This window comes from Aulonocara stuartgranti (genome assembly GCF_965226115.1).
Source record: "Aulonocara stuartgranti genome assembly, chromosome: 3".
NCBI lineage: Eukaryota > Metazoa > Chordata > Actinopteri > Cichliformes > Cichlidae > Aulonocara > Aulonocara stuartgranti.
The window spans coordinates 61742274-61972724 of NC_138941.1; the positions used below are offsets into that span (position 1 = coordinate 61742274).

General features: G+C 42.1%; 9 protein-coding genes, 3 long non-coding RNA genes and 1 pseudogene across 23 annotated transcripts; 11 read left to right on the forward strand and 2 right to left on the reverse strand.

Moving 5' to 3' along the window:
* Positions 1–16147: 16147 nt before the first annotated feature.
* LOC309693798 (tripartite motif-containing protein 16-like) lies at positions 16148–18753 on the forward strand (annotated as a pseudogene). Its single transcript has one exon. The product of its transcript is annotated as a tripartite motif-containing protein 16-like (transcript).
* A 2063-nt stretch (positions 18754–20816) lies between these two features.
* LOC309695881 (butyrophilin-like protein 2) lies at positions 20817–27701 on the forward strand. Its single transcript, XM_082516856.1, has 3 exons — positions 20817–22141; positions 25175–25516; positions 25755–27701. Exons 1-3 carry the CDS (start codon positions 22081–22083, stop codon positions 25874–25876), a joined length of 525 nt encoding a protein of 174 aa, XP_082372982.1. The 5' UTR covers positions 20817–22080; the 3' UTR covers positions 25877–27701.
* Positions 27702–29952: 2251 nt separating this feature from the next.
* Positions 29953–34611, reverse strand: LOC309695865 (uncharacterized protein). The gene is made up of 5 exons (XM_082516833.1): positions 33889–34611; positions 31717–31887; positions 31521–31625; positions 30740–30835; positions 29953–30212 (listed from the first exon to the last, which is right to left on the reverse strand). The coding sequence occupies exons 1-5, from the start codon at positions 33998–34000 to the stop codon at positions 30169–30171; spliced, it is 528 nt and encodes a 175-aa protein (XP_082372959.1). The 5' UTR covers positions 34001–34611; the 3' UTR covers positions 29953–30168.
* Positions 34612–42116: 7505 nt separating this feature from the next.
* On the forward strand, positions 42117–45645 carry LOC309694236 (nuclear factor 7, brain-like). Of its 2 annotated transcripts, XM_082514121.1 has the most exons (3): positions 42117–42491; positions 42593–43434; positions 43588–45645. In XM_082514121.1, the coding sequence occupies exons 2-3, from the start codon at positions 42610–42612 to the stop codon at positions 43780–43782; spliced, it is 1020 nt and encodes a 339-aa protein (XP_082370247.1). In that variant the 5' UTR covers positions 42117–42491; positions 42593–42609; the 3' UTR covers positions 43783–45645. The 2 variants fall into 2 exon arrangements, with proteins under 2 accessions (XP_082370247.1, XP_082370246.1); XM_082514120.1 differs by having other exon boundaries at positions 42593–45645.
* A 1460-nt stretch (positions 45646–47105) lies between these two features.
* Positions 47106–144081, reverse strand: LOC309694679 (Fc receptor-like protein 1). Of its 4 annotated transcripts, none has more exons than XM_082514891.1 (7): positions 143844–144081; positions 143240–143275; positions 140177–140241; positions 48969–49214; positions 48735–48887; positions 47895–47993; positions 47106–47273 (listed from the first exon to the last, which is right to left on the reverse strand). In XM_082514891.1, exons 1-7 carry the CDS (start codon positions 143921–143923, stop codon positions 47179–47181), a joined length of 774 nt encoding a protein of 257 aa, XP_082371017.1. In that variant the 5' UTR covers positions 143924–144081; the 3' UTR covers positions 47106–47178. The 4 variants fall into 4 exon arrangements, with proteins under 4 accessions (XP_082371017.1, XP_082371014.1, XP_082371015.1 ...); XM_082514888.1 differs by having other exon boundaries at positions 140177–140440; positions 143844–143878; XM_082514889.1 differs by lacking the exons at positions 140177–140241; positions 143240–143275; positions 143844–144081 and adding exons at positions 49294–49554; positions 50625–50660; positions 52276–52525.
* On the forward strand, positions 53918–57855 carry LOC309695081 (Fc receptor-like protein 5). Of its 2 annotated transcripts, none has more exons than XM_082515507.1 (5): positions 53918–54032; positions 55618–55890; positions 55970–56215; positions 56302–56541; positions 56659–57855. In XM_082515507.1, exons 1-4 carry the CDS (start codon positions 53981–53983, stop codon positions 56517–56519), a joined length of 789 nt encoding a protein of 262 aa, XP_082371633.1. In that variant the 5' UTR covers positions 53918–53980; the 3' UTR covers positions 56520–56541; positions 56659–57855. The 2 variants fall into 2 exon arrangements, with proteins under 2 accessions (XP_082371633.1, XP_082371634.1); XM_082515508.1 differs by having other exon boundaries at positions 56497–56541.
* LOC309696795 lies at positions 65528–66052 on the forward strand. The gene is made up of 3 exons (XR_014273655.1): positions 65528–65552; positions 65632–65877; positions 65964–66052. It is a non-coding gene; the product is annotated as an uncharacterized lncRNA (long non-coding RNA).
* Positions 67763–73954, forward strand: LOC309695252 (uncharacterized protein). Of its 5 annotated transcripts, none has more exons than XM_082515794.1 (5): positions 67763–68216; positions 68919–69409; positions 70823–70890; positions 71869–72214; positions 72393–73954. In XM_082515794.1, the coding sequence occupies exons 2-5, from the start codon at positions 69358–69360 to the stop codon at positions 72605–72607; spliced, it is 681 nt and encodes a 226-aa protein (XP_082371920.1). In that variant the 5' UTR covers positions 67763–68216; positions 68919–69357; the 3' UTR covers positions 72608–73954. The 5 variants fall into 5 exon arrangements, 4 of the variants coding, with proteins under 4 accessions (XP_082371920.1, XP_082371921.1, XP_082371922.1 ...); XM_082515795.1 differs by having other exon boundaries at positions 67764–68216; positions 71872–72214; XM_082515796.1 differs by lacking the exon at positions 68919–69409 and having other exon boundaries at positions 67764–68216.
* On the forward strand, positions 76114–80398 carry LOC309695396 (sodium channel regulatory subunit beta-3-like). Its single transcript, XM_082516014.1, has 3 exons — positions 76114–76218; positions 78365–78718; positions 78991–80398. Exons 1-3 carry the CDS (start codon positions 76173–76175, stop codon positions 79218–79220), a joined length of 630 nt encoding a protein of 209 aa, XP_082372140.1. The 5' UTR covers positions 76114–76172; the 3' UTR covers positions 79221–80398.
* On the forward strand, positions 91811–98892 carry LOC309698664 (uncharacterized protein; the record flags this gene model as incomplete). Its single annotated transcript, XM_082521256.1, has 6 exons — positions 91811–92072; positions 92122–92224; positions 92387–92624; positions 93913–94001; positions 96918–97087; positions 97730–98892. The coding sequence occupies 6 exons, from the start codon at positions 91811–91813 to the stop codon at positions 97939–97941; spliced, it is 1074 nt and encodes a 357-aa protein (XP_082377382.1). The 3' UTR covers positions 97942–98892.
* LOC309694501 (uncharacterized protein) lies at positions 103254–115664 on the forward strand. Its single transcript, XM_082514641.1, has 4 exons — positions 103254–103344; positions 104307–104660; positions 112015–112368; positions 112790–115664. Exons 1-4 carry the CDS (start codon positions 103293–103295, stop codon positions 113005–113007), a joined length of 978 nt encoding a protein of 325 aa, XP_082370767.1. The 5' UTR covers positions 103254–103292; the 3' UTR covers positions 113008–115664.
* Positions 144082–156874: 12793 nt separating the features above from the next.
* Positions 156875–157426, forward strand: LOC309703339. Of its 2 annotated transcripts, XR_014275861.1 has the most exons (3): positions 156875–156981; positions 157059–157208; positions 157290–157426. It is a non-coding gene; the product is annotated as an uncharacterized lncRNA (long non-coding RNA). The 2 variants fall into 2 exon arrangements; XR_014275860.1 differs by having other exon boundaries at positions 157059–157426.
* A 4211-nt stretch (positions 157427–161637) lies between these two features.
* On the forward strand, positions 161638–162300 carry LOC309703882. The gene is made up of 3 exons (XR_014276066.1): positions 161638–161896; positions 161974–162123; positions 162205–162300. It is a non-coding gene; the product is annotated as an uncharacterized lncRNA (long non-coding RNA).
* The last annotated feature ends 68151 nt before the right edge of the window (positions 162301–230451 follow it).

The following is a 230451-nucleotide window of genomic DNA, read 5'->3' on the forward strand; positions in this document are numbered from 1 at the left end:
TAAGGGGTGTCCAACTCCAGTTCTCGAGAGCTACTGTCCTGCAGCTTTTAGATGCATCTCTACTCCAACACAGCTGAATCAAATGGTTGGATTACCTCTTCAGCAGGCTATCAAGTTTGGCAATGGCCTGATAACAAGCCATTCATTTGATTCAGCTGTGTTGGAACAAAACCCCCCTTAAAGAACTACCGGACCAAACCGGTTTCATTAAAGGTAGGCACTCATCAACAAATACACACAGAATACTTAATTTTATAGACTATTCATGTAGTAAAAACACTGAAACCACGATATTGTCTCTAGATGCAGAAAAATACATTTATTTATATTTGCAACTTTACACAATTTTGGTTTTGGAGACTCTTTCATAAACTGGTTGAAAATATTACATAATTGCCCAACAGCCTGTGACAGCACAAATGCCCAAACATCCCCCAGCTTCTGTCTCCCCTTCACTGTTTGCAAATTTTATTTAAACACAAACAGCAGCAATCAGACAGGCTACAGTAATTAAGTGCAAAAAATGCACAAATGTAAAACATAAGATCAGTCTTTATGCGGATGTGTTACTTTTTCTCCAACACTCACAAACCACTCTCTGAGGTAATTACATTAATAAACTTATTCTCAAGTGTTTCATATTATTTGATAAACAGTTCTTCCTATTAATTGCTCCTTCAAAAATTCTTCTACCCCGCTGCAATTTGGAAATATTAAATATTTAGGTATTAATGTTATTAATGAAACCACATCCCACTTAATAAAGAAAGTAGAAGATGATCTGTCTAGGTGGAAATCTCTACCCATATCACTCATGGGAAGGGTTGTGTCAGTAAAAACTATGGTCTTGCCAAGACTCAATTATTTATTCTTAGTTATTCTGAATAAACAATCAGTAGACACGTTTAGATCTGTTCCGACGACCATTTATAAATTCCTTTAGAAAGATACACCAACGTGTATCAGTCTAAAAATGCTTTAAAGGACCAAGAACAAAGGAGGACTAGATCTGCCTAACTTTCAACACTACCTCCTAGCCAACAGGCTACAATCATTTTAGCATAGTTTAAAAATACCATCTAAGATGAGCCCTGGCTAGATGTAGAACAAGCACTTTGCAACAATATAGATTGCAGACCTACCATTTATCAGGTCAAACATTAAATGACATGAATGCTTTAAAAGTATCAACATCGGCTCCTCTCTGACAGCATGATGGGAGTTTCTAAAAATGACCTAGTTTTCATGAATCCCATGCAAATGTACACCCATCTGAACAATAGTGATGGGATTTTCGGCTCTTTTTAGAGAACCGGCTCTTTCGGCTCGGCTCACTAAAAAGAGCTGGCTCTTTCGGTTCCAAGCCGGCTCTTCAGGTTGATTTGTTGCTTTAATTAATTTATTATTAACAACAATATAAAATTATGCACAAAAAGAATTACTAATGTAAAAAAAATGTGGTTTTATTTATATATGTTTATATATAAATATATACAGTGGCACCTAGAGACAAAGCACCTACAAACTCCAAAGCCACATTTCTAGCGTTAACTGAACTTCCAAAACAGAGCTACCTAGATCACTTAAATGACACAAAGCATATGTGTATTGTTTATGTATTTATACACAAGCAATCATATATATATTCAAATAATATAAAAAAAAAAAAGTTCATTTACCTGTTACTACCACACACCAAATCTGGTCGTTGGTACTTCCTGGCTTGTGTAGCCACTAGGTAACAAAAGCTCAACACTGCACCCAGCATCCTGGAGAACTTCTGTTGTGTTTTGCACGTGTTTTGGAGTTTTTACGTGCTTTGGAGTTTTTACGTGCCGTGTCTCTAGGGGCCACCGTAAATATACTTTTATTTATTCACTCCACATAAAATGTAATAAATAAATCATATAATACAAAAACCAACTATTTACATTTTAACTTTTAACTATTTAAATTTTCAGCTTTTTCCTTTTAAACAAAGTTAAAGTGAAACAACACAAAACACTGCAAACCACAACACAATTACATATAAATTAAAATATGAAAACAAATTATTCTCTGTCATATAGGCCTGCATGAACAAACTTTCTGAATCCTTTATCATCCGCAAATGAAATTAGTTGTGGATGATTACTATACCTTTCTAATGTGACGTTGTTGTCCCTGGTAGTGATGGGATTTCCGGCTCTTTTTAGAGAACCGGCTCTTTCGGCTCCGAACCGGCTCTTCAGGTTGTTTTGTTGCTTTAATTAATTTATTATTAACAATAATATAAAGTTATGCACAAAAGGAATTACTAATGTAAAAAAAAAAAAAAGTGGTTTTATTTATTTATATATGTTTATATATAAATATATGTGGTGGCCCCTAGAGACAAACACGTACAAACTCCAAAGCACATTTCTAGCATGAACTGAACTTCCAAAACAGAGCTACCTAGATCACTGAAATTACACAATTGAAAGCATATGTGTATTGTTTGTGTATTTATACACAAGCACTAATATATATTCAAATAATATATCCTCCTGACTACCAGCAATGCAAATTTGTCCTCTGTAGTGCACCTTTCTAAACCTGAATATCTCCCATGCACTGCATACTACAGAATTGCCTCCTTTTGGTATCTACAGAGGACATTTAGGGCTTTCCAATGATACCAAATGTGAAGGGGTGGAGCTTTGGGAACTTTAGTTTTTTCATTAAGGAACATGGCGGCCATCGCTGCAAGCACATTTTATGGGAAGAAGAAAAGTAAGTGCATAAAACTTCTTATTGAGCAATTTTTAGCTATAAATGTTGTTAGCATATTTTAAATAAGTCTCTTAATAACACATTAAAACATAGTATGCTTAATTCTAACTTAATTTTAGTATAGTATTGAAGTGTTTAAAAAATGTCCTCCATAGTGGACATTTGTAGTCATTTCCTCCATTTTGTTCTGTTTTTTTAAATGACCAGAAAAGGAGTCATTTTTAGTAGCAGAAAGAAATTTATTGCAGTTTGATGAGGGAAACCCAGATCTTGAGTTGTCTGATGAAGAAGATCATAGGGAATAAGCCCTTGAAGAAGAAAGAAGTAGGAGCATCAGGGATGGTACTCAGACCTGAACTTGCTGTCATTAAGTGGTTGGACAGTTGTCATGGCATCCTCTGCCTATGGCAATCAACCTCAGGACAGACGCACAAGATGGTCTAAGAAAAACAAAAGGTTTGTCCATGTAGCAAGTCCACTGGCAATTGCTGAGTACACTACCAATATAGGTGACGTGGACCTTGTTGCCGAATGTTGAGTTTCCACAGGATGGTCCCTCACACTCAGAAATTGACAGTATGTGCAGTTTTCTACTTTTTGATCTGGCAATCACCAACTCGTGGCTTCAGTATAGCAGTGACTTGCAGTTTTGGGGGAAGAAACCACTACAGTTCCTTGAGTTCAAACTTCTCCTTGGTGAAGAGTTGAAGAAAATGTTTGCCATCAAAGTTCATTTTTACACGTTTGGCCTTCCAATGTCCTCTGCAGTGGACATGTGATATCTAAAAAATTTGAACTTTTTTTTCCAAAAAAATTATTTCAGTCTTCTAATTACCTTACAAACATTGGGGGATTTAAATTTTTTTTTGATTGGACAACATTTTTTTTCCTGGTAGTCAGGAGGATATAAAAAAATGTTCATTTACCTGTTACTACCACACACCAAATCCGGTCGTTGGTACTTCCTGGCTTGTGTAGCCACTAGGTAAGAAAAGCTCAACACTGCCCCTAGCATCCTGGAGCACTTCTGTTGTGTTTTGCACGTGTTTTGGAGTTTTTACGTGCTTCAGAGTTTGTACGTGTTTTGGAGTTTTTACGTGTTCTGCAAACCACAACAATTAAATATAAATTAAAATATGAAAACAAAAAGAACATGCATATTCTCTGTCATATGGGCCTGCATGAATAAACTTTCTGAATCCTTTATCACCTGCAACCGAAAATAGTTGTGGATGATTACTATACCTTTCTAATGTGACGTTGTTGTCCCTGGCTCTCTTTCTCCCTCTGGCTCTGTGCTACTGAGTGTAACTACCGCCCCTCCCCCCTCTGCCCAGCATAAAGCACAAGGCTCAGGTGCGAAGTGAAGCAGAAAAAAAAGTGAGTGAGTGAGTGAGTGAGTGAGTGAGTGAGTGAGTGAGTGAGTGAGTGAGAGAGAGAGAGAGAGAGAGAGAGAGAAAAAAACAAAACCCACGTGACGGCTCGCGATAAGGAGCCGGCTCGCGTCGTTCACGTCAAAGAGCCGGCTCTAAGAGCCATTTCGTTCGCGAACGACCCATCACTACCTCCTGCTCTGTTCCTGTGCTACTGAGTGTAACTACCGCCCCTCCCCCTCTTCCCAGCGCAAAGCACAAGGCTTGCATGCGGAGTGAAGCGGAAATAAAAGTGTGTGAGAGAGGGTGAGAGAAAGAAAAAACAAACAAACACGCGTCTCGCGTCGTTCACTTCAAAGAGTCGGCTCTAAGAGCCGTTTCGTTCGCGACCGACACATCACTACTGAACAACCATGACTTTTAGTACAGATTAATAATATGACAAACTTCCCAAATTGGAGTTTTAAAGAAATTGAATGCTTGGAACATGTATTCAAAGGAACAGACTTTATTCCATTTGACACAGTTAAGTTAGAATAAATTTTTAGAATATCAAAAAATTAAACCAATATCAAAAAGACATTTGGCCTACTCAAGTCAAATTACAAACACCACCAAGTATGCATACATGCCAGCCAGCCCTCCCGATTAAATTTTATTTATATAGCGCCAAATCACAAGAGTCACCTCAAGGCACTTTATATTGTAAGGTAGACCCTACAAGCAAGCACTTCAGGGACAGTAGAACGGAAAAACTCACTTTCAACAGGAAGAAACGTTCAGCAGAAATAGGCTCAGGGACGTGCTGCCATGTGGCATGACCAGTTGGGGTGAGAGGAGGAAGAGAGGACAATATACTTGCTCGGGATGAGAGCTAGAGATTAGTAAAAAGCCTACACCTACTGCAGCATAACTATTGGAGGATTCAGGGTCACCTGGTCCAGCTCTAAATATATGCTTTACCAAAAAGGAAAGTTTTAAGCCTAATATTAAAAGTAGAGATAGTGTCTGTCTCCTGAATCCAAACTGGAAGCTGGTTCCACAGAAGAGGGGTCTGAAAACTGAAGGCTCTCCCTCCCATTCTACTTTTAAATACTCTAGGAACAACAAGTAGGCCTGCAGAGCGAGAGCGAAGTGCTCTAATAGGGTGATATGGTACTACAAGGTCATTAAGATAAGCGAGAAAACCATTAGAAAACCCCTAATAGGAAGTACGTTGGCAACAGTGGGAAAGAAGTAATGTCCAACAGAACTGGTTAGGGCGGGGCAGCCATTTGCTGTGACAGGTTGGGGGTTAGAGGAGGGAGAAAGGTAAAAAGACATGTTTTGGAAGAGAGCCAGAGATGAATCATGACTCACAATTAAATGCAGAGTGGTGCATAAACGCCTGGTGACATTGTCACTCCCACCACATGGACTGTGTGACTGTTAGTGATCTTATCTCAGTGATCTGAAAAATCAAGCTATGGTGGTCTATATCAGAGATTGACAGCCTAAACAATTCACCTGTCTTCCTCCTCAACATGTGATGGGGGCTTTTTTGTGAAGAAAAAAGACAAAGCATTAAGACCCTTTATTGATTTTTAAGGTCAGAACCAAGTAACAGCTAAAAATAAGTATTCTCTGCCTTTGTGTAGGTCCTCAGTTTCAAAAGCAGGACCCAAAAACATGAATTCCTATGTCGCATACAGTGGATTTATTTTAAAGTAAAAGAATGAAAAAATGCTGAAAATAATCTTCCATGTGTGGAGGTAAACACAGACATGTTTTATTGCATGTTTTATTCGTGTACTTAGTCCTCGGTTCTGTGGTGTTACTTTCCCGGTGTCTGTAATAATTATTTCCACAACAACAGGCTGCCCTTAGTACAGACGATCAGTAAACAAAGAAACTTGCAAAACACTAGCTGGGAGCTGACTGAGTTTCTCACCACTATTCGATTGAAGCTCAGCTACTCTGTTAAGTAGCTCTCCTGATGAGGCTGATCAGCAACAGGTGAGTATGATTATTCCTCAGGTGTGACTGGCTCCACTGCCAGATGTGGTGTGGTGTTTCAGGAAAAACTGGACACTGCCGCACACACACACACACACACACACACACACACACAGCATACTGGACTGGGAAGGCTTGAAAAACATTATGAATCCTCATGTTTTGACATGAGTTAAATCAGGCAGTCACCAGATTATTTATTGCCATAATTTTAGATCCCATAAAGCAAGGAGCAAATCTTTTGGACTTGGTGCATGATGGAGCATTGGCCATTGACAACCATACTTTCTGATCTGAAACATAGGGAGGTGAGCCGATCTTGTAACGGTCAGCCAGCCATTTATTTTGCTCTCTAGTCCTGAGGAGAGCAGCTCGGGTCAGTTTCCACAGATGCCACAGCTCAATTGCTTTGAACTTTTATTTTCCCTAAGTTGGACCTTTAGAAAAACAAATCATATTGTTGATGTGTTCCTGTGTGAAAGGCCACGCTTAACAATCCTCTGGGACATTTAGCACTTTGTTGTTTTTGTGATTGTAGTGAGCTGAGATGAATTCATACTCAAATATCTGAGGACATTAAAGCAGCTGTCAGTGTATCAGCCTGCTCATCTGCACTGTAACATCTATCAACATCAGCGTGGTGGAAATACTGTAAAGATTTTTGAAGTTTGGAAGATGCAGCAACACACGCCTTTTTGTTTCATTTACAAATAACAGAAGCTCTTGATCTAGTGTGCATTTGTAGTGAAAGCAGATGGATTACATATACATGAATGCTTTGCAGATAGAGTGCAGGACTTACACTGAATCACAAAGGATGAAAGGAAAACCATCTGCAGACAGTGCTCTCACTCTGATTGGCTGCTGTAGAAGAGAACAATTGTACTTTGATCCTTAAATCTCTCTGCTCTGTGTCATTTCCTCTTTCAGACAAGAAAGTCATCAGCTAAGTCTGGAGAAAATGTAACTGCCATGTCAAGCTCCAAGAAACAACATCATCGGTGTAGAGTGGAGCAGACCTGATCTAATTCAAACATATGCTCTTTTGTACCAGGATTGGCACTTTGATCAAGCCAACCAGCATCCATCATTTAAGAACCCCCAAAGTTACATCAGAGTGACGTTTTTTTATATGGCATTCTTTTGGATGTCCACTTTTGGTCCGTTGAAAGGGTTGTTTTGTAACCCACAGGTTACGTTTGTTTTTCAACATCTACTGAACATCTAGTGTTGTTGTCAATACGACCTCTGTGTACGGGTTGTGGTTGTTGTGGATGTCATTCAATGTCAAACTTTGTCTCGTTAAGCTTATTAGCCAGTTCTCTGAATGAGAAGATTTTTTGCAACGAGAGGATGAAGGAGTGTCGGTGCTTCTGGAGCTAAATGATGTGCTGGTTTTGCTGGTGGAGGCGCGGTCTTTTCATGTGTGTTATGAATAAATCTTCTTTTTTTCGGTACAGGTACTAGTTTTATTTTGTTGTATTTATCTGTGACACCTTAACAGCCGGTCCGTGAAAATATTGTCGGGCATAAACCGGTCCGTGGCGCAAAAAAGGTTGGGGACCGCTGGCTTAGAGCACCAGATGGAAAGCGGCTTAAAAACGGGCTACTCTGAAGCTGAGATCGTGGAGGCTGTCATACGTGCCATCAGTCCTGGGTTAAAACGCTATTTGGAAGGGAAAAAGATCTCACATTGACCAGACTGAGACAAGTTCTAAAAACCCATTATGCAAAAACGGATGCAACAGTACTGTATCAGCAGTTAACCAAAGTTACACAGGGGGCAAATGAAACACCACTTGAGTTCCTGATTAGAGTGCTGGATTTGCGTCAAAAAATTATTTTTGCATCTGAGCGTGCCCATTCCAGCCTAAAGTACAAGAAATAACATGTTCAAAGTCAATGTTTTCAGTCCATTAGAACGGGTCTTCTAAATGACAATGTCAGAGCAGAAATGAGAGTATATCTACAGGATGAAAACTGTAGCGATAATAATAATGGATTGGATTTATATAGCGCTTTTCGAGGCACCCAAAGCGCTTTGCAATGCCACTATTCATTCACACACTGGTGGAGGCAAGCTACGGTTGTAGCCACAGCTGCCCTGGGGCAGACTGACAGAAGCGAGGCTGCCATATCGCACCATTGGCTCCTCTGGCCAACACCAGTAGGCGGTAGGGTAAAGTGTCTTGCCCAAGGACACAACGACCAGGACAGAGAGCCCGGGATCGACCTTCCGGTTACAGATGCGCTTCCCAACCCCCTGAGCCACGGTCGCCCAAATAAACTCAACCCAAATAAAGATAAACTCTTATTAATGAAAATGCAAACAGCCCAGTACAATAGTGATGGGATTTCCGGCTCTTTTTAGAGATCCGGCTCTTTCGGCTCGGCTCACTAAAAAGAGCCGGCTCTTTCGGCTCCGAACCGGCTCTTCGGGTTGTTTTGTTGCTTTAATTAATTTATTATTAACAATAATATAAAATTATGCACAAAAGGAATTACTAACGTAAAAAAAAGTGGTTTTATTTATATATGTTTATATATAAATATATGCGGTGGCCCCTAGAGACAAAACACGTACAAACTCCAAAACACATTTGTAGCATGAACTGAACTTCCAAAGTACTAGATCACTTAAATTACACAATTAAAAGCATGTGTGTATTGTTTGTGTATACACAGGCACTCATATAATATTCAAATAATTTTAAAAAAAAGTTAATTTACCTGTTACTACCACACACCAAATCCTGTCGTTGGTACTTGCTGGCTTGTGTAGCCACAAGATAACAAAAGCTCAACACTGCGCCCAGCATCCTGGAGCACTTCTGTTGTCTTTTGTATGTGTTCTGAGTTTTTATGTGCTTCTGAGTTTTTACGTGCTTCTGAGTTTTTACGTGCTTCTGAGTTTGTACGTGTTTTTGAGTTTGTACAGTTGTGGTCAAAAGTTTACATACACTTGTAAAGAATATAATATAATGGCTCTACCGAGTGTCCCGTTATTTCTAAAACTCTAATTTTTCTCTGATAGAGTGATTGGAACAGATACTTCTTTGTCACAAAAAACATTCATGAAGTTTGGTTCTTTTATGACTTTATTATGGGTTAACAGAAAAAAGTGATCACATCTGCTGGGTCAAAAATATACATACAGCAGTGCTAATATTTGGTTACATGTCCCTTAGCCATTTTCACTTCAATTAGGCGCTTTTGGTAGCCATCCACAAGCTTCTGGTTGAATCTTTGACCACTCCTCTTGACAGAATTAGTGCAGTTCAGTTAAATTTGATGGCTTTCTGACATGGACTTGTTTCTTCAGCATTGTCCACATGTTTTCAATGGGGTTTAAGTCAGGACTTTGGGAAGGCCATTCTAAAACCCTTATTCTAGCCTGACTTAGCCATTCCTTTACCACTTTTGATGTGTGTTTGGGATCATTGTCCTGTTGGAACACCCAACTGTGCCCAAGACCCAACCTTCGTGCTGATGATTTTAGGTTATGTTGAAGAATGTGAAGGTAATCCTCCTTCTTCATTGTCCCATTTACTCTCTGTAAAGCACCAGTTCCATTGGCAGCAAAACAGCCCCACAGCATAATACTCCCACCACCATGCTTGACTGTAGGCATGGTGTTCTTGGGGTTAAAGGCCTCACCTTTTCTCCTCCAAACATATCGCTGGGCATTGTGGCCAAAAAGCTCGATTTTTGTTTCGTCTGACCACAGAACTTTCCTCCAGAAGGTCTTATCTTTGTCCATGTGATCAGCAGCAAACTTCAGTCGAACCTTAAGGTGCCGCTTTTGGAACTAGGGCTTCCTTCTTGCACGGCAGCCTCTCAGTCCATGGAGATGCAAAACACGTATGACTGTGGACAATAACACCTGTGTTCCAGCAGCTTCTAATTCTTGGCAGATCTGCTTTTTGGTGATTCTTGGTTGACTCTTCACCCTCCTGACCAATTTTCTCTCAGCAGCAGGTGATAAGCTTGCGTTTTCTTCCTGATCTTGGCAGTGACGAAACAGTGCCATGCACTTTATACTTACAAACAATTGTTTGCACTGTTGCTCTTGGGACATGCAGCTGCTTTGAAATGGCCCCAAGTGACTTTCCTGACTTGTTCAAGTTAATAATTCGCTTTTTCAGATCCATGCTAAGCTCCTTTGACTTTCCCATTGTAGCGTTTGTGGGCGTTTGTATCCAATGAGCCCTATTTAACTGGCCTAAGAGAAGTCAGCAGCTGTAGTCACTCATAATCACTCACAAGAAGTTAAGAGGCCATGCTATGAAGCTCAGTTCACTGACAACTTTGTAAGTCACCAAAATTGCTAATTCATGTTGCTGTATGTATATTTTTGACCCAGCAAATGTGATCACTTTTTTCTGTTAACCCATAATAAAGTCATTAAAGAACCAAACTTCATGAATGTTTTTTGTGACAAAGAAGTATCTGTTCCAATCACTCTATCAGAGAAAAATCAGAGTTTTAGAAATAACGGGACACTCGGTAGAGCCATTATATTATATTCTTTACAAGTGTATGTAAACTTTTGACCACAACTGTACATGCTTCAGAGTTCGTACGTGATTTGAAGTTTGTATGTGCTTTGTCTCTAGGAGCCACCGTAAATATACTTTTATTTATTCACTCCACATAAAATGTAATAAATAAATCATATAATACAAAAATCAACTATTCACATTTCAACATTTAACTATTTAAATTTTCAGCTTTTTCCTTTTACAAATTTAAAGTGAAAACAACACAAAACACTGCAAACCACAACACAATTAAATATAAATTATAATATGAAAACAAAAAGAAGATGCATATTCTCTGTCATATGGACCTGCATGAATAAACTTTCTGAATCCTTTATCATCTGCAACCGAAAATAGTTGTGGATGATTACTATACCTTTCTAATGTGACGTTGTTGTCCCTGGCTCTCTTTCTCTCTCTCTCTCCCTCTGGCTCTGTTCCTGTGCTACTGAGTGTAACTACCGCCCCTCCCCCCTCTGCCCAGCGTAAAGTACAAGGCTCACGTGCAGAGTGAAGCGGGGAAAAAAAGGGCGAGAGAGAGAGAGGGTGAGAGAAAGGAAAAAAAAACCCACGTGACGGCTCGCGATAAGGGGTCGGCTCGCGTCGTTCACATCAAAGAGTCGGCTCTAAGAGCCATTTCGTTCGCGAACGACCCATCACTAGTGTGGAGTTACTTAGCCTAGCATGACATAAATAAGCAGTTCCAGGCTGATATGGACTTTGGAATGTTAAACTCTCCTGGTTTTGGTCTGTATTGATTGACTTACAGTTTGATCCTCACACTGTAATATAGTTGTCATTTCAACGGTGTCTTTGTTCTTATAAAAAAAAGGGTTGGTTTAAAAAAATTGGCTAGATGTCTGTTGGGTCAAGGCCTTTGTTTTAGTTACTATGCTAAAGTAAATGTCAGGGATTTTAAATGATTACTTTTAGTATCCTTAGCTTGAGAAAGAATTTTTACTACTATTCAGCATTTAGAGTAGATATATTCATAGCTATTGTACATTTTACACAGTTTGTATGTCAGTGCAAAGTGTATTTCACCTCTTTGTTAAGGTTAGCAATAAATCTGACCTGGTTACAATGTTTTTACTCCTTTTTTTTATATAAACCTGTATTAATAAAGCTAATAATACAACCACGTGTCTAGCATTTAAGGTGGAGGTTAAGAGAGTCTTCACAATATCTGTTAGCAGAAATAATTTATTTGATCTCACAGTCACAACTGATATTCTTATTTGGAAAAACAAAGGGTATTTTTTGGCGAAGAGAGAGAGCCCACCATGGTTTAGTCATGATGTCTTTATATACTGGGACTGCCTTCTCAGGTGTGCTGCATCTATAATTGGGTCAGCTCCACCTACCTACAAGAAACAGGTAACAGAAAAAACAAAACAAGGCCAGCCCACTGGCTGTCACACTTGGACTAGAACAGCACCTACACCAATGTGGCTTGCGTCCACATACAGCTTGAAGGGCTGATCCAGACGAGGTGCTAAGAGCACGGGTTCAGAGCACAGTAAAACTTTTACATCCCGAAAAGCTTGCTGGCATGCTGCAGACCAAATAAATTTTACTTTGGTCTTCAACAAATCAGTCAGAGGAGCAACCACTGTTGAGAAGTTTTGACAAAAACAGCGATAATAACCGACCAGACCAAAAAATCTCATGAGTTCTTTTTTGGTTACTGGAACAGGGAACTCTTTGATAGCCAACACCTTTGCATCAACCGGCCTCACATAACCTTGGCCCACAACCTTACAAAGATAGGTCACAGTTGCTTTTGCAAATTCACATTTTGCCAGGATGATAGTCAGATTTCCCCAAACTAGTCGTTCAAACAGAGTGCGAATACGATCCAGATGATCCTCCCAGGTGCTACTATATACCACCACGTCATCTAGGTAAACAGCACAGCCTTTCAGCCAATTAACAACCATATTCATGAGTCGCTGAAATGTAGCTGGAGCATTGCATAAACCAAAACCCATGACTGTATATGAATAAAGACCAGATGGCGTGATGAAAGCATATTTCCTGATCTCTGGGAGTCAGTGGCACCTGCCAATATCCCTTCAACAGGTCAAACTTGCTCACATATTCTGCTGCACCAACTCTGTCAATACAGTCGTCAATATGAGGCAAAGGATAAGAATCGGGTTTGGTCACTGCATTTACTTTACGAAAGTCTGTGCAACAACGTGGTGATTTATCAGCTTTTTCAACCAACAAACATGGGGAAGCCCAGCTTGATGACGACGGCACTGCAATGTTGTTTTCCAACATGTACTGAACTTCCTGCTCATTTATTTTCCTCAGAGACTCTGTAGAACCTCTGCCGGATTGGTTTGGCATCACCCACATCAATATCGTGCTCTATCAAAGTTGTTTTAGAAGGTGTGTCTCTAAACAAAGTTGGATACTTTTTAATTAATGCAGATAGTTCTGCACGTTTGTCAGCAGGGAAATGGCCCAACAGCACATCCAAGTTCTGAAGAGTTTTTGAATTCTTCAGACGACCAAACAATAAAGGATCATCAGGTGCTGCCACATCCTCCCCCCCACAAGCAGTCAACGTCAACCTAAAAGTACAAGAAAAAATTTTACTATGAAAATACCAGGAAAATGCTACAACATCCTTGTCTCTGTAGGGGAACAAAAACTATGCTTAAAGTGAACATATGCATTTTCTTAAAACCATTGAATAGAATTTAATAGAATAGAAAGTGGTCAGAGTTCCTGTAACTAGCTGCCTCTCGTGGTGCCATCTTGAACAATTGAGTTGCTGAAAACATTGGCCCATTTTTGTCATGCATTTAAGGAGATAATATCAAACAGCTTTTTATAAATTGTAGCACTGGAATCAACATGTGAAAAAAGTAGAGCTATTTAGTCCAAATTTTTGGTGGTGCAAACACTGTGGTGTCTGCTTTGACCATACAGTATGAGCAGACCAAGATCAAGTGCATAGATTAAAAGGTGGTATAAACTGTCATTTTTGTGATAACTACTTAAATTACAGAATTTTGATTTTTCACATTTTTAATTGACAAGAGTGATACAAACATGAGGCAGGTAATACATCACATCCGGTTTACCAGATGGACAACCTAACTGGGGGAATCAGGTTCGTGTTCCACTTCCTTTTGCATTCATCCAGATCCCTCTGAAGCACAGCCATGAAAATGAAGCGCAGCAAGCACGTGTGTTCATGACTACCATTAAAGAGGTGCATTTCCCTAATGTCACTCAAAAGGTCCATCCAGAACTGGGTTATAAAAGAGATATAAAAACATAGTGTCAGTTCACAAAGCACCAGGCTTCAAAGCCTTACTATTTCTTACGTTTATGAAATTGTTTCTTGAGTTGATGTAAAGTGCGTGCATTTTGGATACTTTAGTTAGGTTATATTTTCTTATACCACAAATGACCATCTAACATGCACTTTCTCCAAGTGTTTCTTTTTTCCATGAGATTTCTATTCATCTTACTTTCTTTATTGACTATTTCAGTTTATATTTTCTATCTAATGCTTCTATGTAACATAATGGCTACACATTGAAGCTATAAAGGAAAGGCGGTGTGATACACAGCAAGGCTTCTGAATCACTGATTATATATTACAGCCACACTTTTATCTGGTTAATATAGTGGTTCCTGGCAACAATTTAAAACCTACTGCTGTTTTCTGAAGTACGAACACCAGCTTTCATTTCTTTGGTTTGTTGTTGAAGATCCATACGTATGACTGGCAGCTCCTGCAAAAAAATCCTGATGAGATGATCGTAAGGCACAATGCATTGCTGCCATCGTCCCATTTTCAGTGCTGTAGTCTGTGCGAAGTCACACTGGTATGACTCCAAACTCTGAAGCACACTGAACGTAGTGTTGAGTGACTTCTGGGTTGCTGTTAGTTGCTTTGCAAACCACCACAATACCTTCCGTGAATAGCTATCAATACAACCACTGATAGCCAAACCATATGGCTTTAATTTGTCATATGTCCAGGTGAATCGTAAACTCTTCATACAAACTTTTTCCTTGAGCGTTTTGGACTCCAGATGGGTCGAGCTCTGCCATCATTACCATGACATCATGCCTTTTCACAGAAAGATGGTGTTTCTGACGCAGTGTCTGCCATACTAAACGGTATCCATAATGTTGACCAGGTCCCTTCAGCTCTTCTAATATTGCACCGAGGTGAGTAATGTTTTTTTTTCGGGACAGTGATAAACTTTTTAATCTACATTTCAGTGTGGTCAGACTGATCTTCTGTTTATGTTTTGAGGCCAAAATGTCCAAAGTTTCATTATAGGAGTAACCGTCTCTGAAATATTTCTGAATGAGGTCTTCGATGGAAATGTTTTCTTGAATTGGTCCTGATAAACAAAAAAGAAATAAGATGGGAAATGGTAAACTAGATCTTCAGACAAGAAATGTACAGTTTTAAATAACAATGGCATTTTAAAGCCAATGTATTGTCTCATTATTAAACTAAATTAATATGCTGCTTCTTTGGGCCTCAGTAAATTCAAGACAATTAAGGTATACAACTATAACTCTAACCTAGACGACTAGGAATCTTCACAGATATATACCTTACTGGTTTAAATGATTGCAAAATAACGCCTATGCAATTTATATAACATAAAAAATAATATAGTAAATAAGGATTGCTTTCAACTGTAAATAAACTGTAAACATCCAAATGGCAGCTTTGAAAACTGGTTGAGACAACCTTTTTTTTAATGTCTTATTTGTGAAATACTTACTGTTCTCGACAAACACCAAAAACTCAATATCTTTGCCACATGAACGTGAAAATGTTTTCTCTGAAACAAAAAGCATTTTTCTTTTACAATGGAGTATTAAAATGGCAAAGGGCAGCCCTAAGCTAAGGTGTATATACACAGACGCATTTCCAACACCTGTACTAAACAGCTACGTTGCTAGCGTTAAACTGAATTTCCACAACAGAGCTACCTAGATCACTTAAATTACACAATTGAAAGCATGAAAGCATATGTGTATTGTTTGTGTATAAATACACAAACAATACACATATGTTCAAATAATTTAAAAAAAAGTTCAGTCCCCGAGAGCTACTGTCCTGCAGCTTTTAGACTCAGCCCTACTCCAACACAGCTGAATCAAATGGTTGAATTACCTCGTCAGCAGGCTATCAAGTGTGGCAATTTCCTGCTTACAAGCCATTCATTTGATTCAGGTGTGTCGAAACAAGGATGCGACTATTCATGTAGTAAAAGCGTTGAAACCACAATATTGTCTCTAGATGCAGAAAAAGGTATTTTATAGAGTTTTTATTTTTATTTGCAACTTTACACAAATTTGGTTTGGAAACTTGGTTGAACATATTATATAATTGCCCAACAGCCTGTGTAAGAACAAATGACCAAACATCACCCAGCTTCTGTCTCTTCTGTCACATTACAAACACCACCAAATATGCATACATGCCAACCCTCCCGATTTTTCCGGGAGAGTCCCAAATTTCAGTGCCCCTCCCGAAAATCTCCTGGAGCCACCATTCTCCCGAATTTCTCTAGATTTTCCAGCATAAAAATAGACGATGTCCTCTGCAACTCTGCACAAAGCTTCCTGTTCTGCACAGTTTCAGACTTGCTAAGCAATCTAATGACCTATGACACAGTTTATAACTAAAAGGTGGCATCTAATATACTGGCCTGTTATTAAATGCATAAAACAAAATACACAGCAAATAAGCACTAGAAAATATATTTTCCTAATAGGCAGTAAAGGGGACAAAGTGTTCGTCACATCAGATGGAAAAAGATGAAAAAATAATTATTTTTATGTAAAGAACATGGTTATTTCTTGTACAGCAGCTATTATAAATGCAAAACAAGATTGGGATCTACTGAAGGATCCAGTGACTACAGCCTGTGGACACAGCTACTGCATGAACTGTATTAAAAGTTTCTGGGATGAAGAGGACAGGAAGGGAATCCACAGCTGCCCTCAGTGCAGGACGACTTTCAAACCGAGGCCTGTCCTGGAGAAAAACGTCATGTTTGCAACTTTAGTGGAGCAGCTGAAGCATACTGGACTCCAAGCTGCTGCAGGTGAGCAATGCTATGCTGGACCTGAAGATGTGGCCTGTGATGTCTGCACTGGGAGGAAGCTGAAAGCCATCAAGTCCTGTCTGGTGTGTCTGATCTCCTACTGTGAGAAACATATTCTGCTTCAGTTTGAGTCTCCTGCCTTTAAAAAACACAAGCTGGTGGCCCCCTCCAAGAAGCTCCAGGAGAACATCTGCTCTTGTGATGATGAGGTGATGAAGATTTTCTGTCGTACTGATCAGCAGAGTATCTGTTATCTCTGCACAATGGATGCACATAAAGGCCATGAAACAGTCCCAGCTGCAGCAGAAAGGACTGAGAAGCAGAAGGAGCTCGAGGTGAGACGACTAAACATCCAGCAGAGAATCCAGGAGCGAGAGAAAGATGTGAAGCTGCTTCAACAGGAGGTGGAGGCCATCATTGGCTCTGCTGATAAAGCAGTGGAGGACAGTGAGAAGATGTTCACTGAGCTGATCCGTCTCATCCAGAAAAGAAGCTCTGATGTGAAGCAGCAGGTCAGATCCCAGCAGGAAACTGAAGTGAGACGAGTCAAAGAGCTTCAGGAGAAGCTGGAGCAGGAGATTGCTGAGCTGAAGAGGACAGACGGCGAGCTGGAGCAGCTCTCACACACAGAGGATCACAACCAGTTTCTACACAACTACCCCTCACTGTCAGCACTCAGTGAGTCTACACACTCATCCAGCATCAATATTCGTCCTCTGAGGTACTTTGAGGATGTGACAGCAGCTGTGTCAGAGACCAGAGATAAACTACAGGACACTCTGAGAGAGGAATGGACGAACATCTCACTGACAGTCACTGAAGTGGATGTTTTACTGTCACCACCAGAGCCAAAGACCAGAGCTGGATTCTTAAAATATTCACATGAAATCACACTGGATCCAAACACAGCAAGCACACATCTGTTATTATCTGACGGGAACAGAAAAGTAACATTAATGAAACAACAACAGTCTTATTCTGATCATCCAGACAGATTCACTTCATGCCATCAGATCCTGAGTACAGAGAGCCTGACTGGACGTTGTTACTGGGAGGTGGAGTGGAGAGGGGAAATGGTTTTTATAGCAGTCACATACAAGAATATCAGCAGAGCAGGGGGCCTCAATAAATGTGGTTTTGGATGGAATGAGAAATCTTGGGTATTAAATTGTTACAAAAACATTTTTCAATTTTGGCACAACGATGTCCAAACTCTCCTCTCAGGTCCTCAGAGTAGGAGTGTACCTGGATCACAGAGCAGGTATTCTGTCTTTCTACAGCGTCTCTGAAACCATGACTCTCCTGCACAGAGTCCAGACCACATTCACTCAGCCGCTCCATGCTGGACTTTATCTTTCTGAAGTTGGAGACAGTGCAGAGTTGATTAAAGTCAAATAGACAGAGAAGATATGTTCATGTTGATCCCTGATCACTATATTTGTGTAGTTTCTAAATGAGGCTTTACATTTTAGAAGCTGAGAAGTTCAGTGGCCCATTGATTCAAATTGTACTTACATTTATATACCTTACATCATTATAAATCTTAATTTGTTCTTATGGCTGATAATGTGAGTTAAATTATACTACTCTTCATATTCAGCATGTTTGAAATCTTTAATCAATCTGGTTAGTGGTTTTATTCTGTAGTTGCTGTAGTGGGTTGTCAAATGCAACAATATATTGAAGCTGCATCAGTTGATTCATCAGTTAGTCAATGATTAGAGAATTGATTGTTTTATCATTATTTTAGTAACATTTAAAGCTGGTTCCAGTTTCTGAAATGTGAAGATTGTTGATTTTATATGTAAAGAATTTTTCTTTTTTCATTGAACCTTTTTAAGGGTTTTCTCATAGTAGTTTTGGGGAGTTTTTAATTAGATTTACAGCTTCAGAATAACTTTGTGATGTCAGATTAGAAAGTTTGCGTCCAACTGCAGGGTTGGATTTTTTTTATATGATAGTTGAATTTGTTGTATTGGAATTGAGTAACATTTTTACTGATGGATGATTCGTTGTAAAACGTTGATCTACCAACAGTTTATTTCTTTATTATGATTAAATGTAAAACAAATATATTTTCCACTTTTGTTTGACAGAGGCAGGAATGTCTCTGTCTTGCATGTAACTTTGTCCAGTAAATTGTTGAAACTGTCAAAAAAAAACAAACCTTGTTTGTGTTTTGTGATAATAAAGCACAACCCAGTGTTCCCAGGTAATGTAGAGAGGTCTGTGTTCACAATGCTCATGCGTGGAAATGTATCAATAGTGTGTTTTGGGAACTGATAACAAGCGAAGACAGCCAGGAAATGTGTGTCCTTGAGAATTGTTCTTTTAAAAATGCTGATTAATTCTGTCGTGTTCATGTTGATTATTAGTAGGAGTCTGTGGTGGACTGTGGTTTGTGGCTCGGCTGCATGAGGAGGGGGGGAGCAGTGGGTTCAGGGTGTGGTGTCAGGGGAGGCTGGTTGTCACAGCCAGCAAGCATCATCTAATCATACCTTCACTATTTCAGTAGCTGCTGGGGCCAGAGGAGGAGAGAAGTGAGCTGAGGGTGAAGAAACTGCACATGCAGTGTGAAAATACAACTGTGGCTGTGCCAGCAGAGCGCTGGGCAAAATATAAAGAAAGACGATTGTCAGCATCCCACACCTGAGTCGTGCCAGGTCATTTACACAGTCCAAGAGATCTTTGGGTGTTTTGATGCCTGGACCTGGGTGTATAGAGTACATAGGGGGAGCGTGAGTGCCTGTACTGCATCCATTGTGTCTCAGGTAACCCAGGTGTGAGAGCGTATTTCCCCCTGCAATACTCCCTGCCAGTGATTGGTGCCCCTATCTGCCGGTGCGGCTCCCCCAGCTGCCCTGATAGCCGCTGGGGGAGGAATATCCTCCGCCTATGAGTGCTTTGGCACGGGCGACGTGCCCACGACACCACCGCTGCTTGTTGAGAAGAGCTATTTCACGTCAAAAAGCCGTCATAAATAAGTCTCCAATAACACCAGAAAAAGTCGCTAGATTTGTCTGTAGTTGGTTTTTAGAAAAAAAAGTCACTAAGGGGGCCTGAACACTCGCTAAATATAGCGACAAATCCGCTAAGTTGGCAACACTGCAGTGTCCTGCTATCGGCCAAGGTTACCCACCAGACTGAGACAATTCATCTCATCTCTGAGCAGCTGGATCATGTAGTGGAAAAACTACACACTTTTGGAGTGTGAATTGCAAGTACAATTCCCCCCTGGTGTGCAGTAAGTGTCCTGGCACTAAAACATCTACCAGAATCAGCATGTTAGAGATACTGTGAGGATTTCTGTAGTTTGGAAGCTGCAGTAACACATGCCTTTTTGGTTCATTTACAAATGACAGAAGCTGTTGACCCAGGGTGCTTTTTAGTGAAAGCAGTGGATTAAACATATACATGAATGCTTTGCAGACAGAGTGCAGGACTGACACTGAATCACAAAGAATGAAAGAAAAAAAACTTTAAGCCAATGATCTCTCTCATATTCTCACTCTGATTGGCTGCTGTAGAAAGAAGTGTTCAACCTCTGTTATGTGTAGAGTGGAGCAGACCTGATATAAATCAAACATATGTCCTTTTGTACCAGGATGGGCACTTTGATCCAGCCAGCCAGCATTCATCATTCAAGAACCGGGTGGATCTGCAGGACAGGCAGATGAAGGATGGAGACGTGTCTTTGATTCTGAAGGATGTGACAACTAATGACACTGGAACATATGAGTGTCGTGTCAGAGGAGTAAACAAGTCAAAGAACAGAGCTCATCTAAGTGGTAACTCCATCAGCATCATCTACCTGAGTGTTGATCCTCCAGGTGAGTGAGTAGAGTTGTGTGTGTGTGTGATCAGAGGTGAAGCTGCTTCCTGGTTGTTGATGTTTGTTTCTAAAGATGTTGTTCAGTTAAACAGATTGAGCCTTGGTACTCAATCGATTTTAAAGCTGTTGCTCTGACGATACTCTGAATATCTATCTGTACTGAGATCTGTGGCTGTACCTGAGTTTGACCTTTGACACCAAAGATGTCAAAGAGGAAGAAACGTTCTTTTAATCTTGTTATTAGAGTTTCCAGCATTTGTAACTTTTATTCAGCTCTCCTTTAATGTTTGTTAAACCAGCAGAGACTGAAACTAACTACAGCTCAAGCCCAGACATGACTGTGCCTGTAGGCACCAGTGAAATGTGCACTTTTATTTCTAATGAAGTCATATCACTTTAATTTCCCTGCAGGCATTTGGATCAGTTAGTCTCCCTTCTTTTTATGTACAGTAGGCCATGTAAACCCTGTTCATTTTGCTAGGTAACCAGTTAACCTGATATGGGCAAATAATCCCCTAAACCATCTCAGCATGGGTTATATTGTGAAGATCTACTCAAAGAATCAGACGTGCTGATGATGTTTTGTCTCCAGATTATTAAACTGTCACTGTTTAGGATTTGAGAAAGCACAAAAAAATGATTTTGAATGTTTTCTTTTTTTAAATCACATTTTGGGGGCAAAACTGTACATGATAGAATATTTTATTAGTACTTTCTGGACATCACTGAATGGGCTTAGGTTAGTTATGTTTTGGAAAGCAGCTGAATTGTTATTTCTCAATGCAGGGTAGTGTAATAAAACCTAACATATGCTCATTGATGTTCCTGCCATGGTCCTGGGTCATTGTGACCCAACAGTTTAAGTGTCCTGCGTTTTCTGTCATATTTTGCATTATGTTGAGGTTTCCTAGGATATTCTGTTCAGTATTGTTTATTAGATTTCTCCTCTGTGTCTCTCTCTGTGCGACTGTGTACATGGTGATGTGAGTGGTGATTGTGCTTTGCTCCTCTTTCAATCGTGTTCTCGCTCTCTCTCTCTCTCTCTCTCTCTCTCTGCTGTCTCTGTGTACTGTCTGTGTTATGTTTAAGATCCGTGTCTTGGTGTCAGCATTTTCAGTTTCGTGTCCCCACTCTGTCATGTGTAATTGTCCTCAGCTGTGTTCCCCGTGTGCTTCCACTTCCCTCGTTACTTTCTGTGTATTTATGATATATGTAAAACAGGAGCAGAACTGGGTCCTCGGTCAAGCCCACATTCCTAGTTACTGCTGTTATTTCACTGTTATTTAACTTTCATGCTCGGACATGCATCTCTCCTGCCTTCCCACTAACTGATTTTCCACTGCACACACACCCTCAACCTCAAATCAAACAAAGACTGTTAAAAGCAGTTACCTGATATCTACAGTTTCAGATTTTGTTCCTGAAAACATCAGCATCCTTGGATTTTTAACAGCTGGAGTTTGAACTGGATAAAGGAGAAAATGACTGCAGCGAGTGAGTCGCTCTGCTGTACTCTGCTGCTTTTTGTCTGTGTGTTTGCAGGTAAGTACAAAATAACAGCAGTTCACTTATAACTACTAAAAAAACTACCACTAATAACTATTGATTGACTGATTGATTGTGTTTAAGTAGGAAGTAAGAGGCTTGGTGGAAATGGAGTAGACTATATTTTAAAACAAGTAACAGATTCTGTGAACCTGATGTTTACTGAGCATTGAGTGAACATATGGTTACATTGTAACCTTTGTTCTCTGAGTGAGAGACTCTATTTCCATGCTGTTACATTCTATATGTACGGGGTATGACCTTGGTCGTGGCATGTGGATATTTCTTTAAGACACTCTTACACTCCACAGCTTACGTATAAAAAACAGCTGTGCAAACACTGGTGATAGTTTAATCAGGATGCATCTCCAAGCAGCCTGAAGAGAGAGTCTCTCACTCAGAGAGCCAAGGTTACAATGTAACTGTACGTTCTCTATCATATCGAGACTCTCTCTCCACTCCGTCACATATTCTTTATGTACAGGGTAACTATGTAAGACAGACACCCTGCGAGGAGACAGTGCACCCGAATCACAGAGTGAAAGTACCAATGAACTATTTACAAATATACATATATACACGCCACCCCGGTCAGGGCTTTGCCAGACACAAAGGCTGAGCCGGGGGGCGGAGGCATCAGTCTGCCAGACGCAAGACTAGCCTGAGCAAGTCCCGTAGGATGCAAGGACTGTAATTGAGTGACCACTTCAGGTCAGCCCGCCACTGCTGCGGAGTGGATGGCCAAGTAAGGAATGCGGGATGGCCGAGGTAGAGACGCAGCCCCAGTTCTGTCCCCAGAGTCAATCAGCCGACTCATGACATCCGAAGACTGGGGATGGTGGCTTAGTCCACTAAGAGTGAAGGATCCAAGCGGGGCTGTGATCCAAAGGTCCATCAGCAGGGCGTAGCAGCCACTTTGTGCCGTCTACAGACAGGGGAGCAGCAAGAGTGAACTCGAACGAGACACTCGTGGACAGTCAGGAAGTTTCAGCTCACTGAGTGGGCCCCCGCTGGCCGTGTAAACCAGCGACACACGGGCAATACACCAGACAGGGAGCCAGCACCTCAGGCTGGAGAACTCACCTGCCTGCTGATGTACCAGACACAGCGAGGTCTGACTGGCACGTAAACGGGCAAACCGCAAGCAATACTCCAGGGGAACACAGCCTGCAGCAGCAGCGCAGCCGCTGAAGTAGAGGGCCGAGCTAGGGATGTGAACCCAAGGTCCGTCCGCAGCACCCAGCAGCTGCTCCATGCTGTTTGCAGCAGCAGGAGTAAACCGAATAAGACACTGGTGCAGCCAGGAAGCTCAGCTCACTGAGGGGGTCAGCAAACCAGCGACCCACTGGCAATACACTGGAGAAGGAGCTAGCGCTGCAGGCTGGAGAACTCACGCTTGCCGGCTGATGTATCAGACTGCTTTGACACCCGACACCCTCCCCAGGAGGGAGCACGTTAGAGGCAAATCACCAAGGGCTTCTGCAGTCCGTGCTGGCAAGATAAGCAATTCATGCAGGATTCATGGGTTTCTCAGGATTCAAGGGCCACATGCTAACCCAGAAACAATTACTATCAGGTAAGCTGGCACGAGCCAACAGCTAAATCTCCCCTTCACTGTTTATTCCCACAGTGTGTTTGGTATAGCTTCTCTGCTTTCATGTATTTGCTTATCAGCTTTAATGTTGTGTAGCACTTGAACATTAAGCAATGTAGCCCTGGAACCACTAGCCTCTGGGTCTGTCTGACAATATGTCAGACAGTAGTGATGGGATTTCCGGCTCTTTTTAGAGAATTGACTCTTTTGGCTTGGCTCACTAAAAAGAGCCGGCTCTTTCGGCTCCCAACCAGCTCTTCAGGTTGTCTTGTTGCTAATTAACTTATTATTAACAACAATATAAAATTATGCACAAAAGGAATTACTAATGTAAAAGAAAAAAAACTTGTGGTTTTATTTATGTATTTATATATAAAAATATATACGGTGGCCCCTTGAGACAAAGTATGTACAAATTCCAAATTCTGGTGGACTAAACATATACATGTCAACTGTGAAGATCTCCAAGTTCCTGGGTACCACCATCTCCCAGGACCTGAAGTGGGAGACCAACATCAACTCCATCCTCAAAAAGACCCAGCAGAGGATGTACTTCCTGAGACAACTGGGGAAGTACAGTCTTCCACAGGAGCTGCTGATCCAGTTCTACACTGCGGTCATTGAGTCTGTCCTGTGCTCCTCCATCACAGTCTGGTATGGAGCAGCCACTAAACAGGACAGGAGCAGACTGCAGCGGACTGTACGGGCAGCAGAAAGGATCATGGGCGCCCCCCTGCCCTCCATCCAGGACCTGTACCTCTCAAGAACCAGGAAACGGGCAGGGAAAATCATCGCAGACCCCTCACACCCTCTGACACAGACTTTTTGACCTGCTGCCCTCTGGCAGACGGTACAGAAGCCTGCAGACCAGGACCACCCGACACAGGAACAGTTTCTTTCCGCTCGCCATCTCCCTCCTAAACAGTTGACCTGTAACACTGCTCCCACTGCCAGACTGCAGCTGCACCTTATGTACATTCTGTAGTATTCATTCCACCTCATTCATGTATTTTATGTTTATAAGTTTAGATTGGTTATTTATAGCTGGTTTACACAGCTTTGTGTATGCATGTGTAATGTATATATAGACGTGTGTGTGTGTGTGTGTGTGTGTGTGTGTGTGTGTGTGTGTGTGTGTGTGTGTGTGTGTGTGTGTGTGTGTGTGTGTGTGTGTGTGTGTTTGTTTTACATTGCTGTGCTTGAGAGCCTCTACCAGAACCAAATTCCTTGTATGTGTCTGCACATATACTTGGCCAATAAACACAATTCTGATTCTGATGAATGCTTTACAGACAAAGTGCAGGACTGAAACTGAATCAGAAAGAAAGAAAGAAAAAAAAACTGTAGGCCAATTATCTCTTTCTGATCTTACTCTGATTGGCTGCCTTAGAAGAGAAAATTTCAGTCTCTCTGCTCTGTGTTGTTTCCTCTTTCAGATGATAAAATCATCACAGCTGAGTCTGGACAGAACGTCATTCTGCCATGTCGAGCTTTAAACACCATCATAGTTGTAGAGTGGAGCAGACCTGATCTAAATGAAGAATATGTCCTTTTGCACCGGGATGGGCACTTTGATCCAGCCAGCCAGCATCCATCATTCAAGAACCGGGTGGATCTGCAGGACAGACAGATGAAGGATGGAGACGTGTCTCTGATTCTGAAAGATGTGACGACTAATGACACTGGAACATATGAGTGTCGCATCAGGGAGTCAAAGAACAGAGGTATTCTTGAAGGTGGCCCCAGCAACACCATCTACCTGAGTGTTGATCCTCCAGGTGAGTGAGTAGAGTTGAGTGTGTGTGTGATCAGAGGTGAAGCTGCTTCCTGGTTGTTGATGTTTGTTTCTAAAGATGTTGTTGATGAGACTTTGTAGAAAGCAGCTGGTCTGAGTGATGTGATCAGAGTGCAGTAGATAATGTCTGACAGCAGTTTGAAGAGGAAATGGATTCTGTTCTGTTCTTCACTCATCACCTACCTGACAGCTGACACCTCACACCTGTTTCTCACCTGCAGGTCAGCCAGGAGGAGACACAGAGGATGAGTCTGTTGGATTGATAGTCGGACTGTCATTTATAGGTGTGCTTCTTGCTGCTGCTGTTGTTGGTTTTTTGATCTACAGAAAACAACAGAAGTAGCCTCCACTGGAAGAGCATCCTGATTAAACTGAGCTTTTCTAGCTGATCTCTGTGTCTCCTGCTGATGTCACAACTTCTCAGTTTTATATAATCGGAAGGGTCAGCGTGGGAGATAAATGCTCCATTTGGACTCATAGTCGCTCATTCAATTTCTGCTGTGCTTCTTGTTGGTGGGTTTTGACCTACAGAAAACATGAAGACAAGTAGCATTTTATTTTTATTGCGTACTAAAAACAACAGTTAAATATATCGAATAATGCTGTGAGAAGCCTTGGATTTTTTTCTTCGTAGTTCATCTGACATTAGTTTTGTTTTGAAGGCCTGGGCTTGGTTTCATCCTGATAAAAAAGTTCTCCTTATTCTTTTTTTTTGTTTGTTTGTTTGTTTTGTTTTTTCCCCCTTCCATTAATCATGTAATCAAGCTCACTTCTCTCTTGGTTGTACAAAAAAGAAACTGGATAAGACCACTCTGAACTAAGAACAGACTTTAAAGCATGTCATATCATAAGGCCCACAGGCCTGAATCACCCGAGTAATGACTCCAATCCGGCCATCCTGAACGTCTTTGACAAATGTGAATGACAGGACAGATTTTTAGACTTACCTGTTTTTGGTTTTTTTTAAATAAGATTTACAGTTTCTGTGTTGATAAAAAGCTTCTGCATTGCCATTCATACTACACCAAAGAGAAGTCCCTGTTTTTCCCACCAACCCAAGTGGATCAGATGAGTGAAACTCCACTTTTTGTTAGCGTAAATAAGTTTCACTATACATTTAATCCCTGATAGATCTTAAAATAAAAAAGAGGTTTCCAACACAAATCTGTAAAAAAACAACTCCCAAAAGTTGATTCTGTTCATCTGGACATAGTGTTTTCAGTAGACTTCTTCAGTCTGACTGCAGATTTCCCCAGTCTTATAAACAGTACATTTGCACAATGACTGAAACCAGCCCACTGATCCTTCAGTGGAAGGTCAGTTCCTTCATCATAATTATGCAAATTCTAATGACCATTGATCAATAACCAATTCAATTCTATTTTATTTATATAGCGCCAAATCGCCAAAAAAAGCCGACTGTTGACCAAAGCCCACTGATCAATAACCATGAGTACCATTCACAGACAGTTGGGGAATGGCTGCAATCACAGCATTGTAAGATGGTGACAGATGAAGCCTTAGTCCCCCTCCTTGATTCAGAGATGGTCTTTCCCTTTTCACGTAAATGGCCTCCTTGACTCCGCGCTCAAACCAGTCACTCACTACCTGTCCAGGATGTGTACATAATCATCCTTGAAAGAGTGGTTGTTGATCAATGATCACGAGAATTTGCCTAATTATGATGAAGAAACTGACCTCCCAGCCCATTGTTCCTTCAGTGGGCTGGTTTCAGTCATTATGCAAATGTACTGTTTATAAGATTTGGGGAAACCTGCAGTCAGCTGAGACTGAAGAAGTCACTTGGATGAGTGATGAAACGCTTTTCGCACAAAACGCTACGTCCAGATGAACAGAATCAACTTTTGGGGATTTACTTGCCAGGATGATTGAGCATGTATCAAGAAATAAAAGGATAACATTTTTTTTTTTTTTTTTGTTTGATGCAGATGATTTACTATAGCCTTTAACAAATAAGGGTTAAAGGGTAAACTGAAGTGTGAAGTCTGCTTAGCTTTAATTCACCATTCGGATAAGGAACTGTGATTAAAAACACCCACAGAAAGCTCTTATTACTGCATAAAGAGTGACACTATAAAACTGGAGGATTGTTAAAGTTGGTGTGTGTCCAGTTGACAGTAAAAACAAAGGTTCACAAAAGAGATATAGTATATGAACTATAGTATATGAAAGAGATATAGTAAATATGAACTCATATTAGTTGACATATGCCTAAATATAATGTAATGTGTACTTTTGTTGAAAAATTAAATTAAATTATTATTTTTCATGTTGCATTAATGTTTGTGTCATTTTATTTAGGGAATCACAATCTGTATGTTACTAATAAGCTAGTTAGCCTTGGGGTCTATTGGTATTGGCTCCATCCTCCACTAGGGGGCATCTTCATGCTCTCTCCTCATTCCATTAAACTCCTGCAAGAGAGAAGAAACTGAAAATCACTCTGGTGTCCCCCCTTTTTCTTTTTTCAGGTAATGGTGGTAATAAGTTCACGGACATTTGTGATGAGTCTGCTTCTGGGTCCTGTATATGTGAGAACTTTGGTTCATGACAACTACTTCTGTTATTTCACCTTCATGCTCAGACATGTGTCTCTCCCTCCTCTCAGTTTCCCACTATCTGGTCTCATTGCACTGCACACACTCTCAACCTCAAATCAAAGGAAGACTGTTAAATAAATAAAGTAAATAATCCTGTGAGACGTCGTCTTTTTTTGCTGAATCTTTATCAGACATTGATTCTGTTTTGAAGCTCCAGGCCTGGCTTTATTCTGATAAAAATAGATAATCTTATTTATTTTTTTGTTTTGATTTTTTCTTCCATTAATCATGTATTGTAGCTTCTGTCGTGGTTGTTCAAAAAAAGGTACTGCATAGGATCACAGCTTTGAAAAAATATAAATTATTAGAGGATCCAATGGAAACAGTTTGATGTGTGATTGTAATCCAACTTGTTATCACCCTGCATGGGGGGACATTTGACACTCAGGACTCGACATGATTTTAAACACTGTCTACTAACATTTGCAGGTCTTTGTCCCGTCTTCCTCCCCTCAACCACATCCAGCTGCAGCAGATGGCCGCCCCTCCCTGAGCCTGGTTCTCTACCATAGACAGACAAACAAGCTTTTGCACTAACATTCACAGCTGTGTGCCAATTATATTCACCGATTAAACTAATCCCACGAACTGCACGTCTCTGGAAAGTGGCAGGTTGTCATTTATCACCAGTTGATGGCAGGAAGTTTCAACTGTTATCATTAACTGAATTTTTTTTAACAAAAGTGCATGAAGGATGAGAGACAACATGGGATTGTTCAGACATTGTTCAGCTCTCACCCCAAATGCCTCCCTGTGTCATGATCCTGGGTCTTTTGACCCAGCGTTTTAAGTTTGAGTTTATTTTGTTCATTAGGTTATCTAAGTTCATTTGTTATTAGATTCCCCTTGTGTATCCAACCCCGTTAAGTCTCCCTTGTCCTTCATGTGCTTCGTGTCTGTGTTTCTTATGTTGTCATGTTTGCGTTTCATTATGTTTCCCATTTTATTTTGAAAGAGGTCCTGTGTCCCTGCATTTTGTTTTACTCTTCCCCTGTGGCGTTGTTATGTTCCTGTTGTGTCTACTGTGCCTTTCTGTTCCATGTTTCAGGTCCCTATGTTCGGTCTCCCCAGTCTGTTAAGTTTACATGTCTTGAGTTCCGTCAGTGTGTTTCCTGTTTTACTTTCACAGTCTGTCCTATGTTAATGTTTCTAGTTTTGCTTCCCTTGTCTCGTCCTGCTTAATTACTCTCAGCTGTGCTCTCCTCCTGTGGCTCATTCCCTCTCATTATCCCTCACTGTATTTAAGCCCCATGTTTCTTTTTGTCAGTGTTGCGTCCTCCCTCATAGCTGTGGGATTTTTCCCTGTGCTTTAGTTTTCGCCACGCCATGCCAGCAATAAAGCTGTGTGTTTTGAGTTTAGTTTTTGTCTCTGTGAGTTTCCGTCTGGGTCCTACTCTTGCCTGCACACAGCCGTATTGTGACACCCTGGAATATATGAAATTTCAAATGTATACTAATGGAAGTTGGCTTATGTGTAATTTTGCTTCTCAGCTTTTATAGTATTTATAGTATTTTATATATTGCATTGTTTTAATGTGAAAGTTGCCCCTAACCTCCTCCCACATACCCTACCCCCCTAACCCTCTATACATTTCTGAAGTTTCAACACTGGTTGATGTCCCTACTGTGTATAGTCTGCAGCTGCAGATACTATTTGTTTTTGTTCTTCATCTGTTCCAAAGGCAGATGCATGTTGATTAGCCACAGCAACTCACATTTTCCATCAGACATCTTCATGAAAAAACCGCAAAAGGAAGAAGTGAAAGCAAAGTTTGCTGAGACAAAGCTGACTGAAAGCTCAAGATTATAAAGTTTTATTTGATTTTTTTTTACTACCTTTTACAAAATGTATTGTCGTGAAAAATTTGTCTTGTATTATGAGTGTTATGAACCGGCTTATGAAGGTAAGTGAATTAAAAACGAACACACACAGAAAATTAAGAAGAAAATGCTCTCTGGTTTGATTGGCAGAGCCGGCGAAGACCACATGGACCCCAGTGGTTGGACTGCTGGATTACTTCACTGTGGAGTAGATGACATTTGGCTCTGGCTGAAACTCTGAACACAAACAAAAAACAGAAAGAGGTCAACAACTGGAGAAAAATAACCAACTCTGCAGAAAAGCACTCTTAAAATTATAGTTATGTCCAGTTATTTTACCAAAACATAACAAAAATTTTAATTGTCATCATAACGAAAAGTTACCAGACCAACCAGAGTTCAAATAATATAGTGGTCCTCTTTATGTGGCCAGGTTTGCATTAAACCAGCACTTTAAATTCTAAACTCGGTGCACCCTGAACAGTTTCAAAGTCATACAAGTGAAACTCAGTGCTTCCTTTTTCCAGATGCATGTATGTATGTATGGGTTTAACTGTTTAATTAAGTTTCTTTACTGACAGAAAGTTGAGTTTCACTGCTCCACGATAATCACATGACTATTTTTGGCCCACAATGTAAAATGAGTTTGATACCAGTGACCGGCAGAGAACGGCTGCTCTGACCTCCACCCTGTGTCTGACCCTAGCTGACCACTGCACACAACAGGAGCCACAGACAGAGGAGACAAAGCGGAGTGACCATACCTCTCTTTGACCTGTTTCCTGTGTCTTTTATGATGATTTCCGCATAACTGACATCTTCTGTTCTCACCGTTGAATGACCTGCAGCTGAATCAGTCTCTGCACAATAAAAAAAACACAAAAGGACATCAGTGCAGTGATAGCAGCGCCGCTGGTATAAAAACTGCAGGAAACATTAAGAAGACAACGGTCAGATCATTCATACTCTGTTTTAGTGTGTTGGTAGAAAAAAGGACACTGAATTAAACAAAAAACATGCAAACACAGGGATTCCTTTGAATCAGGGAATGGCTATATGAGCTGGTCAGGATGTTACACGAAGTACAAAATGAAACCTACAAATAAAATACGTGGTGAACAAAAGGCTGATTAAAGCATGGGCAGATCCGTGGAGGAGGAACTTAAAGGGTATAAAGTGATAGATCCAAGTTTGATTAATGTGATTATTATTCACATGAAAGAAAAAACACTGTTGAATGAAACGGTGATTGTTTGTTCCATTGTGAACAGGACAGGATGAAAAACATGTCACTGTTTCAAAGCTGCTGTTTGTGGGAAAAGTTGGGAAATAAAAGGAAATGATGATGAAGATGATGCAGTTTGACCTTCGAACTCTGCTCAGCACCATTTGTTGAGTTTTTAACAAAACAGGGATGTAACCAATGCAGGATTGGAAATATTTAAGGAAGTGGATTCTGTAAAGTGTTGTTTGATGAAACGTTTTTAACAGGTTGGTTAAAACTGAAGAAGTCCACAAAGACACCATTGGTGCATGAAAAAGTACCTGTGCTCCATCTGATTGGCTGCTCTTGACAGTCTGACCTTATGATGTCACAGTAGTAGGTTATCTGATGTCGAGTATCTTTCTTACAAGCTGAAATGCAGCAAACTGTAAACAATAATAACGGACATTAAAAAACAAACTTTTAAACATTTCTTAAATGTTTTTGAAATTTGAAATGAATTATTCTGTTTCTCACCTGGTTTATCATAAACATACTTTCTCACCAGCAGAACCATTAAGAACAGCATAAGCGCAAGGCAGACTGACCCAGCGGACAACAACACGCACATCAGAAGATAAAAAGAGGTGGATGCGGCTGTGGGCGGAGGCGTCGCAGTTGGTGTCTTTGTCACAGTCTCATTCAAACCTGCAGAAACACAGACAGGTGAGTGTGTCACCTGTGACAGTGATCCAGCTGGATGGAGACTCTCCATGACCGCTGATGTCACACTTGTAGAGGCCTTCATCAGACCTGGAAACATGCTGGATGGTCATGTGACCTGTAGGCTGCTTCCTGATGAGGGAGCCATCTTTATAGAAAGCAGCTGGGAGGTTGGAGGGAGTGGTCTTTGTTTTACAGAGCAGAGTGACGTCATCTCCCTCCATCACAGGGAGGACAGGACTCTGCAGGATCACTGATCCACCTCGACAGAAGTAAAGCTTGGGAGGGTTTCACCATTCTGTGAAAGACTGTGGGGGCAGATGCGGATTGGAATCTTTGTTTGACAATGTTGCTTAGATGTTATCATCTCTGACTTTCAAGTCATGGTCACCTGTTGCTGGAAAATGTGCACCTGGCTTAAAGAGGAACTGTGTAATTTTTTAAAATCCCTCACAGTCTTGGGATTAGTTTTAACCATTTTTTTAAAGGTGTTACAGCTGTTCACACCCCTGTCAGCCTCTCTTTAGCTTCCTGTCACAGCATGATGGTTTCAATGCCTCACTTTGTACCTATGACACATCTCTTTACAAAAATACAACTTCCATCATATCTTAGTGGAAATCAGTGATTTTCCTTTAAATTATGAGTCCTTCTTTACAGAGCTTTGCAATTTTACATGCAAGGTTGGGTAGGGAAGTGCAACATTTGGACCCGATTACACGATTGTTTGTGTATCCCTTCTTGGTGAAAGCAATGCCCTTTGTTACAACCATCCCTGTTCTCCACTAATAGGATTTTTTTAGAATTTACATCATCTCAATAAAAACATTGAGAACTTGTTGAGACATTTCTGCATAGAAGAGTCAAGACTGAAAACTAAGATTGGATGCTGTTGGGGTTGAGGCTTTCAGTCAGCACTGCATCGTGGGAAACATGGCACAGCCTCGGCTACTCAAAGCCATCAGCAGTGAGTGCAGCTCATCGCTGCAGCCATCTGAAATTTAGACACCAGCTGCTGCATCATGGTAATCTGGCTTAGCGGAAATAGTAGAAATTCAATTCCTTGGTAGAATTACAGCATCTGGCTAAATTGCTCATTTGTGTCGACCCATCCAACCACGAAGTTACATCCTGCGACACCTCACACCTGTTTCCTCCTCGTGCTTATTGGAAAGTGCAACAGAACTTTATTATAACGAAAATGTGGAGGACAAGTCGCTGTTACCGAAGCTATGGCTTTAAGAAGCTACAAAAAAATCTAATATTATTTACAACCTCCATGCTGCGGTCCACATGTCAGTGTAGTGAAATCATTCAGCCCATTAAATCCCTGATCCTGTGCTGCAAAGTATGTTCAGCAAACCCAGGATGTCTTTGTGTTCCACTGGTTATAGGCTTTTACTCACTGCATTTTTTCTGCCCTTTATTTTCAAGCAGGATTTATTCTGGGGGCTGTTTTCAGTATTTTAAACATTTTCTGATCAGAATGCTTTATTGATCTGGGAAAATTATTTGGTTACAGTGCTCCAGTACAAACAGGAGCCATGGTAACCGAATCTGCTCTGAAACAAGTTATGTTTGAGGTGAGAGATCAACAAGACCTTCCCTCACAGAAAAAAGGGTTTTCAAAGAGAGCATTAGCAAGAGATACAGACCCACAGGAACAACGTTATTCCTGCATATTTGATCTTTTGGCTGAATTTTCGGCTTCATCTTAAACCTTGATCATTGTGTGAAAACACAAGAAAAAAATAAGAATTCTTGCACAAACATGTGCAGAACTCTCTGATTTTTTTTCTGATTCTGACTGAAATCAAGCACAGATTGCCTTCAGATTATTGAAATACAATGAAAAGCAGCTCCTAGCTTCCTAGTGTCTCAACTTTTCTCTCCTGAGAATAAGTGCTGATTCTCCTTATAAATGGTCCGACTGATAAGGAGCATCAGTGAAACAAAGCAAACAGCATGAACGCACACGGAGCTCACCTTGCAAAGAAGAGGCCATGGAGCCGATGAGGAAGCAGGAGAAGATCCACATTTCTGCAAGAGACACTGCTGAGGCTGCGATCTGTCTCTGCATGATGGAGGATGAGCTCATGGTCTGCTTTCACAAACTCCCAGGACTCACATTTGATGTCAGTTAGAGGAAGTGGTTGTGTGCAAGGAGCCAACACCTCTTTCATTCAGTAGACTCACACACAGACCTAAGATCAGCTGTTTTCTACCCCGAGTGAACAATCAGGAGCTTTTATCTTGGTTCCTTCAGCACCTTCAGTGACTCTGCAGTGCTCTGTCTGCTCCTTTACAGGATACACTACTCCTTACACCTCTTACACCCCAACTCTTTGGGGTGGCTGTAACTCAGGGCGGGTCACCTACTCACTGGAAGGTTGGTGGTTTGATTCTAGTCTGCATGCAAATATCATTAGGTAAGATATTAACCCCATGTTGCCCTCCGATTCATCCATCAGAGCGTGAATGTTAGATAGAAGCACTAAAGACCTTAAATAAAGTGCTTGTGTGATTGGGTGAATGCACGAGTTGTATAAAGTGCTCTGAGTGCTCAGTGAGAGTAGAAAAGTGCTATATAAGAACCAGCCCATTTACACCTTTACGTTTCCTGTACCGGCACTTACAGACTTATTTTAATGACGCTGACATGTTTAATATCGCATTACATTCAAAGACTAACATCACTTCTGGTCAGCATGCGACCTGAGTAGTCACAGGAACTAACTGCTATGGTGAATTTAACTCTGCTTTGACCAGTTTCCCCCCTCCAATTGCCACCTTTAAGTCGCTTACACTCACAAACACTCTTCTAGTGTTTTGAACACTTTTTGACACTTTCCAATGGCTTCTAAGAGTGCAAAAGCAAACAAAAAGGAGGATGCTAGCTTAACAGTTGAGGCTATCACCACGCTGCTCCAGCAGCACCAAGATGAGTTAACATCTGAATTTAAACCCTCATTTAACGCCCTCGAATCAAAACTGGACCAACTGCAACAAGCCCTATAGGAACAGGCCGAGAGAGTTTTGTCCTTGGAGCTTGTAACTGAAGACCTGAGCCAACGAGTCACTGAAAGCATGTGTGCCACTCTTCGCGAAGATAACAGCCAGCTAAAGAACAAAGTCACCATCCTGGAGAGCCGTAGTAGGCGTCAGAACATCCGCGTCCTCCCTGAAGACACTGGAAGTGGGCGCACCACTCACTTTTCTAACATTCTCTCTGAGTTATTTGGCAAGAAATTGCCTAGAAATACTTAAATCTCCACCGGAGCTCGATAAAGCATACCGCTACTTCAGGGTGCAGGGAACTAACCCTCTCATCCACTGGAAAGAACCCCAACGTACATGCAGCAAGCCAAGGGGGATGTTAATGCACCTCTGTAAGCCATTTTCTGCTAGTGCAAGAACACAGTACAGATATGTAAAGAGTTTTGATTGTGAAAGGCATGGACGAGAAGAACCCCTTTTGTCAGAAGCGTAGGTTTTCTCTGCAGGTCGGAGGGTAAAAAACTCACCTGGTTCTTCACTGAAGGCAGGTAGGCGGGCAGTAAGACCGGGGGGAGTGAGGGAGGACAGAGGTTCATTCAGGAAACAAAACTGGATTATAGATGGAAGGTAGTTGGTGTCTTGAACCCCCGCCTCTGTTCAAAGATGGTCGCTCACAGTGGACATAGAGGGCTTCTTTGACTCGTCTTTCAAACCATCTGTCTTCTCTGTCCAAGATATGTACATTGGCTTCCTCGAAAAACGCATGGCACAACATAGAAGAGCCACCTCCACAGGGCAAGACTCAGCTGTCCATCTGCATCTAAAGGACAAAGGTCACTCTTTCGAGGACTGAAGTTTCTCAGATGACAGGTGAAACGTCTTCAAGCAACTTAAAGAAGTCCAGATGCTTTTCTTTCCAAGCTCCTTAGACTGAGAGGATTTACGGTTTGTCACTTCTTGTTTCTAAGCAACAGAGAGCCTGTTCACTTCCTGTCAATCCCAGCGCACTGAAACTGGTGCTTCTTTCTTGAAGCTCAGTATTTGACACAGAGTTCAAGTTCACTGCTGCAATTATGATTAATATTATAATAACTTTAATGTTGGCCACATTATCTTTACATTACCAAAGTGAAATGACTTTAGCCTCATGAACAACATAAGCTAATTGTTATTTACTAGCTAAGTTTGAAATGACTGTTAAGTAGTGATGTGACGTTCTGTATCGAGGCTTCGAAGCTTGTGTCGAGTAATGGAGGGGGCGTTTCCGCGATGCGCGTATCGAGGCTTGCTTCATTTATGGGAGGAGCTGAAAATGATGACGTCCGAAGCCTCGGTGCCCGGCTGTACCACGTGACTGGTTCATCAGAATCAGAATCAGAATCAGAAAGGGTTTTATTGCCAAATGTTGAGCAGGTTTACAACATTAGGAAATTGCTGCGGTGCTTCAGTGCAAACATACTGTTATAAATACTGTCATAAATTACGCTTAAATAGACATGAAAATAAAAATGAGAATAAGAATTAAAAGTGCTAAGTAGATAGATAGATAGATATATACATGATATATACATGAGTGCAGGTGGTGATCAGTGCCAAACATGGAATGATGCAGTGAACACAGCGTAGGGTCATGTGTTAGTGGTGGGAACAGTCATACGGTTATTGTTCATGTGTCCGACAGCAGAGGGGAAGAAACTGTTGTTATGGCGAGAGGTTCTGGTGCGAATGGACCGGAGCCTCCTGCCTGAGGGGAGCAGGTCAAACAGACTGTGTCCAGGGTGAGAAGGGTCAGCTGAGATCCGAGCTGCACGCCCCAGTGTCCTGGAGGTGTACAGGTCCTGCAGAGATGGGAGTCTGCAGCCAATCACCTTCTCAGCAGAGCGCACAACACGCTGCAGTCTCTGTTTGTCCCTGATAGTGGCTCCAGCGTACCACACGGTGATGGAGGAGGTGAGGATGGACTCGATGATTGCGGTGTAGAATTGCATCATCGTCCGTGTTGGCAGGTTGAATTTCTTCAGCTGCCTCAGGAAGTACATCCTCTGCTGGGCTTTCTTGATGACGGAGGTGATGGTGGGCTCCCACTTCAGGTCCTGGGTGATGGTGGTACCCAGGAAGCGGAATGAGTCCACAGAGGTGATGGGGGTGTCAGTCAGGATGATGGGGGGGAGTGGAGCTGTGTGCTTCCTGAAGTCCACAATAATCTCCACTGTCTTCTGGGCATTCAGCACCAGGTTGTTGTGGCTGCACCAGGACACCAGATGTTCAACCCCCCTCCTGTAGGCAGACTCATCCCCGTCCGGGATGAGTCCAATAACGGTGGTGTCATCTGCAAACTTGATTAGCTTGACAGACTGGTGGGTGGAGGTGCAGCAGTTAGTATACAGGGAGAAGAGCAGGGGAGAAAGAACACAGCCCTGAGGGGTCATGAAGTGGTTCGAACTTTGCCGCGAGCTATGACAGCGATATAAACCCCTCAGACTTCATTCAAAATGTTGTTGTTTGATGGAGAGTTGCGGTTAGTGAGAGTTTGGAGACAGTTTGGAGGTTTATGAGAGTGAGGAGAGAAAGTCAGGAGAGAATGGAGCCAGCTAAGAAGAGGAGGATGTCCTCCCCTGTGTGAGAACATTTTGATCTTATTCCTCCCAACAAGGTATGTAAATTTCTACAGAAGATGTATTTTCATAATACTGATGGTGCAATACAATTTATGTTAAGCGGCTTTACTTTTGTACAAGGTGAAGTGTTTGCTATGTGCCAGGGAGCTGGGATATAACAACAACACCTCATCCATGCTTAGGCACTACAGAGCTTTGCATGAGAATAAGGGGAACACCAATTGTGGAGCAAGACCAGGTGAGCCATCAAATGTCCTGATAATATAGCATGCTGTAATGTTACTAAATGATATAACAATATTATACAATGCAATAAGTGACGTGTGTGATATTTATATTTGTGCTTTGTCTTTATTGTCTTTCCTCAGGAGAACAATCTCAAATAGATGAAGACATGGTTAGCATGGTGATTGAGGACTCCCAGCCATTTAGCATTGTGGAGGACAAAGGATTCAAAAGATTTGTTAAATCATTAAATCCTAGCTATGTTCTCCCCACTAAAAAGGTCATAAAAGCAGTGAAAATTTAGTTTTTACAGAATAAAATGTGAACAGGCAGGACTGAGGCTCAAAGCCTCAGTGTGTAGCTGTCCATACCTCAACGTTACAAAAGCACAACCACTGTCCACACCCCAACCACACCTCACCTCACAGTAAATGATCATTTCCATTTTAAGCATTTCCAAATGATCATTTTCCATACTGCCACTATAAATATACACAGTATACTGCATCACTACAATATACATGTTTTACACACTCCTTTTGTTGTTGACATTTACAGGCTGTGTGCAAAAGACCACACTCTTCAAATTCATGCCAACATATATTTTTACGTCCAGTAGGTGTCCTGCTAGAGCAAATGAAGCTTCAAGAAGCTTTGCGCTGGGGTGAACCAATTGGATGAAAAGCTTCAGTGCTTCATGAAGCTTCATCTGCCCATCACTACTGTTAAGTACAGAAATGAAGCCCAACAATCATGTTTTTACAGTCCCGTGGTCTCAGCCTCAGATACTTATCAAATCAAACAAAGCTCATATAAAAACAAAAAGATGAACAAAATCATATTTCTCTTTTTTTTTTTTTCCTTTTTTTTTGTCCCGTTTGGATCTTTAGCCATCAGAATTGTTGTCTTAAGGCCAAGAAAGATGACAAGCGGATTTATTTCACCAAGTGGATCATCGTGGCCTTGCCATATTGGTCCATTTGATTGACCTTTATTATAATTATGAATTTATTTTATTTTCAGTTGTTACAAACGGGACAGACATGACTGGGGGATAGGACAGGGAGAAAGAATGAAAGAAAGAGAGGGAGAGAAAGAAAACCAAAGGGGAGAAGAGACGGTGAGAAGGGGGGGAAGAAAGAAAAAAACAAACAAAACACCTGGGTCACCTGTATGGAGAAAAAAAACAGAAGAGAAAGCAAACAACAAAGAGCAACATAATAAAAAAAACCCGGCACCAACACAATAAACTAGCTAGCAGTAGATATCAGTAGATACTAAATACTAAACGATATTGTGCAGCACGCAAGATAGACAGCGCACAATGTGCTTTGAGGCAGCAGCCAAGAAAGCTGTAGTCCGCATCTGTGAATACCCGTGTGTGCACCTGTGTGCATACCTGTGTGGATCAGCATGCTTGTATTCCAAAGGTTTCTCCATGTAACGATCTGCTAGGGAGTGTGGGGGGGCCACAGCCCTGTCCACCAGGGTATGAAGCAGGTATGGAGGAGATCAAGACTCCAGACATCCAGAGGCCCCCAGAACACAAGAGACCAAGGAAGACCAACAGAGGGGCAGCTGCGCCACTGTCCCAGAAAGAGCTGAGGAGAGTCCCAGATGAGGGCTCACTCAGCAGCCGCGGAGCAGAAGCCAGGGGGAGTTGCAGTGACGCGCCCGTGAGCTCCGCCGGCAGCCGGCCGTGCCTGAGTGACCGAGCCCCAGGCCGAGAGGCCGGGGGCACCCCACCTCCGAAGTGGCCCGAGCGAGCCCCAGGCTCGAGGCCCCGATAAGCGACTGCCAAGGAGTGAGCCGGTGTGTACCCGGACGCCCACCCCCAGACACAAAGAACCACCAATGCACCGACACCTGAGGGAGTCCGCCACTGGCAGGGGAAGTGGTGGTGGGTGGAGATAGGCCTCCAAACCTTGGAGGGCCTGAGATGTCCCCAGAGAGGTGGCGTCTGATACCCAACCTGACATATAGACATAGACATACAGGCACACACAGACACAAACATCCATTCCCACCCTCATGCTCTCATATGCACTTACTCCACACTTAACCAACGTGGAGACAGACATAAAGAGACGCTGTATACACGATCACACTCCCCAAGCGTACTCTACCAACCGGGTCTAGGTACCCTTGCCCCTGGAGGGGGGAACTGCACCCAGACCCAGGTGGTGTTACCCTTTTCCCTGTGGTGGGGGGAGGCAGACCGCCCCGACTCCGCAGCAGCAGGGAGGCCCCACACTCCAGACCACAGTCGGACGGCCAACTCCTCCTAGCCCCCCCGCTCCAGCAGGCCGCAGAGAACGGGGGTGAGAGAAGACTCCAAACCTCCCTCCACCCGCTCATTGTAGTGTTGATGCATGTGTGTTCTAAGGTGCATTTAAAACCCAGGAGGGCATGGAGCTACCTGCCAGAGAGCAGCAGGTAAGCGCATAGTCCCTCCTGCTAGCCCTCATTGTCTACGTGTATCATATTTCTCCATCATTTCTGTCAAACAATGCTGTGTGAAACGTTTCTAGTGGTAGACCGAGAAGGCTGCGACCTCCAAGGATGCAGACCGTGAATTTGGACACCCCTCATGTCTTGAAGTTCTCCAGAGGCCTGGTAATGAACTAATCATTTCATTCAGGTGTGTTTACCTAAAACCTGCAGGACACCGGCCATTGAGGCCTGGAGTTGCTCAACCCTGCAGTAACTGCTGGTTGTTCAGTGAGAGGAGCCAGAAACACAATTTTATGATCCATTTCACTTTTATAGCTCTGCAACAAAGTGAATCCACCTTAACACCACCTGTGTTTGTGTAACTGTGTTACACTCCCACTGCTGGAAACCTGACAAATAACAAAATCCAAAACAAAAGCTGACAAACAGGGGTCCGTTCTTCGTACCTCGCTAAGTAAGTTAGCTGGATTAGATTGTTGACGATTTCGCGTGATCTTGGATCGTTCGGTTCTCCGAAGCTCATCCGGGACTTGCTGTCATAGCAACAGATCCGTAAGCGTAAACCTGCTCGGGAGCAGGTTTACTTTATGTAAACAGGATTAGATCGCGGCCACTCAGGTATGTCCGCTTCATGTATACGAAAGCAACAACAATATTTTACCACTGTTTTTCCATAAATAAATATTATCAAAGATAATGCAGCACTTGATCCTTTTATTGATGTCACACAGATACATACAGGTCATTTCCTAAAAAAAGGGAAATGTACTATTAACATTCTATTACATGTATGTGATTATTACAGATGTTATCCATATTTCAGAGTAGTAATTGTAAATTACGTCGTGTAATCAAGATGAGAGACCACGGCTATAAAAGCCAAGGTGGATTTGGGAAGTCTGTCGCAGCCATGTCCTGTCCGTATACGCGAGCCACCCATTGCAGAAGGTGCAAGATTGATAAGGAGAGTCCTCAGAATTCAGCGTATATTGCGGGACAGACAGGATCCTTTAGCTCAGCGCGACAGTGTGCTCATTGAGAGATATCGATTTTCCCGTGAGGGTATTATTTACTTAACCAACTTGTTGACGAGGGGGTGCAGGACCACCACCTGTCTTTTTTTGCTCTGCCCTTTTCTTGGTTGCTGTTATAAACAAACAAACAGATTATTTCAGGGTCTCTTTCCAAGAGACTAAAAGCAATATAAGTGATAAATATTACCATTCTGTAGAATATTCTTATATTTCACTTTTACTTGTTCCCATGTTCTAGTGGGTCCTGTTGTGGCTCTAATGTGAAAGGGGCTATAATGTAATATAATATAATATAATATAACATAATATAATATAATATAATGTAATATAATAAATTTACCCTACAGCCTACTGGTGTTGGCCAGAGGGGCCGATGGCGCAATATGGCAGCCTGGCTTCTGTCAGTCTGCCCCAGGGCAGCTGTGGCTACAACCGTAGCTGCCTCCACCAGTGTGTGAATGTGAGAGTGACTGAATAGTGGCATTGTAAAGCGCTTTGGGTGCCTTGAACAGCGCTATACAAATCCAATCCATTATTGTTATTATTATTAAATTACTTACGAGTTTAATTTGTCAGCAACTTTCTGCCAGCCCTCTCTCCTTGCTTTTGCAGCCTTTGCAGTGTTCCCTTGCGTTTTAATTAAACTCTGAAACTCCTGAAATCCCTCACTCAAGAGTTCTTGCTCTGCTGCCGAAAAATACTGAGCGCGCTCCTTCGACATTTTCGCCGACCAATCAAAGGGTTGCCGATCAATGTTTCTACTATCGATGCGTAGCCCCTGTTAAGCCACTCAGTGATCTCACATTACTTCATCCAGCTATACTAATCGTCAACAAGAGATGTGTTCGGAGAACCGGAATAGCGAGCTCAAAGTTGGCGTGATGATTTGATCTTGGATGTAGTAAGCGAGGTACAAAGAACGGACCCCAGGTGAAAGACTGAGTCACACTACATGTTGTGAGATGTTTCACAGCTGCTGGCAGGTAAACGATTAAACCCTGGAATGAATCACACCCTTGTTTATGGGGGAAGCAACAGCCTCCATAAAAGGAAATGAATGAAGCTCCGCCCTTCACCTCACTCACCTGAGACAAATCAGGAAACAGGGTGATCTTCTTCCTCAGTAAAGAGAGACACACAGACGATCAGACTGAGTTCAGACCAAACTAGCAGCTTCCTCCGAGTGAGTCCAGTTACAGGAGAGACAAGTGGAGAACTCCAACACTGCTGCTTCAAGCTGCTGACACTCCACACACTGAATGTGAGTTTGAGCAAAAACACAACTCAAAGGAAGTTTCAGTGAAGGTAGTAGAGGAGGGAGGAGAGCCAGGACTGACTGTACTTCCTGTCTGCTGTTTTCAGATTCACTCACAGACTCAATGGCTTCCATATTAGAGGAGGATCTCTGCTGTCCGGTCTGTCTGGAGGTCTTCAGAGATCCTGTTCTTCTGTCATGTCGCCACAACTTCTGTAAAGAATGTCTGAAGCGATGGTGGGGAGAGAGAACAATACACGACTGTCCACTTTGTAAGAGAAGATCTTCAGAGGATAATCCACCTTTAAACAGATTTTTAAGGACCGTTTGTCAATTTTTCTTACGGAACAAGTATCAGGAAAAGGTAAAGGTTTGTAAAGAAGTTCAAATGAAGTTTGCTCAAACAGCAGAACACATTGAGGTCCAGGCCCGACACACAGAGAGGCAGATTAAGGAGCAGTTTAAGAAGCTTCACCAGTTTCTAGCAGAGGAAGAGGAGGCCAGGCTGGCTGCACTGAAAGAAGAAGAGGAGCAGAAGAGTGAAATGATGAAGGAGAAGATGGAGGCTTTGAGCAGAGAGATAGCAGCTCTTTTAGACATAGTCAGAGGCACAGAGGAGGAGCTGAGAGCTGCAGAGGAAAGAGTCCAGCGCTGCCCCCTGCTGGATGATCCAAAGCTGCCCTCAGGAGCTCTGATAGACCAGGCTAAACACCTGGGCAACCTGACCGTCAACATCTGGAACAACATGAAGGACATGGTCTCGTACACTCCTCTCATTCTGGACCCAAACTCTGCTCATCCAGACCTCATCCTGCCTGAAGATCTGACCAGCGTAAGACGAGGAAAAGAGAGGCAGCAGCTTCCTGATATTCCAGAGAGGTTTGATTGTTCCTGCTCTGTCCTGGGCTCTGAGGGCTTTAACTCAGGAAATCACAGCTGGGATGTTGAGGTTAGAGACAGTACATGGTGGGACCTGGGTGTGTTATCAGAGTCTGTACAGAGGAAGAGAGACACAGAGTCTGGATTATGGAGAATACGGTTCTTTTTAGGTAAATATTCAACACACTCACCATCAGCTCAATCCACTCCTCTCTCATTCCAGAAGAAGCTCCAGAGGATCAGAGTGAATCTGGACTGGAACAGAGGAAAGCTGTCGTTCTCCGATCCTGATACTAACACACACATACACACCTTCACACACACTTTTACTCACAGGATGTTTCCATATTTTGAAACTTGGAATAATCTAAATGTGCTGCCATTGAAGGTGTCAGTGTCACTGGAGCAGATGAGCTGAGGATGATTATATTTCTTTCTGTCTGTCTGTCCGTCCGTCCGTCCTGTCTGGCCAACAAAAATGTGCCTAACATTTACTTTCCCAAGTGCACCTTTTGCTATATACTGGTCCACTTGATTGTCATAGTTTATTTGATCTGTATTAGTTATTTTTATTCTAAATTATTGTAATCAGACTGGACTGGACTCGGGAACTGGAAAGAAAAACGATAAGAAAAGTTAGTAAGAAAGTTAAGAGAAGGAGAGGGAAAGAAAAATGGGAGAAAGGGGATAGAGAGAAAGGATGGTGAAAATCTGCTTCACCACCTGCTCAAGGAAAGAAAAACAAAAAAAACAAGCAAAAAGAAAACAATGCTGTAGCGAAATTACAGCAACATCCAACATATGCGTAGGTAACAGTAAATAATAAATGCTGAATCTTATTAAGCTGTACACAAGATAAATAATGTATGATATGTTTAGAGGCAGCAGCCACCCAAGATCGTGTGTCTGTGAGTACCCGTGTGTGCTCGAGCTGAAAGCAGCAGATGTCAGCATGGCCCCTCCCAGGAGGGCTCAATGTCTACATCTTTGTAGGGACTAACGCGTTATTAAGTAACGCGTTACTTTAACTATGTTATTATTGTGGTAATGAGCACGGTAACTAGTTATTATGCCAAAATCGGGAACTGTTACTGGGATTTAGATAGGGTCGTCATTCATTACTTCATGTGTTTATTATTACTAATAAAACAGTGATACCAAATGCAGGTACAAACATTGCATACATGTATAGAGGCACAGTCTGCATCTACGTAAGACGCTGCTTTTCCCCTCCGAGTGCAGCTATATAGTCTGAATGTTCTAGTACTGAAATGCTGATTAATACTCTTCCTTTAACTCCATAATTTTCTTTTTTTCTTTGATAAGGAGGTAACCTCATTAACCTCATTAACCTCTACTCTTTGGATAATGACGTAATACCTTTTGCATGAAGATGGGGAGCTTTGTTATCTCTCCGTAGCCTTCTGTCTGTTCTCATTCAATGATTCAGTTGTGCCAGCAGTACTTATTGAACTATATCTGCCTTTTTGTGTTTGTTTGTTTACATACTTGGACTACATTGAAACACTCCAACAATTACATTTGGACTTGGTGGCTGATACACAGTTTCAAAACTTAACAGTTAGATTAGGGGTTTCTGTCATGTTGGCCAGGAGGGCAAATTTCAAAGCATGTGGGGTCCCTTCCTTGATGCATTTCAAAATCTGTGAGAATTTTCCAGCAAACTCTCTTATGTCAGGTGTGGAAATACAGTGTACAGGTCTAGGGCAGTGACCTGGGTGGGAATGAACAGGTTTATTTGGCAGGGATTATGTTCCATCCATTCGCTTCCGCTTCTCCTTTTCAGGGTCGCGGGGGGCGCTGGAGCCTATCCCAGCTGTCATAGGGCGAAAGGCGGGGTACACCCTGGACAGGTCGCCAGTCTGTCGCAGGGCCAACACACAGGGACAGACAACCATTCACACTCACATTCATTCACACATTCACACCTAGTGACAATTTGGCTTAATCAGTTAACCTATCGGCACAGTGGTTAGCAGTGTTGCCGCACAGCAAGAAGGTCCTGAGTTCAATTCCACCATCAGGCCGGGGTCTTTCTGTGTGGAGTTTGCATGTTCTCCCCGTGTTTGCGTGGGTTCTCTCCGGGTACTCCGGCTTCCTCCCACCGTCCAAAGACATGCAGGGATTATGTTACTTTGGGAAATATCATACATATGTTTTTATTTCTCCTTTTTTCTTCTTCTCTGTATTTCCGTTTTTTCATTTTCTTTTCCCCCCCTTTTATTTCACAGCCTAAATGAATGAGCTACTTAACCCGAATGTACAGATCATCTGTAATCCTTTTCTTTTTTCTGTTTATATGTATAAAAGGAAAAACTCTTAATAAAAAGACATTGTTAAAAAAAAAAAAAAAAGACTAACATCGGTAGTGATCAATTTGCTTCATATATATTTATTTTCATATGCTGGTTAAGATTCACTTTTATGTTATTTAATGAATGTTTATGAAGAAACACTGAGTGGCTCTGTTCATAAATACCTGATGTTAACGTGTGTGAAGTGTTTTTACATATATTTTCATGTCTGCGTTGACTGGATAAAAATGCAGTGGCTTCAACAGACCTGCAAACACTGGCTGAGTAAGAAAAATATGAATCCCACACTAAGGTCAAAGGTCAGAGTGGAAACCACCATATGTTGTTGAACAAACTGAAGCCGTGCTGCCGCCTGCTGGTTGCATTTATACAACACTTTGATCCAAAGTGAACAGTTTCCCTCTGATTCACACTCACAGCAGTGACTGTGAGCGAGTCACGCTTTGGAGACAAGAAACTTTGTAGTTGTTTTGCTTCACACTCATTAAAAAGTAAATTAAACATCTGAGTGATTTCTGAAGTTGACAACAGTAAAAAAAAGTGTTAATTATTTGTAGCCAATTTTAATATGGATCATTAATATATTAATTGCTAACAACTAATGTCCTGATGTCATGATGATTTACAATAATTTAGATGTTTTTTTTAAATTAATGTCCAAGTGTCTTCATTTGGCATAAAGTTGCAGCTGTGTTGTAATACACCAGGTTTACCAATAGATGTCAGCAGAATTAGAGTTGATGAGATCCAGACCTCCAGTCTGAGTCACTTGTTCAGGGGTTTGATATTTGTCAGAGACCGAAACACCTCAGCTCTCTGTTTTCATGTCAGACTGCAGAGTGAACCACTGTAAACGTCTCCCTGGAGGACGAACATTTAAAACACAGCAAATATGATTTCCTACTGTCAGCCACAGCTGTAATCTGCTCTGTGCTGGTCTGAATATTTAGATTAAGACAATTATTATTTTGTCAAAATCGCACTTCAATTTGCAAAGATGAAAAAGGAAAAAAATCATCATATATTCCCTTTTTTTTGTTAAAAGTTACACACAAATTGAAATATGAAATAGTCGATGCATCATTTCCTCTATGTTGGTTTCAGGGTTAAGCAGACGCAGACACACAAACGCTGAACTGAAACTTTCTGGTGTTAGATTTACAGCCACTCACTGATGTGTGCGCTGATTATAATCCACAGTTGTGGTTTTGTTTATCTTTAATCTTTGCTACAATCACTCAAGATAATTATCAGCCGACCACAACAAAACAAGAGCAGCTCAGATTCATCACATCAGATGACCTGATGAAACCCAGAGAAGCACACAAGAAAATCAACAAGTGAGAAGAAGACTTTATTGATCCTGCAGAGAAACCAGATCTCTGCTGCAGGAACAACTGCACAATCAAAGAAACACAAACTACAATTAAAATATATAAATTAGAGTGAAGCTACAGCTAAGGGTAACTCGAGGTGTATCAAATGCACTCCGGTCTGATGGCCTGGTCATCAGTGGTTGGACGGGTGAGCTTCTTCACTGAAGAGTAGATGACCTCTGGCTTTGATGGCGTCTCTGATCACAAAGACACACAATTCAAACAACATGAAACACAGTTGTAGAAAAATGAATTCAACCTTTGCAACACAAATCTGTATTGATTAAGGGCAGAAGAGCTCCCGATACTCCCACATGACAATCTAAGGTGCAGATTAAGGAATTATAGTGACCTCTGACCTCTGTGGCCTCACATGAATAAATGCTGGTTTCCTTGTTTCACTTCATCACGTTTACCTCCACACATAACTAAGAAACTTTTTTTTTTAAAGATTCAGAATACCTTCAACCATTATTATAGCATTAGCATTATTATCTTCTTTTTAAAGATGTTGTTATGTTTCCTTGATAGTTCTGGTATTTTAAAATATGTAGACATTCCCTATGATTAATGTTTTATATGTAGAATACTGCAGATGAAATGGGCATCTGTGCAGCACCTATGCTGGCATAATGCATTAGTTTGCTTAACTTATCCAAAAATCTCACACTGAGCACCAAACATTTAGGATCTGTTTTTACTGTGTTACTAACCTGACCCTCAGGACAGATGTGCACAATGACCACATCTGATTTGTGCAAGATTTATTCAAACTAGCATTGCTCCTCACAGAGATATAAAAATATAAACAATACTACCTCTGGCCTCTCTCGCTGTCTGCTGAGGCTCTTGTGCTATTTTGATTTCGCTGTACGTGGTGTCATCTGTGATGGCATCTTCTCCAGCTTCTTGATCAGCTGAACCAAAATAAAGTAAAACACGATTTAAAAACACTCAGAGTGGGCCTTTCTTTATAAATGTAATTAAAAGATTGAAATGATGATATTAGCACTTTATAATAGAGCCTTCAATTTAGATGCACCCTAATCTACCATGTAGCACAGGTGTTTTCTACATTTAGGGTTTAGTTTTCAGTAAACATATTTAACTGGTTGAAACAATCAATAATCCTAAAGTAAGAAGGGGAGGTTAGGAGAGTCTATGAAAACAGCCTGAACTGCAAATGACAACAAAGTGAAAATGGACATTAGGATAAGCTGTAATATAATAAGTTGTAATAATGTAACATTCAGAGCAAGTATTTGTACCTAACCATACCTCGAGGTCACAGAGTAATATTTCATGATGATAAAAGTAACACTTCATAACACAACCACTGATTTATTTTGTAAGTTGCTAACAGTGACCATGTGTTTCTTCTAAATGAGGGATATGTTGTTAAAAAGGCATTTACTATAATTCACACCTACATATGAAACCTGATGAGGAAGCAGTGAATGTTTTCAGGTAGTGAAAATAACACTTTAGATTCCAAACATTATAAATTTTGGGAATTCACACCATAGAGTTTGAGCTGTAATGTGACGACATGTACTTACAATGTAGACACAACATATATCTATAGGAAATTGTTTAAATGTACAAACCATTTAGCAAAATTAAGCCACACATACAAAATCCAGACATTTGAGTCTCACCTTCAAGTTTTCTGCAGACACATTCCCTCATCACTAGAACCAGTAACAACAGCAGAACCAAAACACAGACTGATCCAAAGGGCAACACAGCAAGTAGAGGAGGTAACGCAGGTGGAGGGGTGGATGCAGGTGGAGCTGCAGTGATGGGTTTTTCTAAATGAACCGAAGAAAAAGTTATTTTCATGCACTGAATGTTTGAATACTGAATACACAAACACAGTCTAAGTGTGTCACCTGTGACAGTGATCCAGCTGGATGGAGACTCTCCATGACCGCTGATGTCACACTTGTAGAGGCCTTCATCAGACCTGGAAACATGCTGGATGGTCATGTGACCTGTAGTCTCATTCCCAATGAAGACACCATCTTTATAGAAAGCAGCTGTGATGTTGGAGGGAGTGGTCTTTGTTTCACAGAGCAGAGTGACGTCATCTCCCTCCATCACAGGGAGGACAGGACTCTGCAGGATCACTGATCCACCTCAACACAGAGACAAACTACAGCATTTCATCCATTTACACACAGCTTCATCAACACTAACTCCACACACTCAGCTTACCAGTGACTGTCAGCTTAACCATGTTACTGATGGGACCCTCTCTGGACTCACACCAGTAAACTCCACTGTCCAATGGGTCGATGTAGCTGATGTTACATGAAGAACCAGCTACTTCTCCCCACTCCTCACACTCAGTTCTGGTGTCTCTGCTTGTGTTTCTCCTCAGAGTCCATCCAGCAGAGCTGTCGTCCTCCTCACAGCTCAGAGACACAAAGTCTCTTTCGAAAAACTGAGAGCTGCTGGGACTCACAGTCAGACGAGCTGTGAGGGAAACATCATAAGAAGACATCCAAACATTGGGCACAGTGCTAGTTCAGGCAGATCAATTGGTCATCTCAGCTGATCTCAGTTAAAGCACACATAAAGTGAAATTGTTACCCTTCTATGAAGGGTTGACAAATGTTTTAAAAGACACATTATTTACAGGCTGCTCTACCCTAAATACTGTTGCTTTTTTTCTGCAAGCAGCTTTTTCAGCCACCTCAACCTCAGCAGAGGAGGTCCTACAACTGCTTTTTCTTGTTTCAGAATGACAGGGCTTAGTTACAGGAAACAAAAAAAATAAAACAGAAACAGAACAATAAATGAAACAAAACACAGGGAGACTAAACAACAATACAGAGACACAGAATTATAAAACAAAACTAAACAAAATGACAAGGGACAACTACAAAAAGCAATCCTCCTCATGAGACTCACATTACAACCATGTGACCTATGTGTCATGCAATTATATTTGTGGTCTCTTTATTTCTTGTAAAAGTGGAAATGGCAATTAATTTTGCACAGCTTACAATTCATGGTGTGTGATCCTGGGCTTTGGTGCATATAGTGCATGTATGAAACAAGAAGCCATCTGTCTTCTCACTGGTTGCTCCTCACAAACACAAGGCTGGACCAGAAGCTTTTTAGTGCAGTCTGAAGCCTGAGATGTTGGCTCACAGGAATTACTTATACGTATCTCGTTATTAGAAACTTTAGCCATGTTGACTGTTTAGTATGAACAGGCAGCGGGGAAAGTTAAATAGGTCACCTGTAGTAAGCATGTAAATGTACCAATGAACAGATGTGCACTGATGGCAAGACACAGAACTGAAGTAAAGTTGAGTAAAATAAAAAATTGCAATAAAAATAATACTTATTTTTATAAATGATTGTTTTTAACAGCTTAAAGTCTCAGGTGGTCGTATAGAGTGCAACGGGCAGAGTAACTGCAGCAAATACTGCAAACAGAGAGCAAACAGACCACTGACGGCTGGAGCCACACTGAAAAAAATGTTACAGAGAAAAGTGCTGTGTGGTTTATTAATGCGTTTGAAAAATGTACCAACCTTGGGAGGGTCTGCAGCCCAGCAGTGAAGTCAGCACTGAGGAGAAATGACACACAGGTTGGTGTTAAATTCAAAAAGGAAACGAGTGTAATGCCATTAACTGCTTTGTTCTTTTTTTGTTTGTTTTATGTTTTGGGTTTTTTTTGTTTTGTTTTGTTTTGTTTTGTTTTGTTTTTCTTTGTTTTACAAACTTACAAAAAGCAGTTTTTAATTGATGATTTCATTTATTAAGGAAAACATAGTCCAATCCTAGTTGGTTCTGTGAGAAAAAGTAATTGGAAAGCTGGGTTCAGTTTGACCAGCCACACCCAGGACAGGTTACTGTCAGACATGTTTGCTAAAGCATATAGTTAGGACTGGATCAGGTGACCCTGAATCCTCCCTTAGTTATGCTGCAAGGTGTAGGCTGCTGGAGGATTCCCATGATGCATTGGGTTTTTTACTTTTCAGTATCTCTGCATTGAATCATATCTGTTATTAACCTCTGTCTCTCTTCCACAGCATGTCTTTATCCTGTTTTCCTTCTCTCACCCCAACTGGTCGCTGTTTTTTAATAAATGCTGGCTCGCACATATGGTAAATGGCCTTTATTTATATAGCACTTTTCTAGTCTCTAAGGACCCCAAAGCGCTTTACATATCCAGTCATCCACCCATTCACACACACATTCACACACTGGTGATGGCAGCTACATTGTAGCCACAGCCACCCTGGGGAGCACTGACAGAGGCGAGGCTGCCGGACACTGGCGCCACCGGGCCCTCTGACCACCACCAGTAGGCAACGGGTGAAGTGTCACAACGACACAACGACGCAGACTGTCCGAGCTGGGGCTCGAACCGGCAACCTTCCGATTACAAGGCAAACTCCCAACTCTTGAGCCACAATCGCCATATCAGCTGTGTGCGGATGTGTCACACCAATCAATCAGGCCCATCTAAAGTTTGCCAGTAAACGTGTGAATGATTGAGAGAAGATTCCTGAGCATCCTGTGGTCAGATGAAAGTAAAGTCATGCTGTTTGCTATCAGCTGTTTGAAGAAGAGAAATGCCCTAACGATTCTTTGAGGCTCTTTTTCTGCAGAACGACTTCTTTCCACTGAGGAGCCAATGAATCGAGCCACTGAAGGTCCTTCCATCAGCCAGAAAAATGAAGATGGGTTATGGCTGCATGACAATGACTAAGAACATACTGCAAAGGCAACAAAGGAGCCGCTAAAGCAGAAGCATATTAAGGTCATAGAGCAGTTTCAAGACCTCGGTCCTGAAGAAAATCTGTGGAGGGAGCTTAAGAAGAAGCAACTGAAGCAAACCTTCGTACAAACCCATTGACCACCAATGAGAAACGTTTCACCCTATGGTTGATATTCTCTCTCTCCGCGTTCACTTTATATTTCTCAAATTTTGCGAGCTGAGTGTACAGTCTTGCAATTTTTATAATCTGTCTCCAGCAAATATTTCCTTACATTATAACAAAAATAAGAAAAATCTAAAACTTGTATTTAAAAACGGCTATTTTTCAGCATCAAACAGGCTTTCACTCATTTGTCTGATCATTCAATCTGCCCACATAACACTTGTTCCTGTGACCTTTCGTGTTTCCATTAATGCTCCCGTTTCTATTATTTCATATTTGGAAAAGCTGTACTTACAGAGCGACAGCAGGAGCGATGTTCTCGGCATTGTTTCACATCTTTATTTGCGCATTTCTTTCAGTTACACACACCCCAAAAACAGTGTCCTACTTCTGTGTAAGTGTCTGTGGTTTTCTGTCAGCTGTAAAGGAAAAAGGAAAAACATCTGACGTGGCTCCGTTTCTCAGCACAGAGACCACCCGAACGCGTGACGAACTGAGAGTGAAACCAAACTACAAACTGCTTTGGTCTGGTCTGGTTTTGAATGAAACTCTGCCCTCATAAAGAACTCTTACTCTACTCTTACTTACATGTTAACTTTACTTTCAGAGCATCTTTCAACAGCTGAAAACAAATATGAATACAACACTGAATAAAATAATCGTGTGACATAATCACACTCTGTCAGCACTTCCTGTGCATTTCCTCTGAAGCTTTGAGTCTCTGCTGGTAAGCCAGACGTTAGGAGCCGTTCACACCACAGACTGCGGCATGTGTGCTGTATGAATGTGTTAAACTGCCAGCCCGGGCCTCTCAAGTACATTTTTTCCTCCATCTGCGCATCTTCTCTTCAGAAATCTGTAAAACATCTCAAGTTGAGAACCTGTAAGTCTGTTGCTTGCTTCAGATCAGTCTTAGAGGATTTAGATACCAGCTGGAAACAAAACTGGAGATGGATTATAAATCTAAGATGAAGTTAAAGTATATGTGCAAAGTGAGAATCAATGTGACATTGCCAAGTCAGAAAGTATGTGCGCCTTCTTGTCAGCTCAAACAAAAAGTCTCGTCAGTGGCTTGACGTCATATAAAGATCATGACACACCGACTGCGAATCAAACCAAGATGCAGAGCTGAATGTGAGACCTTCTCAAAGCAGAATGTAAAATCACGCGTGAAGTACAAAAAGTCTGACAACATGAAGGTGTTTTGTCTCAGCACACTGCACATCCTCTCATGACCACTAGTGTGTGACTTTACACACCTACATATTTTATTATTCATGCCCCACTAATACTGGGCTGGCCCCAGTTCAACAGGGTACTGTAAACATTCCTCTGAGATTTTGGTCCATATTGACATGATGACATCACACATTTGCTGCAGATTTATTGGCTGCACATCCCCTGTGTTCCAACACATCCCAATTAGATTAAAATCGGAGGTGATTTGAATACACTGAACTCATTGACATGTTCTTAGCTTTGACAGCTTTGATGTTCTGAGGTGCTGGAAGCAGCCATCACTATGGTGGTCTGATGGACAGGGTCAGCAGTGAAACATTTGCAGTGTTTGTTGTTGTTTTTTTAAGTAAAATCATTCACGATTTTCATTCAAGTTGTAGTGAAATGAATAAAAATCAGCATGTTGAGGATCATCTAGCATGTGTGTAATATTTTGGCATGCTGTGGTGTTCCTGCTGCCTTCTGCATGCTGATTGTGAGGCTGCAGTTAACTGTAGTTGTGTTTGTGAGTTGACACGTCGACTTTAATCTCTCAGATTTCCACATGTCAAACGTGCACATAGACTAGGAGGAACTTTACATCTTAGACACTTTACATCTTTAAAGTGCTCTCAGAAATTTCTCTTCCTCTTGCTCTGCAGAACTGAAAATCTTTGTTTGAAATACAAAAGTCATTCTCTCAGTTCCTAACTGTTAAGTCTAACTTTATTGTCCTTCATGTCACGGTGGACCACAGCCGATCATCTTTGCTCCTGTCCTTCATGGATTCTCTGATATTCATCCTGATTTTGACTCTGATTTCTGGGTATTCAGGTGAGTGAAGCGGTTAGCCTTTTCATGCATAGCGGTCACTACAGTGGGCAGCTATTCAAAGGCTGTTTTCTTGTATTCGTGTCAGTGTTGATAGTATACTTGCACATAAACCACTGCAGTGGACACTGATGTGTTTTTCCATACACATCAGTTGTGCACCTTTTTTATGCCTAAAGATGAATAAAAATACTTATGAAAAACATCCTGATTGAGGTTGTCATAATTCATGCATGCCAGGATTAAAGACAAAAGTCAATATGTGGGCAGTCTTTTAATGCTCTGTTTGTCTGAGTAAAGGGTGAATGTTTACTATAGCAGGTATCTGTTACTGTTAAAGTAACTGTAATAGCAGTGCTTTCAAGAAAGACGGCCTTAGGATGTTAAAGATGTGTTGTTGGTGGCATAAATTACAGAATACTCAGACCTTTATTAGCCTGTTTGGCTTTTTCTGCTGATTTATTGATTTAGATGAACTAAAGGGCCAGATGAATTGCTGAGGTCCTGTATCAGGTCTTTTCTGCATCTTTTCTTTACTGCTCACATTTACTAACTATATGATATTCAGACACTGTTCATCTCCTGCAAACAGTTTTTTTAGGCTGCTTCTTTTTTTGTCCTCCGTTGGTCCAGTTTCGCTCTGCGTCATTGCAAAATCCTATTTTATGTCTATGAAACTGTTACATTTGGAATTTTTAGTAGAATAAAATATTGTCTAAGAATATAAATATAATATTAATTCATCCCTTCAGTCAGGTGGCTCGTTATGCTTGAATGATTCATAGATCAGTGTTAAGTGGTTAAAACAAAAAAGAAAAGAAAAAGAAAAAGAGCATCTGACTGAAAATGGTCAGGTAAAAGGACTGGACTGAAAATAAATGGAAAATCAGCAGGTGTCCAAAGAAACACTTTGAAAGCCATTTTTCAGAAGACCACTTTAACAAATTCTAAGAAAGTAAATTGGAAGTAAAATATAAAGAAATGAGGGATGACTCAAGAGTTTTGCATAGTATCCATCTTTTATATACAGTTGGTAGATGTAGGCAGGAGTGGGCTCAGACCAGCCAAATGGTGGCTTGTTTCCATTCATCCGGTGGAAAAAAAATAACAGAGGAAACATGAAACACTGACTGACTGATTGGATCAGCGGATTGCAGCACGCCTCCAGAGTTTCTCAGTGCCCACCTTCAGAAATGCAAACAGAGAGGGGAGGAAACAGAACTGTGTATGTGTGTGGACAAACACACGTTCTGACGTGTAGATGAGTCATTATGTTGCTTGTGTTGTTTTTGTTCTTTGCCATAAAGAGTTCATTTCTTTCTAGGTTTTCTTTACCTCTTACCTCTGTAGCTAACACCTTTACCGTCAGATATATCATTACTAATTGAATGTTGTGTTAAATCTCTGCTGGGAGAGAAGTTGTTGCTGAGTGTGGATTAAAGTTTACATTAAATGTGCTTAGTGATTATTTTCAGTTTGTTTTACTGCAGGTTAAGATTTTTTGAGCAGATGTTCATTCCTACAATGCGTGCTCTTCTACAGCCTGTTGAAACGACTTCTGCCCACATGTTCTGTGGTTTCATTTCAGCTGCCACAGCTCGTCTGACTGTGAGTCCCAGCAGCTCTCAGGTGTTTAAAGATGATTTTGTGTCTCTGAGCTGTGAGGAGGACGACAGCTCTGCTGGATGGACTCTGAGGAGGAACACAAGCAGAGAAACAAGGAGTCAGTGTGGAGATGAGTTTGGAAGATTAGATGGTTCTTCCTGCGTCATCAGCCACATCGTTCTACTGGACAGTGGAGTTTACTGGTGTGAGTCCAGAGAGGGTGCCATCAGTAACATGGTTAACCTGACAGTCGCTGGTGAGCTGAGTGTGTGGAGTTAGTGTTGATGAAGCTGTGTGTAAATGGATGAAATGCTGTAGTTTGTCTCTGTGCTCAGATAAATCAGTGATCCTGCAGAGTCCTGTCCTCCCTGTGATGGAGGGAGATGACGTCACTCTGCTCTGTAAAACAAAGACCACTCCCTCCAACCTCCCAGCTGCTTTCTATAAAGATGGCTCCCTCATCAGGAAGCAGCCTACAGGTCACATGACCATCCAGCATGTTTCCAGGTCTGATGAAGGCCTCTACAAGTGTGACATCAGCGGTCATGGAGAGTCTCCATCCAGCTGGATCACTGTCACAGGTGACACACTCACCTGTCTGTGTTTCTGCAGCTTTCAACATTCACAATGTGACGACAACTTAATGACTGTGTTTGCTTTGTTTTAGACAAACACACCACCACACCTCCCCCTACATCCACACCTCCCCCTACATCCACACCTCCCCCTACATCCACACCTCCCCCTACATCCACACCTCCCCCTACATACACACTTCCACCTACATCTGGACTTTCACTTACATCGTCCTCTGCATCATTCGTCCCTGGTCTTCTTCCTGTCTTGCTGACTGTTGCATCAGCCTGTGCTGCGATGCTGAGATGACACGATTACAGGAAACTCAAAGGTGAGATTCAGACTTCCGGATTTTACGTCGTTTTAAACTTTATATTTACCACAGTTCAAAATTTTCTTCAATATTTAATTTCTTAAATAATTTTTAAAAAATTGTGGTTTGTTTCAGATAAACAAGAAGGAGCTGGATGAGACAACATCACCAGTGTCATCATGCATTTTCACCGTCTATGAGGACATTTTTATCAATGACATTATTATTACTGTTTCTCTCGATTGCAGAGACTCGTTTCTTAAAATGATGTCTCCTAAAACTTTCTACACAAATTCACAACTACACAGCCACTTCCAACAAAACCTCCATTTACCAGGTTAAAAGCAAACTTTGCCTAAATATATCACATAAAGCCCTCAAAACACACTGGAGTTCCCCACCCCTGCTCTTTGACTGTTTTCTGCAGGGGTGGGGAACTCCAGGGCTCGAGGACCAGTGTCCTGCACGTTTTAGATGTGTTCTTGATCCAACACAGTCTTTAAGTTCTCCACAGGCCTAGTAATGAACTAATCCTTTGAATCAGGTGTGTTAACCCAGGGTGAGATCTAAAACCTGCAAGACATCAGCCCTCGACTCCTGGAGTTCGACGCCTGTGCTTTTCTGTGTGCAAAACCAACACCATGGGGATCCCCCACCCTCAGCTCTCAGGTTTATTCCAGTGTTTCATTTTTTCCAGGGCAAATCTGTTTCACCAAGATCAAAGTTAATCTCCATAAACTGAAAATTCAGATGAATTAAATCTCACATAAACATATTTTAATCCATCCATCCATTTTCTTCCACTCATCCTTGTCAGGATTGTAAGGATGGCTGCAGCCTATCCCAGCCACCAGGGTGGGAGGCGGGGTACACCCTTGCCAGTCTGTCACAGTGCCAACACAGAGACAGACAACTATTTACACCTATGGGTAATTTAGATTCACCAGTTGACCTAACTCCACTAACTGCATGTCTTTAGACCAGGGGAGGGAGCCAGAGTGCCCAGAGAGAACCCACACAGACACATGCAAACTCCACACAGAGAGGCCGTGGCATGATGGTGAAGTTAAATGCACGACCTTCCTTCTGTGAGGCAACAGTGCTAACCACCACATATTTAACCTGCGAGGAAAGTGAGAGCATTTTCACATCACAGCAGAAACATCTGGACCTGCATCCTGATGCTGTTCGTGGATATCCTGAAGACCGATAACGAGGCTCCTCCAGAAAAGTTCAAATAATTTGCTTCAATATCGAGTCATCTGTATATTAAACACCAGCTGTTTGTGTCACATGTTTGGAAGTATACTGGAATAAAAAAGAACATTTAAACATTTGATAAGTGTGTTTTTGTTCAATAAGCAGTGACAGCTGTGTATACTGCACCCTTGCTGTATGATGTATGTGAGAGACACCTGCTCCTCAGACTTGTGTCTGATTAATCAGTATCATTATTTTCAATAATAATATGTTAATAGTGATTACTGAGAAAATTTTGGACAGCACACACAGCTGTTTGAACTCTAATATAGTGAAGGTAGCATGGTCACTCATGTTGGGTAAACATTTATTTATTTCACAATTTCAAATCATGTCTCGGTGTCATTGTGTTGGTTTTAAGTGTGATTTTGTTGCTTGCAGATGTCTTATAGGAAGAGGGTTTAACTTCCATAACAACTGCTCCCAGTGATCTAATCCAGTGTTCACACAGGTGAAGAAGTGCTTCCTCTCGCTTTGTAAAATCTCTCTTTAAGTAACAGGAGTCACTCCCTCCCTTCATTAAGGAGACAGCTGAGTGAAAACTTGTTTCACTTGCTTTAAGACAGACTGCAGCCACTTCTGTCTGCCGCTGTCATTCATCGATTCCCTCACATGCATTTTGGCTCTGATTTCTGGCTCTGCAGGTGATTGAAGCAGTGAATCCATGCATCTGTGTTTATCCATTTTTTCCCATGACCTAGGATGCAAGGGCAGCATCCTAAGCAGAGAAGCCCAGACCTCCCTCTGCCCGGCCACCTCCTTCAGCTTGTCCGGGGGAACAAGAGATATAATCTCCCCAACGTGTCCTGGGTCTGTCCAGGGACCTCCTCCCAGCACGTTTAATATATTATATTATATATCAGAGATCAAGCGTGTTTCAGACTACAAGCCCTGTAAGAAGTAGGTTTTTAACTGCGTTCAGGTTCAGTTCCAGGCAGGAAATGTTTGAGGATATTCAAGTTGAAGTGTTTTACTCCACCTCCAAAGTTTCTCACTGGACGTTCATATTAAACATTTTCAGTGTTTCAGATGCTGAGGTTAGTGTATATATGAGTAATCCCCGTGAAACTAACCCTGCGAACACTCAGTGGGCTCTCCTCTTTCATCTGAATGATGTCAGGAAATTCATCTCAGGTCTGCTGTCTCTGCACTTCTTCCCCTTTTATGCGTTTTAACCTAAATTGTTCTGTATAATGTATTCACACGCAGAGACTAGCATTACTGCAGTCTTGACTGTTTAAGATTCATGCTGAACTTGATGTATGCACTCACAAATATCCCCTCTCTGCCCCCTGCTGGTAACATCTCCAACCTTTTACTGCAATTGATCATATTGACTATAGCAGCATTTTTTATACTTATATTTGTAATATTTTGACACCAACAGCAGCTGACCAGCTTTTTTGTGCAAATGTTTATTGTTACACTGACTGCTCTTCAACACCTCGTAATAATCATCTATACTAATCGTTGTTTTACATCTGCCTACATGTTCTAATGTTTGATTTCAGCCCTTACAGCTCGTCTGAATGTCAACTGAATGTCAGCTCTCGGGTTGACAGTCAATGAATATATATATTCATCTGTATTCGAAACAAGAGCCATTTGTACAGGTTTTGGAAAACTATTTAAAAAACATTTGATATGTGTGTTTTTGTTCAGTGAAAGAGTTGTCTAAACATTTAAAAGTGATCTACTGAAAAGACCTGACTCTGACTAATCTGTTGTCTTTATTTCTGTATGTTGGTGTGTTGGTGTTTACTATGGAGTGAAATTAGTCTCCATTTTGCACATTTGAACATCTTACTTTATGTTTAAGGATCATATGATACACATTTCTAACGTTTTTGAGACTAATGTTTGAGGATATCCAAGGTTAAGTGGTTTACTCTCCAGTATATTTGTGGTTCTCTGTGTGTTTGTGCCTCGATTCACCAGCTGTGCCAGTGGTGATCCATAAACACTGCATTAGGGTAAAAAAGAGGAGGTGGTGGTGGCACAAACTGCAGGTTAGTCAGACCCCGGGGTGTCTCTTTGTTCTTTATTTTCTCCTCTTTCTTCGGTTTTTCTTTTTCTTTTAACAGTTAAGTTTAGAAAATAAGTTTTTGCTATTTTTTCTTTTAAATGCTTCCCAGCAGTGAATCTGCTCAGTGATACAACACAGTTTGGGACAGAGCCATCTCACGGGTGTTATAACCTACAGGGCAGGGCTTAGATAACAAAGCGCACCGTGTGCATGAATGAGCACCAATAGCTGCTTTGAAAAAATGCAACCCTTTGAGATCTACTAGTCTGTAGCAGCGACTGCTGTTTGCTCTGCTGTCTGCTGGGGGGGGGGGGGGGGGAAGTATCAGAGCCAGAGAAGCCAGCTGGATCAGCAAAGGGATCAAAAGGTTCAAAGCGACATTGGTCACAATTTAGAGGCGTTTGACTCATTGAGGGTCAGAGGTCACTAAACTGAAGTGGACAACCGATCCCACCCGCTCCACTCCACACTGCGGAGGCAGCAGAGCTTCTTCTCCCTCAGACTGATTTAACCTCGCTACCATAAAGAACACCTCAGGAAATCATTCCTACCATTCTCTATGAAGCTGCATAACAACTCTTCATTCTGTGACAAGTGACACCTGCCAGCCATAATGTCCCAATCTCATCTGTGTTTTACTATTATATCAAACTATTTACCTTAAATATTGTATTACATTATTGTATCCTTTCAGCTGTTTTTCTTAGATTTAATGTATACATGTTATTCTAATTTTACACAATGTTAAAGTTGCTTTTACTTAATGTTTTATTATATCCCTGCATAGTAAAGTATAAGACCCTCAGCAGGCACCTGTGGCACCTACCTAGCTATTGATCTATCTTGACAGCTCACAGATAAAAAGTTATTTCAGACGCTGATGCTCAGGCCACTCAAAGGTGAACTGTTTCTTAGACAATGTTTTTAGTTTATGCTCAGCCAATTGAGAAATCCCTCCATTTCCAGTCAGACGTCAGGCTTGTCTGACTGGATAAACAGCTCAAAGCCCGTCTCCCATTTCTCACTGTGAGAGATGTAAACACACGGAGGAGGAAACAGACGGCTGCGTGGACATCTTCAGCTCATAGCAAAACAAACAAAATGCACACACAGTAAAAAAACACTCACACTGACGTACAGATGAGACCATATGTTGCTGATGTTTTTGGTCTCTTCCATGAACTACATTTTTTGTAGGTCTGGTTTAGCTTTTCCATTAAAAGTCTTATTGTGTTGAATTTATATTACTGGTGTGTACTTTTATGGTACAACGGCAACAGAAAAAAGCAAATATGCTTTTTAAATGAGCACTTTGAGCGCCAAACTTTCTAAAATAGAAGCAAATGAGTTCATCAAGCAGAAGTACAACGATGTGCAGCAGTTGAAGTAAAGAAATGTGAGTTTCTGTGGGTGAAGGAGGAAAACAGTGCCAAATCACAACAACAATCGCCTCAAGGTGCTTTATATTGTAAGGTAGACCCTGCAATAATACAATAACCCAACAATCATATGATCCCCTCTGAGAAAGCACTTTGGTGAAAGTGAGAAGGAAAAACTCCCTTTTAACAGGAAGAAACCTCCGGTAGAACCAGGCTCAGGGAGGGGCGGGGCCATCTGCTGCGACGGTGCAGAGAGGTCTATTAACACATAGTGAGTGAGAAAGGTGACTGGAAAGGAAAAACACAATGCATCATGGGAAATTCCCTGGCAACCTACATCTATTGCAGCATAACTAAGGGAGGATTCAGGGTCACCTGGTCCAGCCCTAACTATATGCTTTAGCAAAAAGGAAAGTTTTAAGCCTAATCTTAAAAGTAGAGATAGTGTCTGTCTCCTGAATCCAAACTGGAAGCTGGTTCCACAGAAGAGGGGCCTGAAAACTGAAGGCTCTGCCTCCCAGCAGGTAAGCCTGCAGTTTGGGATGGAGTGACATGGTAGTATGAGGTGATTAAGATTTTTGATGTTAGATATTTTAGAGATTAATTTTACAGTATTCGCTCAAATGGAATAAAGCAGTCCTACATATTTGTTTTAATATGTGCTTTGACTCTACAAGCACAGTGTAAATATCAGTACAACAGCCTTGATTATATGGACACATGGCTCGTTTGAATGAAATAAACTTTACTGATATACAGAGCTTGTTCTCATTTTTTTTTCTATTCTTTTTTTTTAAAATATCATATTTCTGATGTTTTATATCTGTTCTCAGTGTTTACAATATAATACAATATAAGTCCTAATGATTTTGTAGTATTATCAGATGTTTGTGCTATGCTACTATATTATATCTCATGTTCCTTATATCTTATTTCACATTCCTTACATTTTATATGACACATTTCAAATGTCTTATGTCAATAAAAGATAAGGGAACTGTTGGAACATCGAGCAGCTTTATTTTGACATCCTGTGATATTCCTGCTTTATGCTCTGTGTCGTGCTGTGGCGGTGCATGTGTGCTCTGTTTTGAGGCCAGAGATGTTAATCTAGTTAAATAATCACACTGGTCACAAGGATCTTTACATTTATTTACTTTTGAATAAGCGTGTGATCCCTTTGTCTGCTTCTGGTCTCGATTCTGAGAACCACAAACCCTTCCTTTAAATGACGCTGCCTCCTTGTATAAACACTTGTCAGTGTCGAATGTAAAGCTGGTTTCCTTCTGCAGTCACTCTGCACTCGTCATTCATGGATTCTTTCAGATTCCTCCTGATTTTGATTCTGATTTGTGGTGAGTAAAGCACTAAAAAGACAAAAGTTTATAAGGAAGTGATGGAAGTTTTTTTTTAAATATGTAATATAATTGGTTTGTGGCACATATCAGAGATCCTGCATGTTTTTGTTTCTGTAATTCCTATGATTGGTTAGTTTTTAGCTGCATGTATTATTGTAGGGTCTACCTTACAATATAAAGCACCTTGAGGCGACTCAAGGAGTTAATTAAGCGACTTAATTCAGGAGATGATGGTGATCTCTGTGAAGTCCGTGGCCTGACTGATGGTGTTGAGGATACAGAGATAATGGTCTATCATAAAGGAAGTTAATTAATGGATTGGTGTAGGTGACCTAAATAAGTTTCAGTGTTTGACTTTTATCTCTCACAGGTTAGTAAAGGATGGTGCTAACAGTGTAAAGACGAGTTGGGAGAGACAGACCCGTCTCGCTGATGTTTGTCTGGGAACAGACAACAAATCCATGTGCATACATGAGCCTCACCAGCTGCTTCCACAAACACGAAATGAGGATGAGAACAGGTTGTTCACAAGCTTAGTCTAAACCTATGAGCTCTCGACAGCAGCGGGCTTTTTGTTGTTGTTGTTCATTCAGTGGAAAAAATATAGCACAGAAACCATTAGCTATGTTTCTGATGTGTAACAACAACAAACTCTCTCCCTGCCCACCGTGTTAGCCCCGCCCCACCACGGGTGAAAACACTCACAGCATGCGGTCAATTTCTTCCACTATGAGCTTAGAGCAAGACAAATAAAACATACACGCACACGGTTGTGTTGCATACAACCTGCTACTACATGTAGAGGAGTCCATATGTTTCCATTCGTATTGATAGATCAGTACATCTGCATTTTACTTTTATTTTCTTTATTTTGCATCTTTTCTAACTGGTCGCACTGAAAAATATAAGGTTGAGGTGTTTTGTGCATATGCAGAGGAGGGATAATGGATATACAGGACAAAGAATCATAAATATGGAGCTGCCAGGCAGGAGGAAAAGAGGAAGACCACAGAAAAGACTGATGGGTGGAGGGAAGGAGGACAAGCAGAGGGTTTCAGAGGGAGGATGTTAGGGATAGCTGTATAGACAAGTACAGGGTACAGAGAGCAGCAGTTGTTTTTTTTAGTGCTGTGCTTTTACCACACTGACAGCAGTACAACAAATTACAACAAATCTATTTCTAAGATTTGTAATTGTAGTCCTGTGGTTTGATACAGACTCATGTTGGTGTATGAACTGAGATAAATCATCTTTTGTATTAATATGGCGCCAAATCACAACAGCAGTTGCCTCAAGAGGCTTCGTGTTGTAGGATACAGACCGTACAGTGTTAGAAAAAAAACACCCAACAGTCAGACGATCCCCTCTGAACAAGCACTTGGCGATAGTGGGAAGGAAAAACTCCCTTTTAACAGGAAAAAGCTTCAGACTGGGTGGAGCAGCCATCTGCTGCCACAGGTTAGGGGTGAAGGAATGGAAATAAATGGACAGAGGTGTATAAACAGATAGTGATTACACATCACATGGGTTACAGATTCAGATTTAGATTTGAATATTTTCGTCATGAATCCTCTTCAAACCATCATGTGAGAAACTTGCATGTTAGTCTGCTCTTTTATTCTCCGGGGCTTCATCTCACCTAAGTTGCACAAGTATCTCACTTATGTGAGAAGACTGATTAAAAAAAAAGGCCAGATGGTTTTTGGTATCAAAATGATTTTTTTTTGTTTTTCACTTTAGCCCTCACAGCTCGTCTGACTGTGAGTCCCAGCAGCCTCCAGCTGTTTGAAGGAGACTTTCTGTCTCTGAGCTGCGTGGAGGACGACAGCTCTGCTGGATGGACTCTGAGGAGAAACACTAGTAAAAAGCGAATGACTCCGTGTGGAGATGGGTGGGGGCAAGCAACTGCTTCTGCCTGCAAGATCACCTATATCTTAACACAGGACAGTGGAGATTACTGGTGCGAGTTCAGAGAGGGAGAAACCAGCAGCACCCTCACCCTGAGAGTCACTGGTAAGTTGAGTGTGTGGAGTTAAGCTTCTTTTATGGTCAAGCATGTTCACTGTCTGTTCCAATTCAGGGATGGCCTGTCTCCCTGCAATGAGCTCTGTTGCCAGATGGAGGCAGTATACCAAAGTATAGTCTGTGGGCCAGTCTTGCTTGTAGTAGTGATGGTCTGTCAGCCACCCACGGGGAAGATCGACGTTCAAACACAGAAAGAGCTGAAGTGAAAAAAGGGTTAAAATAATGAAAAGTGTTGACTGTGTTTTTCATACTATTTTTTTTTTCACTTTTTCCCCATCCTCCTGTTCTGATTCGATCCTCGCTCTATTTCGGCCCACATTCAACTGCTCACATAATCTGCTTCCAGTGATTTCCAGTCAGGATCTTGGAGTACTGCACTGGAACACACCTGGGATAGGAAAAAACCCAACCACGATTGTGCATGTGTGGGACCGTAAAACCAACATTACTGTTCATGAAGCTATGTGTAAATGGATGAAATGTAGTTCTTTGCCTGAAGGGAGGAAGCATGTAATTGATTCTGTTTGATTGTCTGATTGGATGCCTTTTTCAAATGGTAGATAAAAATGGTAGATACCAATAACAGCTCGAGCTGATTTAATTTTGGGGAAATCAGGTCAAGGTCACTCCACATGGGGAAATCATCAAAAAATGCATATTACCCACAACTGTTTATGGATCTTCTTCAAACTTGTGAACAACATACTAGGCTTTACTTAGCCTGACTAAGCACTTGAACTTGACCCTTCATTTCTAAGACCCAGGGTCAAAGCTGACCTTCACAAAAAGATAAATAACCCACATAGAGTAATATATCATGTGAAAGGGCACAAGAGCATTTTTTAACCTCTTTTTCAATTGAGAACTCAACTTTTTAGAGCTTATAGAAACCAAACGCTTCAGACAATTCTGTTCCAATCATATATATATATATATATATATATATATATATATAAAACATGGTTAACCTGACAGTCACTGGTAAGCTGAGTGTGTGGAGTTAGTGTTGATGAAGCTGTGTGTAAATGGATGAAATGCTGTAGTTTGTCTCTGTGCTCAGATAAATCAGTGATCCTGCAGAGTCCTGTCCTCCCTGTGATGGAGGGAGATGACGTCACTCTGCTCTGTAAAACAAAGACCACTCCCTCCAACCTCCCAGCTGCTTTCTATAAAGATGGCGTCTTCATCGGGAAAGAGCCTACAGGTCACATGACCATCCAGCATGTTTCCAGGTCTGATGAAGGCCTCTACAAGTGTGACATCAGCGGTCATGGAGAGTCTCCATCCAGCTGGATCACTGTCACAGGTGACGCACTCACCTGTCTGTGTTTCTGCAGCTTTCAACATTCACAATGTGACGACAACTTAATGACTGTGTTTGCTTTGTTTTAGAGAAACACACCACCAAACCTTCTGGAGCCTCTATACTTCTCACCGTGTTGTTGACTGTTGCATCAGTCTGTGTTGTGGTTTTATCATTGCTTGTATGGAACCAGCTTACCAGAAGAAGCTGGAGAAGATGACATCACCAGTTTCCTCATGTATGACTTCAGTAAATGAGGACATTTTTGAAAAACACAATATAGTTTTTAAATGTTGACACTATAACTGCATATTTAAACAGTAAAAATATGGAGACTTTTACAAAAGGACAAAAAGGAGACGGAGAAAAGTGCAAACATGACACTGAGGACAACAAGCTCATCTTCTTTGTGATTTAGTGTTTGTTTTGTCATTTACGGGTTGAAATGTGATAAGAGAAGAGCATCAGCTTATTGTTTGCTGGATTTTAAAGTTTCTATCTTTATGTCTGTACGCACAGCTGCATGTTTGTTTTTTTTTCTTAACCACATTTAGAGTGTGTAATGTTTTCAAGTTGCTAAGGCTCAACCTCCTCTGTGTTTTTGCTCAGATACAACAGATATTTTCAGTATTCATTTCTTTAGTTGAACAGCACCACTTCCCTTCAGTTATCCAGTTTTTTGTACTGTTTAAAAATTGTTGTTAACTTTTTCATCTCTTCATCAGTGGTAAGTTCCTCTTTCTTCACAGATACTGGTGTGAGTGCACAAAGCTCCTGCAGTGCAGAAGCCCCGCCTACCTGCTTTTTAACTCTTTCAGCCAATCAGAAGAAAGTTATGCTGAAGAGGGAGGAGTTAAACAGCTCATTTCAGATAGATTCTATCTGATAAGGGATACACCAAGGGGCTTCTCATTTTGAACTGCATGCAAAGCTACTCTGGTATAAGTAGCTCTGGCACAATATGAGTACTCGGGTGAAATGACCAAAACATTTCCACTTTAAAAGAAGCGCAAATGTTAGTGTAGCAAAGCACAACCACTCACATACTTGTCAGATGACCTTTCTGTTGATTTACTCTCATGTCCCTGTGTGTGTCCACAGAAACGTATGTTACAGTGTTCATCACTGTTTGTTGAGATTAAGATTGTGTAGCTATTTTGCAGGCTGGAGCAGATAGTGTATTTTTCCATGCTAACACAGTTTATGGCTGTTTTTAATTCAGTTTGCCCTTTGACATTTACACTGTTCAGTTTATGGTGTACAGTACAAAGCTGCACTACTTCCTTCAGATAAACTGTAAAATTAAAAAAAACCTGTTTCATTTTTTTATTGATGTGCTGATACTAGTGTTTTATTAATAATAAATAATACTAACTGTGAGTGGAAAGCACGTGTCGGTGTCAGTACGCCACTGACTGAACACTTGAGTTTTTGTTTTTTGTTTTTTTAACTAGTAGAGTGCACCCTGCCATAGTTTCCTTTTTTAATTTAAGGAATTACATTCTGAAAATAGTAATAAATAATGAGACACTGGAAAAAAAAGCTAAAACATGAATCCTTTACCCAACTTAAACAATTTGATTAATACATTTGCTTTTTATGATGAGTCACATTTTCTATCTATTTTTTATTTCCAATTTTTTATGATGGTTTTCTTTTTTATATCTACATCTGGAAATATTTTAGTTTTGTATAATTTTTCACTCCTTCAACTCCAGTCGGCCTAAATTCTTCTTGTTGGTGGGCTGGTTCTGCTCCCCAGGCCTCGTGTTTGACACCACTGCTTTAAACTGTAACTGCAGATCTTGTTTGAGCTTCATGATTGACTCCACGTCACTTTCTTAGCCACACATTTCTTGGAAGACATGTTCATTTTCTTAGCTTAGAGCCAATCAAGTGTGGGCCACTGATGGAAGGTCACAGTCAGAGATCTACTTCAAGCTGAGCATGAATCCTTTAGATTCGACTAAACAGCTTCTATGATGGTTTTAATGTGACTTATGATAGATTGGTTTTGTTGTTGAGCAGCTCTGAATCCAGACGTTTAGCTCATTGACTTGAGCCCCTTTGTTATTAGCACGTGTTTATAACCCCACCCTCAGTCTGTTCTCCTTCCTCAAAAGACAAGCAGCCACTGAACACAAACGCACCTGTTTTCACGCTCAGAAACTTTTAGCTGTATTGAAAAACTTCTCTTTAAACTCCTCGGCAGGGTTTAAACTGGGATATTCTGTTTTGGGGAAATCTCACCATCCTATGGATATTTCTCAAACTCGGAACATTGAAGCGGAAATGGCTGCTCGGACATCTGAGCGTCTCTGCTGGACTCACTGTGTCTGCAGGTGAGCGTTAACTAACATAAGCGATTTCTTCATATTTATTAGATTTCCAAACTTGCTCATAAGTAAACCATGTGAGACCTGCCTGCAGATAAACAGTTAAGGAAACCACAACTCCGGAGCGGGTTAAATATATATTTTCTTTTTTGTTTGCTGACTCCAAAAACAGAAACGTTCAGTCAGAGACGATGTGAGGAAATTAAAAAACTTCCTGCTTCTCGCTGTGCGCGCTCAGATCAAAACAGGCCGTTTTGTTTTTGTCTTGTGCGCGTAACCGACCGCTTGAGCGTTTCCCACTTCACTCAGAGAAAGGATCAGAAAACAGCTGACAGAGAGCTACAAAGTAAAGCCTTTAAATATACGAGGAAACATGACGCATTAGTGGTGCAAATGAGATGCGAAAGCATTGCTGGGCATTAACGAGAAGCTTTTGTGCGCGCACACTTTGAGCGAGAAACGTAAGACACGGTTCAGCAGCATTATAAACCGCGTTCTTACGGCACAGAATCTACAAACAGCCTAAAACACACTGAGAAGGGAAACTGAAGATTACAGCTGATTTTAACCTGGAAGTCAGAAGAGTTACTATGGTTACCCACTGAAGACTGAATTTGTCCATCTCGCTGTTTGCGACATCTGCTGCTGTCAGAACATTTAAAACACAAAATCTGAGGATTTCTTGTTTCTGTTGTTGTCGCTCCACAGGACACAGCATGTATCCGGGCCTGAAGCGAACACATTCATCCATCGAAGCTCAACATACAACTCTAATTTCAAACTTGTATTTAAACAGATCAGACTGAAATATGACGGGCGCAGTCACATTGAGCTGCTGAGGTTAATACAATTAGGTTTTTCCCAGTGATTTTTTTCAGTAGCTTGTGTTTTCTCCCCCCCCCCCCCCCTTTTTTTTTTTTTTACAGGGGAAATGCGCTTTACTAAGCGCTAGATCAGCCGCTTCGTTGCAAGCTAATCGGTATCGTTTCCGTGAAGCAGCCTCGTAAATAGAGGTGTGACAGCTGTGTCGTTTTGAATAACTTCTTTGAAACCCTGTGACTTCTTCGCTTTCATTTGCTTTAGTCTTCCTCCTGTTCTGCTCAGTGTGCAGCTGCTCCGCCGTGACCGTCCACCTATCAGACTTTAGATGACTTCTTTAATAATCTTCCTGTATTTATCCCTAATTGTTTCATCTATAGGTGAGTGAAATGGTAAATGGCCTGCATTTGTATAGCGCTTTACTCAGTCCCTAAGGACCCCAAAGCGCTTTACACTACATTCAGTCATTCACCCATTCACACACAGGCAATGGAGTGAAACTGAGCATGTTTATATTTTAATTCGTGTCAAACTTCAAAGCTAAACTAAAAAGAGTAGCCTAACTAAATTATTTTTTTTCCGTGTAGAGAAAAAAATTAACTTGAATTGTTCAAAACATGACTAAATGTATTTTCCCTGTCACTTTTCATAGATCTTGATTAAGGCAATGAGTTCAGTTCACTCAAGTCTTTAACAATGAAACTCAAAAAATAATTTCTAAAAAAATAAAATAAAAAAAAGAATAAAAAAAATTATTCTTCGAATAACAATCATGGAAAGAATTTCCACGTATTTTAAATTGCTTTATTTATTTTTTTTAGCATTATGCAATTCTGTTATTCCAATTTGATGAAATGTGGAAATCCTTTCCATGATTATTTTAAGTTCATTTTTTAGAGTTTTCATCAAAGTCTAGCGTCTGGTTAACATACATTTTTAATGGGTTTATTACAACTTCCACTTCATCCATCCTGGGATAGTGTTTACTCAGATGTTCAGATATTTAAGATGTTGAAAGCAGTTTTACGAGTCCATGCCCCCCTCAAAATACGGCCCTGGTAAAAATGCGTTAGCAAGCTATAACAGCCCATTTGTCTTTATCCATTTTCACACTGATGCTTAGGCAAGATGTGTTGTTATCAAGTCTGACACTTCTGACACTTGTTAAGTGATAATTTTTACCATGCACGACGCTGTGACAGAGTTCAGTAGCAGCCCGTCAGTCATTGAAATCAACACCAAGAAGGCAGGCTTATTGTTGCTTCTAGAACCCCCCGAGATGTCAAAGGGGATTGTATCAAATATGAGAAGTTTGCTCTTTAAAGTGTGTTTAACATGGTAAACTGTGTATTTCAACCATAACTGTGATAAGATGGGGAGTTTTTTAGAGGTTCTGAGGAAATCTCATCTGTCCCATGACTCTAATAGCCATTATTATTGGGGGATTTTACTATGCAACGATGAGTTGATGTGAGAGTGATTCATGATAACGCGTGGGATTTTCACAGTTGTGGTGATCTAAATCATTAAAAATTTTACTCTAATATGAGAAAACATGTTTTTCCTAAACTATCATTTTAACATTATTAGTTGTGTTCATGTTTAAAATGTGATCCCTGTGTCTAAACGTGTTAAAAGACTACCTGGAAATGAAAAATATCTCACAGAAGAAGCATTTCCTCAAAAGTTTAAACTGTTAATGCTGCTCTCAGTTCAGCTCAGGATGTCGCTGAATGTGTGTGAAATGAAAATCATTAACATCAGTCTGACATCAGTCACTATCTTTTGTGCAGGAGGTAGTTTAAAGCAAAGAGGGACCACCGACTGGACATCAAACACATCATCACAGATGTGTGCTCAGGTGAAAACCATCTGACAGCCTTACAAGGCATTTGTGATCACATGCTTGGTATCAGAGGACAAAATAATATCAAAGAGGAGTGTTTTATTGATGATAATGTTTCATTATCTGGGCTAATATCGTTCACGAGTGCTTTAAATCCAATTGGAAAAAACTGGTGAAGGACTTTTACAGACTCACACTGAGCTGGAACCTGTGGTCAGAGGAGTTATCTTATTGTGAACACGATATCTCCTGAACAACTTCAAATAATAGGATCATGTTTAACACAGATGTTCAAATGGACTCCTTGATCACAGACAAAAGCTGAGGTGAAGCCTTGCGGGCAGGTACAACCACCTCTGTTAGGTCCACGTTAATCAAGTGTTTTCCTCATTTCTAGCCTCGGCACCATCCATATGGAGTTAGAATAGAATAGAATAGAATAGAATTCAACTTTATTGTCATTGCACATGCACAGGTACAGGGCAACGAAATGCAGTTATTAGAAAAGGGGAAATTAGGTACGAAGACCCAAACAGTTTAAAGTCTGTAGACTGCTTATTTTGCCGTTCTAAGATAATAGTTAATATGAACATTCTCTTTTGAAGCTGTAAGTGAACATTAGAGGCACTGCATTTTGTACTGCTTCTGGATTGACTTGTTTTTACAGCCACAGAGGTTGAAAATGTACTTTTAGTTTACGCAAATGCTAAATGTAAATTAATAAATACAATAAATAAATAAATAAAACACAATGATCATGTTCAAGATATCTCGGTGTACTTTTAGACATTTAAAAAGAAAAACCTGCCTGCACTGGATGAAAAAAAAGAAGGTTTCCATGACATTTTCACACTTGTGATGTGTGGAACCACAAACACCCTTTTTTCCTCTGACATCATTTCAGGCTTTTTTTGGATCAACTGTGGTGTGTTCAGTTTTAAATATCCTGTTCTAACAGTGGGAAAAAAAGATTGATTCTTTTCTTTTCTGCAGCAGGATGTGCAGGCGAAGCTTGAAGAGGACGTCACTCTTCAGTGTCAGATTTCCACAGATGAAAGAATCTCGGTGTTGAAGTGGAGCAGAGCTGACCTGAACACAGACGGCTACGTCTACTTCTACAGGAACAAACGATTCTATGAAAACTACCAACATCCATCTTTTCATGGCCGAGTGAAGCTGAAGCACCCGGAGATGAAGGATGGAGACGTTTCTGTGATCCTGAAGAACGTCACGTTTAATGACACTGGGATGTATGAGTGTCATGTAGCTGTGAGGAACCCTGTGAGCAGTAAAAGAGTTCACACTGAGATCAGTCACTTCATCAACCTCACAGTCACAGGTGAGTTTGTCTACACGCCCTGAAAACTGCATCGCGCCCCAGTTTTTTGGGCCAGTTATAATTTTGTGCAGTTTTGACATAGTGGGTGGATGACCATGTGATGGGTGAAGTCATAGCATGCTGCTAACTCTGTGGATGATCAACAGCAAAACTCTGACAGCTGATGTTTTCTCTGCAGGTGAAACGGATAAAACCTTGTTGGAACAGCAGCTGAAGAAAAAAGGAGCTACAGACATGTATGATGGAAAAGCAGAAACTCTGAGTATTCAGATTGTTGTTGTTGTTATTGTTCTCATCACTGCTGTCATTGGGTTTATGGTATTTCTGAGATTTAAAAGAAGTAAGGAGCAGTTTCCAGCCAAGCCTAGTGATAAGAGGGAGGAAATGGCCTGAAATGTTACTTTCTTTACGATGCAATAAAGAGCACCTCAAGATGATTTCATGTTATTTCTGAATGTATATCAAGTATTTACATGCTGTGTATGATCCTATTGGATTATCTCAAAGTTCCCACCTGAACCCCCTTGAGAATCTTTTAGATGTGCTGACAGCTGTAAGTCAAGATAAATGTTGTCCTTGCATATGCAAAGTGAAGCAACGAACTGTTAACAGCAGCTAACAGCTTGGTTGTTAAGGAGATAAACATGGTCCCTACAAGAATTGGCACCCTGATGTAGTGCATTCTGGGTAGCATTCAGAGGGTCATATGGATAAGTTGGGATAAGTTGCTGCTCAAAACAAAGGTCTTGTATTAATACCAGAATCAACTGTTAAATATAGAAACAGCACTGGTGTTCACATTCAGTTCCCTTTTATTTATATAGTCACATTTCACAGTAGGTTTGACTTCGAGGTGCTTTATGCTGTCAGGTTAATACCCTACAATAGCAAAAAGCTCCAACAATCAAGCTGTGAACAAGCACTTGGGTAGACAGGGTAGACACTTTATATTCAACCATCAAACAAAAGAAGCTTCAGTGACACTGAAATTACACGTAACTTAAACTTAAACTCTGCTGATAATAACTTCTGTTCAGTGGTAAATGGACTGAACAGAAAATGGGGAGCTTTAAAATCATACTGTGATTATTTTCAGAGTTCCAGAGAGTTTCAGAGCTCAGAGTACACATGACACTTGGTGCCTTTTAATTCGCCTTATCTCTGACGCATTTTTTAGCCCTCATAACTTGATTAGTAAAATACATATGAAAACATGAAATTTTCAGGGCTTTAAAACACAATTAAGCTTTGTCTCATTCAATCTAAATGTCAGAATCTGAAGGCAGTGAAGTGTTTAATAAAGACATCACAGATGTTATCCTCCACATCTTCTCAGCTCTTGATATTTCTCCAGTTCTCGTGTTCCTTGTTCCTGATGTTGCCGTCACTCAGTATAGTCACATCTGTTCCTCTGCTTGTTCACCACTGCTAGATCTGGTTAGTTAGCCATAACCAGTTTTTTCTCGTCTGTATCTGAGCTTAGCTCCAATATGAGCTAAGCTCTGAGTGCCCTCTTGTGGCACATTTATTAATTGTTTAGAATATATTTATTGCATTCATGTTCAGCTAAATTGCAGTGATGTAACTACTTAATAGCACAGTAGTGTGGGTGTTTGAAGCCTGTGAAATTCCTTATTTTTGTAATTTCCTTTTGGCTCCTGTTTGCAGAAACCACACAATACTCAACCCTCATGTACCACTACACTGAATATAAAATAAACTGCATCTGTTGGAACTCTACATCTGGATGTCAACCTCTCCTTCTGATCCAGGATAACCACAGTAGCACAATCCAGCATTAAAAAGATTTTACACCATCCTCCACAGCAGTACTTTTTATTAATAATCAAAGTCCTCCTGATTGTGACTGGAAAGCATTTATTCCCGAACCTCTAAACTGTTAGTGTCAGTGCTCTGGTCTCTAAAGGTTTAGATTAAGATGTTGTTCATATGTCCAGAGTGTAATGGACCACAAATGTTGCTCTATATAGTCTAAGAATAAAAATATGGGACTGTTAAGAAGTTTCAGGTGACCACTGAAATAATAGCTGATAATCAAGAAAATGCTGAAACAACAAACCTTAAAAGAATCCCTGTAGAAAAAAAAAACTACCCTTTTCTTAGTTTTTCAGGAAGAAAATAAGAAGCCTGATTTTGCTAAATTGAGAGAATTTTTAACAATATGCCTGCGTTGCAATTTACAACAACCTTCCCATGTAGAATTTCTATGAGTAAACAGGAGTATTTTACATATGTAGAAATGAAAGATAACAATAATTCATTTTCTCTTCCTCACTTCAAGTGGACTGAAATGGATCATTTGGTGGGCTGGCTCTGGTCCATGAGCCTCATGTTTGATACCGCTGGTGTAAACACCTTTTACAGATGTTTGAGTTTCAGGGCAAAACTTTTGTTGTCAGAAAAATGTACTTTCTTAGCTTAGAGCCAGTTAAATGTGAGACAGTGTATCAGTGAGAAGCACAGGAGGATAAGAGATGACACATCTCACATCAAAGTCACAGTCAGAGAAGATCCACTTAAATCTGAGCGTGAATCCTGTTTATTCTATTAATCAGCTTCTATAATGGTTTTAATGTGACTGATGACTGATTAGTGATCGATTTTGTTGTTGATCAGGTCTGAATCCAGTGGCTTGCCGCTTTGTTATTACGCACATGTTTATGACCCCGCCCTCAGTTTGTTCTTCTTCCTTTAAAAGACACTTGAGGGCGCACTTGAAAACAAACGCACCTGTTTTCAGGCTCGGAAACTTTCAGCTTTATTGAAAAACTGGGATCTCCTATTCTCGTGAAATCTCACCATCCTTTGGATATTTAGCAAACTTTGAAAAGTAGGATCTTCCGAACAATAAGACGGAAATGGCTGCTCGGACATCTGAGGTTCCCAGCTGCACTCACCCTCTTTGTCTGCAGGTGAGTTTGTACTAACACTAAGAGTTTGGATCATATTTATTAGATTTGTTAACTTGCGCGTAAGTGAACCATGAGACTTGCCAGCTCTCACTGCAGTTAAACAGTTAAGGATCATTTCCGCTCAGACTCTGGAGTAACTCTGGAGCGGGTTAAATACATATTTTCTTTTGTGTTTGCTGGCTCCAAAAACCAAAAAATTCAGTCAGAGACGGTGTGAGGAGGTTAAAAACCTTCTGTGCAGACTTTGTGCTTCTCACTGCGCGCGCTCAGATCAAAACAGGCCGTTTTGTTTTGTCTTGTGCGCGTAACCGACCGTTTGAGCGTCTCCCACTTCACTTCATAGAGTAAAGCTACAAGGATAAATGCTGCGTTAGTGGTGCAAATGAGACTTAACATAATATTTGTCTTCTATTATTTACACAATTTCTCATTTTTTTTCCAAACTGCAGTCCGTTTTATTTGAACAATAATATAAAATTTGACGGATTAAACTGATCAAGCAGAAGAAAAGTTACTGCAGCCACAGTCCCTGTGCTGCACTCTGCATTCGTCTGCAAACATCATAAAAGTCACTACTACAACTTTCATTACTTTATTCTTATTGTACTAAATGTTTCTCATATTGTGACTTGTGCTGCCATCTGCTGGTTAAAATAAGCATAAACTGTAACACTTCTCAGAAGTGCTCGGATTTCTTGTAAATGGTCATCTTGTTGCTAATGCTCAGTGCGCCCCCAGGGTGGCTACAATGTAGCTTTCCATCACCAGTGTGTGAATGGGTGGACTAGAAAAGCGCTATACAAATAAATACAGGCCTTTTTTTCTTTTTTTTTACCATTGAGTGTGTGTCTGTGTAATATTTTGCCATCATGTGTTGATATAATCCAATAAAGAATGAGTTATCTATATTCATCTATGCTCTCTCCCTCCCCCTCTTACAAAGTGAAAGTGAAACCAACTCTGTTTTCAGTGCAGGTCAGGCTGCGGACTCTTCACTTCCCAGCCTCCAGTCACAGCAGTCACAGATGGAGTCCCTCATAGTCTTCCTGTTCGTGATTTCTTGCTCTGTAGGTGAGTGAAAGAGAGTTTTTTTTAAAAAAAATATTTTTTTAGGTAAGTATAAATATGTGTAATGTGTTTAAATGTTGATTCCCATGTTGTGTTTGCAGGTTGAGCTCCTGTGTCTCTTTGTAGTCATTTTTTTCAGCATTTTTACAGCAGCATGTTTAATGATGTAACAGCTGATGTCAGATCCAGGGGTGGGGTGGAGGGATTTTAAAGTCCCAGAGTTCACCTGAATCTGGCTGCTGTAAGCTGCTTGTGTTTTGAGTCAGCAGCCACTTTGTGGTTTGTGTGTTCTTTGAATTGCTGCACGATGAGAACAGCAGCAGTCACTCTGGGTCTGAAATGGACACCATGAGATGTTACTTACACGAGATGTTGGACAACCTTTCCCTTTTAAAGTGTGTTTAACGGTGTAACTTTGCATTTTTATCTTAACTATCTTCATCCCACTACAACTGAGTTCTAACAGTGAAAAAACAAAAAGGGAAATGCGAAGTGAAAGCAAAACATCAATCCAAGACTTTCTCTTTTGGTTGGGAGTCTTTCAGTTCTCCTTTCACTTCTGCTTTGGGTTTTAAGGAAATCCTTTATGTCACATAGCTCCAATGTGAGACGTCCCAGCATTAAAATATGACAAGGACAGCTCTGGACTTTGCTTATGTGATGAGTGGCGCTGAGTGTTTTGTGCTAACATATAAGATTTTCAAATTTATTGTAAAGAAGCTCATTCCAAATATGCCTCTAATAATTCCACAACATAAAAATATTATATTAACTTGTGACTTTATTTATTGTGTATTTGAGTCTCTTTTTTTTCTTTTTTGTAAATTCATGAAACTCAGAGCTCCCATGCAGGGAGGTGGAGGGAGTCTGAAGTGATGTAAAGCTTGGATTAGCTGTCAAACACCTGGGGATCAGACAGATGTTTGGCTAAAGATCATCTTTATTGAACTTGAACACAAAAGCTTCATTTATATGAAAGTTTACAATGTTGACACACTTGGTTCAGCTCAGGTTATCACTGACTGAGTGATATATTTAAACTTATTTAAACTTGAACTCATTTACTTAAATAAGTTTATTAATTAAGTGTTAAGTGTAAATTAAGTGCAGTACACTCAAAAAGAAAGAGAAAAACTGCTTTTATTTGACTTTAACTACTTTAATTTCATATATGTAAAACATAAAACAATATAACACACATATATATATATATATATATATATATATATATATAATTTATTATTTTTTTCATGTAATTTTGTTACATAGGTTCAATGTTCGATTTAATGGAATTTAGTCAAATGAAATGAATTTGATTAGCACACGTTCAGTTTACACCAAGCACTCATAAATCCCACTGTCATTAAATGTGACACTGGCCACATTCTTAATGAGCAATTATTCGAATAAATAAAAAAAGTATTTTACATGTTTCAGTTGCATTTTAATTAAAATCATTGCTTAATGTTTAATAAGGGTGTATAATATTTATTTTTAGTGTGATAGACAATAAAATTGCACAATAATCAGGTACCTTTGAAATAAATAGACAACAAAATACAAAGTAAAGTAGCCAAAAGTTACACTCAAAGTTACTTTCTTTCTTACCTGTAAAATCCTAACTTGTTAGTCTGTTATTTTAGTGCCCTGCAGGGTACATAATAATAACATAATTCAGCTAAAATACTCTGAAATTAAATTTAAATTAACGGAATTACACCTTGAGACTGGTTTTTACAGAGTCAAGTAAACATAGTTGGAGTTTATTTGATGCCAAAGAAACTGCAACTAACTGAGGGAAGCCTAGCAGACAGCCAGCAGCTACAGCCCTGTGTTAGGGATCGTATTATCGTAATCAAGTATGTCTCAGATTGTAAGCCTCTGCCCACACAAAGCTGTTACAGAATGGGAAATTAGTACAGAGACCAAAACTGGTTTTTGTGGGCCATAAACATTTTAACACGGTGCTCTGTGAGGACCATGTTCTGTGAGGACTGACGAGCAAAGAGCCTCAAACTGCTGTTTGAGGCTCTTTGTGTTGTCTTGATTTTTCAGCCACAAATTCTTATCAAGTGCTGTTAACAGTTAAAAATGTTTTAAAAATTTAAAAAGGAGTTACATTTTAAAAAGATTATTTTCTTTCCTTCAGCTCTGCAGCAGGATGTGCAGGCGAAGTTTGGAGAGGACGTCACTCTCCAGTGTCAGATTACTACAGATGAAAGAATCTCAGTGGTAAAGTGGAGCAGAGCTGACCTGAACACAGACGGCTACGTCTACTTCTACAGGAACAAACGCTTCTATGAAAACTACCAACATCCATCTTTTCATGGCCGAGTGAAGCTGAGGCACCCGGAGATGAAGGATGGAGACGTTTCTGTGATCCTGAAGAACGTCACGTTTAATGACACTGGGATGTATGAGTGTCACATAGCTGTGAGGAACCCTGTGAGAAGTAAAAGAGCTCACACTGAGATCAGTCTCTTCATTGACCTCACAGTCACAGGTGAGTTTTTAGAGCTCACGCTCAGCTCCCACATCATAAAAACCTCAAAACATAAAAGCGTGAAATTACAAACTAAAAATCTAATGATTGATTATTTGTTACTTGGCAAATAGACAAACAAAAGCCAGCGAGCTAAAACTCATCAACAGTTTCTTCTTCTCTCTTCTTTTAGTGTTAAGTCTGAAGGGTAGAGTCATTAGCATGCTACTAACACAGATGCTAAACATTAAACCACTCTTGAAATTCTCTGACAGCTGATGTTCTCTCTGCAGGTGAAACAGATGAAAAGTTGTTGCAGCAGCAACTCGTGGAAAGTGAAGCTGGAAACATGCAGGATGTGGGAGATGTAGTAACTCCGACTGTTAAAATGGTTGTTTGTTTTGTTGTGGTTGCTTTTATTGTTGTTGGTTTTCTGACATTATTCATATTTAAAAGAAATAAGAAGCAGCTTCCAGTCCAGAGTAATACAGAGGAAGTCGATTTAACATGTCCAGAAATATAATTTTATAAAAAGAAAATTTACAGATTTCATCGATAGCAGCTTTGCCAGGAGGCTAAGCAACATGGACTTCTAGTTTAAAAGTGAAAAATAGGAAATAACAAACTGTTCTGTGGTTATCAAAAACATAACAGCTCTGCAAACTCTTCACATAAACAGCAAATTCAGCCTGGAGCTTCTCATTGTGGTGTAGCATTTCTAACCACTGCACCACTGTCACAGCCTGACACATGGGAATAATTACTAAACATGGAGCTCACACTAGAACAGAAACAAATTGCATGCGGACAACAAGAAAGGTCTTGTATGAAAAAATATACTTCTGTAATAGTAGTCTTTTTTTTACATGGAGTGGAAGCAGACTAGTATTACTTACTTGTGTAGTGTTTTCTGTCTCTGTGGTGGTGGACACCAGAACAGAAAGCAGTCATCAAGTTGAAAAAGGATTACCGTCAAGCTTGGTTGGCTTGTCGAGTTTGTTGAGATCATGGAACAAAACTTTTGGTCGACCTCAAAGTGATTCTGGAAAATGTTACTCAGGAAGGGGAAGCAGTTTCCTGCCTCTGCTGTCATGCTGTATAAGATGAAGATGCAGTGCTGCTGATCCTAACTGAGGGTTTTGTCGGCATGTGGATGGAATACTTTGAGGATCTTCTCAATCTTACTGACACGCCTTCTGTGAAGGAAGCGGGGTGCAGCGATGAGGGGGATAACTTACTTAACTTAGCCCATGACTTGGGGTGAGGTTGACGAGGCAGACTGGGATCAGAATTGGGATTCACAAGTTCTGGAAATGAACAGAAAATAGACATAATAAAATAAAAAGAAAATTCTGAAAAAAAGAATTGTTACAACAAACAAGTTACAATAACTTGTTTGTTATTTGTGTACTGTCATCAGTCTGTGTTTGATGTTGATCCAGGATAATGTGAACCAACAATCCTTGTATCCTCACGCAAGTTTGCACAAAGTCGTATGGTGCTGTTTAACAACAAATGTGTTGTTAAACAAGTGGTCACCTGCTGCTTTTAACTCTTTTGATCTTTTTTTTTGTAAACGCTGTATACTGGTTTGTTCTGGTTTCTTTCGGTCTGTTGTGTAGTACTGTTCACCTGCACATCTGCCCAAATTACCAGTATGGGGTTCAGAAATGTCTTGGCCATCAAATTATTAATTAATAATTATTTTTTTAATAAAAAAGAATAAAAACTGAAAAAGGAAACACAGAATGTGTCACAACTTTCTTTCAGATGCAAATTTAGCTCACTCAAGCTTTTAATTAACTGTTTAAATTCAATCAAGTAAAAAAAAACTTCACACATTCACTGAAATAGAACATATGACATGATGTACAAACAGGGTGTGTGATTTTTGCAGACCTGCTAACTGTCAGGGAGATTTGATGCTGTGAAGAGAAACGGATATATGTTGGGTGAACACCACAATAACAAAAGGTCTGTGGATGAAGGTGACCAAATCCCATCTGATCCTCATTTGTGCTGCAGGAGTCACAACACTTTGATTCAAAGCAGGTCACACAAGAACCTCAAACTATAGAGAAATGCCCTAAACTCAACAACCTCCAAAACTCAATCGAAAGAAGTTTCTGTTTCTGTAACATTTAACAGAAATAAATCCTCTTATGAAACGGTGTAAGTGCTGAAATTCTTAGAAACTGTCCTGAAATATTACCTGACAAAGCACAACTCAGACTGAGGAGACGTACAACATCATGGAGTGGAGCACTGACTGCACGGAGCAACAGACTGGCTACAGGACAAGAAGAGACGATCACAAAGCACTAAAAGCTAACACAGGAGCCTGATTACCACCGCAGGGGTGAAAACAATATAGTGGAGAGCTGCTCCTCATCCAGCCTTCAAATACTGCAGCTAAAGACGGAGCACACCTGGAACTCAGAACAGCCACGACTCTTCTGTCATATGAAAGAACTCATTGAAAACCACAATGATCTCTGAGCCCTGTGTTAAAGTAAATCAGAATCTATTTCTGTAATATAATCAGATTTTAACTCCCATGAATGCAACTGAATTTGTAAAACAGAAAAAAAATATTACGTACAGCTTACAAAGGGCAGTTTGTTACACCAGGTATTAAAAAAAGAACATTTTACTTCTGAGAAAATGTTAACAGATCATTTTATTTTATTTATTTATAACTGCATTGATTCTGAAATAGGAACTGTTTGCAGTATAGAGTGACACTTTGAATAATCATGTTTGGTTTGAATGATCATGTCCTGCAATGAATGGGGAAGTTTGTATGACTCATTATTGTTTATATTAATGTGACACTTTTATGCTTCTGCGGTTAATAAAGGGGAGTTGTGAGCTGTAACAGATGTAATGTTCTCTCTCTTCTTCTTTCATAATACGTTTGGGTGTAGGTGCTGCATTGTCTCCAAACTGTTGTCACAGATGAATCGTCTCAAAGTCCTCCTGATTTCATTTCTAATTCCTGCATCTACAGATGAGTGAAACTTTTTTAAATAAATGTATTTAGCATAATTCAGAAGAATCTTGTAAACTTGTTGATTTTTGTGTTTTGTTTTGTTTTTTGTTTACACAGGTCAAATAGTCCAAAATATGATTTCCTGTGTCTTTTCTACATTTTTATAGATCTTGGATAGAGATCAGACGAAAATAAGCAGTACAGATCAGTGAGGTGGAAAACACCTACACACACATAACTGTCTGCAGTTCTTTGCAATATTGTGTTGCTGCAGTGAAACGAACAAAAAAATCTGTCATATCTATATATAGCTCATCAGTCCATTTTTGCACCAGCCGTTGTGTAGTCAGGAGAAGCAGGCATGATTTTCCATAGCTATCAAAACTGAGTTGTTTTGGAAAAATCAAGGTTAAAGTTAAAATGCAAAGTTTACAATGTTAAGCACACTTTAAAGGGCAAACTTCTCCCCATCTGTTAGAAAAATCCAGAAAAACTTTAGAGTAACACAAGTAATATCAAAAACAGAAGTGAAAACAAAATTGGCCTTTTTTTTGCCACTTTATAGGAAATTCCCTGACGCAAGTACAGATATAAAAAAAAAGAATAAAGGTCATCTCTATGAAGGTTCGACCTGTATATGCGGCTCCCAGCGCTGCTCAAAATATAATTGACTCATGGAGTCAGTTATAATTATTACTAATTTTATGACATGTGATGTTGCATACTGCTAACTCAGCTTAAATAACTTCTGTGGACAGCCATCCCCCAAACTTAAAGAAAAAGACCATTTTTGTTTGGTTTATTATTTCTTTGTAATGATGCCTCTTGGAAAAAAAAATCTTATACTGTTGGAAAGTCTGTTAAATTCCCTTAGCAGCAGAGTTGAGTATTTCGGTCGAGCCCATGAAAAATTTACTAAACCTTGTCTGTCAAACAGTTTGTTTTGCTCTTATTTGGTGTCATTTATTTGGAAATAATCAACCAAAACCAAACACAAATTTCCTTCTGTGCTAACTTTATGTGATGTGAATATTACTAGGGTGACCTACTGTTTCACCACAGCTGGGAGGACACACACCATGCTGTGTCTAATATAAATCTTATTTTGATCTTATCTGCACTCCTGTCAGTTTTATTTGACCAGAGCAGGTTGAAATATGGCAGCTTACACTCGTGAAACAGAAGCAAGAAGAAACGTGCAAAAGTTCAGCTGCTGAAGTGAATAAATGTCAGTTATTCTGAGATAAAATCTTGTTTTTTTTTCTTACTATTTATCAACTTCTTTTGACTGCGACTATGTTGTATTTTTGTTGCATTATGTTGCAAGTGGAAAACTGGTTGTGATGATGCTCTTGCTTGTGGTGTTTGAGAACTGCTAACATCCTGGCATAACCACATCTTCCCTTTTTGAAACAGCTTTCAGCTGCCTTTACTGCTTCACTCTCTCCATCCACTTGTCACAGATGGCTTCTTTAATAATCCTCCTATCTTTGTCTCCAATTGTTCCATCTACAGGTGAGTGAAAACATGTTTTTATTTTCAGTAACATTATTTAAAGTAAAGAGTCATTCATTAAACTCAAGTGTTTAATGTTGAAACTGCAGATGCTGTTGACCATAGCTGGACTGGCCATCGGGCATACCAGGCATTTGTAGCCACAGCCACCCTGGGGCGCCTCTGTCAGTGCGCCCCAGGGTGGCTGTGGCTACAATGTAGCTGCCATCACCAGTGTGGGAATGTGTGTGTGACTGGGTGGATGACTGGTTGTGTAAAGCGCTTTGGGGTCCTTAGGGACTAGTAAAAGCGCTATACAAATACAGGCCATTTACCATTTTTCGTTTTTATGGGTCGATGGGTTTTTTTTTTTTTCGGTTTTTTTCCGTAACGGTATAAACACTGAAAGGTGGTGGATTGGCCAGATGCTGGGAGATGTGTAAAAATAACTCAATTGTTTGGTGGTGGCTATTGCGGAGCTTTCACAGATTGAGTAACATTAGCAAGTGGTGGAGGCCAGCAGGTGCAGCACGCTGGCAGGTGGATGGCGGAAAGGTGAGGCGGGAGGAGGAGAGACCCGAGGCGGCCGCCGGTGTCGGTCCGAGTGTCAGGTGAACTGAACTTCAGGTGAGAAGTTATGACCTGCAGTCTGGCTGGGCAGTAGTGGTTTTTGATACGGGCGACACGCTGTTGCCCGGGGCGGCATCACGGACATCGGCAAAAAAACAAAAAAAACAAAAAAAAATAAAACAAAAAGTACAAAAAAAAAATGCTCGTACTCATGCTGCCCCGATGTCACGCCAGCGCATATTGGGAATGGCATAGGCACCGATCGGTTTTCTATCGCCCATTTGCTGGGAGTAAGGGCGCCCTCTGTTTGCGAGGTGCGCCTGCTGCTTGCGGCACAGGGAGGAGAGGGCGGGGCGGCGGGGATTCTCTGGCTGGCTGGAGCGGCATCTAATAACCAACTTGCAAAATAAAACAAAATAAAAACAAAACAAAACAACAAAAACGTAAACATCAGACATTATAATACAGACTTATAATTTGCATCGATGTTTTTTTCGAAATTCTATACGCGAAAAGTGAGCGCGAGAGCCCTCGGTGCGCCTGCTCGCTGCTGAAGTCAAAGTAAACTTTATTGTCATCTCAGCTACATACAGTCCAGTATATAGAGACACGAGACAACGTGGCTCCAGTTACAGCAGTGCAAGTAAACAAACAATAAATATAAGAAGAGTAAGAAAATAAATATACACTTTAGGACTCGGGGTAAAGGGATCAATAATAATTTAAAATTTATAATTTACAGTTTGATGATTTAAATCGATGTTGCAAATCCAAGCGATGTTGCAAATCCAAGCAATGTTGCAAATCCAAGCCCGTTATGTATTTATGACGGGAATCCTGGGTTGTGTGAAATCTCAGAAATGCACCCTAGACAAAGTGAATCTGTGAACTAAGGTGTAGGTCTGTTAGGTTATGCTGTGGCGATCCTCGGGTTGAGGGATGGGTGTTCATACTGGAGTGCAAAATTAAAACCAATGGAAGATGGACAAGAAAAGTTGAAAGCCATCAGGTCCTCAGTTTAGAAAAAAGAGAAAAGAAGAGGAGGAGAAACGAGCAAGAGATGCAGGTAAGCAGATGTGTGATTGGATAATGGCAGGTCATCCTGAAACAACCAGAATCAGAATACTTTATTAATCCCTAAGGAAATTATGTGGGTTACAGTTGCTCCAAGAAGAAATGGTAAAAATAGCAACAGTAACAGACTAAACTCCAAACAATACAATATGTTACAGATTTTAATATTAATTAGTTATTATCAATTGTTGATTTGTCCTGTTCTCATATGACGAATTATTATGGCTGTTTGGTAGCAGTTTGCATACAACTCTCTCTTCTTATGTGTGTGTGTGTGTGTGTGTGTGTGTGTGTGTGTGCGTTTCTCTGGCAAAATTCAGTATGGATTGGGGGGCAGAGGGAGTGTTCGCCCAGGGCGCCAAACAGGCTAGTATCTGCAGACAAACCGCAAACCGCCACTGTATATGGTTCAGATATAAACCAAGTTTAGGTGGAGTTTATTTTCGTTATGCTGACTTTTTTACAGTCAGTTACAATAACTTGTACTGCGTACTAGCTAGCATGATGGAGTTTATATACAGCTAGGCGGGTGCTATGATGTTAATGATGTTGAAATTTATTTTATTCATAAGGTTAATTAGTTTCCAACCGTCCCGTAAAAAAACGGAATCGTCTCGTATTCAGAGAAAATATTCGTATTGAGCTGAAAAGGAACACGATTTGTCCCGGACTTCAGCTAGAATGGAAAAAGACACAAAGCTGGATTTATTCTGTGTCTTTATGCTGCAGCTGTTTCTTCTTCTCTCATTCTCTCTCCCCTGTTGTTATTTCAATCATGAAACTGATCATTGATCAGCTGATCAGCTTTTCTCTCTTGTTTGTTTATCGCCCACTTTGCGCCAGAAAGAGGAAACCAGCGGTTAAACAACAGCAGCACGTTTAAGCTTGATCAGCTGTTGTTAGAATTTATTTAATATTAATTTCTAGTATCAGCTGATGTTTGCTGGAGCCACAGCTGTAAAGCTGCTGGTCATGATGTCGGTTTGGATATGTGGTGAGAGGGAAACATGAAGATGAAACCAGGAGATGTCCTTACTGAACCATCAGAGCTGAACAGGTGATGGAGAAACAGGTTTACCTTTTAGGTGACATGAATGAGTTGAAGGGAAGTTATGAACTGTTTCTGAGAGACAAATAACACCAGGATCCTTTTCTAAGCAGCTGACAGCTGGTAACTGTGCAGGGGCAGATCTAGCAAAGTGTTGCCAGGGGGCCAGGTAGGGCATTAACAGGGAGAGGTGGGCACAAAGAAATACTTTCTTATTCTCATTTAAAATGTCTCGCTTTTAACAAATAATTATCTGAATCTTACAACAAACTTTTTCATCTGATGTAAAATGTATAGAAATCCATCATTGTACATAGTAATTTTTTTTAGGGTCCCAACATAATTTCTTCAGAAGTAGCTAAGTACTGTATATGATGCCAGTATTTTCCCACATTTTCTAGATACTTTACTAGTACTTTGTGTAAAATGCCATCAAAAAGTCAGTTAAGTTTTCTTCTTTCTCACCTGTCTTTCTGTCTCCTTTCACTTTTTAAAGGTTGCCATGTTAGAAAAAATATTTTTCCCTACCATGCTGTTTATTGATGTTGTAAATGAATATTTTATGAAAATATATCTACGTCTGTCATTTATTATTTTTTAATATTCAGTAATGATCATGTCTCACCTCTAGTCTTCTCTGTCTTAATTTCAGGTTTCCACCATATGTTGTATAGACAGTTCAGGAAGTTAACTCGACCAAGCAGTCTTTGGGTTTCTGTACTGTTTAGAATACCAGAATAGGGAGGATGGTGTAGTTTATTAGATTGATACATACACTCAACAAAAATATAAACGCAACACCTTTGTTACTGCTCCCATTCCCCATGGGATGGACGTAGAGACCTAAAATTCATTCCAGATACACAATATAACCATCCCTCCCAAACAGTGGTCACAAATCAGTCCAAATGTGTGGTAGTGGGCACATCTGCTATATTGAGATAATCCATCCCACCTCACAGGTGTGCCACATCAGGATGCTGATCTGACATCATGAGTAGTGCACAGGTGTACCTCAGACTGCCCACAACAAAAGGCCACCCTGGAATGTGCAGTTTTGTCTCACAGCAAAATGCCACAGATGCCACAAGCAATGAGGGAGCGTGCAATTGGCATGCTGACAGCAGGAATGTCAACCAGATCTGTCGCCCGTGCATTGAATGTTCATTTCTCAACCATAAGCCGTCTCCACAGGCGTTTCAGAGAATATGGCAGCACATCCAACCGGCCTCACAACCGCAGACCTCGTGTAACCACACCAGCCCAGGACCTCCACATCCAGCAAGTTCACCTCCAAGATCGTCTGAGACCAGCCACCCAGACAGCTGCTGGAACAATTGGTTTGCACAACCAAACAATTTCTGCACAAACTGTCAGAAACCGTCTCAGGGACGCTCAACTGCATGCCCGTCGTCCTCATCGGGGTCTTGACCTGACTCCAGCTCGTCGCCGTAACAGACTTGTGTGGGCAAATGCTCACATTTGATGGCGTCTGGCACGTTGGAGAGGTGTGCGCTTCACGGATGAATCATGGTTCACATTGTTCAGGGCAGATGGCAGCTGAGAATGTCCCAGTTCTTGCATGGCCAGCATACTCACCGGACATGTCACCCATTGAGCATGTTCGGGATGTGCTTGACCGGCGTTTACGACAGCGTGTACCAGTTCCCACGAATATCCAACAACCTCGCACAGCCATTGAAGTGGAGTGGACCAACATTCCACAGGCCACAATTGACAATCTGATAGACTCCATGCGACGATGTGTTGCACTGCATGAGGCAAATGGTGGTCACACCAGATACTGACCGGTTCTGGGTCCCCAGACCCCCAATAGCGCAAAAAACTGCACATTCTAGGGTGGCCTTTTGTTGTGGGCAGTCTGTGGTACACCTGTGCACTACTCATGATGTCAGATCAGCATCCTGATGTGGCACACCTGTGAGGTGGGATGGATTATCTCAATATAGCAGATGTGCCCACTACCACACATTTGGAGTGATTTGTGACCACTGTTTGGGAGGAATGGTTATATTGTGTATCTGGAATGAATTTTAGGTCTCTACGTCCATCCCATGGGGAATGGGAGCAGTAACAAAGGTGTTGCGTTTATATTTTTGTTGAGTGTATATACCAACAAGACAGTGTACATCACTGTGACAACAGTGTTTGCTTTCATTCAAAGGCTTTATAGTTTTTCCTATAATACCCACTGGGCCAGTCTCTAGTCAAAATGCCTGGGCCGATTTTTTGTCCCAGTCCAGCCCTGCTGTTGACAGTGGTGGGGTGATATTTGATCAGAAATTAAAAAGCAGTGCAAATAATTTGTGTGGAAACCTATGATTTTCAGGCTTATGTTCAGCTCTCATACAGACTGATCACTGAAAAGTGTCTGCATAACAGGTTAAGGAGTCCTAAGTGAAATGGTGATCACATTTAAGCAAAAAGTAAAGATGCTGAAATGAAGCTACTCATTATGAAGACTATAGTGTCACCTGAATAAATACTGTAAGCTGCTGATATTTTAATCTTCATTGATGTGTTCCTTGAATTGCTGAATGTTGAGAATAAACATTTAAAGACTGAAACATGTGCAAACTTCACAGAGATCCTATCAAAGTCAATCTTTCTAACTGTGGCTTGTATTAGTCAGCAGCCCTGGCACATTACTGCACTTTGAAGTTGAAACAAGAAGCTGCAGACTTCAGCCTTGTAGGGAATTCTGATGTAGATGATCAGGTTCATTCACACGGGTATAAATTTGATGCTCTGAATCCTTTCTATTCCTTTTATTTGGTTAATGGTACTTTTCACTCTGAAACTGTGATGCTTATTTGCTTAATGAAAAACTGAATCAGAACAGAATGAGCATCATCCGACATGCAGTGAAAGTAAAAGTGAGGAGATCTAGTTTAAATGTTGTTTGCACTACAGAATGTTTCAAGATGATGTGAAGGATAAAAATAGTGTAGTAAGAGTCAGATATATACACCCTGTTTACAACAGCCAAAACAGAAAAACAGCTTAGCTCAATACATTATATCACTGAATAGCTCAAATAAAGTAAACAGTTCAGTAAATATGGTACAGCAGCATGTTAGTCCTGTTTCTTTTCAATCAAATGGTCTAATGGTCAGTTTGTAGAACATCAGTGTACCAGATGCTTTGTTTTCTCTGGTTTAGTTCAGCAGAGCTCAGGTCTCTCTGTAGCACCTCACTGTGATTGGCTGCTGTGCTGAATGTTTCCTTTAATGTCTCTGTACTGTGTTGTTTCCTCTTTTAGACCAGACAAGCATCACAGCTGAGTCTGGGCAGAACATCTCACTGACATGTCGAGCTCCAAATAATAATAAGCAGATCTTGGCTGTTCAGTGGAGCAGAGCTGACCTGAAGCAAGAATATGTGCTTTTGTACAGAGATGAGGTTTTTGTTCCAGACAACCAGCATCCAGCTTTTAAGAACCGGGTGGATCTGCAGGACAGAGAGATGAAGGATGGAGACGTGTCTTTGATTCTGAAGAATGTGACGATTAATGACACTGGAACATACGAGTGTCGCGTCTTCAGGAGAGGAACAAACCACAGGATTAGTACCATCAGTCTGAGTGTTGTTCCTCCAGGTGAGTCATTAAAGGGTAGGTTTTTTTGGTCAAAGGCTTTGATATCTATTAAGTTGTTTTAATAGTGCATTTTCTTTTACTTTATAATACACAGTAATACTATAAGTCATCACCTGACTGACAGCTGATGTCTCACATCTGTCCAATCTGTATGTCCACCACACACAGCAGATGGAGAGGAGACGGGTGGAGTCAGCAGAGGACACTTTGGACTGGTGGCTGCTCTGTCTGCTTCTGTTGTGACCATCGCTGTCATAGCTGTGATCTCGAAGAAACAAAAGATGAAGAATACTCCCACTTCCTCCCCATCTTGATGAACTAGCTTACATAGATCTGGTCTGAAACAGAAAACAGGGAACTTTTCTGTGAGAGCAGAAGAACAACCGGAGTCTGACATTAAAGTGATGAAGACCCGCAGAGGGCAGACATGTCTTCTTCAGCTCTTCCTCAGCAGAAGAAAGATTTTTTTATATTCCAGAGAAAATGTTCACACTGCAGCAAAACAATACTGACACATCTTTTCTACTAGGGAGTCAGTGTTCATCTTAGATTTAGAACAAACTGTGGCTCCATAAGAAGAAACACACATTAGATTTGTGATAGCTGTGATGTTTCTGTGAAAACCATTAAGGTTATCTACACATCATGAAAGGCTGCACACGAATGAGGAGGAGAAACAGTGTGTATGTTTAAGTCTCAGTTCAAAAATGTTCATTTCAAGAGTCTTGTTTATTCGCCCCGACAACTTTTGTCTCACAATGTGCAACTTTTAAGGGACCCTTTATAAAACCACATTACAAAGTTAATGTGTTTGTGAGATGAAGTTGTTGAGCTTGCATACCTCCAGCTCCTCCTAACTCTCCTGCAGTAATTACATCCAGCTGTATTGAGAATAACTAAAAGGACTAATTTACTCTATAACTCTGGATCGTTTTGCCACCTCTGTCTTGTATTGGCAATCTTGAATACCAATTTATGGTCTACAGAGACCTCTTGTGGACTTTAAGGATTAAGGGTTAACCCTAATCCTTGCTTGTGAGTGTTTACTACCCCAGCAGAACTTGACGTCATTGTTATTTATTATAGATTGATTATAGAGTTGTCTGCTTCTGTCCCACACACACACACACACACACACACACACACACACACACACACACACACACACACACACACACACACACACACACTATATTTGATTAGGACTGGCAGCAATTTCATGTACATGACGTTCATGTTCAGTGTGTCTATGGAGCTTTATTAGAGACAGTTTCTGACAGAAGACTCAGGCCAGGCTGGTATATACCAGATGTATATTTCACATTGAGGGCTAATATTTGTATAAACTTTTGCTTACTATGTCTCTATCCCATCTGCACAGCGGTGGAACTTAAACTTGTCCTAGTAGACTTCAAGAATAATGACATGAAGCTGTAAATGAACAAATTAACTTCACATTACCAGTAGTGTTTGTTTGACTACCTGTTGTACACCTGTGTGAATACTTTTGTGTGTGAGTGCACTTGTGTTCATAAAGCTTAATTTAAAGTAAAAAAAGTTTAAAAAATGCTACCAGAGTCAGTGATAATACAATTTAATTTCAGTGGCAGTTCTCACAAACTAAAGGAAAGCCAAGGCTTTAATGTTTTTACCACATTATAAAAGTGTGATTATGAAAGTTTTATGCTGACTCGAAAACTGCCAGAACTGACAAACAAACAAAATCTTTACACAGTGACTGAGGCCTCTGTGTCATGGTCCCTGTGCCTCCCCGGCCAGCCCAGTGTGGCCACAAGTGTTTGTTGTTTTTCTCTCGCTCTCTCTCTCCTACCTGTCTGCCTGGGCGGAGCTCTGATTGGGCTCCTGCCCTTGGCCCACGCACCTGCAGCTGATCTCGAGCGAATTGCAGTTCTCTGGCTCTTCTTAAGGCTGGGGCTCTGAGCTATTCGTCGCTGGAATATTGAGTAACTCTCGTTAGTATTGCCTGGCTTCTTTGCGATTCTACTGTTCCCGTGTTTGCCTTCGACTTACCCTCGTCTGTGTAAACAGGTTTACCTGGATCAGCCCTTTTGTGACCCCTGGACCCCGTGAGTAGGAGAGTGAGCTGCTTGTGTGGAGACTGTTTGGACGACGAGCAGAGCGAGTGCGAAGAAGTGTGTCTCCCCAGCCTATTGATCCCCGGGACCCTGGTGTCCCCCCCCCCCCCCTTCACGTGTATATAGCGCACCAGTGTGATTAATAAAGTGTCGTTGAACTGTACTACCTCAGTCTGCGCCTGAGTCCGTTCCACTCCCGTGACAGAATATTCCAGCCACCATGGACTCAGCAGATTCAGCTTCCTCCCCGTCTCCCTCCGCCCCGGTCACACTGGAAGCCTCACCGGTTCTAGTCCCAGAGCGCATCAACCAAGAGTTGGAGGCCGCCCTCCGCTGTGTCGCCTCTCATAACCAGGCCATCTGGAGCGAACACCTGCCATGGATAGAGTATGCTCACAACAGTCACACATCCTCTGCTACCGGCGTGTCACCCTTCGAGGCGTCTCTGGGATACCAACCACCTCTGTTTCCCATGGTTGAAGGTGAGCATACTGTTCTGTCTGTCCAACATCACCTCCGCAGGTGTCGCAGGGCCTGGCACACTCGGGCGGCTTTACTCCGGACGAAGGAACGGAATAAGGCACTCGCGGATCGCCACCGGACGGCCGCCCCTGAGTATGTGGTGGGGCAGAAGGTATGGCTCTCCACTCAATTCGTGCCCTTACGTGCGGAATCTAAGAAACTCACCCCCAACTTCATCGGCCCGTTTGAAATCGGTGCTGTGATCAACCCTGCATCCGTCCGCTTGGCACTGCCACGCAATATGCGTATTCATGATGTATTCCATGTCTCTCAGGTCAAACCAGTGGTCTCCAGCCCGTTGTGCCCTCCTTCCAGGCCCCTGCCGCCCCCCCGGCTCGTGGGTGGCCAGCTGGTTTACGCAGTCTCGCGCATCTTGGACTCCTGACGCCGGGGTCGGGGATTTCAGTACCTGGTTGACTGGGAGGGCTACGGGCTACAGGAACATTCCTGGGTGCCCCGGTCGGCTATCGTGGGTAGGGGTCTGCTCCGGGACTTCCACCGCCTGCACCCAGGTAGGCCTGGTGGGTCGCCGGGAGGCTCCCGTTGGGGGGGGGTACTGTCATGGTCCCTGTGCCTCCCCGGCCAGCCCAGTGTGGCCACAAGTGTTTGTTGTTTTTCTCTCGCTCTCTCTCTCCTACCTGTCTGCCTGGGCGGAGCTCTGATTGGGCTCCTGCCCTTGGCCCACGCACCTGCAGCTGATCTCGAGCGAATTGCAGTTCTCTGGCTCTTCTTAAGGCTGGGGCTCTGAGCTATTTGTCGCTGGAATATTGAGTAACTCTCGTTAGTATTGCCTGGCTTCTTTGCTATCCACTCCCGTGACACTCTGACTGTATGAAGGTCATTTGGAGACATTTCACTTTTTTTTTTAACTGCAAAGTAAACTCTCTTTGATTTGGATTTAATATATGATCATGTTTGAATATTTATGAGTGTTTAACTAAACCCTACCCTTGTGTACATAACACTCATTTAACTTTACTTATTATTTTCTATGCTTAGAGTTAGGTTTATTCTTATATTATAATAATCTTTTTTTAGTTGTTTATTTAGTCGTGTGAAGGGATCTCACATTGCTCAGCATAACCATTTGTGTTTTGCAGTGTATACGACAATACATATCATGAATCTTGAATATTTGTGTCTTCTATGATGATCTGTTGTCACTCAAGCTGCTCTTCTGCCACCTGGAGGCTTGAAAGTGTTAAAGCATCGATCTGCAGCTCAGTGAATGTGACATCTGAATAACCAGCACAGCCAAAGAATCCCGAACAAACTGAAGTGTTTGCTGACGGGTCACACTTCACTTCCCCTTAAAGTGAGAGACCAGATTCAGCTGTTGCAGTTTGAGCATCACGTTCACACAAAACATAAAGTTAAAGCTGTCGTGTTGATATTTAAAGTACTTTGATTCGTTTGGATAACAAGAGACCATTTAGAGCAGCTAAGAAGGAAAAAAGTCCACAACATGAGACTGATGACTAACTTAAAATAATTTTTCTTTTTAACTCTCTTTATTAGAGAGGAGCTGGAAGCAGCTATTAGCTATATGCTCTTTTGTCTAAAAGTAGCACTTCTGGCTTTTGCTACTAATTAAAAGCATTTCTGCAAACAGTTGCATTGTATTGCTTACTGAGGCTTTTATTGTGGGGCATTTACAGGAACTTTCTGTAGTAAAAAGAATTACCTTCATGTGATCAACCTGCACCATTGCGTTCGGCTCCGTGTGTGCATGTGGCTCTCTTTCTGTTTCGCTTCTGTGTATAAAAGGTTTCTGTTCCCTGTCAACATCTTTCGGTGTAGGTGAAGCGTCTGCAGTATCTCACAGCTGTGGTCACAGATGGATTCTCTCAATTTCCTCCTGATTTCATCCCTCGTTTCTGCATCTACATGTGAGTGAAACTGAAGTTGTTTGTATTTTTATTCCTACAGAACTAAGAAGAAACCTATCAGTAATAAGTGTTGAGTAATGGTTAATAAGTATCATTCAGAGTGATCTGTTTAACATGTGAAATGTTCATTTTTGAGTATTATTTGGAGGTTGTGGTCAATATGACTTCCTCTTTTCCTGAATCACTTTTTATTGACCTTGAATGAAGAGTCTCGAGTTAATACACTGCAGTTTTTGATAGTGAGATAGTGGATGGCGTAGACTCTACTCATTGCGGGATGGGGATCTCCTTTGCAGGAGGTGTTTCCAGGATTTTGCGAGATTTTTGATCAGAGAAAAATCACCAGTATGGTTAACTGGTGTGAAAACCTTTGTATTATGGCTGAATGTGAGCCTAAAAATCAAGACTGTTTACAGAAAAATGTCTGCACAGGGCTTTACGGTGTTTTGAAAGCTGTTGAAAAAAACGTTTTAGACTTACGTAAGTAAAAAGTACCAGAGTTTTATGACACCCTCTGGGTACACGCCTAGTTAAACCACGATGTAAACATCCTGAGTCTGTGGCTCTTGTACAGTGTTTTCGCTTTGATGCTGACTTTATGAAATTGCAGGATGCTGACAACAAAGACAAAAGACTGCAAACTTCAAAACAGAAAATCAGTGAGGGATAAACACCTACATACTCGTAATCTCCTGTTAAAATACAAAACTGCATAAATAACCTCAAGTAAGGTCAAAGTCATGAAAACACAATACATTTGAAATCTAAACTAAGGCAGAAAAAATTACTTTTACTCTGCCTCTGAGTTTTAATGGCCCATCAAGATTTCTATTGGCTTGTGAAAAAAATCTTTTTTTGATATTTTTAAATGTTACCACTGTTTAATTAACATGATTTTTAAAATATTATTTCACTTAAAATCTGTAAAATTTTATGAAAGCTTTAAAATTAATCTGGTGTAGTGGAAGCATCACTTTCACACAAACTGATGCTTAGTCCGACATGCATATTTCAAAGCATCACTCAAATACCCAAATACAGGGGCGTCTAACTCCAGGCCTCCAGGGCCGGTGTCCTGTAGGTTTTAGATGTGTCCTTGATCCAACACAGCTTATATAAATGGCTAAATTACCTCCTCAACATGTCTTAAAGTTCTCCAGAGGCCTGGTAATGACGTAATTATTTGATTAAGGTGTGCTGACCCAGGGAGAGATCTAAAACCTGCAGGACACCGGCCCTCGAGGCCCAGAGTTCCCAACCTCTGCTCTAATAGAACTACACAAAGTAAAAAAAACAAAAAAACCAATCATATTAATTTTTAAACTTGTTGCATTTTTTGTCTTTTTTTTTTTTGACAAATTAATGAAACTCAAACCTGACGTGCAGCAAAGTGGAGACACCAAATCTGAACAAAACAGAAGAAAATATTTTCGATTTTTCTTTAAGATAATTTAAGTGCTGTGGTTTAAAGAAACTATCAACCTAAACTATTTATCTTCTGTCCCCTGTAGTAGGCATAAGAATCTGTCTCATCTTATTGAATTGACCACAACTAAGAGCCAGTAAATTCGGATTCTAGTTTATCTGAATCATGCTGTGAACACATGATCTGAACTTCTAGTTTTTTCTCTAAAACCTGGTTTATGTAAACAGAGGGCCACCTGTTTGGTGGTTTGGGGCAATGTTGTCCTTTTTCTAATACTAAAAAACAATTTCAACCCAGTTTCACTTGGTATTAATGGTTCTTCCCTTCAGAGAGGAGAACCACGCTCTGGTTTGTGCCCCCCCTTTTTTTTTCTGTTTGCTATAACCTGAGGACCACCTGTTTTTTGCAGTTTGCACAGTGTTTCTTTTTCACTCAGCATGTGTTTATACACCTCTCTGCATTTAATCCTGAGTTACTATTCATCTCACAGTCTGTTCAATAGCATGTCTTTTATCCTGTCTCCCTGCGCTCACCCTCAAGCGGAATGTTTCCTCCTGTTAAAAGAGAGTTTTTCCTTCCCACTGTCACAAAGTGCTTGCTCATAGGGGTCGTCTGATTATTGGGGTTCATGTTGAATATTGTTGGATCCGTATTGGATGTGCTGATATGCTAACATCCAAATAAATCACTCAAAAAACCTGGAACAAAAACTGATTTGATGGTCTCCTCTGCACAGCAGCAATAATATTAATTGTGAGATAATTAAATTAAAAATGCACCAACAGGACAAAGAAGGTCCACAGGTCTAATTCACGCATCTCCAGTTAGCTGAGGTTAAGTCAGCAGTTAGAAGCTGCACACAGCCATCTTATAACACCTGTTAATTAACCATGTTCCTAATTTTATTTCTTTTTCTTTTAAATTCACCCCCCTGTAAACTGTTACGAAGCTGGAAATATGAATTTAAATTATCTTTGAACTGAAGTAACAGTGTAAAGAACAGAAGGACAGCGATGTGAGAGACGATTATGTCAGGTCATTGCTGAGAAAGCTCCTGAGTCTTGCAGTTTACTTAAATTTTCACTTAGTCTAATGGAAACTTTTATTTTTCCCAGAACTGCAGGCGTTTTACAAGAATTAACTTCGCTTACTTGCCTAAAAACGTTTCCATCATGAGGCGCTCACACCAGAGATGTGTCAAACATTAAAAGTGTCAAAGGTTATGTTTAACAGCAGCTTCATGAATTAAAAAAAATCACAGGTTTGAAATTAAACTCATGATTACTGATTATTTTGTTGTCTTCAGCTCTGCAGCAGGATATTGAGGCAAAGCTTGGAGCTGACGTCACTCTTCAGTGTCAGATTTCCACAGATGAAAGAATCTCAGTGCTGAAGTGGAGCAGAGCTGACCTGAACACAGACGGCTACGTCTACTTCTACAGGAACAAACGCTCCTATGAAAACTACCAACATCCATCTTTTCATGGCAGAGTGAAGCTGAGGGACCCGGAGATGAAGGATGGAGACGTTTCTCTGATCCTGAACAACATCGCGTTTAATGACACTGGGATGTATGAGTGTCACGTAGCTGTGAGGAACCCTGTGAGAAGTAAAAGAGTTCACACTGAGATCAGTCACTTCATCAACCTCACAGTCACAGGTGAGTTTGTGGAGCTCACGCTCAGCTCCCACATCATTTACAAACCTGAAAACTGAAAATAAAATCAGTTGGCTCCCAGCACCTACAGGAACTGCGCAGTCTCACAGCTTTATGAGACGGTTACACTTCTCTGCACTTGCAACTTGATAAATAAATGAAGAGTACCTCCCATGGTCTCCTCTGCTCACTCCTTCCAGTGTGAATGTGAAGGGCAGTAGCATTGCATGCTGCTAGCACAGATGCTAGACATGCTTTTTTTCTGATGAGGAGCTAAAGCTGCTGTAGGGCTGGCTCTTTACTGTCATTGCACAGTCATAGTTTGTACAATAGTATACTGAAATCGGTGCTACAGAAAGACAAGCAAAACATACTAAACAAATGTCACACATACAGCATAGAAATACACAAAAATGCACGTGTATGTGCAGTTAATTGAATTACGATGTGTTCAGAGATTAAATGTACAATATGTGCAGAAGGTAAGAAAACATATGCACAAACATTACATGAGGTATCAGCACTGATTATGGCTGCAGAGTCTGTGACAACAAACAACCGGTGTCCTGGATTTGTACACCTGTAGGTTTGCTGCTGCTTTGGTGTCTGACAGATTTTCCGCTGACAGCTGATGTTTTTCTGCAGGTGAAACTCATGGAAACATGAAACTGGTGAAAACAGGAGATGGAAACATAGAGGAGGTGGTAGAAGTGGAGACTAGGACAGATCAGATGGTTGTTCCTGCTGTCTCTGCTGCTGCGACTGTCATTGTTATTACAGCTGGATTTGTGGCAATGTGGAGATTTAAAAGAAAGAAACAGCAGCACATGGAGGCAGATAACCAGCAGCTGGTCTGAAACGTCCAGGAGTTTCTGGTACAGTAAGCTAATTGTGCGTGAGAGCAATCCACAGAGAGGGAGGACAGGTGGGACCAGTTCTGTGGGCGATGTGCTTCTGAGAAGGAGCAGCGTCTGTGTTTGTAGTTCCCGCCTGACCTCTTCAGAATCAGCTGATTTTTTTTTTTTTTTTTTTTTTGCACCATAACTTTAGTATATTTAGAAAAAACACACAGACTTTCTTTGTAGTATTAATTCACCCGGTTTCTCCAGCATTTTTCCCCTGAAGTGCAGAAGATATCCACATGAAATCTTCAGGGCAGACAAACAAATTTAAAACTGCAACCAAATCAGTTTTATACCCACTCAAAGTGACAAACTCAAACTCTAACAATAACATCTCTTTTGTTTTTGTTTGTTTAGCGTAATTGTTTCCCATAGTTTCACAGTTGTTTCCCAGCATAACCTGTGAGCATCTGAGTTTTATTTTCTGTATTTTCATAGTAACAGTTGGGACTTTTTTTTTCTTTTTGTTTGTTTCTTTATGTTTCTGCTGTTATTTTACTGTTTTTGTTTCATGACCACTTCAAGGCACTGAGTTCCTTTTAAGTTTTTTATTGCATAATTTTGGGGGTTTTCTGGTTGCTTTTACTCAGACTTCATGTTCTCAGTTTGAAAGCTTCTCTGTTTTGAGTTTTTCGTACTTTTGAAATCTGTTTGAGAGGTTGCTGTTTGCATTTGCATCATGGTGTTTTCCCCCAACATTTTGTTCAGTGTGTTTTAGTTTCATTATGTCTTTTGTTATTTCCACTTTCCTTTCATCATTCTCTCACCGCATCTGTTTGCCTGTGTGTTTACCTTTGCCCACAGACTCTTGGTGTTCTGGGAAATTTCCAACAATGTGAATTACTTTCTCCCTGAAAGATGATTGATTACATTTCAGTTTGTATCTTAATAAAATTTAAGAAAGTTGTTGTTTGTTTTACAGAAAAACTGTTAAATCTGTTAAAAAATGCAGAAAAAAAGAATTCTTGTACTTTCTCAGCAGGTTACAGTCACTACAGTCTGCACCTGTTTGTTTTGTAGTGTGATTATTACAGGAAACTTCACAGACAGTTTCTCTCTCCATCACATCAACAATGGAGATTTCCTCTTTCAACCAGCCATCTATTAGAAACTCCCAGGTGCTCATGAGCAGAGCAATCTGAGACACTGTAAGATCTGTTATTTTTCAGTGGCAGGAAAACATAATCACATGAATAATAATCAACTGAATTGTCTCTAAAACATAAATCAAATGCACTCAGAGTATATTCAGAGATACTTTCAGATATTTTTAAACTCCTTGCCCACTTCCACGGTCATCATCTTAGTCCTTAGAAATATTCTGTTTCTACTACTGTGACATGTGTGCTCTTTAATGCCCTCAAACAATAAAACAGGTTTCATTATTTTTGTTTTCATTACTTTTTAAACCCATGCAGGATGATCACTGTGTGGCTGAGGATGGTGCAGAGATGTAAAGTAAAAAGGCTTCATCTTTCCTGTGATGTACATCGTCTTCTAGAGCGTCACATTAAACAATGATGTTAGAGTCGGAAATCCCTGCAAGTCAAAACTTCAGGCTGCTCTAAACACTCAGTTTCAAACTTTTACAGACATGTCCTCAGTGTGAGGCAGAGGAGGATGAGAGATCAAAGAGAAATACTGAAATATGAAATCATCAAATAGAGATGGGCAGGTAGATATAAAGTAAAGCGTGTTAAACAGCTTCTATCAGCCCTGAAGCACGCGCTTTTTGTTTTTGTCTTCAGCCTCGTCGCATTTACGCTTGTGTTTATGACCCTGCCCTCATTATATTATTATTATTTATTTTCTCCTTCTCCTGACACAATCGGATCGAGCTGCTGAAAACAAACGCGACTGTTACCCACTCGGACATCTCAGCTTTATTTCCAAGCTGAATTTTAACCCCATCATAGTTTAAACTGGGATAATTAGCAAAATTTGAAGAGTCGGATCAGCAGAAGAATTTGACAATGTGGCTGCTGGTACATCTGGTCATCTCTGCAGGTGAGTGTTAACCTGTTTTGACTCCAGCAGTGTCACACAAGAGCTTTCTTCATATTTATCATGTAAACATGCCTTTAAACAGATCACGTGATCTGCCAGCTGTCACTGCAGATAAGCAGTAACTGACATGGAGGGTGGAGAAACAGCAGAGCGGTTTGTTTTCTTTTTAGTTTGCTGGCTTCATAGAACCTGAAAGTTCCGTCAGATTCACTGATAGGAGGTTAAAAACTTCCTGTGCAGACTTTCTGCGTCTGTCTGTGCGCACTCACTCATTTTCTTTTCCTTTCTTTCGTTTCTAGAGAGTATTTTAAATTCAGGGAATTTAAAATAGAAAGTAGCTCGTCCACAGAAGGACTGGTAGCTCCCCTTACGATAAGGGTTCAGATCGTGCAAACAGGTGTGAATGTGAATGTGTGTGTTTAGTTAGTTTGTTTGTTTGCTTGTTTTAATCAATTTTAAATCATGCTTTTTATTTGTTTTTGTTTCTAATGTCTCTGTAAAGCACTTTGAATCACCTTGTTGTTGAATTGTGCTTTACAAATAAATTTGCCTTGCCTTGCCTTCTTTCTGTGCACAACCTACTGTTGAGACGTCAGAGATCAGCTGAATAAGCATATGACACACGAATATGAAACAGTGCTCAAAGACAAGTATCTCTGACAGTGGATATACAGATGTGTTATACATAAGAGACAAATATTGTTCGTTTAATATGTTGGCATCATTACATTTGGCTCAATGCTTAGATACATGTGTAAAAAGAAAATGTACGAGCTGTGAAGACCATTTCTGATAGAATGAAGAGTAGACTGATATATTGAATATTCCTTTATTGGGTGAGAAAATCAGACCATGTCATAACTGCTTTAAGTCACACAGAATAGATATCAGAGCCTTAAACAGGCTGACTTCTGCTAAATGGATCAAACTGGGCAGAAAGTCTACAAACACATAACATCCGTATAAAATATGATGTAACACTATAGATCAACTTACCTCAGAATATATAAAGCATATAAACAATTACAGCAATAAGATGCAACAAACACAGCAGTACTACTAATCCAAAATACTGAAAGCTTCATAGAACTGAAACAAACATTTATTTTTAGCTCCATCCTGCTGCTGATACATACTTTAGGTTTCTGAATATTACACTTGTTGCTGCCTTTCATAGTGTGTAACTTGACGGCCCTGAGTACTTTCTCCCACACTGAAAACACTGGGAGGATAAAATTATTTGAACATTACCAAATAAGACTGATTCAGGACAGACAGTTATTTTAAACTTTTCTAGCAGTCCTTCACAAACAGGGAACAGTCTGTCTATTCTCTCCATCTGTCAGCTGCTGCTGGCTCTTCCTCCTCCTCTTCCTCACACACTGCTGAGTTTGTCCTGGTGGATCATCAGGGGTGCAAAGCCTCACAGATGATGTGCAGCAGTGGGTCCCTCAGTCTGTCCTCACTCTGGACACTTGCAGTTGTCACACATGGAAATCAAATGTGTGATAAGCTGCAGGATTCAAACACAAGTGTAACTTATAAATAATTCAGTTCAATTCAATTCAATTTTATTTATATAGCGCCAAATCACAACAAAAGTCGCCTCAAGGCGCTTCATACAATACATGTTCATACTTTTATTACACAATCAGAGAGTAAGAAACAAACAAACCCAAACAGATGCCTGTAGGAAAAAAGTGGGCTTTGGGGTAGGGAAACAGCCTTCAAAGACGTCTAAGACAGTGCTGAAGCTACGCAAGGACCCATGACACTCAGACAAATGCAACATGGGTGCAGTTCCCCCCTCCAGGGGCGGGGGTACCTAGACCCGGTATGTAGAGTACGCTTGGGGAGTGTGATTGCGTATACAGCGTCTCTTTATATTTGTCTCCACGTCGGTTGAGTGTGAAGTGCACATGAGAGCATGAGGGTGGGAATGGATGTTTGTGTTTGTGTGTGCCTGTATGTTTGTGTCTATATGTCAGGTTGGGTATCAGACGCCACCTCTCTGGGGACATCTCGGGCCTTCCAAGGTTTGGAGGCCTATCTCCACCCACCACCACTTCCCCTGCCGGTGGCGGACTCCCTCAGGTGTCAGTGCATTGGTGGTTCTTTGTATCTGGGGGTGGGCGTCCGGGTACACACCGGCTCACTCCTTGGCGGCCTCTTATTGGGGCTCGCTCGGGCCATTTCGGAGGTGGGGTGCCCCCGGCCTCTCACCCTGGGGCTCGGTCACTCAGGCACAGCTGGCTGCCGGCGGAGCCCACGGGCGCGTCACTGCAACTCCCCCTGGCTTCTGCTCCGCGGCTGCTGAATGAGCCCTCATCTGGGACTCTCCTTAGCTCTAACTGGGACAGTGGCGCAGCTGCCCCTCTGTGGGTCTTCCTTGGTCTCTTGTGTTCTGGGGGCCTCTGGATGTCTGGAGTTTTGATCTCCTCCATACCCGCTTGATTCCATAAAGGACAGGGCTGTGGCTCCCCACACTCCCTAACAGATCATTACATGGAGAAACCTTTGGAATGCAAGCATGCTGATCCACACAGGTGTACACATGGGTATTCACAGACGCGGACTAAAGCTTTCTTGGCTGCTGCCTCAAAGCACACTGTGCGCTGTCTATCTTGCGTGCTGAACAATATCATCTATTATTTAGTAACTATTGATATTTATGACTAGGTAGTTTATTGTGATGGTGCTTTTTTTTCCTATTATTATGTTGCTCTTTGTTGTTTGCTGTCTCCTCTGTTTGTTTGTTTGTTTTTTCTCCATACAGGTGACCCAGGAGTTTGTATTTTTTGTTGTTTGTTTTTTTCTCTCTCTTCCCCCCCTTCTCACCGTCTCTTCTCCCCTTTGGTTTTCTTTCTTTCTCTCCCCCTCTTTCTTTCATTCTTTCCCCCTGTCCTATTAAAAAAAAAAAAAAAAAAAAAGATGACAAAGGATGAACTGAAGCTCCGCCATCACGTGATGTCACATGCTGCTGTTTCTGATGTCACTTATAAAAAAAAATAAAATAAATAAAATAAAATAAAAGACAAATGCAACATATTGAAAATTGTGTAAATATATTTGCTCGGGTGAAAATCCCCCAGTGATAGTGTTCTAAGGTTAAAATGATTGGTTATAAATATTCTAAAATGTTAAATGAACATTTCTAATTGGTGTTGTGGCAGCTGCAGTTTCAGCGATAAGATTAGGATCAGTCCCCCGCTATATAAAAGGCTTGGTGTTGATGTAGGCTTTCCTCTCTGTCTCACTATCAGGCTGCTGCTACTCCCCTCTCCACCCTCCGCTTACAGATGGCTGCTGTAAGATTGCTCCTGTTTTTGCCTCTAGCATCTGTTTCTGCAGGTTAGTGAAACACACTTACATTTTTAAAATTTCTTCTCAAACCAAAAACTCATGAGTAAAGTGAACAATGTTTATGCTAGCTGAGCTCCATTTAATTCACATGGGAAGTTAATTAGTGCCCAGTTAATGGTTTTGTTTGTAAAGGTTTAAGTGTTGGCCGGATGATGTTTTCCTCCAACAGACAGTAAAAAATTTTATCGTTTCTAGTAATGTTCATTGCTTATGTCCACATGAACTGACTGATTAAATAAGCATGTTAATCTGTAGCATCACTGCAATCCCTGAGTTTATAAACAAAAAATACAAACTAGGATTCACACGTCTTTTTCTCTTAATTGGTTCAAATATTCATTTGTCACACTTGGTTCATACTTTATTAGCTGTCCCTTTCACTTTCTCTTCCTGTTTGCATACATGTTATCTTACAGATGCAGACTCTCTCTTCACTCCCCTACACTCTTAAACGAGTGTAATTTATTTACCAACAACAAACAAAAAATCAAGCTGACTGATGACAAATTTACTATATTTTTATAGTTAATTTATAGTTAATTTATTTTTATATTTTTATAGTTTTATTTAACTATATTAGACTTTAAATTATTATGTAATTTAAAATGACATAATAATTATGTCATTAAATTATTATATACTGGAAGCCTGATATGGTGACTCTGGTTATAATAATCATTGATTCATCAAAGTGTTTGTGTATATCTTTTAAATTAACTTGAAGAAGCAGTTTTCAGGCCCATACGTTGCGGGTTTGAAGGAGTTAATGCATCTCAAGATAAAATTTTTACATTTCTATAACACTTCTTTTGACTGCTCCCTTTGGGCATCAGCACAGCAGATGCAAATGTCAAATGTGCAGTTTTAACATCAGTTCCATGCATTAAAATTATAAAATTAATAATAAACATAGATGCATTAATATAAAAACTGATGATTTTTGTCTTCAGCGCTACAGATGGGTTTGCAAGTGAAGCTTGGGGATGATGTCACTCTCCAGTGTCAAATTATCACAGATGAAAGAATCTCAGTGTTGAAGTGGAGCAGAGCTGACCTGAACACAGACGGCTACGTCTACTTCTACAGGAACAACCGCTACTATGAAAACTACCAACATCCATCTTTTCATGGCCGAGTGAAGCTGAGGGACCCAGAGATGAAGGATGGAGACGTTTCTGTGATCCTGAAGAACATCACATTTAATGACACTGGGATGTATGAGTGTCACATAGCAGTGAGGAACCCTGTGAGAAATAAAAGAGTTCACACTGAGATCAGTCACTTCATCAACCTCACAGTCACAGGTGAGTTTGTCACCCACAAAAAAACAACATTGTCTCATTTATAATTCAGTTAAAATGTTCTCCACTTATCACGTTAAAATATACATAATGAATAAGTTTAAATTATTGACAGTCCCTCTGCTCACTTCTAGTTTGAGTATGAAGGGTGAAGTCGTAGCATGCTGCTAACACAGAGGCTAACAGAGCATCTGTGGACCGTCAGCAGTTTCCTCGCCTTCTTTGAACTTTCGCGGTTTCTGTTCTCGCACACCCTCTGCATAAATAATTTGATTGGGTGACTGTGTTTTCGGCCAGATTAAAATATATGGGAATAAGAACTGTATGTATGAGAAAAGGTCTGCAGAGTGATCGGTAATAGATTTGGCTGCAGATCCAGTCCGTGGTTTGCATATTGGTGATGTGGCATTAGATTTAAAAACAAAAAATGCTAAGTGGATAAACATGAATTCAAACCTCCACACAGGTTTATGTTAAAGGTAAAAACAGATTTGTTTGAAGGTTGATGTGGGATAAAAGGAGCTGTATCAGCTCTGCAAGCAGAAAACTGAACAGAACCTTAGTCTTGTTTGACATTCTTAGTCTCCAGAACATCTTAGTGTAGATGTTTATGTTATTTCTTATTTGTATTAATTTCAGAACCACATCCTTACTTGCCAGCGAGAGTGTGTGTTCAATGAGGGCTCGTGGTAAATAAAGTTCTTCCACTCTGACATCATTCCCGTCTGTGACGTTATTACCAGGGAACAGTACAGAATCACATTTCAGAGAAAGTGGTCCAGGGCGTCCGCTATAACTGCAGAGTTTTCATTTCAGTGGCAGATCTCACACATGCTGCTCACGGCTGTAAAACTGAAAATGAGGTTTAGTGATCAGAAAACTAAAAAGAAACTGTGATGATGAAAGTTTCACGCTGACTTGAGAACTGACACGACTGACAAACACTCAAGAATATCGTTACACAACACGGTGACAGATCTCTCTGACTTTATGAAGATCATTTGGAGACATTTCACTTTTGTGTTGAAACCACAAAATAAATTCTTTGATTTGGATTTAGTGTTTCACTTTAAAATTCCACTTTACTGAAATTTCATGAACGACACAATCCACTCTGTGTCAGCTGCTTTATGTTCACACTGAGGTGACCTGTAATGACTCATATTCTGCATGATTGAACTTCCTCCTGCACTCTTTGTGTTTCCCTGGAGTAACAGATTAAGAACGAATCGGCTTTTTTTCCTTCCTCAGTAAAAAAAAAAAAGACTTCTAGATGGTGTGTGACAGATTTTATGATGATGATGTTTGAATATTTGTGTCTTCTATGATGATCCTGGTTGTCGCTCAAGTTGCTCTTCTGCCACCTGGAGGCTTGAAAGTGTTAAAGCATCAATCTGCAGCTCAGTGAAAGTGACATCAGAATAACCAGCACAGCCAAAGAATCCCGAACAAACTGAAGTGTTTGCAGTACAGCTGCAGTGCTGACGGGCAGTAGTGGTTTTTGATATGGGCGACATGGGCGGTCGCCCAGGGCGGCATCGTGGTTGCTTGCTGCTGAAGTCAATTTAAACTTTGTCATCTCCACTACGTACAGTCCATAAGACGACGAGATGACGAGGCTTACAGTTTGATGATTTAAAGTCTCACACACAACCTGTCGAAAGGGGAGGGGGGCCGGCTGCTTCCAAATAGAGCACATTTCATTCATAATGTTGTAAATACAAGCCCATTATGTATTCATGATTTGAATCCTGGGTTGTGTGAAATCCCAGAAATAAACGCTAGACAAAGTGTCACGGCTGCCGAGGCGAGCCGTGTGGAGTTAGAAGAAGGACCCAAGATGCAGGCAGTGGATGAGATGCTGGTGAGTTTATTTACACAGTGGTGAGAAGGCAAAACAGGCAAGAGGGAAGACAAAACTAAAGACCTGAACTGGGAAAGCTAAATGACAAACCTGAGATGAAACAAAAAAGGGAAGAGAGGCAGCGAGACGAGCAGGACACCGAGGAACACAGACTGACCCGGAGTAACACAGACGAACCGGCAACAGGCAGGAGAACACACAGGGCTTAAATACACACACCAGTAATCAGGGGATGAGAGACAGGAGGGCAACACAGCTGGGAGGAATCTGGGCTGACGGGACAGGGGAAACGTAAACTGATCACACTCACATACGACACGGACCTTCACAATAAAACAGGAAACTCAGATACATGGAACCAGACAAGACATTGAACTAAACAGACAGATTCAGACGCAGACTCAGAGGCAGATCGAAAATAACACAGAACTTAAACAATCATCATCTAAAAAATGATAACAAACTAAAAGCGCTGGGTCACCGACCCAGGACCATGACACAAAGTGAATCTGTGAACTAAGGTGTAGGTCTATTAGGTTATGATCCTCGGGTTGTGAGGTGGGTGTTCATACTGGAGGGCAAAATTAAAACCAGTGGAAGACGGACAAGAAAAGTTCAAAGCCATCAGGAGCTCAGTTTAGAAAAAAGAAAAAAGAAGAGGAAGAGAAACGAGCAAAAGATACAGGTAAGCAGATGTGTCACTGGATAATGGCAGGTCATCCTGAAACAATCAGAATCATAATCAGAATACTTTATTAATCCCTAAGGAAATAATGTGGGTTACAGTTGCTCCAAGAAGAAATGGTAAAAATAGTAACAGTAACAGACTAAACTCCAAACAATACATTATGTTACAGATTTTACACATTTAAGAAATAGCACTAATATGTAGAGATCACTCAATTATATATATCAAGGATTAACAGAGGTGATTATAAATAACTATCAAGAAAATTGTCAAGAATATTCCAGAGTAGAAAAGAGCGCGTGTAAAAAGGGTGTAACTATTGCAGTGTTTACAGTGTGTTAGATGGAGGAGTTGTACTGGGAGATGGCCACAGGCAGGAATGATTTCCTGTGTCGTTCAGTGGTGCTTTTTGGTAATTTCACCCTCTCACTGAACGAGCTCCTGTGACTGACCAGCATATCATGGAGTGGGTGGAAGGTGTTATCCAACATTATCTTTATCTTGGACAACATCTGCCTCTCAGGCACCACCCTAACAGAGTCCAGCTCCATCCCCACAACATTACTGACCTTGTGGATCAGGTTATTTAGTCTGTTTGCATCTGTCAGTGCCAGAGGGAGAGTTCGCCCAGGGCACCAAACAGGCTAGGACCGCCACTTCTGATGGGTCACATTTCACTTCCCCTCAAAGTGAGAAATCAGATTCAAGCACTGGTGTAGTTTGAGTACTTTCACACAAAAAGCTAAAGCTGTTGTGTTGATATTTAAAGTGCTTTAATTATTTTTGGATAACAAGAGAACAGCTCTGAAGGAAAAAAGCACATAAACAGAGACTGACGGCTAACTTCATATAATTTGGTTTTATTTTTGACCAGCTGAAAGTAGCTACAAGCTAAATCCTCTTTTGTCTAAACACATCACTTCCTGCATCTGTTACAAATTAAAAGCCTTTGTACGAACACTTCGATTGGATGTCTTACATAGGGTTTTATTGTGAAGCACTTACAGGAACTTGCAGTAGGAGCATGAGATGAAATAGAAATGCCATGCAGTGTATATAAAGGTTAAAAATTACAGAGATTCACGTAAAGATGATCGTGAATCCTTTTGATTCTATTAAAAAGCTTCTGTGGTGGTTTTAATATGACTGATTATTGATTAATGATCAGGTTTGTTGTTGATCAGCTGTCAGACGCGAAGCCTGCCAGATGTTTATTTGAGTAACGTGACCTTCTTCGTTATTACGCACGTGTTTCTGATCCCACCCACAGACTGTTTTTGTTCGTCCTCATGACACAAACAGTCGCCAGAGCGCGAGGCTGAGAACAAACCCACCTGTCATGACACTCGGGAGTTTTATTTTCAAATCGAACTTCGACATCGTCCGGATTAGAATTAGGATAAAGGGATAAGGGATGTTCTGTTCCCAGGAAATCTCACCAGCCTTGGATATTTAGCGAGCTTGAAGAGTCGGGTCAGCAGAACAATGAGGCGGAAATATCTGTGCTGGGCTCACCGTGACTGCAGGTGAGCGTTAACTCGTTTAGACTCCATCAGTGTCATACAGGAGCTTTCTTCATATTTATGAACGCGACTGTAAGTGGACCTCGTGGCCTCACTGCACAAAAACAGTTACTGACACGAAGTGGTTGAATGTGTTTTTTTCTTTCTTTTTTTTGTTTGTTGGCTGTTTGTCTGTGTCTGTTTGTGCACGCTCACATAAAAAGTGGGTGTTTTGCTTTCCTCTTCCTCCGCCCGTAACACACTATTTGGGCGCCGCCTGAATCAGAGTGAGGACAGCTTACATATAAATCAGACATGAGACCAGCAGCAGCTATGAACACTCAGTGCGCCAATTATTTCAGATGTGAATAAATTAGAGCTGGAACTTTAATTTGGATCTGCTGCTCCGTGCGTTCAGGTCTGACGCTGATCAAGAATGAAAGAAACCTGGACTGGATCCCTTTAGTCTCTGTCTCTTACTGATTGAAAGTTATCGGTGATAAAGATCCTCTACATGTAACTGAATACTTCCCTGAGCTGCATTCTAGCAGCTGCAGTTCCAGACTTGAAGGCATCAGGACCAAACATGGGTGCCAAAACGAATTAATAATTAATGAGAACATCAATGGACATTTAATTATTTATATATTTGTTTCATTAAATCATAATCAACTAAAGCAGATTTATTTCACCTGAAAATGATTTTTTTTTCTGTTCTGATGGGGGACGGGAGAAGAATTCAGTTGAGCTTCCTGTTAATCCACTGGTGAACTGTCACATTTATAAGTCTAAAAAGGAAATCGGAAATCAAAGTTTTTGGGGGTTTTCTATTGATTTGTTGACTTTTTTCTGTCTGAAATGTCATACATTCTTCATTGCATTTTTAAAGTGCGGATTATATATGGTTCTACTTTCCGGTGTGACTGTAATTTTAAATAGTTTAAATAGTTTCGTTTTTAAAGTGGCCCACCCTCCCTATAAAGGCTGGTAGGTCTGCAATGTGAGCTGCTTCTTTCTGTTTAGGTCAGGGCTGCTATAATCTTCTCTCCTCTGGCTTGTCACAGATGGCTTCTGTCAGATTTCTCCTGTTTTTGTCACTAATTTCTGTGTCTGCAGGTGAGTCAAACAGTTTTTTCCTTGCTTATTCTTTCTGTAACTAAAGGCAGTTTTATAAATGAGCGAGTTCTGTTCGTGTTCCATTTAATTTACGTAAAAAGGTTATTGGCACCCAGTCTAAAGGTGATAAATTCACTCTCGCTTAACAGGTGAAATCTCACTACTAGGTTGTGACCCCTTTGTGACAACGGGATGGTCAAAAGACTTTTTTTTTTTTTTTTTTTAATCCGGCTAATCACGCATTAGTCGGAAAACGGGATTTGCGAGAATGAGCGCGTCTTCGGGAAACTAATGAGTCATGGAATGAGTCATGGAATGAGGTTCGGCTGATTGCAAATGACAAAGGAATTAAACTTTCTCTTTTCGTAATTGGTTAAAATAAATAAATAAATCATTGATATAAAATGGGTTATAGATCACATGCATTACTTTTAACTGGAAACTTTAAATGTAATTATTTTCTTCATTGAGCTGTGAGGAAAAAATAATAGTAATTCTTGAAGACTTTTAGAAAGGATAAAGGGACTGAGAATCAACTATGACAGCATCAGAATTCACAAGTGCACTTTTGGGTAAATATATAATAATTAGCAAACATCCACACAGCTGTAGTTGGCATGACTGGTTATCATGTGTCAGGCTTGCTTCTTATTATAGAAAGAAACTTTGGGGTTTCAATAGATGCATGTTTTTACTGTGTGTTTTGACGTTTTCTTAATATTTAATTAATTCAAGTGTGTAAAGCTGTAATAAAAAAACTAAATCACGCTTTTGTTCTGTATCCTTCCTCCACTGTCTACCTTGTTGATGGTTGTCCCTGTTACGTTGCTCGCTCAGAGATAACAGTATACATGTTTGGATGGAGAGAAACAGTTGGATTACTGCAAAAAGAATAATCATACTTTAACTATAGTTTACATTTTCTAAAAAGTGTAAGTAAATCAAATCCAACTAAAAGCAATACTTTGAAAAGTTTACATTCCTTGAGAACACCACAGCATTGGGAAACTCAATATTACAAGTGATGTTGAAAACAAGGAGAGGACAATTCTTGGAAATCAAAGGGAGTTTGGTCTTAGCCTCCACTTGGGTTTTGCTATGATGACAGAGGACAAACGGAGAAAAAAAGAGGAAATGCAGACACACCTGTGTAGGTTTGGTCACATAGATGGATCAGAAGACCACGTTTGGTTTTTATTACCCAGTTACCAAGTTTTGTCAATCAATTACATTTTCAGTTAAAGTTTGCCAAATGTTGCCATTTGAAACAAGTGTTTAAAAGTAATATATATTCTAAAACTGTCATATTATATATGCTTGTTGTTGTCTCTAATACAATATAATAAAACTAAAGCCCCATTTGGGCCTACCACCTCTGCTCTGCTTTACTAGCTGAAAAGCAACCAAATATAGAGGGTAAGAGTGGACAGAATCGCAAAGATGGATTTCAAATATGCTCTCTGAATCTATATTGATATAGTGCATCTCAAACGACTGTGCTACTATATCTATAAAGCTGGTTGCTGATTTTCAGGGTCTGTGTAAAGTCTTGACTGTAAAACATTTCAAAGTGATGTGGTCGTGTAATCGCATTACACTATTCAATAATCAAATAAGTTGCTGAACGAAATTCAGTAACTACATAAAAGTTAAGGACATTTTGAGCATTCTATCTTTATCTAATCTTTCAGTACATAGCATGGTCTAGATTTAAATTCTCTTCATTCCCATTCTCTTGTTCTTCTTTTTTTTAAACATAAAGTGAACTTTTTAAATCATGCACAGAGAACCTGATATGGTTACAGCGCTGAATACAGGGAGGAGATGTTTTCACTTTATTGATCCCCATGGGGAAATTACTTGTTTTTCTCTGCATTTGACCCATTCACTCAGTGAAGCAGTGGGCAGCCCACTAAGCAGGTGCCCGGGGAGCAGTGTGTAGGGACGGTACCTTGCTCAGGGGTACCTCAGGGTAGCCGTTAAGTGGATTCGAACCGCCGACCTTCCGATCATGGGGCGACCACTTTACCTACTGAGCTATCCCTGCCCCATATTGGTGAAATTTTCCTTCAAACTTTGTTTGGTCAACTGTGGTTTGTTTAAAAATATTAAATGTCCTGTTTTAATGTCAGTTTCATGCATTAAAAATGTCTTTGCAATAAGAAAATTGATCGTTCTTTTCTTCAGCTCTACAGCAGAATATGCAGGCGACGCTCGGAGCAGACGTCACTCTCCAGTGTCAGATTACTACAGATGAAAGAATCTCGGTGCTGAAGTGGAGCAGACCTGACCTGAACACAGACGGCTACGTCTACTTCTACAGGAACAAACGCTCCTATGAAAATTACCAACATCCATCTTTTCATGGCCGAGTGAAGCTGAGGGACCCAGAGATGAAGGATGGAGACGTTTCTGTGATTCTGAAGAACGTCACATTTAATGACACTGGGATGTATGAGTGTCATGTAGCTGTGAGGAACCCTGTGAGCAGTAAAAGAGCTCACACTGAGATCAGTCACTTCATTGAGCTCACAGTCACAGGTGAGTTTGTCATGCCAACAGCAAATGGAGTGCGTCCATAATGTCGTAGTTAGCATGTTCACTTAGCAAGTTCAAGCCCAGGTGACACAAAACCTTTGGGCTTTAGTCAGCAAAAACATATGTGTGTTTAGTGTCACATGTCAGATAAAACATGCTGAGCTGCTCACTCTGTTGCGAGTAGCTTTAATACAGAAAATGACATGCACTGAGCTAGCAGTTCTTACTACTGTATATCAAGGGTAAAGTCGTAGCATGCTGCTAACATAGATGCTTTCGGTCAACAGCCAAACACATTTTATGTAACTTGACATCTCCTTAACTGCAGCTGACTGAAGCTGTTCTCCTGCTAGCTTTACCTGCTGAACACGTTAAAGCTCACATCTGAGGGTTTCTTCTCTGACAGCTAATCTTTGCTCTGCAGGTGAAGTGCATGAAAACATGTTGGAGAAGCACATCATGGAAGGAGAAGATGCTGATGGAAACACTGAGGTTGAACAGGTTGAAGCACAGACTATCCTGATTGTTGCTGCTGTTGCTGCTGTCATTGCTGTTGCTGCAGCTGTTGGTTTGTTAGTGTTGCTTCTTAAGAGAAATAAGAAGCAGCATCACATCCTACTGAGGAAGAATCAGTCCTGCTGATTACAAATAACCGCCATAAGGATTTAAATATATTTAATTTAAAGTGAAAATGATAAGATCACAAACTGTTTGTTTATTAGATGATAATTTGTAACCATTAAAACGATTAAATACTGTCCTCACATATCTATCATAAAAATGCCCTCATAACTACATTTATAATTATTAATACTAGTTAAATATATACACCTAGAGAACAAATCTTGCTTATTGAAGCTAATCTGTGCATTCAAAGCAGTGGTAGGAAACTTTGCGTGCACACCTTTGCATGTATGGAATGACACATGGATATTTGTGCTTGCAGGTGCACTGCAAACATTTTATCTACTGCATATACATGGACACATTAGAATTACTAACATAACTGAAATGTATGTGTTTAGACTTTGAACCATCTGGAGTACCAAGAAAATCCATGCAAAAAGGCCACAGGCAAGATTTAAACCAGGAATATTCTTATTGTGAGGCTAATCACACCAAACTATAATAATAAAAGTTATAATAACAACTGGAATAACAACAAAAAAAATCCCAATGGCACGTTGTGAAGGAAGGAGGGTGTGGGCAACCAAAATGAATGCTCTGCCCATGAAAGTATGGAGGTTGAGGAGGGAGAGAGACCGACCATGGCAATCGAGACTGTGTGTGTGGGTGCAGCAGGTTAGACTGGTACTGTGGGACCAGGCCATTGAGGGATTTGTAAGTGGGGGAAGAAAAACTTGTAGTGTGTAACTTTAGTGGATGCCGATGGAAATGTGAGGGTGGGGGGTGATGTGTTGTTAAGACTGTTGTAAAATGTCAGAAAAGGTCAAATTTGACCCAAACTGAAAGTAAAGGGTTGAGGAAAGATTAAACGCTGACACTTCAGTAACTACATTTATCAAGTACACCACACTGAAGGACATCTCTGCTGTCCATTAATGTCAAATCCAGTAAAGTTTTAGACATTGCGGGTGATAATTTTGAAACTACCTCACTTCCTCTGTCACATGATGTCAGACATTTTATCTTCGCACTCTTTTATTTGAGCAGTGTTACATTTTGAGAAAACAAAAAAACAAAGGAGAAAGACTGAAAAGATGTTTGCTGATGCTTTAGCAACATTTACCTCAAGACTGTAGGAAAAAAAATGAAAGTCTACTGAGGTCAGTAAAGGTTCTACACCTCTGCAAAGGTGGTGGTATGGTGAATACATCAGTCAGTTACTGAGGCCTCCATATCCTCAACTCAGCTACAAATAGCCATTTTTTTACTAATACCTACTTCGACTCTGCTCTGCTTGGTTTTGGTCATTTGCTTTTATAATCGAGTGCCACCTGACATGCATGCAGGCATGAAAGTGATGCAGCCAAACATAAGGATGTCAAGGTGATATACTGATTGTTCTGTGGCTGTCCTTTCCCTCATTGCTGGCTTTTAACAGTGGCTAGTCAGCAACACTGACTAGCCATCAATAATGTCACATTTTTGGATCGCCACACTTAGTTCACTCATAAAGTACCAGGTACTACAAGATAATGGAAAACCCTAAAAACTGAGTCAAGCTGAGCCAACCTGACCTGAGTAGGTACTAATAGAAAAGGGCTAAAAGTGTTGAGTGGAGGGAGGGAGGGGAACAAAAAACTGGAAACTGCTCAGTGAATTAACATCCATTCAGTTTACTTTTTTTTACTTACTAATCAAAAGCAGAAGTAATATAGTCTTTTTTAGCTTGGGTGTGAAGGTTTCTCTCCACTTCAACCAAGTGCTGCTCGAAGGGGCTGATCTGATCTTTGGAGCCCTTAGTTTAGTGTTTTTATTATTAGGTGTTGTGAGCTGAGACTAAACAGATCTTACTGACCTGAATTACTTCATCAATACTTTACATTCATGTGTATGTGTTTGCATTTTGCTGAACGTTTGATAAATTTTTACCTCTCACGCTTATTTATACCACACAGTCTGATCTGCACACATAGAATATCAATGCATATGTAAAGAAGACAATGACTTTAAAATATTTGGTGTTTTTTTTAACTGTGATTTTTACATATTTGAATAAAATACAGTTTTACACCGTTTTTTTTAGGAGAGGCTTGACAGGCTTATTATTAATTTATTATCAAAATGATAATAATAATAATAAATAATAATGAATTATTATTTTTAATAATAATAATGGCATAGTGGTGGTGGTGTTATTGATATTATCATTATTATTAGATTAATTAAATGTATTCCTTTTGATTTTTGCTCTCCATTTGTGGATATTTAATTAAAATGAGCTCGACATCCCTCCTTGATACACACTTCACATACTCAGAACAAAAATCCTTAAGAAGAAACTGAAACTATGATTATTCAGATCATTTTGATTATAGGGATGTTGAGTTTCTGATAACTCCTTGTTTTTGTGTTGTATGTCATCAGTGTGTTTATTTCAAGTTTGATTGTTCAGTTTGCCGTGAACCATTATTATGCAAATTATCATGAGTACAATGTACAATGTTTCTCTACACTGCAAAATCAAGTGTTACTTAGCATTACTAAACTGTGAAGTTTTTGTCCTCTGGTCAACTGCTGCTTTGAAAAGCATGTATACTGAGCACCAGATGGTTTTATTTTCTGCTATTATCTGCACACCGCATAATAAATAAATCATTAAATTGTGTAAAGGAGTGCCGTTTGTGGAATTCAAATATTTGAAATAAGAATATTTATTATACTGCAGAGACAATACTGACACACGTTTGCTGAGTGTCCAACCAAATGTTAACAATAAGTGAGGGAAAATTGTTCCTCCATTCAACGAGTAAAGGTGGATATTAGGGAGGGAGGCTTTTTTTTTCTACCTCGGCTTTTAGATTTTCAGATTTGTTTTGTTTTTGTACAAAAATAAGCAACTTAAATAAAATATGTTTACAAGAATAACATATTTTAAAGAGGTGGAAAAGGTTGTGTTCATGTTAAAAAAGAACAGCACTTCGTTTTAAACTAACATCACTGTTTTAGTGAACCATACAGTCCAGATGGGTTTTAGGTAGTTTACCCATTTATTTATGTAATACCCTAAAATTTGTACAGCACCCATTCTCATTTATCTGTACCTACGGGCAGCAGGTGGTTCAAACCCAGTCTCTTTCTTTGAAGAGCTTTTTGTGAAATTATTAACCCCCCCACCTCCACCCCCCGCAAAATATTATGAAATTACAACATCATTTAATATAACTAAAGCTTCAAACAGGTTAAAAATAAGGTGGTAATGAACTTTCTGTTAAAGCAGGTTCACTGCTTTAGGCTCTGTGTGCACATAAAGAGATATTCTGCAAGCGATGATCAAATGGTGATTAAAAAACAAAAAATATAACGGTAAAAATTAATCAAGTTAACCTGAGTACACTCTCAGTGCTCCGTTTATTTCTAAGGTGACAGCTGCAAATTGAAACTCTGAATATTTAAACAGGATCAATTTAAATATTAAAGCTTACAACGGAGAGCTGTATTGGTAATCTGGCATAATGGACATCTTCCCGGTGGGACGACCTATTTTTGGGCCGATGGGTCAATTGAAGGGCCGCTGCAAATCGCCTGTAAAGCAGCCCATTTGTTCATTTTCAATACTGACATTGTATTGTAGTGAAATCTCTGAACGCAGCACCCTCCCCTACAGAGTTTAATGTAGAAGAAATAGTGAAACTATGGATGTGACAAGCTGATACACACACAAAAAAAAATAAATGCAGCAAAATGTGTCAAATTAATGACATGATAATTTGCTGTTGCTGCAGCTCCACCACCGTCAAGTAACCAGCAACACCCAATAACCACCTGTTAGCACCAGCTGTGGAGAAACACAGAAGAGAAGACACAAAGGAAGGTGAAAGTAACATGGTAAGAAAATAATGGTGAGACATAATTAGGAAGGGAGAGATTCAAGAATTCAAGTAAAATAACTGGCTACTTTGATCATCAGCCACCACTAATATCTAAAGTTTACCATATAATCAATTAAAATTGTCACATGCTGCCATGCAGTGCTGCTAAGATGTCCTAACCTAACTACAACTGTACCAACCTAATTAAAACCCATTATATATCTATCTAGCTGTATATATATATATATATATATATATATATATATATATATATATAATGTAGCAATAATCAAATGAGATGTAAACGTTTATAGGGTGTCTGTATCACTGTATCAGTAAAGGCCCCTATAGGTACCCCCCTCTGACGGAAGTGATCCCCCTCCCCCCTTTGTTTCCTTTCTTTAAATGTCAGGCACTAAAAGCCAGTGAGGTGTTGCATGCATGCATGGGTGGTCTTTGAAGCTTACACCCACACACTAAACAAATGCGAGCCCTCTTTACTCATTTCTACTTAGACCACTGTCAGTTCGAAGGCATGAGATGACAGCACCTTTGTGATCCTATCAAAACAAAAGTGAAGGCAACAAACGCAAAGACTAATAGAAATAAATATTGTTTGAAAAAACACTTCTTATATCAAACAGTGTAACTGATGAATCGACTGTTGTTGTTTGTTTTCTTAAATTCGGTATATCAATGGTCAGTATATTTAATGGAGGCATGGAAAAAAATGTACCTTCATATACAGAGATTTAAAATATATGTCTGAAATATTCAGCTTTTTAATTCTCCTTATTTTTGTTCCCCAGGTAGCTTCAGAAGTATAGAAATATTAACACATTTTCACTCTACAAACAAGGGAGCATGTTAAAGGCCCACATCACCCTGTGGGACAGGCAGTTGCACAAAGCTAATTCTTTCATAGGGATGGAAATTTGTCCCATTCACTTGGACACCAGGATCATTTTCTACTTGGGATTCCTTCTGTGTCAAAATAATGCTCTAATAGACTCAGAGTTTAACACTCTTAAATTCAGAAAGCTGTAAACTGGAACAAGATGATTGGTATGTTAAAACATCTTAAACAAGTGGTCAGGTAAGATTATCTCTTAGGAATAATTTTACATAAAGTTCACAAACAACTTGCATGATGTAAAAAATCACACGGTCTTCGTGGCTTTTTCTAGAAAGGGCATAGTCACTTTCCAAGATGCAATGGTCTCTCCTGTCACTTGGAGGAGTTTGACAGATGGCAGTCAAACTTGATTACCAGCTGAAATTCCTTGTGGGGATCACAATGTTATCCTTGAACCCAAACATGGCCAGTCACTGACAGAATAGTTAGGTGGAGCTGACTATCCCATAAAAAAAGCAGACAGAGGCTTCTCATGAGAGAAAGAGGGAAAGGTATGCAGAACTGTCAGCCACATGTACACAGGCAGGCTGGAGAGCTCACATCGGCCCAGTGGAAGTCAGGTGCTGATATTTCAGTTAAAAAACATTTGGTGTTGCAGGTAACGTCTTGTAACGCCGTTATTCCCATCGCTGGTATAGGGAGACATTTCTACTGCTGCTCCACCACACGAAGATGTTCTGGGATTAACAGAGTGAGTCATCAGGGAAGGATGTGTCCCAGCCCAACGACACTGTTAGAGGTGAGAATTGGGAGAAATGCCCAGGAGTTAACATTTGTTCTGCTGGTTTTCCTTCAATTTGTTTCATCTGAAATAATTATGTTTATCTAAAAGTCAATGCTAAGACATTTTAGCTTTTAGTGCTGTAAAGATGTAAATTTTCATCAGGTCATTCGAAAACTAAAATTGTCAAGGTTTCACATTGTGAAACTAAGAAGATGGACCACACTGCCATGTGAATCAGAGAGATTTATTTCATTGTGTAAAGGTAATTTGGTGACACCACAGAATAAATGGTTTTTATCTTTTTTATATGTATTCTTTATTGACTCGCAGTTTGCACTGAAACTTTGTGAATCAGGTTTTTGTTTGTTTTTTTACTTTGTTCTGGCAAATGCTTAATAGTAAAGGGGAAGCTTGTAAGAGGAGGAGTACAGAGAGGAATGTGTTGGGAGACTGGCGTACAGTTTACGCTGTCAAGGTAGGCGGGTTGCCTGCTTATCTGTTTAACAGTGATGAAAATGAAATTAAATAAATCTCTTAGTGTGTTAATACAGGAAGCTGCGGACCTGGACCAACTGCCCCCACAAGCACAGCGGCCGAAGCAAAATTATAGGTAATGGGAACCACACCCAGCACGAATCAGCAGCTGTGAAAAAGACAGCAGCGAGGAGAGAATTAGAGGAGAAATTAAGAGAAGTTTTAACACATAAAATTGGGGCCAACGGACTTGTGGAGGTTGGGAAGGAGTCCGGAGCATCACAACAAAAAGGTGAAACAAAAACACACACAAGCAGAGAAATCTGAGAGAAAGGCTCCTTTTAAGGTAACGCCTAGTTTGAGAAAAGATAAAATTAACCTGCTTTTATACAAATGCACATACACGCAATGAAGAAACAGCTTACACTCATGAACACGTGAAGATTTTCCAGCAAGGTTAAAGAAAAATTAACATACTTAAATGATGAAGTCTATATATTACTGACAAATAAACCCTCTGGGTTGCAGGACAACAATTTAACTAAAAAAAAAAAAAAGGAACACTGGTCTAACCAACCAGGCAAGACGCAACAAATTTAGTGGTTAAAAGATTCAAATTGTGACATGTTTTCTGTTGATTGATTAATAAAAGTGATTACTGAATGAAAGAAAGTTCCTTTTTTGGGCTTTTAAACATGATCTTAAGAATTTTAACATGTACCTGTGTTGTCCTGTCAACTTGGTGGGTTAGGAGTTGATTATATCGGGAGACAAAAAACAAAAAAAGGGGGAGAGAAGGCTGACACAGGGCCTGGCCCCGTTGTCTCCCCTCTGAATAACACAGCCAACACAACATCATTTTCCTGTTCGTTTGTTTTTGTTTTTCGTTTGTTTTTGTTTTGTTTTTGTTTTTTCTATACATATTTAATTACAGGCTGCTTTGCCGGCCCTGAAAGCCGAGGCTGACTGGACTCCTGCTCTCCCCCATACGTGACACTGACCAAATGCTGCAACAGCTGGACCCACAACAACGACCTGAGAATGTCAACAGACCTGCAGGAATGTGATCTCATGCAGCCGAGACGGAGAGCACTAAACCTAAGGCCCATTTCACTACACGGGGGAAAATTCCCAGACTGCGTCAGCTGACAGAGCTGTGACGAGACGCCCGCCAAGCCCGAATGAAAAGTAAGGCCGAGCGAAAGAATGCTGACCTTGATAACTTTGCATTCACACTGTGCAGGACAGTGATGGACCAACACGGATGATCGGGTGGCGAAAAAGGGCGTGACCGAGACAAGAGGAGTAACTGAGGACAGAAGGCACCTCAGAATGGACAAAAACACAGAAGAAGATGCAGGTTTCACCTGCGGTGAGCATCGACACTGGAGAAAGGACTGCCCCAATTGGGGTCAGAACCAGGACGGACTGAATTTTGAGCAGCAGCAGCAGCAGCAATGGTCGCAAACAAACTGAAAAGGAGGGGGGCAGGACCCCAGGGCATGCTTCAGGCCGTGGTTTACCCAGAACACCAGAACAGGAAAGTGATGAACACACACACACACACACACACACACACACACACACACACACACACACACACACACACACGTCTCCAAACACACAGATTCAGAATGAAGTGAAATACACACATGAACACGTGCACTCGTTGAGTGAGTGAGAAATGACACACACACACACACACACACACACACACACACACACACACACACACGGGAATGCTGATTCACTGAGAAGTGATGCACACCATTTTGAAAAGGTGGGCAAAACAATTGGCAAGGCCACACCCCCACACGTGTGATATAATTTTAAAGGTACTGTTGCCCTCTCTAAGAAACATCAGGACTTAGAGGAGTGGCAAGTAGAGTATGTGAGCTACAAGCAAAAACTAAAATGTGTACTACAGTGTGCAAAAATGAAATACTGGGTCATCAGGGGGACATGAGGGACATTTATAAAACTAAAAGTCCCACTAACCTTAAAGTGCACTTGAAAAGCTCACACAAGAAGGTTAACCTAGCTTACCTAGAAGACCTCATCAGGGGGAGCACACTCCCCCTCCTTGAAGAGCTCACCCACTCAACCCGCATCCCCAGAAAACAGCTAACCCCAGATAAGGCAGCGTGATGTATCCCGAGACAACAGGACTGGGACATCTAAATAAAGGTGTGAAACAATCGCCTTCAAAAGGTTATCAATTCACTTGAACCAAAATTAGGACCACACGGTGCGGCAAGAGTTAGTCTCAACACCCAAGGATAACCAGAAGAGCATGACTGATATGATGGAACTGGGATTTTGTTACACTTAATTTTTGCAAAACACAAATAAAACTAAATTGAAACTAAGGATTTTCAGAAAATAAAAACTAAACTAAACTAGCAAACAATTGGTAAAAACTGATTAAAACTGATGAAAATTGCAAAACTATTACAACCCTGGTCCAGACTAAGATGGTGTTGGACATCTTCAGGGCAGAAAAGGGTTGGTGTGACCAAGGTGTGGTTTGGCTTGTTGTATGTACATTTCAAAATGTTACAGCTCTGGATGGACCAGTTACCAGGGCATGGAAGGATGACAGACTTTATTACATGAGGAGAAGGGACATTTTCGGGATCGAAGATCCTCAGGGATGACAAGGCTGGAGCAACGGTACTCGAGAGAAGAATTTCTGATACTTTCTGAGATATGATGTCACCAACCTTCTCTTTTAATTGTCTAGCTCCAATGAATTGACACATGGGAGTGTGTCAAAAAGGGGGAGTTGAGTTTGAACATCAAACAATGGTGATATGAAAATTTCTATGAGTTTATTTTTGTGTTTAATAAATTAGCTATGGTAAAACTTAAGCTTATAATGTGTTAGACTTAGAAAGGGTTCACTAATTTTTTATTTCTTTTACACACACATAGATTATGATTAGAATAAGTCCTGAACATAATATTTTAAACCAAATTTGAATCATTAGAAGAACAATGGATAACAATATTAGATTATCAAGGCTAGGGAGAGAGGTGTTTTGGTTTTCTGTCTCTTGCAGAGAAAGGAACAGACACCAGACGGGGACCCGGAGATGTGAGGACCCTTCACAGCAGGGACAGATGTAGGGACTGCCGAGACAGCAACTGGGGTCAAGTGTCATGACGTTTGGGCTCCTGGAGAAGATGGATCCCACAAACACAGCAATAACCATGAAGGGGTTGGCGAAAACCAGGAACACCAGACCAACGAGGTTCAAGAGGCTCTTGGCAAAAAGGGGGACACGCCGGTGACCCCAAAATACACAGATCTTTGTTTGAAATCGGGGCAGAATAATCCCCAGAACTGTGCAATGACTAAAGGGTGGTCTAACCCCGGAGGTCGAAGAAAGAAGCTGAGAATCACCCAACTGGAAGACACTGGTAGCTGCAGCAATAAAAATAAAGGTTAAAAGCTCCTTAGACAGAGGTTCTAGTCTAAGTACATTTGAAAGGTATAAGGGGGCATTAAAATGGGAGTGGAAAACTGGAGCACCAAAATAAAGCTGTGGGAGAATTGGGGAGTGATGGGAGAGTCATCTGTAACTGCTGTTATGGTTGTAAATCTAACTTTGCTTGCATCTGAACTGCGTGAACACAGAGGTCATCCCACATATGGTCCACCCGTTAAAGGGTCCCCCTTTAACGGGTGGACCATATGTGGGATGACCTCTGTCCCAGAGGGCCTCAGGATCAAGAAAACTTGGACCTTGCGACCCTGGAGTGCATGTTGTAAGTGATCTCTTTCAGAGATCAAAAGGGGGAATTATTAGATTATTCTGTTATTATATGTTACCTTATATATGTAATCAAAGTAGTTGAATTAGAATACTGCTGTAGATCACATTATACCCTTTAATATAGAGTGTGTGAGCTGTATGTAGTGTAGTTCTCATTATACTTTTGAGTTAACAGAACATATTCACATATTAGTTCATTAGATAAATGTGCATCACTCTGTATCCTTGATCTGCTGGGAATGTGTTACACTGTTTTCTTGACATGCTTAATTGTTGAATCATGAAGAGAAGGTTGTAAGCAGGAGACTCTGTGTCTAAGACAGGGGAGATAGATAGACCACATTCCACACCCCCACCTTACAGAAAGCAGAGAAACAACTGCCGAGGTCATAACTTAGGCGCTGTAACAGAGAAAAAATGTGATGTTTTGGCTTTTACGACTAGCTGGGGGCCACTAGAGACTATAAAAAGCTGAGCAACCCGTCACCATTTTGAGACATGTGCCTGACCCTCTGGTAGCATCTCTCCCGTCCGGACGTTGTAATGCTCTGACTGTTGAATTGTATGGAAATAAATGATTGTTGATTGAGCATTTATACACCGAGTATTGTCCTTCCTTCAGCCCAAAGATTCAAAGAATTGGGAGATTTCAACAATATATATATATATATATATATATATATATATATATATAATGTAGCAATAATCAAATGAGATGTAAACGTTTATAGGGTGTCTGTATCACTGTATCAGTAAAGGCCCCTATAGGTACCCCCCTCTGACGGAAGTGATCCCCCTCCCCCCTTTGTTTCCTTTCTTTAAATGTCAGGCACTAAAAGCCAGTGAGGTGTTGCATGCATGCATGGGTGGTCTTTGAAGCTTACACCCACACACTAAACAAATGCGAGCCCTCTTTACTCATTTCTACTTAGACCACTGTCAGTTCGAAGGCACGAGATGACAGCACCTTTGTGATCCTATCAAAACAAAAGTGAAGGCAACAAACGCAAAGACTAATAGAAATAAATATTGTTTGAAAAAACACTTCTTATATCAAACAGTGTAACTGATGAATCGACTGTTGTTGTTTGTTTTCTTAAATTCGGTATATCAATGGTCAGTATATTTAATGGAGGCATGGAAAAAAATGTACCTTCATATACAGAGATTTAAAATATATGTCTGAAATATTCAGCTTTTTAATTCTCCTTATTTTTGTTCCCCAGGTAGCTTCAGAAGTATAGAAATATTAACACATTTTCACTCTACAAACAAGGGAGCATGTTAAAGGCCCACATCACCCTGTGGGACAGGCAGTTGCACAAAGCTAATTCTTTCATAGGGATGGAAATTTGTCCCATTCACTTGGACACCAGGATCATTTTCTACTTGGGATTCCTTCTGTGTCAAAATAATGCTCTAATAGACTCAGAGTTTAACACTCTTAAATTCAGAAAGCTGTAAACTGGAACAAGATGATTGGTATGTTAAAACATCTTAAACAAGTGGTCAGGTAAGATGATCTCTTAGGAATAATTTTACATAAAGTTCACAAACAACTTGCATGATGTAAAAAATCACACGGTCTTCGTGGCTTTTTCTAGAAAGGGCATAGTCACTTTCCAAGATGCAATGGTCTCTCCTGTCACTTGGAGGAGTTTGACAGATGGCAGTCAAACTTGATTACCAGCTGAAATTCCTTGTGGGGATCACAATGTTATCCTTGAACCCAAACATGGCCAGTCACTGACAGAATAGTTAGGTGGAGCTGACTATCCCATAAAAAAAGCAGACAGAGGCTTCTCATGAGAGAAAGAGGGAAAGGTATGCAGAACTGTCAGCCACATGTACACAGGCAGGCTGGAGAGCTCACATCGGCCCAGTGGAAGTCAGGTGCTGATATTTCAGTTAAAAAACATTTGGTGTTGCAGGTAACGTCTTGTAACGCCGTTATTCCCATCGCTGGTATAGGGAGACATTTCTACTGCTGCTCCACCACACGAAGATGTTCTGGGATTAACAGAGTGAGTCATCAGGGAAGGATGTGTCCCAGCCCAACGACACTGTTAGAGGTGAGAATTGGGAGAAATGCCCAGGAGTTAACATTTGTTCTGCTGGTTTTCCTTCAATTTGTTTCATCTGAAATAATTATGTTTATCTAAAAGTCAATGCTAAGACATTTTAGCTTTTAGTGCTGTAAAGATGTAAATTTTCATCAGGTCATTCGAAAACTAAAATTGTCAAGGTTTCACATTGTGAAACTAAGAAGATGGACCACACTGCCATGTGAATCAGAGAGATTTATTTCATTGTGTAAAGGTAATTTGGTGACACCACAGAATAAATGGTTTTTATCTTTTTTATATGTATTCTTTATTGACTCGCAGTTTGCACTGAAACTTTGTGAATCAGGTTTTTGTTTGTTTTTTTACTTTGTTCTGGCAAATGCTTAATAGTAAAGGGGAAGCTTGTAAGAAACTGTGTAAAAGGCATGCTATAGCTAACTTTCCCTTTCTTTTGCCTTTCAGAATAATACTCATTTCCTTTAAACCACTCCCTTCCTCTCAACATAAAAGGTTTCAGTTGACTGAAAAATAAAACTTTTTGTTTAGTCTGCAGGCACTTCAGTGTAATCTGTTGTCACACATGGCTTTTCTCAGGGTCCTCCTGGGTTTCTTCCTAATTGCTGAATCAACAGGTGAGTGAAACAAAATTTGTTAGTATTTTTATTCTTTAAAACTAAAGGCTGACCAGAAAAAAACTTTTATTTATATGAATGAGAGGGCGACTGGTGTAACAGGGAAGCTGCATGAAACAGAGGTAAAAAGTACCCAAAAGTTTAAAGACTGGAACAAAGTAATGGACGGTGAAAAAGAGCAATGAAGAAGAGAGTGCAGGCAGGATTTCAGGGGTGACTTGTGAAAGAACGGTAGCAGCAGGAGTGAGATGATAGTTCTACAAGATGGTTGTGAGACCTGCTTTGATGAACGGCTTAGAGCTGGTTCCACGAAAAGGCAGGAGGCTGAACTGAAGATGCTAAGGTTTGATTTGGAGTGAACAGGATTGACATAATTAGAATGACTATATCAGAGGTTTGGAGACAAAGTCAGAGAGACAAGTTTGAAATGCAATGGCATAGTCCTCTTAGGAGTTGAGATGATAGACACCCCAACCCCACTGTGCAATGCCCCCAAACTGCAAAAAAACAACAACAAACAAACAAAAAAAAAAACACAGGAGCGATAATTAGCATGTTAAATGTTAAGCTTTCTGAACTTCATTCATGCGATTTCATGAACTGGAGACAAATGTGAGATTTGATCATTTCAGTTATCACTTACATTGTATAAACAGCAGCTACACGTATTAAAGTAACAGTAGAGCGAGATAAACTTCATACTTACCGATTGTTCTCTTTCCTTCAGCTCTGCAGCAGGATGTGCAGGTGAAGTTTGGAGCAGACGTCACTCTTCAGTGTCAGATTTCCACAGATGAAATAATCTCAGTGCTGAAGTGGAGCAGACCTGACCTGAACACAGACGGCTACGTCTACTTCTACAGGAACAAACGATTCTATGAAAACTACCAACATCCATCTTTTCATGGCCGAGTGAAGCTGAGGGACCCGGAGATGAAGGATGGAGACGTTTCTGTGATCCTGAAGAACGTCACGTTTAATGACACTGGGATGTATGAGTGTCACATAGCTGTGAGGAACCCTGTGAGAAATAAAAAAGCTCACACTGAGATCAGTCACTTCATTGAGCTCACAGTCACAGGTGAGTCTCTTCCCCAGCCTGGAAATTGCAGCACTTGCTCACTTTAAGAAGAATTTTCTGTACTTGTGTGATATAGTAAATGACCAACCAATATGTGTGTAGGTAAAATAACTCACCCACTGTCCCCTCTGCTCACTTCTACTCCGATGGCGAGTGTGAAGGGTAAAGTCATAGCAATCTTCTTCTTTCAGCTGCTCCCTTTTGGGCTTGATACAGAATCTCACTCTGATCATCTTTAGCATCCTCTTCTGTCACACCAACCCTCTATATGTCCTGCTTCACTACATCCATGAATATTCTCTGGACATATTCTCTCACACATGGATACTAAATGTACTTTGGTGGACATTGGTCATTAAAGCTATATTTTAGCTGTATATATTTGAAAGGTTTTTGCTGTTTTCGTAGCTGTAAAATATAATTTGCTCCAGATGAGTAACTGAAGCTGTTGTCAGTAGTTTCACCTGCAGAACACACACTCTTGTTGGTTTCTTATTTTGGTGTCTCAGCATTTCTGCTCTAACAATTAATGTTTAACAGCATAACAGCATGTTTGAGCAGCCCATCACAGAAGGAGAACATGGAGGTGGAAACATGCATTTCGTTCAAGAGAAAGAAACTTCAACTGTCCTGATGGTTGTTCCTGCTGCTGTTGTTGCTGCTGTCCTTGTTGTTACTATAGGTGGTTCTGTGCTACTGCGGACATTTAAAAGAAAGAAGCAGCAGACTACTGAGGCAACCACAGCTGATTTGAAATGTCCTGCTGCTAAAATTTAGAACTGAAACCGGTTTCATGGAGTGGATAGCCTGTCAGCACATCATAAACTGCCAACTGTCTCCACCTTCAGGTTTCTGGGCTCCCACATCTCTGCCTATCTCACTTGGACCCACAACACCAATACCCTGCTAAAGAAGGCCCGGCAGCGGCTACACTTTCTGCTTGTCCTCAGGAAGAACAATCTGGACAGAAGCTGCTGCTGGCCCGTTCCCGCCCCTGAGTAGAGAGCATGCTCTCCTACCACCTGAGTGTTTGGTACACAGGAGCCACAACTGAGAACAGGAAGGCTGGCCAGAGGGTAATTAATATTGCCCAGAAACTCATTGGCTGCCCTCTGCCACCCCTGGGGGCCATCATCAGCTCCTCCTATATCAGGAAAACCAGGGACATCACAGGTGACCCCTTGTGCGCTCTGGTTGGTGCCACAGGTCAATGACGTTCAACACCTCCAGACTCACTAACAGCTTCTCCCCTAGGCTGTGAGTAAACACGCTGTACATGTACAGTAACAATAATGGTCAATTCTATTCTATTCTCCATTCTTATAGCATTATTCATGATTCTCTTGCTCTTGACGGAGGTGGTCACACTTTTCTCCTTCTCCCTCTCCCTTATCTTTCCTGCTTGGCTTCTCGTGTCTTTTGTATTGTCTCGCTTATTCTCTAATCCTCAAAGAGTTTCTCAGTTTTGTTCTCTAAAACCTAAATAATTATGGCTTTGATCAACTGGTCCAGTAATGGAATTGACACCTTCCTGGGCTTGGGAGAGCCTGATTGTCCTGAGGAGACGTTTGCTGCCGCATACTCGATGGTCGGTTGCGTCGTGTGTCTGGCGACACTCTCGATGGAGGACATTGAACGACATCTACCAATTCGGAACCACGATCTGACTGATTGGAGCTGGCTCAGACCTGGCTTATCGAAGTACAAGAAACGGCTACAGCTGTTCAAAATCCAACAAGGCTGGCCGACATTATAGATGATGGGCAGGGCTGTGAGTACTCAGACTGTGTTTTGAATGCAATATGGATAAGATCTTGGAGAAGAACAACGGGAATTGAGAGACCTGGTGACCAGTGATGGACATTAGACCAGCTGTAAAAATTGGATGAGGTTGTTCGCACTAAACCCAAACATTCACCATCTTCACTCGTGCGGCTATCCCACTGGCGCCAGCTGAAGGCCTGTCAAGGTCAAAGCTGACTGGAACAACAAAATTCTCCATGATAACAGGATTGTTGTCAGAACTCTTTGTACCTCCTTCTGTGTTGATCGAAGATTGTTGACTTTTGCTTAACCGGGTGAAGGGACACTGTTTCTCAGTTGAACACGAACACACATACACATGTACACTGACACAGACCTACACTCACCCCCCTCCAAACACCTTCGAAGCTTATGTCTTCTATGTTGTGAGATGTGCTGATTCATGTGCTGAGGTGTTTTTTTCTGTTCTCAAACTGATCTCCCTGTTGGAGCTCAGTCTGGGGGGAATTATTTTTTCCTCCTCATCTTTCCTCATGTTGTGCAATATTCATTGTTATACCTCTCTGACCTGTCTTCCCCATGTGATGTTTGTGTAATGTATGTATGGTTGGAACGGTAAGATGGCACAGCTGGCAGCCTTAACCCAATTTCCCTCTGGATGAATAGTATTATCAATCAATCAATTCAATTCAATTACCTCTTTTGAAAAAAGCAGGAAAGGAGCTCAGGCAAAGCTCATTGAAAAGATGCTAAAGACATCTTTGAACATACGTCTAAGGAACGCCAACCATTTCTTCATGGGTTGCTAGGTGACAGTGACAACGCCTCAGTTAACTGCTATCCTGAGAATCGCAGCCACTTTGAGGTGGCAGTTCTAACCACTGTAACATCAGCACACTCTGACATTTCCACCCACCTCAACTGAGGAGTGTGGCTGTAGCTCAGGCGGTAGAGCAGGTCATCTACTGATCAGAAGGTTGGTCTAGTCTGCATGCCATCCTTGGGCATGATACTAACACCAAATTGCTCTCCGATGCATCCATCGGAGTATGAATGTGTGTAAATGTTAGTTAGAAAGCACTTAGAAACATGTGCTTGTGCGAATGGGTGTGAATGGGTGAATACACAAGTTGTATAAAGCGATTTGAAGCGCTCAGAAGAGTGGAAAAGCGCTGTATAAGAACCAGTCCATTTACCATTTACCAAAGGAAAGGCACCCAGCATAAAATCTTTGTCAAATCTTTGTTTTCTTTTAACACATCTTTTTCTATTCGTACCTAAAGCTTCTATTGTTTTATTTGTCTTTATTTATTATTTTTCAATAAATTTAACTAAAAAATTGAACTCATTATATATCAGTACTGTCTTTCTTCTACTGAGTGAGCTCACTGAAACTTTAGGATGGCTGAATCTTTTCAAGCATCAAACAAAATCTGATCAGGAAACTTGTCTTGAAAACTATTGTTGGCATTGTGTCACTTTTTTGTGTGTTGTTTTCTTTTTTTAATTTGTTGTTTTTAATCCTGTGATTAACCGTGTGAGTGAAACAGTTTGTTTACGTAATCTGAGAAAATAAAGAGGAAACCACTTTTGCAAAAGAGTATACATTTTGAAATCCTTCAAAAACATGTCAAAATATCAGCTGAGAACGACACCTCAGGTCTTACAGCAACAGGAAATTGATTTATGTCATCATGTCTGAAAAAAAATTCCCACCTGACCCTTCAGAAAAGGCTGATGTTTTACTCAGTAACAAGGCAATAAATTTCCAGAACATCTCATATGCAGTTTGTTTTCCTAGTAATACCATGTACATATACAATTTTACATATGCCCCCGCGACCCGGCCCCGGACAAAGCGGATGAGGATGGATGGATGGATGGATGGATATACAATTTTCAGGGTAGAAATTCTCATTTAAGCTCTGTTCAAAGCTGCGACCAGATCAGCTTCTCCCTCCAAGTTTTGTTAAGCGCTGTTTCTATAATGAGTTTTGAGCAACAATATCATGGGATATACCAGTGGGATGGTCCCTGGATTTCTTGAAAGCATCTGACTTTAGGTTTCTGTCAAAGCTTTTTCTTTTCTTTTCTTTTCTTTATGATAATAATTATAATATAATTATAATAATAATGGGGAGAGTTGTGTTTTGAGGATTGTATGTTTTTTTGGGTCTTTGTTTTGGTTATCCATTATCCATCTATCGACCTTCTTCTGCTTATCCAGGGCCGGTCAGGGGGGCTGCAACCTAAGCCGAAAAGCCCAGACCTCCCACTCCCCGCCCACCTCCTCCAGCGTGTCCGGGGGGACACCAAGTCGTTCCCAGGCCAGCCGAGAGATATAATCTCCCAGAACACCGCGCCCAGGAGGCATCCAGATCCCCAAACCACCTCAACTGGCTCCTTTCGATGTGGCGGAGCAGCAACTCTACTTCTACACCCTCCCGGATGCCTGAGCTGCTCACCCTATCTCTAAGGGTGAGGCCTCATTCTTTTGGTCACCACAGCTCATAACCATAAGTGAGGGTAGGGACATAGAGTGACTGTAAATCGAGAGCTTTGCTTTTACACTCAGCTCTCTCTTCACCATGACAGACCAGTACAGTGTCCACCTCACTGTAATCACAGCAACAATCCATCTATCGACCTCCTGCTCCCGTCACTTGCGATCAAGACCCTGGATACTTAAACTCCTCCACTTGGGGCAGGAAGTGGAGGAGTATCCTCTTTCATTTATTGGGCATTTTCTAGTCGGTTTCATTCTGACTGTATGGTCTCACTTCAGTCTTTAAGGTTCCTTTGCCTTCAGTTTTTTCAGTTGGCTCTTTGATTTATCTTGAGTTACGAAAGCGAAAGCGCATCAAATCTGATTTTTTTGACCCTATGCACCCATATCCGATTATGCTATGACAGTGTGAACGGCACAAATCCGATATTTTCAAATCCGATCTGGGTCACTTTCGTATGTGGTACTGAATCCGACACATATCCGATGTTTCAGAAAGCGACTGCTGTTTGAACGGTCATGTCGCATTAAATACGACTTTTACGTTACTGACACAAGACAGACACCAATTATCAGCGCCGGAGAAGACATCGTGAACGCTTCCTGGCCATCCAGTGAAACTGTTGGGAAGACAACGTGAACATTTTATTTGTACTGTATAATCTGCAGATTCTGACAGAAATCTGCAGCTATCCTTTGAAGCACCGCTCCGCTATAAAAAAGCAATAAGGATCATTATTAGGTTATCTACATTACTATGTAAATAACAAAATAACTTAAAGCAAAAATTGGGAAACGTAAAGTCCGAAGTCTTTATATCAGTCAAACTATATTGTTTGCTCCTGGTTTAAACAGAGCGCGTTGTGTGTGACGTCTTCTTTTGCGCATGCGGGCCGCTTTGAGCGTTCACACTAGAGTGCGTTTGCTGTCGCATTTTAGTTGTAGTGTGAACGAGCAGACAAAAAAAATCGGATTTGATCAAAAAATCGGAATTGAGCATCAAGACCTGCAGTGTGAATGTAGCCTTAGACTTAGATCCTCCCGTGCCAATCGGCGTATCGGGCGACATGCATTGGGCGATTTATGTTGATGGATGCTCCATCATCCAGGTAAGAAAATCGCATAAAATGGATTCTCTTTATCTGGATGTAGCAGGCAGGGCTATTTGGTTTCATTCATTGTGTTGTGCTTCATGAATCACCCAGAGTTCCCCTGTATCCTGTTCACCGTGCTTCCTGCCTTTGTGTTTAGCAAATTATTTAACTTTCAGTTTTACTTTGTCACTTTGTTTTATTTTTTTGTCCTTGTCTATGATTGTTTAGTCTTTAGTCTCAGTCTGCCTCAGTGTCTGCCTCCCATGCCAGTCCTGTTATATTCTCCTTGTTTCCTTACACTTTCACATGAAAGGGGTGGTGTTGGCAGCATTAGACTAATGGGACTAAGGGGCTTTTAACAGACGATGAATCATTTTCCACAAATCTCTATGAGTGCTGCCATAAAGAACCAAAAATAAATAAATAAAAATGCTACAGTTTTTCAAAAAGACAACTTATTAATGGTGAAGAGAATCAATACTGGTTTGTTAAAAAAAAGAAGAAAAGTCATGGTGCTCCTGCATCGGCTATTTCATTTTAATTTTCTTCAGTTTTATTTTTATAACAGCAAAGTCTAGCTCTTGCTGCTTCCTGTGCTTCAGCTCGATGTACCTGGGGTGAGACTTTTTTTTTTTTTAACAATTATTGAATTATTACTGCTGAAATTTGCACATTTGTATGCTTTGGCTCTGTGATCTTAACTTCTGTTCTTCTTTCTGCTGAAAACCTGTATCCTTTGAGTGATTTACCTTTAGAGAGAATTTGTGGATCTAAATTGGACCAGTTGTGTGTGTGTGTGTGTGTGTGCGTTTCCCCTTTTTTGTGCACGTAGTGTGGCAGCTGCACCCTTGGACAAAAATGGATTTATCCCAATGACAAAACTCCTAAATAGTTAGATAATGTGTGCGCTGCAGCGAGGAGTGTTCAGACCTCAAAATTGGAGATTCCTCCGATGTAAGGGCCCGCATCTTTCCTCATGATTAATAGAGGGGCAGCAACCACCTCTCAACTCCTGCCGTTCAAGAGAATAACTAAAATATCATTGACTTTTACCTTTCGACCTCTCAAAGTACTTTAAATAGCCGTATGACAGCTTTGACCATCATATGTTTTTGTGAAGAGTACCCAGCCTTCTTAGAGTCCCTGGGGGGGGGGGGGGGGGGGGGGTGCTGGAGACTCTGTTGTCCTGCTGGGAGACCTGGAGGGGCGTGATTGGGAGGAACGGCCTCCCTGATCTGAACCCGAGCGGTGCTTTGTTATTGGACTTCTGTGCTAATCACAGTTTGTCCATAACGAACACCCTGTTCGAACATAAGAGTGTCCATAAGTGCACGTGGCACCAGGACGCTCTAGGCCGTAGGTCGATGATCGATTTTGTAATCGTATCACCAGACCTGTGACCATATGTTCTGGACACTCGGGTAAAGAGAGAGGCTGAGCTGTCAACTGATCACCACCTGGTGGTGAGTTGGATCAGGTGGCGGGGGAGGACACTGGACAGACCTGGTACACCTAAACGCGTAGTGAGGGTGTGCTGGGAACGTCTAGCAGAGGCCCCAGTCCGTGAGATCTTCAACGCACACCTCCGGCAGAGCTTCAACAGCATTCCGAGGGAGACTGGGGACATTGAGTCCGAATGGACCATGTTCAGCGTCTCCATTGCCGAAGCTGCTGCATTGAGCTGCGGCCGCAGGGTGGTTGGTGCCTGCCGTGGTGGTAATCCCCGAACCAAATGGTGGACACCAGAGGTGAAGGGAGCCACCAGGCTGAAGAAGGAGTCCTATCTGGCTTGGTTAGCCTGTGGGACTCCGGAGGCAGCTGACAGGTATCGACAGGCCAAGCGGAACGCGGCTCGGGCAGTGGCTGAAGCAAAAACTCGGGTGTGGGAGGAGTTCGGAGAGGCCATGGAAAAAGACTTTCGGACTGCCTCGAAGAGATTCTGGCAAACCGTCAGGCGTCTCAGGAGGGGAAAGCGGTGCTCTACCTGCACTGTGTATAGTGCTGGCGGAGCGCTGTTGACGTCGACTGAGAAAATTGTCAGGCGGTGGAAGGAATACTTCGAGGACCTCCTTAATCCCACTGACACGTCTTCCGAGGAGGAAGCAGAGTCTGGGGATGAGGGGAATGACCAGCCAATTTCCGGGGGCGAGGTCACTGAGGCAGTTAAACAACTCCTTGGTGGCAGAGCCCCTGGTGTTGACGAGGTCCGCCCCGAGTTCCTGAAGGCTCTGGACGTTGTAGGGCTGTCCTGGTTGACACGCCTTTGCAATGTTGCGTGGTGATCAGGGGCAGTACCTGTGGACTGGCAGACCGGGGTGGTGGTCCCCATCTTTAAGAAGGGGGACCGGAGGGTGTGTTCCAACTACAGGGGGATCACACTCCTCAGCCTCCCTGGGAAAGTCTATGCCAGGGTGCTGGAAAGGAGAGTTCGTCTGCTAGTCGAACCTCGGATACAGGAGGAACAATGCGGTTTTCGTCCTGGTCGCGGAACACTGGACCAGCTCTTTATCCTCTCCAGGATACTTGAGGGTGCATGGGAGTTTGCCCAACCAGTCTACATGTGTTTTGTGGACTTGGAGAAGGCATTCGACCGTGTCTCTCGGGGTGTCCTGTGGGAGGTGCTGCGGGAGTATGGGGTGTCTGGCCCATTGATACGGGCCATTCGATCCCTATACAACCGTTGCAGGAGCTTGGTTCGCATTGCCGGCAATAAGTCGGACTCGTTCCCGGTGGGTGATGGGCTCCGCCAGGGCTGCCCTTTGTCTCCGGTTCTGTTCATAATTTTTATGGACAGGATTTCTAGGCGCAGCCAAGTGGCGGAGGGCTTTCGCTTTGGTGGCCTCAGAATCTCATCTCTGATTTTTGCGGATGATGTGGTTCTGTTGGCTTCATCAGGTGAGGGCCTCAAGCTCGCACTGGAACGGTTCGCAGCCGAGTGTGAAGCAGCGGGAATGAGGATCAGCACCTCCAAATCTGAGGCCATGGTTCTCAGCCGGAAAAGGGTGGAGTGCCCTCTCCGGGTCGGGGATGAGTTCCTGCCCCAAGTGGAGGAGTTCAAGTATCTCGGGGTCTTGTTCGCGAGTGATGGGAGAAGGGAGCCGGAGATTGACAGACGGATTGGGGCGGCAGCTGCTGTAATGCGGACGCTGCACCGGTCCGTCGTGGTGAAGAGGGAGCTGAGTGTAAAAGCAAAGCTCTCAATTTACCGGTCGATCTACGTCCCTACCCTCACCTATGGCCACGAGCTGTGGGTAGTGACCGAAAGAACGAGATCGCGGATACAAGCGGCGGAAATGAGCTTCCTCCGAAGGGTGGCTGGCCTCTCCCTTAGAGATAGGGTGAGAAGTTCGGCCATCCGGGAGGGGCTCAGAGTAGAGCCGCTACTGCTCCACATGGAAAGGAGTCAGCTGAGGTGGTTCGGGCATCTGACAAGGATGCCCCCTGGGCGCCTCCTGGGTGAGGTGTTCCAGGCATGTCCCACCGGGAGGAGGCCCCGGGGAAGACCCAGGACACGCTGGAGAGATTATATCTCTCGGCTGGCCTGGGAACGCCTTGGTATTCCCCCGGATAAGCTGGAGGAGGTGGCTGGGGAGAGGGAGGTCTGGGCCTCTTTGCTTAGGCTGCTGCCCCCGCGACCCGGCCTCGGATAAGCGGTTGAAGATGGATGGATGGATGGATGGATGGATGTTTTTGTGAAATTCTGAACCAATAACTGGATATGCCCGCCTTGTTCAGGAGAGACTCGGAGGCAGACCGTCTCTAAGTTTCACAATCTATTTACACACAGACACCAGGTGCAGATATATGCAAGTGAGGGGGTACGGGAAGAGGGTCTCCGGGGAACACAGGCACGGGAAGGGGACACACGGGGATATGTACACAATCCTTCGCTGATGCTCAAGTTAGCTCGGACTCCGGCTTTAGCTCACCAAACAGCGGTCCTCAGGCTGACGAGAAGTCTGGCACAGGGAGGAAGAATAGGTAAGTTGCGGCACGAAAGAAATACGTGGAAAAGCTCAGACTTGCAATGACACTGACGAGTGTTACACAATAATCCAGCGAAGAAGCATTCTCGGCAGCTGCCTTGAGAAGTGAGCGTGGTGATGAGACGATTGCTTGCAGGTGTCTGAGCCAGGGGCTGAAGTCGTCATGACTACGCCCTGGTAGAGCGCAGTGCGCAGGAGGAGAGAGAGAGACGCAACACAACAGAAACACTTGTAGCCATACAGAGTCAGCCGAGAAGGCACAGGGTCATGACACGCCTACTTGAAATGGAGTCTTTTGCCAGCAGTTCCGTACTTAATCAGGATTCTTTGCTTTTCCAGCAGGCTGTTCTGGTTACTCTGAGTTCACACTTGCTTATCTGCAGATTGATTGTTAAACTGAATCTATTCAATTCCATTTTGTGGAAGCAGAGCAGCTTTAGTAACAACTCAAATCACCACAGAAGATACAAGAAGGCATTAAGTTTGTCTCCGAAACACTTGCTAAAAGTCTTATTTTTTTTAATTCATATGGGAAATAAGTGTTTTTATTTGTTAGTGTAGAGAAACAAATTATGTGGGAATTGTGAAAACTCCGTCATTGCAAGTCACCTATGACTGAAACCGAAAAAAACTGACATAAACCTTTAAAACTTTAATTTCAAAAACAACAAATTAAATCCAATTTTGGTCCCAAATGTCCAAAATCCAAATTGTTTTTTTTTTTTGTGGTTAAAAACAAAATTGGAAATATCTCTAATTATCTTTACATAATCAGGGAATTCTGTCCCTCTATGATGCAGTATAGATATAATCTGGAATGATATTCAGTTTTTCTCACTGAGTGTCCTGAGTCAGTGTGAAACTGAAGTAACTGATTGCTACTTCAGTTTCACACTGACTAATACTCAGTTTAAGGACGTCACGGTCCTGGGTCTGTGACTCACTGTGTGTAATTCTGGTTTAAGTTATTTTCTTTGACATGTTTTTTTTTTTCATGGGTTTGATTCCCTGTATTGTTTTCTGCTTGTGTTATATTCATAGTTCATAGTCTTTAGTTTTGTCACTGTCTTCCTTGTGTTCCACATTTAGTTACTATTGTCTCTATGATTCATGTTCTCTCTGTTAGTCATGTCTCCTGTTTTATTTTATAGTCCCTTGCCTAGTGTTCAGTTTATTTAGTTTTGCTTCCTCCCTGTCTCATTGTGTCTGATTAGTTCCAGTTTCCCTCCTGTTTCCCCTCATTATCCTTTGTGCATTTAACTTTGTCTTTCTTTGCATGTCTGTATAGCTCCCCCTCTGTTTCCCATGTTCTCTTTCACCAAAAATCACAATAATTTTTATCCATGCGCAAATACTACTACTACTACTACTACTGTGACTACTAGTAATAGTCACAGTGAGTGGGCAATTCAGGGTTCAGTATCTTGAACAGAACTCAAGAAACTGGTACATTTCATGTACCAACCAACCAGGCCAACTTAGATCTTCAAAATTAGTTAATGTTAATTTTCAAAGTGTTATTAGTCTTCATAGCTGTCACGTTAGCAGACTGTTTACCTGTAGCCTTTATTCAAAATGGTATCTTGAGCCAAAAATTATTTTATCAGACCTGAAAAAAAACCCCACACAACTCAGACATGAGGATTGATGTATATGTGAATATACATTATTAACCTTTCTGTCTTAATTGTAAAATCATTCTTATTTGTGTAGCAGATTTAAATCTACAGAATCTGTCCCAAATGCTTTAAAATCAGGTAGATTTACACCACATTTACAAAAGACATGAAGAGTAACCTGTATTTTTGTACTAATTTAAATAAGAGTTTTTTTTTTATCCCATAGTTGTGAAATACAGGCTTAACAGTGAAACAGTTGGTGATACACTTCATACCTGATTGCATAAAACATTGCTCTCTCCTACATAAGCTCCATTATAAGTTAAAAGAATCGGTATTAGTACTTGTTAAATGCAGTACTGGCCTGTGTAGTGATCGTGTGTGTCATACACACACACACGACTAATCATCCTCTTTGAGACTGATTGATTTATTGATTGACTTATGTTATTATTGTGCAATAGCATGTCAAAATGCTCCTAACTGCTGATATTTGTCCACCTAACCTGCTTACATCTCCTAGTTATGTGAAAAAATAATTTCTACATTTTAAACAGCTCAAATTGCATAACAAGGCAGTGACATCATTTCAGAGAAACTGAGCCTTTGGTCACGTGATATTCTAAAAACAGACACAGGCTTTTTTTGGACATGCAACTTTACCGGACCTTTACAGGACACAGGCTTCAGTGTCAGACGTAACATCACTAGTCCTGTATTTACTTCTTATTGGATCAGCACCAGTCACATGTCACTGCACTTTGGGGCCCTAAAGGTAGGAGGGGCCTATTGAAAATGTCTGATCAAAGTAGCTCCCCCTCTACCTTACACTATCTGCTGATATTCACAGTATTACGGTAAACACCATTACAAGAGAGCCACTATATGTTTAAGCCATGATTTTATTTTGTGAACCAAACTGGACAAATTTCCTGAAACACTTTGCTGGAAAAGAGAAATGCTTATACTTCTATGAGTCACTAGAGGGAACCAAAGGACAACCAAAAACAGCTTCTTCAAAACACACAACAGTCTCAATCTATTGTAATCTAGAGTTTTAGCTTATTACCTGCAGCTGTCTGCTGTGTTTTTTTTAAAGAAAACAGAAATATACAAACAGTATTTATAAAATATGTACATATTTATCTAGTCTATGAACATGTTAATTTCCCCAACCATGATGTGGTTAGCACACAACCCTGACTAGCCGGTACACACAGAAACAAATTAATAGTAAGTTTGTGAGTAAATTTCATTGATAACACATTTAAAACCAAAGTGCTTTTATAATTCTGTCTAGAAAATATAAAAAAGAGAATATACATATTCAGTCTATATATGAAATAACCCAAGAGCACCCAATCCTTCAATCACAGTTCCAGAAATTAGAGGTCTAAAAACACAGAGACAGAAAAGGTTCATCTTCAGCTGAGTCTGAAATTGTTATCTGAGGTCGGTTGGGAGGTGATTGAAGAGACTGTGCAACAATAGCAACAACACCCACTTTTGAAATGAGCTTAAACTGCAGGATGATCACAAGTGATTAAGAAGGCCTTAATGATCTGGAGGGAAAATACAGACACACTATTTCTACCACATAAGCAGGTTTGACACCATTTAGGCTTTAAACACAAACAGCGTCTTAATACTGAATTCTATCATTCACAGGGAACTAATGCAAGCCTGCTGACAGAGTGCTAAGAGTGTGTTAATGGGTCATATAGTACTTTGTGACTTTCATGCTTCTGCTGTGTTAATCAGAGATGAGCAGACCAGTGAGAATAAATAAATCTACAGTCAAACTTTTGTGAACCTGCTCTGGAAGTATTTCAACAAAAGCAACATAGAGTAAAAAATGAGCCATGACACTGCCTCTGTCTTTGTGACATCATCAATCTCCTGGTCCAGTCCCTGTTAAGCCTGTGTAGGCGGGATCATCACTGTCACAGGAGGCATTTCATGGAGTCCAGCAAGGTCAGAAAGGAAAGTTTGATTTATTCTATTTAAAGAATTAAACAATTAACAGCTGCCAATTATTAGGTTATTAGGTCATTGATTATTGATTATTGGCTCTGGATAAATATAAAGACACCATAAGGAGAGTGGAGATAAAGTATGGACAGAACACCACTAGGTAGTGGAGCAGGGTCAGCGTGAGCTGTGAGTGTGTTGAGGCAGAGGGCGGAGCTCCAGATGTGGGCTGGACTGAAACTGTGCTCAAGGAAGAGATGGGTGGTTTTAAGGCAGGAAGTGGAGCTTTGATTGGAGGTCTACCTATAGAGAGAATCCCATCTGTTCAGGTGAATCCATAAATAAAATAAAAGGTGAAATCAGAGTGAAGCTCCTCACCTGTGACAGTGATCCAGCTGGATGGAGACTCTCCATGACCGCTGATGTCACACTTGTAGAGGCCTTCATCAGACCTGGAAACATGCTGGATAGTCATGTGACCTGTAGGCTCTTTCCCTATGAAGACACCATCTTTGAAGAAAGCAGCTGGGAGGTTGGAGGGAGTGGTCTTTGTTTTACAGAGCAGAGTGACATCATCTCCCTCCATCACAGGGAGGACAGGACTCTGCAGGATCACTGATCTACCTCAACACAGAGACAAACTACAGCATTTCATCCATTTACACACAGCTTCATCAACACTAACTCCACACACTCAGCTTACCAGTGACTGTCAGGTTAACCATGTTACTGATGGGACCCTCTCTGGACTCACACCAGTAAACTCCACTGTCCAGTGGAAAGACATAACTGATGTTACAGGAGGAATGAGCTGATATTCCCCACCGAACTCCACACTGAGTCCTCTGTTGTTTTCTTGTGTTTCTTGTCAGATTCCATCTCGTAGAGCTGTCGTCCTCCTCACAGCTCAGAGATACAAAGTCACCTTCGAAGAACTGAGATCGGTTGGGGCTCACAGTCAGACGAGCTGTGAGGGAGAGGAGAATACATCCTCCATATTTCTTAACAATTGTAAACCTTTTAAAACCACTAACCACTGTGATTGATTGGCTGCTTCTCTGTATGACAGCTTGTGACCCCTAGCAGTTTGTGGGTAGTACAGTTCCTAAATTGTCAATTATTGACTTGGGTTGACATTTCATTTATGGTTTTCCAGATTGGTTTGCTGCTTTTTGGAACATCTGACATTCCCACTCATTTGATTTAATGGGAGAGCATTGGAGCTCCGTCTCCACTGGCTGGCTTAACTTAATTAAGTTTTATTTATATATTTTCAAAACACAACAGCGGTTGCCTCAATGCACTCAGGTGCCTGCTGCACAATTTCTGACTTTCCAGCTCAATCTCTCTGTCTATCAAATCAATATATAATGATCAGTCCATTTCTCCTTCTTTACTTTCTAGCTGCTGGAAGGAGATGCAGAAAAGTATGCAAACTTCAGCCAAGAGAGTGAGACAATCGCATTAACACCTTCAGATTATTATATTATATTATCTTATCTTATCTTATATTATTAAACTGTTATAAAACTGGCCCTTTTAACATGGGAGTCTATCGCGATTGCCTCACTTTTGGAGCCAACCTCAAAAGGCCACTTCTGCCCTTGGCTGCATTAGTTATATTAATCTGATAGATTAGTTTGCCCATGTAAAAAGGCATTTTTCACACACACACAAAAAAAGTTAATCATGGAGTTCCACATGGTTCTATACTGAGAACATCACTTTTCACTTTCTTGATGCTCCTAACAGGTACTATTATTAGAAAATAATGACTAAATTTCAAATTATACGCCAATGGTACATGTTGTCACGTTACTGTGTTATATGCTACCATGGATTGTATCATACTGTATGTATTGTGTATGATACATACACAATACATACAGTATGATACATACAGTAACTATGTATATTTTTAAAATGTACTAAAATTAACTTAACAGTTAACATAAACTGGAGAACTTACATACTTTGTGATGATGCACAGAAAAATACTCAAAACAGACAATCTGAAGAGTATTTTTACAGATGACCAACATTTCCTGATTAACAAACTAGTTTGGATAGTTGTGCTTGTCAAGCACATGCTGCTTTCACTGTGACAAAACAACAATCAAGATGCCAGGTCAGATCAGAATGAAAATTCTCAAAACCATTAGTGCAACCTCTACAACATTTAGTCATTTGTACACATCATAGTAGCAATTTCTCCTTCCTCTGAACAAATTGCAAATGCTCTTGAACATGTATCAGTTGCTTTCATACAGTTATCTGCTGTCGACAACATTATCATTTGCTTATGTCATGTCAGTCAAAATAAACTGTACTTTTGGATGCTGAATAGTCGTTCCCAATAAAATAATAATAATAATAATAATAATAATAATAATAGTCTTCATTTCATTGCTTGAATCATTACATGCAAAATTGGTGAATTCGTTTTCAAATGCTGTCCAGCATTATTATTTTTTCCTGGAAATGTCCCCTAAATTGAACATTTTCTCTCAGGTGAACTTAAGCTTTCACTGACAAGGAGGTGTGTGAAGTAATAGTTGTAACCAATGACAAGCCACTTGTTCACAGTCACTCATGGATCGATCCCAAGAACCCTCAATTGGCAAGCATATATGAACCGAGCAGGACATAGTGTGTACCATGTCTACAATTCTGTGACACAGAAATGGAAGGTCAGCATCGTGGAAGAGGGGTGAGGATGCGGGGGGAACAAAACAGGGGAAGAGGGAGAAGACGCCAAAAACATAGGCAGATCCCTAATGAAATTAGGGCAAACTTGTTGACCATGTTGTCAATCACTGTCTCACAATGGACGAGGCTGGTCGGGGGATCCAACCAAATGTTGGAAGAACACTGTGAATTTAATCAGTCAAAAGTTTGTAGGGAGAACAGGTATGTATAGTATTGGACAGTAATTCAACATCTCATAATATCTCGTGTTTAGTGTACATTACTGTAATTTTACTGTACACGGATATACAAAAAGTGCATAGTGCTGTCTTGAGCACTTTCAGGTAGTGTCACCAAGTTCTGACCTTTTTTGGAAAACACTGAGAGAATACTGTACACTGTCATAATGGAAACATGACAAAGCCATTTGACTATCTTGTTCATCAAGATGGTGTCAAGACTTCTCATTTTGATGACACTGGCAGTTTCATTGACATGAATACTTGCTTTTGAGGAATGGATTATCGATTTTGAGCAAGTGACCTGCTTTTGCAGGTTATCCACTAGGATTTGCAGTTTGCACCAAATGTTTTGAGAAAGGCACTGCTGTGCAAATGTTAATAGTGATGTGAGAAAAGCACCAAAGTGACTGAGAAAAACTGTAATATCCAAATCTGGGTGCATCAAAACAAACACAGTGCTTCCAAGAATATCATCTTTATTTGTTTTGTTTTGTTTTGTTTTGTGCAAAAAAGGCTCTGGATGTTAAGCAGTTAAAGTTGTAGTGTCTCAGTATGAAATGAAAGTGGGACAGGATGTGATGTCTCTGAGTTTCACCACAACATGCACAACAGTAACGTGTAACTACTTCTCTTTTCTGGATCCCATTACTTTGAAAAATTAAAAATGTGACAAAGATCCAAAAAATAATGCATTTTCATATGGAGATAACTGCAGGCAAGATAAAATCTGATCTATCCCACCAATGAAAAGCCTCTATGCGCTATCCTAAAGCACTTTACAGACTTTTCTTTTATTAGAGCTGCTGAGTTTCCAACTTTGACAGAAGTTTACTGACCTTGGTTTGTTGTGCAGATCAGTAATAAGGTCACACCTAAAGAGAAATGATACTCAGGTTAGTTTCAGGTTTTATACTCACAAAGGCATGCACAAAGCATAAAAAGCATTTTTAAAGTCACTAAACTCCACTTTTAAAGCTTTTAACTCCACAGTATCGCAGATCAAATGCAGTGGAGAGTTTGGAAACACTGTAGTTTAAAAGCAATCTAAGCTGACAGAAGTGTTTTAATAACATCCTTTTTAAAAATGTCAATTTAAAAAAATTAATTTTACATTAAAAACACAAAATGAAGCTAAAATGTTGTTTAGAGTTTGTGGGGACCTTCATAATATTTAACATTTTAAGCCCCAAGCCTAACTGATCTCCTGCCTTTTGCCCCCGTATCAGGGGACGTTGGGGCTTAAGAGGTTAAGACTGTTGTTTCTTAAATTCTCTTTTTTTAATCTATTTAGACTTTGTTAAAGAATATCATGGGAGCTGAAAAATGCTATAGGAGTACCAGAACAACTTAAATGAAATTAAATGTTATTGGAATCAAACTCAACAGAACTGCAGTGCAGATGTCAGCTAGTGTAGTAATAATTCATTATGTTGTACTTACAGAGCAGCCACAGCAGTGTTATTTCTTCCATTCTTTCTCTTAATGGTGTTATTGACATTTTGATCATAGTTAAACATCATAGTCACATCTCTTTGGACACTCCTCCTTCCTGATTCTGTGAGACACTGTGGTTTGGCTTTGCCCCCCTTTAGCTTTATGAGAAATGTTCCTTTTTATAAGTCTATAAAGTGAGGAAATGAGAAATGCTTCGTTGTTTTACGAACCAGAAAGACCCAAACTACTCTTGTCATGATAGTCTTTGTTTTAATATCTATCCTAAAATTTAAACTGCTTGTTTCTTTCCACTGTTTGTGACGTCAGTTCAGCTAAGAGGAAATGAGATTGAGGTGTTTTTTTAACCTGAAGCAGAGAGCCTCTCTCTGCTTTAACCACTAAAATGTGGTGAAAAAAAAGGGTACAGCTTGTCTGGTTCAAACTGGTTTCAACCTTTTTGCTCAGCTGACCCACATTAAACATCCTTTTTCCGTCTATTGTCACAAACCAGGCCGCATGGTATCATTCAAAAAGCTATTTATTTTAAATGAAGAAATAAAACAGAAGCCTTACACAAACCATGGATTTTGTGGTCAGTACAAACAGTGGTGTCGATAAGTTCATCGGTGGAATAATGGCATACACAACATTGTTTAGTGCTAACCCAAACGAAACAGAACGAAAAACCACAGGGTATCTCAGAGGAGAGCAACACACAGTGACTGGAGTCCCTTTTCATTCCCAATGCATAACATACCAATGATTTGTCACATGGCGTTGGTATGTAAAGTTTTGGGATTAGAACATGTTAGTGACTGAGCTCAGATGGCCTTTATAGAGCACTGGCACGCTAGGCCCAGTTCTTGCCATTGTCATTAATTGGAAATGAACTACTCTACTCCTCTAATGCCTGCAAACGAGGCACAAAACAGAAAAACAAACAGGCCGACAGAAGGGCAACATGGAGTGGGTTGTCACACTATCCAAAGTTCTTGGGCAGTGGCGGTTATCCCAGCCTACTTCAGGGTATTACACAATAAAGCCTGAAATAGCACTGACCAGAGCTAACACAGCTTAGAATCACCATTTAACTTAACTTGCATATTGTCAGCCTGCTGGGGGAAGCTGAAGTACCTGCCATAAATCCATGCAGAAATAGGTTGAACATGTTAGGTGGCAGTGTAAGCCACCGATTAAGCATATCACATAGAAGTAAAAATGATTTAAGATAAAGGTGCTCATCCTCCTGCTCATCTGGGGGAACATCAGCGATTTCCCAGGCCATCCAAGACACATAATCTCTTAGGCGTGTCCTGAGTCCACCTCAGTGTCTCCTTACTCTATGACAGGCTCAGAACACCTTGCTCAGGAGATATCCCAATCAGATGCCCAAACCATTTTATCAAAGATCAAAGACATTCTTCTATTTCAGTTCCCCTCCCCATCCTGTTGAATGGTGTGGGAGGCAATTAGCTGTAGTTTTAACTCCAGACGTTGCAAGTAAGATTCTGTGTGTCCTTATTTGGTGAGGATGTTTTACTTCCTTCCCTTTATGTCCTCACCTGTGTTTGTATATGGTCAACTGTTAAGGGAAGGTAAGCACTGTACAGGGTGAGGGGAGATGACCCTTTGTCAGCATGAAGTTGTGTGTGTGTATGCACTCACGTGCAGACATGCGCACACACACACACACACACACACACACACACACACACACACACACACACACACACACACACAGTGTTTTAACCTTTTGTGACCTTTTGTGGGTGTTACAATGGGTGGTGCTTGTATTCACCAAATAAAATGCTGCAAGTGTTTGTTTGAAGTTGGCTAGGAGATAGGTGAGGAGCGTTCAGCTCCAAGAGCCTTTGTCCGACCAGCCTTCCCTTGCTAGCAAGTAAAAAACCATTTTCGCCGTTGTCTTGCTTCCTTCGTGAGTGATGAGTTTCTGAACTAGTGGGCCTGCTGAATTTTTGCTATATGATATTATTTTTGCTCTTAAAGTGTGCATTTCATCCAATACCATGTGGCAGTTACTCACCACCAAAAAACAAAGAAACAACTGGGGTGTTACTGTCATTTGGTGTTTGCTCTCTGCGGTAGAGTATCATTTACTATTTCTGTTCCAATACACAATGGTGTTTTTGTGTAACTGAACAGCTTATAGATAACTTCTTATTTCATACTGTAATCTTCATATGCTTCATGCAAAGATCTCTATGTATATACTCTCTAACTTATAGTCACAGTATTCACTCACTGTGTCTTTAGGGATTTGCTAGCACATAGCCAACTCGCTAGCAGCATTGCCTCCTATCCCTCCCACACTATCCTGCTCATTGTGTTTAACTGCTCCTCATCCTCCTTCAGCAGTAATGGCACTTTTACTAAATGTAGGTAATGACACCTGGTTAGATCATTGGAAGGTCACTAAAATCAATATTGAATCGGTGTGTAACTTTGTCAAAACAATGTTGGACTGAAATCAAGGGTTGTTCTTATGGTTCTCATTTCTTCAATCAGTGATAAATAGTAAGATGTTCTAACTTTACGTGGGACTTTCTTATAAAGCAGCAAACTATTTCTCCAGGCTAAATGATGTTCTTCTAAATTTGTTATTAATCTCTGGCTCTCTTCCCCAGCATATCTTTTATCCTATCTTGATTCTCTCACCCCAACCGGTTGCTGCAGATGGCCACCCTGACAAAGGGGGCACAAAGACCTTTACGTGACTGTGGACTCAAGTGCAGAACCAGATATGGAGATGACTGAGTTAATTTCATACAAGGTTTATTTGTAAACATAAACAAAGGATTAAACACAACATTCGTCGTGTGGTGACCTAAAGTGGCAAACTGTGAACAGAGGAGACAGTAGTTAGTGGGGATACAAAAGTTATCCACACTGTAAAAAAAAAAAAAAAAAAATGTAATATAAAAGTATTTTACTCTGTATTTTACAGTTTGTACTGTTCTTCTAGAATATCATTAAATTTACATAAATAGACTGTGATTTTACATTTCAAATGTAAATTAACGTAAAATCACTGTAAATGTAATAAAAGATAATTTTCTTGTTTTTTTTAAATGTATCTGTCTGTACATATGCATATTTAGATTGTTAAAATACATTCACAAATGTATTGTTACAGGTACCGGGTGGCAGCACCTGTAGACAGCTATATATGTGTCCTGTAAACAGGAAAGAAATGATCAGACAGGGAGATGTGGCTTGCCGTTTCCTGAATACTCTGCCATTATTTATTCAAATTCACAATTATGCACTCCTTTCATTACTTTTACAGTATTACAACTGTGTATTTACTTATTCTTAACATAGCTCACACACACATTCTCCATAACACATTCCAATGTTATAAACATGACCAATTTTCTTGTAAGACTTGGTTCAAAATGAATTCCAACAAGACAAATCTATAAATCTCAAATAGCTTGAAAGAATGGTATAATCAGCACCATCTTGACATGTGCACTGAATTCACGGAAACACTTTATGGCAGAAACAAGATACTAAAACAATACAGAATAACGGTGGAGCCGATCACTAATATCACAGAGCATAGGAGGTGTGCGACCCAAACTAACATGCTAACCTTAGCATGCTGCTAAAGCCGTAAACAAATACTTACAAAAGTGTAATTTACTGTACTACACAATGTTGTACGCTTTCACTTTCCAACCGTAATGGTTAGTCTATGCTATATAATGGATGTGATTGCTATTATATTCTATTTCGGGCACGATACGAACCTGTAAACAGGAAAGAAATGATCAGACAGGGAGACGTGGCTTGCCGTTTCCTGAATACTCCGCCATTATGAGAAAACAGCGTGGAGCATGCACTTCAGGCTGCTAACAACAGGCCAAACCATGGTCTCACACTGCCACCTACTGGTACAAAAATGGAGCGTCCGCTACAAATATCCCAGGGTAGTTACCAAGTTCCCTGTTAAAATTACTGTAGTTATTTAGGGCATTCCCAAATGGAAATATCACTTACATTGAAAGTGAAATTACTTAAATTAATTCACATAAATGTGATCACACATTAGTGGGTATCACACACTCCCTGACAAAAATAAAATGGCTCCCAACATTCACAAAATCATGACATTTTTAACTTTTGATTCTCAAATTCTTATTAACTCTTATCAGTCCAGGAACTAGTTATGAAACAAACAGTGGGGGTGGTGTGTATGCAGATGGGGTCAGTGATGCGTGATACTGGTATGGTGAGTATGGTATTGGGGTGCAGTACATTGGTGACTGTGACATACACACAGGCGGCACAATTGCCAATGGTGGGTATGGAAATACAGTGTATGATGGTATGGTTGTGGCAGGTAACTGTGGTGCTGTGCATTCCCCAACTAGATTAACTGCCGCATGTGACTGCACTGAGGGTTTACCCAGTGATTCATAAGTCAGAAACTGTCGTGGCTTCCTGTGACGGGTAGATCTTCTAATGTCCGTACAAGTATGTCCCGGTGGTTGAACCTGTACGTTAGACTGCGAATGAGTTTCACACTCCTCACCAGACCCTCTGGGTTCAGATAGGTTGTCACTACCCACTTGCATTTCTTCCATCTCCTCTCTCAGAGAACATGGCAGGTGTGAGCATTCTCTCCCAGTTTCCTCTTCGAATTGTTCAATGCTGACGGATGGTGAATGCTCAGGCATAGTCAGTATGTCTTCCATCGTCTGCACAGGTGAATGTCCATTTGTTGTGTTTGTCGTCACTCTAATAGGTTCTTTGGTCTGGTATGACTGAGATGCAGGGTGTTGCTCATGGTCCAGGTTCCTTCTCACAGTCCTTTCAACAGGTGCTCTTAGCCAGTACCCCGAGCAATCACTCTCAGAACTGCTGTCAGAGTTGTCCCACATATCTGTTTGTCTTTGTGCATCTGTAGATCTTTCCATCCTTCGTCTGTTGCATGTTGTCTTTCCAATCGCAGGCTTTGCCAGGGGGGGAGTGACTTGAACAGGTAAGTCATTTACAAGTAACAGCAGATTGCGATGCAATGTTCGGGTTCTTTTTGGGTCTCCAGCTTCAGGATGGACTACGTAAACTGGGCTATCTGCTAGCTGCTCTTTTACTATATAAATAGTCCTCTCCCAATATGATCTCAACTTGCCAGGTCCTCCCCGCTCACTGAGGTGTCTGACCAGAACTCTGTCTCCTGGCTGAAGCATGACACCTTTTGCCTTTTTATCATATGTTATTTTGCCTCTTGCACTAGACTTCTTGCTATTTTCACTAGCAATCCGATAAGCTTCCGACATTCGTTCGGCCCATTTCTTGGCATATCCTGTAGGTGAGTATGTTTCATTCTCCCCCTTCAATCCAAACAGCAGATCAACTGGTAGATGCGGGTGTCGTCCATAGAGGAGATAGAATGGTGAGTAGCCGGTGGACTCATGTCGAGTACAGTTGTACGCATGTACAAGATGTGGGAGGTGGTCTTTCCACTGTACTTTTTCCTTTTCGGTTAATGTTCTCAACATCTGGAGCATTGTCCTGTTGAGACGTTCTGAAGGGTTACTTTGAGGATGGTAAGGTGATGTTCTAGAATGTCCGACACCAGATAATTTCTGTAGTGTTCTGAACAGTTCATTCTCAAATTCACGACACTGGTCGTGATGTAGTTTGGATGGGTATCCAAATCTGGGTATGAAATCGTGGAAAATCCGTTTAGCAGCTGTTTTCCCACTCTTGTTCCTTGTGGGGTATGCTTGAGCAAATCTAGTGAAATGGTCAATTACCACAAGAATATACTCATACCCTCCACGGCTGGCTTCCAAATGCAAAAAGTCAATACACACCAGTTCTAAAGGGTAGTCCGATTTTATACTACCCATGGGAGCCCTGACGTGTGTTACTGGTTTCTTGGACATGATACAGGGACACTTCTGGGTCACATAGGCTTCAATGTCCTTAGCCATAAAGGGCCAATAGAATCTGTCCCTTGCGAGATGTAGCACTCGGTCTGTCCCAACATGACCCATCGTGTCATGTAAATGTCTTAATGCTAACGTCCTGTACTTGGCAGGAAGCACCAATTGTCTTCTGTCACTGGTACATCTATACAAGAGGTCATTTTCAAGATGTAACTTACCCCACTCGTGGAGGAGTTTATGGGCAGTTCCTCTTACCATCTTGCGTATTTCATCTGTCAGTTTTGCTCCATCTAGTTTCAGCTTGAGGATTTGGCCAATGGCTGGATCCTCTCTTTGAGCTTTAACCAGATCATCATGGCTGATGCTCAGCGAGTTGATATGAGGCTGCTGATGGGGGTCCAGAGAAGAGATATTGAGCATGGCTACCCAAGCAACGTCTTTCTGTCTGGCCACCTGGCTTCCATCCCAGACTGCCTGCACTGCCTCATCTGGAAATCCCTCTGTACAAGCAGTTTCATATTTCTCTATATCCAAGGGGAGACGAGAAAGAGTGTCTGCGTCTACATTTGACTTTCCTGGCCTGTATCTGATGTCGAACCGGAAGTCTGAGAGCTCTCCAACCCACCTATGTCCCACTGCGTTTAACTTTGCGGTACTCATTACATAGGTTAGGGGGTTGTTATCTGTATAAACTGTGAAGTGTGGGGCATAGTACAGGTAGTCACGGAATTTTTCACATACAGCCCATTTCAACGCAAGGAACTCTAATTTTCCACTATGCAGGTGGTAGTTGCGTTCTGCTTGTGTCAGAGTCCTAGATCCATAGCCAATTACTCTCAATTTCCCATGTTGACGCTGATACAGGACAGCTCCTAAGCCCTGGTCAGATGCATCTGTATGCAATGTGAAAGGCAGGCTAAAATCGGGATATGTCAGAACAGGGGGGTTGGTGAGGAGGGTTACCAACTGTTCTAACGCTCTCTGGTGTTTCAGAGTCCACTCAACGTGCTCTCGAGAGGACAGCTGTGAGTGTTTGCTGTTTCTCACAGATTTTGGACACTGAGTTTTGCCTGGCTTGGTCTGAAGGAGTTCATAGATTGGTTTAGCTATCCGGGAAAAATCCTAGATATACGAGCGGTAGTAGCTTAGAAAGCCTGCCAGCTTCCTCACATCACCGACTGTTTGAGGTGTCTTAGATGTCAGGGTTTTGACAGCCTCCAGGTCTGCCGGGTCTATTTTGACTCCTTCAGCGGACACAAGCCGACCCACATATCTGACTTCTTGTTTGAAGAGGGCACATTTCTCCGGCCTCAATTTTACTCCATGTTCTTGGAGTGCCTGGAGAACCTTGCGGAGGGTCTCAACATGGTCGTCAAATGTTTTTGCATAGCAAAGTACATCGTCGAGGTATGGGATGCAACATTCATCTCTAAGAGAGCCAAGCATCTCTTCCATGCTCCGCTGAAAAGCAGCTGGGGCATTTGTGAGAACAAATGGGATGCGAACCCATTCATAAAGACCCCATGGTGTTATGAAGGCAGTGAGGTGGCGAGAGCCCTCAGCTACAAAACCCTGGTGGTAAGCTTTTCCTTGGTCTAAGATGCTAAACCTAGAGTACCCACCCAGAGTATCAATCAGATCCTGTATCCTGGGCAGTGGGTGTCGATCGGGAACAGTCTTTTTGTTCAGAAGGCGATAGTCTATGCATAAGCGTAAACTGCCATCTTTCTTTCTGACACAGACAACTGGGGCGGCGTACAGGGACTGAGACTTTACTATCCAGCCTATTACCAAAAGTTCTTGTATGTACTCTTTAACCTCTTTAAAAAGTGGCTTAGGGATGGATGAGTAGGTTTTCTGAACAGGGATATCATCTTTCAAGTTGATTGCCATTTGCAAACTGGGTATGCATCCTATATCACTACTGTCACGAGCAAAAGCCCCAGCTTCCTCGCAAAGCATTTTGTTAACTTTTGCCTGTTGTTCCTCATTAAGATGGCTGATGTCGACAGGAGGCTGCCATAGATAAAAGTTAGTACAGTTGTGGTCAAAAGTTTACATACACTTGTAAAGAATATAATATAATGGCTCTACCGAGTGTCCCGTTATTTCTAAAACTCTAATTTTTCTCTGATAGAGTGATTGGAACAGATACTTCTTTGTCACAAAAAACATTCATGAAGTTTGGTTCTTTTATGACTTTATTATGGGTTAACAGAAAAAAGTGATCACATCTGCTGGGTCAAAAATATACATACAGCAGTGCTAATATTTGGTTACATGTCCCTTAGCCATTTTCACTTCAATTAGGCGCTTTTGGTAGCCATCCACAAGCTTCTGGTTGAATCTTTGACCACTCCTCTTGACAGAATTAGTGCAGTTCAGTTAAATTTGATGGCTTTCTGACATGGACTTGTTTCTTCAGCATTGTCCACATGTTTTCAATGGGGTTTAAGTCAGGACTTTGGGAAGGCCATTCTAAAACCCTTATTCTAGCCTGACTTAGCCATTCCTTTACCACTTTTGATGTGTGTTTGGGATCATTGTCCTGTTGGAACACCCAACTGTGCCCAAGACCCAACCTTCGTGCTGATGATTTTAGGTTATGTTGAAGAATGTGAAGGTAATCCTCCTTCTTCATTGTCCCATTTACTCTCTGTAAAGCACCAGTTCCATTGGCAGCAAAACAGCCCCACAGCATAATACTCCCACCACCATGCTTGACTGTAGGCATGGTGTTCTTGGGGTTAAAGGCCTCACCTTTTCTCCTCCAAACATATCGCTGGGCATTGTGGCCAAAAAGCTCGATTTTTGTTTCGTCTGACCACAGAACTTTCCTCCAGAAGGTCTTATCTTTGTCCATGTGATCAGCAGCAAACTTCAGTCGAACCTTAAGGTGCCGCTTTTGGAACTAGGGCTTCCTTCTTGCACGGCAGCCTCTCAGTCCATGGAGATGCAAAACACGTATGACTGTGGACAATAACACCTGTGTTCCAGCAGCTTCTAATTCTTGGCAGATCTGCTTTTTGGTGATTCTTGGTTGACTCTTCACCCTCCTGACCAATTTTCTCTCAGCAGCAGGTGATAAGCTTGCGTTTTCTTCCTGATCTTGGCAGTGACGAAACAGTGCCATGCACTTTATACTTACAAACAATTGTTTGCACTGTTGCTCTTGGGACATGCAGCTGCTTTGAAATGGCCCCAAGTGACTTTCCTGACTTGTTCAAGTTAATAATTCGCTTTTTCAGATCCATGCTAAGCTCCTTTGACTTTCCCATTGTAGCGTTTGTGGGCGTTTGTATCCAATGAGCCCTATTTAACTGGCCTAAGAGAAGTCAGCAGCTGTAGTCACTCATAATCACTCACAAGAAGTTAAGAGGCCATGCTATGAAGCTCAGTTCACTGACAACTTTGTAAGTCACCAAAATTGCTAATTCATGTTGCTGTATGTATATTTTTGACCCAGCAAATGTGATCACTTTTTTCTGTTAACCCATAATAAAGTCATTAAAGAACCAAACTTCATGAATGTTTTTTGTGACAAAGAAGTATCTGTTCCAATCACTCTATCAGAGAAAAATCAGAGTTTTAGAAATAACGGGACACTCGGTAGAGCCATTATATTATATTCTTTACAAGTGTATGTAAACTTTTGACCACAACTGTATGAGTAGATGTAGAGGTGGCATTATTGGCTGTCACTGTGGGCTTAGATTCTCCTAGTGAGTCCATTGTAATCACCTTCTCAACAGAATGAATACTGCCAAGGGCTGTTTTCCTTGGTAGTGTGATGTTATGTTTTGTGTTGTTGCCCACAGGTACCTCTACAAAGGGCCTCTTGGTGCTTTGCACTTCAAGCAGTCCTTCACAGACATCTAGCTCAGCAAGCTGTGTGTTGTTATCATCAGGCTCAAAGAGGAAAACAGATTCGGACAGGTTCATGGCAGGTGAGACTGGACACTTAACCCAAATCACCTGACCCGCTGGAATGAGGGTGTCATACCTGCCAGTCCGCAGACGTCCACATTGTGCAGGGGCTTCATCAGCCTTGATGAGGTTTACCAGGAGCTCTGCCTTTTCTGTTGGTATTGACATGGCATTGCAAAGCAGGGTGACGAGAGTTGGCATGAACCGTCCTGGTTGTTCCTGCACAAGTTCCTCCATCACATTGAAACCCAGCAGCGGTCTCTCCAAAACAAAACTGCTTACAAGAAAAGGCACAGTTATTGACAAATTAGGGTCTTCATTCCCTCTCAAATTAACTGTGATTGGCACCCAGCCATCAAATGGGAGAGTGTCACCATTCACAGCACGGACTTTTAACTCTTCTTCATTATCAATGACTTCATCAAGTGACCTTACAGGTGTATCTGGTAGATACTTATTTTTCCACTCTCTGTCAATCATGCTCACTTGAGCTCCTGTGTCCAACAAAGCACTAACTGCTAAACCATTTAGATGGCACTGGGTGAGAGCTTTTTTTCCAATTAGTTTGGCTAATTTTTCACTTTTACTGTTGGGTGAACTGCCAAGAAGTATAGCAGATTTATTTTCTTGGTTATTCTGTCTCTGGGTTGGCACTACATTATGTTTGGTGTCAGCGTCACACTTTGCCAAACTTACAGCAACAGTCTCACTAGTACTACATAGGTCAGATTGGGACGGAGCGTGGGACACGGTCACTGTTTGTCCCGTGACAGGGACCGGCTCCCGTTTCCCTGACGTATAGTTTTCTTCATGCAGCCAACTGCGCGGTGGCCTTCCTCACCACAGTGAAAACAGTGGGGACAGTTGGGGCGGTCTTGTTCTATGCACTTTTCACAGCCATACTTTCTTTCTCTGTGGTGATCGGTTTTGATTTTCTTGTACTGGATGCTCTGTTCAGCTGTTATTTGTAGTGACTGTGTCATTTGTTCAACAATGACACACTGCAAGTTTTTCCACTTTCTCTGACAGCTGCTGGATCATATCCACCTTAGGTCTTTTTCCTGCATTTTCCTCTTTCAATACAGGACACTGCATACCGTTAATCTCAACTTGTGTGCTGTGCACATTGGTGTTTCTCTGACGGGTGACTGATCCTAGACGACGCTGTCTTTCACTTTCATCACTCATTACTTTCTTCATTTGCTTAAGGATAGCCTCATCTGTGACATTGGCATCTGCAAGGAGTGGCTTTAACTCTCTATGAATGTCAGCTCCCCCGCTGACCCCAGTAGGCACCCCCATACTCCGCGACCCGCCAGGGAAAGGGGGGCCCAGGCCCCTCCAGACCGGGGCCCAGTGCCGGCCCCACAGAGCCCGGAACAGTCCACCCAACCCCACCACAGAGAAAACTGCACCCACCCCACCATCCACTCATCTTCCAGACTACATGAGACAATAGACGCCCAGGCTGAGATCTTCCTCCACCTCTCCTGTATCTCCCCCTCCTGCAGAGAGGAAAGCTCCTGCAAGATGTGACAATCTCCCCACCAGTTGAAGAGCCCCCCAGGTGGCTCGAAGCACCGGCGGCACCCTGCACCAGGGCTGGGCCCCCATGCACCCACCCGCCCACAACCCCGGCAACATACCAACCAGGACCCAAGCCCTCGAGGCCCGGCCAGGGCCCCAGCCCAGAGACGGAGCGCCCCCAGAACCTCACGCCCATCCTGGACCCACCCAGGGGCAGCCAGGCTACCATGTCAGTAACCCACGTCCGTCAGCACAGACCCTCCCCTAGCCCCGCTGCACGCAGCCACGAGGAAACCGTCACCTGAGAGCCAACAGAGCCCCCATTTGGACATGACCGCTAAAAACTCACTTCCTTCTAGCTGTCCTTCCTCTTACCTGCTCACCTGTGACTTCTGTAAACAGGCTGTGTCCACTTTGATGTCTCTTCCGCCTATCCCTGACCACACCTCAATCTTAGCGCAAATACACACTTAAAAACTGTCTAAAACTCAACTCAACTTCTGATTATTATCCACTAAGGCTTCAGTGTTATGTCATCTAATATTAATCTTATTTTAAATCAGTGAGTGATTTATGATATTGTTCTGTTAATTATTTTTCTGTCTTAAATGCTTCTTGGGGACACATGGCATGTAAATGAATGAATGAATAAAAAGAATTCAATCTTTAACTTTATTTTTTTCCAATGTTTTTTTTGGTTTGTACCCTTCATCACAGTTAGTTGTCAACTCTGACCAAATTTTTTAGAGGCACACAATCACAAATTTAGCCTATTATCTTCATGTACACTCATCTTCTCTTTTATCTTTAAAAGCAAACACTAGACTTTAGAAAATAAAAATAAAATCCACTAAAACCATCATTTGACCTTACAAATCATAAAAATAGTTTCAGTTTCAGTTTGATTAGATTTATCAACCAAACATGGGTGATACGATCTGCCCTCAAACTGTGTGCGATTGTAAAGAAATATCTTTTTTTCTGAACTTTTGAATCCAGTATATACACAAAGAAAGAATACTCAAGAAAACTTGAACTAAAAGTGACACTAAACTGCAATAAAAACAAAATAATTTTTACAGTATGGCCAGGATGGAGCTGTGATCATTTTGGGGTGGCATACATGTCTCACAAACAATGCATTGCTATTTAAGCAGCTTAAACCACACACCTGTACAATATTTGAATGAAAGTAGTGTAGCAAAGAAGCACTATACAAATGTAGCAGTGTTAATAGACAGTAGTTGTGCCGATAGTGTTAGGGCAGCTGTCCCTTTAAGAGTTCTGATACCTGGTGACATCACAGGAAGCAGGAAGTAGTAAGGTTTAGTGAAGTTTGCACATGGCCAAGGAGACTGCCATGAATCCACGTGCATCTGCCCTCAATCCTTCGTCTTTTGGAGCATCGTCTGTATGTATATTGTTTATTTGATACTTATCTGTAGTTCTGTGGTTGTATTTTGTGACATGAGGGAAGTTTAATGTGTAACTTTGATACGTTGTTGAAGCCACATGTTTAGAGCACGGCTAATGCTTATTCTTGCAGCTAAAGTGCTACGCTACGTATATTTAGATTATTGTAGACTTGTAGGTACAGTGTATACGTGTCATGGTCCGCGGCCCGGCGTCTGAGGTGCTGATGGGATGCCCACTTCCGTGGGCGTGGCCGCTGACTCCACACCTGCATCCCATCCCAGGCGATCACCAGGTGGACCATTTAATCCTGCCCAGCCTGCTGCTCCACGCCAGTCCGTAATCGTCCTTCAGCGGTAACGCACACCTACGGGAAAGTCCTTAGGCAATCCTATCCGTGTGAACTAGTACTAACTCTGCCTTGTATACCCAGATCACTGCTCGGCGTGTTTTGAGTCACCAGCCTGTCCACCTGCCTGTCCAGAATTTGGATCACGATCAACCCCAGCCGCCTCGCCCTTTCTGGAGCTTCTCCCCACGGACCCTCACCCCTCCCTCCGGTTCCCTTGGCCCCGCTATCATCGTAAGACGCGTACACTACCTCCCCTCGTATGCTGCCGGTTTACCCGCACCCCAATAATCCTTTTTTCTTTTTCTGTTTCAGCCTCCCACGGTCCCGCTCTCGGCGTTTCCTGCGCGATTCTTCTCCCGGTCCCTCGGTTTCTCTGGTTCCGTGCGTTTTCTCCCTTCTACTCTCCCGGGACACTCTCAGTTATAATAAAGTTTATTTTTTCTCTCGTACCGCTGTGTGTGTGTTCTGCTCCTGGGTCCAGCTTGTGTGTTGAACTTCGGTTCTTGACAGTACGGACTGGCCAGTATGGACCCAGCAGATCCACTCCGTTCCGCCATTAATAAGCAGGGCGCTATTCTCGGTCGCCACGACCAGCAGCTTCAATCGCTCCAGGACCTGCTACCAAGAGCTCAGTGACACTCGGGAACAGCTGCGAACCAAGCCGCCCGATCCCGTGCCCCACGGCGTTTCGCCTCCGCCTTTGGAGCCCTTCCACGGGGAGTTAGACCTGTGTGGGGGGTTCCTTTTTCAATGCTCCCTGTTCTTCAGCCGCACGCCACACGCCTTCCCCACGGATGCAGCTAAAATCTCCTATTTTGTAGGTTTATTACGGGGACGTGCTTTAACGTGGGCTGAGGCCTATTTAACATCTCACTCCATTCGTGATTGCGATTACGATGATTTCCTGGAGGAGTTCCGGGCTACGTTCTCCCCTCCGGTCTCGGAAGATGACGCCACACAGAAGTTGCTGGGGCTCCGTCAGGGGCGGCGCAGTATCGCGGAGTACCTAGTCGAGTTTCGTACCAGAGCGGTCGCCGTAGGTTGGCCCGATTCAGCTCTCCGTGGGGTTTTTTTACGGTCACTAACCGACCAGATGAAGGACCAACTAGCTTTTCACGAAGAGACTAAATCCTTCGAAGAATTGGCTTCCCTCGCCCGTAGGATTGATAGACGCCTGCGGGAGAGGGATGCCGAGCGGCGGCTTAAACCTATGGGCTCCGTATTGCGCCCCGGGATCAGTGTTTCTCCGCCCACGCCCACGGCTGCGTGTGCGCGCTCTCCGTCGCCTCCCCCGCCCGAACCCATGCAGATCGGACGCTCTCGGCTTTCTCCGGAGGAGAGGGAACGCCGATTTCGGGCTGGAGAATGCCTGTACTGTGGGAGGCCCGGTCACCGCATCGCTGTCTGCCCGGTCCGCCCAAACGACCCGGCCCACCGGTAAGTCCGGGGATACGGGTGGGCAGCACGTTAAGCACTACTAGACCCCGATTATTACTGTCCGTTACCCTCGTAACTAATAACCAGACCTTTACATGCTCCGCGCTGGTAGACTCCGGGGCGGAACAGAATCTTATGGATGAGAGACTGGCTAAGAAATTAGCTGTGTCCCTCACGCCACTCGAGCCGCCCATCCCTGCGTCCACGTTGAATAATCAAGTGTTTGCTTATATCACCCACCAAACTGCACCTGTACAGTTAGTCACATCAGGGAATCACCAGGAGCAGCTTTCCTTTTTCACTTTTCCCGCTCCTGACACCCCGCTTATCTTAGGTTACCCCTGGCTACAGAAACATAACCCTCGCATCGATTGGGCCGGAAAGAGGATCGCGAGCTGGAGTGTGTTCTGTCTGGCGAACTGTTTGGGGTCGGCCGTTCCCTCCGCCTCAACGAAACGAAATTCAACCCCGCCACCCGCACCGGACCTCTCTTCCGTGCCCCCCGAATATCACGATCTTCGGCAGGTGTTCAGTAAGGACGAGGCGCTCTCACTACCTCCTCACCGTCCTTATGACTGTGCCATTGATTTACTCCCGGGAGCTTCGCTGCCCTCTAGCAGACTGTATAACCTGTCTCGCCCCGAAAGAGAAACCATGGAGAATTACATCCAAGAGTCGCTAGCGGCAGGACGAATCAGGCCGTCGTCCTCCCCTGTCGCTGCGGGTTTTTTCTTTGTGGGAAAGAAGGACGGGACGCTTCGCCCCTGCATCGATTACCGGGGTCTTAACGACATCACCATCAAGAATAAATATCCCCTCCCACTAATTAATTCTATTTTTGACTCACTCCAGGAAGCCACAGTCTTCACCAAGCTGGATCTGCGGAACGCCTATCACCTGGTTCGAATACGTGAGGGTGATGAGTGGAAGACCGCCTTCAACAGCCCACTGGGGCATTTCGAATATCTGGTGATGCTGTTTGGACTAACCAACGCCCCGGCGGTTTTTCAAGCTCTAGTCAACGACGTGTTACGGGACTTCCTAAATGTGTTTGTTTTCGTATACCTAGATGACATTCTGATCTTTTCCAAAACACCCGAAGAACATCACATCCATGTGAGAAGCGTACTACAACGGCTGCTCGAAAACAGGTTGTACGTCAAGGCGGAAAAATGTGAGTTCCACGTTTCATCCATCTCCTTCTTGGGCTACATTCTAGCAGGTGGGCAGGTGAAGACCGACCCGGTGAAAGTCAAGGCAGTGTTGGAATGGCCGGTTCCGGAGTCACGGAAGAAGCTTCAGAGCTTCCTGGGGTTTGCGAACTTTTACCGCCGCTTCATCCGGAACTACAGCCAGGTGGCAGCGCCGCTCACCCAGCTCACCTCACCCAAAGTGCCCTTCACCTGGTCCCCTGAAGCCCACGCAGCCTTCGCTAAGTTAAAACGGTTATTCACTTCCACACCCATCCTAACCCACCCAGACGCTGCTAAGCAGTTTGTTGTAGAAGTTGACGCGTCTGATGCGGGAGTGGGAGCGGTTCTCTCCCAGCGGTCTGGGCCTCTGAATAAGCTCCGGCCATGCGCCTTCTTCTCACGCCGACTCACCCCCGCAGAGAAGAATTATGACATCGGCGACAGGGAACTGCTAGCCGTTAAACTCGCTTTAGAGGAATGGCGCCACTGGCTGGAGGGGGCCGCTCAGCCCTTCCTCATCTGGACAGACCATAAGAACCTCCTGTACCTGAGAACCGCCAAGAGGTTGAATCCACGCCAAGCTCGCTGGTCCCTATTCTTCGCCCGCTTCAACTTCACGCTCTCCTATCGTCCAGGATCGCGGAACACCAAGCCCGATGCGCTCTCCCGTCAGTACTCCTCCGACAGCGAAGCGACTCCCCCCGCCACCATCCTACCCGCCACCTGCGTGGTGGGCGCCCTCACCTGGGAAATAGAGGAGACCATTCGCCGAGCTCTCCCGGGAGACCCCGATCCAGGGACCGGACCACCCGGACGGCGCTTCGTTCCTGCTGCCGCCCGTGGAGCTGTCATCCACTGGATCCACACAGCACGATTCACGTGCCACCCAGGCGTGAACAGAACGACGCACCTCCTCAAGAAACATTTTTGGTGGAAAACGCTAATAAGGGACGTGAGGGACTATGTGTCTGCCTGTGCCGTCTGCGCCCGTAATAAGTCATCCACCCAGCGCCCCGCAGGCCAGCTCCACCCGCTCACTACACCCCACCGGCCCTGGTCTCACATCTCCCTCGACTTTGTTACCGGTCTCCCTGCCTCGTCTGGAAAGCGTGTCATTCTCACCGTTGTAGATCGGTTTTCCAAGGCCGCTCACTTCATCCCGCTAGCCAAGCTGCCCTCAGCAGCTGAGACTGCCCAGTCGTTGGTTGCTAATGTGTTCAGGCTCCACGGAATCCCCTTGGAAATTGTCTCCGATCGAGGTCCCCAGTTCACCTCACAGGTGTGGAAGACCTTCTGTTCCGCTCTCGGCGCCAAGGTTAACCTAAGCTCCGGCTTCCACCCGCAATCCAATGGACAGACTGAACGTCTCAATCAAGAACTGGAGACTATGCTACGGTGCGTGGCCAGTCAAAACCCCTCCTCTTGGGTTACCTACCTGCCCTGGGTGGAGTACGCCCACAACACTCTAACCTCGTCCTCCACCGGTCTATCACCTTTCGAGGCGTCTCTCGGATATCAGCCTCCGCTCTTCCCTGAAGAGGACTTGACTCTCTCCGTCCCGTCGGCTCCACACCACCTTCGGCGCTGCCAACGTGTATGGCGCAGCGTTCGCAGCGCCCTCCTGCGTGCGAAGGAACGACATGCGCACTACGCCGATCGTCGCCGCACCCCAGCCCCTGACTACCAGCCGGGACAGAAGGTTTGTTTGGCTGCTGGGAACATCCCACTCCGGGGCACGTCCCGCAAACTGGCTCCCCGTTTCATCGGGCCATACGAGGTGGGCCGAGTCATCAACCCGGTGGCGGTCAGGCTTCGGCTTCCAGCCTCCCGGCGTGTGCACCCCACGTTCCATGTGTCTCAGCTTAAACCAGTCCGCCTCAGCCCCCTGTGCCCTCCTTCCGCGCCCCCTCCTCCCGCCCGGCTCGTCGGCGGCCATCCGGCCTATGCGGTCCGGCGTATCCGGCTGGCAGTATCTCGTGGATTGGGAGGGGTACGGCCCCGAGGACCGCCTCTGGGTCCCGCGCTCCTTCGTTCTGGACCCTCGCCTCATCTCTGCTTTCCATGCTTCTCTCCGCAGGCGGGGTCCCGGCCTGTCGCCTGGGGGCGACTCTTGAGGGGGGGGTACTGTCATGGTCCGCGGCCCGGCGTCTGAGGTGCTGATGGGATGCCCACTCCCGTGGGCGTGGCCGCTGACTCCACACCTGCATCCCATCCCAGGCGATCACCAGGTGGACCATTTAATCCTGCCCAGCCTGCTGCTCCACGCCAGTCCGTAATCGTCCTTCAGCGGTAACGCACACCTACGGGAAAGTCCTTAGGCAATCCTATCCGTGTGAACTAGTACTAACTCTGCCTTGTATACCCAGATCACTGCTCGGCGTGTTTTGAGTCACCAGCCTGTCCACCTGCCTGTCCAGAATTTGGATCACGATCAACCCCAGCCGCCTCGCCCTTTCTGGAGCTTCTCCCCACGGACCCTCACCCCTCCCTCCGGTTCCCTTGGCCCCGCTATCATCGTAAGACGCGTACATTACCTCCCCTCGTATGCTGCCGGTTTACCCGCACCCCAATAATCCTTTTTTCTTTTTCTGTTTCAGCCTCCCACGGTCCCGCTCTCGGCGTTTCCTGCGCGATTCTTCTCCCGGTCCCTCGGTTTCTCTGGTTCCGTGCGTTTTTTCCCTTCTACTCTCCCGGGACACTCTCAGTTATAATAAAGTTTATTTTTTCTCTCGTACCGCTGTGTGTGTGTTCTGCTCCTGGGTCCAGCTTGTGTGTTGAACTTCGGTTCTTGACAATATGTAAGATTTAAAGAATATACTGTAATTGTAATTGTGTTATGTTTGTTTCAGTTTCACCCTTTCTACATCATTAAACCTGTGGACAAAGAGTAATGGTCTTCAGAGTCTTGATGGAAGAAAAGTGTTGAACCTTGCTGCCGGTTCCTCTTCTGTGCAGTGTGAAGAGGGAAAGACAGTACAGTGAAAAGACGTTGAGTTACAGACAAGGTAACACAGTGCATGTGACAACAGCTACTGCTACCACGCTACATAGCCTCTACTTGCCTACACTATGGATTCAAAGCCATCGTCAGTGAAGACACGGTCTTATGCTTCTATGTCAACCACACGTTCTCATGGATCGGCTACCAGCACTGCAGCTGCAAGAGCTAGGGCTAATGCTGAAGCAGCAAAGGCACGTTTAGCGTTTGCAGAGCAAGAAATGAAGTTAAAAATGGAAAAGGCTCGTCTGGAAGCTTCTATAGAAATGCTGACCACAGAAAAGGAAACTGCTGCAGCTGTAGCAAAGGCAGAAGCTTTAGAAGCAGCGGTTGGCGTTAGTGAAGGAAAACACAGTTTTAAACTTCCTCTCATTGCAACATCAGTCGACTCTGTTGAGCGTACAAAAGAGTATGTGGAGAAACAAGCCGAAGTATCAAGAGACATCACAGGAGGATTTACCCTTGCAGGATGAGACACAGCAGTCGCTTCCTGAGGAACCTTTGCATAATACGGTGTGCATGCCCCGTCTCAATTCGCTTAGTGATGGTCCCCCCAACGCTGCTATTACTGTCTTTGATACTCCACTGCCTCCTCCACGTAAACAAAATAGCCTTAATCCCTTTGTCACATCAGATGTGAATCGCAACTCAGCTCAACAGACAGAGCACCACTACTACGGAGTACTCAAAGAAAATGATTATGAAGATTTTCTAAGGCCTTCATGCAGTGTAACTGCACATCAGCCACCCTGGAAGACCAACAGCGCCATGGAAGCTCTTCCCCATCACCCATCTCAGCGGCCTAGTTACTCCACTGATCCACATGTGACAGACTTTGTCAGATTTCTAGCACGACGTGAGCTCGTTACAAGTGGTCTACTACAATTTAACGATAGACCTGAGAACTACAGGGCCTGGCGACGTTCATTCCAGAATGCGGTGAGAGACTTGAATCTAACAAGTGATGAAGAAATGGATCTTCTTGTCAAATGGCTGGGAAGTGAATCAGCTGAGCATGCAAAGCGTATTAGGTCCATCCACATAAATCAACCAGCTAAAGGGCTGAGCATGATCTGGAACCGACTAGATGCTTCTTACGGTTCATCTGAAGCTATTGAGAAAGCTTTGTTCCAAAAACTGGATAGTTTCCCCAAAATTGGCAATAAAGACTACTCCAAGCTCCGGGACCTCAGTGATTTACTGATGGAACTAGATGCCGCCAAGGCCGAGGGAGATCTGCCTGGTCTTTTGTATCTTGATACCCCCAGAGGTGTAAATGCAATAGCCCAAAAATTACCATATGGTATACAAGAAAAATGGCTTTCTCATGGATCCAGTTACAAACAATCACATTGTGTAACATTCCCCCCATTCTCAGTGTTCGTTTCTTTCATCTACCAGCAAGCACAGATGAGGAATGATCCAAGTTTCAACTTTGTTTCTCAAACCGAGATGGTTAAAATGGAAAAACCTCCTTGGAAAAACAGTAGACAAAGGGAGATTTCAGTCAACAAAACAGAAGTGTCACCTGCTGCTCGCTCAGACAACAGAAACAAAAAGAACGTGGAGGATCCAGATAGGAGATGTCCTATACATAAGAAACCTCACACATTACAAAAGTGTCGTGCCTTTCGAGAGAAACACTTCGAAGAAAGAATGAACTTTCTCAGGGAGAATGGCATCTGTTTTAAGTGTTGCAACTCCTCAACGCACACCGCGAGGGAATGCCAAAGTATCATTAAGTGCACTGAATGCAACAGTGATAGACACTCATCTGCTCTACATCCAGGTCAGGCACCGTGGATAAAGAACATAAGCATGCCTTTGGAGCATGGCGGGGAGCCAGAACCCACACAAACTTCAGAAGTTACTGCTCAGTGTACCGAGATCTGTGGAGAGGACCGCACTGTTAAGAACTGCTCCAAGATCTGCCTGGCCAGAGTCTATCCTAAAGGAGAACGTGAAAAGGCCATAAAGGCCTATGTTATTATAGATGAGCAGAGTAATAGATCTTTGGCTCACTCAGATTTCTTTGAGAAGTTTGACTTGCAATGCCCTACTGCATCTTACACACTGAAGACATGCTCTGGTGTGACTGAGAACATGGGGAGGATAGCTTCACAAATACATCAATGGCCCCCCTGATGCCCCCTATGCTCAGAAACTTGAGTTGGGATGGGTGATTGTGGGCAATGTCTGTTTGGGACGTGTTCACAAGCCACGCAGTGTGAACACGTACTTCACCAATGCTCTTGAACAGTCTCGTCCTACTATTTTTGAACCATGTCCGAGTGTTCTCCAGGTTAAAGAGAGATACGGTCCCGAACATTCAAAGTGTGCCTATGATGTAGAAGATGGTGGGCTAGGCTGCACAGTGTTCCAGCTTACCCGAGAGGATAATAAACCAGCACCATCGTTTGAAGATCTTGCCTTCATGGCAATAATGAAACGAGAGCTCAAGAAGGATGCCAGTAACAGCTGGGTAGCTCCTTTGCCATTTAGGCAGCCAAGACGACACCTCCCTGATAACAGACAGCAAGCTCTTAACCGCTTCAGCTCCCTCAAACGCAACTTAGCAAGGAAACCTGAGATGTCCCAACATTTCTTCTCATTCATGGGGAAAATATTCGAAAATGGTCATGCTGAAGTTGCTCCTCCTCTCACTCCAAACCAGGAGCGATGGTATTTACCCATTTTTGGAGTGTACCACCCAAAGAAGCCTGGCAACATCCGTGTTGTTTTTGACTCAAGTGCACAGCATGAGGGAGTGTCTCTGAATGATGTTCTCTTGAAAGGACCTGACCTCAACAACCTACTTCTGGGAGTTCTGATGAGGTTTCGCAAGGATGCCATTGCAGTAACTGCAGACATCAAGCAGATGTTTCATTCCTTTCTTGTGAGAGAAGAAGATCGTAACTTCCTACGGTTCTTCTGGTTCAGAGACAACAGTCCTACACAGGATGTCATTGAGTACCGCATGACCGTACATGTGTTCGGTAATAGTCCTAGTCCAGCGATTGCCATTTACTGCCTCAGGCAGTCCACGATGGATGGAGGACCACATCATGACCCCGAGGTGAAGCAGTTTGTTTGCCATGACTTTTATGTCGATGATGCACTTAAATCTTTTTCAAGTGTAAAAAGTGCTGTCTGTCTGTTGAAGAAAACTCAGGATGTTCTGGCAAACTCCAACCTGAGGCTCCACAAAATCGCCTCTAACAGCAAAGAGGTCATGGAGGCTTTCCCACCTGAAGATCGCGCAAATGACTTGAAGGATTTGGATCTGAGCTCAGATATTCTACCTGTACAGCGCAGCTTGGGACTAAATTGGAACTTGGAGTCCGACATGTTTGTTTTTAAAGTCAACAAAGAAGAGAAGCCTTTCACACGCCGAGGCATCCTATCAGTGGTAAATAGCGTGTATGACCCCTTGGGATTTGTGGCTCCCGTGACCATTCAAGGGAAGCACATTCTAAGAGAGCTCACACAACAAAGATGTGACTGGGATTCTCAGCTCCCTGAAGGGATGCAGGAACAATGGAAGTCTTGGCGGGATTCACTGAAAGACCTAAGTGGCGTGATGATCCCAAGACCCTATACCAAAGCCTTTCTTTCAACAACAAAGACGAGAGAACTGTTTGTCTTTTCTGATGCGTCAACAATGGCTATTGCAGCAGTTGCCTATCTCAGGGTGGTGGACGAAGCAGGGAATACTCATACTGGCTTTGTTATGGGTAAGGCGAAGCTGGCACCCAGACCTGAACACACAATCCCCAGACTTGAGCTTTGTGCAGCTGTACTGGCCGTGGAGTTAGCAGATTTCATATCATCAGAGCTTGACATGCGCATCGATGCTATCACCTTCTACACTGATAGCAAAGTAGTGCTCGGATACATAAATAACGAGACAAGACGCTTTTATGTGTACGTCAGCAATCGTATTGTCCGCATCAGGTCCTCTCATCCTAAGCAGTGGAAGTACGTGTCTACAGGGGAAAATCCAGCAGACTGTGTGACAAGGTCTGTACCGGCTGCCTTTCTCTCAGATACCTCTTGGCTCACTGGACCTCCTTTTCTGACTGAGCCTATGCAAGATTCTCTAGAACCAGAATCCTTTGAGCTTGTGGATGCAAACATGGACGCTGAGATCCGCCCACAAATCTCTACTTTGCAAACACAGGCTTCTCGCACACTACTTGGGTCCCACCGTTTCTCCAAATTTTCCTCCTGGCAAGCTTTGAAACGTGCCATTGCTAATCTCCTTCACATTGTGAACAGCTTTCACACACGTAAGGTCAAAGGGACCATGCAATGCAAGGGGAGGCATTTCTGTCAGAAAGCAGGTACACCTGATCAACTCAGTTTATCAGAGCACGTCATTATTCAAACTGTGCAGGAAGAGGCATATGCTGAAGGGTTGGCCTGTCTCAAAAAGAATAAGGTGATCCCTCAAGGGAGTCCTCTTAGGACCCTGGATCCCTTCATTGACGCACACAACGTCCTCAGAGTTGGTGGTCGGATAGGACATGGAGAGGTTCCTCATGAAGAAAAGAACCCTAAGATCATTCCTTGTAAGTACCATATTGCAACATTGCTGGTCAGACATTTCCATGAACAAACCCTGCACCAGGGACGCCACTTCACAGAGGGTGCCATCCGTGCAGCAGGCTACTGGATAATAGGTATGAAGCGACTGGTGAGCACTGTCATCCACCATTGTGTCACATGTCGAAAGCTCCGCGGCCTCCCTGAACAACAAAAGATGGCTGACCTGCCATCAGATCGCCTCTCTATGGAACCTCCATTTACCTACGTTGGACTGGACGTGTTTGGCCCATGGAGTGTTGTTGCACGGCGTACAAGAGGTGGTCTCGCCCATAGTAAGAGATGGGCAGTTATATTCACTTGCATGGCCGTTAGAGCAGTCCACATAGAGGTCATAGAATCTCTGGACACCTCATGCTTCATCAATGCCCTCAGGAGGTTTCTAGCTATTCGAGGTCCTGTGAAACAAATACGTTCGGACAGAGGCACAAACTTCGTGGGTGCGTCAACTGAACTAAAGATTCCATCCAATATTGATTCCACGTCTGTTGAGAAGTACCTAGCTGGAAAAGGTTGTGCATGGGTCTTTAATCCTCCACATGCGTCTCACATGGGTGGCGCATGGGAGAGGATGATAGGAATAGCCAAAAGAATCCTCGATTCAATGTTCCTGCATCTTGAGACATCAAACTTGACGCATGAGGTCCTTACTACGCTGATGGCAGAAGTGGTGGCAATTATCAATGCCAGGCCTCTCATACCAGTATCTACTGATCCAAGTGACCCAGTTCTACTAACCCCAGCCACTCTCTTAACTCAGAAGATGGGCACTCCATCAGCTCCACCTGAAGACTCCAATGTCAAAGATATGTGTAAACAACAATGGCGTCAGGTGCAGCATCTGGCCCAGACTTTCTGGAGCAAATGGAGACGACAGTATCTTTCTTCACTGCAGCCAAGAAGAAAGTGGCAGGACAGTCAACCCAATCTGGAGCCTGGGAGCATTGTACTTCTCAGAGATCAGCAGCTCAAGAGAAATGAATGGCCTCTTGGAGTAATCACCCAAGTCTTCCCTAGCCAGGACAATAAGGTCCGCACAGCGGAGGTGAAGGTATCCAGGCAAGATGGGACAAAAGTATTTTTGAGACCTGTGTCGGAGCTTATTCTTCTGTTACATCCAGACAAAGAGTGAACTGTTACTCTATATCTATATACATATATAACCATGTATAACCGTTCTGTATTGTGTGTTAGTTGCCCGCCTGGCATTCTAACATGCCAGGCGGGGAGTGTGCCGATAGTGTTAGGGCAGCTGTCCCTTTAAGAGTTCTGATACCTGGTGACATCACAGGAAGCAGGAAGTAGTAAGGTTTAGTGAAGTTTGCACATGGCCAAGGAGACTGCCATGAATCCACGTGCATCTGCCCTCAATCCTTCGTCTTTTGGAGCATCGTCTGTATGTATATTGTTTATTTGATACTTATCTGTAGTTCTGTGGTTGTATTTTGTGACATGAGGGAAGTTTAATGTGTAACTTTGATACGTTGTTGAAGCCACATGTTTAGAGCACGGCTAATGCTTATTCTTGCAGCTAAAGTGCTACGCTACGTTGATTTAGATTATTGTAGACTTGTAGGTACAGTGTATATGTAAGATTTAAAGAATATACTGTAATTGTAATTGTGTTATGTTTGTTTCAGTTTCACACTTTCTACATCATTAAACCTGTGGACAAAGAGTAATGGTCTTCAGAGTCTTGATGGAAGAAAAGTGTTGAACCTTGCTGCCGGTTCCTCTTCTGTGCAGTGTGAAGAGGGAAAGACAGTACAGTAGTACTTTGTATTACTACTGTGCCGAGAAGAGATCTTCTTCAGTTTAGTTTCAGTAAGTTTATTACTCGAGTGAAAGTGAAAAAGAACAGGCTCTGTAATGTACTCAAAGTAAGAAAGTAAAAAGTGCTCCTTGAAGGAAGATTCTACTAACCATATTGTACAAAGGTAACTAAACCTGTGCAATATTAATATAATAATATAATAATGTTACTACTTAAGAATACAAATATTGTTACAATTTAAACAATAATTTAAATAAATGGGGCTAGTTTGTAGCAGACATGCAGTAAACAAAAATAATTTACTGTTGCCTACATGGCAGAGGGTGACTTCACCTGCACACCTAAACAGTAAAATTACAACAGTCAAGGTTAAAATTGGGATTCAGCAGATGGGGGACCCCTAAAAAAGGGGGGAAAAAAATCACAACTCATAATAATTTCTAATATGAGCTTCAGTAGTTGGTCTTTTTTGTTTCTTTGTTTTTTGATTTGTTTTTTTAATGTACATGATGTGATCACAAGACCTGTGGCTCTTTGTGAATTTACACCATTAAATTCAACAAGATGTCAGCAGATGTTTCACAGCCATCCTGGCGGATTTCCATCCTCTACACTGACACTACACTGTTTATACTTTCTCTGTACTAGACATTTGGTTTGGTATGAAGTTGGAGTTCAAGACAAAAGCCTCACTCAGTTTTGTTGCATAAAAAGTCCAGATTATGTTATTGTGACTTCATTACCCAGCAGCCCTTGCTCAGTCATGGGATTGCATCCTAACAGACTGTCCGACTCCAAAGCAGAGCACTGTTGTGAACTAAGTGAATCTCTATTTTGACACTTTAGTTAAATACAAATTAGAAATTTTCACTAAAATTGGCTCATTATTTGAGCTTATTTATCTTTTAGGGGGTTTGTTTGTTTCCTTAAATATCGAATGTGTTTTTGAACATTATATTGTGTGGCTGTGTGAAGCCATGTTTCTGCTGCGCAGAATTAATTAGATGTGTAGTAGTGATTGCTGACCTGCCTGAGCACGAATGATTTCAGTCCTTGTGTTCGATCACGATCTTGTGCTGCTTATGAGAATTGTTGAGAATTTATATTCTGCCCCCATAAAGCACAAATAAGATAATGTAATTCCTTGAAGTTGTAACATTTTTAACTAGTGCTGTCAGCGTTAACACAGCGTTAACGCTAATGCTGACAGCAGTATTTAACTAGTAAAGAGTTTCCTTTTTTGGTTAAAGAAAAAAAAATGCGTGTTGCATTTTTAATTAATTTTATTAGGACACGTTAGCATTGTGAGATGTGAGGAAACACTGAGAGGAGGAAAAAAACTGCTCATCTTGTAAAGATGTCTATAATTTAGCATTTTCATTGTGATAGTTATAAAGCTTGTGTATGAGTTCAATAACAAAGATCTGTCATCACTCATCTATCTGTTTGTTTGGGTTGCTTTTCCATTTTCTACATCACTACCATGTGGTAGCCGTCAGTGTCACTACTGTCATCATTACTCTAGTGCAATCATCTTCTTGCCTGCTTTCTTTGGAACAATCAGCCTCCACTTTTTTGTAGTTTACATTTCTGCTCTCCATCATTCTCACTTTCAGACTCTCATTTGTGCAACCCACCTCCTCCTCACCTCCACCTTACTGACATCTCAGTCAGAGCTCCACCCAAGCCTCAGTCTTCATTTTCACTACCATAGACTCCACGGGCTCCTGACCTAAATCCTATCACTGCTGGGATCCCTTTCTGTATCTCATTGGAATCTAATCTCCAAATACATTAGTTTCGCTATCTCAATAAATAAACACTAAGTAATGTTTAATTCTTCCAAGTTCTTAAGTTCTCTCATTATTAAACCAGTTGTCTTGATTACAGATGTTATTCTTCTTTGATGGAGGAACAACATTATTTTTACAGGATTTGCAGCATCCATTTAAATGTGTAAGAGTAGCAGTAAAATATAAACAAGACTCAAATTTAAATGAATGGTAAATTCTGGTGTCATTGTACATTGTTTTCAATTATCACTAAATCTCAGGTTTAGAGTCAGACAGTGTGTTATTACATCTTTCAATACTTTGTAGCTTTAACACTTTTCTACAAATGATCTCTACCAACCATATCCACCAGTAAAGAACATTTTCTTTAAGTGGTTCTTAAATGAAATAGTTTTATATTGTACATGTTGTCTTTCATGCACATGGCACAGTATTCAAGTTTAAAAAAGGTCTTCATGTGGTCCTGATAACAGTCTCCCTTTAAAATCTTTTATTTTGAAGCTCATTATTCACACATGAGTGAGACACTGAGACAGCAAACAAAGAATGTCTTCTTTATAGACATTTATCTTTTAATATTAGAAGGCTATTCAATATTATATATACACATAATACTTATGATCAATCTGAAATACTACTCTCATTAGATGCAGAGAAGGCCTTTGACAGGGTTGAGTGGGATTTCCTCTTCTCGACCCTGTCAAAGTATGGCATAGGGCCTACTTATATCTCCTTTGTTAAGCTGCTTTACACAAAACCTCAGGCCTCGGTTAACACAAATAATATAACTTCTAGTCCTTTCCTCCTCCACCGCTCTACAAGACAAGGGTGCCCTTTGTCCCCATTGCTATTTGCACTTGTCATAGAACCTCTCACCATTCAATTACGCTCTACAAAAGATTACAAAGGAATAAGGAGATTTAGTGTAGAACATAAGGAGTCTCTCTATGCAGATGATTTCTTGCTATATATCAATGACCCTACTAAATCATTGCCAAAAATTATGACAGTTCTAACTGAATTTGGGAAAATTTCTGGATACAAAATTAACTTAACAAAAAGCATATTGTTTCCGATTAGATCTTTAGAAAAATTAGATAGCGCTACATTGATCTCATTTCCTTTTACAATCTCAAATACCTTCAAATATCTTGGAATAACTGTAACCCATGAATTCTCTGGCCTTTTCAAACATAATTTTATTAATTTATACCATCAAACTGAACAGAACTTGGGAAGACTGTCTAAACTGCCCATCTCGCTTGCTGGCCGAATAAATATCATTAGGATGAGCACTTTACCCAAATTTTTATTTTTGTTTCAATGTATCCCAATATTGATCACAAAAACTTTTTTTTAAGAAAATAGACCAGTTAATTTCTCAGTTTATCTGGAACAAGAAGACACCCAGAATAAAAAAGATATTTCTCCAAAGATCCAAGATTACAGGAGGAATGGGGTTGCCTTGTTTTCAGTTTTATTATTGGGCCTGTAATATACGTTGTATGTCATTCTGGGGCGGGGAACATAGACCTGATTGGGAACGGATAGAAAGTATGACTTTTTTCTCTAATACTCTTAAATCTTTGGTTCATTAAAACTCAAATCTGGGTAAGCATAAATGTAAAAATCTGGTAGTGTCTGACTCACTAAAAATTTGGTCTCAAATTAGAAAGCATTTTCATTTACACCATTAATTCATAATCAAGCATACACATTGCTCTTGTCACGGAGGAGCAGGGAGGACTCGGCGCAGACTGAAGTCTCAGAAAAACAGGTTTATTTACACACTCCAGGTGCACTATATACAGGTGAGGGAGAAGGGGGCCAGGGTTCCCAGGGGTGCAGAGCGGGGTCGGGAAAAGCGTCCAGAGTCTCCAAACCAAAACACGAGAAATCTGCATACAGAGAACAAGGGTTAGCACGGAACTTTTACGGACAGAGCTCAAAACTGGCTGAGGCTAAAGTAGCACTGATGAGCATTATTCAATAGTCCAGCGGCGAGGTGCTCTCAGTCACTGCCTTAAGTAGCGGGAGCAAACAGGGTGAGGAGCCACAGGTGATTGCCTACAGGTGGTGGAGGCCGGGAGCTCACAATGAGCTCCGCCCAGGCAGCGAGCAGAGAGAGAGGAGAGAGAGAAAAGACAAAACATAACATGTAGCCACACAGGGCCAGCCGAGCAGGCACGGGGACCGTGACAGTACCCCCCCCTCAACGGGAGCCTCCCGGAGACCCACCAGGCTTACCCGGATACCGACGATGGAAGTCCCGGATCAACTCCTTGGCCAGGACAGCCGACCGGGGCACCCAGGACCGTTCCTCCGGCCCGTAGCCCTCCCAATCCATCAGGTACTGGAAACCCCGTCCCCGGCGCCGAGAGTCCATAATACGAGTGATGGCGTACACCTCCTGACCATCCACAAGCTGGGCGGGCGGAGGGGCCCTAAGAGGGGGGCACAGCGGGCTGGAGAGCACGGGCTTGACCTGAGAGACGTGGAAGACGTTGTGTATGCGCATATTGCGCGGCAGCTTCAGGCGAACAGACACCGGGTTGACAACAGAGTCAATTTCAAAAGGCCCAAGGAAGGTGGGCGCCAGTTTCTTAGACTCAGCGCGAATAGGCACAAAGCGAGTGGACAGCCATACCTTCTGACCCGCGGCATATGCAGGGGCAGGGGTTCGACGGCGATCAGCGAGGGCCTTGTTTCGCTCCTTAGTTCGGAGCAGGGCCGCTCTGGTAGTACGCCAGGCCCGACGGCACCTTCGGAGGTGGTGTTGCAGAGAGGGGACCGCATGCTCGTCTTCAAGAGCAGGAAACAGCGGCGGTTGGTACCCCAGAGAAGCCTCGAACGGCGACATTCCCGTGGCGGACGACGTGAGGCTGTTATGAGCGTACTCAATCCACGGTAACTGGTCGCTCCAGGTGCCTTGGTTGTGGGAGACAACACAGCGAAGGGCAGCTTCCAGCTCCTGGTTGGCACGCTCCGTCTGTCCGTTGGTCTGAGGGTGAAAACCAGATGAAAGACTAACCTTTGCGCCCAGGGTCGTGCAGAACTCTTTCCAAACCCGCGAGGTGAACTGAGGGCCTCTGTCGGACACGATGTCGTCAGGGATGCCGTGCAGCCTAAACACGTGCCGTGAGCAGTTGAGCAGTCTCCAGTGCGGTCGGGAGCTTTATGAGGGCAACAAAATGTGCAGCCTTAGAAAAACGGTCCACAATGGTTAGTATTACTGTGTTACCTGAAGAGGACGGCAGCCCCGTGACGAAGTCCAGGGCGATGTGGGACCAGGGCCGGCCAGGAGTGGGGAGAGGCTGGAGCAACCCGGACGGCGGTTGGTTGGGACGCTTGTTTTGAGCGCACGTGGGACAGGCGGTCACATAGTCTCTAGTGTCTTTTATCAGGGAGGGCCACCAGAAGTAACGTTGCAAGAAGGAGATCGTGCGATGAAGTCCAGGGTGGCAGGAAAAGCGGGCGGTGTGACCCCACTGGAGAACACGTGACCTGACGGACGTGGGAACATAAAGCCGCCCTGGTGGGCCCGTCCCTGGGTCGGGTTCGGTGACTTGCGCCTCGAGGATTTGGGATTCAATCGCCCAAGTGACTGCTCCGAACACGCAGGAGGAGGGGAGGATGGGCTCAGGGTCAGGGTCTTTCTCCGTAACGGTGAACAGCCGGGAAAGGGCGTCAGGTTTTACGTTTCGTGACCCGGGCCTGTAGGTGAGAGAAAAGTCAAACCGTGAGAAAAACAGAGCCCACCTGGCCTGCCGGGAGTTGAGACGCTTCGCTGACCGGATGTACTCCAGGTTTTTGTGGTCTGTCCATACAATAAAGGGATGCTCAGCGCCCTCTAGCCAGTGCCTCCATTCCTCTAGTGAGAGTTTCACAGCCAGCAGCTCTCGGTCCCCGATGTCGTAATTCCGCTCCGCTGGTGTGAGGCGGCGAGAGAAGAAGGCACACGGGTGGAGTTTACCTTTAAAGCGCTGAGACAGGACTGCCCCAACCCCCGTCTCCGACGCATCCACCTCCACCACGAACTGTTGGTTGAGGTCAGGCTGTTGAAGGATAGGAGCGGTGGCAAACCTTTCCTTTAGGCAGGCGAACGCCTCCTGGGCTGGCGGGTCCCACTGAAACGACACCTTCGGGGAAGTAAGTCTTGTGAGAGGCAATGTGATCTTACTATAATCTTTAATGAAGCGCCTGTAGAAATTGGCAAAGCCCAAAAAACGCTGGAGCTGCAGGCGATTTGGGGGCTTGGGCCAGTCTAGGACTGTTTGGACCTTCAGATTACCTTGAGCGATGATGTACCCCAAGAACGCCACTGAGTCTACGTGGAAGTCACATTTCTCCGCCTTCACAAAGAGTCTGTTCTCCAACAGGTGCTGGAGAATCTGTCTCACATGGACTTCGTGCTCCTTCACAGTCTTTGAAAAAACAAGAATGTCATCAAGGTAGACAAAAGCACAGCGGTTAATAAAATCCCTGAGGACATCATTGACTAGCGCTTGGAAAACAGCAGGGGCGTTCGTCAGACCGAAGGGCATTACCAAATACTCAAAATGACCAAAATGTGTATTGAATGCCGTCTTCCACTCGTCTCCCTTTCGAATCCTCACTAGGTGGTAAGCGTTTCTCAGATCGAGTTTGGTGAACACTGTAGCCCCTTGAAGTAGTTCAAAGGCAGAGGAGAGAAGGGGCAGCGGGTATTTCTCCATTGTCTCTCTCTCAGGTTGGGTGAGACTATACAAGCGGCCAGAGGGAAGCGGCGCCCCCGGGAGGAGGTCAATGGCACAGTCGTAGGGCCTGTGGGTGGGGAGCATTTTTGCTTTGTCCTTGCTGAATACTGCTGCCAGGTCGTGATAGACAAAGGGAACAGCGGACAAATCGCACTCCTCTGTGGGCTCAACTGTGGTTAGCCGAGTGACCGGGGGGGTGGCAGTTTTAAGACAGTTCATGTGGCGTTCCACACTCCACCCCGTAACACGCTCTTTCTTCCAGTCTATCTGGGGGTTATGTTGCACCAACCAGGGGTAACCTAACACAAGTGGTGCAAACGGTGTCTTGAACACGAAGAAGCTAATCCTTTCAGTATGGTTACCGGAGAGTGTGAGAGACAAGGGTTCAGTAATATGAGTGATGTCTGGCAAACGTTGGCCTGATAAGGCAGACACACGGAGCGGATTAGGCAAAGCTGTGGTAGCAACGTTCAGCTTTGTGGCTAGTGAGATATCAATGAAGCTCTGCTCAGCACCAGAGTCTATTAATGCAGAAAGAGGGTGAATCGCTGTCTGTATCATGAGCTTTGCGGGCAATGTTAAACGTGGATGGGAGTGTTTACCAGACAGGTCGCCCACCAGTACCCTCTCCATTACTGGTGGGCGCGCTCTTTTGCCAGAGCCGGGCAGGTGGAGATAAAGTGACCCTTACGGCCGCAATACAGGCACTCACCAGCGGAGAACCGACGCTGACGTTCCGCGGGTGAAAGGCGGGAGCGTCCTATCTGCATCGGCTGCTCTCCTTCCTCGCCCCCGCTGTACTCACGGGCTCCTCGTGACTCGGGGGATGGGTCTCTTGTTGCCCGCGGCTCCCGCGGTGCGTGCCTCCGCACGCTCCGGCGCGCACGCAGCCGATCATCCACCTGAATACACAGCGACATAACAGCCTCCAGAGATTGAGGGAGTTCACGCATCATTAATTCGTCCTTTAGGTCGTCATTGATGTTGTTTAGTAACGTGGTCCTTAATGCCTCCTGCCCCCACTTTGTTTGCGCTGCCAGGGTCCAAAAATCAACAGAATAATCAGCCATGCTGCGCTTACCTTGTTTAAGGTTGAGTAAGCGGTGACCGGCGGCTTCTGTGCTGGAGCCCTTATCAAACACAGCCTTAAACTTGGAAAGGAAGTCAGCATACGTAATTACAGGGTTTGCTTGAAGTTGAGCCTGCGCCCAGGTCAAAGCACGGTCACGTAACAGCTGAACGAAATAGGCGATCTTGACCTCATCGCTAGAAAAGACATGTGGCAATTGGCGAAAATGCATAGCGCACTGCATCAAAAACCCCGCGCACTTCCCCAGCTCCCCCGTGAATGCCTCAGGTGTGGGCAACAGCTTATCCAAAGACACAGAGGAGAGAGGTGGTGCAGCAGCGCTTGCAGCAAAGCCTGATGTTACCTGAGGAGATGAGGCAGAGGCTGGGCGCTCCGGGGGGCTCGCCTCGGGGGGGCTCGCCTCTAGTGGTGTTCGTTGGGCGACGGCCAGAGCCAAGGCGGCCACCTCTCCACTGAGCCGGACTAACATCTGCTCATGCCGGTGTAGTAGCTCCTCCAAGGTGATCGGGGCCGGGGCCGAGGAAGCAGAGTCCGCCGAGTCCATGGTTGGCTGGACTATTCTGTCACGGAGGAGCAGGGAGGACTCGGCGCAGACTGAAGTCTCAGAAAAACAGGTTTATTTACACACTCCAGGTGCACTATATACAGGTGAGGGAGAAGGGGGCCAGGGTTCCCAGGGGTGCAGAGCGGGGTCGGGAAAAGCGTCCAGAGTCTCCAAACCAAAACACGAGAAATCTGCATACAGAGAACAAGGGTTAGCACGGAACTTTTACGGACAGAGCTCAAAACTGGCTGAGGCTAAAGTAGCACTGACGAGCGTTATTCAATAGTCCAGCGGCGAGGTGCTCTCAGTCACTGCCTTAAGTAGCGGGAGCAAACAGGGTGAGGAGCCACAGGTGATTGCCTACAGGTGGTGGAGGCCGGGAGCTCACAATGAGCTCCGCCCAGGCAGCGAGCAGAGAGAGAGGAGAGAGAGAAAAGACAAAACATAACATGTAGCCACACAGGGCCAGCCGAGCAGGCACGGGGACCGTGACAGCTCTCAGGATCAACATTCCAGCTATGGACTTCCAAAGGGATACACACAATCAAGGATCTGTATATTGATAATCTTTTTCCTTCGTTTCAACAACTTCAGCAAAAATTTTCCATAGAAAACTGAAATTTTTTCAAGTATTTATAAATACGTCATTTTATTAAAGAAACGTTTCCATCCTTTCCCAATGAACCACAAAAGCTAGTTTCAGATGATCTGTTCCTAATGAACCCGCTAAAGAAAGGAGCTATTTCTAGGATCTACAACCAACTTTTGCAAATAGACAATACAACTACAGTATATAGTATATACATTGGGTGAATGTGCAGTAGTAGCAGCAAGCAGGTGAATTCTGTACATTAATATGAATAGACATCTGACTATTTTACAGGATAGACAATATAAACATATTTAAAATCAAAGGAATTTGAAATGTACATTGTTCCTTGGTTTAGTGTCTGGAAGAGAGTCCTGTCTCAGTCAATTATAGATGATGTGAGAGGGCGGGTGTGTGTGTTTAGGGCACGGATGGCTTGGGGGTAGAAGCTCCTCTTGAGTCTCTCTGTCCTTGCCCGGAAGATGCGGAACCTTCTACCAGATTGCAGAAGTTGGAACAGTTTGTTGCCAGGATGGGACGAGTCCTTCAGTATCTGCGCTGCTCTAGTCCGGCATCTCCTGGTGTAGGTGTCCTGAAGCGGGGGGAGAGCAATCCTGCAGCAGCGTTCTGCTGTACGGATCACTCTCTGGAGAGCTTTTTGGTCCTTCACACAGCTGCGACATCTCCAACCTATTTAGAACTCGACCTCCCTGAATGTAAGGGTCAACATCAGACTACTGAACTTTATCGTCTTCCCTACTGCACTTTATGCTAGTGAAACCTGACGCTCAACAAGTGCAATTATTCAACACCTGAACGTGCTTCAACAACGTGGCTTGCGGCGAATCCTGAGAATTTCCTACCGGGACCGAATAACAAATGAGGAGGTCCTACGAAGAGCAGGCACCCGCCCATTAGCCGATGTTGTTGCAGAAAGGCGCTTTCGCTTTGCCGGACATATTGTACGCCTACCCCCTCATCGCCCAGCTAAGATTGCCATGACATGGCGTCCACGCACTGGCAAGCGAAAGCAAGGCCGACCAAAGACCACATGGCGTCGAACATTTATGGACGATCTGAGAACTGTCGACATTGCCTGGGACGAAGCTGAAGCAGTCGCTGCTGACCGACATCGATGGAGATCACTAGCTGCCCGTTGCGCCGCTCGGCGTAGGAGGAACTAAGTACTAAGTACTAAGTACACAGCTGTTCCCAAACCACGATGTCATGTTCTGTGTGAGGATGCTCTCCACAGCGCCTGTATAGAAAATCCTGAGGATCTTTGGAGAGACCCTGAACTTCCTCAGTTGTCGTAGGTGATACAGGCGCTGCCTAGCCTTTTTGGTCTGGACCTGAATGTGGGCAGCCCATGTCAGGTCTGAGGAGATGTGAACACCAAGATACTTGAAGGACTGCACCCTCTCCACTGGAGCTCCATTGATGATAATGGGCAAGATGGCGCCGGTGTGCATGGCTGACCGTCTGCGACCTCAACTGCGCTTCGGCGTAGTACTCTTTGTTATTTTATCCTTGGTTTTATGTTCTATAGGCGATTGTACGCTAATAACTTATGATAGAGACACGCTCCTGAATCTTCGGTTCTCCTGTCCTCAACGTCTGGACAGTTATGGGGCTATGGGTGGTGCCACTCCTCTGCCGCCCGTCTCCTCCACCAGAACGACCTACTTACCTTTTCCCTTTCTGCGTAGGAAACGCTTCAGGAAACGGGGTAGAAGGAGTGGTGCCCGCGTTCGCGTCAAGGCTTATATTAGAGCCATGGCTATGGATTACCCTTCTGCAAGTCGTGAGCTGTCACGATTTATCTTCTACTCCAGGAGCTGCTTTGCGGCTAAATTGTTAAGTCATCGCTGGATATGCCCTGTTGGCCCTCATACCTATCCTACCTGCCCAGTGGCCTATCACTCTGCTCGGTCTTGGATTACACCGCCTGGCCGCGGTGTTCAACACAGCAATCTAAACACCCTGCGACGGGCTACCGCTAATGACCTAGCTCCTCGGACTCGGATGGCTTTATTTAATGTTAGGTCTCTTTCAAATAAGGCCTTTCTCTTAAATGACTTTTTCCTTACCACGGGACTGGATGTTCTATTTCTGACGGAGACATGGACTTCTCCGGGTGAGTTTATCCCCTTTTCTGAGCTTCTCCCTCCTGACTGTGCCTTCTTTAGCTCACCAAGGCTCACTGGTAGAGGTGGTGGCCTAGCCTCGGTTTTTAAAAACAAACATGAAGCACGGCTGCTACCCTCCCCAACCTATTCTAGCTTTGAAGCCCAGTTATTGGAATTGACTGCCCCTCGGACTACTCTGTGTGTTGTGGTTTATCGTCCGCCTAAATACCACAAGATGTTTATTTCTGAATTTGCTGACTTCTTGGGATCCATTCTTTTTAAATATGGTTCTGTTATTATTTCTGGTGATTTTAACATTCATGTCTGTTGTATGGATGACAAATTGGCCAACGATTTTCTAGCACTAACTGCTTCTTTTAATCTTACCCAATGGGTGAATGAGCCTACCCATGTTAAGGGCCACACCCTTGATTTGGTTTTTTCATACGATGTGGATATATGTATTAAGGAAATTAGAAACACTGGACTTTCCGACCATTCTCCGGTTATTTTCGATCTTGACCTTGGCAACACCGGATCACGCTTTGAGGCTCCTCTTTGTCCTACGCGTACTGTGAATGCCGATACTCTGTTGAAATTTTCTAATTCTTTTGTGAACTTTTCATTTACTACGTCAGACTGTCTTACCCCACATACGCTTGAGAATTTCGCCAATACTCTATTAACTACATGTTCCTCTATCCTTGACATTGTAGCACCGATCAGAATGAAACGCCCCAGAACCTACTCACAATGTTGGTTAAATGATTCTGTTCGTGCCTTACGACGTATGTGTCGACGGGATGAGAGGAGGTGGAGGAAGGATAATCTCCAGTCATCATATGACACTTTATGCGTTAGCCGCTCGAAGTTTCAATCAGCTGCCAGAATGGCTAAAGCTGCTTTCCTATCTAAAATTATCACCACAAATGGAAACAACCCTCGAATTTTATTCAAAATTTTCAACTCTGTGGTAAACCCCTGCCCCTTTATGCCTCTGCCATGCTCCCCGGGCCTTTGTGAAAAATTTTCAAGTTATTTTTTGGATAAAGTCGCATCTCTTAAATCTACCCTCCCTTTGGTGACCGACCGTATGCCCACCCCCAATTGTTCCACTACTTTTTGTCAATTTGAACCCGTTTCTCTCTCTACTCTGAAGCATCTAATTGAGAAACTCAATAATACTAATCTTGTACATGATGTTCTTCCATCCCGTATAGTCAAGGATTGTTTTAGTACAATTGGACCTTGTCTTTTGTCCATATTGAACTCCTCCTTGCTGTCCGGCTATGTACCATCAGCTCTTAAACATGCCATAATCCAACCTGTTCTAAAAAAAAGTAATCTTGATCAAAATGATTATGCCAATTATAGGCCGATTTCCAAACTTCCCTTTGTGGCTAAAATTCTTGAGAAGGTAGTTCTGCTTCAACTTCAGACCTACCTGGATGAGAATAACATTAATGATAAATATCAATCGGCCTTTAAACAACACCATAGCACTGAATCAGCACTGCTTCGAGTTTTTAACGACCTTTTACTAATGGCTGACAATGGACGCCCCTCTGTCCTAGTGCTATTGGATCTTTCATCGGCATTTGATATGGTTGACCATAACATACTATTGGCGAGACTAGAGCACACTGTAGGCATCAAGGGCACCGCCTTGGATTGGTTTAAATCTTACCTCTCCGATCGGCTCTCTTCGGTTCACTTGGCTACCTCCTCCTCCTCCGCTGTACCTGTTTGCTGTGGTGTTCCCCAGGGATCTGTGCTAGGCCCTACCCTGTTCTCACTGTATATGCTTCCTTTAAGTGTCATTTTGGAGAAATACCACATTGCCTTTCACTATTATGCTGATGACATCCAGATCTATTTTGAGCTGAATGATGATCTAGCTATGTCCGTGAGTAACTTTCGAGAGTGCATGTGCGAGGTCAAGCAATGGCTTCTGGCAAATTTTCTTATCCTTAACGATAAGAAAACTGAAATTATGATCTTTGGCAGTGACGCTCTTCGTGCCAAACTTCATGATGCTTTTGGTTTTCTCACCAGTTCTTTCCCTGACACTGTTAGGAATCTGGGTGTGCTACTTGACAGCTCATTTAAACTTGACAAACAAGTATCTGCTGTCGTTAGATCTAGTTTCTACCAACTTCGCCTTATTTCCAGGGCCAAACATTACATCCCGCACAATGACTTGGAAAAGCTTATCCATGCCTTTGTTACGTCACGACTAGATTACTGTAATTCACTTTATTATGGTCTCCACTCTACCCTTTTACATAGATTACAGACAGTCCAGAATGCCGCTGCACGCATTCTAACTAAAACTAGGAAGTTTGCTCACATCACTCCCGTCCTTGCTGATCTGCACTGGTTGCCTGTGAAATTTCGTATTCAATTTAAAATTCTGTTGTTTACTTTTAAAATTACTAATAACACAGGGCCAAGTTATCTTAAGGAACTCTTAAATTCATATCTTCCTACGAGGGCCTTAAGATCCTCCTCACAGTCATTGTTGGTTCAGCCCAGATCTCGCTTGAAGTCTAGAGGTGATCGAGCGTTCGCTCTAGCTGCACCTGAGCTGTGGAACAGTCTCCCGATTGGCATCCGGGCGTCTGATTCTATTCAATCTTTTAAATCACGGCTTAAAACATATCTGTTTGAACTTGCTTTTCCTACCAGTTAATTTCTCGCCTTGCTTCTAGTGTGTTGTTCTAATGTTCTAATGTGTCTGGTTGTTTTGCGCTGTCCTGTGCTGTCAATGTTTTCCATCACTGTGTTTGATGGTTCAGCTTTACAGCTTTACTCTGCTATAGCTCTGTGCTATAGTTTATTCTTATTAGTGGTTTTTACCTGTGAACATAATCTCACACTTATATGACTCTGACGTTATAGTCTTAATTATTTTATTATTTTATTGTTGCGTTGCCTATGTCCTCTATCACTGTGTATGATGGTACAGTTCTCTTTGCTACAGCTGTGTGCTATTGACTGTTCCTATTAGTGGTTTTTACCTGTGAACATAATCCCACACCTATATGATTCTGATGTTTTAGTGTAAATCATTTTATTGTTTTATTGTTTCATGTAAAGCACTTTGGCATGCCCCGGGCTTTTAATGTGCTCTATAAATAAAGATTGTTGTTGTTGTTGTTGTATTCTCTGTGCTGACCCCTTCTGAAGTCCACCACCATCAAGTATCTCGGTGTAATAAGAGAATATAACATTCACACCAGTACAGTAGCTGAGTGATACATGTTTATGTATTACAAACTTTTAAAAAAATCACTACATAATCTGTAACAATTCAAATAGATTATTATTTTTTTTTATAAAATCGAATAAACTATTTTATAAACAACAGATAATGATTTAAACTGACAATTATTTTTAAAATTAGGCAAATTGTTGGTATGGTGAGCAGGAACATCGGAGATCAGATAATTATGCAAAACAATGCAAAGTTTCATTTTGTATTGTATCCTGTGTCTCTCCTCTGTCAGTCTGAATGCTGAACTTACTGATAATAACCTGGAACAGCAGCAGGACTCACAGCTCAGTTATAAACCCGCTGAACACAAATCATTGGATTATTTGGAAGAGGTCGCCCTCTACGATTTCTGTAGAACACAAAACCAGCAACAAAAACAACAAGAAGCATGGCAGAAACTGACAGACCAACTGTAAGTCCACTGTTCTGACCTCCGTCATTCTTCTCATCCTCCTTCCCTCCACTTTGTCTTCCTGGTTGATCTGCAGGTGAGAAACAGGTGTGAGGTGTCAGCTGTCAGGTAGGTGATGAGTGAAGAACAGAACAGAATCCATTTCCTCTTCAAACTGCTGTCAGACATTATCTACTGCACTCTGATCACATCACTCAGACCAGCTGCTTTCTACAAAGTCTCATCAACAACATCTTTACAAACAAACATCAACAACCAGGAAGCAGCTTCACCTCTGACCACACACACACTCAACTCTACTCACTCACTCACCTGGTTCTTCTACCTTCAGGCTGGTTCTGTTCAAAAGGTGAACTGCCTCTTTGCTGTATGCTGCATAACATTCATATGTTCCAGAATCGTTCATGGTGACAGAATCACCGAGAGGTTTCCATTTGTCATCCATTTTGAATCCTTCAGCTTCTGTTATTATGGCATTACTCAAAGCACAGTGAAGAAAAACTGTCAGGTAGAAAATAAATTGATAGATTTATAGTAGTATATTAATATTATCTATATTGTATCAAAATAAAACAATAAGTATTAAGCTGTGAACGCTGGTTAGAATGTACTTTTTTTAAGGCAGCAGCATCTCCATCTGTGATAATACAAACTTAAATATGTCAGCAAAGAAAGGTAAGGCTGCTGATGCTTGAATTTGTGACTTGTAAATATAAGTAATTTTATCTACATACACTTCACTTTGGTATATAAACTATTGTGGATAAATGCATTTTAGTTTTATTTTATTATTGTTCTTATTAATAATAAACGGAGCTTTGTCTCCCTCTATCCACATGCTGTAACTGCCCGCTGACATCTTACGGGAAATAAAATAGAGGTGTACATAATCCACATGATGAAGTCGCAAAAGCGACTTTCCTATAAACCGCTCTGGGATGGAACAGAGGCCTTCTGATCTTATATTGACCATGTCTCATATTTCAATAGCGAAAAAGTTGTTTCGCTGTAAATGTCTTCATAATGTCGTCACTCAGCTCTAAAAAACAATCTACTGTTAAATCCAGAAGTTTTTTTAAAAGTTCACTTTAATTTTACTCAACAGCTCCCCCATTTCATGAAGTGAAAATGAAACTTAACGTAAACGATGTCCCTTTCTCAAGTCTGCGCTAGTACAGACTCGTGTACAGTAGTTACATAGAGCCCACATCTATCCCTCTCCCTTTTCCTGTGACCTTTTACTACCCATCAGACTGGTTAAGCGCTGGTTACCTTTACAGACATGTCCCAGCAGATAGACGATAAATACTTCCGTCATGACAGTCCATGGTCCCCAAGCTATTACAGTCGGAAGCGGGGCAAAAGGGGGCAATGCCCCCTTAAACAAATGTCCTGCCCCCTTAAATCAAGCTTTTAGAAGTTGAGAAAGAAAATAATAGATTATCCACAAACTGAATATGGACGAGATTTACTGCAGTGGCTGAAAGATCTGCTAGAAAATAGTGATGGGTCGGTCGCAAACGAAATGGCTCTTAGAGCCGGGTCTTTCCCGCCTCACTCCACATGCGAGCCTTGTGCTTTGCGCTGGGCATAGGGGGGAGGGGCGGTAGTTACACTCAGTAGCACAGAGAGAGAAAGAGAGCCAGGGACAACAACGTCACATTAGAAAGGTATAGTAATCATCCACAACTATTTTCAGTTGCGGATGATAAAGGATTCAGAAAGTTTATTCATGCAGGCCCATATGACAGGGAATATGCGTGTTGGTTTTTTTTTTTCATATTATAATTTATATTTAATTGTGTTGTGGTTTGCAGTGTTTTGTGTTGTTTCACTTTAAATTTGTTTAAAAGAAAAAAGCTGAAAATGTAAATAGTTAAAAGTTGAAATGTGAATAGTTGATTTTTGTATTATATGATTTATTTATTACATTTTATGCGGAGTGAATAAATAAAAGTATATTTACGGTGGCCCCTAGAGACCAGGCACGTAAAAACTCCAAAACACAACAGAAGTTCTCCAGGATGGGCGCAGTGTTGAGCTTTTGTTACCTAGTGGCTACACAAGCCAGCAAGTACCAACGACCTGATTGGGTGTGTGGCAGTAACAGGTAAATGAACTTTTTTTTTTTTAATTATTTGAATATATATGATTGCTTGTGTATAAATACACAAACCATACACATATGCTTTCAATTGTGTAATTTAAGTGATCCAGGTAGCTCTGTTTTGGAAGTTCAGTTCATGCTAGAAATGTGTTTTGGAGTTTGTACGTGTTTTGTCTCTAGGGGCCACTGTATATATTTATATATAAACATATATAAATAAAACCACTTTTTTTTACGTTAATAATTCATTTTGTGCATAATTTTACATTATTGTTAATAATAAATTAATTAAAGCAACAAAACAACCTGAGGAGCCAGTTGGGAGCCGAACCAGGCTTTTTAGTGAGCCGAACCGAAAGAGCCAGATCTCTAAAAAGAGCCGGAAATCCCATCACTACTGGAAAAGGCACAAAGGAGATGATACGTTTCACATGTTCGCTCTTTCCCCCGTGCTCTGTTTGTGCGCAGGCTCACACAGCACTCACCCTCCCCGCAGCTAAGTATCCAATCACTGTTAGTATGCAAATGACCCGGTGTCAGGTTTCTCAGCAGGCAGGCTTATTTTATTATTATTTTATTTTGAATAATTATTGGAGAATTAGACCATTCAATTAAGATCAATTTTATGTTGTTGGTTGTAAAGATCTGGATGAATATGTTATTTTACTCTTTATTTTATTTTATTTTAATACTAAATTTTCATTTTTTTTTCAAGAATTGCCTTTTTTATAATAATTTGGCTACCCTTTTTAGTTTTGTTAATGTTGGCAATAGTGAGAAGGACTATTGTTGGGCTTAAATATATTTGATATAACGCGATAGACACAATCACACGCCCTGGTCGCGTGCACATTTGGACCTCGACATGCGTCCAACGTGAACGGGTCACGCTTCAAAATATGCAATTTTCTCACGCATGAAGCGGAAATGTGGGAGGAAGTAGTGCAGGGGCGATCCTACGATTAGAGCTTTGGGGGTGCTGAGCACCCAGAGAGCTGCCCAGCCCGGCAAGATAAACTTTACACGTCACGATGAGACTTCTCCCCTCTTTTTCTGTCAGTCCCTGCATCCTTAAATGTCTCCAGTTGTCCCGAGTTCTCAATAACTGTCTCCTTGGTGCATTTAAACCCCTGTTCCTCCCTGTCCTCATCGTCTGTTGTCTTCATCTCCGTTATGAGTCATCATAATTTTACCATCTCTGTGCAAGTCTGCAAATTTCTTTATTAAATCATAAGATTCTTAAATTCATCCAGTCTCAAAACATGACATCATTGTTTTGTAGATTTTAACACAATTTAATCCCCACATTTGTGAAAGAAAAACAAAACACTTTTTTGAAAAGTCTGTAACAAAACCATCAAATCTGATAAAGGTTATTTAAATGTTGCAAAAGAAGAATGGATTGGAATTTAAAAAATTCATATCCTAACCTTAATAACTGCGGGAGAATAATGAATGATGCTCACAGTGAGTAAAAGTAAAAGTAAACTGAGTGCATTTTTTGGACGGAGATTCACTTTTAATGTGTATGTATAATATAATACAGATACATAAAAAACACTCCCAAAATAGAATAAATTATTACAAAATATTAATAAAAAAAAACTATAAAAATGGAGGCAATGTATGAAAAAATCTTTACTGCAGATACTAATTTTGTGTTGTAAGATTTATGAGTTTTATGCTTTCATAGTGGTACTTAGGAGAGCTTGACATTTTCTCAGGTGGTACACACTGTAAAAAGTTTGAGAAACACTGATAAGTGTATGTGTGCTTTTGGAAAACATTTAAAGCTGCTGTACAGAATCTTTGAAACAAGCTTAAAACATTTTTAGAATATAAACAGAGCTTCTGCTTCTCTTTACAGCTCCTCACTCCACCAGGGCTCTTTGGCACTATACGTACTGCGGCAGTCATACAGACAACTGGTCGGTCCAAATGTTGGCCTACCTGTTACTGGCTGAGGTTTTAGTAGAGTTGAACCACATAAAAGTATGTCATTAATTTTAATCTCCCCAATCAATTACAATGTTATGTTGGAATGTTGTTAAAGAGGGTCAAAATGTTTCAACCCAGTTTGTTTTGCAGATTCTGTATAGCAGCTTTAATATAGGGAGGACACAACTTCCAGATTGTGTGAGTAAAATCAGGTTTTTCCTCTTTGTCAGTTTAACAGTTTCTGTTTTGCCTGTCACTGTTCCCTGTCTGTTTTCTTACCTGGTTCTTCTTGGTTCGTACTTTCTCCTTACGTTCCCCTCTTTCCTCGCTCCCTCTTTGGACTGACAATCATACACAAATAGATTGTATTCAATTCGATGAAAAATTACATTAATATGAAAAAAATACTGTAATGACCCGGCTGGGGTTGTTAGCCAGGTGCATTCTGGGTACTGTGTTGTCTGTGTTTTCTATCGTTCTGCTAGTTCCTATGTGTTTGATTCGCATGTTGTGTTAGTGTTATGTTAATGTAAGCCACAGTGAAGTTGACGTGTGTTCTGTGGAGTGGGTTCAATTGGCGTGGTTGGCTGACACCGCGACTCTATGTGGTGGGAGTGTGATAGGGGTTCGGTGTCAGCAGCTTTACGTTGTTGTAGAAAAAGATGGTAAATAAACGCCTGGTGTGAACCACTACTGCCTCCTGCTGGATTATTTGGGGATTACCAGTCCGCTGCTGAGACGCTCGGGGTCGTGCGGTGTATGAGGCACGAGCGCTCTTCATTCATTGCGAAGTTTAGCGATAGCTGCAAGCGCCCCGCTAGCCGTTTAGCTAGTGAGCAGTTTAGCCAGTTCAGCTCCCCAAACCCACGGTCGTTACAATACTATTAAGATCACTAATGAAAAAGTCCTCTCTCAGTGTACTTTCAACCGAAAGGCAAATAACAATAAAACATATAAATATTGAAACACTGATCCAACATTATTCTTGTTTGACGCATCATTTGATTTTACACTTTTACCTGAATGTGGCTCCTTTTTTTGAAAAAACTTCCTTATATCCATTATGAACCTGGCTGTCTCTCTGTACACACAAACACACACACAAAACAGGAGTTATAAGGTTAATGGGCATTCAGTCAGCATTCAGTTAGCTAGTTAGTATCCATTTCTAACAGGACAGTGGTAACAACAGCAGGCTACGGACAATTTTAAGTTTTAGATTTTAAATAGGCTGTATGCATTTCAATGGGAGCAACAGGACAATGAAATGTTGCTGATTTTACTACAGAACAGGACGGATTGTAAGGTAGCAAAACAAGTTTTCAACACTGCAGGTTACCTGGTGTAATGTTTTTCAGCTAAAAAGAAACATGTTAAATGCAGCTAATATGTCCTGTTTTAAGCCAGGCACTCACACCTCCGCTCAGCTGTGTCTCAGCCACCATTGCTCTGGCAGCAATGGCGCTAGAGCCAGATTATGGGAGAGGCGAACTGGAACAAACCATTTTGGGAGGGGGGGGGGGGGGGGGGGGTATCTATACTTTTATTGGTAAAATGTTACGTCTCAACCAAGTACTGTATGCTTAGCAGCAAATATTGTCCAAAAAAAAGTCAAAAAAGTAAGAAATGCTGAAGCACCCCCAAAAATGGGCTAAAATCAGCCCTGAAGTAGTTCCAGTGTTTTGAAGACAGTCTCCCTTCTCTATTTACTGTGGAGGGCAGAGCAGTGGCTTAAAGGACGTCCTCGCCGTACCTGGGTCCATCAGGTCCTCCAGAAGCTTGAGCAGTTTTGTGAGTTTCACCACTTGCTCCAGGAGCTGCGCCTGGGTGATGGCCACTTTCAGCGGTATCACCGTCTTTCCCTCTCCCTGTTTGAGGAGCTGCTGTCCCGCGTTGGTCCAAGCATCGTCCACCTAGACACCAACTACAGGCTGTTTCAAGGCCTGGGTCGTGTAGCAGCCAACAACTCCTCCAGAGAGTCTGCCCTGTTGAGGGAGAAGTTCATGGCCCACTTCTCAGCGGAGGGAGCAGTGTCTTGGCAGCCAATAGAATAACCCATTTGAAGTCCCAGTGACTTCCCCACAACGGCTCTGAGCCACCCACAAACCTCTAAAGAGTGTTATAGGGCTTTGGAGCGTGATGTCACGGGGGTGGGCGTGGAAAGGATTTTGGCCCGATCCGCCATTTTGGGGGTCTAGCGCAAGTGAAGAGGGAGCAAAGGCACACACAACAGCCATGGTTCGTTCTTGCTGTGTGGTCGGCTGCAATGTTTGATCGCACGACCGGCAAGAGAATAAGCTTGAAAAGGGTTTATCTTTTAATTCTTTCCCAACCCGGAAGCAACATGAGGCAGCTCGTGTATTGATGTTACCAAACGAAGGCGTCTAGCCTGGATAGCAGCTGTGAGACGAGCTGACATGCAGTTCTCTTCCATCTCCAAATATCTGTTGGTGCTCCAGACATTTTCATTCCGGTAAGTTCTAAATATGTTCATATCACTCTTTATAGCCTATTAGTTTTATTTTCTATGCGCTCTGAGCTCATAGCAAATTAGAACAAACATCCTACTGAGTGATTTTGCCGAACTACCTTCTATTTATAGAGTTGCTAATTATTTGGCATTATTGCAGCAAACAAGCCTATGAAATGGATGAAACACATCGTGACTGAGTTCCAGCGCTACACAAGGGACCTGCTTCAAACATACCAGCATGCCAATCAGATTACTTCTGCCATGTGAGGGTGAAGAGGTGACCCTCCTGGACAAGATGGTGAAGGTTTGCTGCGTTTTGGTTAACAGTGTGATAATAAAACCAGGGAAGAATGAAACCTGCTCCTGTTAAATATTCTTAAGTCTTGTGCTGTTAAAATTGCTGTATTTTTTCAAAAGATACAGTAAATAAAGTAACGTTAGTAGTGGGTGATATCATGTAAACACTGTCATGATTTTGTGTAAACATTTTGTCATTTGTAAACTATAAATGACATTGATTCTACATTGTAACAGATGTGATGTTCTATAAGGTGGTTTTAATAAAAAAAAAAAAGAGGCAAAAATTAGTTTGTTTCTTTATTCAACTTTTGAACAGTGGGACTCAGTCAGTACATATTCAGTAAATGCAAATTATTTACACGGCAGTGCACTACAGGCATAAATATAGACCCCTAGATAAAACATTATGGGTCATTCCCACAACCCACAGCTTTACTGTGTTCCAGCAAAGTATCCAATAGCAGTGACAACTCCTCCAAAGTAGCAGGTGGGATTTTTCTGTTTTGAGGACGGCTCCTTTTCCCTGTCACTACAGATGGTCTGTTTATGTTTTGATTGAGAGCCTTTTTTTGGGCAGCTGAAGAGGAGAAGTCTATCTTATGGCCAACCTCTGGCTGTATCTTGGTCATATTCAGTGTTGGGAAGGTTACTTTTAAAATGTATTCCATTACAGAATACAGAATACATGCCCCAAAATGTATTCTGTAACCTATTCCGTTACGTTACTCAATGACAGTAACGTATTCTGAATACTTTGGATTACTTAATATATTGTGGCGAGTTCAGACAAGGAGGAGACGGAGGTATCGTTTGGTCTTGCTTCCCGTGAGCTAGCCAGGGAGCACAGCCGTTTATTACATTTGCAGAAGAACACACTGCCACTAGCTAACTGCTCAGCGCGGCAACCACAACACACATAGGGCGCCCTCTGACCCCGGAAGGACACACTGTCGCAGCGAGAGGGCGTCACCCGTCACCATGGCAACATACACAAAACATAACTGTACAAGCAGAACCCCGAACAGCCCTGACCCGCTACAATATTATCATGCTTTTTACAACAACGTGAATGTACTATTGCTGTGTGATTTATTACTATTACTGAAGGTCCGCGACTCCGAACTGTAGTAAAGGGACCTCTGACTAATGCTGGGCTCACACTGTACGATTTTTGGCCCATTTTGAGCCGATTTTTGAGTCGTGCGATCGTTTTGGCGATCGGCCCGATTTTGGCCTTCATCGTGCGTCGTGCATCGTGTAGTATACGTGGGGTAACGAGAAGCGATTGACACCTCACGACCAGCTCCCGATCATCAATCGCTTGGTCGTGAGGGTGTCACCGCAGTTTGCCACACTGCGCACGCGCAAACACAAATGTCAGCGAAAAAGACGGCGTAGCACGGCAGTGCAGCGTGTGATCTGGACACAAGCGATGGAGGCACAACCTGTAGAACCATCCGAGCCCTTTCGATGTGGCCTCACAAAATTATCACGACCACAACAACCGTGAAAATAGTTGGATCGACACTGCTGCTCAATTACAGTTGCCTGACCAATGTTTTTCATTAGCAATTTAGCAAAGTTGATGGTGGTGGTGTGTCTGTGTGAGTGAAAGAGGGAGAGGGAGAGCGAGCGACAGAATTTCTGTTATAACCTTCATTTTTATGGACGCACAGTGTGAGCACTCAGGTCGCATCAGAGCATCGGGCCGTATAGTGTGAGACCCTGCATCGTGACCTATGAACTTCTAACCCCTGCGAGTCAATCGTACAGTTTGAGCAGGAGCTGAATCGCGCGACTGAAAAAATCGCACAGTGTAAGCCCAGCATAATACGGCGGGGTCCCTGTCGGCTGGTAGCCGAAAAATAGCTCTACTTTGTTGTGTGGGTCAACTTTTCTTGCGACAGACAGAGAGAGGCTTTGAAAGACTGCTCCAACGGAACTTATTGTTTTCGGAGGAAAACACGAACAGTCGAGTCTTAATAGCTTACTTACAACTGGGCTCGTCAGGCACTCTTCTTGGCTGCAGTGGTTATTATTATATTTACATGCTTCCAGCTCCCGTTTTTGCTCGATGACTGCTCGTACCTTTCCACTCCCCTTTTTCTCCCTCCTAGCGCTCACAGACACATAACGTGTATGGCAGTCCATTCTCCCAGCAGCACGGACTACACTGAACATGATGCTACATTCTTTAGAGCTATGCTTGTAGCATTCTGCCTGTTAGCTTAGCACAACAACAACAACAACGAAAAGGCGCTCTCTCACCCAGGAAACACACAGTCGCAGAGAGAGAGAGCGTCGCCCTGTAACCATGGCAACCGTAACGCTGCCGCCTGGAACAAAAGAACGTAGCTGTCAAATATAACCCAAACAGTCCTGACCCGCGACAAAATGAAACAGGAAAGTACCCCAGTGTATTCCATTTATTTCAACAAAGTAACTGTATTCTGAATACCACCTTTTTAAACGGTAACTGTAACGGAATACAGTTACTCATATTTTGTATTCTAAATACGTAACGGCGGTTCATGTATTCCGTTACTCCCCAACACTGGTCATATTACCCAGCAAAACCCAGTGTGCAGGTTCATCTGTAACAGTCCTTGTGCCACAGATCAACACTGTTGCTTCTACTTTAAACAGAAGAGCAGCGACATGGCTGCAGGTCTCTGCGACTCTGGCCTTACAGCTGCAGTGGGCGGCTTCAACCTTCCCTGTGATGCTCACAGTGACCCATGGCTGCAATGCTGGTTCATTCAGTCTTTGAGAGTGCAGGACCTGAAACACACACAGACAAAGTTCATTTAAAGACAAGAACTATGAGCCAAGGCTGACACAAATTTGTTTTATCTACTTTATCATAAATGTAACAAAGTGTTTAGAAAGTTAGCACATACATGTAATTTTTCATTTCTTTATGTGTCCATTTATAGAACGCTGCAGGTTATATTCTAAATCTGCCTGTTCTGTCAGAAACCTGCCTGCAGAAAATGAACCTAAAGTATGTTCAAGTTCAAGGTTCTTTATTTGTCACATGCATAGTTATACAAGTATAACACACAGTAAAATGTAGCCTGACACGCTCCTCGACATGTGCAGAAAAATTGGGGGGGGGGGGGGGGGGGGTGTAGAGGAAGAACATTTTATTTATATATATATATATGTATATATATAATCTTGGATCCCCCGTAGCCGGTTACCAAGATTACGTGAAGTACCCTCAGAAGGTCTGCTAGATGATGTTAATGCAGCATTACGGACAATACCTACAACCACTATTACCTGATCTACAATATGGCAGCAGTGATCAGTGAGATGCTTGGCTACAAGTTGAACAGCCACAAGGGGCAGTACCCTCCATGGAGAAGAAGGCTAGAGGGCAAGATCAAAGTAGCACGGAGGGAGGTTAGCCAACTAACAGAGTTGCAGAAAGGTGCGATAAAGAAGGTGCATAAGAAATACAGCAAGCTGTCCATACCTGAGGCCTTGGAAACTGCCAAGCAAAGACTCACAGCCTTGGCCAGCCGCTTGAGGAGGTACACCAGAGAGATAGAAGGCAGAAGAATAAACCAGCTGTTCTCCACAGAACCAGCAAAGGTGGACTCTCAGTGGCAAGGGAACAATAAGAGAACAGCACCACCAAGGCTGGAGACGGAGCAATACTGGAAGAGCATATGGGAGAAGGACGCAACCCATAATGGCAATGCTCAGTGGCTAGTGGATCTGAGGGCAGACCACAGCGACCTCCCTGAACAGGGTCCAGTAACCATCACAGTGGCAGATATCCAAGAAAGGGTCTCCAGTATGAAGAGTTGGACAGCACCAGGGCCCGACATGGTTCACGCCTACTGGCTAAAGAAGCTGACTGCACTCCACGAGCGTCTGGCAGCACAAATGAACCAGCTGCTAGTTAACGAGAGACACCCGGAATGGCTAACCGAAGGTCGGACGGTCCTGATCCCCAAGGACCCCAAGAAGGGACCGGTCCCCTCCAACTACCGACCAATAACCTGCCTCAGTACTACATGGAAGCTCCTGTCAGGCATCATATCGGCTAAGATGAACAGGCACATGGGTCAATACATGAGTGGGACACAGAAAGGAATTGGCAAGAATACCAGAGGTGCAAAACACCAGCTACTGGTAGACAGAACAGTCAGCCGAGACTGCAAGACCAGACTGACCAACCTGTGCACTGCCTGGATTGATTACAAGAAGGCCTATGACTCAATGCCCCACAGCTGGATACTGGAATGCCTAGAATTGTACAAGATCAATGGGACCCTAAGAGCCTTCATCAGGAACTCAATGGGGATGTGGCGTACAACACTAGAGGCCAACTCCAAGCCCATAGCACAAGTCACCATCAAGTGCGGGATCTACCAAGGAGATGCTCTGTCCCCACTGCTGTTCTGCATAGGCCTGAACCCCCTCAGTGAGATCATTAACAAGACTGGCTACGGATACCGACTACGGAACGGAGCAGTTGTCAGCCACCTCCTGTACATGGATGACATCAAGCTGTATACCAAGAGTGAACGAGACATCGATTCACTGATCCACACTACCAGGCTATACAGCAATGACATTGGAATGTCATTCGGACTGGAGAAGTGTAGTCGGATGGTAACAAAGAGAGGGAAGGTAGTCAGAACTGAGGGGATTGAACTACCAGAAGGCAACATTGCAGACATAGAGAACAGTTACAAGTACCTGGGGATCCCGCAGGCAAATGGGAACCGTGAAGAGGCCGCTAGAAAGGCTGCAACCACCAAGTACCTGCAGAGGGTCAGGCAAGTCCTGAGGAGTCAGCTGAATGGTAAGAACAAGATCCGGGCCATCAACACGTACGCCCTGCCCGTGATCAGGTACCCTGCTGGGGTAATAGGCTGGCCAAAGGAGGAGATAGAAGCCACTGACATAAAGACAAGAAAGCTCCTTACGATGCATGGAGGGTTTCACCCCAAGTCCAGCACCCTGAGGCTGTACGCTAAGCGGAAGGAAGGGGGCCGGGGACTGGTGAGTGTCAGCACCACAGTCCAGGATGAGACAACGAACATCCAAGAATACATTGGGAAGATGGCCCCAACTGACCGAGTGCTCAGTGAATACCTCAGGCAGCAGAAACCCAAGAAAGAGGAGGAAGACGAGGAACCATCATGGAAGGACAGGCCCCTGCACGGTATGTACCACCGGCAGATAGAGGAGGTGGCTGATATCCAGAAATCCTACCAGTGGCTGGACAAAGCTGGACTGAAAGACAGCACAGAGGCACTAATCATGGCAGCACAAGAACAAGCTCTGAGTACAAGATCCATAGAGGCTGGGGTCTATCACACCAGGCAAGACCCCAGGTGCAGGCTGTGTAAAGATGCCCCAGAGACAATCCAGCACATAACAGCAGGGTGCAAGATGCTAGCAGGCAAGGCATACATGGAACGCCATAACCAAGTGGCCGGCATAGTGTACAGGAACATCTGTGCCGAGTATAACCTGGAAGTCCCGAGGTCAAAGTGGGAGATGCCCCCAAGGGTGGTGGAGAATGACCGAGCTAAGATCCTGTGGGACTTCCAGATACAGACGGACAAAATGGTGGTGGCTAACCAACCGGACATAGTGGTGGTAGATAAACAGAAGAAGACGGCCGTAGTGATCGATGTAGTGGTTCCGAATGACAGCAATATCAGGAAGAAGGAACACGAGAAGCTGGAGAAATACCAAGGGCTCAGAGAAGAGCTCGAGAGGATGAGGAGGGTGAAGGTAATGGTGGTCCCCGTGGTAATCGGAGCACTGGGTGCGGTGACTCCCAAGCTAGGCGAGTGGCTCCAGCAGATCCCGGGAATAACATCGGAGATCTCTGTCCAGAAGAGCGCAGTCCTGGGAACAGCTAAGATACTGCGCAGGACCCTCAAGCTCCCAGGCCTCTGGTAGAGGACCCGAGCTTGAAGGATAAACCGCCCGCAGGGGCGTGCTGGGTGTTTATATATATATATATATATATAGTATATACATTGGGTGAATGTGCAGTAGTAGCAGCAAGCAGGTGAATTCTGTACATTAATATGAATAGACATCTGACTATTTTACAGGATAGACAATATAAACATATTTAAAATGAAAGGAATTGAAATGTACATTGTGCCTTGGTTTAGTGTCTGGAAGAGTCCTGTCTCAGTCAATTATAGATGATGTGAGAGGGCGGGTGTGTGTGTTTAGGGCACGGATGGCTTGGGGGTAGAAGCTCCTCTTGAGTCTCTCTGTCCTTGCCCGGAAGATGCGGAACCTTCTACCAGATTGCAGAAGTTGGAACAGTTTGTTGCCAGGATGGGACGGGTCCTTCAGTATCTGTGCTGCTCTAGTCCGGCATCTCCTGGTGTAGGTGTCCTGAAGCGGGGGGAGAGCAATCCTGCAGCAGCGTTCTGCTGTACGGATCACTCTCTGGAGAGCTTTTTGGTCCTTCACACAGCTGTTCCCAAACCACGATGTCATGTTCTGTGTGAGGATGCTCTCCACAGCGCCTGTATAGAAAATCCTGTAGTGTGTTTGTTGGGCAGCTTAGATAATGTCACTTCAGAAAAGAATATTGCCCATATGGTTTTCACTGCCCTATGCATAGCCAAGAAAACAGTCCTCATGAACTGGAAAAATAAAAATAATCTTAATTCTAACCAATATAGAAATTATCTATTAGATTACATTAGTCTTGATACAGTCTCTGCCACCACATCAGATCAATTGCTCTGAGCTCCTTTGATCAGCTCCATCACCTAGTGGGGCTGGGGGGGTCATAGTTTGGTCCCGCCTTCACTGTTGTGATTGGTGTGGGGGTAGGGACAGGCTTAGGGCGTCGGGGGGTTCCCCGGAGGCATCTTAATTGGGGGGTCATGTCCGATTAGGGGCGCTGTTGGCTCTCAGGTGACTGTTTCCTCGCGGCTACGTGCAGCGGGGCTAGGGGAGGGTCTGTGCTGACGGACGTGGGTTACTGACCTGGTAGCCTGGCTGCCCCTGGGTGGGTCCGGGATGGGCGTGAGGTTCTGGGGGCACTCCGTCTCTGGGCTGGGGCCCGGGCCGGGCCTCGGGGGCTTGGGTCCTGGTTGGTGTGTTGCCGGGGTTGTGGGCGGGTGGGTGCATGGGGACCCAGCCCTGGAGCAGGGTGCCGCCGGTGCATCGAGCCACCTGGGGGGGCTCTTCAACTGGTGGGGAAGATTGTCACATCTTGCAGGAGCTTTCCTCTCCTCAGGGGCTCTCTCTGCAGGAGGGGGAGATACAGGAGAGGTGGAGGAAGATCTCAGCCTGGGTGTTTATTGTCTTATGTAGTCTGGAAGAAGAGTGGATGGTGGTGTGGGTGCAGTTTTCTCTGTGGTGGGGTTGGGTGGACTGTCCCGGGCTCTGTGGGGCCGGGAGGCGCTGCTGCGCTGGGCCCCGGTCTGGATGGGCCTGGGCCCCCTTTCCCTGGCGGGTCGCGGAGTATGGGGGTGCCTACTGGGGTCAGCGGGGGAGCTGGCCCCAGGGAGGGGTCACTTGCCCCTCCCTTCCTTCCCTCCCCATCTCCAGCTGCCTCCCTCTTCCCACTCCACCACAACCACCCACATATGCAGGACCTTGGAGTAGGGGTGTGTCACCAGGGTGCAGAGGAGGCCACCCCCGTCCCCCGTCCCCTTCTGGCTGCCTCTGCCTCAATTTTATCCCACAACTTAGACATTCACATTACTCACACTCTCATTACACATACATATAGGATCTTGGGGGTGGGCACGATACACGGAATCCAAAGTACCATCAGGGTGTACACTCCACCCCTGGTGTCGTTGCCCACCTCTCAATTTTAAATACACGTAGACATTGAGGGCTAGCAGGAGGGACCATGCGCTTACCTGCTGCTCTCTGGCAGGTAGCTCCATGCCCTCGTGGGTTTTAAATGCACCTTAGAACACACATGCATCAACACTACAATGAGTGGGTGGAGGGAGGTTTGGAGTCTTCTCTCACCCCCATTCTCTGCGACCTGCTGGAGCGGGGGGGGTTAGGAGGAGGAGTTGGCCGTCCGACTGCGGTCTGGAGTGTGGGGCCTCCCTGCTGCTGCGGAGTCGGGGCGGTCTGTCTCCCCCCACCGCAGGGAAAAGGGTAACACCACCTGGGTCTGGGTGAAGTTCCCCCCTCCAGGGGCAAGGGTACCTAGACCCGGTTTGTAGAGTACGCTTGGGGAGTGTGATCGTGTGTACAGCGTCTCTTTATGTCTGTCTCCACGTTGGTTGAGTGTGGAGTAAGTGCATATGAGAGCATGAGGGTGGGAATGGATGTTTGTATATGTGTGTGCCTGTATTTCTGTGTCTATATGTCAGGTTGGGGGTCAGGCACCACCTCTCTGGGGACATCTTAGGCCCTCCAAGGTTTGGAGGCCTATCTCCACCCACCACCACTTCCCCTGCCAGTGGCGGACTCCCTCAGACATCGGTGCGTTGGTGGTTCTTTGTGTCCGGGGATGGCCGTCCAGGTACACACCGGCTCACTCCTTGGCGGCCGCTTATCGGGGCCTGGAGCCTGGGGCTCGCTCGGGCCACTTCGGAGGTGGGGTGCCCCCGGCCTCTCGGCCTGGGGCTCGGTCACTCAGGCCCGGCTGGCTGCCGGGGGAGCTCACGGGCTCACTGCAACTCCCCCTGGCTTCTGCTCCGCGGCTGCTGAGTGAGCCCTCATCTGGGACTCTCCTCAGCTCTTTCTGGGACAGTGGCGCGGCTGCCCCTCTGTTGGTCTTCCTTGGTCTCTTGTGTTCTGGGGGCCTCTGGATGTCTGGAGTTTTGATCTCCTCCATACCTGCTTCATGCCCTGGAGGACGGGGCTGTGGCCCCCCCACACCCTCTAGCAGATCATTACATGAAGGAACCTTTAAAAAAAAAAAAAACAAGCACGTCCATGCTCACAGGTGTACACACGGGTGATCACACCCACAAACTACACCCTTTTTGGCTCCTACCTCAAAAGCACACTGTGTTCTGTTGATCTTATGTGCTGCACAATAATGTTTAATATTTAGTATTTACTGTCATATTCCCATATATCATTGTGATGTTGTTTATTCTATTACTCTTGTTCTCTTCTGCTTGTTTTCTTTTTTCTTTCTCAGCAGGTGGCCCAGGTAATTGATATATGCATTTTTTTCTTTTTTTCTTCTTTTTTTTTTCTGCTCATTCTGTTGGTTTTTGTCTTTTGCCCTTCTCCCCCGTCCCTCTTCTCAGCTGTTTCTCTTTCCCTCTTTCTTTCTCCCCTTCTTTCCCCCAGTCAAGTCTGTCCCGTATTCAGTAAGTCGAAATAAAATGAACAATAAAAGGTGAATCAAATGGACCATTACGGCAAGGCTGGTATGGTCAATTTGGTAAAGTAAATCCATTGGGCATCTTTCTTTGCCTTTAGATAACAATTCTGATGGCAAAAGAGCCAGACGGGAGAGGCAAAAAAAAAAAAAAAAAATCCTGAGGATCTTTGGAGAGACCCTGAACTTCCTCAGTTGTCGTAAGTGATACAGGCGCTGCCTAGCCCTTTTGGTCTGGACCTGAATGTGGGCAGCCCATGTCAGGTCTGAGGAGATGTGGACACCAAGATACTTGAAGGACTGCACCCTCTCCACTGGAGCTCCATTGATGATAATGGGCTTGTAGTCTCTGTGCTGACTCCTTCTGAAGTATGTATGTATGTAATCAGAATCAGAATGCAAGGATGTAATCACTTTCAAGATGGAGAAAGCATAAAGTGACAATTATGAATCACTTAATATGATAAGGAGATTCTGCAGGTCATTAATCAATGTATAAAACTAAAATAAAATGTATTTTTAGTGACACAGGATACAAACATGGAAGCAAGATGTATAATTAGGATTATTTATAATAAATATGAATAAATTAGTGCAATTTCTTTAACCATAAAGAATAACTAAATCCTTTAGGACATCAATGCACTGAACTCACTATGTTATCCACCTAACAGTCTCCACATGTTCTCACTGTAATTTCCCCTCATGAATGAAGTTATGCTGCACTAATGTGAATGTTTGCAGGGAAATCAAACGCATTTCACACGCAGTACTCGAGCTGACTTACCTTTGTTTGAATGACGACTTGTACGCGCTGACTCCACAGACAAGGCATGAAAATATGTCAGGCTACGTCAATAGCGGTTGGTCTTCAGGGTTTCTACTCCAAATTCGTATTTCATACGGGTCCACATTTCCAATGCACGCTATTTTCTGCAAGTACTGCTGCTTTGCCTCTGGACGCAATCGGTCTCTATACAGTCCGTTCTCTTTTGAGCTGCTTTTAAGCATCTTTCTTGTAGTCGTTGTTCCAACACAGTGTGTTTGTTTTGATTCGTAGACCCAGAAAATGGCGCTGCGCTCCCACAATGCATTGCGGCGTGACGTCAACTCCAAAGCCCTATTGCCTTTTTACAATGTTCTTAATAAATAGAGCTCTACTCCAAAATAAACTAACCTCTCTTTATTCTCTTAAATAACTGGTCTTCACCATGTTCCTATATATTAGTATATTTTTTCATTAGTAACATAAAATAAATTCTGCATGTGTCCAGTTGTGTGCCAATATTTGCTGTATAGTAGTGACATTAGTGATGACATGAGCAGGATCAATGCTCCATTGGAGACTGGTGTGGCCTCTTCAGGGACTCCAGGATGGCCAGCTCCACTGCTGATGAACCGTCCTGGGACCCGTCCCTCATCCGCCTTGGAGCTGTCCTCCTCTGTGGGCCTGTAAAACACAGCACAAAACAACACAAAGTAATGAGAAGGCTGCTACTAGATTTTAATTTTCAACATTGAAAAAAACAGGATATAAACAGATTGGTTGTAGATTTGATTGATTGATTGATTGATTGGTAATTTATTTCAACATGTGAACAATATACAAGTACATTTAGAAAAGAAATAAGAGAGAAAAAAATACTATACAAATTACATACAAAAAAACATTCTGATTAATTTACATGTTGAAAGGGAGTGGGAAGAAGTATACACTTATTTAATCCCACCCCTTTGCCATAAATTATCAGTGAATATTTAGTCAGCTTCCTTACTGATATAATTTGTAATAAAAATAGTGAACAGATTTCTGATATACTATATACTATAATATCACATCATGACTTTTTTGTTTGTTTGTTTGTTTTTAAATAGAGACATTCACTTAATTTAAATATTTTCCTTTTCTTTATAGATCGAGAAGATCATATTTTTATAACTCTTTTTGAACAGTTTTATGTTTGGACATTGCTTTAATTCCATATTCAGTTTGTTCCATAGTTTCACTCCATGAACAGAAACACAAAAGCCTTTTCTTGTAGTACGTACCTTCATTGTTTTGAAGTTACAAAAACCCCTTAAATTATAACTTCCTTCTTTCAAAAAAAACATACTCTGAATATTACCTGGCAGTTCTTTATTTTTTGCTTTGAATAGAATTTGTGCTGTTTGGAATTTCACTATATCGTCAATTTTCAATATTTCAGACTGCAAAAATAGTGAGTTTGTATGTTCCCTATAACCTGCATTGTGGATGATTCGAATTGCTTTTTTTTGAAGAGTAAAAAGTGAATGTAATGTGGTTTTATAGTTATTGCCCCAGACCTCTGCACAATAGCTTAAGTATGGTGAAACCAGTGAACAGTAGAGAATATGAAGTGATGTTCTGTCGAATACCTGTTTTGCCTTGTTTAGTACTGCAATATGGAACGCCAGGACTGCCATAATGAATTAATTAAATACACCATTAAATAATTAATTAAATGTGTCAATAATTAATTAAAATTGGAATTAATTAATTAAATAAATAGTTATGACACATGTAATTAATTAATTATTGACACATTTAATTAATTATTTATGTATTTCACATTGTAATTAATTATTGACACATTTAATTAATTAATTATTGACACATTTAATTAATTATTTATGTATTTCACATTTTAATTAATTATTGACACATTTAATTAATTATTGACACATTTAATTAATTATTGACACATTTAATTAATTATTTAATGATATATTTATTTATTTCATTTTGGCAGTCCTGACGCCTGGCTCTCATCATGAAATAATTTTATCTGTCAGCCTCACCCATCAAACTCAGGGGGCGGGGTTAACGCTGATTGAGTCAAAACCATTGCTTTGGCCTGGTGGCCATTGTTTCTAGCACACAACAACCGGCATGTGGAAGCTAACAGAACTGAACTTTGAAAAACCCTGTTTGTGTGTCACCAAATACCGTTTTAATATTTTTTTAGCCGAGAATGTAGTGGTTTAATCTTCATGTGTCTGGTCGGTTTGTCAAGATACAGCCTCTTTGCAAAAGTGTTTCGATGATTTCGGAGATGTCTGCCCAGCCCAGTCTCACGGCAAAGCGTGGGATAGACCCGCTCGCCTCGCAAGCAATCCCACCGACAAAGCGCAGGCCCCGGTACACAGCTGTAGTAACCCCCGCTGACTTCTTTCACTGAGGTTATATTTATCGGTGTTTTATTTCCTGATGTTCTTATGTGTCCTACGTGTTTCAGTCGCCAATTCTGACTTATAACTAACATTAAAACCATGTTTAAGGAGGAGAGAGAGCAAATAAATCTGTTTAACATCTGATCTTTGGGTTTTTGTTCAGTAATCAGCGTGACCTGTGTATAAACGCATAAAAGAGATAACGTTGGTGTTTCCGTCATGTAGTAACTGCTGGCTTTAACTGTACAAAGGTTGTTCGACACTGAAACACATACAGACTTCATGATGTTCGGCTAATATTTTTATTGTGAATATTAATCATGCTGACCTCGCTCTGTACACCACGCAGTGAGGTCAGCATATCCACGATATCCACGATATCCTCAGCTCCATGAGTTAACACAAAGTTTCCCAGCTGACTATCTAACTTCCAACTATTCCAGAGACGTGAAAATATACAGCATAAAGAAAAGTGTAAGAGACTCAGCAGCAGATTAGAATAACAGTTATACATTTAATAAATCACCAAATGAATCCAAGAAACGAGCAAACCTGTTCCGACAATTTGAGTTTGTATTCCCTCAGCTGCAGACTCGCTGCTGTTTAAATGTTTGAAAAGGAAGATTAGATATAAAAAACGTCAAACATAGACTCAGTCTGCCTTCACATTTGATATGAGGCCAGCACGTATAGTGGCTGTGTCCTGTTTTAAGATCATACATGTAAAATTGTTGTCTGACCTCCGTCGATCCAGCCGCTCAGAGTCCGTGGTTACCATGGTTACTGCATAAGCAGCTATAATGTTAACAGCTGGCACTGAGGAAACCTCCCGGCAGCATGGGTGTTTATGTTTTTCACTGCAAAAGAACTGTCTGAATGGTTAACTGAAGTTAACTTGGATAAATTATAGTTAAGGAGTATCACAGATAACGCCTGTGAGCTGTGCGACTGTTCACCACTACACTGAAATCAGCAGGCTATTACTGAAATACACGTGCTATATCATAAGCTATGATATAAATAGGGAGGTCCTATTAACATGTTTAGTTTTAAAGGACACCTTCCTGCCTTTAGTCTCATTCATGAGCAGTATTAGTTTTCTTCTAACATCCAGAAGTCTGCACCATGTGTTTCATAGTTTGTAACAAGCCTTTGATAGGTAAACATAACATGACCGAAAAAGCAAAAAAAAAAAAAAAAGAAAGAAAGAAAAAAAGAGAGAGAGAGAGTGTTGACATAATGTTACGGCTGTGGCCATGAGGACCCTGTGTGGGCTGTTTTCTTTCTGTGTTTCTGTACTGTGCTTAAGACTCTTTCCAGGTCCCTCCCCTAATGAAGAGTAGTGAGCGGCTGATTGGACCATGGAGCGGGTGACTACCTTCAAAAAGCCGCTCTGACAGATCCACAGGGAGAGGGAGAGAGAGTGGAGCGAGCGAGCGAGTAGCTTGACAGCCGACGCGGCCCTGACCCTGACTTTCCCAGCCTGTATTTTTATTGTGTATTTGTGTGAGCATGAATTGTGAAAGCCGCTCCTAGTGAATTAGCTGAGAGCGTAGGCACTCTTGGGCTGAAGCGGAAGGGGTGAGCCGCCTTTTCTTTTGGAACCGTTTTCTCCTGTTTTCCGGGTAGGGAGCGAGGGATAGCTCTGTCATTTGTTTGTTCTGTTTCTTTCCTAGGGTTTAGTTAGTTTTTCTCTGGTGGGACTTAGTTGGTTTTGTTTATTATTTTGGCCTGGGCTCACCCTGGAGCTATGCTTCTTTTCCTTAAATAAAATCACCTTTTTACTCACAACTGGTTTGGATGTTTGGCTTGGGAACCAGGGCGGGGATTTGTCTCTCTCTCTCCTCCAACCTTATGTGCGTCCCTACACGCCTAGACTAGGGGGCGTAACAATAAGAAGAGAAAATACTCTAAATTATGGAGACAGGCAAATGGTTCATTTATGTTTGATGTGTGTTTATTCCTCCCTAAATATCGTCGGTGAAGTTTGCCATGCACGTCAGATTTTTCTGCGCATTTTTATACCTCTGCCAACAGAGAGAGAGAAAAAAATCACATTCTAACAGACAGCTGGTGCTTAGAATACAGTTGAATAACTATTAAAAAACAGATGATATTTAGATGATAGTTCAGTCTAACACATGTGCCACTGAACCGTTAAACGTCTGTGAAACTATGCAGTTATGAAACGTAACTTTAACCTCAGCCAAACCGATTTGCTCAGTTGTAAATAAAACAGCGAGGTAAACGTGACCCGACAGACAGAACCTGAGTGAATGAAGTCCAGCGTTTAACCACTGAGAGTTAAAACTCAGCTGAGGTTTCAAAGCTGTGTGCCGGTGATTGGACATCAGCCGCTGATGAAGCTGTTCGCCTAGAAAGTGCTCTGTAAGGAAACAAGCTCCAGCAGCTCTGCGCTTGGGGAAAACACTATATTTACTTATCTTGTGCAGAAAAATGCGCTGACATTGCGTTATATTGAGCACCGGCTGCCCAGTTAAACTGTGACTATCACCAGGTAACTAGGCGTGTTTCTTGAATTAGCAGCAGGTGTTAAACAGCTGACAGATGAGGAGGAGGATGCATGCAGGTAAACTGAGGGTCTGTTGAGCTGATCGCTGGTTTCGTGAGAAAAATGTCAGCTCGTTCTTTATGTTACAGAAGCACAGAGACACAAGACCAGGCGGAAAGAGACGATCGTTCGGTGAAAATGAGAATCTGCGAATGCAACATGTGGAACACGGAGAGTGGAATATGTAAACAAACCGGTTAACGTAACCCCCTCGGTGCACTCTGCATGCTAATTGTTAGCAGAGCTAGTGAAATCTCTGAAAACATCTGAGCACTTTTGCAAACATGTTCTATGTTGACAACCTGACCAGACATACGGCGCGACATTCGCGGCTAAAACACTGTTAAAAGTGTAGCTGGTGACAGAAAAACTACACCACCACCATTGCTGGCTGTGATTTGATCTGCATTCTGGGATACCTGGCTGCCCCAAGTCTACACAAGCAATCGATTATCTAGGATCGACCTGTTTTGACTTACTTTGCACAGCAACCAATCAAATGTTAGAGAAGCTGCATGGCAGCGTTAACCCCGCCCCCTGAGTTTGATGGGTGAGGCTGACAGATAAAATTATTTCATGATGAGAGCCAGGCGCCAGGACTGCCAAAATGAAATAAATAAATATATCATTAAATAATTAATTAAATGTGTCAATAATTAATTAAATGTGTCAATAATTAATTAAAATGTGAAATACATAAATAATTAATTAAATGTGTCAATAATTAATTAATTACATGTGTCATAACTATTTATTTAATTAATTAATTCCAATTTTAATTAATTATTGACACATTTAATTAATTATTTAATGGTGTATTTAATTAATTCATTATGGCAGTCCTGGCGTTCCATACTGCAATGCTTCGTGATACTTTGGAATGAATATATCTTACGTGAGCTCTCCAGTTAAGTTTTTCATCTATTATTACCCCCAGAAATTTATTTTCACTGACTCTTTCAATATCAACACCATTTATTTGAATCTTTGCATTTGTATTTAAACTACTCTTTCCAAATAACATCAGTTTAGATTTATTCAAATTTAATGATAATTTGTTTTTATCAAGCCAGAACTTCACTTTACTTATTTCATTAGTCATATCCTCCAATAAATTCTGCAGATCATCACCAGAGCAAAAAATGTTTGTATCGTCAGCAAAGAGAACCATTTTTAATACTTTGGACACTTTACAGATGTCGTTAATGTACAAGTTGAAGAATTTTGGACCCAAAACTGACCCTTGGGGTACACCACAAGCAATGTCCATACATAAGGAGCAACCACCATTTATTTTCACAAACTGCTTTCTGTCACTTAAATAACTCCGGACCCCATCTAAAACTACCCCTCTGACACCATAATGTTCCAGTTTTCTTATTAATATATCATGATCTATAGTGTCAAATGCCTTTGTCAAGTCTATGAATAACCCAGCCACATATTGCTTTTTGTCTATGGAATTTGTGATGTATTCTATTGAATCTAATAGTGCCGATGATGTTGATCTGCTTGATCTGAATCCGTACTGACTCTCAGTGAGTAGTTTATGTTTATCTATAAATTTTTCCAGTCTGTTTTTAAACAGTTTTTCAAGAACTTTTGAGAATTGGGGTAGTAAAGAGACAGGCCTGTAGTTTGTGAAATGGTGTTTGTTTCCAGATTTGTATAGAGGTATAACTTTTGCTATTTTCATTCTGGATATTTAGTAAAGGTGATCACAGGGGAATCCAAGCGAGTAAAAAGGTATCAGTGCTTGCTGTACATATCTGTGGGTGCAGCAGAAGGAGCTCAGGGACTGGGTAGCTAGGAGAAGCAACCGGGGATGCTCTGCTGCAGAATCAGTTGATTCTATCAAGACAATATTAAATGTTGACAGGTTTAATACAATAATCATAGAGAAAGTATATACAGTGGTCATTTATTGCAGCAGGGGTTCTCAGAATAACTAGCCCCTTGCCACGCACTTTATACACGTTTTTCCCCACATACATGAAGATTAGTCACAGTTCTCCCAAGTTGATTCTCAAAGTACAAACCTTCGTAGATTGCAAAACGTAAAGGTATTATTATGCTGCGTTTTGTCTTCATCTGCCTGCCACTTTTGTGTGCCTTTTTCCCTCCCGGTGCAGGTGTGTATTTCCGAATGAGGGTCATAGTTTTTGTGCTGTTTTTTCTATTGGACGTGATGGTTATCAAAACCAAACATGATAAATTTGGCAAGTGCAGGAAACACAACACGGAGAAGATTTGTCAATCAGGCTGTAGAATGCAATGCTGTACTGTGCAATAAAAAAAAATCAGTAAAAAAGCGAGGCAGTGACGGATGAACAGCGGGACCACTATGTGTTATTTATTAATAAACAATATATTCCTAAATGACAACATGCATAAAAGCAGAACGGTATTTGTACATCAGTGGGAAAATAGCGGAGGCTTGCTAGCTCTTGTGCGGCTTTCCTGGGTCAGTGAAAAATTTCAAAAGAGAAATGAATGAACTTACCAGGTTGCCAGCTTCACATATCTTCCTCCAAGCTCAGTCCTTTATATTCCTGTCTCGGTACAGAAAGCAGCTGGTGTCGTACAGCTCCGGGTTGTTTGCTTCGGCGTTGATTAGCCTTTCCTCCATATTGAATGAAGTATGAAGGGCTTTGGCTGGATCTGCCCCTTTGACCTAGGTCAGAGCCACATCACCAGGCTCCTGACGCTGGAGTTCAGATTTTTCCAACTCAAGCGGTTGACGCGATACGCGTGTATGCACAAAATGCAACAAAACAAACCTGACGCACGTGTATTTTTTTCGCGAGTCAAATGCGCCTGACGCGGTACACTGATGCGCGTTTCACGCGTTTTCGCAACGCAAATCTGCTTCCGAATTTTCACGGGACTCGCAGTCACGTGTCATCGCGCTCTTTCCATTGACTTTACATGTAAACCTGACGCTCTGGCCGCCTCTATCGAGTTTGGTGTGGACATATTGTAAGAAAAACCTATGAAACTGTGATAAAGCTCTGAAACTTCGAGAACTAATTCTATGACTGTGACTATGAGAACTGTGATGACTATGACGAGACATAACTGGGAAGGTTACACAGACGACGCGACACAGACTGAATGAAACAGAGACTAAATACACATAAGGGATGATCAAGGTAAGTGCCCACACATGGGAGCACAGCTGACACACACAAACCTAATGACAGGACAGGGGAAGTGAAACTAAATTCAATGAACAAAGAACACTGAACTCTTTCAAAATAAAATAGGAAACATGGAGATGTAGACATGACACAAGGGAACCTGATAAACCATGAACTAAACTGCAAACTAGGCCTAACCGAATAACTAGAACACAGAAAAGAATACAGATGAAATAACAAAATAACATGAAACTCAGAAACACTGGGTGGCATGACCATGACACTACAAGCTATAAACACACTTGTTTACTACCATGTAAAATAATAGAGCTATGGCACATAATCAAAACATAGCTGCAATCGATGGAAGGGTTCAGGGAAATAATTCGCCTAACCCTAACCCAATTCAGACATTGGCTGTGTCCCAATTCAGGGTCTGCACGCTTGAAGTACGCGCACTACGCATACTACGTACAGTGCGTACTATAAGTACGAGAAGTGCGGAAGTGAGAGGCTTGTGAAATGGGACGGTATACGCTTCGTCGCACTGTTCAGGTTGTCTAGCAACCATGATACTAACCGCGAGACACGTTACATACAGCTTTGTTTGACAGAAATGAAGGAGAAAAATGTTTTGTTGGTCATTCATTTTTGCCATGACATCACTTTGATTAGTTGAGTATCTGAGGCTGAGACCACGGGACTGTAAAACATGATTGTTGATTTCTGTGCTGAAGAGTCATTTAAGATTAGTTAGTAAATAACAATTAGTTAATGTTGTTCATGAGACTCAAATCATCTCACTGTGGTAATGTAAATATAATATGGCCAATATTATAGTATTGTCAGATTATTATGAGATATATATATATATATATATATATATATATATATATATATATATATATATATATATATATATATATATATATATATAACAACAACACCCAGCACTCCCCTGCGGGCGGTTTATCCTTCAAGCTCGGGTCCTCTACCAGAGGCCTGGGAGCTTGAGGGTCCTGCGCAGTATCTTAGCTGTTCCCAGGACTGCGCTCTTCTGGACAGAGATCTCCGATGTTATTCCCGGGATCTGCTGGAGCCACTCGCCTAGCTTGGGAGTCACCGCACCTAGTGTCTCCGATTACCACGGGGACCACCGTTACCTTCACCCTCCACATCCTCTCGAGCTCTTCTCTGAGCCCTTGGTATTTCTCCAGCTTCTCGTGTTCCTTCTTCCTGATATTGCTGTCATTCGGAACCGCTACATCGATCACTACGGCCGTCTTCTTCTGTTTGTCTACCACCAGAGGAGGAGCCAGACATTTGAAACACCCGGGGCTTAGCCCTAAAGGGTAGTATGCATGTGGGATTTTTTTTTTTTTTTTTGAGGGGGGGGGGGGGGGGGGGGGTGTAGAAATGACTGAAAGATTAATAGGCTCTGTTTTGAGTTTTGTTCAAAAAAGAATGACTTCATATAGGGAAATATATATATATCACACATGCAGGACACCTTAAACTAGTTTTTTAATTAAGCAGCAAGACAGAACGAAGTCGGGGCTGTATCAAGACACAGGGACTAAACCCCAATTCAACCAGACGCAGAACTGATCCAGAATTAAAACAGGACTACAACAGTTCAAAAGCAGGACTACTGAGGACTTAACCAAGACAGAACCAGAATCAGAACTAGATGATAGTAGCACTAAAAATCATCATAGACCTGCACTACACTTATTTATTTAATTCTACCAAAGTACAATATTTAGATTGAGAAAAGTTTATATAATTATTTAGCCTTGTTGTGCAAACAAGCCTGCAGAACTTAATAAATATAGAATTTGAAAAATAGCAAACCTAAAAAGAAACACTAGGTACGAGATACATGAGTACCTATGATACAGTGATACTTTTAGTAAGCAACCATTTGACTAACATGTGTGTCTCACCTGCTCTTGTTCATCTCTGTTCTGTCCTCATTCTCCATCTCAATCTCTGCTCCTCTCTCTCTCTCTTTGTGCTGACAATCATCAAATATACAGTTGAAACCAGATATTTACAAACTCTTCAGATCAAAACACAAACACTTTTTTAATTGTAACATCAAATCAGACTAAATGTTTATTTTTTTAGATTGATAAATATAAAAACATATTTGTTAACTTTAAGAGTAAAGAGAGAAACTGTCTGTGTTTTTTAATTGCAAATGGCACCAAATTGTATTCAACATTGAGCCACACTTATGGAGCTCCACAGTTCTTTTCCTGGTGTTTTGGTTGACATCTCTTGATTTTCCCATGTCAAAGAAACAGGCTCTGTGTTTTGCCTTATATGCATCCACAGGTGTGCCACCAGTTTACTCACATGGACTCTACTAACCTATCAGAACCTTCTTCAGCTCAGAATGGAATCCTCTGGAGTTTTCTTATTAATTAACAATAAACTTAGTGTATATGTACTCCTAAATTTAATGAAAGTGATAAAAAATAGACAGCTCTGTCTCTCTTTATTCGGACATTTAACTAATTCAAAATATATTTCAATATTTATCTAAAACAAAAGTTTACTCTAAATTGATGTTGTACAGTAAAAATGTTTTATGTTTTCTCCCTAAAGTGTATGTAAATACCTGGTTACAAATGTGAATATCCTGCTGTGTACTGAAATCCCTCTTGTTTTGCATAGAAATATACTGAACAACATACAAAGCATAATATATAAAATAACATTTACCTGAGTTTTTTCTTTGAAAGAACCCTCTAATGTCCATTCTTATATTTCAGTGCATTACTGAAACCGATTTAGTCGGGGAGGGTAAGAACTGAAAATATGAAATAAACACACGTAAGCTAAGACTCTCTAAAAAATAGCATTTGTTCGGCTTTTCATTTCGCCATTTGTTGATTCACTTGAAGAGCAAGTAAAATAATATTGGTCAAGTGATCAGTTTCATATCAATCTTTCGTGATTCACCGTCATATTTACATTATTTGTACGGTACGAATGATTTGCTTTGGTACCTGGTCAAACTTAAGCTCTCCTTAGTATGGCTGGCTCCGTCTCTCCAACAGCGCACTCACGGGCAGCAGCTCCCCCCGCCCCCTCGCTCAGTCGCTTAGTGCCTGAGCTTGGATCATACCAATATCAGGGGGGGATTCACGCACAGTCGTAAATTCCCACAGTGTGCACTATGTGCTTCGAATATTGTGTGTACTTTTTGTTTTATACAGTTGTCAGCCAGGCATCTAACTATGAAAAAATTACACTCCAAAATACCCCGGGCTTCTGACAAAACAACCCGGGCTTAAGCCCCGTAAGCCACCCCCACGCTCCGCCCCTGTCTACCACCACTATGTCCGGTTGGTTAGCCACCACCATTTTGTCCGTCTGGAAGTCCCACAGGATCTTAGCTCAGTCATTCTCCACCACCCTTGGGGGCATCTCCCATTTTGACCTCGGGACTTCCAGGTTATACTCGGCACAGATGTTCCTGTACACTATGCCAGCCACCTGGTTATGGCGTTCCATGTATGCCTTGCCTGCTAGCATCTTGCACCCTGCTGTTATGTGCTGGATTGTCTCTGGGGCATCTTTACACAGCCTGCACCTGGGGTCTTGCCTGGTGTGATAGACCCCAGCCTCTATGGATCTTGTACTCAGAGCTTGTTCTTGTGCTGCCATGATTAGTGCCTCTGTGCTGTCTTTCAGTCCAGCTTTGTCCAGCCACTGGTAGGATTTCTGGATATCAGCCACCTCCTCTATCTGCCGGTGGTACATACCGTGCAGGGGCCTGTCCTTCCATGATGGTTCCTCGTCTTCCTCCTCTTTCTTGGGTTTCTGCTGCCCGAGGTATTCACTGAGCACTCGGTCAGTTGGGGCCATCTTCCCAATGTATTCTTGGATGTTCGTTGTCTCATCCTGGACTGTGGTGCTGACACTCACCAGTCCCCGGCCCCCTTCCTTCCGCTTAGCATACAGCCTCAGGGTGCTGGACTTGGGGTGAAACCCTCCATGCATGGTAAGGAGCTTTCTTGTCTTTATGTCAGTGGCTTCTATCTCCTCCTTTGGCCAGCCTATTACCCCAGCAGGGTACCTGATCACGGGCAGGGCGTACGTGTTGATGGCCCGGATCTTGTTCTTACCATTCAGCTGACTCCTCAGGACTTGCCTGACCCTCTGCAGGTACTTGGTGGTTGCAGCTTTTCTAGCGGCCTCTTCATGGTTCCCATTCGCCTGCGGGATCCCCAAGTACTTGTAACTGTCCTCTATGTCTGCAATGTTGCCTTCTGGTAGTTCAATCCCCTCAGTTCTGACTAACTTCCCTCTCTTTGTTACCATCCGGCTACACTTCTCCAGTCCGAACGACATTCCAATGTCATTGCTGTATAGCCTGGTAGTGTGGATCAGTGAATCGATGTCTCGTTCACTCTTGGCATACAGCTTGATGTCATCCATGTACAGGAGGTGGCTGACAACTGCTATATATATATATATATATATATATATATATAAAAGAAAAAAAAAGGGGGGGGGGAATGTGACACACACACACACATATATATATATATATATATATATGTGTGTGTGTGTGTGTGTCACATTCCCCCCCCCCTTTTTTTTCTTTTTTATCCTTTATTTATTTATCCTTCTTATTTCATTGCACTGTATATTGTTAGTCTTATTTGCCTTTTATGTCTACTGTAGAAACTGAACTGGAATGACTGACTGTTCGCTTTATAAGTTCAATAAAGTTTGGGGAAAAAAATCCCTCTTCGGCCGCTCCCTTCTGCCGTATTTTGTGGCAAAATTATCCACACCCACCGCCGTGCTATGAATTGTGGGATATATGGGACCACGAAGCGTGCACCGGACCACGCTTGATATTTGGGGAAATTGACGGCGCATTTCGAATATGCATTTGAAGCACACTTCGAATTGGGACAGCCGTCGTCGTGTGGCGGTGACGTAACCGCACTTGAAATGCGTACTTCAAGCGTGCAGAACCTGAATTGGGATACAGCCATAGTCTGATGAGTGCTAATGACTAAATAGAGTGCACCTGTGTGTAATCTAATGTCAGTACAAATTAGAGATGGCACAATACCATTTTTTTATTTCCGATACCAATATCATAAGTTTGGATATCTGCCGATACCGATATGAATCCGATATAGTGTTTTTTAATCAATAAAACTGTTTTTTTTTATATATTGCTGCATTTTGTATAAGTTCATAGTCAAGTTTAAATAAACAACAACACTAAAGCTATTCTGTTATACCTGTACAGAAAAAATACACTGCACTCAAAATGTTTCAAAGTTCAGCAATACTGATCAATCTAATAAACTTAAACCTACACCATCCTCCCTATTCTGGTATTTTAAAGAGTACTTAGAGAACTATTAAGCAACCTAACTAATAGGGTTGCAAGCTCCCAGCAAAAAAAAAAAAATAGGGAACCATCCCCCACGTCATGATGCTTAATTGACGTAATCAACTTTAATTTGATGCAGTGTGGAAAATAAAATGCACAGAAATCAATTATTTTTCAAGAATAATTAAATAGATTCAACATCTTTCTTCAACAGAATTGCAGACTGCACAGATTGTATCTTCCCAAAGGAAAAAGTACTATAGCTTACTAGGGTATATTTATTAGACTTAACAGTTACTATATACAGTAATAGACTTCTATGTATTGTACAAAAAATTCAGATAATTATGTATTAAAAGCTAGACGTTTTAGATGAGAATAAGAAAGAAAAGTATGTCTTTGTGCCCCCTTTTCCCTGTTCATGCCCTATCGGCCCCCCTGGCTAAACTTTGCTAGATCTTCCCCTGCACAGTTACCAGCCGTCAGCTGCGTAGAAAAAGATCCTAGTATAGAAAGTAATATTAAATAAATTCTAACAACAGCTTATCAAGTTTAAACGTGCTGCTGTTGTTCAGCCGCTTGTTTCCTCTTTCTGGCGCGAAGTGGGCCAAAAAACAAACAAGAGAGACAGCCTCGCGACAGAAAAGCCGATCAGCTGATCATTAATCAGTTTCACAATTGAAGAAGCAGCAAGAAGAGGCACTCTCTCCATATATCGGTTGTTAAGCTTAACGTGGGAATGCTTTACAAACATTCAGAGATGAACTTACACACTTGCTTTACTTCTCTCTGGGATAACTTCCTGGGAGATGAAATGCTGGTTTGGTAGCGAGGCTACAAATACACACAGCCGCTCTATCACGTGAGCACACTGCTCCGACATGCTACGGTTATGAGGTGAGTTACGCACAAGTTTTGTGAGGTGCTTTTTTGATATTTAATGGATCGGATTACATTTTTTATTTCTCTCCGATATCCGATCCAGTAACTTATGTCAGTATCGGACCGATACCGATATGTAATATCGGATCGGTCCATCTCTAGTACAAATACAGCTGCTCTGTGATGACCTCAGAGGTTGAGTAGATACTGGTCGCGGGAGCGGAAGTAGAGTGCGGGAAATTTGAAGGTGGACATTCCATACGGTTTGAGTGAATTGTTTAGTTTTTGGACTTTGGACTACGGATTTATATCACAGACTTTGGCGGTTGGGCATAAACTGGTATGTGACTGGCTGGAATGGCGTCTCAGGTGGGTGAGGATGATGATATGGATTTTGGTGAATGGACCCCGGTTGCTGGCGGTTGAAGATCAGAAAGAGGGAGAAGCAGGACAGAGGAGGCAAGTTTATTTGAGACACAGACTAGTAAACAGAGCTTGGAGGAGAACAATTCGGAAGAGGGGTCCAGAGTTGTCCGGAGGAAAACTGTCATGACCCTGTGCCTTCTCGGCTGACTCTGTATGGCTACAAGTGTTTTTGTTGTGCTGCGTCTCTCTCTCTCTCCTCCCGCGCACTGCGCTCTACCGGGGCGGAGTCATGACGGCTCCAGCCCCTGGCTCGGACACCTGCAAACAATCGTTTCATCTCGTTCACTTCTTAAGGCGGCTGCTGAGAGTGCTTCTTCGCTGGATTATTGTGTAACACTCGTCAGTGTCATTGCCAATCTGAGCTTTTTCCCGAGTTTCTTTCGTGCTGCAACTTACCTGTTTTTCCTCCCTGTGCTAGATTTCTCGCCAGCCTGAGGACCGCCGTTTGGTGAGCTAAAAGCCGGAGTCCGAGCTACCTGAGCTTCAGCGAAGGATTGTGTACATAGCCGTCCCCTTCCCGTGCCTGTGTTCCCCGGAGACCCTCTTCCTGTGCCCCCTCACCTGTATATATCCGCACCTGGTGTCTGTGTGTAAATAAATTGTGAACTTAAGTGACTCCTGCATTTATCCTGAATTTATTTCATGTTACTAATGAAAAAATATACTAATATATAGGAACATGGTGAAGACCAGTTATTCCTGCCTCCGAGTCTCTCCTGAGCCTGACAAAAACGGTGAGGGAGGAATTCAAAATAATTCTAATGTTCAGGAAGGAAGATGAGGATGTGCAACTAAGCCCAATAGTGTTGTCTAGAGAACTGAAAAAGAAGTTTGGAGATGTTCAGCTGGCTATAATTCTCAGGGAGGGAAACTTGCTAATAGTGGTTAAGACAGAAGAACAAAAAAATAAAGTGTTGAATGCTGAAAATATTTGTAGGAAGACTGTAGGAGACAAAAAGATCTTAGGAGACAACAAAGTGACACGGGGGGTGATTACGAGTATCCCTGTAGAAGAGGACCTGGAGAAGCTCAAGTGATGTATTAATGGCAGAGAGGTCTGCAAAGTACAAAGACTGCTAAAAACAATTAATGGGGAGAGGGTGAGTAGTTTGTCGGTATTACTGGAATTTCAGGAGGCTGTCCTGCCGGAGAGAGTTAAAATAGGTTGCATGAGCTTTCCTGTTAGACCATAAGTGCCACTGACCCTCAGGTGCTATAAATGGCAAAGATACGGACACATCGCTGCAGTTTGCAAGGGGAAACAGAGGTGCCCTAAGTGTGGAGGGGAACACCGATATGACGAATGTGGGGATAGTAAATGGTAAATGGCCTGTATTTATACAGCGCTTTACTAGTCCCTAAGGACCCCAAAGCGCTTTACATATCCAGTCATCCACCCATTCACACACTGGTGATGGCAAGCTACATTGTAGCCACAGCCACCCTGAGGGGCACTGACAGAGGCGAGGCTGCCGGACACTGGCGCCACCGGGCCCTCTGACCACCACCAGTAGGCAACGGGTGAAGTGTCTTGCCCAAGGACACAACAACCGAGACTATCCAAGCCGGGGCTCGAACCGGCAACCTTCCGATTACAAGGCGAACGCCCAACTCTTGAGCCACGATCGCCAGTGAGGAGGTAAAATTATTAACAAGATAATCGACCTCTGTTGGGGTAGCGTTCAGATAGCTGCTCTGCTCTATGTTGGTAAAGGGCATTGGAAATAATAACAGTGTGTGGATTATATTCTTAAACTTAGTTACAGCACTTTCAGAAAGACATCTACTGTGATAAAGTCTACTCTCCACTGCTGTGTAATCAATTATTGTAAATGTAAATGTTATCAGGAAATGATCAGACAGGAGAGGGTTTTCAGGAAACACTGTTAGATGTTCCGTTTCTATGCCATATGTTAAAACAAGATCTAGAGTGTGATTAAAGTGGTGGGTGGGTTCTTTTACATTTCGAGAGAAACCAATTGATCAATCAGGCAGAAACTCTGTGTAAGGCCCAGGTGGACGATAGATGATAACAAAAAAAAAAAGTTGTGTCGCGCTGTTGGGGAGATTTGCGGAATTTTCTAAGTTGTGGCAGGATGCTAGATCATGGCTTTCAATGTCATTTTGAGCACTAAAGGCTCTTCCTAGGGCAGCTGCTACTTTCACTTCACTGTCTGCCTTTAACTGATAGTGTTTCGTTTTCTCCTCCTCCAACCTTGCTTTTGTTTCCAATTCCTTTAATTTCCACTCAATTTCCATTTGTCTGATCTTGGTTTCTTGTGCCAGTATTTCTTCTGTGGCTTTTGGCTGCAAGTTCAGCTTCTGCTTCCACCTCATGACTGCCAGTAGAATCTGCCTTTGAGTATGCAACCGAACCATCTGGGAATGATGTTTCAGTTTCGGTATTACCAAACACAGAACCATATTCCCCTTTGTTTAACATCACTTGTACTCTTTCCCTTTCAATATTTTCCTGTCGTTTAGCAATAACTTCACAAATGTTAGTTGTAAGCACTGCACAAGCATATGTTCGTTTAACAATGTCTGGAATCATGGATTGGCTGCTAGAATGGGTTCATAATGCCGTTGTACTACAGCGTGCTTATGTCTTATGTCATGACTGCCATTATTTAGCTCTTCAGGTGAGCCAAAATTTTTAACTTTGTTCTGATTTCTTTAGCTGCCTTCTTCCAAGTGTCATAAGTCATAATAATGCCTTCTCATTTTTCTTTGCCTCATATTCCTGCATGCTTTTACCCTTTTCAGTTAAATGCATTTCACGATTGCTGGATCTCACTCCTTGTTGCTCTGAGTTGTCGGCTTCTTCAGCAGGGTTCAACATTTCGTTACTGTAATGAGTATGTTGCTCTATGCAATAACATCTGGACTTAAATTTAAGTGAGTGTTACTTTAACTTTTGGAAACAATGCTCACATCAAGTGTTTACACCATGCAAATAAACAGATTAGCACTCACATATTTGACAAAATATAACTGTAAATACTGCTGATACCACAACGTTATTTTAAAGAAGAATAACCCATATAATTTAAGGATTCTAATGACTTAGTGCAATGCACTATACCTTTAAGGCTGTAAACCACAAAACATCTAAGGCAGGTAACTGAATTAATGTGCAGATATTTTGACCTTGATATCAGCAAAGTCCTTGCTGAGCAAAATACCTGCACCTTAGTAAAGTGACCATCAGAGTTCAAAGTAGAGGTACGACGAAATGATGATCTTGACTGGTGTAGAAATCTCTCACAGCTGACACACGGACCCAGCTCGACAGGCACGGGCTGCACTTACTTGACATTGGGGCTAGCAACTAGCCTTCACACTAAGCTACCAAGTTGTCACTGTAACAGTCCCCCGGACCAGGGACAAAATAGAGAGAGCTTCGACAGGTGCAGAGTTTTTACTTCAAGATTCATTCAGAATCTAACAGTGCTGAGGTGCGCCAATACACTTTAAAACTAGACAGAAACACAGAAATACATCTTCTTAGGTGGTTCTTATTGATATAAACTCAAATATAAATCAAATAAAGTAGCAATACAACAAAATATCAACTAAGCAGTCAAGTACAGTTTAAAACATGTACCTTAATTTTGTCTTGTATCACGCTGCTTCACGCTTCATTGAGAGCTGCATTGTGGCACATGTGAGCCACAAAATTGGGTCTGAGCTGGAAGTGCAGCTTGTGGCTAACTACGTGACAGGTCCCTCTGCTGGACACTACCCATAGCTATGCAGGCTTATATCAAGAAACAAAAACTGACCTTTACAAAAATTATGTTGCCGTTTAAATTTTCCTAAATATTACAAAAATACTTTGTTATAAATAAATAATACATAAGCTATAAATTATTAATTCAAAACATCATTTACAACTTTTTAAAATGTTTATTTATTTATTTTTTGTGTAGATGCCTCACTCTGTAAACCTGATCTTCCTCTATAGTTTTTTTTAGCACAAGTTTTAAAGTATCCATGAACACAGACTGACAGGCATTTTCAAAAGACCGGAAAATATAAAACAGCAGTGTTATCGCATATTCACTCCTGCAGCTTAAAGCCTAACAGTTGCAAACACACTTGCGGAATGAACTGGTTTCCTGTTCCAGACCCTGCTCAGACTCACCTGCAGAGACCAGCAAGACGCAGGCAGACAGCAAACCGCAGCAGAGTGACGCAGATGTACCAGCAGACATCTCTCCTCCTTCAGCCTTGAAAAACTTTTAACTTCCTTGATGACAGACGATTTAACCTTCGAGGGGGCGTGTCCACTGATAGAATCTAGAAACAGTGCATGAGGAGGAACAGATGTTTTACATTGATCGGTTGTTTAATGTCTTTAAGATGTTCAAACTATGTGCCCTTCACTGTTTCTCTGCATGATTAAAAACCTCTGATATCTGTCACCCTCTATGTTGCTTTCTTGAGCCATATGTCATCTCTATATATTTTGCCTCCAAGCAGCCAGACTTTATTGTGATGTTTTAAAGTGGCCTTGAGGAATAGTTCTTCAATCATTCTTCCTCACCATTTTCAGCTGTTGTTTCTTGTTAAGCTACTTAAGACTGACCCTTCACTAGCACGCTGTCGCCAAAACACATTTTTTTTCGCAGCTGCTTAAAACAGATGCCATGATGTTTGCTTAATTGTCTAAGTACTGATGATAATGCAAGATTTTCTTGATTGGTGCTTGCGTTTCAGTAAAACCATGAAAAAAAAAACCTGAAATCAGCATGAAAACACTATTTAAAAAATAGCTTTGTCATTTCTGATTATTACAAAAAATAGTTTTGTTGTCCTGTTTTATTCATTTGGGCTGTTTGCACTTTCTTAGCAAACACTGCAGCTGGTACAGAGGAACCTGCATTCAGGTTTGATGTGCAGCAGCAGAGTGAAGTGCAGGCCTGCAGGTAACATGTAAAAACATATTTGCAGTGTAGTGTAACACTGCGGTGTCACCAGACTTCTGTAGAAATAAAAAGTGGAATGTGTACATGTTATCAGTGGACTCATTGTTCTGCTCCTTGAGATGAAGTCGTGTCTGAACTTGAGCTGCATTTTTCCACTATGGTTTTAAAGTGACTTTTCACACAAAGTCACTTTAAAAGGAAGCTGGCCCGGGCTCATAAAGGACCAGTGGAAGCACGGTTGGCTCCATCCTGTTGGCTAGTTGATCCCCAAAGCCCAGCAGTAAAGCTCAGTCTGGTGTTCTGAGGGGACCATACAAAAGTATAGGCGAGGCTGCCGGACACTGGCGCCAGCGGGCCCTCTGACCACCACCAGTAGGCAACAGGTGAAGTGTCTTGCCCAAGGACACAATGAATGAGACTGTCCAAGCCGGGGCTCGAACCGGCAACCTTCCGATTACAAGATAGTGTACAGGATAAATGCAGTAACTGTGGGGGGCAGGACAGGGTGAGTTATGGGGGGTGTAAAGTAAGGAAGAAGGCCGTGGAGGTCGAGCAAGTCAAAGTGGCTCACAACTTAAGTTATGCTGAGGCTGTCAAAAGGGTACAGAAGGCAAAGAACGAGACAGGAAAGGTTCAACCATCAACGTCAGAAGTAATACATTCACAGGGAGCTCATTCAGGACCGACAGTGGAGAAGATGATTTTGTTTATTGCCTATGTCATAAATTGCACCAATCAGGTGAAACACAAAACAGAGAAAATTAAAATAGTTGTGAAAGGAGCAGAGAGGTTTTTTGGCATTAAAGATATATCTTGGGAACATGTCAATAAAAGACTTAGAGGGGAGGGGAAAGCAGGAGGACTAGGGGATAGTATAATATGATTATTTCGCAGTGGAACGCCAGAAGTTCGATTGCAAATTGACAAGAATTTAAAGGATTCATCAAACAATGCAAAAAGACACCAGAAGTACTCTGTATTCAGGAGACCTGGCTCAAACCTACTTTAGATTTTGTTATTAAAGGTTATGGTAGTGTCCGCAGAGATAGAAAGGAGGGTAATGGAGGAGGGTGTGCAATATTTGTGAAACAAGGGATTCAGTATAGAGTTGTACCTTTAGCAACACAGTTAGAATATATTATAGTTGAAGTCTGGGGAGGGAATGGAAGTATCAGAGTTACTGATTTTTACAATCCAGCTAATAAACTGATATCAGTGGATGAACTTAACACATATTTAAGGGGGAAAGTAATTTGCTGTGGGGATTTTAATGCACACAGCACATTATGGGGTAATGATAATGATCAGAATGGTGCAGTGATTGAGGAATTGATGGAGATGAAAAATTATGTGTATTTGAATGATGGAAGCGGCACAAGAGTGGATGTTAGAACAGGTGCAGAATCAGCAATTGACCTTACATTAGTGTCAGACTCATTGGCAGGTATTTGTTCATGGCAGGTACTGAAAGAGAGAACTGTAGGCAGTGACCGTCATCCTATAATGACAGAGATTGAGTTGAGTATAGAGAAACAGGAAATAAGGGGGGTGGGGGGGGGGGTGAAGAAGTGGTGTTTTAGGGATGCTGATTGGGATACATTTAGAATAGTTAGTGATCAAGAAATGCAAAAGATTGACATGAATGTGGGGGTGGATGAGTTAAATTATTTTATTTGTAAGGCAGTATTAGAGGCAGCCAGCAGGGTGATGAAGAGGACAGAAGGTAGAGGGGAAAATAAGATTGTACCTTGGTGGACAAAGGAGTGTGATAAAGTGATTAAACATAGAAATAAGGCTTTCAAGACATTACAGTTTTTTACAGTCGCTAACAAGCGCCTACCCATACTTCAGATACTTTTTCTAAACTCTTAACACAGACCCACACCTACAAAACACAATTGGCCAAATGGATAATATCCTTCCCAAAAATACACTTTGTTAAATATATACTAACTCCTCATTTCAAAATTAGAACACATCGTTCTCTGCACACACTAACTGTAGAAAAACACTATAAATCTGACTCAAAATGAAATTAGTCTGTCAAAGAATAACACTTGTTTTCACTTCACAAGGTACATGCAGTCAAAGTACACCAGGTTTCAAAATACTGGCTATTATTGACATTACAAAAACTGCATAGACTTTTATGTTTCAGTTTCACAGGTATTTGCATGCGAAACATGCAATCCACCATATTGACACCAGAAATGTCTTGGTTGGTAACTGTATGTCCACATGTACAGTAATGTTCACATTCAAAAGCATTCCAGTAAAAAGCAAACAAGTGTCACGGCGAGTGAGAAGAGCCGTGTAGAAAAGGAAAAGGAGGATCCACACGCAGGCAGTCGTGAAGGTGTAAAAGGTGATTTATTGGACACAAAAGGAGAGGCAAACGGCAACACGGAGAACTAAACTATACTGGGAAACAACTAAAACTACAAAGCACAAACCTGAATGAGAATGAGCAGAGGAGAATGATGATGGACAGCAGGGAGAACACACGGGTGAGACATGGTAGATACACAGACGGACCAGCAACTACAATAACGGAGGACATGACTTAAATACACCCAGAGAAACACAGGGGAATTACACACAGGTGGTGGACACAGCTGGGAATGATCAACAAGACGAGACAGAGGTAAAACTGAACACACTCACATGAGACCCAGACCTTCACAATAAAACAGGAAATGAGAACACCACACCAAGACGCAGACCTGACACTGAGAGACAGACAGAATGACACATGGAACCTGAACTAAACTAAACGTGAGATACAACAGAGAACAAATCCTTAAACATGAAACTCAAATAATAATCATAATCATCATCATAAACACCACAAGAGAACAAGAAAACAATCCCTGATGCAAACTAAAACCAAAACATAATAAACTCAAAATACTGGGTCCAACGGACCCAGAACCGTGACAACAAGTTTTTGTTTCTTTACTGTTTACCACAGGAGGTACAGTAGAAACACGGTATGATAGGACAGAGAAAGTTTTACAGTATTGCTTACAGTGAACAAAATATCCATGAAACACAAGAGCATTCTGAACAAAAAAACAACAGCAAAAAGCCAAGATAAAAAGGGGGGGAGGGGGGCTAAAAAAAGGCAAAAAAGTTGCATCTAATCTCTGCGATCTTCAGGGTTAGGCCACATGTTTTCATCAACATCACATCTGATGTCAGCCAAGTCGATGCACCTGGGATAAAACCGCCTGGTATGTCGGATCCACCCTTGGCAATCGTCAACTGTGATGTCCCTGGAGCCAGCATCCATGGCTTCAAGGAGGGACATCTGGTCATGTGGCTGATGGTCATAAACCTTCCACCGCCATGCAGAAAAGAACTCCTCTATGGGGTTGAGGAAAGGTGAATAGGGTGGAAGGAAGAGACTCACCAGTCTTGGGTGGACTTCAAACCATGTTGTTATTGCTTGCGAGTGATGGAAAGCCACATTGTCCCAGGTAATTACAAAGGTCCTCATGTTTTCACCCTCCTGACCCTGCTCTGGAACCAGGCGCTGGTGGAGATCATTGAGAAAGGCAAGCAAGCGCTCTGTATTATAGGGTCCAACCTGACATTTGTGAAGGAGTAATCCTGCATTTGCAATTGCTGCACACATGGTAATGTTTGCCCCTTTCTGTCCTGGCACATCAACTGTGGCCCTTTTTCCAATTACATTTCGTCCACGTCGACGCCTTTTGGCCAGATTGAATCCTGCCTCATCGATGTATATGAATTCATGAGGGGCCTGGTTGGCCTCCAATTCCATAACTCTCTGAAACAAAGTTTATGTAAGTCATGTTAGTACTGTATACCATACTGTACTGTAACCTAGTATTGTGTAGGTTACCTACTTGCAAAGTGCAAAGCTTATAGAACTGGACATTGGATTGAATATACACTGTACCTGGACATATTGTCGTCGTAGCTCCTTGACCCTCTCACTGTTCCTCTCAAAGGGAACAGTGTAGAGCTGCTTCATCCGCACTCTATGTTTGGACAATGTCCGCGAAATGGTTGTGAGGCTGATTCTATCGATATTGTCGAATATCTCATGGTCCGCCACAATTCTGGTTTGTATTTCACGCAGTTTTATTGCATTATTTGCAGTAACCATTTCCACAATGGCAAGCTCCTGATCATTACTGAGGAGCTTTCCTCTTCCCCCAGAGGGTGGAAGACGTTGCATTCTTTAGAAAGACAGACAATTCAACATATGCATTACTGTATGACCATATTGACATGTCAAGTGAGAATAGGAACAATCCATGTAAAATGCAATACTTACCTGTTGGTTTGTTGAAAGGTGCGTATAATGGAGGCAACCGTTGACCGCCTCAAATTGGGCTGCACTCTTTCACCAGCCTCTCTTAGTGAAAGACCATGGTTGATTACATAGTCAATGATAGTGGCACGGATTTCATCACTGACTACTGTTCTTGCAGCCCTTGGAATGCCACCACCACGCATTCTTACACCTATACCTTGCCCTCTCCTTGGGCCTGCTCTTCTCTCTGGGACCCTTGCTCTTACTCCTCCTCGACCAGACATTACAGTGTTTGTCTTTTTTTTGTTTCCAAAAACATCACTCCTCAAGGTCTTGCCTTATGAACCCCACTGAGTCTAAGCCAGAATGGAAGAAGGTGTGGTTGGCCCAATTTACCCAACATAAATCAGCTGTGTGTCAATTATTCAATTGTTTGTTTGTTTACAGCTGAGATATATTTTTGATATTGATATTGTTTTTGTACTGATATCATTGCAGGGGCAGAGGTTTTTATACTGTATCTACGGTTTGGAATATTGTTTTTGCTGTTGTGGGATGTTGTGTGTTAACATTCGTAGATACTACAAGAACAGTCCATAGTTTTGTTGGGAGGTATAACTTGTCTGTTAAGAAAATGTAAGCATTGTGGAAATGTGTTCACTGACTGCATATTGGGTGAACACGACATGAAATGTGTGAATGGTATGGCCACAACAGACCGATCCTGTGCTAATTGTGTTTAGAGTTTTGCAAATGTGACAACTGTTTGGACAAACGCTTGTTAGCGACTGTAAAAAACTGTAAAGAACAATCACAGTTTTCAGAATTTCATTGAATACAAAAGATTGCAAGCTAAGGTAAAAAGAGCCCTTAAAAGTGCAAAGAGGGACTTCTGGAGGGGTTTTTGTAATTCAGTGTGTGTGTGTGTGGGGGGGGGGGGGGGGGGGGGAGGGAGACAAGAATACAGAACATTTGGTCAATAATTAGAAGGATGAATGGTATAAAAAGGAAGTATGGTTATCCAATCTTGAGGGATGGAGAGGTCACAGCAGTAACAGATGAGGATAAAGCAAATATGTTGGCAAAAACTTTTGGTAAAGTCCACAGATCAGGCAATGTTAGTGAGGAAGGGTAACGAGGAAGAGAAATGACAATTACAGAAAATAGAAACTTGTTGGGACTGGTAGAGAATACAGATGATTCATTAAATATCCTTTTTACAAAGACAGAACTACATCGAGTACTCCAGAAATCTAAATTATCTGCACCAGGAAAAGATCAGGTCTGCTATATCATGTTAAACCAACTCAGTGAGCTAAAGATCTTTTGTTAGAGTTGTATAACAGAGTTTGGGAGGGTGGGAAACTGCCGCAAAGCTGAAAGGAAGCTGTGGTGGTACCCATACGGAAACCAGGAAAGGATGACACAAATCCAGGAAATTTTAGACCTATAGCATTAATATCGCATGTTTGTAAAGTGATGGAGCGTATGATAAATGAAAGATTAACGAACTGTTTAGAAACTAGAGGATTTATCTCTAAATATCAAAGTAGGTTTAGAAGAGGGAGGAATACAATGGATCCAGTATTGTGTTTGGAACATAAAGTTAGAAAAGCACAAATAAACAAAGAGAGAAGGCCTACTAATTAAAATCTGTGAATTGGGTATTAGGGGGAGGATGTACTGGTGGATAATGGATTTTTTAAAGGGACAACAAATTCAAGTGAGGATTGGGAAGGTTTATTCTGAAAGGTTTTTGGTAGAAAACGGCACACCTCAAGGGAGCATAGTGAGCCCTTTGTTATTTTCTGTGATGATAAATGATGTGTTTAATGATATAGAGGCAGGGGTGGGATGTTCACTTTTTGCTGATGATGGAGTAATATGGAAGAGAGGGAAAAATATAGAGCATATTGTGAAGAAACTGCACTCTTAGAAAGGATGTGTTAAAAATGACACAAAAAATGTGTTGTTACACTATTAACACATTTTGTGTGAATTTTAACATAACATGTGTAAGAAAATGTGTAAACATTGAAAAAATGTGTAGAACGCTTAACACACTTGATGTGTTGCACAGTTTAACACATTTTGTGTGTTATTTTCAGAATCTAACAACAGGACCTAAAATTAGCAACTCAGTAATTTGATGCTAGCCCTGTGTTTAGTGAAATAAATTGTAGATTAACTTATTATAACGTATTATAACTATATTAACTGAATAAATAAAATGTTTAGTTATTGTTTGTTTTCCTTAATCCTTTCCTCATTACTTTCAACAAATAAAACATTTTATAATGTAATGTGGACCAAGGTGTGTATGTATGGTGTACTAAAATTCTGAAAGAGGATTAATTTTTTATTTCTCAATATGTATGGCATACCAATTAATGGCCATGGCTATACTATAAGCATAAGTATCCACAAAGAACAGGCTTAATTTTGACCGTAACATGTGAATACAATTGAAGCAAAAGTAGGAAATTAAGAATACACATGCTGAAAATTGAAACAAAATCTGCCCAGCAACATGACATACCAGCGGCGGGAAGGGGGCGCTATCTTTCGCGCCACTGTGACAAAGGAGACAAGGAGACCTTACAGTAAGTATCATTTACCAGTTTATCTTAATGTAATAAAAATATGCCGGGTTTCTGGAAGAATGTGAATTTATATAAAATATTGGAGTAATGTAGGAGTTTTGAGTTTAAGTTCAGAATCAGAATCAGAATACTTTATTGATCCCTGGGGGAAATTATTTTTTGTTACAGTGCTCCATTATAAACCAACATTAAGACAAGACAGACAATACACTAACTAAGAATAGTACAATATATACATATATATACATACATACATACATAAGTCACTCATAAATAAATAGCTGAAAAAGAAACATGTGTAGTTATAGCAGCAACCAGTGTGTTAAGTGGATGCGTTGTACAGGGAGATGGCCGCAGGCAGGAAAGATTTCCTGTGTCGTTCAGTGGTGCTTTTCGGTAATCTCAGTCTCTCACTGAACGAGCTCCTGTGACTGACCAGCATGTCATGGAGTGGGTGGGAGGTGTTATCCAACATTCTCTTTATTTTGGACAGCATCCGCCTCTCCGACACCACCTTGAGGGAGTCCAGCTCCATCCCCACAACATTGCTGGCCTTACGGATCAGTTTATTGAGTCTGTTGGCATCTGCGACCCTCAGCCTGCTCCCCCAGCATGCAACAGCATAGAGGATCGCACTGGCCACAACAGACTCATAGAAAATCCTCAGCATTTTCTGGCATATGTTGAAGGACCTCAGTCGCCTCAAAAAATAGAGACGACTCTGGCCCTTCCTGTAAAGTGCTGTGGTGTTTTTAGCCCAGTCCAGTTTATTGTCAATGTGTACTCCAAGGTATTTATAGTCCTCCACAATGTCAACACTGACCCCCTGGATTGAAACAGGGGTCAAGTGTTTCCTGGTCTTCCTGAAGTCCACGATCAGTTCCTTGGTCTTTGCCACGTTGAGCTGCAGATGATTCTGCTCACACCACGTGACAAAGGAGTCGACCACAGCCCGGTACTCTGTCTCATCATCCCTGCTGATGCATCCAACCACCGCAGAGTCATCAGAAAACTTCTGAAGATGGAGGTCTCTGTGCAGTGGCTGAAGTCTGTGGAGGGTGAAGAGGAAGGGGGACAGTTCTTTGTGGTGCTCCTGTGTTGCTGATTAACTTGTCAGACACACACTGTGTTAATTACTAAGTTAATTACTGCTTAACTATACCTAGCTAACCTTAATGTAACAGTCTTGCTAACATATCCTACTCTTAATTTTATTATTAGTTCTTGGCTTTCGTGCCATACTCCATTAGAGTTAATGTGTTTTGGTAGTATTTTTATGTATTACTTTATTCATGTATTTTTCTATTTACTTTATTTATGTATTAGAGTATTCAGAAATTGCTCTTAGAACCAGTTGGCTAGCGGCTCCGACAGGCATTATGTTGTCTATGAGCAACGCCAGAGTCAGCACCTAACTTTAGCAGTGTTGAGTAAAATGACAATATTGTCATTAGCTCTGAATATAGCAAATGTAGTTATCACTGCGACTACTAGCACAGAATAGGAATAAAGACTGAGTAACTTTAACATAAAATATACCTCATATTGACAGAGATAATTATTTTTTCAAGCAGTTAAAGCAGTTTTTGCATTTAGTATGATTAACTAAAGTATGTGCACTTTAGGCTTTAAGGCTTATTGCTGGAAACATGCTCTGATATAGTTTCTTTTTATGCAGAACTTCTGAGGAAGTAATAGTCAGTGTTATTAAAAAACCAAACAACAGCAACTTGATCATGCAAATTATCTTACTTATTTAGCCATGTTTCATTTTTTCAGCACACATATGACAACTTAGAATCTGTCAAAGTCCTTGTCCACTTTTATAGATGAGAAAGAAATTTGTAAAAAAAAAAATTCTTATTGTCAGCAGTGCCACAGACATCATGTCAAAGCCAAGCTCAGCACATGGGTTGTGTGCTTGATAGGTTGCTAAAGTATAACACTGATTTCATGGAATATATTGATGTTGACAGTGAGGTAGATGTGAGGCTATCGTCCTGTCAGCCGGAGGGCCACCGATGGAAACCTCTCTTGGGGAGATTAGACAAAATCAGGTACACTTTGCATTTCTCCAGTTTCCTAAGTCATGAATTGTGTTTTAACAGTTATTAACTATTAGTCAGGATCAGATTTATTCACCAAGTAGCAATTAGAAGATAAAATCAATTTATTTATTATTCAGAATTTCTTTTATTCATTGCGTTATAATCACGGTAGTTAAGAAACCGCCTTCTTCTGCTGCAGCTTTTTGAGTAAACTCGTGCTTTTATGCTCTGTGGAAATTTGCTGTCATGACTTTGAAGATTATTGCAGAGAGGTAAAGTCTCTGGTGTTGCCTTTACACAGTCTACCATTACCACAGAAGAACAAAGTCAACCCCTGAAGTCACTCGGGAAAGCCCCACAGATTCTTAAGGAGTATGAAACCTGTCGGTGCCATTGAGGAAGCTCCTTGTGAAGACTTGCATTGGGGATTTGGTGGAGAGGTGTGGTTAGTAAGTATAGCACTTTACTGTACTTTTTTTAAAATTTTGCAATGAATGTTTTCCTTTAAAATTATTGAAGTAAAAAAGTTTACCTTTGTTTTCCAGTTACCCTCTTAGTGCAGAAAAGCTAACTGTAGCAAAAAGCATCATCACCACTTTTCCATCCCTGAGTGGCAGGACAGGGGGAAGGATTTGTAAGTAAATTTAGCATTTTAGTAATTTAAATTCCACTACATACTGTAAATTGCACTTGTTCCCACTTACTGTGTATCGTTTAACCTTTATCTAATTATTTATTAGAGCTTTTTTTCTCAGTTAAAATTGCTCAGCTGTTACACATATACCTCTGTCCTTTATAACTAAGGAGCATTATTATGATCCAGTCTCTCATTGTGGATTCCTAGAGACTAAACTGTGCAACCTTAGACGGAATCTCGACCAGGGGCAGAGACGTTATAAGAAGTGAGAAATGACAGATGACTGTGGTGAAGACAAGAAGCTCATGCGAGAGGATGGGAATACCAGCAGCACAGATGAGTGGGTCACCCAAGTTATTGCGGCCCTCAGCTGAGAACCTTCCAATTATCATGTCAGGCATGGAGGAAACATACACCAGTCTCAGAGCCTGGAATATTCGGAGAGTACCCACGGTTTTTGGACATGCCAAGTCTGGTAAGTTGCTTGGTTCCCTGGTAATGGTTTATGTACTCCTTCTCCACTCAGTTGTGTTTTGCATACAAAGTATGTAACAGGAGTCGATACATTTGGAGGTATGTTTATGAGCTTCTAGTGAATATTTTGAAAGTTTTATAACTTCAGAGTTTGATCATTACTCACTGCGCACTGATTACAATGAGCATCACTTTTCACGTGGTCCAA

Excerpts from the sequence above, each read along its gene's own strand:
- LOC309694501 (XM_082514641.1), top strand. The coding sequence starts at position 103,293 with ATGGCTGCTGTAAGATTGCTCCTGTTTTTGCCTCTAGCATCTGTTTCT. Across the intron at positions 103,345-104,306 it reads TCTAGCATCTGTTTCTGCAG|CGCTACAGATGGGTTTGCAA; the intron begins GTTAGTGAAACA and ends TTTTGTCTTCAG. Across the intron at positions 112,369-112,789 it reads CATTGAGCTCACAGTCACAG|GTGAAGTGCATGAAAACATG; the intron begins GTGAGTTTGTCA and ends TTTGCTCTGCAG.
- LOC309695081 (XM_082515507.1), top strand. The coding sequence starts at position 53,981 with ATGGATTCTCTGATATTCATCCTGATTTTGACTCTGATTTCTGGGTAT. Across the intron at positions 55,891-55,969 it reads GGTTAACCTGACAGTCGCTG|ATAAATCAGTGATCCTGCAG; the intron begins GTGAGCTGAGTG and ends CTCTGTGCTCAG. Across the intron at positions 56,216-56,301 it reads CAGCTGGATCACTGTCACAG|ACAAACACACCACCACACCT; the intron begins GTGACACACTCA and ends GCTTTGTTTTAG.
- LOC309695881 (XM_082516856.1), top strand. The coding sequence starts at position 22,081 with ATGACTGCAGCGAGTGAGTCGCTCTGCTGTACTCTGCTGCTTTTTGTC. Across the intron at positions 22,142-25,174 it reads TTTTGTCTGTGTGTTTGCAG|ATGATAAAATCATCACAGCT; the intron begins GTAAGTACAAAA and ends TTCCTCTTTCAG. Across the intron at positions 25,517-25,754 it reads CCTGAGTGTTGATCCTCCAG|GTCAGCCAGGAGGAGACACA; the intron begins GTGAGTGAGTAG and ends TCTCACCTGCAG.
- LOC309694236 (XM_082514120.1), top strand. The coding sequence starts at position 42,610 with ATGGCTTCCATATTAGAGGAGGATCTCTGCTGTCCGGTCTGTCTGGAG.
- LOC309694679 (XM_082514888.1), bottom strand. The coding sequence starts at position 143,874 with ATGGAAGAAATAACACTGCTGTGGCTGCTCT. Across the intron at positions 143,276-143,843 it reads AACACTGCTGTGGCTGCTCT|GTGTGACCTTATTACTGATC; the intron begins GTAAGTACAACA and ends ATTTCTCTTTAG. Across the intron at positions 140,441-143,239 it reads GATCTGCACAACAAACCAAG|CTCGTCTGACTGTGAGCCCC; the intron begins GTCAGTAAACTT and ends TCTCCCTCACAG.
- LOC309695396 (XM_082516014.1), top strand. The coding sequence starts at position 76,173 with ATGGAGTCCCTCATAGTCTTCCTGTTCGTGATTTCTTGCTCTGTAG. Across the intron at positions 76,219-78,364 it reads CGTGATTTCTTGCTCTGTAG|CTCTGCAGCAGGATGTGCAG; the intron begins GTGAGTGAAAGA and ends TCTTTCCTTCAG. Across the intron at positions 78,719-78,990 it reads CATTGACCTCACAGTCACAG|GTGAAACAGATGAAAAGTTG; the intron begins GTGAGTTTTTAG and ends TTCTCTCTGCAG.
- LOC309695865 (XM_082516833.1), bottom strand. The coding sequence starts at position 34,000 with ATGAGCTCATCCTCCATCATGCAGAGACAGATCGCAGCCTCAGCAGTG. Across the intron at positions 30,836-31,520 it reads GCCAATCAGATGGAGCACAG|AGACTGATTCAGCTGCAGGT; the intron begins GTACTTTTTCAT and ends TTTATTGTGCAG. Across the intron at positions 30,213-30,739 it reads AGGAAACAGGTCAAAGAGAG|AGTTTCAGCCAGAGCCAAAT; the intron begins GTATGGTCACTC and ends GTTTGTGTTCAG.
- LOC309695252 (XM_082515794.1), top strand. The coding sequence starts at position 69,358 with ATGACTTCTTTAATAATCTTCCTGTATTTATCCCTAATTGTTTCATCT. Across the intron at positions 70,891-71,868 it reads CATCACAGATGTGTGCTCAG|CAGGATGTGCAGGCGAAGCT; the intron begins GTGAAAACCATC and ends TCTTTTCTGCAG. Across the intron at positions 72,215-72,392 it reads CATCAACCTCACAGTCACAG|GTGAAACGGATAAAACCTTG; the intron begins GTGAGTTTGTCT and ends TTTTCTCTGCAG.